The 245,719-nt window shown below is 41.6% G+C and overlaps 5 protein-coding genes and 1 long non-coding RNA gene across 14 annotated transcripts in view; 4 read left to right on the top strand and 2 right to left on the bottom strand.

Moving 5' to 3' along the window:
- The first annotated feature begins 2,557 nt into the window (after positions 1-2,557).
- On the top strand, positions 2,558-123,424 carry wdfy3 (WD repeat and FYVE domain containing 3). Of its 8 annotated transcripts, none has more exons than XM_086315479.1 (68): positions 2,558-2,802; positions 29,142-29,352; positions 31,698-31,821; positions 33,614-33,723; positions 40,356-40,592; positions 41,010-41,202; positions 41,814-42,000; positions 42,469-42,635; positions 45,149-45,628; positions 45,740-45,850; positions 48,185-48,378; positions 54,469-54,740; positions 54,942-55,139; positions 55,917-56,000; positions 60,000-60,189; positions 60,519-60,733; positions 64,702-64,814; positions 68,693-68,930; positions 74,005-74,105; positions 78,395-78,613; positions 79,102-79,286; positions 82,990-83,221; positions 83,437-83,597; positions 84,991-85,102; positions 85,188-85,378; positions 86,390-86,542; positions 86,852-86,925; positions 87,077-87,238; positions 87,327-87,421; positions 87,553-87,673; positions 88,465-88,682; positions 88,895-88,987; positions 90,832-91,028; positions 91,839-91,973; positions 92,553-92,732; positions 93,182-93,415; positions 93,514-93,613; positions 94,545-94,705; positions 96,135-96,364; positions 97,488-97,597; positions 98,246-98,428; positions 100,900-101,057; positions 101,159-101,236; positions 102,023-102,253; positions 106,671-106,839; positions 107,040-107,203; positions 109,227-109,375; positions 109,980-110,100; positions 110,560-110,645; positions 111,019-111,099; positions 111,266-111,320; positions 111,409-111,528; positions 111,661-111,778; positions 112,154-112,260; positions 112,708-112,861; positions 112,965-113,056; positions 113,145-113,357; positions 113,571-113,712; positions 113,884-114,038; positions 115,661-115,819; positions 116,245-116,424; positions 116,515-116,697; positions 117,015-117,108; positions 117,233-117,376; positions 118,593-118,820; positions 118,981-119,092; positions 119,294-119,491; positions 120,184-123,424. In XM_086315479.1, exons 2-68 carry the CDS (start codon positions 29,173-29,175, stop codon positions 120,302-120,304), a joined length of 10,752 nt encoding a protein of 3,583 aa, XP_086171605.1. In that variant the 5' UTR covers positions 2,558-2,802; positions 29,142-29,172; the 3' UTR covers positions 120,305-123,424. The 8 variants fall into 8 exon arrangements, with proteins under 8 accessions (XP_086171605.1, XP_086171603.1, XP_086171604.1 ...); XM_086315477.1 differs by lacking the exon at positions 2,558-2,802 and adding an exon at positions 10,898-11,183 and having other exon boundaries at positions 79,105-79,286; XM_086315478.1 differs by lacking the exon at positions 2,558-2,802 and adding an exon at positions 10,898-11,183 and having other exon boundaries at positions 90,832-91,022.
- LOC147318039 (uncharacterized) lies at positions 21,957-23,605 on the bottom strand. 2 transcript variants are annotated; one of them, XM_086313008.1, is made up of 3 exons: positions 23,397-23,605; positions 22,621-22,980; positions 21,957-22,507 (listed from the first exon to the last, which is right to left on the bottom strand). In XM_086313008.1, exons 1-3 carry the CDS (start codon positions 23,424-23,426, stop codon positions 21,986-21,988), a joined length of 912 nt encoding a protein of 303 aa, XP_086169134.1. In that variant the 5' UTR covers positions 23,427-23,605; the 3' UTR covers positions 21,957-21,985. The 2 variants fall into 2 exon arrangements, with proteins under 2 accessions (XP_086169134.1, XP_086169133.1); XM_086313007.1 differs by having other exon boundaries at positions 22,621-23,097; positions 23,397-23,603.
- Positions 123,425-126,921: 3,497 nt separating the features above from the next.
- Positions 126,922-154,368, top strand: cds1 (CDP-diacylglycerol synthase (phosphatidate cytidylyltransferase) 1). The gene is made up of 13 exons (XM_086315475.1): positions 126,922-127,239; positions 137,771-137,928; positions 142,864-142,960; positions 143,086-143,183; positions 144,740-144,879; positions 147,176-147,234; positions 148,025-148,107; positions 148,373-148,460; positions 149,951-150,019; positions 150,459-150,611; positions 150,904-151,023; positions 151,722-151,825; positions 153,263-154,368. The coding sequence occupies exons 1-13, from the start codon at positions 127,171-127,173 to the stop codon at positions 153,396-153,398; spliced, it is 1,374 nt and encodes a 457-aa protein (XP_086171601.1). The 5' UTR covers positions 126,922-127,170; the 3' UTR covers positions 153,399-154,368.
- A 2,861-nt stretch (positions 154,369-157,229) lies between these two features.
- Positions 157,230-167,873, bottom strand: tmem175 (transmembrane protein 175). The gene is made up of 10 exons (XM_086315474.1): positions 163,990-167,873; positions 163,522-163,560; positions 162,893-162,990; positions 162,742-162,793; positions 162,297-162,332; positions 162,122-162,205; positions 161,791-161,955; positions 161,530-161,608; positions 161,315-161,450; positions 157,230-160,226 (listed from the first exon to the last, which is right to left on the bottom strand). The coding sequence occupies exons 1-10, from the start codon at positions 164,191-164,193 to the stop codon at positions 159,554-159,556; spliced, it is 1,566 nt and encodes a 521-aa protein (XP_086171600.1). The 5' UTR covers positions 164,194-167,873; the 3' UTR covers positions 157,230-159,553.
- Positions 167,874-181,678: 13,805 nt separating this feature from the next.
- Positions 181,679-187,890, top strand: LOC147318035 (uncharacterized). The gene is made up of 3 exons (XR_015131685.1): positions 181,679-182,073; positions 182,158-182,189; positions 186,803-187,890. It is a non-coding gene; the product is annotated as an uncharacterized LOC147318035 (long non-coding RNA).
- A 16,338-nt stretch (positions 187,891-204,228) lies between these two features.
- Positions 204,229-245,719, top strand: part of rasgef1ba (RasGEF domain family, member 1Ba) — a 126,920-nt gene continuing 85,429 nt past the window's right edge. The window contains exons 1-3 of the mRNA XM_086315472.1: positions 204,229-204,537; positions 226,467-226,514; positions 237,422-237,475. Coding sequence (XP_086171598.1) covers positions 204,469-204,537; positions 226,467-226,514; positions 237,422-237,475 — 171 coding nt within the window. The 5' untranslated portion in view covers positions 204,229-204,468. The remainder of the gene's footprint in view (positions 204,538-226,466; positions 226,515-237,421; positions 237,476-245,719) is intronic.

The following is a 245,719-nucleotide window of genomic DNA, read 5'->3' as shown; positions in this document are numbered from 1 at the left end:
AAGATCAGTCAAATGGACCAATACGGGAAGGCCGTGATGATGCACTTAGTAAAGCCTTCTCTGAAGGCATTTTTCTTGGCCTTCAGAGAATAATTTTGATGGCTAAAGAGCCAAACGGGACAGGCGGGAAGAATTAAATAAATTCTCAACATAATTCCTGTTAAAACAAAATAAATTAGCTGCTTTTTAAATCAGCTAAACATCGTAGTGGTAATGGTAGCTTGTGGGTCCACAGGCTCTGTCCCCCTGTAGTCTTTACTTTTGTACAGGGAACAACTAACAACCTCTGAGTCTGTGAATGACAGCAAGCAGCAGTGTATTTTGTAAGAAGCTGATAGAGCCTGGCCATTTAGTCCTTTGTATGTTAATACAAGAATTTTAGAAAAAATCCTATAATGTACTGGAAGCCAATGCAAGGAGTATAAATGAAGACTATCAGGGTGTAGCTGTGTGGCAGGCATGTTGCAGACTCAGATGCAGGAGACACAAGCCTTTAATGCTAAATGCACAAAAAATAACAAAGTCCAAAAAGTAAAGTACAAACCACTGACTATACACCAAGCAATACAGAAACCACAGGAAACACACAGCTGACAGGGACACAACAAAGGACAAAGAAAGACTCACACAATATATGTAGAGGGATGATCAGGCCAGAGAGACACAGTTAAACTGCATCAGAATAACAAGATATGGGGGAAGTAAAACAACATACCAAACACAAAATAATTAATTATATGACTAATTATCAAAATAAAACCCGAAAAAAACTCAGCTGGAAAGAAAACACCTAGCACAGAGACAAGAAAGGACTAAGCACACAGTCAAACAAATTTTATATCATGAGAGAACTAAAATCAGAAAGACAATACTAACAGAACTGTCAATACAAGATTTCTTTACACAACTCAACCTGGACAAGTAAACACAACAAAACAATGTGATAACAAATGAAAAGCAAAAAGAATCAGTGGAGAATGTTAGGATTACCTTAGGAATGGTAAATGGCCTGTATTTGTATAGCGCTTTACTAGTCCCTAAGGACCCCAAAGCGCTTTACACAACCAGTCATCCACCCATTCACACACTGGTGATGGCAGCTACATTGTAGCCACCCTGGGGAGCACTGACAGAGGCGAGGCTGCCGGACAGAGGCGCCACCAGGCCCTCTGACCACCAGTAGGTAACAGGTGAAGTGTCTTGCTTAAGGACACAACAACCGAGACTATCGGAGCCGGGACTCAAACCGCCAACCTTCCGATTACAAAACGAACTGCCAGCTCTTGAGCCACGATCGCCCCATAATAGGAGCCACAAGTAAGCCTGCAATTATAGAGCAAAGTGCTCTATTGGCATGGTGTGGTCCTGTGAGATAAAATGGGACATTATTATTCAAGAACTTGTATGTGAGAAGAATTTTACAATTTACGATTAAAATTTACAAGCTTGATTTATTTATAGCAGAGAGGTTAGAATTCAGAGGATAAATGATTGAAAAAATGCAGCATACCATCTTGAATCACATTTGTTTGTCTCACAGCCTAATTTTATTTTAAAGCAATTTTAGCCATTGCATAATAACATATTTATTTTAAAACAAGGGTTTGCTTTTTTTTGGATGTAAAGGATTCCAGTTACATCCCGAGTCATAGCCAAGATAAAAAAAAAAGACTATTCTTATGCACCTATAAAATTCTGTAAGTATCAGTGATTATTGTAATGAGTGTTCTAGAAAGAAAACAAATAATAGATAGCCTGAGGTGTCTTATGAAAATCTAAGTACAATTTCAAGTAGGGAGAAAAGCAGGGTATATCCTGGACAGATAGCTAGTAAAGTTGGACAGCACATTATAAATTTTGTTTAGCAACCCAAGCAAAAAAAGTGGCTCCCACCAGGAGTGTAAGGAGAGAAGAAAGCAGGATAAATATACTGGGTTTAAGCAGGGTTGTCTACAACTTCCCTGAGCACAAGGCCCAAACGATGAAGCTCTAAAGAGCGAGTAGTTTGAGTAGTAGAGGTTTATATAAGGAATTCATCCATTGTTACACTCATATGTTGAACATATAAACTCATACTATGACATGTTTGCATGATATATATAGAAGTTGGTCCACTGGAAATGATTGTTGAATGAGATGTTTGTTATAAAGTGACCCATCCAGTCAGTGTTTGGGGACCTGTGGTTAATAGGCCTGTCTTCTTTGTTCCGTGCTTATAGTCATTCCAGTTGTCTTTGGGATTGTGATAGTTTAGTTGAAAAAGACCATGTAAGTTCGTAGCACAAGCTTAAATAAATATGTCTGTTTCCCCGACTGCTTACTGCAGTTGCTGTCCATGGTGCTGATCAAAGGGTGCAATAATTCTATTGAGGTAAAAAAAAAATCTAAGAAATGTAAAAACAAAAAGCTTTTCAGCCTCAACACATTCTGTGAGTTTAAATAAAAGAGAGGGAAATTAATTGAATGCGTGCCCGTTAAATCCCTGCCACCGAGTGTGTTTTTCCTTTTATCCAACAGATGTCAGGATTGTGTTTCAGTTGCGGCCTCGCTCGGGGCCGAGAGGAGGATGCTGTTAGGAGGAAAATCGGCGCTGGGACCTGGCTACATGCTCGGCTTATTTGGATGTTGAGGAAACATGGCGACCGGCGAAAGGAAGGAGAGGGAGCAGCAACCACTTTGGGATTAACGCATCGTTTGAGACATATGGATATACACGGAGTGCCCCGTACCGACTTAATTCACACATTGGAGGTTATCTTCAACGCTCACACCGACGCATTTTGCCGCAAACGCTGCTTACTGGTGAGTAGATGGCGGGTACACCAAAGACGCTCTCCTCTCTGGAAGTGGCTAGTTAGCAAACGTGTGCTAGCTGCTTTAGCATGCGAGTTAGCATGGGCTGGAATGTGCATCTCGGCTGAACTACAGTCCGCACCGTTATCGCTGGTGTTAGCATGACAGTGGCAACCTCGGGAAAAATACAACGAACCCGCGGTAACTGTGGAAACACCAGCTGCCATCTTTATTTGCAGTAAAGTTATTGAAGGCCGTACATTTGAAGGAACGTCACCCGTTTAGCTTGACAGTTGAGGTTCAGATAAGCCGACGCTAGTGATCAGCTGGTCGCTAGCTGCATGTTGTGGGCTAGCGTAGCTGCAAACTGAGGGGATTGCTGGTTGGTTGTGTTTTCACTCACTGACGGTGGAGCTGAGTCCTAAAGCAGGACTTTAACAGATCGCAGCCATTGGAAAACACACAGGACCGCTGGTAATTAAAACGTTCGGGGTACGTGTGCAGTATGTGGCTTTGGATAAACGCATTATTTTTTTTATTAGAGGTGGCTAAATCGGGTTGCAGTGAGTGTTTCGTAGTAGCTGGTCTTTAAGGGGCAAATTCGCAATGACTGGCAAAGCTATAGCGGTCACATCGTCCTCATTTTACTGTCTGCTCTGCGCCTGATGTGCAGCAGTCACCTGTGTGTGCGCATTGTCCCTGAGTGTATGGCTATCTGCCCGGATGCCTGCACACAAGCTAATCACCTCGCAGCAGGATGGGGCAGAAAACTTGTTTCATGCTGGAGCACTGTGAAAGGTGCGGTATGACATGTACACAAATACACACGATACAATTAAAAGCTACATAACATTTCTGCTTGTAAAGGTGGGAGGTGGGGGGCTGAACTGTCATCCAGCAGCCACTAGAAATAGCAGTGAATATGTAGAGGTCTGTTATTGCAGTGAACTGGTAAGTGAGCATCATTTGAGTCTAATCTAATCTTAAAAACCTGATTAGTTGAGGTGGCTGTTGATGGCTGTGCTAAACTCAATTTCTGAATTGAGTTTATATCTACATAGAGAGCTGTGTGTGAATAAATAACAGTCTCTGTGTTCTAGCATTGGAAGCAGGAAGCCCTGAGTATATGTCGGTGTTTGTCATGTACTGTATGGTGAATGTTTTTTCCTCATAAAAGTTAAGTTACCAAGCAAGCAAACTGGCTATAATTCAGAAATAATACTAGGATAATTAGTCTAATAAGTAGGCTTGGAGGGGTTTGGAAAAATTACTTCATTGGCTTTTGGATCTTGTGTTGACTATTTTTTGTGAGTATTTGCTGTGTGCCAGAATAGGCAGCAGGGTTTGTCCTGCATAAAAACATTTAGTGCCCCCAACCCCCAAGAGGTTTTGGTGTTCACCAACAGGAAACTCACCAGGGCTGCAGTGAAATAGTTTATAACCAATTTGTTTAAGTGTGATTTTCATTTAGTTAACAGTAAAATCACTTTTGTTTAACAAATGGCCCGAAATAACAGGAAAATGAATGGACCTCTGTTAAGTAAGATAACACTGACTGGTTATTTTAAACTATATGTGGACCTCTTGTGCATAGTCACCCCTAAAAGACCTTTTTTTGAGCCAAGAAAAACACTAAAAGCACTGCCATGCCTTTCAGTGGAGGGAGAAAAGGATACCCAAACATGGGGAGAACTCGCACTCTCCACACAGAAAGGTCCTACCTATGTTTGAATTTAGATCTTTCATGCTGTGAGGCAACCACTGAGCTACTGTGCTGACAGTTGATCAGTTAGTCCTTAAAAGTCCTTTACAGACACGTTCTTAAGCCTTACCCGGCAGCTTTTATCACTGCAGTGCAGCTTTCTTTATCGGACTGCTCTGCATAAACACTGCATCACATTGAATAATTTGAAAACTCGAGGCACAGAAACCCGATTGCTGCTAACTACCAGTAACCGAATTATTCCTTAACTTTGTTCTGTCGATGTGCAAACCCAAACAGTTAGCTAAAGCTCTCCCCCAAGTCACCTGAGAATTATTTCTTCTTTATTATTGTTTGGAAAACGTCTTGGACTTTAGTGCTGTCCATGTGAGGTGATTGTACTGCCTTTTCCACATATAATACCATTAGTGACACTCATATAGTTTATTTCATCTGTAAGGAGTAACCCTGTTACTTTTTTTTAGCTACAAAAAAGCAAATGGGTTACACTTCTGGGCAGCAATACTGTCACATGCAAATTTCTATGCTGTAAAATACAGCAGCGTTGGCAAGAAGGCTTAGTGGTGTTCTGCCTCCAGTTAGTTAGACCCGGTCTACCAAGCGTTTGTCAAGTTCCCCTTTTGTTGTGATTTACTGAGGTCACTCAAGACCTGCCAGCATTTGGTGGTGCAGTCTTGACTGTGTAGCCTCCGGGTCTTCCTTTCTTCTGTTTTTCTCTCACGGTGATTCAGGGCTAACAGGCACTGAAACTTTGAACCTTTTATCATTGGTTATCCAGAGTTTACTCCCCGGGGCTACAACAGGGCTTACTTTGACCTAAATACAATTAGGAAAAAATGAACCCTGTTGGAATTATAAGGATTTCTACATTGATTATTCATAAAATGTGTTCTGATTTTCATCTAAGCCATAATTATACAAACACGGAGACAGCTGTTCTTTTCATGCATTTATTAAACCCAACAGCATACATTTGTCCTCGCTCTGCAGCTGTAGATTGTTGTTGTTTTGCTATTTTGGGGGGTAAGGGAGATTAAGTGGTTAATCCTGTAAGTATTTGATTGTTTGGACAGTGCCTTATGTCTCCCGAATGTCAGCATAAATGCTGGCCTAAATGAATTTGTTTACTCATTTCCTCTCTGCTTTGCTTGCTTTTATAACGGTCAGCTATTAAGAATCATTCCCAAGGATCTGCAATAGATTAACAGTAGTTTTCCAGTGTGATGACAGTTTGCTTTGTTCTGGCCATCATCTACACTCTGATAACAAATGGAGATTTTGCTTCAGCTAGCTATTTGTGTAGGAATCCTACTTGGTTTTCCAAAGCTATTCTTGCATTATATATGCGCTATCAGCCCCAATACAGTTTTTACAACTTTTATGTCAGGGTTTTAGGTAAGTAACAGTTATATATTTGGTTGACACCAAGTTATAGTTAACTAAAATTAAAACAAAACAGAGTATGAAAGAAAGAGTCTAGTGAACTAACTGTATATGTTCTTGTGGTGACCTTTGAGAATAAGGGAGCAGCCAAAGTGGCTTCTGTGTTCAAATTTGTGAGTACAACCAGCACAAAGAAGTACTACTACAAAGTATTGTTGTCTTTTACAGTTCTGAACATCATAATTACTGCATTACAATCTACCATTATACAAACAAAAACTGACCCTTAAAAATAATAAAATCTTAACTAAAAGCAGGCATTTTGTTTCTCAGCATGGGCATTTGGGCAATGACTGTGCACATAAATACACGTGTCTGCATATATTTAAGACCTTTAAGAGTCATTTTTCCTGGTATTTCTGTCCGTGTGATGGGCAAAGTTTACTTTATTCTTGAGTAAATTGAAACCTCGGTAGAGAAGGTGGTGAAAAATCCTTTCTTTCTTTTGGAGGAATGTCAAAGGCTCTTTGGTGGATGCAGGACAAACCCTGTAAAACTAAACATAAAGTAAACTGAAACAAGCAAACCCACTCTGGAGGATAACTGAAACTATAGCATTTTTGAGTGTTACACCAAAGGTTCAGATTAAACCTAAGCAAAGATCCTAGACTAACAAATCGAATATCACCATTAGAGATTTTATTTTTACCTGCTAACTGCTTTTGTGTGGTGGGATGGGAGCTGTGGGGTGTATCCTGTACTTTGTGAGGCTCTTATTATTGATTAAGTGTAGCCGGGCAGCTGCATTAAAGTCTTGTGGATGATGCAGCTCAAGGCCAATGCTGATTTTCCTTTCAGTGCACCGACTGAGCTTTCTCAGGCCATTCAAATGCATCACACACAAAACAATATGGCCTGAGTTGCTGGTGTGTTAGGCTTGGTATAAGCCCACGTCAAACAACAGACTTAAGTCGCAGCTTACTAGTTGTCATCTTTCATGAGAAGACGCAGCACGCACTAATAAAGCACAAGAGGATCAATCTTAATTAGCACTCGAGGGAAGGGCCTGCACATCCTATTAGTGACACTACACATGTGCTGTGCCCATATAGTTTGTGTCTATGTTTTGTCTCGCACCATTGGATTACATCAAGTTGATGACATGATAAAACAGAACACTGCAGATTTTTAAAATGTTTAAGGGTTTATTCACCTGAAACTTTGAATTCAGGTGTTTTTCAGTCCCATTGTCATAGGTGTAATATTATAGGGAGTTTATTATTGTAGGGTCTTAACCTGAGAATATAAAGTGCCTCAAGCCAGTTGTTGTTGTTATTTGGTGTTAAATAAATAAAACTGAATTTCACTGCATTGAATTGAATTAAAATTTAGGTCCTTACCATGCACTCTGCTTTTATAAACATTTGTGAAAGAATGAGTCATTCTAAAGCGCTCACTGAATTTGAAAGGTGGCTCTGTAAAAAGATGCCACAACAAGACAGTTTGTGAAGGTTCTCATCTCGTTTTAATTCCACAGTCAACTGTAAGTGGTGGTATGTGGCCCAGTGCTTAAGTTCATAGAATCTATTTTCAGTCAGTCAGATAAACCACAATCACCTCACTTACTAGTCTACACAGCTGTTAATCCACAGCTGAAAATGTGCCCCTAATAAAAGAACTATTTACTTCTGTTTGAGTAGTGTTGAGGGAAAAAAAGGCCAGCTGTTTTCTAAATCGGTGAACCTTTTATTAAAGTAGAACTATAAAAGTGTACTTCCTCAAAAATGGGCTGAGGGCTACAGAAAATCAGAGTATATAAAGAGACGGTCTTACTTTTCATTGAACATTATGAACATTACCGTAGCTTATGAATTGATAAATAAGTGTTTCAACTCTTCCGTAAATAATAAAAAAAGGAACCACCTCTATTATTGGTAAATGCCATGTAACCATAGCTTGTATGGAAAATAGATGCACCCACTGTGACCTCACCCACTGGTTTTGGACTTCTGCCATAGTGACAGCAGCCAGTATTGTGTTTTTGTTTTGTGTTTTTTCAGCTGTAGGTGACCATATTTGGATATGAGGGTGCAGTACAAGTTATTGGCTAATCAGTGAACCAGTACTGATGCAGATATTCAGCCAGTATGTCAGGACATCCTAACTTCAATACTTGAAGGTGTTTTTGTAGTATTTTTAGTTTTATCCCTACACATATTATATGAAGTAAGTGGTTATTTTTTATGACCTGAAGCTGCTTATGTCAGCCACAGAGTTGGATATTGATGATATATGAGATTGGAGTAATGCCTTATATACAGTCTGCTGTTTTATTGGACAGACTGAAGGAGAGAGATTTCCACAGGTCTTTTTATCACCACAGTTTAATTGGCTGTAATTTTCATGGCCCACACTCTGTCTGTAACTGCATGGCAGTAACGATTTGGACTCAAGATGATATTAAATGTTGGTGCTGTTGTCTGTGATTCATGATTATTAGTGGTGCTCATTGAAGCTATAATAAAATGTTGGATTATATTCTCACTTTTGATTCATACGAAAACGAAAATCTCACCGCAACTGCAGAGTGATTGGAGTTGGTGCAGATCTCTTAAGGTTTTTAACACAACAGGTCGCACAGTTAAGCTACTGCTAGCATACATTTCTTTTTTCTTTCATTTAACCTTGGAAGTGTGATATTGTACAGCAGGTTTCGTTCAGTGGGGTGGATCTGTGATCCGTTTCCTCTGCTAGACTCGTTTCAGTATGATCCCGTCCTTCCCCGCTGGAAGTCACATTTCACCATCTTCTTAGTGAAGCATTAATGTCTCTAGCTGTCAGCATGCTCCATTACAGTCTCTTGTAGAGGTTTCTGAACTTTTCAAGGCCAATTTTCAGGTCAGGAAATTCCCATAATCACTGCACCTAAACAGCTGTGATGTGAATCTCAGTGTGACATACTAATTCTGCAGGACTGAAACTAATGGCAATTTTCACTGTCAATTAATTTGACATTTATCTCCTCATGTTGTCTATTAAGCCACAGGACTTTGTGAAAAATGTTTCAATTGATAATTTGGAGTTTTAAAAAAAGCTATTTTTTTCTTAACCCAAAGATATTCAATTTACAGTTTCAAAAAAGGAAGAAAATTCTCATGTTTAAGAAGCTTGAGTCATAAAAAATGTGGTATTTTATTTTGATAATAGATTTAAGGGAATTATTAACCACCAAGCATGTTCCTGGAGACTAATTTACTGGTCCTTTAAGTTGGAGGAAAAAAATCACATTACTCAACTAGTATAGTTCATTGCTCATATATTTAAAAGTCATTCTTCAGTAAATGTTGCTGAAATACTTGACAGCTTGCACCATACACAACATTGCATGCACACAATGTCAGCAAAGGATGTATTTTAATTTTTTTAAATAGATATCCTGCCCAGTGCAACAGTTCGTCAGCATAATCGATGAGGTCGACTATAAAAATTCGTTGCCGCATAATTAAACTACAGGACACTATGGGGCAGTCTCGGCTGTATTGTTTGCCAAGACTGCACTCAGTGCTAAGAAGAAGAACGCAGCATGAACGGCAAAACAGCGGGACGATAAAAAATGGAAATGGAGATTTGAAAAGATGTCTTTTTGATTTCATTTAAAGCTTTATTTGAATGGACAGAAGCGATTTTAGTTTCCTATTTGCACATTCATTTTAAACTCCTACCAGCACTTGTAACTTGTATTACCTGCAAACTTTATTTATTTCATTTTTATTCTGATTGTCCTATTGAGTAATACTAAAAATACATTTGATTATTATTATTAGATTCATATGTTTCTTGGGTCATTACTTTTATTTGCTGTGAGACGATGTAAACAGGGTGATATTCCCAGTTGGGCAGACTTGAGCAGGAGGTTTGCACATAGGAATCAGAGATAAGAGTTATTGAAATAATTGTTGACTAATCAAAGAAAAATTGTCTAATTAGTTGACTATAAGAATAATCTTTAGTTATAACTAATAGCTAATATTGAAGCACAAAGCTGGACTGAAAGACAGCACAGAGGCACGTATCATGGCAGCACAGGAACAAGCTCCAAACACAAGATCAATTGAGGCTGGGGTCTGCCACACCAGGCCAGGTGCGAAGATGCCCCTGAGACAGTCCAGCAGTGATAGATGTAGCTATACCAAGTGATAGCAACATCAGGAAGAAGGAACACAAGAAGCTTGAGAAATACCAAGCCCTGGGAGAGGAGCTATAGAAGATATGTAGAGTGGAGGCAGTGGTCTCAGTCGTAATCGGAGAACTAGGAATGCCAAAGATAGTGTGCAGGACCCTCAATAACAACAATGCTGTTGGCTAACATGTTTGATGTTTTATTGTTGGATGGCTCTTTGGGGTCAAAAATGGGATAACCAACATCTTTATCATTACATTATTCCTGCATAGATTTATGTTCAGGGAACTTAGACTGCCCAGTCTCCTTACAGTGTGTACGTGGGATTTTCAGTGCTGACTAGTGAGGAAAGCATTGTTTAAACATCTAGTCACACACATTCCTATTAACCACTAAATTATTAAAATAGCAGTCTGTTTTTAATAATTTTAGCCCTTTTCTGTTTTTAAGAACATTATCGGATATTAATATTTCAGTTGCCTTCTACAAAGCCTTTGGTGTGACACGTGTAGATTAATTGAGATGCTTTTTTCATTCCCTGTTCTTGTCCCCGAAAGCACACCACATAATAATGCAAAGTTAATGTGAGCTGTCGGAGCTTGGATGTACAGGATGGCGACTGAAATGGCCAGAAAATGAATTTTTAATGATGCTCACTGCTGTGAGTTCTGCCTCCCACTCCTCCTCCCCGTTTCTTGTGGTAATGGTATGTTCCTGTCGTCGTTGAGGCCAAAGCCCGCCCTCCTTTCCTCCCCTCCTCTTTCTCCAAAGCCCTGTACACCCCACCCGGTGTCAGGGGGGGATCAGCTGTGCCAGTCCCGGCAGACCACACACACACACACATACATACACACACACAGTGCTGACTGGCGAACAAAGCCACTGGTACTGCCAATAAAGGCGAGCCATGCCTCCGCGCTTCTCCTCTCCTCTCCTTACGCTGCTGTGAGGGGAAGGCATGACACCATTGCCATCGCCTCTCTGTTTCAGGAAGACACTGTTGTTGGGAGGAAGAGCGGCTGGTCTTTGGCTTATGGTGGAATATTCTTGTCTCTTCTTCTGTTGATGAGTTGAGATGCTGGCGGAGCGCAGAGAGAATAGCAGGTAGGGAAAATCAGAGCTGGGTGCTGAGCTCGTTTCCGCAGCGACCAGGGGTTTGTTTACTGTTCACTGGTAAAAGCCTGACCTTGGTGGATATAGTATGTTTATTGATGTTATTGATCTAAAATAACTGCCTCTCCGTGTCAGTGGCCGTTTCACGACGTTTGACGATTAAGCTTCGATTACAGAGATTGTCACCATCGAGCAGTTACAGCATCTCCTACTGTTGCATCTTTATTGTAAGAATATATCCCGATGTGGTTAAAGCAATCATCGGCCAAACCCAAACGAAGCAAATGTGTGACTTAGCAAAAGATATGTGTAACATGCCTGAGGATGTCATTAGATAGATGTTCTTCTCAAGAGTGTTAATAATTTTAAAGTTTAAAGAAAAATATCACAAATGCCCAACGCTATAAAAAGAGGGTAGCCTTCAATAATTGTTACACTTTAAATTAATAAAATGACATGGATGACACTTTACTGTAGGTTGTAGGTAGGTTAAGTTAAACCATTTTTCTCAGGAAATATCACAATAATTCTGGACACTATTGGGATCTTGCATAACACGATTATTTGTAGACTTGGGGGCAAATAGATTTATGCAATGTGGGAAAAAAAACAAACATGGACTTTAAATTGTAATTAAGCTGAAGGGAAGAACAAAAGAAATACAAACCAAGTTAAATATGCCACAGACTGTTGGAGAGTGTATTTGGATTATTGTATAGCAGCATAAGTAGTGTTGGTTGCTAATTGACAAAATCAAATATAGCTTGATAATTATCCTGGTTATCTTGTTTTAATAATAATCGGAAACCAAAACTGTTTATAAGCCAGGAAGAATGATATTAGACATCAAAGTTAGACATCAGGAAGCAGAAATGAAGGTTGGCCATTTTAAAAAATCTAATTCAATGTCAGACCAGCAAACAGTGATTTGTGTGTTTACCTGTTATACTCAGCAGTCATATGAAGGATACCTTATAACCTCTGATTAAACAAACACACAGGGATAACATATGTTATTAAATAATTAAGGTAGTGCAGCTACTTTATAGCTTGATAGCTCAAAATGTTGTTGGTTTTGAGCTAACAATCTCAAATGTGTAAATATGCAAGACTTAAAGCTAATTCCTTCTTTATACGTTTTATATTTGCACTGTTATTCTATTAGTACTCGGACTCTATGGCCCTACATGATGAGAATCTCTGCAGGTCTCTGTGTACAACTCTCAACTCAAGCTCAACACAACCAAAATGAAGGCGGCGCATAAAGTTGACATAAGAGTGCACAGATCCAACCATGATTTTTCTATTGCTCCTCGCTATGAGTTGATAGGATAATTATTTATGCGATAGAATTCTCAAGAATATAGACCACCAACAAAATGTAAAGCATATGAAAAAAATCCCCTGAGAGTTAATGAGTATATTCTTTCTTCACCCAGCACTAGTCTGCACACTGCATATTTTTGGCTTGTTTTTAAGATTATGTGTAGTTTGAATATATTTACATGAGATGTTTAAAGCTATTTAAAACTCACATTTTATAGTCTATTCTTTCTCTTACTAAACATAACTGAGTAGGAATGGCTTACGCGAAATCAAAGCTGAAAAATTATGATATGAAAAATGTACTTGTGCTGTTTGAAGATTAAGTCGCAAAGATGCCTTAAGGTTTACTCTGGGGCTATCGTTGATTGTCATTGTAATTTTAAATGGAGACTATAATGCCTTGCTGTTCATGGTGCAAGTATATGCAAATATATTGTATCACAATGTTACCATACATCTATATGTTTTACCATTGATATTTAAAATTTAATTGACTACAAAAGTCACCCTCCTGTACCTAATGTTGTGTAATTATATAATTGACAGGCAGCAATTTGTGTGAGGCCTGCTAGTTGTCATGGATACCATTCAGCGATCCAGCTAACACACTACTGAAATGTGGTGGCACTCTTCGAGCACATGAAAAGTGTGGCGCTCACATTTTTGAGAAATAAATCGGTATTTTTTTGTCAAGGATACACGACAGCCGCTGTGCTTTCAAATCGACCGGCAGACGAGGCACAAGTAGAACTGTAAGACTAATTATGTGATATTAGTCTGTGATGACAACTGTCCAGGCGTGGTTTAGTGCAGGACTAAATAGATGCCCATTTTAGATGCAGTTAACTGTGGTCTTGACCAGACATGTTCAGCATGAGATCATTTCCTGCTCCTCTGTCTCGTGTTACAAGTCAGGCAACATTGACTTGGTGACAAAAACATGTTGCACTAGTTAGAAACTGCTTTGTTTTATGGTCATGTTTTCACACACGACAGCGGCGTGTACGAGAACAGAGTCCGATCCGACATTACCCAGTCTTTAACCTTCCAGCATCCCAGTGTAAAGCCTGTGTGATGCTGGATAGCACTGACGTGTGAAGAGCTCGGCTGATAGTCCGATGCATTTACTGCTAGCAAGTGGGCGTCATCTGTGCTGCCCCCTGCCTTCTGCAGGCAGCTCCCTCATTTAAGCCACACAACATATTTCCAGTACTTAAGCATACCTGAAGTAAATTTGCTCTAGAAAATATCTCACCCTGATTTTCCCAGAATTGTCCAAGTTGATGTCTGAAAATGACTCGAGTTGCTTAAAATTGATTTGTAATAGTGCTGATTAAAATATGTGAAGGTGTCAGAAAATGTTTGCTCGCCTCTAGTGGATTTATTTCCCATAAATAGCTACGTTTCTGTGTGTCACCGTGGCTGGCAGAGGAGACAGTTAATCACCCTCAGTCCAAATTTACCAGCATTTGGCAGGGAGGTGGTGTGAACTCACTACCCTGCCTACATAGCCTTTTACTTTCTCCAAATTTGCATTTCCTTTTACAAGTTTGTGTTTTATCTAACTCCTGTCAAACCATTTTTTCTCCGTCAGCCAGGAGACATTTCTGAGATTACATCACCTTCTCCAGAGGAACAACCACACAAGCCTTTGAAGAGTTGGGCTTTTCCAGGGCATTGGCTGCCTTCATCTCCCAGGAGTTGTTGCTAACTCTGGGAGACGTTCATTGAAGCTGGCATCCGCTTAAAGAGAATGCTTTGAAAAATACTGGAGGGCCAAGCTCAGTTCCCCTCCACAGAAGAGTTGACATTCCATTGATGCCATTGACTCATTGTCTTTGCTTCAGCAGAGACGAGATGCGGTTTGATGCTTTTTTTCCCTAGTTTAAACAGTCCTATCTGTGTCTTTAGAATGAAATGATCAGAGATGCATCCATTTTTTCCCTTTCTAGTACTCCAAAAAAAGCACTTTTGAGCTGGTAATTCCTGATGGTCCTTTGGTTCTCTAATCCCCTTTAATAGTGCGACCTTTATCCTCCATTTTCTGTCACCTCTCCCCAAGGCTAATTAAGTATGCAGGGTTTGTGTGATTGCATAGGTCAGCTGCTGACTTTCAGTTGCATGCTAGGGCAGAGAGATGAGTAACAGGTTGCCATGATCTTAACATATCTTTATGTTGGAGTATGAAAAGGGAATCTGTGCAACAGTCAGAGCTGGTAAACGAACGTCAGTGTTGGAGAAAACAGCAGCATCATGTAGAAAACTGTGCAAGGAATCTAAATTGCCTGATCTAAGAGTTCAGTCACTCTGAACCAGCCACCTACAGGAGGCTGCAGGCAGTTCTTCCCTCATAACACACTGTGGATCAGCAGATAAGACCGATTCATTTTCGTACAAAGATAAGAGGTTTGAAAGGTGGTGGCTGTTTTAGAAGCCTAAATTACAAATGGATTTAGAGACAAAAAGGAAAAAAACACACTTCCTTAACAAAGTTGATTTCGAAGTCATCAAAAACTGAACCAAAGTAAGAGAAAACTATGGATTGTGTATAAAAAGTGCCACAGTGGCATTCAAGTATTGATGACATGGCTTTCCTCTTGATCTGACATTTTTGCAACTCTGTTATCCACACACTGGAGTAAATTAGAAGAGGGGCCGATTTAATACTCTCCTTTGGTTCATTGTAAACATGCTTGGCCATGTACGCATGATTCATTTTGTTACATGCTGAGAAGTTGTGCATAACCCCATATGCTGTTTGGAGCATTGGAACCTTTGTTTTCATAGAAGAGTCACCTTTCCTCAGAGCTTCTGGAGGTTGACCCAAACAAAAAGTTACCTTAAAGAGGTGTAACTAATTTGTAGTAAAACTACACAAAGACACCCATTTGTGCACCTAAATCTGTTTTCAGTGTGTTATAGGTTTAGTGCAGTGCAGAAAGGGAGGTTCTGACAGAGCTCTACGTGATGGTGGTTTCATGACGCTCACTGCTTACCAAGTAGGTGGAGTGAGATGTAATCCTACATTTGTCTGCTGATTACTGCCTTGCCTTTTGTTGATTTTCCAGCTCAGCCTTATGCTGAGTTATATGACATGTGTTTGCCCCAGTTTGTGGTCCCGGCCCTGCTGCTCTCCGACTCTACCATTCTCACAGCCCTCGTGTCTGCTTCAGTGACTCTCTGTTTCACTGGGCCCTGAACAGCAGTGCTAACAGTCAGCATTGTTCTGAAATAAATGCTGCCTTTGATCAAGGATACGTTACAGTACAAAAATAGATGAGCTATTTCATCCTGTATACGACTCAGATGATAACTTTCTTAACATTTTGAATTTAGTTTTGTGTCAGATGTTTATTTTAACATAGTTCTGACAAAAGTAATTATTTGAACAGTATCAAATATATTTTTATATCTTTTTAAGGAAAAGAAACCAGTCAAGTTATTTGAACAATGACATCCTCATGACACTAGCTCATAAGGAAGTATCTTGGATCATCTAAACTAGGGAAATCTTTTGGGAAGCGAACCAATTTTCATTTTCACTTTGCTTGTGATAACTTAGTACATCTGGATAGATAAATAAATGATCTATCAATGGGCTTAGGGCTGTGCGATATGACCAAAATCTCATATCCCGATATAAGACATCTATCGTCCCGATAACGATATAAATCACAAAAATTTTACATTTTCTGTAAATTCTGTGAATCTCGGGCAGCTCGACTTGCGTGAAGTGTTTCCAGCTGCGCGTCATGTAGCTGGAGTCGAGTGTTTTAACCGATGCATGAAACTATACCTTTTTAGACATAAGTTGTAACGGCCGCCGTTTTCTTTGTGAGTATTTATTACACGGCGTGCTGCGGGGAAAAGCCTGTTCTAACGTTTGAGTCTAAGGTTTATTTTTTAGCACCTGGCGGCTCTTTTTTACTTCTCATCCGTAAGTACTCTGCATACTCTTTTACGTGATTAAGTTTATTTTGAAAAGTCTCAACAGGATCTTGAGCTTTATTGTGAAAGGTTTATGTGGAAGATAAACAAGCGGACACGCGATGGTTTTACCGTCGTTGTTGCTAACGACAACGCATAAAAACAGGCGCTTGTCTGTCCGTAATGTGGTTATATTAAATATAAGAGAAAGAGAGAACTTTAAGAAATTAATATAGCCACTACAGTGACCATCAAAATGATGAACAAATATTGCCGTAAAGAGTTTATTTTGCGACACCACGAAACAGACGATAGCGTAAAATGAAACGTTAGACGTTTTTATATCGTTATCCGATATATACCGTTATATCGAACAGCCCTAAATGGGCTTTTTGCCCGTAAATATATTCTTTATTTATTTTTCACAGCAGAGCTTCGACAAAGAGGGCAGCAGATTTTAAGACCAATAAGTGAAAGAACCAACTGACATTCAGCACAAGCATCACGACATAATTACACGAGCAACTTCAAAAGCAGCCACATTGACTTCTATACAATACAATCTGCAAACGTTTTTTAAAACTAATAGATGAGTCAATTTTTAAAAACGGTTTCATCCACTGATCTAAACGGTGACCGGGACTCGGTGAGCGACTATGAAGTGCCTGAAAGAGACTTTCTCTGGTTTTTGAGTCGCTGCTGCTTAAATCTCTCAGCTTTAAACAACAACTGATGAAGCTGGCCTACTGGACTCGATATTTTTAAACTCAACGCAGACCAACCCACTTCTGCTTTTGGATTCTCGATTTCTAACATCCAGCAAGATTTTTTTTCTTGCCTGTCAGCTTTTCAACAGACTTGCCTGTGGCTCAGCCGGAGTTTCCATTTTAGCCAGCAGCTGAAGACGGGCTTTACTGCTGATGCTGCCGAAGCTACACGTTGATCACTTTATAACCCCACTGCTGGCGTGTTTCTCTTGGCCAAGTGTATTGTGTGGATATGTGACTTTTTTCTCAAAGCCTTCACTTTTATATGTGCTTGGCTGCTTTAGACTTCCAAAGGCCTGCCCATCCATTCAGTGGAGTTAGTTTTATTTATGATGAGGACTTGCTTGTGGGTTGTCTATGGAGTGGTGTAAATGAGAAGCAATGACCAGCATTATGTGTGTCATCACAGAAAGGGGAAGGATGTCAGCAGTAGAAAGGAAGGAACTGGATAGGCTGCAGTGCAGAGTTTATGCCACTTATCTGGGTTATGGCTTAAACTCATAATAAAAGTAATCAACTTTAACCTCAGTAAACATAATCTTTGGAAGATGAACCATGGCTGCTGTAATTTACTTTGGTTTCCTGCCAAAGATTTCAAAAGATATTCAGCTGTTAGTGTTAAATAGTGCATTGCAGTTTTCAGTAACCTGAACACAAAATAGTTTTGCTTTTCCATCCCAGACTACAACAGGAAATGGCTTAATTTTCCCTCTCGAAGAAACTTGACCTAGAAAGAAAATCTTCTAAGTCAACTTAAACCATATCTGATTATGACAGTTCACTCTGATAACAACTTTATGGTGTCATTCGTTAATCATGACTCAGTACTGGCACATATCAGAGCGACAAAACCCCCCCAAAAATAAAGAAATCAGATTATTCACTGACACAGAACCAGTTGAATCCCACTGCCCTGTGTGTCTGGTCTGTATTGGAGAATTTTTCTTTTTACCAGCCACTATACCACAGGAGGCATTGCTTTATCTGTGTGTGTGTTTGTGTTTCATCGAGGTTAAATGATGTCCTGGAGAAACTCACTGCAGCACGAACTACTGCAAAGGTGGATTCGAGTACTTTCGCAGGTGTTCATTTTGTCTGAGGACAGATTTAGTAAACATCAGAGCGCAGCTGTCATTACATTTAACAGGTGTCTAGGTGAGTACAAAATTGAGTCTGAAGATTTGGTTGGCCTGTGTCACGACTACTAAATGCTCACTGAATAATGTAGGGCTGCTCGACACAAAAGTCCACATCACTGTTAATTTGTCAATATTGTAATCCCAGCGAGGGATGTTCTTTAACCGTTATCTCATACAGGCAGAGCCAGTGGTTAGTGAGAGCTGAATTGTGGAGTATATTGCAGCCAACACAGGGTGTATTGCAAATGTCAAATCGTGAGCATTTCAGGTCTTGTCTTCTTTGATCTCCATCATGTGCAAACATTTTACCTGTGTGAGGTTATTTTCTCTGGACATTTTCAGAGGATAGAGGCCCAAAGCACTGATGTGAGAACTAATTGTGTGACTCAAAGCTGGACTGCAGGATTGGTTGTAATTTCTTTTGATTTCTTGCTGCTTCTTCTTTCTTTTTTTTCAGACCATTCAGGTTGAGTGACATTAAAGATGGTAACGTATATTTATTTTTTTTACCGCTGGTTCTTAATGTTTAATCAGATGACTCCTGATGTCGTGAATGGTTACGTTTCCTGTGTACACACTCTGCGCAGGGGCAGGGGTATTGCTCAAAATCTTTAGTGTGCAAATGTTTGTGTTTGAAGTGGAAGATAAAATATAGCTTAAAGAATTGCGTTAAGTCGTTCCCGTAGTGGGTGATGAGGTTATTTGTGCTCAGTCTGTGTGCCCAGATTGCCATCAGCAGTGAAACTGAGCTGTTCATGTTGGACAACAAACACAGGAAGCAGACGAGACGTCACATCTATGCAAATGGGGAAAAAAAGTATATGCTAAAATACTAGCTAGTGCATTATAACAAATCTGTGCTAATCCAGTCGATCTTAATCTTTATTTTGATCTACCAAAGAGCCAAAAAGGCTCTTTACTGTAGTTACTGCCAATCATTAGTAATGCAACTTGAATGAAATGAAATGAAAGTAAATATTGTCATGAGTGCATCAGCAAACTCTGAACAAACAAATGATATTTAGTGACATTTGTCTCAGTGTCAGCAAACCATCAACAGTGGCTTTACAGTGCTGCACCTGTGATGTCAGCCTCACCACCGCGCTGTTTTGAAACCAAATACGATGAGAAAACGATTGTGAAAAAGCACGCTCATCGCCAAACAATTTGTTGATTACAAGTTGTTAACCAATGAAAATACCCTGGATAATCCTTTTTTATGTGACTTACAGTGACCAAAATTTACAAAATGAACCTAATGTTTTATTCATGAAGACATCAGTGACCAGGAACGTTTTTACTGAGGGCTGTCTTCCCATAATTCCTTTTGCAACCGCAGATATTCGCCCTTAGCTGCCGTTAAAAAGAATGCAGACTTACGACACTTGGACGCTGGCTTCACTTTTCAGACTTGTCTATGGGCTATGGGCATCCTGTGTTAGTTACCAAATACTTTTGAGGTATATTTTTGATGTTGAGTTGTTGTGACATGCAGTTATATTTCTGGGAAGGTGCAAGACTAGCTCAGACAGGTGTCCTTACTAAGGGGAACCCGCATTTCACAACAGATTCCTTTGATTCAGAATATATCAGAATGTAACTCACGGTTGGTGAAATAGATGCTTGACGTCTGAAAGGTTAAAGGGTTCCCCTGGTTTTTGGATTTCAGGCCCTGAGGTTAAGGGGTTCAGTCCTTTTGAGACTTTGCGAGCTATAACTGTATGTACTTGCTCACGGACAGTGTCAGGCACTCGAGATAAAAGTGTACCAAATGGAGGATGTTAAATGGAATTGGTGTTTAAGTGTGAGTTCACGCAGAGGGCAGCCCTGCTGTGTGGGTAAAATGAGTTACTAAAGCCTTCAGTCTTGAGTAATTTGGTTAGTGCCGCAGATGCCATGTTTCTGTAAATCAGAATAACACTGGCAAGCTTCTTTGTAGCTCTCTGCTTCTGCCATTATGTTGCTCTTCATGTTCTTGCTGTCTTTTGTGACAGTCGTTAAAGCAGAGGGATTCTGGGAAAGGAGATGTGTTGTTTAGATGCAAGAAGAAAGCACTTAATAGAAGACAGACCTCTGGGGACACATAAGCTTACTTAGCCCTTATAGTCAACATTTTACTGTGGTATAGTGCATATAATTATAAGGTGGCTAGTAGGGCTGCACGATTTTGCATAAAATGAGAATCACGATTTTTTTGGCTTAGAATTGAGATTACGATTCTCTCACGATTTTCTTTTCCAGTATAAATATTTATTGCACTTATTAACTGCACATCAACTTCGTAACAGTTGAGACTGAACATAAAAACAATAAATAAACATAAAAACAACAAATGTCTCACGTTTTGTTGTTGCCACAAAATGTTGTACTGCTTGAAATTCCGTCTCCACCGTTGCTCGACACTGCGTGTACAGAGCAGGTAGTGCAACAATAGAAAAATAGTTGCGGGACGGCACTGTGTAGCGTTTGTCTAGGGTGTTGATCATTTTCCTAAATCCCTCGTTTTGCACAGTGTTGATGGGAGCCATATCTTTGGTCAGGTGATAAGTGATAGCCTCCGTAATTTCTTTGAGTTCGACGGGTATAGGGAAGCGCTGTATAAGGTTCCCGTTATTGATGTTTGGGTGGTTGACCGGGACGGATTTTCTCCTGTCACTTTCTCGTCATCCCTGACGTGCACTCCGTTGTTTTTTCCCTGCTAATTTTAGCATCACAGGGCACAGCTTCTGTATCACGTGGTATAAGGCTCCGCCCTTGTCATTTGTTGAGCAGGAAGAGTGAGCGCTTGTTTTCATGCAGAGTACGTCCCGGATCAAAATGCGGTACAATCGTCGTCGTCTTTTTTTTTTTTTTTTTTTTTTTAATCGTTGTCACATAAGTATGAATCGAGATCGCGATTTTCTAACAATTAATCGTGCAGCCCTACGTTGCATCCATGTTTGTGTGTTGGACCCAAAATGTGTTTGATACACTTATTAGCCAAGCAAGACAGCTTCAGCTGATAACTTAGCATCTTGGTCAAATACAGTCCAATACTAGCTACTAAAACACAGAAGGCAACTGTTCACGTGGGTTATGTCTATCTTTTATATACAGTCTTTTGTTGTTATTATTAAATAATTTGATAATTTTGTCTTGTTCTCACATGTAGATCATTAAAAGGAAAGAAGATCAAATATGGAATAAAAGTTGAAGCTTAATATGCCTTCATTTTTATACATTCTAGTAGGAGGCCTTTTCATTACTAGTTTTCACCAATTCAAAGGCCTTGATAGTGCCATATGTCAGGTTTAGATATTTAGCATCCGAAAGCCACATTAATAAAGAAAATACTTTTTTTTTTCTTGCTGGATCTCACCAGTTACACACTAGTTTGTTGCCAATATCCAGTTTAAGTGTGGTCATTAACTGCAACATGTTTCTTATCTTGGGGCTCTTTAAAATAAAGTCTGTCACTGTCAACTTAACCTTTATAAACTGTTAAACCTTTTTGACAGGAGGCTCTTGATCACTTAAATGAGACTTATACTTTTTTAATAAATCTCTTCTGGACAAAAGTGTAATATTGTGTTATAGGTAAAAAACAATGATCCAAACAAAGACTGTAAGTTTAATGAAATTTCACATGTTTATTTTAAAATGAACAAAAAAGCAGATCAAACATTTCATCAGAGTTTATGGGCTGCACAGGTTTGGAAAACAAGGGTAAATAGTAGGAGGGAGCACGAGAGACCGAGTAAGGTTGGGAGGAGGATTGGGGGAAGGTGTGGAGACTGAGGGTTTTGCGTAAAGAATAAGAGCTGGGTGAAGAGTAGGAAAGAGCACGAGAGGGTGGGTAAGGTAGGGAGGAGGTAGAGGGGTTGAGTTGGGGTAAAGGGCAAGAGTCGGAGGGAGTGAGAGGGATGGGAACCAGACAGAGGTTTGGGTTTAGATCTTCAGTTGCTGTTTTCTCCTCCATCTTCTCGTCACTTTTTCTCTCAAGGTTTTCTTCGATGTCCTCTTTTGTTTCCTGCTTTTCCTCCTTTTCCTCCTGCTTTTTCTTGTCCTTTCTTGGTTTGTCCGTTCCCTTCTCTTCTCCCTCGTGGTTTTCCAGCTTTTCCTCTTGGGAATTTGTTTCCAGGGTTTCTTCCTGGTGGTCAGCATCGGGTGCAAGCTCCTGTGTAGACAGAGTAAAATGTATTTTACTGAACTGTGACTCAGTCTGACAGAAGTTGTTAGGACCAAAACATGACATTATGGTAAAGTGAAATGATAGCGGAGACAGCTTACCTGAAGGACGTTCTTCCATTCGTCCAGATTTTCCTGTAAGTTCTCCATCAGAAGCTTGTTCTTAATTTGGAGCTCCTCCACTTTTTCCTTCTCCTCTTTCAGGCTCTTCTCGGTTGATTGCCACTTGCTGCTCCAGTGTTGTTCCCTGGTGTTTATCTCCATGTCTTTTATGGTCGATTCATGGAGGAGTTCTACCCAGGCTTTGGTTCGAGCTCTTCTTTTCTTCACACATCTTTGAAGCGCCTCATCCTTGAGTTTGAGCTCTTCTTGGAGGCTACTCACTTCCATTTTGTGAGCATCTTCAAGGACGGCAATCTTCTCCTTCAAAGATGCATTTTCCTCCTTTGCAGTCTTCAACTCCTGAGTGGCAAAATGGAGTGCATCTTTTAATTCTTGCACCGTTTCACTTTCAGCAATCTTGTTAGCTTCCTGCTGCTGTTTCATATCAGCAGCACTAGTCTGCACTGGCCAAGATGCCTGAATGATAAAAACATGCACGTAGTCCATAGTTAGAAAAATCTATCACACAGTGTGATGTGTGTCATTAGAAAAGTTTAAGGTGACACAAGAAAAAGCAAAAACTGAGTCCTACAGATGTTCTAAAAACACAAATGTTCACAGAGTTTTGTTAAAAGTGCTTACAAATGTTTAAGTATTAAAAATTTAAGTTAAACTCCAAAGTGTACTCTGCTTCCTGAAGATTATGAAAGTTTTAGACACATTTTGAGCAAAAAATTCAAAAAAAGCTTTTGCTTGCTCACACGAGAAAAGCTTACCAGATTTTCTGAGACAAATGTTGGGTCCATTTGGGCTCAGGAAACACTGAAGAGTCGCTGTTACACTTGTTTAGCTGTCGATATTTTTCCAAAGCGTTCGTCGAGTCACAGCAAATAGCGAGAGATGCTTGTAGGTTCAGGTTGGTGTTTAGAAATGAAATATCCAGGTAAACACTGCAAACACTGTGTTTGGAGAATCCTGTTCAAAAATCATCATGCGATGGTGACAGCACTACCCAGGTGTTACCATGGAGCCCATGTTGTTTTGGTTTCTGTGTTCTTGTTGTTACTGACTGAACTTGAAGCTATTTAGCTATTTACTGTGATTAAAAATTCTAACTAGTTTCAATCAGAAAGGGTCCTTTGGGTGTAGCAACCTTTTCACTTAATCCTCAGGGGACCCGTGAGGCTTTCTGTCCTATACCTTTCATTACTTTCACCTCCAGCCTCACCTGAACTGTTTTGAGCCGTAAAATGTGCTGTGCAAAGATCTCCAATCCATGTTTTAATGGTGAACGGTCATTAAAGAACAGGGTGTAGGGGCTAATTGGTTTAGAGAGAGCAAAACAAGAGCAGGCACATTCAAATTGAGACTGTGGTAAATTTTCAGTGTTTAAAAGCGGAGCGTCAAGTAAAATAGAGCTGTGTGAATATCTCATACTGGATAACCAAGAGAAATAGAGACAAACGTTTTACAAACAAATCTGGTTTTCAGATTCTGGGTTTCTCGGTTTGCTGCCAGAATTTATATGAATGAAGAAATTTCTTCTCCATGTTAGCCGTCTACTCCTGACTGTGATGGTACCTCTTGGTGCATTTTAATGCAGTTAATTAACATATACGGCTTACTGTGCAGCCAATTGTAGAAACAGAGCATCCAAGAAGTCTGTTATGCTCAGGTCTGGTTTTTTGCGTTAGATTAGGGATCAAGGTGTTATCAGTAAAAGGTCACTGATGTTGCATAGAAACTATTATCTATTAATCTGGAGATGAGCTGTGATTTTGGGGGTAGATATATGTCCAGAAGTCAGCGTTTTTCCTTTGTCACCAATAAATAGATGTATGGACTGACTGATAGTCACGTGGAACACCTGATGTAGAAATTATGACCCTCATCATACATGATTTGTATGTATGACGAGGAAACAAGAAGGGAACAGATTGTTTTCTGAAAGAAAGGAAATGAACAGAGCTGTGAGCGAGGAGGAACATCCTCCGTCACATTATTCCAAATCAGCTGTTTTGGCATGCAGTCAAGCCTACTGTCTGCTTTATAAATACCCTAATATCCCTGTAGTACCAGCATTTGTGATATCACAACAATGGAATCAAATTTATATACAGAGAAGCTTGCCAAAAGTGAATTAGCCAGCTCCTGGGGGCTTTTACCTTGAGTCTCGCTGGTTTGAATTCAGATTTCTTTAGAATTGAAAATAAGTGGTTGAGATGGCGAATAAAGCGATAAACTCAATAATATTCCTGACTTTAAAAGTTTAGTTTGGGAAGAAGGGGGACAGTCGTCAGTTGTCTTTACCTTGTCTCTCACTGTTTGAATCAAACAAAATTTGAATTGTAAACTGAGCGAGCAGAGTCACACAAATATTTGGTTATAACCAGAACTATTTTTATGCATACGTCTCAAAAATGGCAAGAAAAACACAACACGGTGAACCAATAATAATGATAACAATAATAAAACCGAATTTGAGGGTAGTGATGATACAAACTAAAGCATCTTTTCCACAAAGTTCCCCTCAAGTCAATTTCTCTGTCTTTCTCTGGCCTTGGACCAACAATTCAAATAAATTTGGCTCATTCATGCTGTGATCAGTGCCAAGATGTAATCCATCTAATGATGAGGCTTTGATGGTGCAAGACCTAAGAAACCCACACAGTGACGTCTGCAGCACCGGTAGGTGGGTTGTAACTGAAGGGCAGGGGATATTTCCTGAGTGTCTGAGAGTAATTCGGTGTGAGGAGTCTGCTGGGAAAAGGACGGACTACATGCTAAACTGCCATGTCTCTTCCTTGTTGATGGGTCTTTCTGCAAGAGCTGTGACTTAAGTGCCAGAGCTTTTTTTTTTTTGTCATTCATAGAGTGTGTGTGTTCAAATGTTTTTAAGCTACAACTGATGTGACACTCAACCCTAACATGACTCCAGTGGTCAGAACAGGTGTGCTGTTGTTGTCAATATAACAGATGTGTTATAGAATCAATTGAAAGTGAGCCTTGTGTATAATGACAGAAACAAAGGAGGGAAGTAAAAGGTCCAGATTTTATTTCTCCCATATCCTACTTGCATTTTCCTGTTATTTCTGCCCATTTGATGAAGGTAACTTTTCATTATGGTAGGCTAAGCTTGTTGAAAATATAACTTTATATCAATTTTTCTTTTGGAAGAGGAAAACAACCCCTTTTCTTTTATGCAGAAAAAAGAAAAAACTCTCTCTTCTTGCAGTCGTCTAAGCTGTTGATTCTGTTTTTATCGCCAGATATTTATCTGTCGTACGTAGGCTTTGCAGCCCTGTGATATCTCCTAGCAACCATTTCAAATAGTCTGGAGAGAAGCTGACATGTGGAACAAATTGCTAAATATATATCAACTACGTTCAAGGGAAGAGTGATGCGAAACGATGATCAGTCACAGATGCTAATCTGTTGTTTTAATTCTTAACTTGCAGTTCAAAGTGAATGACTGAATCAGTGACCTGAATTTGGGCCGTACAGCCTCTGCTTCAGTGCAGTAACAGCTTGTATACAGAGATCTGTCAAATCTGCCAATCAGAAGAGATCTTTCCTATATTAGCTGCGTGTATATAGATATATAAACATAGATATAGATGGATGGATGGCTAGACCGGCAAATAGTATGTCCAAGCAGAGAAGCCCAGATTTCTTCTCCCAGGCTACCTCTTCCTGCTCATTGCCATTCCCAAGCCAGCCATCTCTCCGGCAGATCCTTAATCTGCCCCGGGGCCTCCTACCAAGAGGACATGCCTGAAACACCTCGCCTAGGAAGTATCCAGGAGGCATCCTAGTCAGATGCCCGAACCACTTCAACTGGCTTTGATGTGGAGGAGCAGGAGCTTTACTCTCCCTCTCGAAAGACTGAGCTCCTCTTCCTATCTCTAAGGAAGTGCACAGCCACCCTTTGAAGGAAACTCATTTCCGCCACTTCTATCTGCAGCCTCATTCTTTCTGTTACTACTGAACTGCCATAGCTGCTACACCAATTTATTTCCTGTTTGTTTGACTCCCTAAATTCATCATCTTGGTGTTTTAAGTCAAATATCACGAGCTGCAATGTCATAAAGCTTACCCTTGTCTATTTACACAATATAGATTTATTTAATCTGTTAGATTTGACTGTATGTTTGTTAGCAGTCTAGCAATATCATTTTTACACTTTGTGTGACGTTTGATGCCAATAAATGAGCTGATTTAATTTTGGGGAAACTAAAGGTCAAGCTCCCACCAAAATCAGTGAAACTTTATATTACCCACAATTAGGGCTGGGCCATATTATACCGTTCACGGTAATACCGGTATAATGTTAGGCAACGATAGGAAAATGAAATATCGCGATAGAATATGAGTAAAACGCGCATGCGCAGTGCCTTTGTTTTCATACGCACATGGCCGATTGTTGAGTGAAACAGATGAACCAGAATTGGTTTGTAAAAATGGTGCAACTTCCGTGATGTGGAACTGGTTTGGTGTTTGTCCGTCAGATACACGACAAAGCACATTTTTTTGCAGAACATGCAAGCGGCCATCGTTATTGTCATATTTGTCGGACTAAGATGCTCTTAAATCTGGGAGTAATCTGGGTCCTAAACTCCGTAAACTTCAGGTCAAACGAACACTGCAGCATCACTAAGAGTTAAAAACTGTCTAAATTCTTTCATCTTTAATAAAACGATCAGCATTGCTGCTTTACCAGGTGTAACTATGAAGTTTAACTTCCAGGCATCCATGAAAACAAAATGTATTACATTTAACGGAGTTAGAAGTTAGCAGGAAGCTAGCGGAAGTTAGCTCGCTAGTTTCGCTAGTTACCTAAGCATGATATAGCATGTTCTGACTGAGAGATTTCTGAAAAAAATCAAACGTACAGCTCTGCTATCACTTCCAACATAAATGAAGACAGAAAACTAAACAGCAGTGACGTTTGTAGGGTTACTGAAGTTGGGCTAGCTGGTATATAATGATGTGCTACGTGATCGCTAGCGACACAGCTATGTTAGCATAACATAAACAGTGAAGCTGGAGGACGAACACTAACACTTTTCCACTTATAAAAGTTAACGTTAAGGTTCCTCATGGTTAGAGACAAATGCAATCGCATGGCAGGATGCTGTAAAAGGACCAATCTTCAGTCAGGAGAACAACTGAGATAATCCGTCCACAATATGAGGTTAGTCATTAGTATACTGCAACAACATGGGAATAGAGCCGCTGCCAGAGAATTCAACATTAATGAATCAATGGTACAGAATTGGAGGAAGCAAGAAGAATGAGTTTAATAAAGTTTGATTTATCTGACTGCTTTGTTTCGCTTAATGTGTCTTATAATCCCGTGCACCTTATGGTCCGAAAAATACGTACTGCACACTGCAGTTTAATGTTGCAAAGCACCTCTTTTTAACTTCAGTGGATATTATACATGGTTATGCTCAGGATATGTCAGCCCATTTCTACTGGAAATGCCTTTTGGTTAAACTTTCAGCAAGGAATTTGCATTTGCACTGTTACATTTTTATAAAGCTTTAATGTACATAAAAACCAGCTTCTTGTTTAAGTGAAAATAAATGGAAGGTTGTCTTTTTGCGCTAGTAATGTTGTGGAGTTGTATTTTGTCTCGCATCAATTATATAGTCAGTTATATCGTTATCGCAAATTTTCAAATATATATCGTGATAAATATTTTTGGCCATATCGCCCTGCTCTACCCACAATTCTTTCATGGATCGTCTTCAAACTTCACAACAATACACTAGATCGTGGGGTACATGGATACATAGGTTGGCTAAGCATTTGACATTGACCTTCATTGTTAATGTCCAAGGTCAAAGTTAACCTTGAAAATTTTTTTTCAAGAAACCGCATCGAGTAATTTATCATATGAAACCAATCCCACCAGATTTCTTTGTTTTTGCAGCCAGAGGAAACCCAGCTGGCTCTTAGAAGCTGGCTCTCTGTGGCTGTAACATTTCAAATCTGTGTGTTTTCTGCATCTCTCTGTGTTACTGTGAACCAGGATCCGAACACAAAAATGTAATTAAGTAGATCCTGAATGATCGTGGGTACAAACACACAGAGCATTATTGCACCTACTGCTTCTATACCTGCACGGTGCTCATGCTAAACCTTCTTTGTAGACAGAAAATGTCAATAAATCTGCCTAAAGATAACTTGTAACACTTGATAACTGTTACAATTCTAGTACTCTGTTACACTTATGAAGAAAGGTATTTGTACTTATATTCACATCGTCTACAATTGTCAGAATTATGAATTAATAAAGATACTTTGATTTAAAAAAGAAACAAAACAAGAAGCTAATCTGTGTGAAATGTGAAATATCATCTATATCTATATTTGGCTGTTTTTGATACTCGAGACCACTTACAGAGTTGAACTGATACCAAATAGCAGGGACTTTCAGTTACATAGACTAACAAGATCTTTATGTATTGAGTTACTGTGAGATGTTTATTAGATCTTCTCTCTCCCATCTGCAGGGCTGCCTTTGCCCTGACAAAGCCGCTCAAGATGAACATGGTGAAAAGGATCATGGGGCGGCCGAGGCAGGAGGAGTGCAGCCCCCAGGACAACGCGCTGGGCCTCATGCACCTGCGACGCCTCTTCTCCGAGCTGTGCCACCCTCCTCGCCACATGACCCAGAAGGAGCAGGAGGAGAAGCTCTACATGATGCTTCCTGTATTTAACAGGGTAAGTCACACCATGGGTGGAGGGAGAACTGGAGGTGCTCCAAACAGGCGGATTAACAGATATTTGTACATATGGCAGCTCTGATGTGGCAGGTTACAGTTTGCTTCATTTGGTTCCTGTGCTGTCTGTAGCTATCTTTCAAATCATGCGTTTCTCGTCTGTGCAGTATTAAAAAAAAAAAAGGAAAACAAGAAGAGAGCTCTGTTGTGCTGGGTTACAAACGCGCTAGAGCTGCTTCCCTGAGGTCATGGGTGCAATAGATACTATAGATGCATTGACATTTGAAAACGAGATCTCACCAGGGAACTTCTGCAGATTCAAATCCAGTGGTTAAAAGCATATTTTCATATTTTCATACGTACCTGTCTGGATAGCTCTCAGATTCTGTTCCACCAGACTGCAGATAAATGGAATGGAAATGAGCTTGTTTACTTCTGTGGGCTTGTTGACTTTAGGGCTAAAGGTTAGCTGAACAAAGCACAACGAAGTGGACTTTTCAGTCCAACCTTTGTGTCATATATTTTTTACTGTCTCCACAGTGTACACAGGCATGAGGTTTTCAAATTATGATTTTATTTATTAAAGCAAAAAGGTTAACCAAATCTACCTGGCCTTGTATGAAAAGGTTGTTGTGCAAACGTTTGGCAGTGAGAACTGCAGTTTTGTGTTTGCAGTAACTGGCAATGGGTCTTTCACACAGCTATTGATGAATTTAGACCCACTCATCTATGAAGAATTACTTTAATCAACCACATTAGAGGGTTTTCAAGTATGAATGGCCTGTTTAAGTTCATGCCGAAACATCGCAGGCAGATTTAAATCCAAAACGTTAATTTTATTTTTTAGTTTTTACCCATTCAGAGGTGGACTTGCTGGTGTGTTTCTGATTATTTTCCTGCTGCATAAGCTAAGTGCAGTTAGCCAGAATTCTCATTCTTGTAGAGAGTGGCATGCATGGATGCATCAATTACAGCAAGTTGTCCAGGTCCTGAGCAGCTCCAGACCATCATAGTAGCACCACCACCATGTTTGCCTGTAGTGTCAGTGTTTGGAATGCAGTTAGTGTTACACTAGATGTAGCAGGAGTAGGAGGAGCTGAACGTTTCAGGTGCAGATCAAAGCAAATAGTACCCAAAACACACCTGGTTGTCAGGTGTTAAGGAGCAAGTGCTGAAAAGTACTGAACTCACTGAACTACACATTGTCTCATCGTTAGGTTGGTGTTTATATCATTTGTGATTAAATTAAACAACCTTCAAAGCTTTTTTAAATTATATATCTGCTAACTAACTAATGTTAAGTTTTATTGATTTAAGCACTAATAGGAAAATCAGACCAGTTGAATGGTGGGGGTGTATTGGAACTATTTTGATGCAGGGGGAGAAAAGTCCAGTACAGACTTGTATTTTTTATCTTTTAATTTTTATCTGTAGACTAAATAGATTCAGGTTTATCCAACATTTTTAATTTCTGAAATCTCAGTTGTGCAGTTTCTGGGCCAGGTGGAACAGCTCACTGTTGTTATGGTCATTCAGCCTCTCCAGAGAGTCTCTCCCTCCCACTTTACAATGGCCTTAAGCTATGTTAACAAAATATGTTATGAATTAATAATTAATAATAAATTTTCATAAAGCATTTTTGCACCTCCTTTTGGAAAAACTCTAAAATTGAATCCAGATCTGTGGAAACCAGTCAAGTCGGTGGGTAATCATGGAAGTGAGCTACACATATTAACAAGTTAACAAAATGAAGTTGTTGAAATCCCTATAGCTGTTTTTTTTTATCCAAAAGAACAGAAGTAAAGCCTGCAGGCCAGTAATTCGCCTTTTTGTTTGGCAGCTGCAGCTGTAGGCTGCCTTTGTTAAGTGTGCTCATCAAGCTGGAGTGCACTGCCAAGGGTCTCTTGACTTGTCTGCTAATTACCCACCACTGGCTGGGATTCACACCTGTGGCCATACTCATGTCAGAATCTGGATGTAAAGTGGTCCCTGTGCGGCGGGACGGCAGCCTCCCGCCCTGCTCTCAAGTCAGATTTGCTGGATAAGTAAACAGATGACGAGTCTTTGCTGGATGAAGAGAAGTTTGTCTTTGTTGACCTGCTGCCCCAAAGGCTTAGCCTCCAATGTTCTCTGTCACCATAAAGTAGTGCATTCAAGCAAAAACTGTCACAGATATCAGCAGGAATGAGGATTCCTGTAACTGCACACACCTGACTATAAGCTAGGTTACATATAAGTATCGAGTGAACAGATGTCTAGTTTTTGAGTCTTTTTTTGGTTCCTCTCTTCTTGTTTTTTAAATTATTATTTTTCCATTAATCAAATGCTTTTTTTTGTCCACTTCAGGTGTTTGGGAACGCACCTCCCAGCAGCATGATGGAGAAATTCTCCGACCTGCTGCAGTTCACCACCCAGGTGTCCCGACTCATGGTGACTGAGATCAGACGAAGAGCCTCCAATAAATCCACAGGTGAGCTTGCAGATGCACACAGACTCATATTTGTAAGTGCAAAAATGCACTGTGGAGTAGGCCTACTTGTAGAGTTCTTTGGCACCAGCCAATAATTTCTCATAACCGGTTTGTGTCTTCTGTTTTCCTTTTGGCTGTGCAGATGAACACAGTGGTGTTGAAAGAGATTTTTGTTCTTTATTTAGATACAAAGACAGTTCTTATGCAGAGTTTCAACTATAGAACTAATTGTAAGGCACAGATGGAGCATCTGAGCTTTGTTAGGTACACATAGTAGATGACAAGATAGAAATAAAGACTCTAGGGAGTTTATTTTTTCACTTTCCCCCATAAAGACAACATATGACGGCCTCCCCAGTACTCTTAATGATGAGTTTGGACACCTAAGTATATATAAATATGTCGTCTGATGACTATTAGAATATTTTCTGGGTTTTTCCAAGCTGGGTAATCCAAACACAGGCATTTTTTTTTTTTTTTTTTTTTTACAAGCAGGCTGAAATATGACAGAAAGTGCTGCAAACGTTACTCCTGTTAGGCTTTCAAGAGTTAGTACCACATATGGCAAGGACCCTAATATACTGTAATCTGTATATTATTAGTGGACATAAGTACACGCCCATGCCTGATTATGATTGGTCACTGATTTTAGTCAATGATTTAAAAAAAATAAAATAATTGATGCTCAATATAACTGTCTACTCCATCCTGGAAACCCGATTTATTCTATGGATGTGCGTAAGAGCTTCGTCTTATTCTACCCTATCACAATAAGATTATTTTATTAATTGTTCCCCTAAAGATAAATACATATTTCATTGTTTTATTAAGAATGTTTAAAGCTGATTTCATGATTAATGGAGAAAAAATGTTAGTGTTACCCTAATCAGATAAGGCCTTTCCCAGAATTTTGCACTTTATTTTTTGACTTTTTGGCTCTCAGTAGATACGTTTTCCTCAAAGGATCAATGCAATCCTACTTCAATCTGAAAGGTTAGCCTTCACTGCGGGCGAGCCAGCAGCATCTCATCAAAGCGTTGACAGCCGTGGCAGCTTTGACTGTGGCTTCCTCAAAAAAGACGCACACAAACACACACACACACACCAGCTTTCTATTTCTTATTTCTTCCGCTTTATCTTGTCCTTCCATCTCTTCCTCATCCCTGTCTAATCATGTGACATGCTGTTATCAAACGGTGAACGGTTCTGATTTTGCAACACAACGGTCTAAGAAGCACTCCTACAGTTGGTCACCAGGCCTCTTTAGAATGAGTCAGTACATGATTCATGCTCTCAACTGACGTTGCAGTACTCATTATCAAAACAACAGATGAGGATTTGCTCTGAACAATGAGCAACTAGACTTTGGCTCAGCTGGTGGGTTGGATTAAGGAAACCTTTTCAAAAGCATTTTTATTTCTGCTCACAAAAGTGACTAAAAATGTGTGATTTGTTTTTTTATTATGGTTCGGTTCTAATGGATACTTGTTCCTAAACCTAACCTAGTGTGGCTATATTTTTAGGACAAAGAGTGCTGTGATAAAATTGGTAAAGACATGAGCTAACTGAAAAGCTAGCGCGTGGGACCGAAATACAATATTGATGTATTATTTTCAAGATCACAGATAACCAAAACCGAGAAGCCCAACCACACGTTCCCTTTTGTCACATCCACTGTAATGATTAATTTGTTACATATTTGATCATTATTCAAACAGCCCATCTGCCCCACAGTGAGCTGTCACTTTCCACCCAGTTAACCACACGTTTGTGTGTGTGATTGTTTTTCCAGAGGCAGCCAGTCGAGCCATAGTCCAGTTCCTGGAGGTGAATCAGAGTGAGGAGGCGAGCCGCGGCTGGATGCTTCTAACCACCATCAACCTGTTAGCTTCCTCCGGACAGGTTGGTAGAAAAGACACTGTACAATACTGTGTGAAAGTCTTGAACCACCTCTCATTTCTTCAGCCCTTGGAAGCAAAAAATAAACTTTTTTGTAATTTCTCAAAATGTTCTTGAGCAATACTCCTCCAGGCTCTCTGGAGGTGTTTTTAAAGTTTTCCTTTGGACATTGACTGCTTTTTCAGTCATTTTCACTCCAGTCCTTTTGCCTGACCATTTTCAGATCTATGACCCATTCAAGCATTAAAACACCTCCTAACTCACGGGATGAACCAGTGTTGTGTTTGCACATAATCTCAAAATTAGCACAGCACCAATGTTAAATCTGTCTTTAGGCAGTTTCACAAGCATGAAATTGTATTTTTGCACCAACAATATGATTCACAAAGTGCTTTTAGCTGACACTTTGGCATATTTTGGAATGCTCTGCAGTGTGTCCTGGAGGACAAAGGAAGATGTCAGGCCTAAAAATATATTATTTAAGAAATAAGAAAAAAAATCCAGCAAACGGCCCTTCTGTTGACACATCTACTGTTCACTGAAGCCTCATCAAAAATGGTCTCTGGTAAGCTGGCTGTCAAGAAGCCATTCATTAAAGGGAGAAAAGGCTGGTGTATGTCAAATTCTGCAAGAACTGGACTGAAAGTCAGCGACAGGTCTGACGAAGTGATGATTTGCAGCAGGTAGAGCAGGGCGATATGACCAAAAATATTTATCACGATATACATTTGAAAATTTGCGCTAACGATATAACTGACGATATAATTGACACTAGACAAAATACTTTACAACTCCACAACTTTATTAGTGCAAAAAAAAAAATCTATGTATTTTTACTTGAACAAGCAGCTTTTATCGCGGATCGCGGATACAAGCGGCAGAAATGAGCTTCCTCTGAAGGGTGGCTGGCCTCTCCCTTAGAGATAGGGTGAGAAGTTCGGCCATCCGGGAGGGGCTCACAGTAGAGCAGCTGCTGCTCCACATCGAAAGGAGCCAGCTGAGGTGGTTCAGGGCATCTGACAAGGATGCCCCCTGGGCGCCTCCTGGGTGAGGTGTTCCAGGCATGTCCCACCGGGAGGAGGCCCCGGGGCAGACCCAGGACACGCTGGAGAGATTATATCTCTCGGCTGGCCTGGGAACGCCTTGGTATTCCCCCGGACAAGCTGGAGGAGGTGGCTGGGGAGAGGGAGGTCTGGGCCTCTTTGCTTAGGCTGCTGCCCCCGCGACCCGACCCCGGACAAAGCGGATGACGATGGATGGATGGATGGAAGCAGCTTTTTTAAGTGCATTACAGTTATATAAAAAATTAACAGTGCAAATGCAAATTCCTCGCTGACAGTTTAACCAAAAGGCATTTCCAGTGGAAACTGGCCGACATATCCTCAGCATAACCATGTATAATATCCACAAAACTTAAAAAGAGGTTATACACACACAATACGGTAACATTATGTTGAAGCACAGTACGTATCACTCCGCGAGGCTCCTGCCTACGATAGCCGTAATGCTCCAACAATCCATCAAGCGGTGCGGCTTCGTAGCTTAGCAAAGTCGTACTAAAACATCTGACAGATTTTCGAGCGCCGTGCACATAAAATCGTTTCGAGGTCAGTAAACACAACCAGAGTTCATACATAAGGCACACGGGATTATAAGGGACTCTGTCGACTTTCGGAAAAATCAAAGGATTGATTTTAAGTGCGCCGTATTTTTCAAACAACACGGTAATAACGACGGCCCGCTAGCATGCGCTACCAAAAATAGTGCTTTGTTGTGTATCTGACAGACGAAAGCTAAACCAGTTCCACACCACTGAAGCTGCAGCATTTTTACAAACCAGTTCTGGTTCATCTGTTTCATTCAACGATCCGCTTTCGCTCTTCTCATTCTGCATCACCGCCATGTGCGTATGAAAACAAAGGCACTGCGCATGCGCATTTTACCCATATTCTATCGCCATATTTCATTTTCCTATTGTTCCTATTGTTGCCCAACATTACTGTGAACGGTATGATATAGCCCAGCCCTAGTGTGGGGTCATGTTGACAAAGAATGGATTAAAAGGAAATGAACATTCAAAGAAAAGCTTTGATCTGAAGCCTGAAGAACTGTTTCTGAAAACTATTTAAAGAAATGAAAAGAACGTTTACCTAAGAGAGTTCAGGCTGCGCTGAAGGTACCGTAAGAACCAGGAGACTTCAGTATAATTAACAATTCTCACCTGACCGAGTCTCATTTATTCTCCCCAAACACAACCTTTCTATCTGCAGTCTTCTGATGCTGCTGGATGTCACATGAAGAAAATTCATGCATTGTGATTTTTCTTTGTAGCATTTAGTCACAGTAATGAGTGCCTTACTCTGTTCCTACCACCTGCTTATAAAGGTTGGACGTTGAGCTCTTGTTTTCGTCTTTGTCTGTAGTCTTGAATTGTGGCCAGCAGACTTCTTTTGAACTTTTTGGCCTGCGTTCCTCTGGAGGTCTTGTGGGGAGTGTTGCTGTCAGCTGGTCGGCTGTCTGCTTTTCCTGCTCTGCTGCACATCAGAAATTCACTGTTGTTGTTGCTTTTGGGTGGAACGCTTCTTCCCATCTACAGACACGTGATCCACCCCCTCTTCTCTGTGCCCAGTCTTTAGCCGCTCTCAAGCATGCGCTGTTTAATAGTTAGGCAGGCAGCACCTTAATATGTCGACTTACTGAATATTTCCTTGAATGCAGCAACAACAATCTTGCCAAACCAGACATAGCAAAATGGCACTTGGCCAGGCTGTGAGACAGGCAGTGTTCTTCTGATGTAACATGTGAGCACTTGGACCGACTCCTGTTCTCAGTTATTTATGTAACTAAATGATGAGTAGGACATAACATGTTGACACAGAGTTCCTTTATTTTTTGTCATTTGTGAATGTCTGGTGGGCACGGATCTTTCCTTTGTGCTCCAGAAATACACTTGGACTGTAGGTTTGGATGATTGGATGAATTTATCGGAAAAACTTGATCATCAGCTGACATTTTTAGGGCAGTTTTTTGTGGTTTTCTGTAGCCAGTTTTGTGGTCTGCTTTCTGAAGAATTCCACTTGGCGTATACTTAACTTGTAGAGCACTTGTAAAATAGTTGTGTTGAGCAAAAGTAGAGAGTACTACACATGTGATGGAGATTCCCATCACTTCCTAGTTACTGAATGACAGAGCTTTGATATTCGTGCACAACAGCACAGCATCTTTGTGCAACTCTCAACTCTTGCTCAACACGAAAGAAAGGAAGGAGGCAAGACGGCTTGTAGTATTCAGCCGCTGCGTTTCAAAGGTTGGGTATTTCCATCTCCCTGTAGCCCAGCTTTTCTGAAATTTCCATTTACTGTCGCTGATTTACTCCATAGGTGATGCATGATTTATTAGTCTCTGTACAGCTTTTATTTAAATAGAACCAGTTCACAACAACATAAGCATAAAATCTGTTCGTAAAGCAAAGAGTTTCTGATTTTGCTCATTAGCCGTGTACTTTGATAAGGTTTTTTTGGGAAGATTTGCATTGCCCTCTCTCGGGAAGGACCTTAGTAAGCGCTGGCGTTGCTCTGTGCTGTGTGTTTCAGACTGAGATGAGCTGCAGCTCAAGACACCAAAATGCTGGAGAGAACGTCCAGCTGAGTTTTTCTTGTTCCTTCGGCTCAGACACAAGTGGCTTGTCTGTGATCTGATTGGTCACACGTGTAAACACATTGAGGATGTAAATGTAAACATTCATTTAAATGATAATTTTAGGTTTATTGGTCAGTACCACTGGACATGCACACTGCACAGTCAGCGGTCTCCTTTAAATGAATAAGGGCTGCTTCTTGTGACTGTTTGATATCAGCGAACACAGACTGGCAGTAAAAAATAACCCGTGTCGTTCGTGTGTGTGTGAGAGTGAGAGTAGGTTTAATGGATTTCTCCAGGCAACTGGCCTCCCATAAACCTGACGTCACCTCCCTCCCTTTAATGCTCTCCCCTCTCGCTCCCTTTCTCCCCCACCTCCTGCTCTTTCTTCCTCACAGCATAAAACGGCAATATTTTTGTCAGTAACTCAGTCTGGACTCCTCTCTTGTTTTGTGTTTTTAAAGGGTGCCCTTCATGCACTCCCACTGCGCTTGTTTCTCTCTCTCTCTTTTTAAAACAGACAGGAGATCAATTTATTGGTATTTTTCTTCTCCTTGTGTCTGTCTTCTTCTCCCTTCCTGTCTCTGTTTTTCTCACACACTGTTAAATGCCTTCGTCTCTCTGGTTTTGTCTCTCATTTGTTCACGGTAACCTTGACCTGACTGCAGTGGGACCAGTATTCTGTGACAGCCTGTAAACACACACACACACACACACACACACACACACACACACACACACACACACACACACACACACACACACACCTCGGTGTGGCTTGTTGTACCACAGGTGCTGGTCCAGTCTTCCATCGTTGTGACTCACCATCATCTATACACACCTCTGCCTACTTCAGCTGTCTATATCTTACTCCTTTTTTTTTCTTTTTTCCATCTGAGGGGCTGAAACTGTGTGTGCGCCTGCTGTGCTTTGTTATTCATCGCTGTGCATCCACCTCCTCTCCGTCGTGTAGACGGCGTTGGAGTAAATGGGATGGTCATTTCATCCAGCTGCAGCGTGTGTGTGTGTGCGTGTGCATGGGCATATGTGGTCTTTTGTGAGAGCTCGTGTGTAAGAGCAATGTAATTTGTCTGTGTGTGTGTGTGTGTGTGTGTGTGTGTGTGTGTGTGTGTGTGTGTGTGTGTGGGAGGCAGCGTTTGATTATCTGAATCATTCGCCTCAGTGAACACAAACCCCATCTCTTTCTCCAGCCCTTTATCTTTGTCAACATGACACACACACACACACACACACACACACACACACACACACACACACAGTATAACTGTGGAAAACACTCAGTGAACACACACCTCAGGCCCTTATAGCTGAATCTGAAACACTGAATCACAGCACAACAAAACACCCATTTACCAAAGTCACCCTTAAAGCAGCATTTTTATCTTTATTTGTCCTGCTGCTGTTGTGTAGCTCTTTATTTTAGGTTGATATAAAGTGATTCTATATGAATGTGGAAAAAATAAATCATGTTCCTTTTAGACTGAAAAGGGAATATGCAACATACAGTTGGATCCATGCGATATTAGACATTTACTTCATTTTTGTTGTTTTGCCTCTGCAGACACAGTCGAGGTGTGTTTGACGTTCACGCTTTCAGCTTCATTTAAAGTGGAAGCTGATTGCTCACATTTAAGGAACAGGAGATCAGAGTATTTCAAAAATGATTTTAGAAAAATAGTATTTGTTTTTTTTTATTTTTAAGTGATTTAAGCAGAAACATAATCGGGTGAAACAAAAGGGGGGGGGGGGGGGGATACGCAATTACAAATACAAACAACGAATAAATAAATACCTCAGGGTTCTTGTATGTAATGGTTGAATAAGTGAATGAAAACTCTTTAAGCTATTCAATATAGCAGCATGTAAGTGAACACAAGCCAGTTTCCATCATTCTGTTCTGATAGGCTGCTGTCATCGATGACACACTTCCTAATTTGAAGTGTGAATCTTAAGAAATAAAGTGCCAATATTGTGCAGCAGTAGTGACACAGCAGAAGTCTAGTGTAAGCACAAGTAGGCTGGGTTGTGTTTTCCCTGGAAGTTTTAAGTGGAAGTATAAAATAGCTGCTTCACACTTTAGGTTAGCAAAATCTAAAGCAACTTAACCTCGTAACTCTACTTAAAGCCCTGCTTTTCCACCCACAGCAGTTATTTCCAATGAATGTTTGCTGTCCCTGTCATAGAGAGTGCAGCGAGCGGACGCTCGGTTTACATTTGGGTCGCACATCACCGCCTGCTAGTATCTCCTCCTTCGTAGCCTGGTTTTACTTAGTCTCAAAGCGCTTTACACTACATCATCCACCCATTCACACACAAGCTACATTGTAGCCACAGCTGCCCTGGGGCGCACTGACAGAGGCGAGGCTGCCGGACACTGGCGCCATCGGGCCCTCTGACCACCACCAGTAGGCAAACATGGGGTTAGTATTTGGCAGCCTGGGATTGAACCACCGACCTTCTGATTAGTGGCTGACCTGCACCTGAGCTACAACCACCCTTACATTAGAAGATTTATATTTTCTGAATTTGCAAAATAAGAATTAAGCATCCAGAATGTGGCTGAGTAGAAGAAAATAGCAGAACTAAAAATGCATAGAAAAAGTAAAGAACAGGTCGTTGAATAGAACCACCACTGCTGTTCATGCTCTTATCCAGCAGTGTTGTATATTGTAAGATTAGCATTTCTCTAGCTAATGCTATCCCTCACTGCGCCTCTGTACAAGGTCTTGGTGATTGGGAAGCAAACACGTTAGACTCCACTAAAAAAAGTTAGTGGCCCTTCGGTTTGTGTTATTTTGTGACTTTGGTGTCTTAGTGGGTTACTTCAAATACAAACTAATGTGTTGAATCAGCTCAACTTTAATAAAGTGACAAATAAAGGCTGGAACATTATGAGTATAGCCTGAGTATAGCCCTGTATTCCTGAACCATGTTGGGAAATAAAATGTTATCCCCTTTTCTCTGCCCCTCAACAGAAAACTGTGGACTGCATGACGACCATGTCTGTGCCCTCCACGCTCGTCAAATGCCTCTACTTGTTCTTTGACCTGCCCCACATGGCCGAGGCACCCGTAGGCCCCACGTCACAACCGCCACAACCACTACCACCACCACCACCACCCAGCCAAGATAAGACGCCAGGGCAAGGGCACACCCAACCCGAGCTGCCCCTGGCTGACCGTAGGGCGCTCCTCCAGAAAGTCTTTGTCCAGGTAAAAAGACAACAGTGTCAGCTGTTACACTCCAGACTAAGAGCCTCTATCAGCTTGCTTTATGTTTAAAACCTTCACACAAAGAATAACTGAAACATTTAAACATCGTCAAAAACGTTTGTGTTTGAATTGTGGAGCGAAAAAAGTCTGCGTGGAGAGTCTGTAGCAGATCTGAGGATTATAACACGGTTATTGGCTTATTTTGATATTTTAAATCTATTTGTTCACTGATAAAAAGACTCGAGCTTCTGCCTCCCATAAAGACTTTAATCTTTTCATCAAACAGCCTGCGTCACAAACACAGTCGTATCTCCGTGACAAAAGACTCGGGCTTGTGTTGTTTTTTCAGCAGCTTATTTTGTTGTTTTTACCCAGAACTTAAAAAAAACAATAATAATTTCGTTTCCACTTGTGCAGATCCTGGTGAAGCTCTGCACATTTGTGTCTCCAGCGGAGGAGCTGGCCCAGAAGGATGACCTGCAGTTACTGTTTAGTGCCATCACCTCCTGGTGTCCTCCTCACAACCTGCCCTGGAGGAGGAGTGCTGGCGAGGTGCTCACCACCATCTCCCGACACGGCCTCAGCGTCAACGTGGTCAAATACATCCACGGTATGTACAAACGCACCGTCCGCAAAGGACATCTGTTTCTGGAAGTAACAGTCTTCCAAACCACATCTGGAGGTGCATTTTTGCTCTGAAATATTAGAAAATGTGAACCAGTCCACACACAAATTCTACAGCTTAATAACAAAAAACACATTGTGAGAATACTGCTGAACAAAACAGGGAAGCTTGTTTTCTACCACTTTTAAAACAGATAATTTACAGTTCACAGCCTGTAAAGCTCCAGAGGGTTGCCTAATTACAATTTGTTGTGAGATTTGTGCAATGATTTATGTGACACTAAGTAAAACCATTATTTTTAATGTGATTTATTATTAAAGCTTGGTTGTCCCTGTTATTATTGTGTATTGTTTATTTAAAGTTAAAGAAGAAAAACCCTGAAGCTTTTGTCTTTCAGCATTAAAAAAGCTGTTACAGCAGCACAGATCTGTCTGAAGCTGTTTCTTTGTCCATCTGATGCATTTTTGTTTCACTTCCTATAAATCTAAGATCAAGGGAAAGCTCTTTATGTCCTTAATAATTCCCGTACATTCTGTCACAGAAATTCCTTACAGATTGCATTTCTTTGTCTCTAACACCCCCTCTTCGGTTTACAGAGAAGGAATGCTTGGCTACATGTGTTCAAAACATGCAGCAGTCAGACGATCTCTCCTCTCTGGAGATCGTTGAGATGTTTGCCGGCCTCTCCTGCTTCCTCAAAGACTCCAGCGACGTGTCGCAGACCCTGCTGGACGATTTCCGAATGTGCCAGGGTTACACCTTCCTCTGCGACCTCATGCTCAGGTACAGCTTAGGTCTTCCTTCCTGCAGTTCATCACAGGGTTTTAAAGTCCAACTAGAGCGATTGGTGACCCCTGGTATGAATTACCCAGTGAGTGCAAAAGTGGCAGCTGGAGGTTGCTATTTGAAATCAGTTGCACAGAGGGTGCTGGACAGAAACCGTCCCTGTGACTTCTTTGTTTGCTAGCAAATTGCTACAGTTGTCCATAGTTTGCATGGAAGACACCAACAACTTGTCGTCCTACGCTCATGAATGTGCAGTCTGCTACCAAACACAGCATTCACAAGGCTTTTGCGGCCTGTTTCACCTAGCAACCCCCAGCAACCACTTGGCAACCATTCAGGGATTTACACCTTTTTCTCTGGTGACAGTAGCTACCAAGAATTCAACAGCCTCTGGATGTTTGTGACTGAGACCTTATTTACTTTATGTTGTGTGAAGATTGATGTAACTTCTTCTTGTGCATCCAGACTGGAACAGGCCAAGGAGGACGAATCAAAAGATGCTTTGAAGGACCTGGTCAACCTGGTCACCTGTCTGTGCACGTATGGGGTGACGGAGTTGAAGCCTGCTGGCTTGACAACCGGCGCCCCCTTCCTGTTGCCTGGATTTGTTCTCCCGCAACCTTCTGGGAAAGGTATGTTAGGTGCAACTTTGGCTCATCATTAAATCTGTCATAAGTTTTATAATGAGCAAGACTTCAGAGTAAAACATATAGATGTGCAAATGATGCACTTGGATTAGAGCCTCCATGATTCAAAGTTTTATTCAGTCTTACACTCATCTAGAGGTGATTCATAACGATCTTCCATTGGTGTCCTCTAAGGAAGAAATCAAGGACACATTTAAATAAAGTGTTGAAACAGCGACACTGTTCTAACAAACCAGTGATTTTCAGCTTAAGTCTACACAGTAGCACCAGCCTGATTTTCCCAGAAGCTCTAAAACAAAAAAAGGGATTACTTGTGAAAAAGTCTACATTTCTACCTCCATCCCCATCACTGAAATGACTGATGGGTGCTTCATCCCAGTAAGATTAACCTGTTGACAGACGCCATAATTCCTCTGTCGCCTTTGACGTTGCTGGAGATAAATGACTGAAGCCTCTTTCATGCAAACAGAACAGGCTCATCCTGATTGTGGAAAGATTTAAACGTATTTATTTTTTCATGCACCTGAGGAACGCCGTCGTACTTTTTCTGACCCACATGTACATGCTTGCCAAACAGTAGTTAAGCCGCTTACATATACATCATTACAACAAAGCCCAAAATAAAGAATTCAAGTAATTCAGACTAAAACTCTGAAGCTGTTGGATTCATTTTAAAACCTTGACATTTCTGTTTTGACCAATGCTGCGTGTAAAGACTGACCCGACACGTGTTGTATGCTTGCGAGCTGTTTGTTGAAGCACCACACACATGTGGCTGTGCGTTTCACCACGCAGTTCAACTTTTGCGTCAGTCGTCAGCACACACACTCTCCCCCAGGTCTCTGGCTTCACTATATATAAAGGGAGAAGCCTTAAGTAAATCACAGCCACCTGTCCCTCCAGCCTCTTGGCACCGCCCCCTTGAGCTCACTGCCCCACTCCTCCCCTGCAGCTGAGCCAGGCACCACACTTCTGCCACACGAGCTTACAAACACAGATTCTGCTAATTAATGCCAGGGCAGAGAATAATTACATAGTACAGTTTTACTAATTAAAGCCAATCTCCTTGCTTGGTTTGTGCTACACAGCCATAACGTGTGGTACAAACCATAAAACCATAATTTTAGTCAGATAATCCACTAAATGTGCTCCAAAGACCCCAACAACAGGTGGGGGAGGTGCAGCTCAGTTACAGACACTGATGGGCTACACCTCCCTGTGTTGGGAGGCCCTTGATGTAACTACTTTAACTCAAAATTGTATTTAGTCCATCTCCACTTATTAATTTCTTTGTTTTTGAAGCAAATGACTAAAATAACATTTCCCTCCATTTATCTGTCATTCTGACTTTGTGTGGGTTCGTTGTTTTCAGCTTTCAATGCTTTAGAATCAAACACAGTTTCTCTGGAGCTGTGGTGTTTGTAACTCAGCCTTTCACCTCCACCCATTCACACATGGTAACACACTCACTGTCAGCGTGTTGGGTTTCTAACCGCATACACCCTCCCACTAACAACACTGAAGTCAACTGAGTCACAAGCACATGCAGTTACACTTGTGTTTACCCACCTAGTGACAGTTCCAGCTGAGCACAGAGTCATTACCAGGAGCCATCATGGTATGAGGGTGCGCTTACACGCCTAATTAACCCGCCACATCCACTTAACTGCTGTGTGTGTTTGAGGCTATGTGCTGACACACACTTTCAGTGCTCCTTTTCTTTACTGTCGTCCTGTGAGTGTGAAAGTCATAGCCTATGATTTCTGAGCTAGCCTAAAATAAGCCTAAAATATTTTTGTTGACTCACTGAATGAAGATTATTCCCTATAAAGACTCCAGTATCAACTCAACGAAGCTAACTGGAAACGTGTATATTTAAAAAAACAAAGAGTGACAACAGGGAAGAAATTTGAAGTATCGTGTATCTGCCCTGTTAACTGTGCAGTGACAGACGGCAGTTTAGAGTAACAGAGGTCGGAGAAAGGAGACGTTTTTGCAGTTGCTGTAAAAAGTTCAGTGGAGTGATTCAGCAGAAACTGAAGGAAGAGCCTCCTGTTGCCTGTACGGAAATCCCCTGCTGAATTTGAAAGTTTGCTCACTTACAAAGAAATGAATACTGTCTCATTTTAATGGAAGACGACAGAATATTAACCACAAAATCCAGAAAAAACACATAAATTATTCATTTAATTGCGACTCATTGAGTGAAATAAGTATTTTATATTAAGGTCATGCAGTGGTCCAGCCAGCTAAGGCAGAGAAAGGCTGGCTTTGTTTAAATCGTTTGTATTAAACCCGTCTAGGACTCTGTTATGTAACAATCTTGGATATTTACACAAAATGCAAAACGGAGCAAATTTTCTATGACTGGGACCGTTGTGTCTAATTGTTGATCCATTCCAGAAGTGTGTGTGTGTGTGTGTATGTGTGTGTATATATATATATATATATATATATATATATATATATATTTTTTTTCTTTGTGTTTTAAATTTCAGGCCATACAGTGCGTAATATTCAGGCCTTTGCGGTGCTCCAAAACGCCTTTCTACGGGCCAAAACAAGCCGCCTGGCGTGCATGCTCCTGGACGCCATCGGAAACATCTACACAGCCGAACCGGCCAACTATTTCATCCTAGAGTCGCAGCACACGCTGTCTCAGTTTGCAGAGCGTGTGGCCAAGCTCCCCGAGGCTCAGACAAAGTACTTTGAGCTGCTGGAATTTGTAGTGTTCAGCCTCAACTATGTGCCGTGTAAGGAACTCTTCAGCGTTAGCGTGCTCCTCAAATCGAGCACTTCGCACGCCTGCAGCATCACCGCAGTACGGACGCTGCTGAAGCTGGCCAGGCACGACCCGGTGTTCAGCGACGTGCTGCGGGAGGTCGGACTGCTGGAGGTGCTGGTCAACCTGCTGCACAAGTACGCGGCATTGCTCAAAGAACCGCCCTCACAACAGCAACCACACAGTAACGACCAAGGTGAACTGCTTCTTTAGTTTTCTTTTACTTAACTATTTTACTGGATCACAGTTGTAATCCCGTCTAATATCGACCTCTGTCCTCTCGCTCTGTGTTTCCTTCCATGTTTAGCTGACTGCAAAAACAACACTGTGGCTGAGGAGCAGAAGCAGTTGGCCTGGCTGGTGATGGAGACGCTGACTGTGCTCCTGCAGGGCTCCAACACCACCAACACTAACGCAGGTAAACTCATGCACAGAACAGTTTCTTAAAAAGCATAAATGGTAAATGGCCTGCATTTGTATAGCGCTTTACTAGTCCCTATGGACCCTAAAGCGCTTTACACATCCAGTCACACACACATTCACACACTGGTGATGGCAGCTACATTGTAGCCACAGCCACCCTGGGGCGCACTGACAGAGGCGAGGCTGCCGGACACTGGCGCCACCGGGCCCTCTGACCACCACCAGTAGGCAACAGGTGAAGTGTCTTGCCCAAGGACACAACGACCGAGACCGTCCAAGCCGGGGCTCGAACCGGCAACCTTCCGGTTACAAGGCGAACTCCCAACTCTTGAGCCACGATCGCAGCACTTTAAATGAAATCCACACAGAAATGTTTTTAGTTATGTGGAGGGAATAATTATAGATTAATATGGACTTTGGAGGCACAACTAGATTTAATGTCCCTCAGTAATTCATTTCTTAAGTACCTGATTCTTATCATATAGCCAAGCTTAAAGCGTCAGTGCTATCAATCAATAGAAACAATAATAAAAAAAGTTTTAAAGAAAAATGACACGACTTTGTGTCTCTATAAGGTCCTGCTGGGTCAAATGCTTGTGAGTCTCATCTCTTATGCTGCTTTTCACTAAATCAGATCTTTTCAGTGCAAATAATGTCTCCTGAAAAAACGCCAAATTACTAAAATGCAGACTGTAGCTTTAAAATTAACTAATACACACTCCATTCCCCATCCTTACCGACGTGTCCTTGAGCAAGACATTGATTCTGCATCTCCAGGATGACGTGCCTTGAACTCTGACCTCCCTGTTGAAGTGGAAAGGAAAGAGTTTTCCACTAGGGATGAATAAATGATGTTATTGCATTTATTTTACACGCTCATCGTTCGTCGGTCAGCTGTAGAAATGCAGTGAATCACAAGCATAAGCAGCAGTGAGAACACTGACAGCTCACAGCGCCGTTTGACCTTGATGATGACGACCGGGTGGTTCGGCGAGGACGACGATGATGTGTGTAATATTTGGAGCGCTTCACTCTGACACATTGATTACATTTACATTTTACGCTTGATCCTCCTCAGCTGGCCTGGAGAGACTTGAGCAAGATTAGAAAGAAATGATAGTAATGGGACTGCTCAAGGTTTTTATATTTGCAGATAAACTTAAATAAATATCAAGAAGGTTACAAAAAATATTTTTCAGTAAAGCATTTATCAAATGGGTTTTTAAGAAGAAGTTTGAACATGCCAAAACGTTCCTTATAAATGTTTAAAAGAAGGATCTAAGGTTATTTGTGCATAACTTCATAATTTTCATTTTACAAATCAAATGGGAAATTGAAAGAGACGAGTATTCTGGTGATTCTGGGGCCCAGTTGGTCCCTCGGAGCAACAACCAAATCTTCAAGGCTTGCAGTGAATGAAAGTATTTAAAGGTGCACTCTCTAGTTTTTTTTTAAAGGTAATTTAATAGAAGAAAAAGGAAACTGTACATAGAATAGTGTGATTGCATCTTCCAATGATGCATTCTCATAAACTCAGAATTAATTCATTACAAATACATTGGAGCTGGTTTGTGGATTGTGGAAGCCACCATGTTACCCACACCGTATTTGAATCCTGTGGCCAGAAGGAAATCTCCTGTTTCACTAATTGTGTTTTACATGTGGTTAAAGTTTGGCCATACACGCAGTACATCAAAGGCAGAAAAGAGGTGTCCGAATGCCATGTAAGAGACATTTAAATTTGTGTCTGCACCTTCAGACTAAAGATATAAAGCATCATACCCATGTTTTATCATCAGAGAAGGAGTCCTCTTCACCAAATGAACAAAAATGTGATGAAAGCGTAGTCTCAAATCTGTCAGCAGATTAGATTTGCCATCCTCACGTCTCCAGACAGCTGATAAGAGCCGGCTAAACAACAAGTTATGAGCTAGCATCATGGCAGCTAAAAATCACACTTACCTCTGATTAACAGTTGAGCTACATTTTCACATCATATAAGACTTTATTAACTAAGCTTCCAAGTCCAGCAGAGGAACATCCACGTCACAGATGGTTGAACTCTGGCTGACAGTAGCTAACAATGGCTAACAGCGACTAACATTAGCTAACAGCGGCAAAAAAACACACAACAGTTCAGCGCGTCCTCAGCGTGTACATTAATTGTGACTCAACTTTAGAGCCGACCGCAGTAAAACTTGGATGTAGTCTTTATTATGTTGCAACCACAGGTTCTTAGTACTCTGAAATCTACCCATCAGCAACAAACTGGTTTATTCATTAATTGACCTGATTTCATTATGTTTTGTGTTTTCTTCTTTTCTTGCAGCTCTGTTCAGAGAGTTCGGTGGCGCGCGTTGCGTTCACAACATCGTGAAGTACCGCCAGTGTCGCGAACACGCTTTGCTCATCATCCAGCAGCTTGTCCTGTCGCCCAGCGGCGACGACGACATGGGAACGTTGCTGGGCCTCATGCACTCTGCACCGCCCAGTGAGCTGCAGCTGAAGACAGACATACTGAGGGTAACGGCTCACGCCACTCATTCGTCTTCTTTTTGTTTTAATCAATATTGTCGAAGCGCTTTCTGCTGGGATTCACCACTTATATTTTTTTAATTTGTGCAGTTTGTGTCTTTTTACATTTACTTCTGCTGAATTTGTTTTAGTAGACATTTAAAAAAAACCCGTCTGTGAATTTGAGTGAGATGGCTCAGGAAAGGAAAGTCTGTAATTTAAAAAATCAATATTCATTTGAAGCCCTGCATACAGTAATTGCTTCAAACAAGGTGCACTGAGAGCTAGGTGCACATAAAAGCATACACTACACTCACATTCATTCACACACAGACAGGATGTGAGCGAGGCTCATCTGCTGAAGCGTAATTGCATTTTCAGATTCCACTCCTTCAAACGAGGTTATTCACATGCCGAGGCTTTACTTGGATTAACCCGTCAGCATTTTACTCCAATTCCGTTAATCAGGGATTTTAATTATCGCCCTAAAAAGGATTCCAAAGAACTCATATCAAATCTGGTTTGACTTTAATAATTTTCCTCCCTCTTCTTCAGAGTTTAAGTATCACTTACACTAACGCACTGCAGACCCTCTAAGAGATACCACCCTTGTGAAGGTGTCCACGTATATATCTCGAGAGAGAACAGCCTGTCCCTAAAGCCTCCCCATGGCTGGTAAACTTAACACCCCAAAAGCCAAGTTTTATGTGCGTATAGATGTACCCTGGTGGCAATTTCCCAGGAAGAGGATGTCTTTAACATCCTGTGATTGGTTTTAAAAGCATTGTGCTGAGTCTGTAAGTCTTCTAAAGTAGCAGGAAACAGCTGGATCAGTGGTGCAACGTGTAACAGTTTTTACTTCTCCTTTATTCACTGTCCCTCCAGTGGGACATGTTTATAGGTCCCAGCTATACTCATTACTTTTCTAGCTGTAATTTTGAGAAATGGGAAATGTGAAAATCCAGTGCAGTGATTTCTCAGTACTGGGATGCAATTCTCTGAGATTTCACTGGTGGCGTGTTCCTTAGCAACAAAACATGGGATGTTCTTAGTTTTTCTTATTGCATCTAGGTGAAAAGCTAAGAACATCCCATGATTCAGTGTCTTGTAGAAGCCTTTCCCCTTTACAGCTTCAGTTCATTTCACGTTTGCAGACAGAAGTTTTTGCACAGCTCTCTTAACGTCCCACCAGTGTTTCAAAAGAAAAGACTTCATTGAGTTTTTTCTTTTGCTGCAGAGTTTGGGATCTGTCTTCTGTTGCATGGCCCAGTTTTAATGGTGGCCTCACGTTTGACTGTAGGACACTTTGGTACTGGTGACTTCAAGGTGCCAGGTCGTGTGGCTGCAAAGCAAACATAAGTCATCGCCCCTCCACCACCGTGCTGACATACTGCACAGTAGTATGACGTGTTTGTGTTAATATGGTGTCAGGCGTGGCGCTGTGCATTATGCCCCACGTAGTTCCAGAAGTCCTGTGGTTGGTTCAGAAACAAACCTAAGCTGTGCCGCTGTGTTTCCATGTTTGTTTTCGAGAGAAGAGGATCCATCTAAGCAACCCTTCCAAACAAGCTGTACTTTTTCTAATGTTGCTGTCATGATCTTGAACATTTAACATGGTAATGAGCAGGTAAACTGTCAAACAGGAGCCTGCCAAATCTTCTGCGTTTTACCCCTCAGCCATAAAAGGCTGATTGGATATTGCCATCACCTTGCTGGGCGGGTGGGCGGCATAACACTCAAATTTGTGATCGCGATAACTAAAGACCGAGGTGATGTAAAAAAAAAAATCCAATTGATATCATGGGTGTATCTAATAAAAATCTCAGACAAATGTCGGTGACCTGGACCTCAAGGTCAGAGGTTAGTAGTGGTGCAACGGATCACGGTTGATCCGAAATCCGAACCGATCCCACTCCACGGTTCGGCACGCACGTGACCTGAAGATTCAAAAAAGAAGGAAAAAAAAGTATGTGTATGGTGCGCGTGGTCAGTCTGTCAAGCGATAGCTATGGTCAGTGCTAGCGGTCCAAGTGGAGGAGCAGAGGAGTTTGCAGTATTTAAGCAGCCCTTTGCTGCCCAGTCTGACCGGGCTAAAGCTATTACAGAAGCTACTGGGGTGTTTAGCTGCAGACGGGACGCCGTATTCTGTTGTGCAAAACAAGGGGTTTAAACTACGATGAACATGCTTGAGCCACGCTATGATATCCCGTTGCGCGTCCACTTCAGTGACAAGATTGTACCCAGGCATGTATGCGCAGGAAAAGTTTAAAGTTATGGCTGAACTGTCCCAGGCATCTTCTGTTGCTTTAACTGCTACAAATGGGTGGAGCTCCAGGGCAACGGAAAGCTACGTGACTGTGACCGCTCATTATATCACAGCGGAGTGCGATGTAATGAGCTGTATGTATTATTGTAGGGTCTACCTTACAATATAAAGCGCCTTGAGGCGACTGTTGTTGTGATTTGGTGCTTTATAAATAAAATTGAATTGAGTGGTAGATACAAAGACTCTACTGCCCCTTTAATAATTGCATGGAATGAGTCTTGAGTTGAATGTTTTTAACAGGCAAAAAATACTTCAAAAAGTAAATGTAAAATTTTTGTCTTTTTGTCTTTTTTTGCTTTTAGAGGTTAGGGGTCGATTTTTAGGAACACCATTGGTATGAGTGTCAAAGTCCGAGTTGACTTTGCTCTTGAGCCTTTTACAGCTGAGGGGTACAAATTAGTTTAAATTGTATCTTTAGGCGTTTTACTATCAGTCTCTCACAAACACGCATGATTGGTTCCCATTTCTTTAGCTGAATCGATGCAAAATGCCAAAGATCAGAGTCTGAAAGGCATAAAATTGTATTTTTGCACCAAAAAAAATAAAATTTTATACTTTAATAGCTCTTTAAAAACCACCTTGGTTTTTAAAGGGCTATTAAAGTATGCTTTTCCAATGCAGGGAAATCGTATCTGGACAGAAAAGTACACAATAGAACCGTGTCTGACAAAAAAGTTTTGGTGTTCTTAAACAAGCCTGGAGAATTATTCCTGAAGACTACTTAAAGATATTACAAGAAGGCTCACCTAAGAGAATTCAGGCTGTATTGAAGAATAAAGGTGGTCATAATAAATATTGACACTCAAGCTTGTTAAAACCATACAAACTCTGTTTCTGGCTGTATTTCAGTGTGTGCTGGCACATGTTTCATTAATTGACTGCACTATTTTTCACCTTTTTCCTAACAGGATATAGAGAAATGAGCGACTGAGACTTTTGCACAGTGCTGTGTATATGTGCTACATAAATATAACCTATACATGTGCTACAGTCATTATAGTATGACGCTCTGCTGCCTGATGAGTGAATGGTACAGAGGGTGGTTAGGGTAGTCCGTCATGGATAACGGTTTGTTCAGTGAACTCTATTTGACCACAGCTTCAAAAGTAAATACATATACACATACTCTCACCAGCCACTTCAGTAGTTACACTGCAAAAACAAAACCTCAGTACTGCATTACTCATTACTCAAACTGCACTGTTGGTCACTGTAATGATTCTGAAGTGACAGAACAAGAAAGTGCATCTGATGATCCTGTCCTACTGGAAACAGAGGAACCTTTTCCACCAGCTGAACAGAGGCAAAGATCTAGGCCATGCGTGTCAAAACAGAATGAGCTGTGGGCCACTGCTGGCTCTGTTGTCTCATTGGAGGGTCACTTAGTGTTCAAGTAGTACAAAACAAACAAGAAAACACCCACAAATGTTTCTGAAAATGTAGCGTTTTCTTTTTGTTTTTTTAAATTTCAAATATTGTTTAACAAGACAAATCTGCAAATGTGAGCGTAATAATTTTTCTCTCTCTTAACCGAAGCCGTTCATTGAACTGCCAAATAAACAAACTCGTCCTCTCTTTCCGGCCAGAAACGTGGCAGCACTTCTGCTATAATTTTGTTCGTATTTAACAAAATAAAAATGCAGACATAAGTGTGCACATTAGTTTTTGACTCTCAGTGAACTAACGCAGCCAATCCCTCGACATGTTTGTGCTCTCTGCTCATGTTGCCTTCATATTAAATCATTTTTGGCTTTTTAAAGAACTTCTTTGAACATTGCAGTCAACAACAAACACATCCTTCCTAACAAAAAAAGTACCTTCAAGGGTCAAATTGCATTAGATTTCTTCACGTCAGCTGCAAGTAGGGGTGGCGTGGGCCGCAAGTGGCCACCGGGCCGCGAGTTTGAGACCCCTGTCCTAGGCGGTCTGAGACAACTCTTTGTGCCTTCCACAAACCACAGTCTCCAGAAGACAAGACCGTGGAGTTGATCTACCCCTTTGAGTTTCAGGGTTTTTTCAGCATTTGGTCAGCATTTCCTGATCCTGCTCATGGTGCCAAATAAGCCTGTCCCACCGACTGGACAGAAGCAAAGCATCCTGTGCAACTACAGAATATTCACAACTAAATCAAAGCCCTGAAATTGAAGCGGTCGACCAAGGACTCGACCCTCCTCCTGTTTTTCATCCCATTTCTTTCTTTTTTGTCCTCTGTTCACTTCTCCCTCTCTACCACCGTCCCCCATTCCACTCGATGTCCTTCCCTCGCTTCCTGCCGATTAGCCTTCCCATCATGTTCCCTTCCTGACTCTTTTCCTCCCTCCTTGCCTCCTCTTTCTCTTCCTTTCTTCATTCCTATCGCCCTCCTTGGTATCTCGCTCTTATTCCCTGTTTTGCTCCCTCCCCACCACCTATTCCTCCCAGCCTTCCTCCCTCTCTTTCTCCCAATCTGCCTTCCTATCTTCCTTCCCCCCTCATCTTCTTTACTCCCCCCCAGTCTTCCTTCACTCCCTTTCATCTTTCCTCATCCCTGCATTCCACTCTCTGTCTTCTCCTCTATTTTCCTCCCTACATTTCTCTACCTTCATGCTCTTCTCCCCCACTTAATGCCCCCCTCTGAGACGGTCTGTGATTATTATTGGGATTGATTATTTAATCATTATCTTAAATAATCAATCCCAGGTGTTGTGGGAATACCAAAACATTAAAACATTAAATTTTAAAATAACTAAATATAAAAAAGTTTGTTTAATAAATGAGTTCAGGGTACTGAGAGTGTCAGAGAATGAGAGTTATTTGTGCAAATCAGAAATAAAGTGATGATTCCAGTACAGCAAAATCAGGAAAAATAAATAGTTTTCATAAATAAATCATTTTCATCAACTATGGAATAGTTTTAAGATTGAATTTGGTTAATGCAGTCCGTCTTCTGCTCTCCACACTGACGTCCTGGTGTTTAAAGAGTTATTTTTCCTCACGTTACCATTACAAGTGTATAAAAATAATGTATTGATTGTTTTCAGATATCCACGACTGTCAAGTTAGCCTGAGTAACATTAGTACCAGTACTTCTTTAGTTTGTTATATTCTTGACCGAAATACTGCACATGTACTTATTGCAGTATGCAGAGAAGCATGCATCATTTAGTTGTGCATCGCATGCTTCCATCATTTTTACTTCAGAGGTGATGATATTAAAAAGCTCCCGGTGGTGCTGTTTATTTTTTATTGACACCGCACGTCACCGGTGTCATTCAAAAGCTTCACCTGCTGTCGGTTGCAGACATTTTTCTCCCTGTTTGCCAATTAAAACCTTTGCCTGTCATAGTCGCTCTGTGTTCTCAGGCATTTTTATTTTATTTTTTTTACCTCCCCAGACGCATATCTAGGTTACAGTTTGATGTTTCAGTTTGGTCGCTTGCAAATGCAAACCATAAAAACCGAGTCGGTGCAGCGAGGCGAAGAAACCCAGAGGGGCTCATAAATATGTCCCTGAAAAAGAACAATGAGAGGAAAAATGAGTTGATGAATAGAAATGTGATTGAAGGGGTTGACAAAAAATAAATGAGATGAAAAATCAAGACAGGAGAAAATAACTGAGCAAGTTATAAAGTAAATAAGTGGGAGTTCAGGTCTGTCAGGGAAGGAGAAACATGGCGTGTGACATCGTCAGAAGACATTACGCATCAAGCTACGTTAGCTAAAGCAAAAACAGTAGCGTTTGTAGACGTGTCCGTCTGTAAAAATCCCAATGAAATAATCCTTCCTCTCTTCAGGCTTTGTTATCCGTGCTGCGAGAGAGTCACCGCACTCGGACGGTGTTCCGCAAGGTGGGCGGCTTCGTCTACGTCACCTCGCTTCTGGTGGCCATGGAGCGCTCGCTGTGTCAGCCGCTGCGACACGGCTGGGAGCGCGTGAACCAGAACCAGGTTTTTGAGCTCCTGCACACAGTCTTCTGCACGCTCACCGCCGCCATGCGCTACGAGCCAGCCAACTCGCACTTCTTCCGTACGGAGATCCAGTACGAGAAGCTGGCCGACGCGGTCAGGTAAGGACCGCCTGTTCAGGAAAGAAGACGTTTTGTTTTGTGGACACAACACACTGAGCAGTCGAGTAGACCACAGTTTGTCAGAAAAACATCCAGATAGTTGAAGTTGAGTGAAATTAAGACTTTTGAACGTGTTATGATTGTTTGTATGAGTATGGTTGTCCTCTTGCCTTCTCCTAACAACTGCTCGCCGTCCTCCAGGCTGCTGGGCTGTTTCTCAGACACTAAGAAGCTGGGCCCCACAAGTGTGTTCCCCTCTAACGCTCAGCCTTTCCAGAGGCTCCTGGAGGACGAGGCCGTCCCTGGAGGCTGTGCAGGAGACAGTGTCTGCCCTACGCTCAAGCACTGCAGCAAGCTCTTCATCTATCTGTACAAGATGGCCACAGATTCTTTTGACAGGTCAGCAAAGCAAAGACCCAACAGTACAGCTTTGTTAGGAACATTTATTCAAGATTAATAATAAATATAGCTCTAAATGCACAATCTGTATGTTATAATTTCACCATCCTCTCTTCACACAATAACCAGCAGATATAATATCCAGCTGTCAGCAGTGTGCATATTGCACCACTGTGAAACCCCTGAAAGTGTGGCTGCCCGCTCACACACGTGCAGTATAACATAGAAGCTGCACAGCCTGGTGGTGCTGTCATGTTTTCCAGAATTCGTGACATTTCAGCTGTCAAATATTCCAAACTTCAGTGCGCCTACGATTCCTCTGCAAACAAAAGAAACTCTCAAGACAGTCACTTTGTTGTTTGCTCTTTGTGACAGATTGTAGTTGCTTAGTTTGAGCTCGAATTGAGTTGAAGATATGTTAATTTTCTGGATAATTACAGTCCATCTGCATGTGTGCACCACAAAGGTCTAAAACAAACTTTAAACTTTGTGATTTCTTATCCATATTTAGTAATGCAGTTATTAAAGTAATCTCCTCACGCTACATGCCAGGATCATGTGTAGGTGGCGTTGTGCATGTGCCCCAGCCGGAGCTCTGATCCTGTTTTCTCTGTCACTTTTCCACTAACAACCTCTTCCCCTTCTTTTCTCTCTTTCTGTTTCTCTTCCTTTAACCTCTGGCGCTGTCTGGCTGTTCATCCTCGGTCTGGCCCATCTGCACGGCCGTGTGTGTGTGCATGCCTGTGTCTGAATGTGTGCGCGCGTGACGCGATGCAGTCGTGCGGAGCAGGTGCCTCCCTGCCTGACTCACGAGACCTCACTGCCCTCCCCGTGGGGCACGCCAGCACTCGCCAGGAAGAGGTAGCTACAGCGCTCTGTCACTTTCCTCACCCTCATCCCTCCTTCTCTGTCATGCTTACCTTCAGTAGATACTAAAAGAGACCTGCTGTGTGCCGTTAACTGTCACATAGAGCTACTTTTAGCTGTTTTACAGGAATTAAACTTGTTTCCTCATTTTTAAAACAGACACATATGAACATTAAAGAGGACCTAATGCTTTTTCTGCTCATAGTAATCATGCCCAAAGTGCTGGTAATCCATGTGAGACACTCAGGCTTCAGGGTGCTCTGAACACACAGTGTCAGACAGTTTTTTTTACTCTTTGATTTTTATGATGCCGTAGAGCACAGACGCACTCACTCACCGACTGTTCCCCTTTGTGAGGGGCAGCCAATTAGAAGAAGGGCGACTTAAAGGGAGAGCAAGGAGCTAAAGCAGCTTAATTTAGATGAAGTGAGTGCATAGACCAACGGCCAGTATACGATTTATTAAACCACCACAAAGTGTGCGGTTTGTGCCATAGATGCACTAAACACTGCTGTAATTAGTAATTACTCCCTATAATTCTCTAATAGTTTATGTGGAACGTCAATGCTAAAATATAATTATTGTTGTTGTTCATTAATTTTTTACATTTTTTACAAAAAAAATCACAAGAAAGCGAAACTATTTTTTGTTATTAAGATGCCAAATTATAGTTATTTACACTTAATTTCTCTTTTTTCAGAGGACAGTGTGAAACATGTTTTTGACAGATTCCTAAAATACTTGTTTTCTTCTGTTTATGACAGCTGGTCTAATAAATTTGTTGAGCTCAGTAAATAAGGATAATTTTAACCGTGACTCATTAGAGGTTTACTCTGGTAGACGAGAAGAAGAACAGCATATTATATGGCCTTTAAAATGAAGCACTATTCATGAGTAGTTTTAAAGACACAACTATATTACCTGTGGTGTCCAGAGGCTTAGAGATCATCCACAACATCATACTCAAACTGTTTTATCAGATTCAAACTTTATGATTTTCGCTGCCAAAAGAGTGCAGCAGATATTTCAGCATCTACAGAAAATGACAAGTCAGTGAGTCACAGTCATCTGTTTAGCAGTAAGTGATGTCGTGCAAGAAAAATGTATTTTTTGGTAAATGCAGTTTTCTCTGTGTGTTTTGACTCTTCGTTCACACGTAAATGCTGATTTGAAAGCCTGAAAATGAAGCACGGACAAAAGAAGATCCTGATTAGATGTTACTGGCTTCATTTCTTTGAAACAGGGTGTTGGCCTTGACCTTTTTAAAAAACAAATTAATACTGGAGGTGATTGAAAGTAGTAGAATGACTAAAACAGTAGTTCAAGCTCTTAGCTGCATACACGAACTGCTTTAAATGAATTCATGTTTTGTTGCGACCCCCGCTGAGACGTTTCTCCACACTGTCAGACAGATTCAGTCTAAATTACTGTGCGTTTTTCTTCTCATCACATTCCTCCTGTGCTCCTCTGTCCTCTCTTCTATCTGCTGAAATTGCCCCTCTCTCTCTAAAAACCCAATCTCTGCTCCTATTTGAATTTCATTTACAAAGGGAAAACTGGTCGGGACATTTTAAATGTGCTCTGCTGTCTGCTGTCAAGGTGAGGCCGAGGGTCTCTCCCCTGCAGACTTCTCCCCCTCCGCCTGTCTGGATCGGCTCCAACACTGCATATTCATGAGGAGGACTAATTTGACAATTAGAGATGATGGGGCACTCGTCCTTGCTAATGCACTTCATTATAAGATCTTCTTTGTGGATTTAATAGCGTCGCAGTTGCTTCCTGTGTTTTTACTTCAGTTTCAACAAGTCTGTTTATGATCGGAAGCCTTAGTTTACTCAGGTTTATTTGGCAGCCTGAATAATATGAAGAAAGTTGCTAAATACTTAATTTTTTTCATTGTTCCATAAAAACAAAAGCTTGTCTGGTGTCATTTTGCTGCTCAGCTCAAACAGCGAGTTTTGCCTTGAAGAACATGGCGGTGATTGTGATGTGCAAATTGCAGCAATCAGCGCCGTGATCATCATGTTTATGACAGTGACATGAAAAAGCTGTTCTTGTTTTTTTTTTTTAATGTTCTTTAGTCTGAAAAAGGAACTCTTTCAGTTGCACGCTAGGATACCTCATGTTTTTAGACCGTGTCCACGCTGAGCCAGCTAAATCTGAAACAGCAGCGTGAAAATAAAGCAAGATTTTACACTTTAAGCTTTAAGTCTCCATTTACACAAAACACCTGACAGGAAACACGGGGGGTGCCTGGGCCACAGTAATCAGGCATTGTGAGAATAAATCAGATTCATAATGTTTGCACCGATTCAGTTTTTCTGTTCATTTGTTTAAATATAGCACCAATACACCTCACCAGTAACATCGAGGTGCTTTATTCTCCAAGTTTAAGACCTTACCTTATTAGTTAAAAGCTCCAATAATCCCCTATATCATCTGCTGAAGGGAAAGAGAAAAGAGAAAGGAAAAAAGAGTGAGGAGTAGACGAGGTTAATGCTACATAAAGGCCTCGTCTCCAGCCGGTGGATGGCCGCCCCCCCCCTGAGCCTGCTTCTGCCGGAGGCTTCTTCCTGTAAAACAAGAGTTTTTCCGTCCCGCTGTTGTCAAGTGTCGCTCAAAGGGGGTCGTTTCTGTATTAGTCTACGGTCTTTAACTTACAATATGAGGGGTCTTAAGCGAACTGTTGTTGCGATCATATAAATGAAATGGAAGAAAATTAAAATTGATTTAAAATGAAAAGTGGGTGATTCCTAAGCCTAATCTTAAAGTAGAGAGGGTGCCCGTCTGGGTGGTTACGGAGGACGGGGTGATAACTGAAAGCTCTGCCTCACGTCCCACTTTTAGAAACCACAAATAATTGTGCAGAGTGAGAATGAAGTACTCTGTTGGGATAATATTATATTAACAGGTCTTTAAGGTATGACCTGCACTCATAAAGGTTTGTAATCCCTGAAAACCTGACCGGCTTAGTCTTGGTTTCCTCCTCTGTAGCTTGTGTGAGCTCTAACCACCTTCAGCACAGCTGGCGTTTACCAAAGCATGTTGCTTCCATTACACTGCATTTATCACTGAATCAGGCGAACTCTGCTTTTAATGATTTTCTAATGTATAGTTGAGAACTTCACAGATTAAACAAAAAGAAATCAGAACAAATAATGAAATAAATCAGCAACTCAAAGCCGAGTTAGAAACTACTAGGAGGCAAACATAAGGAGATTTTTATGTTTTATCCGGCAGCGGATAATCAATTAAACGAGTGATTCGATTCTGAAGAATCCAAAAACAGTTTAAAGAATCCACCAGCTGCTGTGAACATCAACAGTCTGGTTCATTTTCTTGCCCCCCAGCATTTTATGCTGACTGTAACCTTTCCAGCTCTGCATTTCTCCTGGGGAGGGATTTGCATCGCAGTAACACACCTATTTTGCCTAATTGCCCGAGTGCAGGCCCCTGCACATCTCCTACTCTCTGCTGCCTGCACAGTGGGGGGTGGAGGGTAGGGGGCTTGTTGCTTTGGATGGGACTGTAGCCATCTGACACCTCGATCTCTGAAGTGTGCAAACAACTCGACTGGTGTTGACTAAAGTTACAGTCGGTGTTAAATACAATGCTTACACTGATCAGTGTTGGGAGGAGAGCAAGGTTTCCCCCTGAGCCCTGGAAGATCCTGCGACTTTGATTATGAATAAGATTTTGTGTTTTTGTGAGCTACTTACATATTTTACAGCAGAGCAGGAGTTGTAAACAGTTGCGACTCGAGTGGTTTAGAGAGTAAACAAACTTCCATTAACGGGGACAATCAGGCTTCTCCGTGGCCAAAAACTCAACATTCTGATCCTTTATGAAAAGAAAAGTTTATATTTACAGGAGCAAAGTTTTCACAGTATTTTTACCTTTTGTTTCTGTGTGAAATGTTATGTGAATATTTTCATGCAGCTTGCTTTGAAAAAGCCAATTTTGACTTCCCTCTCTCTTCCTTTGTGCTCCCAGACACGGTTACTACGGCACGTCGGGGCCCCCTGCACCAGCGAAAGCCCTGACTGACCTGAAGCTCCACTTAACGAACTCCTCCCACCCCATTTCCTCATCGTCCTCAACAGACATGGTGGTCATTCACCCAGGGGCCGTGCTGGCCATGGTGGACCTGCTGCCCTCCGTCTCCTCTGACAGCCAGCCAGAGGTGAGGAAATGAAAGGCAATGTGCTTCCTGTCAAAGTGGGTGAAGGGATTTGATTGCAGGCAGGAAGTGCCTTTTTTCAGTTGGGTTTTTCACGTCAGACGGCAGCCAGACAGTGTGAGTCAGCTACATATGTGTGTTTTAGGGGAAAGTCAGTCGTATTGAATGATTACATGCAGGTAATTAACTTACTAATCAGTGAATTGCCCAAAGCACCCTCTCACAATTTCCTGATTTTGCTTATTTTTGCCTCTTTACAGGGCGATTTAAACTAAGCTTAAGTCTTAGTCTTGGTTTTAACGTCTAGCTCTCCAACTTTCTGCTCCTCCTAGCATGCCCTCGACCTGCAGCTGGCAGTCGCCAACATCCTGCAGCTCCTGGTGAACAGCGAGAGGAACCAGCAGGTGTTGTGTGAAGCCTGCCACCATCAGCGACTGTTGCAGCGCTGCAGCCAGGCCCTCAGCGATGAAGACCACCCTCTGCACCCGCCGCTGCAGAGGATGTTCGAGAGGCTGGCCTCGCAGGCCCTGCAGCCGATAGCACTCAGGTACTGAAGCTGGCCATGTTGATAACATGATGTAGGCACCAACAAACCTAAACTGAGAAGCTTCAACACTGAAATGCTGCCCCAACAATGACTGTTTCAGATGATAATAAAGAGATTAAAATAAAAGCATAAAAGCAAGACAACTCAAACAAATATTTTAACTATTATTCTTTTTTTTTTTTTGAAAATCTAAATGAAGTTTCAGATGAAATCCTTGACTAACATCACAGAAACACACAAGGTCAGATTAGGTGAGTCTGGCTAACATCAGCGGTGCTATCGCCAGCTGACACCTGCACAGTCCGTTTACTCTGACACAGCCTTTCTTTTTCCAGATCAAAGAATGCAGTCCCAGCTGGAGCCAATCAACATCTTCTATATTAATAAAATATGAATTATTAGTCTAACTAATTACTATTTATACTACAACCTTAAACCCAACCTCAGACCCCCTTAACCAACATTACATCAAACCCAAATCTTTATGAGGCTTTCTCTCAGACTCTTAATTCTAAGCACAATAAACCTCTGATGCACACCGTTTCATGAGGTACTTTACTGCTGATGGAACAGAATCAGCAACCAGGTTTAAATAGTGAACAAATGCATCACATGAAAACAGATTTATCTGTGGTGAAGTAAGATATATAAAGTATTAGAGACAAAAAAGAAAAGGCAGTGCGTTACTTTGCTTTATGGAGGTCCATCACTGTCCATAACTGTTAGACGGAGGAGGGATCTAAATCTCATTCATAACCAAATATCGGTCCAGGTTATTATTTCCACATGAAAACAAAAGAAAGCCTTAATTAATAATTATTTAATTATTCATTCATTCATTAACATCCCAGCGTGTGCAGTTTAAAGTCTCAGAGAGAAGGTCGGCTGTTCAGGGAAAGTTGACGTTCAGCTGTTTCTTGGTTGTAGCTGGTTTTTTAAATTGGTTTTAGTCATGTTTGTGACACGTGTCTAACATTATTTTTAAGTTCGATTTTTTTTTTTTTTTTTACTCCATTTAACCAGTAAATAAGAAACCAAAGGACAGACCCACAAAAACCTGAGAACAATGAAGAGATGTAATACCTCACATTCAGGGTTTTTTAAACATTAAAGTGTTTGTCTGGACTTTTCTGCACAGACCTGAGCTTGGAGCAAATAATATTTTATGAACAAAATCATTTTGTTCTTGGAAAGCAGTTTTGTTTTTTTATCATGCTAATGTGCATTTGCATTGTCGGGTTTCACTGAATGAAGACTGATTTTATATGCAGGCAAAACGGAGTGATTCTCATTTCCCGCTTGACTTGTTACGTGAGATGGGAGATTGGGGTTGAGGGACAAGACTGAAAGTTATTTGACATGCACATGGTTGGTTGTTTTCATATGTTAATGCAGCCTGCCTGGCTCACATTCTCTCCCTCCAGCTGGATTTATGCTGGGGGTACACGTATCGCTGTCTGTCAGCCTGTTCCCCATCCTTCCCTTCATTCCCCCCCCCCCCTCCCTGTCAGGCCTACCCTTCATATTTCCACTCCTCTTATTTTTTTCTTCTTCCCATTAGAGCAGGGCGATATGGCCAAAAATATTTATCACGATATATATTTGAAAATTTGCGATAACGATATAACTGACGATATAATTGATGCGAGACAAAATACAACTCCACAACATTACTAGCGCAAAAAGACAACCTTCCATTTATTTTCACTTAAACAAGAAGCTGGTTTTTATGTACATTAAAGCTTTATAAAAATGTAACAGTGCAAATGCAAATTCCTTGCTGAAAGTTTAACCAAAAGGCATTTCCAGTAGAAATGGGCTGACATATCCTGAGCATAACCATGTATAATATCCACTGAAGTTAAAAAGAGGTGCTTTGCAACATTAAACTGCAGTGTGCAGTACGTATTTTTCGGACCATCAGGTGCACGGGATTATAAGGCACATTAAGCGAAACAAAGCAGTCAGATAAATCAAACTTTATTAAACTCATTCTTCTTGCTTCCTCCAATTCTGTACCATTGATTCATTAATGTTGAATTCTCTGGCAGCGGCTCTATTCCCATGTTGTTGCAGTATATTAATGACTAACCTCGTATTGTGGACGGATTATCTCAGTTGTTCTCCTGACTGAAGATTGGTCCTTTTACAGCATCCTGCCATGCGATTGCATTTGTCTCTAACCATGAGGAACCTTAACGTTAACTTTTATAAGTGGAAAAGTGTTAGTGTTTGTCCTCCAGCTTCACTGTGTTTATGCTATGCTAACATAGCTGTGTCGCTAGCGATCACGTAGCACATCATTATATACCAGCTAGCCCAACTTCAGTAACCCTACAAACGTCACTGCTGTTTAGTTTTCTGTCTTCATTTATGTTGGAAGTGATAGCAGAGCTGTACGTTTGATTTTTTTCAGAAATCTCTCAGTCAGAACATGCTATATCATGCTTAGGTAACTAGCGAAACTAGCGAGCTAACTTCCGCTAGCTTCCTGCTAACTTCTAACTCCGTTAAATGTAATACATTTTGTTTTCATGGATGCCTGGAAGTTAAACTTCATAGTTACACCTGGTAAAGCAGCAATGCTGATCGTTTTATTAAAGATGAAAGAATTTAGACAGTTTTTAACTCTTAGTGATGCTGCAGTGTTCGTTTGACCTGAAGTATACGGAGTTTAGGACCCAGATTACTCCCAGATTTAAGGGCATCTTAGTCGGACAAATACGACAATAACGATGGCCGCTTGCATGTTCTGCAAAAAAATGTGCTTTGTCGTGTATCTGACGGACAAACACCAAACCAGTTCCACATCACGGAAGTTGCACCATTTTTACAAACCAATTCTGGTTCATCTGTTTCACTCAACAATCGGCCATGTGCGTATGAAAACAAAGGCACTGCGCATGCGCGTTTTACTCATATTCTATCGCGATATTTCATTTTCCTATCGTTGCCTAACATTATACCGGTATTACCGTGAACGGTATAATATGGCCCAGCCCTACTTCCCATTTTTATTTTGTTTCTGCTCTGTCAACATCAGCCAGCAGCAAAGCTCCAGAGTCTTTTGCCTCCTCGGTGCCGCTCTGATATCGTCTGCTTCCAGCCGCTGGTGTCACACATCGAGCGCTCTGACAGCAGACGCAAACAATCACAGCAACACTTTGCATTCGTGTCACTTACATGCCGGTCAACCATGTCACTGACTTTGAAACAGACAGAAAATGCTGTAAACCTCAGCTTTTTGAGGAGCGGAAGTAACTGCTGACTTAACAAACTGCATCCAATTAGGATGTGCTTCACTGCTTAATGAGAACATAAAGGACATAGTATGGCAGGGGGACCCTGTGGGAGTGCAACGACTAAACCCAGCAGTTGTTTTTAATTGGTTATGTAATAGTGTCACTGAAAAACAGGAATGCGCCTAAAAGAGTACAATAGGCCTCGAGGCTCATGCTTTACACGAGCACGGCCCAGGTACTATATTTAAAAGATTTCTGCATCCTTAATGGCAAAAGTTTGGACACCAGTTTGTACCTTTCATTTCTGGGAAGGTTTCACTTATGGCTGAGGACCATCTATGTGCATATTAGGGAGCGTATCTGCAAAATGTGCATTTGGGTATAGAAGTAATCACTTTTGAAAAACACCTCCGTGTTGATGCCGAGCCAAATGCATGCTCACTTCCTCCTTCCACATGTTGTTAATAGGATGATTGAAGTGTGAAGGCAAGCTTTAGTTTAGTTCCTTGCCTAAACAAAGGCGCTCTTCTCAAAGCCACTGAAAGGACTTTTGGATTTTCAGTAACAGTGGGGGGGAAACAAAGGCTGAGGTTATTTTAAAACAGGAGCGCTACTTAAATAAGGTTAATTAAACTGAAATAAAGGAAGTTCAGCAGTGATACTGGCCTAATTGTTTTTTCTTTGTTCTTTCTTTATTCCTGACTTCCTGCTTATCTTCCCCTTCAGGGAGTTCTTACGGCTCGGGAACCCGCTGAACTGTGGCGCCTGGGACAAGAAGCTGTTGAAGAACTACCGGGTCCACAAACCGAGCTCTCTCAGCTACGACGCCGAGATGAGAAGTAAGATTGTAACATTCGATCATTGTACTCACTGTTCCACAGATCTCCGGTGAAATATTCCTACAAGTGTTTTTTGTCAGAGATATTAAATAAAACACAAGTCGGGTTTTGGTGTTCTTATCAGCTGTCAGTCGGTTACACTTACCAAGTGCATAGACTGGATCATACCAACTACACACACTGCATCCACACAGATAGAATCTATCCCAGGATAAAGTATTAAACTGCCTGCATAAGTATTTGTTATAGTTGGGTTACAGGCCTCAAACGTATTATTAAAGTGCCGACTAAAAGGTAACCACCTTAGAAACCTCTGTGTTTCTGTTTTATCACCTATCACACAACGTTCTTTGGTATTAGTCGAACAAATATAGTTTCTTATACCGACACAGGTAAAATTCTCACTTTGTAATAGCTGAGAATTGAAGAGCTCTTTTCACAGCAGCCTTCCAAGTGCAGCTATGAAGGATGTGCCACCTGGGAGCGATTCCCATCTGCCGTTGTGATGCAGGCTTCTCCTGGGAGAAAGTGTCATTTTTATTTTTTTATTTTTTAACAAAAGCTTTTAAAAAAAAAAGGAGAATCATCTTTTCTTTGCTCTATGATGAATTCCCCAAAGAATAACATCTGATGTTAGAGTATGAGCTTTGCTTAGTTCCTTAACGCCAGATTAAAATGCTCAGATGGTCCGTGTGCTTTCAGAGTGGTCGGAGGAACAATCGGAATTAATTACGTATGAACTTTACAATTTATCCAGAGCTCCTCATTTCCGTGCCGGATCAAAGATAGAAGGCAAACCTAATCAGGTGTCCTTCCTTGCATCCGTGTTGTTAGCCGCTTATCCAGTTTGGGATCTCGTGAGCGCTGGAGTTGATCCCAGCTGTCACAGGCTGAGAAGCGGCGTGAAGCCTGAGTATCAAATGGCTAACATGGCGACACAGATGAGCACGCTCATAGCCACCTTTTTGGAAGGTGGATATGAGGCCACCTTTTATCCACTGCTTTTTGGAAGCAGGAAGTTGTTAGAGCGGTCTTCTTGTCCACTGATTAAAGCGACGTGTAAACTCCATGTTTAAACAAAGATCGGCTCGCCTCTGTGAATGTAATGCAAATGGCTTGTTTTCCATCAACAGCTGCTAATGTTTGTAATTTTCTGGGCTTCTCAGCATGTCTTAATTGCTTATTGTGTCTCCTCCCAGCTGAGAATGGATATCAAGGCCCCAGTAATTACTGCTCTTTACAGACAGCCACTGGGAGAGCACATATTGCCATCTTTCTCTGTGAGAAGAGTCTGGTTTATTAGCTGCCATTGATGGCTGTTGTAATTCTTGCTTTCATCCAATTCGTCTTTGTCACATCTGCTGACTCTTTAGAAATGAGACGACCCATGTTCTCAATAGAAGGTGAAATATGTTACCTTAGCGCGGGACGTTATTATCGCCCTTCTGGGGCGATGAAAATCCAGCTTTGATTTAATGTGGCCTACTCGCAGTCGGTGTTTTCAGTGCTGTGGGAGTTTTCATGGGCGGACCAAGCTGTGAGGGGTTTTTACCACTCTCTCTGAATCTAATCTAATTGGAAAATAAATGTTATTTTGAATAAACAAATGCAAAATTTGAAGTGCTGGAATTCTGTCAAGACATTTTTAGGACAGTAGAGAAACCACTGTTAGATGGGGAGATGAAACAAGCTGCTTTAAACTAAGAGTAAAAAGTTCATTTGTATTTCTTTTGGGTTTCCGACTACACATTTGCCTCTATAGTGAGGAAAAAACATATATTTTTCTGCTCCGGGGTTTTAAAATCAGGCTATTTTTAAGGTTTAAGGATTTTTTTTAAAGTTTGATTTTGAAACTTGTAATAGCCAAATTTAAACTTAACTATCTTGAAGTGTTGTATTATCTTTCCATTAAGACCTTCTTATATGTAGGGAAGGTCATGTTAATTCTTGGCCTCATTCTTTACAGTTTAACAGGTCAATAAGGTTTCTGACTTTAGAACAAAACGTTATGACTGTAGTCTGGTTCCCTGAAGAAGAGGAACAACATGCAGTACGTACAGTGTGGAATATGACGTCCCTGCGTGTGCCAGCTGAAGACACCTTTGAACCACAGCTTTAAGCCACATGACCTGTAATGACATATTTGAGGCCCCTCCTGCACATATACGTCCCTCAGTTTGATAAACACTCCTGACTGAGCCCAGCTTCTCAGTGGGGAGACTGTCTTGTACCTCGTTCCTCTGCTTCAGGGAACAGAAGCTGTTCGCTTTCAGTTGATTCACTTGGTAGCACACATACAGTATGGAAGGGATGTATAAATGCCCCCAGAGTTGTCACTGAACCAGAACAAAAGTGTGTGGTGATGGCCAACTAGCTGCAGCACAGATATCACTCACAGGGACCCCTTTAAATGGGGCACATGAGGTTTCCAATCCCCTGATGCGCCCTGAGGCAAAGAGAGACCTTTGGTTCTGTGAGATGCTGGGAAGATAGCCTCCATAATCCAGTTGGAGAGCCTCTGCTTAGGCAGAGTTTTATCTCTGGCTGGATTATTACAGCAGTTAAACAGCTTGGCCACATAAACACACATTCTGAGTGTGGTCAGTGTAGATTCACATCACACACAGATGAAGGTTCATCTCTTCCTCAGATGGAAAAGGATGAGGGCAAAAAGTGAGAAGCTGAAAAGCGTGTGCCAGAAGCATGCACGGACGAAGCATGAAGGTCACCCTCTCTTTACTGAAGGCAGCAAAGAGGCCGTTCGAAACAACCCAGTATTATGAAAAAGAAACTTCATAGCTATAGAGTCAAAAAATGGACTGAAAGACAATTTGAACCTGGCGTCCAGCTCCAGACAGGGTCCATAGGTGGGCACAGTGATGTGGTAGCGGTTTGCTCCGTGAAGCCATTAGCTTGGAGACAAAATCTGGGAACATGGGCAGGTGGATTTTGATTGTTGTGGCTCTGAGCTTATGAAAACCCCCCACGAACTGTGACGGTTTCTGAGCTGGCAGAGGGGAGGGCTGCTCCACCTGCAACCTTTTTGTTGCATAGTGAAAGAGGGAAAAGGGAGACATGTGGTCTTTGCCAGCCCGCACAGCAGCAGCGGTGACAGGCTGGTTCACACGCTATCTACCAACTATCCATGAATGTCCGGTCCTGCATGTCATCGTCGTCCTGGTGAGCATGCAGCTCGTGCCTCACATGGTTATGGCTCACGCTTGGCTTAACCCATCAACATACTCCATGTGTTTACTCAGCTGTTTGCTGGGTCATCGACTGAATACTTCTTGCCTTTGGACTCGCATGAATCTGCATCCTTAGACTCTAAGAGGAAAGAGAAATGCCAAGCAACAGCAGCCTTTCACAGCTCTACCTACAAAGCTTTGGGTTAAGTCAACCCTCTCATACCGTGGACAGTCTCCAGGTAGACGGGGCATTCCTCATGCTGGTCTCACAGAGAAACTTCACCCATGTGGACAGACTTGCTTCGGTTTGTGACTCATACCAAAATGACAGGAGTGTCTATTCACAGGCAGGGTCCACATATGTCATCACAGGTCATCTGCTTTAAATAGAGGTGTCTTCAGCAAGACAAACAGCTGCGTGATACTGTATGTGTTGTACAAAGTGAAGGAACTGAAACAGAACTAGAAAATTTTGCACGTTTCACAATTACATCTTTCTGCTTTTGAATGTCATGAATTAAAAAGTAAAGTAAGACTAATAAGCGTCCTGAGGCGACGGTTCTTGTCATTTGATGCCATATAAATAAAATGTTATTGATTTGAATAGCTAACCAAACAGGAGCCACCTTTCAGTCCTGAATCGTGGATCTTGCATGTCTTGACTCTAACCACGCCTTCTTAATCTCACAGACAGCATGACCACTTCCATGGAGGGCTTCGGCCCCGACAGCGTCTTCACCACGCCGGCGGAGGACAATGGCCAGTATCGCATCAGCCGCAGCCTCGTGCGCTCCGCTGAGGGCAGCACCGTACCCCTCACCCGAGTCAAGTGCCTGGTGTCGATGACAACCCCCCATGACATTCGCCTGCACGGATCAGCTGTTACACCTGCATTCGTGGAGTTTGACAGCTCGCTGGAGGGCTTTGGGTAAGTTATGGTTAACAGACCTTAAGTGCATTTGGTTTTCCAGTCGTATGCAGTAATGGTTATATTTTTGATTATGATATTTGCAACAATGTAACATTATTCAGATGAGACCTTTGTTACCCGGTTCTTTGTGACCTTTCATTTCTGAGGCCCAGTTCAAAAAAGCTAACATGTGTCTTTAACACACTGGATTTCTGACGTTGCCACACAGGATGTCTCATGATTAAGTTCTGGGGGATTCTAACCTGACCTTCAGCCTGACCAAACTTGGCTTGCAAAGTATATATCAACTTGACATTAATGCAGCTATGAAACCAAAACATGCTCCTGTAAACATGTGCCCTGCAACACAGAGGCAACAGCTATTCTGTTCATTACATTTCTACATTTCAGTCCTTATTAAATTAAAAATTATATTAATGTGACAATCTCTTTCAGACTTAAGGAGCGGGACAAACTTTGGTGTACATTTTGGAAAATACTGATGCCTTTATGGAAACAAATCTGTATATAAAGAAGTATAACTTGTAAATGTTTTATATCCATATAAGAGTGGCAGACTTGATTCTTACAGTTATTTTTCATCAGAAAAATCTAACGTGCACTCCCGTGATTGGATACTCTTATAAGATATACGATGTATATAAAGCATAAACACTTCCTGTAACTTTTCCTGTCCTTATGGGTGGAGTAACAGATGGTGCCCATTCTTTTGTAAACCATTTTCGCCCTAAATCTCTTTGCGGATCAATTTTCCTCGCCAGTGAAACACGCCTGAGGATGTAACGTTATTTTCCCCCGCCCTAAACAGGTTGTGTGTGAGTGTCTCTTAGCAGTACCTGCTACTGTCTCAGCAGGAGCCTGTTATTCGCCTCCAGTTGTGGAGCTGTGCATACAAATAGGCTTATTTTCCGCCTTTTATGTCACACGGAGCCCTCGGCAGCTCGTTGTGCTGCGGCTGATGTCGCCCGCTGCACCCCCCGGTTTGTGTTGTGTGTTAGCACCACAGTCAGCGCGGGGGTCAGAAGACGGTGTGTGGGCTGTGACCTCAACACTTCGCCCCCATGCTTTTGCGGACATGTTGAGCTGAGACGCAGTTGTGATGAGTTACATTCTTCATGAATATTCATAAGTGCATCTTGCAGAAGATCATAGTAGAGGTTTTCTGTCAGGTTGGTTACTGTGAGCCAACTGCACCGAATTATTAGATGGCCGAGGCTGGGGAAACGTGTATATTCATTCAGTTTGCATTTCTGCACCCAGGGTCCTTCAGTGTTTTGTAAGACTAGACTTGATTTAAAAAAACTGCAGTGAGATTCTCTTTACCCTGATGAAAAAAATGCAAGCTTAGCAGACCAAATATCTAAATTTGCACAAAACATCCCGTGTCGGTGACTCGGCCTGTAACAAACAGCAAGTGGAAGCAACAAACTGACATCCAGCACTTTTTCAGGTTGCCATGCGATTTAACCACCTGTTTTTACACCAGCATGTACACTGAGGACCGCAGTGATGTCAGTACTACACACAATAAGACAGCACTAATCTTCCAAATCAAACATTTGTGTGTGTCAAACAGGATCTGAAAATTCATCTTTCCACTCTAGTTGTCTGTAGCAGTGCCAGCATCACCACACCAGAAGTATGAATAAGTTATTAATTGTATAAAACATTATACTGTTAATATATTTTCTACAATTTTGCAAAACCATTCAGCGGCCTGTTTCTGGCCCCCTGACTATATGTTTTTAACCACCTTTATTTAAGACAAATTCCTATCTCAGAACATGTGAAAGTATTCAGTTGTGGCACAGATGAGCTTTTATTTCACAGGCTTTTCTTGGCTCAGATTGGTCCTTTTTGAAGGGTGACTGCACGTAACCACAGTCAGTCTGCATTAAAACGAGAAGTCTGTGCTGCCTTACTTAACTGAAGTCTGTCCCAGATGATATAGGATGAAATGTGAGTTATACTATGGACAGACAACCGACACTCTCACATCCACACTTACAGCAAATTTAAAATGATTAGTTTAACTAATGAACCCGTCTTTACACGACAGGAGGAATCCAGTCTAGTCTTTGTTTAGCTCTCAGAAATGCTCTAAAAACTCTTTAGTTTTAAAAACATGTTTTAAGCTCTTTAAAAAGTGTGCACCAACTCCAAGAAGCCTCTTGTAGTGTCAAAACTTCCTGAGATTGTCAGGAATCGAGCGTGTGATTCAGTTGCTTTTTATCTACTGCTTTTGAAAAATCCCTCCCCCTCCGAGCGATCGCACTTTCTTAGCTTTGCTGTTTCCTTTACTCAGAAGAACCTGTGCGACTCATCACAGCAGCCAGCTCAGAATAAAACATGGAGTTTCTCCTGAAAACGCAGCAAAGCAGCAGCAGCACAGGCAACGAGGCAGTGGCCCACTTTCTGCTAACCAGAGGAGGAGACACACGACGCACACTCATACATCCAGAGAGAGATGGCCCCTCCTTTCTCTCCCATCTGTCAACATGAAATATTGATGCCTCTGCTGCTATTAGGACTCTCATACACAGACGCACTCTCTATAACACACAACAGTTTTACACAGAGCCGGACACATGGATGCACACTCACCCACATGAGGCCAGGAAGATTCAGTCTTGACGGTTAAGGGTGGAGGAAACATTTTTTATTTCATTTTTTTAAAAGAATTAAAGAGAAAACATTCGCTGGAAGAAGATAAATTAGCATAACGTGCCGGTGAAATCCCTGCAGTGCTTTTTTTCCTTCTTTGTCTTTTTAATAACCTAACCTGGGGTGATGAAAGAGACAGCTACATGTAGTTACTCTGAGGCAGCAGGGCGGTGTACTTGTTAGTTTGACAGGCTGTCTGTTAAACTGGGGCCCAGCGCAGTGACTTGTCCTTGAGAAGTGTCCTTGATAAAAATTTATTGAATCCCTGCCAGCCTCTGGGAGGGTGTTCTTTAGCTACCCCTGACCTCTGACCTTCCTGTCCAGGTGGAAAAAGAAGATGAGGTGGGAAAAAACCAGGTCATTGTGGGCTCCGTGACTGTGGCTATTAAAATGCAGAATTTGTGGCGAACAAATAAAAATGAAGGTTTTATGTGTGACTGTTACAGTTATGTCAAGATAAAAGGAGATGCTCACATTGCTTGTGTAGTCCAGTTTTACCCATTATCATTAATAAAATCTCATGAAAAATGAGACAACTGTTTTGGGTTTCCAGAAACTCATACGTCCGTATCCAATTTGAGCCAGTCTGTACTTTATCCCATTACACGTTACTGCTGCCACTGAAAAACAATGAACTTATATTAAAGAAGAAGAATACGTAAATACCTGGTGACACTGGCCTCACCGTTTGAGTGCATGGATTGATTTGTGCTTATCAGCATAAAAACAGCTGTTAAAATCGATGTTCATTTCCTCTGAGTTGCGGTAAGTCATCTTTCTTTTAAAGACAGAAGTACAGAAATAAATCAGTCAAGCTTTGCTCTCGGTTTTAATTTTAAAACTTTGGAATTGCAGTGAGGTGGTTTGAACTGCTTTTATATTAGAAAAACACATACACGTCCCAAAGATGGATGTATCCTACATCTAAAAAGTTTACACAATGCAGAAGTGCCCTAAAGTTGGATTTAATTAAATGGGCAGCAGAGAGCAATTCCTCTTGCTGCAGAAAAAGAAGTTGAGCAAACAGCCCTCATTTCCTTGGTGAACACTTTCCTGATAAGTTTATGGTGTTGATCATTAGTTTAAAGTCTTATTGAATACAACATTTAGTTTTTTGTGTGTGAATAGTTCCCATTAAAACAAAAAATGACAAGAAATCAGGGTTTAGTTTGGTGTTTGTAGCTGACAGTAGTGCTCTCCGTTCCTCAGTTTCTCCCTCACTGAGCTTAATAATGTGACCTTATTAAGGTCGCATTAATAAGCTCAGATGGGGGATGTAACAATGGCATCTTTGGTTTACGATCTATGCTTCATAAAGATGAGACTGATCATGTATTTGCATCTATACAGTTCTATATTTCTGCTGCAGTTTTGTAGTTTCCACTAAAAAAAAAGTAAATTTGCAATAAAATATGTTTTTACTTTACAGTCAAATAACTGTAAAACTGGAATACCTGTACATCTGTAAGAGAAATTGAGTTTTATAAATACAGTTATTCTGTTGTTCATTATTGTACAGAAGATTTACAGTTATTTTACTTTACAGTGAAAGAACTGTAAATCTGTAGTAAAATAGTAAAAGTGTAGTAAATAACTACAAATTTGCAGTTTTAATTTAGCTTTCCAGCTATTTTAACTGGGTTTCCACAGATTTACATTTATTTTACTTTACAGTGAAATACTGCAGATTTACAGTTATTTTAATTGGGCTTTTTGCAGTGTCCTCCAGTGCAGCTCAGTTCAAATCTGTCAGGTTTCTGGATGAATTGGCCTTGACACACTCTAAAGACTTCTTTGTCTCCCCTGAAGAGGGGAAAACCCCAAATCCTCCTGTTCATTTCCCAGAGCACCAGTGTCTTCAGTACTGGTTCAGGATGATTAGAGAGGAGAAAATGGCACCTTCACCGACATCAGACTCGAGCTTACTGAGGAGTTGTGTATGTGGTCTCACTGTGCAGGCATCACCCTGTTTTTTGACAATTAATTGGAATATTATCATCATTATCATCACTATCAGCACCAACCTTAGCGAGTGCAGGGGGGCTGCAGCTGACTTTGAGCAGATTTCCTTTGAAAAATGATTCTGAATGTGCGCTTTCATCCCACCTCTATCTCCTTCTCATACATAATTAATCCGTGAGTATTAGGCAGCTCAAAATTTCCATATTATAACATGAAGCTTGTGTTTTGAAGCGTGTGAATTACCATACTGTTTTCTGGAAGTTGGGAGGAATTTTTCTAACAGTTTACCTAAGCGATGGAGCCAGACTGGAGCGGACATTCAGCAAACGCGCAGTAAATCTCTCGCGCAACAAATGCGCGTGCAAGCTGTTGACGTGTCTTGTGTCTGTCACGGCCGTTTCCCCAGATAGCAGCCGTTAATCTGTCCTCTTCTTGTCCCGTGCAGGTGCCTGTTCCTGCCCAGCCTGGCGCCTCACAACGCCCCCACCAACAACACCAATGCTTCAGGTGTCAGCGACGGAGCAGTGCTGAGCGGGATGGGCACAGGTAAAAATAGATCATTGTGCTGGGTCAGATTCCATTTACTGTAGCACAAAGGTCACCGACTGGTTGGGCCTCGGGGTATCTGCTAGCATGAACGTGGAGGCTGATTTTATAGGTTAACCAGGCACAGCGGCCCACCGAGCTACACTTTGAAGCTGAAACATAAAGGTCAGTGACATAACTAATTCTAGCCCTTACAATAACCAAAGGACAGAGTAGTAATGGATTTGCTTTTCTAAAAATGGTGAAAAGCAGAAAAGTCACATGCTTAATGTGCTGACTGTTTGTCTTTGCTGCACGTAAGCAGAAAATGATCATTGCCACAAACAAAGCAAAGGTCACCTGACTGACAGGATTAGGAAACAGCCTTTCAGAAGTGTTAAAACTTGGAGGTTTGACGGTATCCAAGTTACGGTTGCTATGAAGGGAGAAACTATCCATCGAGACCCCAAATGTTTCTGTGGCAGGCTGTAAACATGCTTTCATGCTGTTAAACTGGCTTTTTAACATGGAAGTCTGTGGGACGGATTCACCACACACCAAGGGGAACTGCAGTTTTTGTCTGTTCTGCATTAAACTTTGGCACCATTAACTCCACCGGTGCTTTCCTGCAGTGACAAGTAAAAATAATAAAGACTTTTTAAAACTGACATGCAATAAACTGCTTTTAAACAGTGAATGGTTCTTTGATGCTGAAATGTTTTTATCACATCAGAAGGTAACAAAGCTTTATTATACGCAGGTCTTCTGTCATAATTCTTCAATTAAATGAGGGCAAAGCCTCCTTTTGATCGCCTCCGTTAAGGTTGCTGCTTTGTGTTGTTAATACAAACTCAACACTTTGTGCAGTGGTTTCACATTTACAGCTTTGCATTGGACACAATAAACGGAGACTGGATCAATGAGACAGAAGAACTGCTTTATTATAATGTCGAGTCTATTTTATAAAACTGGCTGACACATTGGGGCGACCGTGGCTCAGGGGGTTGGGAAGCGTATCTGTAACCGGAAGGTCGCCGGTTCGATCCCCGGGCTCTCTGTCCTGGTCGTTGTGTCCTTGGGCAAGACACTTTACCCTACCGTCTACTGGTGTTGGCCAGAGGGGCCGATGGCGCGATGTGGCAGCCTGGCTTCTGTCAGTCTGCCCCAGGGCAGCTGTGGCTACAACCGTAGCTGCCTCCACCAGTGTGTGAATGTGAGAGTGAATGAGTAATGGAATTGTAAAGCGCTTTGGGTGCCTTGAAAAGCGCTATATAAATGCAATCCATTATTGGATTGCATTTATATAGCATTTATATTTAACTATATTATATTTAACTAAATTAAACTTGATGCACCTTTGTGGATTTTTTTGGTCACTCTGTAGAGCTCCTTTCAGCTGCTCCCTTATTCACCCGGGGTCACCACAGCGGGCAACTCTGCATGTTTAATTTGACAGAGGTGTCCTGATGCAACCCCTAAGGGATTTGCGTCTTCTCGGGGGATAGAGTCGGGGATCTTTCGCTTGTTAGGTTAATGTGTAAACAGTTAAACTATGGATGGCCTTTGTTTGTGGCATGAAGGCCTTTGTTGCTTTCCCGGCTTTTAATTAACTGCCAGTTTTTATTAGAGAAAATACGGTGCATCCAATGTGGGGAGGAAGTGAGAATTTAGCAGAAGAGTCAGCGGTCTTTAGCTGTAATCATATCCACAAACCTTCATCTGTGTCTTTGTGAGAACATGTCACATCAAAGTAGATCAGTCATGTTGTGTCAGTGCGTCAGCTCCACTCTTCGTTCAGTCCTCTCTCATGAAACAGGAACAGGAAACTGTGTAAAGCAAAGCATTCGAGTGCTGCTCGTTGGATTTCACTTCTTGCAAATGACTCTAAGTTCCTTTATGATACGTTTTTGTCCTTTATCCTGTTGGCTTGCTCATTTCTGTTGTTTCAGAAATAGTAAATTGACTGGTTCTTTGGCATGCACACTGGGATTGAACCACCAGCCTCCCGATTAGTAGATTAGTAAATGACCTGCTACACCTCCTGAGCCACAGCCGCCCCTTAAAACAAGCGTTTTCAATTGATGAGTAAGAATAGATTCCTGTGTTTCATCCCACCTAATTTCATTTTTAGCCCACAGGTACACAAAAACTCTTTGTGCATTTCCCTTTTTTGCTTGGTGTTTAATTTTTAACGACACACATCCCACTCGGATCACCGCGTCTGCCGCTTCGTCTCGTTTTTTCTGTTTATGTTCCATCGGCCTCGTTGTTGTTTTCTCCATCACCATCATCTTTATTCTCACTCTCCTTCCTTTTCTTTAAAGCAGCTGTGTGTCTTTGCAAAACCTCTTTGGATTTCTTTTGCTTTTGATCTTTTTCTTCTGTTTTCATCATTTTTCGTCTTTTATGCAAAAAGAAAAACACATGTCTGCATATCTCGAGCTTCAGACCTCACCTGTCCTTGAGCCGTTAGTTTTAGTGTGTTAAAAATAAAATGTGTTTGTTATGAAAAACCTCATAAACAATATTGATATTTTACAGAATAGATTTTATCATATAAACTGTCTGCGATGTTATGCTTGAATTTTTAGTGTGTAGCCTCATTTAGTATTTATGAAGCACAGCTAGACTCTCCTTTCTCCTCTTCCTCCCAGTCCACCCTCCTCTCCATCCACTCATACATGACTATCGTTCCTCCATCTGTTTACCTATTCATGCCGCTCCTTCTGTGCTCATCCACCCCACACTGCTCTGCTCTCGTCTTCTCCTGCTAGTCACCCAACTCTATTTATAGACCTCACTCGTTCCTCCCTCATTTCTTCCTGTCATTCACATTTTCCTTTTCTGTCCCTTTCACTGCTTATCTCAGTCTCCTTCATTCTTCCTCCTTTCCCCTGCCCTGATTCTATCCATTCTTTGTCACTTTCCCCTTCCATCTCCTCATTTATCTCTATCCCGTCTCCTCCCTTCCTCTCTGTTTCCTTCCTTCTCTTTCCTCATCCACTTCGGTCTGACCCGTATCTGTGAATGACACCATCCAGAGGCTCATTTATCAAAATATCTTCATTCTGCTCACAACAACAATGTTGCACCAAGTGTAAATTGATATGCATAAGAATTCGATGTAATCCCTCAAACCAGTTTTCTACAGTTTGTGATGGAGTCCACAGACAGCCCCATTATTTGGTCAAGTCTGATAACCATTTGAGTGACAACCTCATCCCGAGCCACAGACTCTGCTCTGAGATCTTTTCTAACCAATCTGGACGACAGAGTACTGCCTTCATGTTTTGGCAGCTTACGTCAAAGTTTTAGCTCATTTTAATGGTAATGCGAGCTACTGTACACCTCGATCTACACCCGGAGGCTGAATTGAAATCTTTCCTACACCCTCGGTGTGCTGTTCTGCAGCTCTGGCTGATCATACATAAACATGGCATAATTTAATGTGGTGTATTTGGCACAGATAAAGCACCGACGCAAAACAAACGTTTGCAGAATGCAAATCTGAACCAGGAAAATATGGAGAATGACTCAGAAGAAAAATAAGAGCATTTTTTCATAGGTGTGATAAGATGAGTCAAATAGGTTAGCTGTTTGCAGTATGTCACATTAATAAATGCAAGAAAACACAACATTTAAGATCAGAAATAATAAAAAAAAATCAAGCCTACAATAACTCAGTTTCTAGTTTTCTGGACTGGCGAGACGAGAACAAACAATCTGTCCAAAAAATATGTAAAGTGACGAAAATGTCTTTGATCACAAACTGATGAAAGCTCAGTTTTGGTCCCTGAAGCTTTACGTCTTTCTTAAAACAGTCCATTGAGCCACTAGCGATGTTTACATAGATGTAGGTATCATGGCCCCGAGTAAATGTGTTATGATGCATGAGAAAAAGAGAAGAGCTGAAAGCAACACAGTCAATTCACTGTGTTGCTTTCACACTCTGGTCAATCTACATTGACAAGTGGGCTCATAGCAGGACGAGTGGAGATATTTCAGTCAGCTCACCTGTTGAGCAGGTCACGTGGCGAGGAAGCCCAGGGGAAGACTCAGGATACACTTCAGAGGCTACGTGTCTCCAGTGGCTGGGAACACCTCTGTGGCCTTCCTGAAGAACTGGAGGTGTTGACTGGGGAGAGGCCTGTCTGTTTGCCCCACAATGTGGACCCATCTATTATGGATGGATGGATTTAATATGTAAAGCATTGAGATAAAAATAATTGTGAATTTTTAATATATATATATATATATGAATAAAAACAAATAAACCTCTATCTTTTCTCACTCCCCCCTTCCTTACCCAGGCGAGCGCCTGTTTCCTCCCCCATCAGGCCTGAGTTACTCCACTTGGTTCTGCGTGGAGAGGTTCAGCACATCCCCTCAGGCCCACCCGGTGCGGCTGCTGACCATCGTCCGTCGGGCCAACTCCTCGGAGCAGCATTATGTGTGCCTGGCTGTGGTGCTGTCAGCCAAAGACCGCTCGCTCACCGTCTCCACCAAGGAGGAGCTGCTGCAGACATACTGTAAGTGGCAGCACTAGACTTAAACTCCGGTTTGCAGCATAACCACAAGAATTAATAATCCGCCGCTGCACAACCATCCTCTAGACCTCTATACTTTGTCTATGCTTCAAGATTCTTTTTGGTGAACCATCAGGAGAAAATTATTATCTCAAATCTGTGAAATCTCAAGCTTGTATGCCAAAAGCCATTACTTTTTTGTTTTTGGGATGATGCACTTTCATACAGGATATATTCCCAGAAAAGAAATTAAAACTTTCTGTTAGATATTTGAGTTTAAAATGCTGATACAGTTTTGTTTAGAGATTATATTTGATAAATATGACCTTTCCAGTGTTACAGAGAGCAAGTGGGAGAAATGTGCACTTTCTGTTACGACCAAACAGGCTTCCTCTCTGGGGCTTTAACCCTGAGCTAATGTACTCACTTCTGCTGGAGCTCTCTGGCTCATTGATGTTGCCCCCTGCTTCTCTCTGCCTTCCCCCATCAAGCAGCGGATGATTCTAGCGAAGAAGCCTCCTTCTACGAGATCCTTCCCTGCTGCGCTCGATTCCGCTGTGGCGAGCTGATCGCCGAGGGCCAGTGGCACCACCTGGTGCTGGTCATGAGCAAAGGCATGCTGAAGAATAGCATGGCCACGCTGTACATCGACGGCCAGCTCATCAGCACTGTCAAGGTAAAATTAGTACGCGGCGTGTCAGCAATAACCAACATCCACATTGCAGATCTCGCATTGTTGTTCCTGTCGAGATCCAGCTGTTAGGAAAACTGTACTAAACTGTCCAGTTTCTGTTGACCAACCGCGGGTGAACAGGCTTTGTTGCATGCAGGGTGTTTGTTGGAAGTTTTGGGTTGTTTTTTTTTTTTTGCATGAACAGAACAAGAGCAGTGCAGCACCACAGGACAAACTCCAGCTGTAAACCTGTACCCTGGTAAAGGTGCAGTAACAGGAGGGTTAACCTAGCTTGCCAGTATATCTTTAATAGGATACGTCAATTAAGTCTTGTAATAAATGTAGATGGATTTATGGGTATAAAATCAGACTATATGTCATATACATAAAAACTATCTCCATCATCTCATATTCACGGTTACCTGTTTTTAAAGACAGCTGCTGTATAAAGAAACGGTGAGCTAGTGCCCGATTTAAAACTATGAGTGTGCTGATAGTTTCTTATGCATCAGTAGGTAAGTACGCCGCAACAACGGCTTTGTGTTTGGAAGTCGACCATAATTAGCTCGTCTTATTTGGACTTCTGATCACGGTTGGCGTTGAGAAGCAGCAGTGGCGTACGTTTCTAACTCCGACCTTTAAACAGCAGCTTTTGAGTGCTGCAGTCAGCAGACTGTGATGTGGTTTGTGGTTCAGTGACTTTAGATTCCCCTGAGATTAGACAGCAGAATAGGGAATAGGCTGAGACCGCAAGTCACAGCTTCTCCTTAACGGCACTGATAACAGCGGCTTCATTTCCTGCTGAGGGCCGTGTACAGGAAAAAACAGGCTGGTCGTGTGTCTCATATGGGTCTAAGTGTTCGTGTGGTTGCATTTAGCTTGTAAAAGAGTGACAGTAAAGCAAAAGGTGTGCAGGCACCTCCCAGGTGGTCTAAATAGCAAAAGTAGCCAGTAACAACAGCAGGAGTGGCTTGATGTGTGAATAATGAATAGATGATACGTTTTATTTCTGACATGAAGTCTGCTCAGAAAACTGCTGAAATGCTGTTTTGTGCTGAGCAGTATTTCTCCTTTCATATCCCTTTTTATCCTTCCCACAGTCAGTGTCTCTGCGTCACTCACTGTTGTGTAACATCAGGCGTTTTGATTGGTCATAAATGAATCTTGTGATTTTAAGAATGAACTATTAAGGCCCTGGTTGTTTAAAAAAAAGGCTCCACGTGTTTGTTTATTTAAATAAAAAAACAAACAACAGAATTATTTCAGAAAAAAACAAAAGTTATCTGTGTCAGTATTATTAGCCCCTGACTTTTTATTGAGCTTTGCACAAACCACTGCTGTACAATGATGTGCTTTAAGTTTTTAAAACGGTCTAAAGTCAAGTTAAAACTGAGTTTATCTTTCAATTAACACAAAGTATAAAAACTTCAGCAAGGGTTTAAACTGTCACTTGAGAAAGCATCACGCTAAAAAACAAAGAAATCAGTTCAGACTTAAAATAATTGTTGATGCTCACAAAGCAGGAAATGGATATACAGAGTTATCACAGCGTTTCCATATATCCAGAACTGGAGTGAGAAGGATTCTAGGAGAGCCACACAGTGCGGAACAAGCCTGTCTGAGGTAGAAGCAAAGATTTCAAAGACACTGTTGAGTGTTGATGTGTCCAAAGACCCCAGAACAACTGCCAAGTCATTGTAGTCTCAAAGAAGACGATCACTGGAACCCCACACAGGAAAAAACCCAACTTCTGCAGATAAAGGTACGCTAAGAACACCCTGGAGAAAGATTATGTACACAGGAAGTGCGTCTTTAGGTCAGATGAAACAAACTAGAGCTCTGTGGCCAAAGAGATGCTGCTTATGTTTGGAGAACAAAGGAGGAGGTGAACAACCCAGAGAACACCGTCCTCACGGTGAAACGTGGTGGTGAGAGGATTACTCTGCGGGGATGCTTCAGTGCGAACTGGAACTCAGCAGCGATTGCACTTTGAAATAGATTTTTTTGAGACCTTGAAACAAAAGCATGGCTCCTGATCTCATTGTGGATCTTCCTGCAGTGCAGATGACTTTTTGAATGTCCCTCTATGGCCGCCGAGTATGTTGTGTCTGTAAGAACCTGATATTGGATTTTTAAGATCGATAACAATATTTGGTGATTTAAAAATCTGATATTCCAAAGTATCGGCCGATTTATTTTTTCTTTCAGACACGTGAGACGAACAGATTTCCCGAACATTCGTCATGTGTAGTTATTTACTCAACTCTGCCGTATGTTCTTTACTGGAATCAGTCGCACTTTAGCCTTGAGTGCTGGGCGGCCGGAGGCAGAGACAGATTCTCCATCTGCTCTGGTGACATAAGTTAAAATTCTGAGTAGGTCTGATAGGTCGAAGTCTGAAAACCAAGTTAAGATGCACCGTTTTTCCATCCATCCTGCTGTTTATCCACGGCCAGGTCACAGGGCGGCAGCCTATCGGAGAAGCCCAGACCTTCCACAGTGTAGCAAGCCCCAGGCTGTCCTGTGTATGCCCCAGGTCCTCCTCCATGTAGGACATGCCCAGTAATCAATACCTCGCCCAGGAGGTGCCTGGGAGTCTTTCTAACCAGATGCCTGAACTGCCCCAACTGGCTTCTTTTGATGTTGATGAGTATCAGGTCTACTCTGGGTCCCTCACAAATCACTGAACTTCCCACCCTGTCTTTAAGGCTGAGTCCAGCCGCCCTTCAGAGACTTCTGATTTCCGCCACTTGTATCCGCTGTCTAATTCTTCCAGTCGTTACCCAGAGCTCATGACCACAGATGAGATTAGGGATGTAAATCGACAGCTTCACTTTTACGCTCAACTGTCTCTTCACCACAGCGAACCGGTGCAGCATCCGCATCACTGCAGACGCTGCAGCAATCAATCTGCCAGTCTCCCGTTCAACTGTCCCCTCCCCTCGTGAACGAGACCCCCAGATACCTCCTCCTCTGCTTAGTTTAGAACTGTTAGCAGTAAGCTAAATAATAACTATTTCTGCTTGTTTTCACTGTGCCTGTGACGTGTTTAGAACATAAACGCACATCTGAGCTGTTAAAATCCAGGAGCTGATAGGTCAACTCGATTATTTATCAGCTCCATCCAGCCATTTAATTCATCACTGACGTAAATAGGTAACGCATGCATATTTAATTAGCCTGCTTCCCCAAAGAAAAGGACACAAAAGGAGTTATCAGAGCAAACTATCAACTCATCAGTCTCTGACTCACACTGACAAAAGACAAACGCAGGAGTAAATCATGTGTGTCTGTGCACTGACCCAGCAGAGAATATTAACTGATAAAATCATCAGAGCCCTTGATCTATGATGTTTTTAAGTTCTGTTCCCTGAAATATAGACTTGATGATTATTTAATCCTGTCAGAGGGGACAGCATACGGGACCGGTTCCCAATTAAGTGGGTTCAAACTTCAACTGTGCATATAATTGAAATGAGTTTGTGTATCTCACATGCTCTGAAGCTCTGTTGTGATCTGAGCCAATAAACAAGTCAAATGTAAGTCATTTCTCTTTGTAGTCTCTGAAGTTTGTGGCGGGCTACGTCTGCATTTCATAGCACAAAAAACTGTCTGAGAACATGAATGTGTCAGCTCAGTCGTATTTCTGCATATCTTATAGAAATCCCTCTTTTGAGTCATTACCTTCACCTTTCCTCTTCTCCAGCTTCACTACATCCACAGCGCTCCAGGCGGCTCCAGCTCCACCAACCCTCCTGTCGTCAGTACTGTTTATGGGTACATAGGGACACCCCCTGCCCAGCGCCAGCTCTCCAGCCTGGTGTGGCGTCTTGGGCCTACCCACTTCCTGGAGGAGTTCCTACCTGCCGCCAGCGTCGCTGCCATTTATGAGCTTGGACCCAACTACGTGGGCAGCTTTCAGGCCGTCTACCTCCCCTGTGAGTGGACCACCAGACCTCGACGTACAGTCTGCAGACCTGCTTTTAACCAGGCTCCAAATCCTTGCTCTACTTTAATGCTTTTCTTTAGTTTTGTTCTGTCATTTAACCACCTTGCATCACTTCTTTTCTCCCAGCGTTCATCCATACATGGCTCCTCTTTTTTTTTTTATTTTTACTCACTTTTTACCTTCTCCATTTTTCCCTTCCTGCAGGTAAGGACTCCAAGGCGGAGGTAGCGCCGGCCTCTCCGGTGGTGCTGGTGCCAGAGGAGAAGGTGTCTTTCAGTCTGTATGCGCTCTCTGTGTTGACTCTCACTGTGGCCAAAATCAGGAAAAGCTACAACAAACTGGACAGCAAAGCCATCGCCAAACAGGTCAGACGCACGACTTCGCAAGGAATTAAAAGTCACTGCTTTAATGTTGTTGTCACCGCAGGTTTGTCTGCTAAATGGAAATCTTACTGTCAGATATTCTGTCAAAGTTTCATTGAAGAATCTATTATTTCCGTTACAGTAACCTTTAAACTGTAACTCTAAATTCAGTTTTCTATTGAAGTGTGCAGCACACTGGCTGAGATGACATCATCCTGGCTGACGTAACCGACTGAAAAAAGAAACCTGTCTTCTCCCTCTGCTACTGTGCCATGTGGTGATGTGTTTACCCTTAGCACAAGTGTAACGTTTGCAGAGAGGAAAGACTTAGAAGTTAATAAATAATTAAATACAAGCAGAAAAACTCCAAATTGAGGTCCAAAGTGTAAACACACATATAAGCTGTTTTCACACATGGATTTGAGACTATTTCAGGATTGTTAGATTGGGGCATTTTCCACAGACGTCCTTTTCGCAGCAGGGAATCACCTGCTTTGCATGACTTCGTGTTACATGAAGTACTCCATTACATCGGACACATGCACCCTGTCTAGGAAACTTCTAGGAAAGTATAGGGCTGCTGTGCATATCTGGAAATGGCTATGGATGTGCATTCACACACTTAATGGTTTGCAAAGGTCAATTTCATTTTTCAACAGAAAACTCAAGTCCATTGCATTTAAATGATGCATTTAAAGGAAGTAGCACACACAGTCCCACCACGAGTGTGTGTTGGAGCTCCAGATGAGCTCTGTGTTATCTCTTTCTCTACACTTGTCACTTTCCCAGCCTGCCCGTCTCTCCTGCTCCGTCTCCCGCAGCAACTCACAGGAAGTGAAGTGCAGAGAATTACAGAGGCAGCAATTCTGCAGCAGAGACCTGTCACAGAGTAGGAAGACACTCACTCACTGTGCAGAGGGGAACGAAAATAAGTTGTTGTCCTCTCATGCAGCATTATCACTTCCCTCTTAGCAAACTAAGCCTAGTGTTTGGGTCTTTCACACCCTCTCACTTGGCTAAACATGGGTGTCATGTTGAGAGAAATAAAACTCCATAAATACACAATTATTCTAAATGCCAATGTTGCATAATGCTGTTTTTACCTTCCCCGAATTAACTGAAAGAATCCAATATTTCATTTCAGCTCAGTAAAGCTTTTGATCAGATCTTGGTGCAAGACTGCAGCGTCTAACAGTAAAACATTCTTACTCATAGACAAACATCCACAGCAACAAACGTTTGACTAACAAATGAGGAAATGGTGCAAAGTTGTGTGAAAGCGGCTCTGACGAAGTAGAGAGTTTAAAAGTAACCGTCGAGTTGCCGTCTGGAGACATACTTGAGGTGTGTGTGTGTGTGTTTTTAATTTCTGTCATTTCTTTTCCATCTTCTTCAGCTCGCCGTGTCCTCTCATGAAAATGCCACTCCAGTAAAACTGATTCACAATGCCGCCGGTCACCTTAATGGTCCCGCACGCACCATCGGAGCTGCTGTGATTGGATATTTAGGTAAACCAAATCTGCGCGACTCAGAATACCACACGCTGTTCTCTAGTGGATGAAAACTCACTTGTTCTCTTTCTCCCTCCGTCAGGTGTTCGTGCATTCGTGCCCAAACCTGTGGCCACCAACCTGCAGTATGTGGGAGGGGCAGCGGCCATTTTGGGTCTGGTTGCCATGGCGTCAGATGTGGAGGGACTGTATGCGGCTGTCAAGGCTTTAGTGTGTGTTGTAAAAAGCAACCCGCTGGCCAGTAAGGAGATGGAGCGCATCAAAGGTTACCAGGTAAGTTATTAAAACTTAAATTAAAAGTTTTAGTTACATTTCCAGGATAATTACTGAGTTTTTCTAAAAAATTGCCATCCAAACATTCGTAAATTGGGACGCAAGGCATTCGCTTCTCTCACATTTAAACACTGTAGTGTTTAAATGAATAGTGCGATTTGCACAGCATTTATTCACACACGTGGTGTGTGAATAAATGCTCTCCGTTGTACTTTAATGGTGTTGCTTCTACTTTTCTAAATTTGTTTACAAAATGCTCATTTGTCCGAGTGATGGGAGAAGGAAGCGGGAGATCGACAGACGATTGCTGCGGCAGCTGCAGTGATGCGGACGCTGTACCGATCCGTCGTGGCGAAGAGGGAGCTGTGTAACAGCGAAGCTCTCTATTTAACAGTTGATCCATGTCCCTACCCTCACCTATGGTTACGAGATGTGGGTAGTGACCGAAAGAACAAGATCGGGGAAATGAGCTTCCTCTGAAGGGTGGCTGGCCTCTCGCTTAGAGATAGGGTGAGGAGCTCAGCCATCCGGGAGGGGCTCAGAGTAGAGCCGCTGCTCCTCCACATCGAAAGGAGCCAGTTAAGGTGGTTCGCTGGGTGAGGTGTTTTAGGCATGTCCCACTGGCAGGAGCCCCAGGGCAGACCCAGGACACACTGGAGAGATTATATCTCTTGACTGGCCTGGGAACGCCTTGGTGCTCCCCCGGATAAGCTGGAGGAGGTGGCTGGGGAGAGGGAGGTCTGGGCTTTTCTGCTTAGGCTGCTGCCCCCACAACCCGGCCCCAGATAAGCGGAAGATGGATGGATGCTCATTTGTCTCCAGTTACATATTTTTTGAATGTGTTTCTGTGTCAGACTAAGCACAGACTACTGTTAGTGACAGTGTGATTAATGTGAATATGACCCAGCAATGAGTTCACAGACTGAAAGCCAAGTTTAAGTCTGTACACAAAGCTTGTGTCCCGTTACTTCAACATTTGTAAATGTGTATTTGTTTTGTCTTCCTCCTTAGTTGCTGGCTATGCTCCTAAAGAAGAAGCGCTCGCTGCTAAACAGCCACATCCTCCACCTCACCTTCTCTCTGGTGGGAACAGTTGACAGCGGCCACGAAACCTCCATCATCCCCAACTCCACGGCCTTCCAGGACCTACTGTGTGACTTTGAGGTGAGTGTTTACAGGGCCCGTTGACCCATAATGCTTGTGAGCCAACTGAAATAAGGACATTAGTGTGCAGCTGTCAAAGAAAGCTTGCCTATTTAGCATTGATAAAAGTCTTGTTCCACTTAAACCCGTCTCGGCTAATAAAACGGAGAGTTTGCAGGTATATTTTTGCATTTGTTAGAACAGGAAAGGGAAAAAAAGTGTTTTTTTGATGTTGAAGTGTTAAGGAACTGAGCTACTCTGTGCCAGAAGTTTGTGCTGCCAGAAATGAGTTGTGCGGCAGGGTCTGAGTCTGCTCCGTCTGCTCCTCAGGTTTGGCTGCACGCTCCCTACGAGCTCCATCTGTCTCTGTTCGAGCACTTCATTGAACTGCTGACAGAATCCAGGCAAGTGTCAGAAGGAAGTTTCCCTGAACAAGAAACAGATCACATGAAGAATAAAATGACTTTTATTTTTTTGTAACTGCTGATTGGCACAATTATTTTCATTTTAACGTGAAAGCGTCTCACTGTGTGTTTTGCTGACTGTGTCGAATAGTGAGGCGGCTAAAAATGCTAAACTCCTGAGAGAGTTTCAGCTCATCCCACGACTGCTGCTCACCCTGAGAGACACCACGCTGTCCCAGCCCACTGTCGCCGCCATCAGCAACGTGCTCAGTCTGCTGCTGCAAGGCTTCCCCAACCCGTACGACCTGCTGCGGTAAGAACGCGCTCGTGTAGCCGCTACGTGAACGTCGGTGATGATGATCCATGCCAGTGCAGCATAAGACCGTTTGCTGTCTCCACAGGTTCGGCCAGTTCATCTCCTCCACTCTTCCCACATTTGCCGTGTGTGAGAAGTTTGTTGTCATGGAAATCAATAATGAGGAGAAGATAGACGGAGGTATGAGTGATATTAGTGTTGATCTGACTTCTTGCACCTCTATCCTAAATAACGTGTGGCCAAAAGTATATGGTCAGTGCTTGACTGTTTTTCTATCCTTAATAAATATGAAACATTTGGTGCATCTGCAGGAAATGATGATGACTTTGGTGGCCTCCTATCAGCAAACCTCATTCTGCTGAGAAATCGACTGCTGGACAGCCTTCTTAAACTGCTTTTCACCACGAAAGAGAAGTGCACAGTTAATGCCCAGTAAGACACCGCTCTCCTCCAGACGTTGTATAGATTAAAAAAATAGCAGTTAGAGCCATGCCACGTTGAACTAGAGAAGTAAAGTTATGCTTGTAGCTTAATGACCATCCACAGACTGCAGGGGTACAGACACACATATCTGCTAATAATAATTCCTAACTAACATACTCTGATTTCACTCTGGAGCACAGAGCTCTGGGATCGTGCTTACTTATTTGTGTAAAGTTGGGTACATAAATGGTCAAAAAAAGATCTGCTGCTCATTCATCACTTCCTGCCTCAAAGCGCAGAGACTGCAACAGTGAAAACACTTTTATATGGTCTGAGCTTGGAGGCACCCCAAGTGGGCAGTTGAGGAACTGCAGTTTTGCAAACTAAGCCAACTAGCATTTTTAATTTTTCTAGCCTTGGGTGTTGTTATTTGCTCCTTCTGTCATATCTGCTCATCCTGAAAGCTTCAAGTTAAAATGCAAACTCTCAGGCTGTCTATTTATTTTGAAAACTATGAATAATCAATCATAAAAGCGCCACACAACATTATTCTTGTTCTTTGATCTTTTAAAGACTTTTATCATTAAAAAGCTATTTAGCTCCAGTTATTACTGGAATATGGCTCAACTTGACTCAAATAATGGCAATATGCCCAGCGGCTGACAGAGATGGAGATTATAATGACACTGGTTGATATAATGAGCAAGCAGAAGCAGAAATATTGACAAAGTATTTAAAATGTTGTGAAAAGAACTGATATTAAAGTAACAGTAAACCTGCAAAACTTTTTCTCCCTGCAGGGCGTGTGAGGAGCTGGTGCGAACGCTGGGCTTTGATTGGCTCCTGATGTTCATGGAAGAACATCTCCACTCCACCACAGTGACGGCAGCTCTGTGGATCCTGGTGGTGCTGCTGTCCAATCAGTCGATCCTCAACCGCTTCAAAGAGGGCCTGTGCGGAGGAGGCTGGCTGGACCACACCGACTCCGTCCTGACCAATAAGATCGGCACAGTGCTGGGTGAGTGCAGCAGCGTGGGTTCGCTGTCATCGCAGCACAAAATTGGAGCTGAGAGGCTGGATTTGGTTAACATTAGGCACTCGCCTTTGAGGGATGTGTGCGTGTATTAGCTCCAGACGTTCAAACCTGTAAGCACCCGCTCTTAGAACAGTCACAAGTAAGAAATCGTGATTTCCAAGGTAAATACTGTATGTTGTAACATGGCTCAGCAGACGCCTCTCCTCATTCTGGCAACGCTTTCCGTCGGAGTTGGCCTTCGTTCAGCAAACAGAGAGCTGCACAGTTTGTGCGCCGAACAGCCAAGGGTTGGTTCTCTCATTTTCACCCTCCCGCTCTCCCCTGCTGCTGCATCATGCCATAGTTCCTTTTGAACTTAGTGGTTTTCAACCTTCTCATTGCTCAGGCGTAAAAACCATTCTGATTCTTCAAAACTGGATTTACCAGCCTGGAATAATTTCAGATGTTGATGTTTGCTTTAATATTTCCATAAAACTTCTGTCTAGAGCAGGGAGATATGGCCAAAAATATTTATCACGATATAGATTTGAAAATTTGCGATAACGATATAACTGACGATATAATTGATGCGAGACAAAATGCAACTCCACAACTTTGCTAGCGCAAAAAAACCCCATCCATGTATTTTCACTTAAACAAGCAGCTGTTTTATGTGCATTAAACCTATATAAACATATCCTGAACATAACCATGTATAATATCCACTGAAGTTAAAAAGAGGTGCTTTGCAACATTAAACTGCAGTGTGCCAAATAAAAAAGTCAAATATGTATTTTCAGACCATAAGGTGCACGGGATTATAAGACACATTAAGTGAAACAAAGCAGTCAGATAAATCAAACTTTACTCAACTCATTCTTCTTGCTTCCTCCACTTCTGTACCATTGATTCATTAATGCTGTATTCTATCACAGCTGCTCTATTCCCATGTTGTTGCAGTATATTAATCACTAACCTCGTATTGTGGATGGATTGTCTCAGTTGTTCTTCTGACTGAAGTTTGGTCCGTTTACAGCATCCTGCCATGCGACTGTATTTGTCTCTAACCATGAGGAACCTTCACCTTAACTTTTATCGAGTGGAAAAGTGTTAGCGTTCGTCCTCCAGCTTCACTGTTTATGTTATGCTAACATAGCTGAGTCGCTAGCGATCACGTAGCACATCATTATATACCAGCTAGCCCAACTTCAGTAACCCTACAAACGTCACTGCTGTTTAGTTTCCTGTCTTCATTTATGTTGTAAGTGATAGCAGAGCTGTACGTTTGAATTTTTTCAGAAATCTCTCAGTCAGAACATGCAATATCATGCTGAGGTAACTAGCGAGCTAACTTCCGCTAACCTCCTGCTAACTTCTAACTCCGTTAAATGTAATAAATTCTGTTTTCATGGATGCCTGGATGCTAAACTTCATAGTTACACCTGGTAAAGCAGCAATGCTGATCGTTTTATTAAAGATGAAAGAATTTAGACAGTTTTTAACTCTCAGTGACGCTGCAGTGTTCGTTTGACTTTGGGACCTGAACGATCTGACGGACAAACACCAAACCAGTTCCACATCACTGAAGTGGCACCATTTTCACAAACCTATTCTGGTTCATCCGTTTCACTCAACGATCCGCCTTCTCCATTCTCATTCTCCGTTGCCGCCATGCTTTTTCGGCCATGTGCGTATGAAAACAAAGGCACTGCGCATGCATGTTTTACCCATATTCTATCGCGATATGGGAACGGTATAATATGGCCCAGCCCTACTTCGGTCTTTTATTTGTATTTATTACACCATAACACTCCTGCAAACATCCAGGTTGAGAACCATTGCTTTAGCGCTGGAAACTCCCCATTAGAGACTTGCTCTAACAGAATGAGCGCTATCAGGTAGAAGTCCTTAGTTTTATTCAGATTTGGAGTTTTTCTTTTAGTGTAACAAATCTGTTTGGCTTTGATTGATTGTGTTAGTTTAGTCCTGGATTTTTACTGCAGCCATCTCCTTCATAGCTTTGCTTCATTAAACCCAAAAGTGGGCACTACACCTGCATGTAGAGCTGCCTACAGGTGCAGTAGTCATAGGGTGCCACCCTTTTACCTTTGTGCTTTATTTTTAACATTCACTCTCTCAACTTTCTTTTTAGGATTCAACGTGGGTCGCAGTGCCGGCGGGCGCTCCACATTGCGGGAGATCAACCGGGACGCTTGCCATTTCCCAGGATTCCCTGTTCTGCAGACACTGCTGCCCAAACACACCAACGTACCCGAACTCTACTTCCTGCTCATGGCTCTCTTCCTGCAGCAGCCTGTCATCGAGCTCCCAGACAGCCTGCAGGTACATGTTAGTATACCCAACCTTCTTTAATAATAATAACTAAACACGTTTGTTAGCCTCAGGGCTTAAAGTGGACCTATGCTGCTCATTTCCAGCTCCAGATTTGTATTCTTGGACTTTTTAGAGTCCCTGCACCTTCAAGTCAGAGTACAGTGTCAGTGAATTGAGGATTCTTGGAGTCGCTGCTCAGGACTTCATTGAATTCATTGAAGAAGCACTTCAAAGTCTGAGGCCGTGTTTCTCAGACAGAAAAAGGTGGTGGAGGGTTAGATTGAGATTATGTCTCTGGGCCTTTGGAAGGCCTCGTTGTCCCCCAGAAGAGCTTGAGGTGGGCAGGGAGAGGGAAGTCTGAGCATCTCTGCTTAGACGGTTGCCCCTTTAACCCGAACTCGGATAACCATCACAGGCTGGATAGACCGACTCTTTAGGGAACTTTGCACGATTCACAGTTCAGAATTATCCTTATTTATCTCATACTTGGCCATGGAGTACCCCCTCAGGTCATCCACTCTGCAGTTATGCATTTTATATCTTACCAGTGGGACCCAGCCAACAGTGAGAGGACCAGTGCTTTGAATCAGCCGGCCCTCTGTTGCCCCACCGACCTCCTGTTCAAACAGAAGGTTTACAGAGCTAAGACAGCAGAAGCAACACAGGGATTACCACGCTGAATGAGGAAGAGCATAATGGGTTCACTTTTAAACCTGAATTTGACCTGTCAAACCAGCTAATGAATAAATACAAAAGTGGACTCGTTTAATTAGATTTACATGTATCTGTGTGACCCAAACCCAGTGTCTGTGTTTGTTCTCTCAGTTTGATCTGGACTCTATCTGGACCTTCATCTTTGGTGTGCCGGCATCCAGTGGGACGGTGGTGGCCTCCATCCATAGCGTTTGTACTGAGGCTGCTTTCCTGCTGCTGGCCATGCTGCGCAGCATGCTTAACCTGGTGAGAACCTCTAAACCTTCAGACGCGTTGGTTTCTTGATTTTTTTATTTTTTTGGTCATTTCCTGCTTCCTCTACAGTAGCACATGCTCTAAATAAGTGTTTTACCAATGTAGTTTCCTAAACACGAACATTAATCTGCAGCCAGTTTCACAAAGCTTGTTTTTTGTGTAAAGACAGTGGAAGATTGCACAGCGATTTCTACTTGACTACAAAAAGCTTTTGGGATAATTGTTGAACCTTTTTAAGCCATTATTTGCTCATTAAATTCAAGGCCCTTTTCATAGAAGTGCATGTTTTAACAGTTCCTAACAGCAAGCTTGAAAAGCACTCACATGTGATTATGATCAGTCTGGATTCTGTGAAGGTTTTTCTTCTAATCTCCCGTCACCTTTAGCGCGCTCATCCCCTGCATGAGAAGCTTCACTAGACCGCCCGTGGGCTTAGTGTCAATAACTGCTCTGAAAAGACTTTTTATTTATTTTTTGCATCAGTCTGAGATTTGAACTGTTAAACTGCTGAGACTTTAATGGAAATTCTTCTCCAGGTTTCATTGCGTTGCATCTTTTGTCTCTTTCCAGCCTTGGCAGTCAGAGGAGGAAGGTTCCTGGCTCAGGGAGTACCCAGTAACACTCATGCAGTTCTTTAGATACCTTTACCACAACGTGTCCGACCTTGCACCAATGTGGCACAGCCCAGAGTTCCTCTGTGCCCTGGCAGCCGCTGTCTTTCCCTTCAACATCAGACCGTACTCTGAGATGGTAAGTCTGTCCTTTATTTTTTCACTTAAGCAACTCGAAATAGAAATTAAATTCTGCACAAGGGAAGAACTTGCAGTGAAAATAATCTTGACCTAAAATTGCTCCAATATCTAACTAGTAGCGTTTCATCTCCACAAAAATGTAGAGTTTAATTTGCTGTGATCACACGTTCTGATTTTTAGTCCCATCAACACACAACAGGTACGCTGTAAATATCCCTTCTGGCTCAGTAAAACTGTAACTTATTGCCCTTCTGAGCCATGGGCCCTCTTATCTTGCTCTCCAGTTTGTTTCCTCACAATAAAAGGTGTTTGGGGACAGCTGCAGTGTGCTAGCCTTTGAATTAAGATGTATGGCTAAGATTTCCACAAGTCAGAGCAGCAAGAACTTGGAGGAAACAATGATCTGTTCATGAAAGATGATCTTGATAAAGGTCACATTCTTTGTAGGTCAGTGATTTGGACGATGAAGCGAGTTCTCCCACCGAAGAGTTCAAGGCCTTCACTGGGGACTCTGGCATGAACCGCAGCCAGTCTGAATACTGCAACGTGGGCTCCAAGACGTCCCTGACCAACCACCCGGCCAAAAAATATGTCTTTGACTTCATGAGGGTTCTGATCATGGACAACCTCTGCATGACCCCAGCCAGCAAGCAGACACCCATCATTGATATGCTGCTGGAGGTAAGAACACAGACATGAACCCACATTCCAGATGCATGGATAGGAAACACTCTAACATGGCTGTTGCTTACTTTTCCCTTTTATGTTGGTTTTTTCAGGCTTCCCCGGAGCGCTCCACCAGGACTCAGCAGAAGGAGTTTCAGTCCAACATCCTGGACAGCGTCATGGAGCATCTACTGGCTGCTGATGTCCTTCTAGGTCAGCAGACTAAAGTTTTGGTTCCTTCTCTCACCTCCAAACTAGAGGCAGGGGTGTAATGTATCATCACTATCACTGATGGCATTTTCTCACCTATTTCCCTGGAGTCTACAGTTAGTTCGGACACCCTGCTCATTAGGTCCATTCTTATTGCTTAAATCCTGCTCTTGTACATAAGCATGCTGCAGGACAGCTTAACTCTTTCTTTGGCTTTGAACAAAACTGTGATGGAGGCATCATGAGTCAGCAAATCACAATGTGAAGGCCGGAGATCTGCAAGCACCTTCAGGAGTTTCTGTTGTGCTTAGAGTATCGTCCTGCATCTATCTGAGGAAGAAAAGAAAATCTGTGCGCTTCAAAAAATGTGAGACAGCAAAAATCATCTCACTTACCTTTCTTTGTTTCCTTAGTAGAACACAAAATAATCAATAAAACCCATATTCCCGTCACACTGTTCTGCTAAATCTCAAAGGTAATATCTGTTTGCAGAGGCGTGAGATGCTTAGTTTTGTTCAATCATGTAATGCATTTTTAAAAAGCTGCTGTTTTTACACTCGAACAGTTTCTACTGTAATGAGGGGGAAACGCTTGCAGCGTGAGGCCTCCTTACTCCTGGAAATACAGACCAGCGCGACGCCCGCTCATGTCCTGTGTATTCACCAGGCATGCACTTCCTCTATTCTCGTATGGGACCAATCAGAAGTCACACAGACTTTGAGCTGCGTAGCTGGCAGGTGTAACCAGGTTTTCACTTGCACCTCCATCAGGCAGTGTCAGTGAGCTCATAGTTAATAAAAACTAAGGGTGAAAAAATGTTAACTGAAATAATAAAAACCAGAGAGCCTTCTTAAACTCTTTTTCCTATTTTGGTGGTATTCACCATCATAATCTGGAAACCCTCTAACAGATGTGTGACTGACTCTCTCTCCAGGCGAAGATGCCTCGTTGCCCCTCAGCAGCGGGGGCAGTTATCAGATTTTGGTCAACAACGTCTTCTACTTCACCCAGCGGGTGGTGGACAAGCTGTGGCAGGGCATGTTCAACAAGGACTCCAAGCTGGTGGTGGACTTCATCGTGCAGCTCATTGGACAGGTACAAGCAAAATGACCTCAGGCTGTTTTTGGTCAGCTGATGGTCCAAAATGTAGATTCACCCAAATAAATCCAGTGTTTTCAGATGTTATACAAACGGAAAGTCTCTGTCTGTCTAAGGCAGCGTACGTCCTCCCTTTATGTACTCACATTGTGTAGCTGGAGGCACTAGTATTTTGTCTGGTTTGTACACACATTTAATAGTCATTAGATTCACAAACACAGCATAATGTAAATCCTGTATTGTTGGGAGCAGCCTGCATTGTCAGACTGACATTTTCCTGAAGAGGCCGGAGGCAGAGAGACGGCGTCTGTGACGCCTGAACTGGAATAAGAAGGAAAACAGTCCTTTAGTCGTCTTGCAGTTAATGCAACCAGTGCAAAGTGATGCTGGAGCAAATCAGATAGACGGGGTCCTGCAGGCCTCATTTTTGTATGAGATGGGCACAGAATGAGATTTGGCTGCTGAGGTGTGTTTCTTATATTTGCTGCTTATTAGATTCAGTTTCTTTGTTTTGTTATTCTAAATAAGGGTTGCAGTGGTACCCCATGCGTATGCTTACATGGAAATGCTTTTAGCAACGTATTAAAATGAGTCGTGCATGGACTTTGTCTTCCCTTTTTTGCGGTGGTTTGTGTACACATTGCTGTGCAGCTGAGAAGATAAGCAGATTATTTTCAGTAATTCATTTTTCGAGCCATAATGCAGTCCCTGAATCCTGGAAATATCCCTCAGTGGATTCGATGGCCATCCATTTCATCCTGAGGCGCACAGTTTGGAACTGGAATATATTTGTTATTGATTTCGTCAGTCATTTTGAAATGTACCCACTTTCTACTCAGTTTTCTCTGGAGTAACTCCAGCTGGAGTTGCTCCTTAACAAAGTGGTCGATTAAAAGGAAAAGATGTGTGATGGGTGGCACGGTGTGGTACTTCCTGCAGGTGTGTGAGTGAACACCAGGTGCTCCAGTTTATTCCAACAGTCCCAAATGTATTTGTCTGTAAGACTAGAAAAGAGGTTTTCTATGTAAATAATATTCATTTTCAATTTTTAAGACTTCTTCTGTTTCGGGCTTAAAACTGGTTTTCTCACAGTTTTGCTTTAACACAAAACAGGAAGCTCCAAAATCTGGAGCGTACTGTTAGAGCACACTTGAGTATGAACATGCAGAGTATTGATTTAAAGTCTAAACACATGTTTATAAATAGCAGACTTTTCAAATAAGGCCCTTTGAGGCCCTTAAGCAGCATTCCAATACTAAAGCTACGTTCACAATCCTCTGCATTCCTAACTCAGTGTAGCCCCGTTACAAACACAAATCTCCTCCTGCAGAAATATTTCGTCAGCAGCTTTATTCACATGCACTTCATAGCATTAAACAGCCATAACTGCTTCTCGCTTGTTTTCCTCCCGCTCCAAATTCTCCAGTCTAAGAGGCGTTCGCAGGGACTTTCTCTCGACACTATCTACCACTGTCTGAACCGGACGGTGCTCTACCAGCTCTGCCGACCCCACAAGACGGTAGCACAGCAGGTGGCCCTGCTGGATGCCCTGCGGGTCCTGACCGTCAACCGCAACCTGGTGCTCGGGCCAGGCAACCACGACCAGGACTTTGTGGCCTGCCTAGCTCACTGCTTCATCTGCCTGCACAGCGGGAGGTACGTTCTTTACATGGAGGCTGCTGTAGGCTTTTTACTTTGATTAATAGCAACAGACTATAGAAGTGCATCTATCACACCAGCAGGTGCTGTGTATGTAGACACTCTGATATTGATTATTCATACGTTGAACTAAATTTTCTTTCCTGTATCATTCTTTCAATATGTATTAGGCTGAGTAATAATATACTTCAGTGGTAAATCCTGTAAAGAAAAAGGTCAAAAGTAATAATATTCTTGGGTTGTAAACACACATATAGATGAGATGCATTAAGACATGTTAATGAAGGGCTTTAGTGAAATGTTGCTTTGCCAGTTTGTTGCGCTGATTGCTTTATCTGTGCTGCCGTAGCTCTTAAAGCTGTGCTGGTTGTGGCCACTGTGCACAGATGGTACTTTATTTGGATGCTTTGATTTAAAAGCTGGTTTTTGTTTTAAATAAACTGTAAATAGGAGTGTTTAGCATGTTTTCAGAATCACACTTAAAGGTGTTCAACAGATTTCATAGTGCAGAAGAGCTCTGGATTGTCCACATGTCCTGATAAAACAGAAGAGCTAGGCATGGAATAAATAATCAACAAACACGTTTTCTATGGTTATGTCACAACTTCTGTTTGCAAAGGACAATGATGTAAAGGGTTAGAAAACAGAAAAAACACAAATCATTGTCCTTTTTTTTCTGCACAGAAGACAGAAGAAAAGTTTGCATCGTGTGTTTATTTTGTTTACTGTTTTGCCGTTCTTGTAGTTAAACTCGGTGAGATTATCTGAGTCTCCCTCGCAGGAATGTTTGTATAACTAATTACCGCCAGGTCACACCTCCTTATGTTTATTTTCTGAAACCTGGACTTTGTCAGGTTTGCTCACATGCTGGTGGATTGTGATAGCAGGGGATGTATCTGGTTCTGGGGAAAAAAACAACATTTCTTTCCTCACACAGCAGCAGGTGTGGACAGACTGGATGTCCAGCCATGTGGTGAACACAACCTTCTCTAACACAGCGCTGTGTTTGACTGCAGAGATCAGACCTGTTTGCCGTGGAGAAGCCAAATAATCAAACCCTCCTCTCAGTTCTATGCAGGGCAGCATGGTACTCAGCTCCTGTGTGTGTGTTTGTGTGCAGTAGTGTGGACGGCTTCGGTTTGGAGGCGGAGGCCAGGATGACGACCTGGCACGTCATGATGCCCGCGGAGAACGAGTCTGACACCACGCACAGCCACGACGTCAGCGAGGGTGAGACAGATTCGTGTGTTTAAGTGTGTTTGACTGCGTGCAGAGCCACTCTGACCTCGATGACCTCTGCCCAGATACTGTTGTCACTTTCTTGTGTGGCACATCCTCTATATAACAGAATAACTTCAGTTTATTTACACTTTATAAATCATTTAGGCCCAGCTATGATTAACAGTGATTTGGAGTATTTAAATGACAAGCAAAACAGATGATCATGAACAGTTAAAGATACACAATAGAAATTAGAGGATACGAGAAAATGCGAGGAGTGCAAAAATAACCCGAGTGGTTTAGAGATCTGTCTGAAAGAGCGACGTCTCCTGCAGTTGTTTTACCATCAATCAGTCCCCTCACTCGTAATTTTAAAGTCCAATGAGTTTGTTCTTGCCTTAGAAACACTCGTCTTCATATATCAGCTGTGAAAATAACCCAGAAAGTCGCTGAGGTGTAACGCTTGTATTTTTGTATGTTGTGGTGCGGCATGTGCTTAGATGTTCTGTTCTGTGCTTGTGGGGGAGGTGAATGTGGGTGAATTACAGACAGAGATGGAGGGAGAGCTTAATGAATATTTTATGTGTTGCAAAGGAATTTTACAACTGCTCTGCACAAAAACAGACAGGAAAACTCATTATCGTGGTTCCTCTGCAGGGCGGCAGCTCCTGCTGAAGGCGGTGAACCGTGTGTGGACGGAGCTGATGCACAGCAAGCGCCAGATGCTGGAGGACATCTTCAAAGTGTCTCTGCCCTGCAATGACAGAGGACACGTGGACATCGCCACAGCCCGTCCCGCTTTGGAAGAGCCGGCCCTGAAGAGCTGGCAGAACCACCTGGGTCAGTAACACTGTGAAAAACACATGCAGAGGAATAAGCACGCAGTCTTTCTGCTCCCTACTTTAGCTCACTTTTTGTTTTTCTCTGCTTTGAGTAGCTGAGTGTTGCTCATGCAACCTTGAGATAACTAGGTCAGCCTCTTTTTGTTTGACAAAATAAAGTAACCCCCTGCAGACAGAGCTTGTTATTTTCTGATCTGCTGTCTTTTTAGCTAAGCTATTGCTTATGTAAGCAGATTGGTAAATGACTGTCATCCACCAGCCAAGTTTTGACTCGTCTGCTGATTAGTGATGGGTCGTTCGCGAACGAAATGGCTCTTAGAGCCGGCTCTTTGACGTGAACGAGCCGGCTCCTTATCGCGAGCCGTCACGTGGGTTTTTTTTTTCTTTCTCTCAGCCTCTCTCTCGCACTTTTTTCCCGCTTCACTCTGCAGGCGAGCCTTGTGCTTTATGCTGGGCAGAGGGGGGAGGGGCGGTAGTTACACTCAGTAGCACAGGAACAGAGCCAGAGAGAGAGAAAGAGAGGCAGGGACAACAACATTAGAAAGGTATAGTAATCATCCACAACTATTTTCGGTTGCAGATGATAAAGGATTGAGAAAGTTTATTCATGCAGGTCCATATGACAGAGAATATGCATGTTCTTTTAGTTTTCATATTATAATTTATATTGTGTTGTGGTTTGCAGTGTTTTGTGTTCTTTTCACTTTAAATTTGTGAAAGGAAAAAGCTGAAAATTTAAATAGTTAAAAGTTGAAATGTGAATAGTTGATTTTTGTATTATATGATTTATTTATTACATTTTATGTGGAGTGAATAAATAAAAGTATATTTACGGTGGCCCCTAGAGACAAAGCACATACAAACTTCAAATCACGTACGAACTCTGAAGCATGTACAAACTCCAAAACACGTAAAAACACGTACAAACTCCAAAACACGTAAAAACACGTACAAACTCCGAAGCACGTAAAAACTCAGAAGCATATAAAAACTCAAAACACGTACAAAAGAACAACAGAAGTGCTCCAGGATGCTGGGCGCAGTGTTGAGCCTTTGTTATCTTGTGGCTACACAAGCCAGCAAGTACCAACGACCGGATTTGGTGTGTGGTAATAACAGGTAAATGAACTTTTTTTTAAATTATTTGAATATATATATGAGTGCCTGTGTATAAATACACAAACAATACACACATGCTTTCAATGTTCAGTTCATGCTAGAAATGTGTTTTGGAGTTTGTACGTGTTTTGTCTCTAGGGGCCACCGCATATATTTATATATAAACATATATAAATAAAACCACTTGTTTTTACGTTAGTAATTCCTTTTGTGCATAATTTTATATTATTGTTAATAATAAATTAATTAAAGCAACAAAACAACCTGAAGAGCCGGTTCGGAGCCGAAAGAGCCGGCTCTTTTTAGTGAGCCGAACCGAAAGAGCCGGCTCTCTAAAAAGAGCCGGAAATCCCATCACTACTGCTGATCCAGGCTCTTTGGCAGGCAACCAGATGTTGTTAGAAGTTCTCTTTGAATTTGTAGAAAAGGCCCTAAGATGTTTTTCCTTTGCTAAGCACTTATGAAATATCTGTGGTAGAAGGAGCATTATTTTTGAGAGAAGATATGATTAAATTAAAATTTGTAAATACTTGTTCTGTCTCACAAAATCCCCTTTACCTTCTGTGTTAGTTAAATCTTGGAGACATCCCGAGTAAGTTGTGCTCTTGCTGGGAAAGCTGAACTTCTGCATCACAGAGCTGTGGTTGTGAAACATGCCCAAAACTGTGAACCCACAGCAGATCAAAGTAGTTCAGACTTTTCAGATTTTCTACAGTTATTGTCGAACATCTGTTTTGTGTAGAAGAAGAGAAACCTCTGCTTTTCACTGGCTTCAGTGCAGGTCAGGCCTCAGCCCCACAGACTGAGAGAGAGAGAGGAAAATGTGTATTCAGGAACCAGCTGGTAGTGGTTGTTGGAGGTTGTCGGCAGTCAGTGGGTGAAAGAAGTGGCTAAGAAGTCTACAGTGCTGCACCAGAAACCTCGTGCAATGACTTTGTTTGCCACAGTTGCCTGTATTTTGCATGGAAGACACAGACTTATCCGCAAACACTTGCAGGCTGCTCGCTGTAGTGTGGCAGTGAAGCTGTGGAAAGTGTGGTGCAACTTTTACTTTGAAGGCAAACGTTCTCCGTTACCAATTTGAGTCTGATTTTTTTTTTTTTGTGGGCAGCTGCAGTCATCAAACTGAGGAAGGAGATTTTTGTTGCATCATTCCTATCAGGGAATGTGCATTTTTCCTTTGGAGCACAGAGACTAAGCACGAATTTTACAGATTAACTTAAGTAATAAAATTGCATTAACACCCTCTGTCATCGACTTACATGTTTTCTTTTACTGTAAACAGCAGACTGTTAAGATAACCACAAGGTTAAAAAAACTGAATGTACTTTTCTCTTTTCTGCCAATCAGTTCATGAGAAAAAGTACATCAGTCGTGGGGAAGCAGTGGCACCAGCGACTCAGTCCAAACTGTCCAGAGTCAGCAGCGGCTTCGGCCTCTCCAAGCTGACCGGCGTCCGGCGCAACAAGAAGGAGAACAGCCTGAATAAGAACAGCCTGTCTGCACAGGTACACGGAAAACAACAAGCACACATACACACGATTTCTTACTTACGTGTACTCTCTGAGTCTGAGCGCTTCAAATACAGGCTTGTATTTCTGGTCCACAGGAGACTTTCCAGTGGATGTTCACACACATCGCTGTTGTCCGGGACTTGGTGGCCATGCAGTACAAGGAATATCAAGAGGTAGTGCATCTCATCTCCCATTAAGGTTGCATACAAAATGTAAGGTGCAGTAACTCCTAGGCTACTGAATAAATAAATGACAGTGTTTCATATGGAAACGAGTTCAGATGTAAGTTTTGTTTTGGATTTCTCTTCAGCTAGTTTTCACAGGTGATTTTCTTCTTGTAGTTTTTGTTTTTACTTTATTGTTTTCACAGTTTGTGTCTGTCTTTTCAGTTATTGCACAATGAGCAACTTACAAAGTTCAGAACAGCTGTAAAAAGTTGTGACTCACAGCCACGCTGCCCTCCTGTTCTCAGTAAACATTCAGCAGATGTGCTTGTTGTAAAGGCAAATGTGATGAAAAACTAAAACTGAAGGCTTTAAGTTATTTTATTAGTTTCTGTAAATGCACAAACACATCGAATTTAGCTATAACAGCCTTGCACTCATGCTTGCTAGTGTTTGTACTCATCCTGGATGGTTTTAAGCTGTGATCACACAGATCCTGCATCCATACATGTGGTTACCAGGTGGGAACTTTCTGTTGGTCCTGTGCAAAAGTTAAGAACAACTTTGCACAAAGTTTATTTTTGTAAAGTTTCCTTAAGTTATTTCTGTGATCAGCGTCAGCACAAACCAGTGTGCTCTAACAGTGCAGTCTGATGTGACTGCAGGACCACACAGAAACTCTGGACGGCTACATTTCACAGCCCAGTGTTGCAGTCGTGACATTTATAATTCATAGCAGTATTTTTTCAAGTGACTCACCGCACTCTTGCTTCGTCCATCCTCTCCGTCTCGCAGCGGCAGCAGAATGCCCTCAAATACGTGACGGAGGAGTGGGCATCCATCGAATACGAGCTGCTGCGTGAACGAGGCCTCTGGGGCCCGCCAATCGGCTCCCACTTGGACAAGTTTATGCTGGAAATGACGGAGGGGCCCTGCCGAATGAGGAAGAAGATGGTCCGCAATGACATGTTTTACATCCACTACCCGTACGTCCCAGAGACGGAGACCAACACCAACTCAGCACAGGTACTCTGCTTTAAATCGGCATTCACACGTTCCCACAAACCCCTCCAGGACTTTAGCAGATATGAAAGGACTCGTGGTAAATATTCATTTGAGGAATGACATTAGCAAGACGAATTAAAATCTAAACTGCACCTTTTTTACACCCAGGAGAAAACCTCTGGCTCCATAATATCTCAGTTTTCTCCAGTTTAATTACGAGACAGAGATGCAAATTAAATATGACAATACCGTAAAGAGAGGCATCCAGCCAGCGTAATGTCGCCCATGGTTTGTGTTTCTATTTTTAAGCCTGAGGTTAAGCGTTTAGACTGTCGCTGTCAACAAACTACTGACTGTAATACTATCGAGAAAGTGTTGGGGTCATAAATCAAATGTGCAGTAAAGTCATTTTTTAAATAGACTTAAATACTTGGTTTAAAGCACGTCAGCATTTTCTTCCCTTTTTAAATCCAAAGGTTACATTTACATACACAAAAAGACCTGGGGCACCTACACACTACACGTGCCTCTGCCATGGAAACCCATACCATGAAGCTCCCTGAGCAGGTTTGGAGTTACTGGGATCCTCTCCACACAGACACCATTGATGTAGATCAGGGGTGGGGAACTCCAGGCCTCGAGGGCCGGTGTCCTGCAGGTCTTAGATGTGTCCTTGATCCAACACAGCTGATCTAAATGGCTAAATGACCTCCTCAACATGTCCTGAAGTTCTCCAGAGGCCTGGAAATGAACTAATCATGTGACTCAGATGTGTTGACCCAGGGTGAGATCTAAAACCTGCAGGACACCGGCACTCGAGGCCTTGAGTTCCCACCCCTGATGTAGATAATATCCCACTGAGATGCAGTGAACTCTGTAGGATCACAGCTGGGTGCTTAATATCCAGAGATTAAGAGGTGTGGCCCCAAACTTTGTCCATAGAGTGTATCTTCATTTACAGTCAAATACTCAGATGTTTATAATTGTATGTCAGTAACATGTGTCCAATGACATGAGCACAATATTGTATTTATAATATTTCAAATGTCTCACGGGGTGTTTTCACATCTGTGGTGTTTAGTCGGTTTAAATGAAAAACTGGTTCATTTTTCTCCTTGGTGCAGTTCGTCTGTAAACACAGAAATCACATTCAGGTGTGGAAAACCAACCACACCAAGATGTGATGTGAACATAATCCGACTTCCATCTGAACCAACTACCAGTTGTACTTTGCAAGTTTGAGCTAAAAAGCTTCCTGTAGTCACGTTTGCACATCATCCTCTACAAAGCAAAGGTCCGTGCAGGTTAGCAAGTAGCCATGAAATGAATGCAAGTTCTCCAATAATCCCAAACACAGCACCTTTTCCTGTTTCTACTTTTGTTGCTCCCGCCCCAAACACATCTGGCGAATGAGACAGACTGAACATTCTCACTTGGTTTCTTGGTTTGTAGTGAAGTGTTTTGGTTCGTGTGTAGTTTGAATTTTTCTCTGTGTGGAAACAAACAAAATAACAGGGAAAAGCCAAAAGTTTACAAACTGATCAACTGATTCAGATCAGAATAAACTATAGGTGTGAAAACACCCATACTTCCAGACGTTCACCGACAGTAGTGCAAGTCCATGTCCACAAATTCAACAAGTGTGTCAACTAAGCAGCCGAAAGCATAACAAAGGACACCAAAGTCACAGTGAGCTACACTGTGACAGCATGAAATGCAGCCAAAGTGAAACAATATCAAAGAGAAGAGGCTGAAACTGAATCTCACAGTTGGACTGGCACGAGCATTTGTTTGAACACATGGCAAAGAAAGTATTTTAAGCATTTTCAATAAAACATGGCAAAGAAATCCAGTTTGTTTCTTTTTGAATTGAATTGAAAATGTCCTTCTTGGTGTCTGTAACTTCAGCCAATCCCCTGCAGAGCAGCAAACACTCCTTAAATAGAGCTGTAGGATGAGCTCATCGCTGCCCTGTGAGGCAGTGACACAGCCGGTGGCTCACTCTCCCTATCACTGAGACACATTTAGCTTTGTTTGCTCTACAAATAATCCCTCCTCTCTGTTTGCTCGCGGGTGCCTCTCTCCACTCCACAATAATTTATTTGGTCATGAAGATTCAGAGAACGCTTCAGGGATTCCCAGTTTTTTGTTTTTTTTTTAACTTTTTTCTGTTTCAACATTCAAGCTTTGAGTTGACTGGCTTGGTGTGACCCTCAAAAGATGAAATCATCCAGCAGTGCTCAAATGGAAACTACGCGCATAAAAAAACAAACCTCCCTGTTCCTGAAGATGCCCTTTAGGAGTTCAGATTAAGAGTTCATGAACACTTTATGAAGAGTCTCCTTTGATGCCTTCTGGAAAGAATTTAATTAAGTCCAAATTCCCCGCGGCTTGGTTGCTAATGTATAATTTAATCATGCTCGAGGAGCAGTTGCAGCTTGATAAAGCCCCGTTCTTGTGCCATGGACTTGAATACCATTGCTTGCCGTTTTCACTTTAAGCGTTGGAGCTCATTTGTTTTGGCTTGCCTGCCTTGTTTGGCCATTATTGGAGGACACGCCCCCCACACTGAAGATTTTTCCATTTGATTCCACTTAAATGTTCTTGTTAGGAACAACCAAAAACACATAAAGCTAATTTAATGACCCCGTGGTTTAATTTAGTTCACTTCTCATTAGACAGTTCCAGTTCACAACAACAGTCATCTCAAGTTGTTTTATATAGCGAGGCGCAGCCTCTACAGTACAGAGAGAACCCTAACAGTTAGACCATCACTATGAGCAGCGTGTGGTGGCAGTGGAAAAGAAGAACTCCCTTTTAACAGGAAAAACCTCCAACAGATCGTCACAGTTGAGTGTGAGAGGACAAAGAAGAGAAAGGACATCAGGGAGGAAAAAGCTAAACTTTAACTAGAAAAACACATTTTTCAGTGCTCTGCAGTAAAATTCCAGCATTCCTGTCCTTTCCTGTCCTCTTTAGTAACATATAATAAAAAATAATCAGTGAAAAAAAATAAATAGAAAATTAAGTCAAAATTTCAGTCTTTTATATTCACTACTAGTGAAAACTTTGGACACACCTTCTCATTTAATGGTTTTTCTTTATTTTTACTACTTTCTTCACTGTAGATACAAACTTAAGACATCAAATATATGAAGCAAGATATATGCAATTATGTAGCAAAGAAAACAATTGATAAATAACTTTAAATGTGTTTTATATTTAAGATTCCCCAAAGTAGCCACGCTTTCCTTTGCTTCTACAAACCCTCGACTTTCTCTCAATGAGCTTCATGATGTCGTCACCTGAAATGGTTTCACGTCACAGCTGTGCCTGTCAGGCTTCATTTGTGGAGTTTCTCGCCTTCTTAATGAAGTTGGTACCATCAGTCGTGTTGTGCAGACGTCTAGAAGTCCCTATTTGACAAATGTTAGAATTTATATTATGGCAGGAACCAGTCAGCTAAGTAAAGAGAAACAACAGTTCATCATTACTTTAAGAAGTTCAAGGTCAGTCAGTCCAGAAAATTGCTAAAACTTTGAATGTGAATGTAAATAATCATGAAAATAAAGAAAAACCATTAAATGTGAAGCTGGTCGTGTATCTCACATGAATGGTGCTGAATTAGCCCCTCTGTAGTTGTACGTATGGTTGGAATAGAAGAAGCCACTAACTTTGAATGGATGATAAAACTCGACCAAACACACACTTTTCAATTATTTCTTCCACTATTTTCTTCTTTTTTACATATTGATGTGACATAAAAAAATTAGAAGAGAAACAGCAAAAAAACTATAAATCTGCCATATCAATGCTTTGACAAAAGGAAACATAAACTTCCTTTGCAAAAGTTCTGGTGTTGAAATTTGGCTCAAATTTGGACTCAAACCTTGTAAATATTTCTCCCAATTAAAATCTAAAAATGTTCTTTTTTTACATTTAATTAGCCTCTCCAGACTTTGTGGTCATGCCAAAATGTGGTCCAGGGGATGCGCAGTACCAGGAACTACCACAAAGGTGACTCGGGCAGATATTCAAATGCCCACCTGTGTGTCTGTGGACAGGGTGTGACAACATGAATAACATGGTACCAGTGCATTTGGCTTTAACTCTGGGAGTGGAAGAATGAAGCAGGCTGCCTGTGGGTGTGAAATCTGAAATACAGCACAGGCTGAACCACGTCACCACTTCACTGCGCTATTGCAGCAAGTTTCTGCCCTGTGTGATGCTCCTCTCACTGAAATTCTTGCAGCGTCACGCAGGAGCCGTGCAAGGCATCGTCAATATATCGACCTTTTATTTTGATCCATAGAATATAAAGATGAAGAATAACTAACTGAATCATGTGTTTTGACGCTGACAAAGCCAAATTTTTTAAGTCTAATCAAAGTGGAGTCATGCAGTGCTACATGGTCTCACCTCCTCCTCTCCTCCCCAGAAACCTCTGCGTTACCGCCGCGCCATCAGCTACGACAGTAAGGAGTATTTCATGCGTTTGCTGTCCGGAAACCCCGGCATGTACCAGCACTCTGTAGAGCACAGCACCGAGGGAGAGACCACGCACCAAGAGCTGGAGCACGGAGAGGACACCATCGCTAAAGTCAAAGGTAAAGAGACGGCACTGTGGCACTGATGCTGTTAGACGTAGAGTAAGATTCAGAGAAATCCTCATTTGGCCTTCCTTTCTAGTGTTTCATCTTCTGAATGGATTCAGGAGTTCTGTCCTTCTCTGTGGGCTGATTCGTTTCTATCTTAAGTAAGGAGGTGTTGCCTGTATGTAACACTGTGTTTGCACTGTGCTCCTCAGGCCTGGTGAAGGCTCCACTGAAGAGGTCTCGGTCCACAGCGGACGGTGCAGATGAGGACAGTCAGGACCAGCTTCAGGAGCAGCTATTAGAGTCAGGAGGCCCCGAAGAGGAGCAGAAGACTGACAACACGTCCCTGCTGAGACTCCTGGAGGAGGGAGAGAAGGTCAGTCCGAGGGAAGCACATAGATATGACTGGATAATTAACATAGTAGTAGAATCATAGTGTTTTACACCTGAGCGATTCCTGTGCTGCAGGTGGCGCATTTCAGCCAAATACACTGTTCAGTATTGACTGGGAACTTTGTGACGATTCATCAAATGATTGCACATAGTTGTTGCAGAATTGTGACACGGTGTCTTTAGCGAGTTTGGACTGGACATGTTTTCCCATTTCTCCAGTTTGTGCAGGAACATCTAATCTTGCTGCAGCAGTCAGATTTTTTCGCTTTGGCTAGTTGGCAGCGTGTGACAGAGAACTCTGGTTGTCTTTCCAATTCCTTTGCTTTACAGTCACACACGAGCAAACTGCATCTTAGATTTCTAAAGTTTTAGATTTCAAGTTTCACGTCCTCTGTTATTGACTTTATTTATGTGATGAGGTATTGCACTGCGTGTCCAGTCCCAGGATCTCATCTGATAAAAAGACCTTTTAAACAACACACACACACACACACACACACACACACACACACACACACACACACACACACACACACACACACACGCACACACAGTATAAAAGATATAACCTCCAGGTCTGAAAAGTGCCTTGAACCTGCATTCTTCCTGATGGACAGCAGGGGGCAGCCTCCCTGGTCCAAAAACAAGTGTGAATGTATAGCTCTATAGACTCGTGTTTGCTAATACCTCAGCAGCACCTTAATATTGAGTTTACTTCATGAACTATGGTTCCTTTTAGAGTGAAGTAGATGATAAAGCAGGTTAGGATTTAGGGCATGCCCACCTGGTGAATGACTGCCCTCTCACTGCCACGTTTCTCAGGCAGATCTCACTCATCGTTATCCAGTTTGAAAACACCAAGATGATGTGACGGTGGCTACCGCCGTCTTTTATATACAGTCTGTGAGCACACTACAAAATTATTCCTGGGACTTGTAGTTTTTAAGATATATTTAAGTATATATAAGCATACATAGTTGGATGAATCAGCTTTACTTTCAGGCACATGACATTTTCATCTATTTTCATCGCAAATTATTGTTTTGTTTTGTTTTTTGTTAACCTTAAAGTAAGAAGGCATCTGTTAAAGCTTTAAACTCCCTGCTTGATGTTACTGAAATATTGTGAGACCAAGGATCATTCCCACAGGAGTGACACTTGTGCAGGATTGTTTTATGTAGTATTTCTTGTCAAGGAGAACAAGCGTAAATGCATGTGCTACCTCGACGTATTGTTTCCTAGCGTTGAAGTTTATTTATAGCCGGGCATATCGGTAATTCTGTGACCTGCATTTTAAAATTCCAGGAACAGAGATGGTAAACACATTGACGAGCTAAGTCGAGGAGGTCACAGAGTCCGTGTCTTGGAGTGCTGGACGAAGACTGTGTATAAAAGATGGGCTTAGCCGCTGACGCATCGGTCATCTTGGCATTTTGAGACTTCTTACTGACGATTTGTTATCCAATCAGGAAAAGTGCTCGCTGAGGTCACAGAGTAGGGCAGCCTGTTCAGAGACTCCAATACAAACTGGTCTCTTTGCAGCCGGAGAAGTCGTCTTTGCTGCCCAATCAAAAAGCGAGTTTCTCTCTATACTGTCTGTCAAATAATAAGACCTGCATTAAACAAGCAAAATAAAAATGTAACCAGATATTTGTGACATTTCAAAAGGAAAAATTAGTGAATCAAAGCTTTTTAAGAAGAGGTTGGTCTGATCATGACGTACCTGTATCACCTTTACACGTCCCTGAGTTGCGCTTTCGAGATGTTTTGTCAGTTTTTACAAGAAAGATTAATTATTAGCTTTCTGGGCTCACGTGCCTCTAAATGACTGTAGTGTTTCTGCTCAGGTGGAGCATTTGATCAGAGGTTTTACTCAAAGCTACTTCTCCAGTGGAGAAAGTACACTCATTTACTTGTTCCATGTTCAGAGGAAATTCAGCTGGGGGGCTTTCCTTTGTGTAATTGACCTCTCTAAACTTTAGCTAATTAGCTGTTGTGCGTTCCAGATTCAGCACATGTACCGCTGTGCCAGAGTGCAGGGTCTCGACACCAGCGAGGGTCTGCTGCTGTTTGGGAAGGAGCACTTCTACGTCATCGACGGCTACACCATGACCGTGTCCAGGGAGATCAGGGACATCGACACGCTGCCACCCAAGTAGGTTCACGCCTCTGTATCCGTCCCTCACCTGACGGGGGACGCGGGATCGGCACTTTCTTTCTCTGAATAAAGGATGACATCATTCCCGTGGACGCTGCAGTGGAAATTTCTGCTGCTGGGATGATGTAATGCTGCCGATGGAGCATGCGCTGTGAAAGTCCGCAAAGCTCTTCTCATATTTATTGTTTTGTGGAACTTGCTCAGCCCGTTCCTTTGAGATGCTGCTGGAAAATAACCAAAAAAGGGAAAAAGGAGCAGATGTCTCCCAGACTTTGTGGTGTGTCCCTCGGGTTGTTTTGGTGTTTTTACCCCCCCCTAAGCTTCCCCACTGTCCTGTACCAGCACAGAGCTGAAATCATACGCCAATTAGCTGATGATTTATTCAAGACACGCTCTTTTGTTAGCTGAATGCTTTTTTGATTTCAACTCAACTTTGAAGTTTTTGGAGTGATTTAAAGATGCACTACCAGCTAGTTTGATCCATTACGGATGTATGTGTTTATTCATTCTCAGCCATGTCACGGGAATGTACCCACCGCAAACAGGGGATTAAAATTTTGAGTGGATCTTCTCTTGAGTGGGTTGTGTGTTTTTTCTCCAGTATGCACGAGGCCATCATCCCCAGAGGAGCGAGACAAGGACAGAGCCAGTTAAAGAGAACCTGCAGCATCTTTGCCTACGAAGACATTAAGGAGGTTCACAAGAGGCGCTACCTGCTGCAGGTCAGCATGCACGTGTCTCGCACACACACTGCATGCACCATTACATGCTTTCTTTTAATATAGGAACTGACAGGATAATTAAGTTGAGTAGTTTATAGGGAACTTACTTTGTTTTTCCTTTTTTCTGTCTTTTATACTATAACAGAGCTGGATGCTTCTATTAAACATGGCTTTTCAAGGTTTTTTTCTACTCTTGGCTCTGTATGATGTCATTTAATAAGTGCAGGCAAACAGAAGGAATCTGGCTTAAAGGGAAAGTAGAAGGAGCTAAAGTGAGTTTATGGGCTGGTGTTAGATAAATTAGGATCATTTTGAACAGTGAATCATGCAGAACTACTCTCTGAGTCCAAAAGTAAAAATATGGAGCTGGAAATGATGATGATAGATCATCTGTAAACGTTTTGGGCTATTTATTCACATTTTTTCCTGACTCTCATGTATGCCATCGTCTTCTTTCAGCCCATGGCAGTGGAAGTCTTTTCAGCGGATGGGAGAAACTACTTGCTAGCCTTCCAGAAAGGAGTTCGCAACAAGGTTTACCAAAGGTACTGAATACATATGTAAAGCAGCAGCTTCTTGACTCACATTTCAATCACAGAGTTTAATTAAACTTGTCATTTTGTGCTCTTTTCAACACTCACACGCTGCAAGTGATCATTTCTTACTGTTTTAGGAGTTGTTGTCAGGGTGGAGTTATTTTCAGTGATAATCTGGTTCTACTGGAGAGCAGTGATCAGCTGTGATTCAGTCTGTTGTCGTGATCTCTGTTGAGGAGAAGGATTTTGCCGAGATTGATGTTGCTGCTCATATAAAGCTTTTTTTCTCTCCCTGTAATGCCGGTATATCACCGTTGTTGTCAGGTTGCATGAGTCTCTGTGCGCTGTAAAGACATTAATAGGTGGTGTTTGATTCTTCTAGGTTCTTGGCGGTGGTGCCCTCGCTGGCTGACAGCTCTGAGTCCGTTTCAGGCCAGAGACCCAACACCAGCGTGGAACAAGGGTACATCCACCTTCACATCATATCATTTTTATAAATAATAGATTCTGACCTCTGTAGTTAAGTCTCAACACAATGACTCTACAAACGTAAAATCACGAGTGCATGATTAATAAAAGTCCACTGAGCTGTTTAAACGACTCATCCTCTCTGTCCTGGTTTGTGTCAGATCTGGACTTCTCAGCACGCTGGTTGGTGAGAAGTCAGTGACTCAGAGATGGGAGGTAAGAACCTGAATTTGTTAGTCTGACTTCAGATTTGAAGTAAAGCACACGGCTCAACAACATGTGTTTGTGTGCATTTGTTCTGTAGCGAGGAGAGATCAGTAACTTCCAGTACCTGATGCATCTGAACACCCTGGCCGGACGCTCCTACAACGACCTGATGCAGTATCCGGTGTTCCCCTGGATCCTGGCCGATTACGACTCAGAGGTGCCTGAAGATTTTATCTGCTGCTGTTTTAATGTTTCCGTGTCCACAACAGAAAATACCCCAGTTTTGATATGAATGCCACCGGGGGCAGTGCGGTGATTTCATGATGTTTGGGTTGCTTTTGGTCACCAGGAGCTGGACCTCACCAACCCAAAGACATTTCGTAACCTCGCCAAGCCGATGGGCGCCCAGACTGACACCCGGCTAACGCAGTACAAGAAGCGGTACAAGGACTGGGAAGACCCCAACGGTAAGGAAAGGAGACCATCAGATAACGTTTCTCTGTGAGCAGATATGTGTGTTAATATCATCTACAGACTTTTAGTACCACAAACTCGCTATGTGGGTCCTCCTGCCTACAGGAGAGGCCCAGAAAAAACATGCAGAGTGAACTGAACCTGAGCTGTCGTCACCCACCCAGCAGACGGGTGGGTGACGACTGTCTCAGACCCAGTGGGATTAGACTGTAACCTGCCAGCTCCTGAATGTGTGATGCTTCCTGCACCAGCATATTTTTTGTTGGAGTCATGTATAACATTTATTTAGATTTATTTCTGTACTAAATATGAAATTAAAAAAATACACGGTACTGGTCTATATCATTAAGCTCTTTTTGCCTTGCCAGGTGAAACCCCGGCGTACCACTACGGCACTCACTACTCGTCAGCCATGATTGTGGCCTCCTACCTGGTCCGGATGGAGCCCTTCACACAGATTTTCCTCAGACTTCAGGTTTGACGAGTTTCGACTCTACTGACAGTTCAGCTTGAAAACTAAAACATGTAATACAACTCCAACCCTCTATTCCAGGAGGGGTTTTTAAAAGTTATATATAGTTACATTTGATTTACTTATATTTTTTTTACATATTTTGCAGAATCAAGTCTTTCATTATAAGTTCTATTTTATTTGTTTAATTCAACTTTATTTCCAACTTTATATAGAAAAAGCTAAATGTCTTAGTTCCCCTCTTTTTGTTTATCTTGTTATGCCCCATAAAAGAGCAAGTCAGAAAACTCCAGAGGACAGTGAAACCACATTAATAACACAGTACTGGTATTGTTATTTTTTTGTTTGCTGGGCTCTCTTTGCATTTCCTGGGAGTTGTGCCTTCTCTACTTTTAATTCATAGAAATAATTCTTTTTGGGGGCTAAAGTGTGTCTTTGTGTGAATAACAGGGAGGACACTTCGACCTGGCTGACAGGATGTTCCACAGCGTTCGTGAAGCCTGGCTCTCTGCTTCCAAACACAACATGGCCGACGTCAAGGAGCTCATCCCGGAGTTCTTCTATCTGCCCGAGTTCCTGCTAAACTCCAATAACTTTGACCTGGGTCAGTATCAGAGTCACAGCTGATCGAAGCACTGTTTAAAAACTGACTGGGATCGTTCACTGCTTTGTTATTAATGCTTTTTCTTTTGCTTTTCATGCACCAGGTGCCAAGCAGAATGGGACCAAACTGGGTGACGTCATTCTCCCAACCTGGGCTAAGGGCGACCCCCGGGAGTTCATCAGAGTCCACAGAGAGGTAGGAGATCAGCTCTTCTTGGCTGGTTTTACTCTGAGTGATTTTGAATCCGCCCTCACGGTCGACGCGTCCTCTGTCCCGGCTGCAGGCGTTGGAGTGCGACTACGTATCGGCCCACCTCCACGAATGGATCGACCTGATTTTCGGCTACAAGCAGCAGGGCCCTCCGGCTGTGGAGGCGGTCAACGTCTTCCACCACCTCTTCTACGAGGGTCAGGTGGACATCTACAACATCAACGACCCGCTCAAAGAGACGGCCACCATCGGCTTCATCAACAACTTCGGACAAATCCCCAAACAGGTCAGACAGAAGCGTGTTCATTTTAACCCTTTTCTAAGGAGGGTGGATCCTCTTATTTTACCTGATCTGGTTCCTGTTACATTACAAACATTGATGCATTACAGACTCATTTAACGTGCTGTATACTACGGTTGGTTTCTTGCCTTTAACTGGGTTTCAGTAGATGTTGAAATATCGCTGTCGAATCATTGGTCGTTGATGTTTGTGTTTCAGCTGTTCAAGAAGCCCCACCCTCCTAAACGGGTACGCAGTAAAGCCAACGGCGACGTTGCCGGCGTTCCTCCGAGCTCCAACAGCGACAAGATCTTCTTCCATCACTTGGACAATCTCAGACCTTCTCTTGCACCAGTTAAAGGTACGCACGCACATCATGCGGTCAATTAATTGCTCACAGTGTTGCTCCGTAAACAGGATGCATGCGCTACTGATTGCTGTGTAAACAAAGCTTCGTGGGGTCTGTTTGCGAATACAAGGTGTGTAACTCCTTTAAATTCACACTTCTTCGTGCGTGCGCGTTGTTTTCCAGAGCTGAAAGACCCTGTGGGACAGATTGTGCCCACTGACAAGGGCATCCTCGCTGTAGAGCAAAACAAAGTTCTGGTTCCTCCCACCTGGAGCAAGACCTTTGCCTGGGGTTACGCCGATCTCAGCTGCCGCCTGGCTAACTATGACTCCGACAAGGTCAGTAGTGAGAAGTTATCCTGACAGCCAGTTCCTCATAGGTTTAAACTACTCAAACACCTTTTTATCTCCAGGATGTAGTCTCTATGTGTGAGTGACCCCCATCCTTTTTTTTTTTATAATTCAAGTATTTATTAGATTTTGCATTTTATAACAGCAAATACAGAGATGCAACAACCAAACGCAAGAAGCAAACAAACAAAAACAAACAAACAAAATAAATAACTAAAAAAATAATAATAATAAATAAATAAAAATAAAAAACAAACAAACAACAACAAAAAAACACAACGAAACAAAACAAAACAAGTGAGGTTTTAACATATGTTGTATTAAACTCAAATGTCCAAGTCAGGTAGACATGTAGGTGCAAAAATTGTCCCACTGTTCCAGCGCAGCTTCTGTCACATGATGTATTTTTCCCAGCATCTTTTCGCATGCAACATTCCCAATCATTCTGTCTTTCCACATTTTAAGCGTTGGAATATGAGAGTCCTTCCAGTGTTCCAAAATGACACGGGCACATGTTACCAATGCAGTACTTAACACTCTAAACTGGTGTTTACTTAATTGCGGCACCTCTCCTTTGTCTCCTAGTAAACATAATTTAGGTGATCTGGGTAGGTTACAAAGTGTCCCCCCCTGCAAATAATTCAGTACAGTGTTCCAAACTGGAAAAACCAGTGGGCATTCCCGGAGGGCATGTATCAGAGTACCTTTGGCTTGTTGGCATTTCCAACACAAGTCATCTCTACCAATCCCCATTCTATACAGCCTTGAAGGAGTATAATAGTATCTGTTAAGAATTTTGTATTGAATAAATTTTCCCCTGGCTTCCCTAATGTATAATCCATTGTTCGACAATATAGAATCCCATGTATCTTCATCCATTGTACGCCCTAGATCCCTTTCCCATACTTTTAGTGACCCCCATCCTTTTACAGATGTTGTGTTTGCCGACTTCTTTTCTCAGTAATTGTGGATTAAGTTCACCTAATTTAAAAATGAGCCACTGTACGTGTTTGCTACTCGTTTCACCTTGAGGATTCCTAGTAAACGTGGAAAAAAGTAAAGGCACCGTTTCCCCCTGCTGGTGTTTCACTAAAAATGCATTTTACATGAGATCTGCAGCCATTAAAGAAGCTTTTAAATCACTAAAGCTACATCTGATTTGTACTGTATATATTCTGTTTTCCTGCTGGCAGCTAGAAAGAAGACGTTCTTCAAGCTGAAACAGATTTAGATTTTAATTTGGTGACACTTTCTCATGCTCAGAAGCACCTTTTCATGTCTGACCCCAGCTGGGGTTTGCAGCTGGTTTTCTCCTGCCTGTTTTCTCAGTTTGTTGCCTCGTTGCTGCGTGTCTGCAAGAGTATTTGTCTAGACCCCAGACGGTGTCGTGATAGATAATTGGGAGGTGTCCTTCCTCTCTTACAGCCGCCTACATCATTACAAATACTCAGCTTCACCTGACTCAATTGATGCCTCTTGTTTAAATGCATCAGAATGAATAACCAATGAATGGAAAGCTTGAAGATAACAGTCCCGAGAACAGAAGCTGTTACTGTCGTGGATCTTTTCAGTTTTCCACAAACGGATTTGAATGCTCCATCTTGTTTCAGGCGCTGGTGGTGTACGAGTGTCTGTCAGAGTGGGGCCAGATCTTCTGTGCCATATGTCCAAACCCAAAGCTGGTTATCACCGGCGGCACCAGCACCGCCATCTGTGTGTGGGAGACGGGAACCTCAAAGGAGAGGGCAAAGTCACTTACGCTCAAACAGGTAAATGAACACAAAGAGACGCAGTGCAGGTTCGTGCAGCAGCTGCACTTCAGTCATCAAACTTTAAATTATCCTAAAGCAGAAAACATTTATAGAAACCTGGCAGCACTCTCAACTGTGCGAGGTCCAACCAATCAGAAGGCTAGGTCAAAGCTGAACACGGTGTGCTTCAGAGGAAGGATAGTGGACTGTTTCTCCTGTGACTGCCAAAGTTCATCAATGACAGCTTAATCCTTGTAGGGTTTAATTAGTTTGACCCATGAAATTAGTTTGATGGGTTCGTGTTTCTGCTGAGTTCATTCAGCACAAACGTTAATCTGCAGACTTTAATCTCCCCGCACACTAATGAAACGAGGAAATCCTGCATGTTAAGGTGTTTAAGTTTCTTGATGCCATTGCGTCTCCCGTGTCGTGTGATATCTTAGGCGCTGCTTGGCCACACGGACGCCGTGACGTGTCTGACGGCGTCTTCGGCGTACCACATTGTCGTCAGCGGCTCACGGGATCGAACTTGCATCATCTGGGACCTCAACAAGCTCTCCTTCGTCACGCAGCTCAGGGGGCACCGAGCGCCCGTCTCGGCTCTGTGCATCAATGAGCTGACGGTAAGTTTGTCCTCCGTCACACGTGGAACAGAGAAACTGTGGGTGTAGTTTGGATCGTTTACGACACGACGTGTGTTTGTGTTTGCACAGGGGGACATCGTGTCCTGCGCGGGCACCTACATTCACGTGTGGAGCATCAACGGCAGCCCCATCGCCAGCGCCAACACCTTCACTGGCCGCAGCCAGCAGATCCTCTGCTGCTGCGTGTCGGAGATGAACGAGTGGGACACGCAGAACGTCATTGTCACCGGGCACTCAGACGGCGTTGTGAGGGTGAGCTCGCGTGGATACACATCCCTCTTTAAGTTTATTAGTCGCTTGTTACAACTCAAACACGTGTTTTCTGTGCTGTTATAAAATGAGTAACAGTCGAGCATTATAACGACAGAACGCTTGTCATTTTTTTCACTTTTTAACTCTAAAAATATTAAATATTGTCTGTGTTATTGTGTAAACACTTACACTATTGTGTACTTCACACACATGAAGAGATGCCAAACTGCCTTTCATTGTTTTTGCAACAATGACAATAAAGAGCTATTCTATTTTATTCTATTCTATAAAAGTATTCCTTGTGCTAAATCTCACAGTTTTGGAGAATGGAGTTCCTCCAGGTACCAGAAACACCTGCTCCTGAGCCTGTAGAGCCAGATGTGCCTGACTGCTGCGCTGACGAGAAGATTGGTGAGTCCTAATAGAAATAAATGAGCTCATTGGAGCTGCTAGATTGAATCATCAGAACACAAATCACACAATGCATGTCACTATAAAAAATGTAGAAAGGTACAAACTTATCTTGGTCTCACAGAGGGCGGTGAGAGTCACAATGGTGATGATGACAGCAGTGAGTCGGATGCAGACGAGCCCAGTCTGAGCCAAGAGCCCAGAGCGCCACGCAACCCCTCGACAGGTGGAGGCAGCCAGCCGGGTAGCACCGTCCACAGACCCAGAGGTACTTAGATATAAGTTCGTGTTCATGGGGCGATTGTGACGATCGCTCAAGAGTTGGGAGTTCGCCTTGTAATCGGAAGGTTGCCGGTTCGAGCCCCGACAGTCTCGGTCGTTGTGTCCTTGAGCGAGACACTTCACCCGTTGCCTACTGGTGGTGGTCAGAGGGCCTGGTGGCGCCAGTGTCCGGCAGCCTCGCCTCTGTCAGTGCACCAGGGCTGTGGCTACAATGTAGCTGCCATCACCAGTGTGTCAATGTGTGTGTGAATGGGTGGATGACAGGTTGTGTAGAGCAATTTTTTTACACACCACTTCAGCCAAAGAACCAATGAGCTTTTGCGATGCTGAGCTGTCTGTCATCCATTTGTCCGTCCGCAAAAATTGCTACTCTTCCTGCAGTATTTTACAGAAGGTCATTCAACAAACACACACTGATCACCTAATGGGTCGTTGTGCTCAAAGTCAAGGTCACAATTGTCATTTTACCGACAATAACCTGTGAATTTTGATGGGCGTCAGCTGGATGAGCTACTGTGCTAATAACATTCTGGTTTTTAGATGGAAGGACCAGCTGTGCATGGCCCCAAAACATGAGAAAGGTCTTCACATCTCTGTAGATGAGGAAGAAAGCTGGATTAGTACAGCTCCCAGCTGGTGAACAAACCTCCCTGAGCACAGACCAGCTGTGTTAAAATCTGAATGAGCACACATTCAGATCCAGAACTAACACTAAAATTATCTTACGTGTAAGCAAAGCACAACACATGTTCACTTGTTTGCTACTGGAGTGAACAGCTCGCACTATTGTTAAAGGCGTAGCAGCGTTTTGCCCTCCATTGTCTATGTCAGTCAGACTGAAATCAGTCAATGAGGACATTCAGATTGAAAGATATCTCAGTTTCTGTTGTCAGGCAAGAGCAAAAAACTAAAACTTAAATCTTATCATCGGTGTCAGCTGAACTGTGGTGAGCAGCATGTGCTGCGTTGCTCTCATTAGCTGCTGCGCTCTGATGCTCACTTCCTGAAGAGCGTGAGATCAGCAGCGGCTCCGCTGTGAGGCTGAAACATCGAATCCAGAATCTCTGGTCATAGAAATAGAGCAATAATACGACCCCTGTAGATTACCAACACTGATGTTTGTTTTTACTTGTTAATATAAGAACCTTAGTTTGATAAAAGTTATTGTTCCTGCTAATTTTCCATTGATTAATACCCTTAAGGTCCGTCGGCCCGAGCAGGAGCATCTTGGTCGATGGACAGCGGCTCTGACGATTCTCACCGCTGGTCAGACACCCTCAGCATCGACGAGAAGGACGGATTCGTGTTTGTAAATTACTCTGAGGGCCAAACTAAAGGTGCTCACCCAGCTCACTCAGGCCAGGGCTCAGTGCCTCAGCCGCTGCATCCCTCCACCATGGAGGCACGGACATATAACCAGCTCAGGGCAGGTGGGTGTCCAGCAGCTGCAAAAACCACGCTGTGTTTTCATGTTCTAAGTGATTATTCTGCCATTGAAGGGGAGACGACAAATAGATAGGATTAGTCTGCTGATCTAATGACTCACGTTAAAATGTTGCTAGTTAAGTGTTTGTTTTTGTGCGTTCACAGGCTACAGATGGGAGCGCCAGCTGGTCTTCCGGAGTAAGCTCACCATGCACACGGCTTTTGATCGCAAGGACAACGCTCACCCAGCCGAGATCACTTCCCTCGCCATCTCCAAGTAAGAGAGCCGGGTCGAACCAAACCGACAAACAGGAAATGAGTTTCTTTTTGTAAACGCTCGTATTCCTTTGGCACATCTGAAGAATGTCTTGTTTTGAAAATATATTATTCAGTCCAAGCAAATATTTTTGAAAATAAGATATGAAATTGTTTTGTTTTTCTCTTTCTTCCCTCCCGCTTTGGGCTTTCCTCTCTCCAGGGACCACAGTAAAATCCTGGTAGGTGACGGCCGTGGCAGAGTGTTTAGCTGGTCGGTCAGCGACCAGCCCGGCCGTTCGGCAGCAGACCACTGGGTGAAGGACGAGGTGGTGGACAGCTGCTCCGGCTGCACGGTTCGCTTCTCGCTTACTGAGCGACGCCACCATTGTAGGAACTGCGGACAGCTCTTCTGCCAGAAGTAAGATCATTATTCTGCAGTTTTTCCACCTAAGCATGCTTTTATATGTCATTGTCATATCAGAAAGTGTCAGAACAAAATACCATTATAGGTATAAATAAGTATATCCAGACTCAATGTAAGTTTCAGAGATGCAAAATTAACCATTACCATTTCTTCTGGTACCAGTATCAGCACACTACCAGTACATAAATTCTAATTAAAGTTCTTGAAGTTTTAATGGAAGTAACAGTGCTTACATGCTTTAACCCACACAGGTTTTTTTTTTTTATTGCACTTCGTTTTTTTTTACCTCAGCCTTGTCAGATTTTGGCTCTGGTGTTCCTCAAGGCTCGATCTGGGGTCCTTTGTGTGTTTTTGCTGTGCACGCTACCATTGCACAGCAACAGGCTGTGCATTTTGCAGCTCACTTTTTCCAAGTTTCACTATCTCCAGCAATCACCCGCTGGAGGTTGCCAAGGGGTTGCTGTCAAGTCTCTGGGCCTCTCTGAGGTTTCTGAGATCTTATGCAAATAAAATATTTCATTCTCTGATTTTGTGTGAGTTTAAAAAAGATTATTGGGGTTGTTTGTTTGTTTCTAACGGTTTAAATCATGGCTCACGTCAGTGAATGTGTTAAAATACTCAGCATCATCTTCATTTCTCTTCTGCACTGTGAAAGAAATTCCCCCTTATCTCCCCCCGTGTCACAGGTGCAGTCGCTTCCAATCAGAGATCAAACGGCTGAAGATCTCGTCACCTGTGCGTGTTTGTCAGAACTGTTATTACAACCTCCAGCATGAGCGAAGCGTCGAGGACGGCTGCAGAAACTGAGCTCCACGTCCACCCGCCGCCAGCCCCAAAACAAGCCCCTCCTGAGGACCCGGGAAGCATTTCATTCCTCTATCCGACTTCCCTCTGCATCTCCCGAAACTCCTTCCCCTTTAAACCCTCAGTAACCACGTGCACTGTACCGCACTGACAGGGTGTCGCAGGAGGGAGCGACTCAAGTACGGCGGCGGAGCTCAGCAAAGGAGAAAGGATGTGAACGAGGACAACAGGTCACAAAGAACATGGAAAGAAACTCAGTCCCCACTTTTACCACCGGCACTCACCTGGAGCGGAGGGAAAAAACGCAGCACGCACGAATCAGTCATCCACCATCTTTGCTTAGAGATCGAGAAACAGGCAAAACTCCTTCAGCTTTCACAGCAGGATGATAAAAGACAAAAACTTGTTGATAGTGTAAATAGGTATCACGGCCTTTTTAACTCTAAAAGGAGCAAACACAGAACAAAAGATAAGGTCAATGAAGTAAAAAGAAATGCCTGTAACATAGCGTTGTGACTAACCACTCCTGGCTTTAAAAAAACAGAAAAACGATTGTGTGTAGTCTGCGTCACGAGTCACAGCGAGAGTAACACGGAGGGAGGGAGATGAATGTCCATAATTAATGTCTCTGGGTTGACCGTACTAGTGGGTCTAGTTATGCAAAATGACTTCTTTATAATTTCCCGATCGTTTTGTTGTTTACAGACCTGTGATTTATTCTGAGTGTCAAACCGTCGCCACGCGGACAGAGAGGTTGACTCTCTGATTGTCGTTTCCTCTTTTTTATTGCCAAACTGTTTTCTCATGTCAGTTATGATGTTTAATTTTTAACATGTCATCTGTTCAGTCCTTTTTTCCCATTTGGAGATTATTTTTTTTAATTTTAGTTACTGCTGCTTTCTGAAGACTACAAACTTTATCGTGTTCAGTTTGACTTTGATCTTTCTTGTTAGAACCATATCACTCCTTTCATTTTGTGGTTCCTTCTGCATTATTATAATTTGTTATTAAGAGAGAGAAAAAAATCGGGTTCATCTTGTGTAAAAAGGTTAAAAGTAACGCACATGCGTCCCGTAACTGCACATTTAGCGTCCATCGTGTCCTTTCTTTTTTGACCGTACAGCTTTAAAGCAGCTTCTTGAATGCACACTATAAAGGGACTTCCTCATGAACTGTGTTTTGTTTTTTTATTTATAGTGTTGGTTTCTATTGAGGATTTGCTGGATTTTTACTCCCCTGTGGCATTATCACAGCAGCTCTCAACACTCGTTATCCTCACTCGCTGGAGCTGCAGCCAAGCACCTTTTTAAAGAGATGTTTCAGAGTATATGTGGACGTTGGAGGAGGTGTAAATAGTCACGTAGGCCGTTGGACTTTTAATAAATCTTGGCGTGTTTTGTCTTTAAAGGTAAAGACTAGGCCAGACAGACTTGCAGAGTATTCTTGCTTCGCTTTTCTTTAGCATATTTTACAGTTGGGTAAAGCTGCAGGAGAGCGAGTCTGTAGGTTTCTTTTCCTACCATTATATCAGTGCTATGACTTCATATTCCATCCTTGTTGCTCCTGCAGTGGATTTTGATGTGACACTTTAGACTGAGAGCATAAAATGAACCTCGTGCCCTTCAGTTCTTGACGTTAATAAACCTTTTGACTTGATCTAACTTGATTGTAGAGTTGATTAATTTAATGTTTTTCAGACGTCTAAATTCATTTGCAGCTTAACTGTTTAAATGTAAAAGGACTTGGATTGTTGCACTAACATAACACGGGACAAACTCAAACCTATGGGGTGTCATTTGTGCCATCAGATTAGTGACTGTCACTTTAACAGTGACCAAAGAACCCCAACAATCAGATGTGACTCCCTGTGAGCAAGAACTTGGCGAAAGTGGAAAGGAAAAACTCCCTTTTACCGGAAGAAACCTTCAGCAGAACCAGGCTCAGGGAGCAGCGATGGTTATCTTATTACTTGAGACCAGAAATTAAAATGACTTGATTCTTCATTTCATCTGAAAAGGCAGAATGTGAAGTACTCAAAGGAGTTCAAACACTATAAAAACATGTTTCTCTGCCCCGCTGAGACAGCGATATCAGAGGTTTTATCTGCTTTCATATTGTTGAATGTAACTTGATCTTTTGACAACACAAATCCATGTTTGGCTCTTTCTGCGTTAAAGACCGCACATCTCCTCTCCCCTCACTCGGTTTGTGGTTCTGTGGGCAAACTGTGCATTCAAGAGCTGCTTTCTTTCTTTCTTTGTACGTCCCACAAGTCTTCAGGCATTTAATGTTCACCCTCACCGCTCCTTGTAATAATAATAATATGCACTCATGTTATTGTCCTCCTTTATATCATTCTGCCTTTCTGTACTGTAACTTAGCGTGCAATCATGCCATCCAGCTGAAACGGCCGAGTCGGCTTCTATCAATCGAGGATTCCTTTTGCACCTTCACGTGTACAAAAAGAGGAAAAAAACAGTCAAGTTTTTATCGAATGCAGATTTTCGTTTTAACTGAAAGGTGCATTTCACAGCGGATAAATGAACTGTACAAAGTATTTATGCAATTATAACTGGGTTTAGATTTTCTTTTATATATAATTATTGTGATTTCAGCAAGTTTTGTTACTTGTTGCATGTCTATTAACACAGCTGACTTTCTGTGTCAGTGCATTGTACATGTTTGGCATTAGATTATCTCTCTTTTTTGCTGGATTTATTCTTTTTTTGTTTTTCTTTGAGGCATTGTTTGACCGGTCATACCGAGCGACAGGTTTGTGTACAAAGCCGCAGATCATGACCCCGACTCTGGGTGGACTTTTGTACTCTTTATGGGGGAAAAAATAATTAAGGATTAATCGAAAGCAAAAAAAGAAAGGGAAAAAAAAAAAGGAGAAATCTGGATTATTTTGGTGGTCTTGTATTAGACTGCGTTACTACAGTATCTGGTGTGCAATCTGTAATAGCTGAATGTTCCTTGTATATTTGTGTTCACTACATCCTACGAGAGAAAAAACCCACAGTAGAGTAACCTCCCCGTCCCAAAATGTTACAATAATGCAATAGATCTGGTACTTATTCTTTTTCATTTCATTTCAATAAAAAATTGCTGTTTCCCACCAAAGGCATTTGCTTCGTTTCTAAGTTACAGCAACGTCTGAGCTTCTTAACATTTAAAAGATTTAATGACCCTACGCATCCATGACACGCTACTTTCACAGAGGTTAGACAGATCAGTCAGGTTTTTCTTTTTCTACTTTTGGTTCTGTGTGATGTCAGAGGGAGAGGATATGCCTAATATGGTCATGTATTAGGCTACGTTCACACTGCAGGTCTTAAAGCTCAATTCCGATTTTTTGATCAAATCCAATTTTTTTTTGTCTGCTCGTTCACACTACAAATAAAAAGTGACAGCAAACGCGCTCTAGTGTGAACGCTCAAAGCGGCCGCATGCGCAAAAGAAGACGTCACACACAACGCACTCTGTTTAGACCCAGACCAAACCGTATTGTTTGACTGATGGCCTTAATATAAAGACTTGTTTCAGACTTTATGTTTCCCAATTTTGCTTTAAGTTATAAAGTTATTTTGTTTTTTACATTTGACCTAATAATGACCCTTATTGCTGTTTTAGAGGAGCGGTGCTTCAAAGGATAGTTGCAGATTTCTGTCAGAATCTGCAGATTATACAGTACAAATAAAATGTTCACGTTTCTCCAACGTTGTCTTCCCAACACTTTCACTAACATCTACGCTGGATGGCCAGGAAGCGTTCACGATGTCTTCTCCGGCGCGGATAATTGGCGTCTGTCTTGTGTCAGTGATGTAAAAGACGGATTTAATGCGACAGGACCGTTCAAACAGCAGTCGCTTTCTAAAACATCAGATATGTATCGGATTCAGCACCACATACCAAAGTGACCCAGATCGGATTTGAAAATACCGGATTTGTGCCGTTCACACTGTCACACCATGACCGGATATGGGTCGCATAGGGTCAAAAAAGTCGGATCTGATGCGCTTTCGCCTGCAGTGTGAACGTAGCCTTAGAGAGCCAGTGTGAGCCAAATCCTGGACAGGAGAAACTGAAAAAAATTCCCATGATACACTGAGTGCATGTCTTTACTCCCAGCCTTTCACTCGTGCTGTGTTTATGTGCTGCCGTGTTTTTTCCAGTTCTGTTTACTCTCCTTTAATTTGTGTTTTGTCCGGTCTGATGTCAAAGGTCGCCCCATGCTTCTCTTTTCTCTTCTCAGTCCCCAGGAACAGCAAACAGCAGTGCCTGCCTGAGCTATGTTCATTTCCTCTTGGTGAGGTCTTTTCCTGTTCTGGAAAAGAGGAGTTCTTCCTTCCCGCTGTTGCCAAGTGCTGCTCATAAACTAAGAACTAAAACTAAGTTGGTAGAAAAAATACATATGAACTAGACTTGCGACTAGATGACTTTTAGTCTTTGCAATTTGGTCACATTTGTCAGCAGAGGCGGCACTCAGAAGCTTTGATGCAGAGCTTTATTAAGTCTACATGACTGTCAGTTGAGTCTTGTATTGCTATACTGCACTCTCCTAAACTTGATAAATAGCACCTAGAATAAAGGAAAGAATAAATAAGGTCAAAGTAACAGTGAAATAATAAAAAATAAATGATTCAATGTGATCAGATTATTTGACTTTGCTAATGGTTATTGTTATTCCTGTTAAGAATCTGAAGTAATTAAACAGCCATATGGTTTTAAATGTACTCACTATTGCCTTTTTTCCCTCTTCTGGCCCATTTTGAATCATGATCTTGGCCCATATCTTGTAAATAATTTAAAAGAAATTCATTTTCAAAATTAAGCTGCTGATGAAGCTTCAAGTTCAACAAATAAAACATCAGTAGAGCAAAAATAAATTAATGGCATCTCTTATTAATTACGTAATTTTCTGCTTGTGATGATAAGAATTGTGATTAAAGGATTGAGAAGAGCATTAGAGTTTTAATACATGTTAAAATATAGAAAGTAAACGTGCTGTTGTGATCTGGTGCTAAAACGGTGACCTGAGTGGGACTGAGGGAGTGAAACTAACTTGATTTGTTCGGGATAACAACGAGACTAAACAGGACTGACTGCGGTGCTGAGCTTTATTTTACTGAAATCGGTGATTGGCGGAAAAAAATGTTTCTTTTAGCGAACCAACAGCACTTTAAAATTACTTTTAAAAAAAAGGGATTTGTGTTTAAATATTTGTTTTAAGTTGTGCCGAGTGCATTTAGTGAACTGAGCAGAGGAAATAACACCAGCGGGGGTCTCCACAAAAATAGTGCAGGCAGGGGTGTGTCTAAGTGAGGACCCCGGTGCTCACTGGTCGTAGATTACCGCAGCATGTGGCAGAGCTGGTCAGCCCGTTATGGACTGACTGAGAGAGAGAGAGAGAGAAAGAGAGCGTGCGGCACCGCAGCAGACCTGTGTAAAGGCAGACAAACGCACAACGGAAGTCTCGGTGCTTTTACTTCAAAATAAAGGCTCGACTTTAAATGAGCGTCACCTACAGGCTTTGTGTGAGGGTTTTTATACTTCTCCGAGGTTTGACTTCAGCTAATATTTGTACTACTAGGATTTCTCCAGGGGTAAACATGAAATGCAGGGTGTAGGCTTGGTTTACTTTGGAGTCTGCTTATCTTTTTCTTGAACACCCATAAAGTTTCCATAGGTTTCTGCAGGTAATTCTATATAATCCATGGAGTGCTTTGAGTGCTCAAGTTGACTGTAAATATGATATTTAATTTCATTAAAGAAAAAAAAAGAGTTTTGGACAATCTTTTTGATCTGTGCTTCTAAAGTGAGCTCTGAAGTTAAAAAATGAGGATCTTTGACTAGAAATAGATCCAGTATAAAAACAACAGTTTGGGCAGATCTGTGTTGGGTGAACTCATGTTGACATAACAGAAGACCGAAAGTCCAAAGAAAAATACAAAAATATCTGGAAGAAGAGGCACAAGAAAGGAAGAGAAGGACCAGGGGCTTAAGGAGCAGATGTGGAAGATAAAGTCTAAAGTGGTCCCGGTGTTTACAGCAGCATTAGGAGCTGCAGTGGCTCCAGCAGATTCCAGAACTTCTCTGCACAGAAGAGTGGGAACTGTGCAGAATCATCAAACCCCTGCTAGTAGAGGAACCGAGCTTGAGGATCACAAACATAAACTCCAAGGAGGGAAAGAGAGCTTGTAGGGTAATGTGACTTTAAACTGACTGTAGGTGTAAATGTGAGTGTAAATGATTTCTCTCTGTGTTAGCCCTGTGACAGACCGGTAACCTTTCTACCTGTGACAGTCAGCAGCTCCAGCCCAACTCTTAATTGAATGAATGGAAGAAAATGGATATATAGGATTAAAAAAACGAAAATCTACAACATTAGGATGTTTGGATATGTTTTTATATGCTTTAACCTTTATTGAGCAAAACTTGAGCGTCTTTTAGGAAGTCTGCACACGCCGACCAACAGGACTCTGCGTCAAACCATTAAAGGGCTTAAATTTCCAAAGCAAACATCTTAACAGGCGTAAATCAAGAAAATTACATTTTAAGTAGACCTTTTATTTTGAAAGTCCCTACAGAAAGTTGTCTGTCCTTGTTCCGTGAGCTTGTCGGCGGTAGGAGGAGAATAGGGATTGCGGTCATAAACAAACACACGCAGTGGAGTCGGTAGTGTCTGTGGGGCTGTGCAGCAGCACTGGCTGACTTTCAGGGAAGCTGACCTTCTCGACCGGCATCGAGAAATCAGACCGGCTGAAAAAACCCGAACACGAAGAGCGGATTGTCTCCCACTCTCCCTCCCTCCCCTCGGAGTCGGCTTATGTGACACATTCACGTCCCGGCGGAGAAACGAGAGAAATATGACGGAGCTGAGGAAGCGAGGCGGAGGCGGAGCAGACCCTGACAGCGCCGATAATATCAGCGACAAGGTAAGGTGCACCTGAGAACGTGAAAAGACACCATTATCCGTGCGAGACCTCGCCCTGGAAACGAGTCCGGCAGGTTGTCGGAGGCTGAGCCGGGCCGGCCGGGTTGTCAGGTTAGCAGGGGAGCTACATAAGCTAGTTAGTTAGCCGCTTGGCTGCTGTCCGGTAATCCCGAAACAACCGAGACACGGTCACGGAAACGGCTCCGTGCTTTGAAACCACCGTTTGCCTTTTCGGTGTGAGCTCCTCGTCCTTTTCAGTGGCTGTCAGCGGGACAATTTCACAGTGTCACCGTGACACAGACTCATCAATGTCACTCCTGCAGGCTGAAAATTGGATTTGGATAATTACATTACAGTAAACAAACACGCAGAGATCGGAGGGCCTTTAAGCTTCAGTTTACTTTGCTACTCAACACGAGTGATTTTAAAGATTGTTTTGCAGTGATTTGACGTTCAGCTTGTTTATATTCATCATGTGATGTGATGGCTCCACTGATAAAAAAAAAAATCCTGTTATATAAACTATACTGTAGAGTAATAGAAAAATAGATTTCTCCATTATTGATCATCCTACCTGAGGTGTCCTCACTCACTTGGTTTGTGGCTTTACTACCAAGTAGTTTGCTTCTGCCCCAAATCCCTTAAAGTAGAATGAATTAGAATTTGAGGACAATGTGAAATTAATCTTTAAAAATAATTCTGATCTGCTCAAAATTAAGGCAGCACTTACACTGTAACACACAGCCGTTCAAACTTCAGAGATATCAGTGCAGTTAGGAAGACCAAGCGGTTGTGAATCAATTTCAGGTGCAGTGGTTTTGCAGATCATTGCTCTCTCTTCTCAGTCCTCCTGACTTTTTTTAGTGTCCTTGTCCTTGCTTGTATCTTGAGACCGTAGCTGCAGCCCTTTCATGTTGCACAGGTAGTCCAGGATGTGAACGGAGCTGCAGAAGAGTTTCATCCCAGCTGAAACAGAGGAGCAGTGCAGAATGAGGTGTCTGCTTTACAACAACTCGCCTCTTTCAGAAAGCGTGCCGTCACAGCTTGCAGGATATCCAATATCAGAAAAAGAGAGTCAGTCAAGGACTGTGTTTATGCTTCATCAGTGCCAGTGTGTGCACATTTTAGTCAAGGATCAACTCTTTTAAATATTTATCTTTGTTTATTATGAATGGAGAATTTCTTGGTGTTTCCTGAGGTTCTTTTTACCTTAGCATGCCTGAAATGTGAAGTTATTTGTTATATTTGATTTTTTGCCTTTCGTAACACATGTACTCCTGTGAAAAGAGAAAATGACCAGATAACTGACCAAAACAGTTTAAGTTTTTTTTTCTTAACCCCCCCTTTCTTTTTTTCCTCTATATGTTTAATAAATGATGAGAAATTCTGTTTTAGCACAAAAACTTGAGCTGTTTTCTCTTCATTTTGAGACTCTGGTCAGACTGAGGTTAAAATAAACATTATTGATTATTGAGCTCTGCGGCTGTTTGAATACTGCTCTGTGCTGCTGCTCAACACCCAACGTGTTCTTTATTTTGGGTCAATAAGAATCAGTTCCTCCTTTTCTTTTTCTTTTTGTCAGCTGGTTTTCCTTCTGTTGTATGTCACTTGTGATTTGTCAAAAATATCTGAGCCCTTTGTGAGACTGGTGCGATTGTTTCAGTGTAGTTTGTTGCTCACAGGTGTGATTCCCAAACCTAAGAATTACTCATTAGTAATTAGTCACTCATATGTTATATACATCTGTATGTGTTTGGTCCTGGTTACTGTTGCTTAGCTCAGCGTGTTTACTCGTTCTACCTCGCCTCACTCAAAGTGCATTCTTAGGGAGCAGCTGCAATCGGCCGTCTCGTGGAAGTCGACACAAGAGACGTACGAGAAGCAGGCGTAGGCAAAGCGTCACAGAAGACCCAATGAAAACATGATTTACCTGAGCAGAAAGGCACGCGTGTGCTGCAGTGTCTGGTTAGTTACTGGTTGGCATACATTCATAGTGATACACAGATAAGGTTAGCTGGAAATATTGGTCTTAAGGATAGTGATGTGAAGGTTACTTTGAAATCTAATAGTTTTATAGATCACTAGTTACACTGTTCAAATGTAATAACCAATGTAATCAAAGTCATGTGACCTATTTGAATACGTGTAACTACACGTCTCTTTAGTGTTTTAAACTGCACTGAAAGTGCTCGCGTCCACCTGCCTTGGTGGTGGTTAGTTGGTAGCAGGCTTAAAGCAGTGCACGCTGATCTGATTTTACTGTCAGTTGAGAAGAAGCGCAAATTCAAACAAGATCAGCCAAAACAAGATGGCCAGAGTTTGAGTATCAAATGAATGAAGCCTGTCTACACAGAGAGACATCCTCTCCGTGACCGTGTCACCACAGCTTTGTTCACCTACATTATCCTGAAATCTTCTAAGATAAGGCGTTCCTGCACAGCAGAAAGCTGCACAGGAACTGTTATGTTTCGCATAACAAACTGAGTTTTAATTTCATTTTAAGATTTGTTTCCTTACTGAGTAAAATTGTTTATTCCTTACTTTAATTCCTGTCAGTCATGCATGTTGCTAGTTACTCTCACACAGTGCTTCCAGATCAGGCTAATAAGTACTAATATTGTCACCGTTTCGTAGTTTGAGTGCCACAATTTTAGTGTAACAAATCAAGACATCTGTCTGTTCAGGCTTTAGATTATAACATTATGATTCTTTCACACGCGCACACACTTTGTCTGCTCCTGCAGGTATTACAGCTGTCTGAAGATTAGGTTTAGCATTTATTTTAAAAACTTTTACATCTTAACTATGTGAATAATGCCATCTGCAGCTCGTGACTTCCCCTGCTTTGAATTTGAAATTTCAGCAGTTGCTAACCAGCTAGCCCTGGTGCTGACTTACTGTGTTGCCGCTGTGGTCGTAAATCATTCAGCAGCTTCTCAAAAAAGGTTCTTGTCCCCCTGCTTGGACGTGGACATTACTTCTACTCCAGTGTCTCATCCTGCAGCTTTTGCAGGGCAGTCCTTCTTTAGCTCTGGAGATCCAGACTTCTGAAACTCACGCGGGCGGGAAACTGGTGCATTCACGTAAAACGATAACTACCATCACCGTGTGGTGGAGTTGGAGTTCCTCAACAAAGACTCACGAAATAGTGGGGGGAAAATGTCACATGCACTTGCCCTCCTCCGCCACGAACTGAATCTCCATCTCAGTTAAACAGTTTGTAGTTGTTACGTATGTATGTCAGCTTAACCTTTACAAACTCAGTGCTCATATTAATCTGCAGACAAGTCAGCATTTTAATAAACTGTGCGATGTTTCCGAGATGATGCAGCATCTGCAGTGGTGTGTCTGCTACGCAAATAGCCGCTCAGCCACGACGTAAGTGCAGCTCATGTTTGATTAGGAAGTCCAATTCCGGTGGCTTAAAATCTTCCAGTTTGAGTGTAAAGGAAGATGGATCGTGGGATCGGGATGTCTGATGATTCACAGGCAGCGCTTCCTGTTTTTGGAAACGAGCGCTCGAAGTAACTTTTGTTTACAATCCCTAATTTCACTGTAATTAAATGGTTTGACCAATAGTTTACCAAATTTAAGGATACTGATTTTTTTATTTATTTATTTTTGTTAAAATTTAGACCTGAAAATTTACAAACTGTTTTTTGTAAACGAGAGGTGAGATGAATATCGGCTCCTCTCCACACCAAACACCCGTTCCTGGCTGTTTTCTCCTTTTTCTTGGCACGTATCTGCAGATGGTGACAAATAAAGCCCTCATCAGTCAAATTACACCATGTAAACGCCTCTGTAAGGTAACTGTGAGGCGTTCCTAATAAGAAACAGACGTGCAGATCCACTGGGTTTTAAAAGGCATGAGTCAGGCCTGTGTGTGTCTGTCTTGTTTTGGAGGTTAAAGGATCACTTTGCTGTCACACACCCTGCAGAAACACCCAAACAAAATGTCTTCACATGATCGGTGCTTTATGGAGTCAGCGAAAAGGTGTTTGTTTGGGGAAGCCAAGCCACAAATCCCACACGCACCCATATAGAGTATGTTTATGTATCCACAGCCTCTCTTTGTTCTCTCCAAAGCAAATATTTATTTTCAGTGGTTAGTAAGCAACACATACATCCTCAGTTGTGCTCAGTTCCGGTGTGGTCTGCGTTGTTTGCCGTGCAGGACAGTTAGCAGCTGCTCAGGACTCCACATGATGGGTGACCTTGGCCGGCTGTCTGCTGGCCGTCCCCGAAGCCTCCAGCAGCGGTGGCGGTAGCACCGGGACATTTAACGCTCTGCTGATTACAGCTTCATTTTTCTCAGCACTTGTTAGAAATGCTTTTGGACAGCAGGGCACTTTTTGCTCCAGCTGTCAGATAAGTTTGTTTATTTAGTGTTTATTTATTTGTTACTTATTATTATTATTTATTTATTATGACAATAATGTCGTAATAACTCCATGGCATGATCGCAGACTTTGAATCTAGCAGCGGTTAGATGATCAGAATCATAAAATCGTACCTCAGACCACACATACGGTCTGGTGTAGCATGTGCTCACTGTGTTTGTGCCACGCTTACAGTTGAAGAGATCTTAAATCACTCACATGATGTCAGAAAGTTTATTTATTTGCTAACATTTTAGCCTCTGAAGTATAGCTGATTTTGAAAGTCTCAAAAACCCCACAAACTAACAGAAGCTAAGTACAGGGATCGTCCAGGATGTTGGGGTTGGTTCTGGTACAGTTAAATCATCAGAGGACTAACAAGTCAAGCTAGTAGCCTAAAAGCACAACGTATCTAGGACTAGGATACTCACTATGGTGACTAATTTACTTGTCATTTCTATGAGAGACAAAAATTAGGCTAGTCGACATAGAGAGAGGGAAAGTTGGGCGAAGCCACCTGGCACAACTGTATCTTTGATGTCTTGAGGCTTTGTGACATTTCTGCACTTGTAGCTGCCTTAAAATCATGCAAATAAAATAATACGTTCACCTGACTGGTATTTCTGGTCCAACTTAATTATACGTCTCTTCCTGTTCGAAGGACATTTTTCCTCCCCGCTGTCTCCACCTGCTTGCTCGTGGGGGATTAATTAGGGTTTCCTCTAATGTTACAGGATCTTTGCCTTGCAATAAAAGATGAAATGAAAAGGTGACAGTGTAACAGGCAGCCTCTTTTTTTCACCCATCCAGCTGTATTGATTTCTCTATTGAGCATTTCAGTTGCTCGCAGGCACCTCTGATTTCATGTGGCTCGCACTGCGTCGTGCTGCAGCGCTGCTGACAGAGGTGCAGCTGGGGGAAAACGCTACTTCAGATCAATAATTGTGGTGATTAGCAGAACTCTTTGCAGCACTAATGGAGGGACGTGCTGAACTGTGCGAGCCCACAGTGGCAGAAGCCTCCTACCTTTGACCAAAGCCTCGTGCTGCTGCTGTCTGCTGGTCAGGGTCTTAACATTGTGTATATACAGTGTGTTTGTTATGTGATTAAAGTTAGCCTTTACTGTCAATCCTATCTTGACATTCTCAGATACTTCTACATATCTCAAATCATCAATGCATCAAGCAAACACAGACCAGGAAGCTCCTTTTTATCTGCAGGATGCATGTTATTGAGCAGTATACATGCTTTTAGATATTGAGCATTTAATTTACTTAACTTAAAAAAAACATTTTGGTCTTTGTAATAGGATTGCTCTTGAGATTTTTACCATCTCATAAAGTACCACAGTATGAAAGCGGGAAACAAAGTGTGCAGCAAGTTGATGAGCCTGAGATTTCGTTAGATTCTTTTCCAGTGTTTTCTTTTTATTTTCTATTTCTATAAATAAGCAGAAACACACGGTGTCGTAGCCGTCATTTATTTTTTACCACAGTATCTGCAAATCTAGTCCATAAATACTTTCAAGCCCATCCTCATTTACCAAAGCTGAAACAGTGATTTCCTTCTCATTTCTGCTTGTGTTTGGCAGTTAATTTTCTCACAGCTAATTGGTTGGAGAAGAAGGTTGGAATGAGATCTTGTGGTTTTATTTTGTACTTGTTCAGCCGTTTATTAAGGCTGGCAAAATAGTGCAAAAATAAAAGGCAAAGATGAAACTAAACAATAACCTAAACTGCATGACCTAAGATTAAAGCATGAAAAAACCTGGAAACATGACATGAACATAGCATCTTGTCCGGTCTTTTCCAGGATGGTAATGCTTCTTTCCTGAAGGTCATGAGGGGTCACTGAATATTTTGATCAGGATTCTTAAGTAGACGGTGATTCTTCATCTAACATCATCTTTTGAAGCTGTGGCTTTTCAAATAAACTTTACGTTGTTTTTTTACATTAAATTTGTCACCAGTTTAGCTCCAGATGTAAAATTCTTCCCACCTCCTTTAGTGGCTGCGCTAAAAACAGCAACAGCCAACGCAGCTGTTTCAAGTAGCTTTGAGATGAAAAAGTATGAGATGTGGCGCGAGCTGCTCGTCACTCGTCCCTCTTTTAGATCGCCTCCTCCCTCCTCACACTTGTGCAGCAGAGGCATTAATATCCAGGAGGAGGACAAAGATGACAGTGGAGGAGAGCTGAGCTGCAAGGACGGCCAATGAGCTGCTGCTGCTTGTGGCTCTAGAAAAACATGGGCATCCTGAATCAATGACGTTTTGCATACACCACCTGCTGTGGTTGTTTTCCTGTTTCATCTTTCTCTGTTATCAGGATTAGGCTGACCCTTAGCGCAACTTGGACTGATATCACAGATATTTGCAGCATTGAAGGGTTTGACTGTGCAGTGATTACACAGCAGTTGGCTCGTGTTGCTGTATAAACAAAGGATTAACCGTGTTTGACAGTTTCATTAAGAAGCTCGAATACGTTCATCTAGATTAGGGCTCAATGTTGCAGCTCTGCATGTGGTCGTGAACAATGCTGAGGCCTGCTGCTCCATGGAAACGGTTTCTCAACTGTCGACAGGCTGACTCAGCTGCAGAACATGCCACCAGTCTATGGTCACTGGGCAAACATTGGTAAATCATAATGATGAAAGATTTTTTTCTAATGAAAAACAGCAGCAACAGTGTTTGCTGCTTATTTATATGGTTATATGGGTGACCACATTAACAGCCCCATGTTTTTATTCTTCAGCCTTGGCTACATATGAAGTGATTGACTTGCTGTGCATTGCTTTGCAGTAGTGAACAGCTTAATGTATTTACTACTCGCTTGTGTCATCGACAGTATACTTCACTCCCACTGCACAATTGTTTTTCAATTGCTCACCTTCAAGTTGAGAAACATTACCTGGCTACCTGTCTCGTGTTGCCTGTTATATTGCTACAAGTCCCCTTTAGACTCTGCTAGAGTGGCTTTGCATGATTCACAGTTTGTAATAATCCTTGTGTGTCCTGTACCAGGACTTGGTGCAGCTCCTAAATTCACCTTCTCTCTGAAACAAACTATTTAACACATTCCCATTTTAATAGGATCTTTGTTTCAATTGAACTTTCTTCTGATTGGCCGCCTCTCATAAACGGAAGGTTTAAACGGCAGGTGGGAGGGGCTTCTGTGCTCACAGCCAGAGCTCTCTGCCTGAGATGGCCATATCTGCAACATCATACACAGCCAAGGGTAGGAAAAGCTGTCTGAAACAAAGCATTACTAAACTACAGTGAAGAGACGCGTGACAGGTTCTCTATAACTAAACTGGAAATTTATCAGGTCGATAACAGTAGTATGATTAGAACCCTAATATTATGAGGTAGATAACAAGTTATATTGTAATTTGATTTCAGATTATTCTCTATTCTCTTTGGTCTTCTGAGTACTGAAAACATGATTTATTTATTTATTTTTTGACAATCACAATCAAAAACATGTTTCTGCATTTAAAAATGAACAAATAGTTTGATATCAGACCTGTTACTGTTACTGTTTCCATCTTCACTCTGACGTTTCTTTGATTCCAACAGATTTCCACGGGGGAGGGAAATCGAATCTTTTACACTGTGCACTAGTCTATGGTGTGTCTGCCCAAATCTAATTTTATTGTAAAGTCATCTGAGGCTTCAGGAGTGCAGTGGAGTGAAAGGAAAAGCAGCTCAGTGTTTTCTTCTGTTAGTGATTCTGCTGCGGGGATGCCAAACGAGGAATGGGGATTAAAATACTCCTGTTGTAGCACAATTCAAGGGAAAAAGCTTGACAACAGCATTAATCTCATTGTGGTAGTGATTAGGTAATTATTAGTCGTCTAACTAACAGTATTTGGGTTGTGTAGATTTACTACGCCTGTGGTGGCGTCTAATCAAACATGATAACTGCTCTTATTGCTTTGTGATGGTTACTTCTATGTGACAGGAAATTGTTAAATTCGACAGTCTGATGTGCGTCAGCTTCAGTAGTTTGAGCCTGCTGATAACTCCTTGGTTGAAAACTGAATGAGTCTTATTGTCACTTCATCGCTAAGCCAATGTTCCAGAGATCCGGTTTTAAACAGTGATGTTTTTATTTCCCTTTTTAGTCAAGATTTGCAAGCTGCCCTGCCAGGTAGGCAGTGTTTCAGTCTCCTCATTAAAACCTGAGTGGATTTCTACAATTACACCTCTCCTGCCACGAACGGCAACTTAAAGTGAACCCAGAGCCTGCTCCCACTTTCAGTGCTTTCTCAGTTAATTACATCTGGCCACGATCAGGGACCTCATTTCCAAACGAATACCTCCGGTTTAACCCTCATGGCCCTGCTAACCATATTTAGCAGCGTTTGAATAAAAACAACCATGAAAGGCAAAAAATGGCTAAGAACATCACCGAGCTGCTCGGGTGGATAGGACATCCTAATCCCCAGATAGATGTGTGAGCTGACTTTAAAAATAGCTTCTTTTTGTTATAAGACAGACCATGACTGATGTTGACGAGAGCAAAACGGCTTCTAGGATGTCACTTAGAGGAGTTTTCCACATTAAGCCTGCTAAATCTGGAAATGCATAATGTTCTCTCAGTTTGTTCTTACTGACTCAGTAAATTGTAAATGAGGGCTAACTCTCAAAGATGTCTCAAGTTCCCAAAACAAAGCTTCCCAGGAAGTCTGTTATATTTTTTGTCCCTGCAGTGTTGAGGCATCAGCTGTGTGACTGTGGGTGCTGCTCACTGAGTTTAAATCCAGATTAAAGATTCATTATCAGCTGTAAAGATGTTTGCTTCAGGGCAGAAGCCTGTTAACCTCGCAGCACCAGGTGTAGACTTTCAGCTCTCTGCTGCCGAGCCAGTAAGGCTCCTGAGATTGTAAACAAACCTTTAAGGGAAATTTCACCCATTATCTTGGTTTAGAACATCTGTCATATTCAGGACAGGAAAACAAATTACTTCATAGAAATGTAGAATTTGTGGAGTTAAATCTACTTTTGTAAAATTTCTGTATGTTATAGTAAATGGAAACTGTTTACAGTAGTGTCCAACATTCTTGAGTCACCATTAGGCTTCAGTGAGCAGTAGAGGAATCACCTGAAAGGCGAGATGCATCTGTCGGGTCTTTGCTAGATTTTTCCTGTTTTGTTTTAGATGGTGTTCATCTGATGTAGCAGGTTTTTCTAGACCTGCTGCTTCTTCTTTTTCCCCTCATTTGTCCAACTTCATCAAATTGTTTTTAAAGGGCCCGCTGCACACCGTGCTGAGTTTAAGACTAATAATGTATTTTTGCAGCAGGCCTAAAGATACAGTTTAAAATTGTCTATTGACTTAAGTTTTCTCTTATTTGTAGACAGCACTGGTTCATCCTTGAGTCAGATGTCTTTCTTATGCTCGAATGCTTCAATCAGCTTAAAAAAACAAAAAAATGTCTTTGAAAATTCTCATCTGCAGGGACTGGACTGGAAATGAGTGAAAAAGCAGCCACAAATTTAAAAGCTCTCTGAAAAGCCTGCAAAACTGTTGCACAAGAGCAGTGGGAAAAAATACAAGTCTGACTCCTTTGAAAGAAAATGTAAAGAAGTGGGTGGTGGCTGAAGAATTTTGCACAGTATAATAATCTTAATCTCTGTGACATTTTCACAATCCTAATCTGGACCAATCACGTAATCACAGCCAAAGTCACGAGACGGGGGGAAAATCTGATGCCGTCGTAAACGTAAAAACCAGCCTAACATTGAGTGACATGCTGTGAAGTGTCACAACTGTAGCTCAAACTTGGGAGAGAAATGCGTTAGTAAAAGCTTAGTTACCTATGGTAACAAATAAATTGTTAGTGAGATGTGTGTCCTTTATTAATGTATAATCCTGTTTGACCGATCCAGCCTCAGAGGACACAAACACCAAGTCTGCTCTGTCTCTGTCCTCCCCTGTAGGGGCTAAACTGACCTAATTAAAGTGCCGTCTGCTCAGCCTCATGTTGATGTTCTTAGTTTAGACCTGCCTCCTGCAGCGTTTACCTGTTTACCCATTTCAGGAGCTCTCAGTGTAACTCTTTCATGATGAGATGTCAGAGACCTGTTTGTCAGGTGCAGACTTGCTCTGTCTGAAGTCAGTATTTGAATATCTCTGTGTTCTCGGCAGGAGGCTGATGGCGATGACAGGTTGGGGCTGGCAGGTGACGCAGAGGGAGAATGTGATGGCGACTCCAAAGCAGACACTCCAGATTATCCTCTCTCCACAGCAGACACAGACAACACTCCAGAATGCCTCAACAAAGCTCTGGAGGGGCTGCCGCCCAGGTAAACAGTCCTCAAACGCAGAAACCCACATGCCAGAAAACATTTGTGCTCAAAGCGTGTCTTTTTGATATCCGTGCTTATAAATTACTCACAATCCCACAGCTGAGCTGGAATGCAGAACCACAGGGGTATGATAATATTAACACGTAGCCAAACTAGTTTGAATCTCCGCATGAGAGTCTATCATAGCTCAACAAGCTTTGTCCAAGATGGTAGCAATTCATTAAAAATGAATGAATAGTGTTCTATTGTTTAACTGTAGGAGTCTGTTTATGGTCTGTCAGAAGTAGTTATAACAGTGCAGATGCTCTCTGGGAAGATATTTGGAGAGCTGCAGGTGATTGTTGGCATAAAAAGCGGCAGAAATAGTTACAAAGTTACAAAGAAGTTCAAAGCAAGTGAGGGTTTTTATTAATAGTAGGGATAAATGTTACTAGTTCACTAGACAGTTATTATGCTTATGTTCAGCTTTATATTCTTATGTTTGGACTGTTCAAAACAATCCTTTTCTTTCTTTGTTGTTTTTGTAAAATAAGAAGCCCCTCACTTGTCCTCTGTCTCAGGTTGTTTAACCTCCCTTCAGCTTTCCTTTAAGCTCACCTTCTGAGAGCAGCTCGTAGGGTTGGAACCAGAGATGACCATATTAGGGATTTCCACTCTGTGATAACATATAGAGGCAAGAGCAATAAAAACTAGGCTAGCTCAGCTGAAGTCTGAGGTTTTGGCTCTCAGGGACTACTTATACATGAATGTATTTTGCCTTTTTTAATATTCACCATTGGATACTAGAGGTGGGAATCACCATACATCCCACAATACGATATTATCACAATACTTAACGCACGATACGATATTATTGCAATTTTTTAAAATATTTTGCCATATTCAGATTCTGTACATAAAGGTAAACTTTATCAATATTCATTTTATCTAATAACAAAGTCTCGCACTCAGTCTTTCTCTCATTTCAGTTTTATTGTTGACAAACTGAACGGTTTGTATTACAGTCTAGTCCAACTTAACTGAATGCAACCATCTGGTACAATTATAGCTATTCTGAACTATGCAATATGAAAACTATGCAGCCCCTTCAGCAACTGAAGAATTTGAAAGTAAATTAAAACAAAATATAATTTTACATTAAATTAAAAAGTTTTAAACTTAATTAAAATAAAACATGTCTTAAATTAAAATAAGTAAACTGTCATGTTTATTGCTGCCAAAAAAAACGTTAAACACATTTGGACAGTGTCAGGATTCTTGTTCAGAAAAAGGAGCTGATCAACATGCTCTGAAGTCAGAGCATGTTCCAGTCCACAAAAACTTTTTTTTGTAACAAAATATCGATTTCTGCTGTCCCTGTATCGATACATTATTAGCAAACAAAATATCACCATACTACACAGTATCGATTTTTTCCCCCACCCCTATTGGATACAGTGCATATCTGGCAGAAAAATGAAAAAAATGAATAATTGTACTTTTAATACTTGTACCCCTGCCTTTTAAAAAAGCCATTCATATTTTATAAATGTACAACACCAGATAATTTGACATATAAAACAAGAATAGTTATTATTTTGAATATTTTCAGGTGGCTCTTAAATACACACATATACTAACAGTGTTCATCTTCCTCCATTAGATTATGTTCAGTTTTGACTTAAAAAAAAGACTTGAAATAATCATTAAGTCATTTGATTATTAAGTATAAAGTATAGATATCCCTGTGTATACAGTGTAAATATAACAGATCAGATCAACAGATCAATATAAAGATCAAATTCATTCTAAGTGCAGTGAATCGTTTGCATGTTGGCTGTTCTGCTGTTCGTTGACACAGTTTAAAGATTTCTAAGTGCGGCTCAGGTGACCTGACGAAACCTGACGTGCATTTTAAATGTTCTTCTGCTGTAATGTTCAGCTGTAAGAGGCAGTTTTCCCTCTGAGTTATGAGAGCACCTCAGTGAGGTGATTGTTTACCTTTCTGGTATAAATGTAGGTTAATTTGAGCAGAAATAGATTCTTACTGTTTGAACATGCTCTTATTAATGCAGTGAAAGTGAATTTGCAGCTATTTCAAAGAACTCAGCTCCAAGAGTTCAATAAATTACTTTGTGACTGCTGATAATTTTAATTTGACATGTAATCCCGACTGATAAATTATATTTATGAGTTGGGACTCTTTTATTCAAAGCGAGTGGCAGAAGCGATGGCACAGAAGGTTTGCATACGCCTACAGTGATTATGTTATAATATATGCAAATAAACAAACACAGCACTGAGATGGCTTTTAGATCTAAAAGCTAACCTAGTGGTGAGGTTTGCCTGGAAAAAAATCCACATGACCTTTTTTGTTGGTACTCATGTCAGTAGCATGCACTCTGGTACAATGAAGCAGGTGGAGCACTGCTTTCTGTTTGGTAAAGAAGAAAATGTGATTTTATTTTTATATACAGGTCGTGTATACAGTATAAACCTCTGTAAATAAGCAGGAGAAATACCTTAATATATAATAATATTTTGTGATAATACTCTTTATTTATGGGCTAATGTGGTGTATTTCGAGGTAAGACACTAAATCCTGGTGAAGTCTGGGAAACACATTGAAATCTGGACTTTACCCCTGTAATCAGTAAAGGAGCCACTGATATATAGTTCTTGCACTATGAAAATTCCTTGAACAAGGAGGTCACTTACACTTTGAACAGGTTTGAGTCCTCAGCTCCTGAAACAGGTCAGCTTTATGGTCATTTGGTCACATTTCAGTAGAATTGACAGTGTTTGTGTTACACTTACAACACAGTGCAGGTCTAAACTTAAAGCTTAACGTTCAGACTGTGTTTGGTGCATCTTTGGGAGTTGCTTCATCCATGTTAGTGGCCCTAAACAGCAGAGAGATGCATAATATTTGATTTCACAAGCTCCCTTGGCTCAGCGGCAGCACCACACACCCTACTGTTACGCTTCGTGTGCCTGGGAGCAGGTGATGCAAATTGTGTAATCGGAGAGCACATTATACTTTCCCACTGAATTATATTTAGTGACTCATCATTTTGTGAGTTTGTGAGAAGAATGAAATCTGCATTTGATTTTCTAATGGAATATTCTTCTCGCTCTTATTTTGAAAGTTCAGTAGCTGCTTGCCGTTCATTGGCCAGGTTGCTGTTGTGGTGGTCTTCAGTATAATTCAGTAGTCCATGTTTTCTCTGGAAATGCACAGCAAGCAGAAGAACCTGCAGCAGGAGGAGAGCTCACACATGAACATAGCATCCGGGCAGAACATGGACTGCTGTAGTCCAAGATGGTGGAGTTCATCCCTGGAGAGCAGCTGTCTGTATTCGTTTCATTCTGGTGGACCTGGCACATACAACATGTGCAAATAAGTGATTTTTTAAAAACTACACAGGTGTTTTCCAAGCAGACTCTTCCAAACATTACTATGACAGTTAAAAGCAGTCGTTCATGGAGTCTGCAGAGTGAATGATTGTTTGAATGAGTTTAATAGAGCTGGTGCAAACACTGCTTGTTGCTGTGTTTGTGAGTGAAACAAGTATTTTGTAGGTTTAATTATCGTGTGCGCTGCGGCAGTCACTGCCACTGTCTTGGGTTTGTCTGGATCAAGTTGTCACTGAATGTTTGAATGACAAAACTCATTGCTTTAAAACATTAATGAAGCTGGCAAAGCTACATATCCCATGTCTGACATGCTCTTTATATACAGATGAGGAGTGGAGGATGTGAGCAATGAAGGCCAGGTCACAGGGCTTAAAGGCTCACGAGGGGAGAAGCGACTAATCCCTGCAGACTGACCGTTGGAGCCACTGTGCTCCAGAGAGAGAAGGAAAGGACAGGAGGAATGAAGGGAGACGAGATATTCAGAGAAGAAGACTCAGATGGAGGGAGGGGGAACGAGCAGTAGAGTGAATCAGAATCAGAATAGAGAGCAGACGTATGGGCTGAGCAGAATGACCCGGCAGAGAAGGATGGACTCGAAGGTGAAAAGAGAGGGAAGGGATGTAAATGCAGCCAGCGCGATGGTGGATGGAGTGTGAGCACAGCGCAGACTGGAAACAGCAGCAGCTTTTTTTCATGATGCAGCTGTTTTTCAGCTCCATTCACACGGCGAGCAGCGGGCTCTCTGCCCTGCGTGGCTGCTGTGCAGCTCCCTGATAACTGCTTTAAAAAAGGACCCGGCTTCTTTCCATAATTGCAATCATGCTGTGCTTGCAGTGCAGGTAGTGCTGCTAAAACATAAAGCTGAACATAAGCATATGTCGTTAGGCCTTAAAGACCAATTACCACTAAGCCTTAGCCTAAGCTACTACTCGCAAACAACATATGCTAAACATCTTTATGCGCTATTAAAAGCAGGCCTTATTTGGGCCAACTCATTCACCACATGAGTGCAGATGTTACAGCAAAAGTCATAATCCCTGGAGCTGTATGCAGTAGCCCAGTAAACCGCACGTAATGAACTTAAAATGTCAATAAATGCATGTAGATGACAGTGAGGTGTCAGGGTGAGCTTCAGGCTGTTTTTGACCATAAAGCTTGGTCCCTGCACGCCAGCAGTCAGATGGGGTAAAGAGAGCAGCAGGCGGCAGTGAACTTGGACGCCATGATGTTAGACATAACTGCGGCCAACTGCAGCCCGGGAGGGTAACCCTGAGTGATAAATGGTTCACCTGTAGCGACCTTATGAATTTTACTGATATACAAACAAGTCATCATGAAAATTCCTGCACAGCACCTCGATATTCTTAAGAAGCAAACTGTGGACTGTCATCTTTTTCCTCCTTTGACTTTCAAACCAGTGGCATTTCATTCATTTTGAATGAGAACTCAAAACGTCTTTAGTGACTTATTATATATATTATTATTAATTCTGTATAATATATTATTAATTTTAGTTCTAATTTCTAATCTCCACAGATGGAAGAACTACTGGATACGAGGCGTTCTGTCTTTAGCCATGATCTCTGGCTTCTTCCTCATTATATATATGGGACCTATTGCTCTTATACTTGTGGTAAGTGTCGTCTTTGTTCTGTACCGTTTTTGTAAAAACACAGAATGAAGCTCATAGTTTGAATCTGTTGCTCGTGGCTGAACTTTGTTCTTATGTTTCCGCTTTGCTCCCATCATCTGACCCAGGTCATGTCTGTCCAAATCAAGTGTTTCCAAGAAATTATCACCATTGGCTACAGAGTTTACCATTCCTATGACCTGCCATGGTTCAGGACACTAAGCTGGTAAGGAAAATGGGTTTCACAGAAAAAGAGCTGATACTTTGATGTATTTTGAACAGAGGGTTCCTCTTAAATGGATAGCTTGTTTTCTTTGAAGAGGGGATGCATGAAGTCTTTATCCAGTAGTCAGTGCATTGCCCAGACTCTGTTTGTGGACACGTCACTAAACCTTAAAAGGCCCATTGATTGGTAAACTGTATGTAGTTATTTGTGAAAATTAGTTTAGATCTGAGCTAACCTGCTTATCATAAACTAATTAATGCAGCAGCTAATGAGACCAGCAAACTATATGTTCGGTAAGATTCTCTTTTTTTATCTGGTAGCTTTGGATGGATATAACAGCTCAAGTTCAGTACAGTCTGACAGCTAAACCCCTGAAAATGTAACATGCACACAGCCACAGCGACATCGTCCACGTAAAGCTGTGAGTGAAATGTTTACACTGTCGCCATGTTTGTGTTTGAGAGTTAGATTGGGACAGTGCACATTCATTCACTAGTGTACTGTTGAGCTGAAGGGTTCCTATAGACTTCTATTGCAGCTTGAGGAGTCGCCCCCTGCAGGCCATCAGGGGAAATACATGTCAAAGACATTGTTTATTTACAGTCTGTTAACCATCTAATAACAGTTTTTATTGATCTAGAGATAACATACATGCTTGTTTTATAGCCTCGAAGGGGACAGCACATGTGCTTTGACTTGTTTTGGGAATAAGCAAAAGAACAATAACAGCAGGATTTTGAAATTCACCGATTGTCACGTAAGAAGTATTTTTAATCTTTTGTTCTTGATCTGATGGCTTCCAGTTCACGTCATGCTTTCACCACTTTTATGCAGTTTTACATAAACAAAATACTCCCAGATGTTTCTCCTTTAATAAAAACCAGTAAGTGCTATGTAGAAAAACAGGTTTTTGTGTCCCCAAGTAGTGTATTGAGGATTAAGGACTATTAGTACACTCAACATTATCAAAAGAAAAATAAATAAATTCCAAAACTCAAATACCGAAGCCCCCAGGCCATCTGAATGTTAGCTCTATATTCATACTGAGCTGTCTTTCTGGTATGTAAGGAGATTTAATAAAGTCCCATTTTAAGCCAGCAATGTTTGTGGCATCCACACATCATTAAACTCTGCTGTGCTGTCAGAAAAACGCTGAGTCAAGCCAGCTTCTTCTGCAGTTACTTTCTCTGTCTGTGCAACGCCTCCTTTCCCCCATGACGACTACTTTGCTCCTATTTTTGTTGCAGTGTTTTTGTTGTTACTTTGCATACACAGCACACACCCCCACGGGATGCGACATTGCAGCCGAGAGCAAAGATCACTGCCATGCTGGAAGTAAATGAAAGCTAATTGAAACTTGCCCCTTTCATCAAAGCCATCCCTCATAACACCATGCACGACCAAACAGTGCAGGTCAATGTACAGTGGGCAAGAAACACTGGTAGACACACAAACCCTCTGACCCACACGGGCAACAATCCCTGAAACATACTGAGGAAACGGATATCAAAGCATGAATGTAGAGGAAAACTAATTCCCTTTGTTTTCTGCCTCAGGTACTTTCTGATTTGTGTCAACTACTTCTTCTATGGAGAAACTGTTGCAGATTACTTTGGGGCTCTGGTACAGAGGGAGGAACCTCTGCAGTTCCTGGCTCGATATCACCGCTTCATCTCCTTCGCGTTGTACCTCGCAGGTGAGTCTCACCTGTTGTATCTCCATAAACACACATGCTCTTTGGCCCTTAGTCTCTCACTCACGTTTTCCTTACGGGGGTGGATTAGGTTTCACAAGACGCAGCTTTTACTCAGTAGAGTTCAGTTACAAATAACATTACTGGGGAAATAAATTGAACAAAAGCAGAAACAAAGCTCTCGGGGAGCTTCTTGGTATAAACAGACTAAACTGATTTACAGTGATACAGCTTTTTCTTTGGTGCCTACATTTACATTTATTGCTGCCGGATGTGCCGTAAAAGCACAAATATTGAGGTGTGGCTTTTATCAGCATGCTGTCCCCATAGATTATGGGTAAAGAGAAACAGCAACTAACCAAAAAAGCCAAGTGTATAATTGTAGTTTTCTTTTGGAAACCACTTGTGATCTTAGTTTCAAATCATCTTAATAAATTGCTAAACATAAATTAATTTATCAATATATGTTACGGTTTTTTCCCCTGTTTGTACTGGGCTGCCATGAGCTGGGGAACTTTAAAAATTTGCATCAGTTGTGGAGATCAGCTGTGAACTGAATCCCATGCAAATGTGTCACATTTATAATTTGTAAAATAAAAAGTTGCCACAAATGTGACCCCTGTTTGCTAAACAGAAGGTGAGGCTTCAGCCTCTGTGTGATCTGAAGTCAACAGGTCTTTTTTTTGCCTCCCTGTTTCCTGTGTTGGCAATTACAAATGAAAGTCTAGTGGTAAATTTAGGAGAGCTCACGTTGCCACGTGGCATAAAGACCCATTCAGATGAGAGGCAGGGGAAATCTCAGTGAGACGGGAGGAATGCACGGCGTCTTGTAGCTTGGCCGAGAACGGCTGAGTTTGACCGGAGATATCAGTAAAATCGAGTAAAAGAGACTTTGTTTATCCTGTGACTGCACAGCTCAAATCATGAGCCTGGAGGAGTATTTCAGAGTCATGCAAAAGCCCTCTTTGCACAGGATTAGTATTACCAGGAGATGTTAATTAACATTCATATGCCGAGGGCTGAGCCCACTGAGGGATGGCAGATGTTCTCACTGAGTGCTGCCATGCATGTTTAACCTTTTTCATCTTTTGGTATTTCACTCTGATGGATTCCACCTTACTCACTGGGGCCCGATTTTCACTTGATTACTTTTATTAGTGGAGCTCTGATTGGGGAAATATTGCAGGTATTTTGTGTTGGAATGGATATGTTAGATTCACACTGGGTTAAGGCTACAGATGATCTCCTTAACAGTGAAATAGAGTTCTTGGAGTTTCCTGCTAAGTAGCCACTAATTTCAATTTCTATCTGTGCTGAATAAAAGTGACATTTTTCTAACAAACTATTTTGTAGAAAAAACTGTCCCATTTAGGATAAAGGCAAGTGAATCCCCACTGTCACCCCCCAAAATAAGCTGAGGTAGGAACCTAACCCAACGAAACAAACTGTGGATTTGGATCTTTACACTCCTACTGTTCTTGTGTAACTTTTAACGTTTAAAAACACTGACCCAAAAATGGACCAAATGCAAAAGCTGCCTGCAACCCCCAGTAAAGACCCGAGGCACTCGGCATGCTTGTGATGATTCTGTATTAACTGGTACACGCCTCGCCAGCTTTCCAGCTGTCTCCATCTGTCGGTACCGGAGTCACTGAAATAGCCCGAGTATCATTACCAGATAGTTTTCAGCCTTCCTGGCACTGCCCCTCGAGCCCACTGCACCACCCCTCATCTGCAGACCACACCTCCACCACACAGCCGCTGTGTTTAAATAAAAACAAACATCTTCGTGCATTCATATTGTTTTCAGTGTTAAGGCCAGTGGAAAAACTAAAGTTTTTTATTTTATTTTAATCTGTCTCTTAGTAGCAAGCGCAGAAGTGCAGAAATAGCTAGGTTTAGAAATTAAGATTAACTTCTTCTTTACAGAACAAAGTGCAGTTTAATGTAAGACGAGCACCATTTGGCATCTGAGACATTTTGAACTACACATGGTCTTCTTAACCTGCCACAGTACCAACTCTGCAGAGGGTCTGTCCTAGACTAAATAGCTCACACACAAGCTCTCAGCTGCACCAAGTCTTGGCTCAAATCAGTGTAACATCAGAGTTACCGAAGGTTAAATGCCCAGAGACTTTCTGTGAAGGAAAACTGAGAAGTGTCCAATCACAAGCGTGTCTCCCACATCCCCCTGAAACACTACATCATGTGTTATGAGTCTTGATATTTTTGATTATAGCGTACACTTGTTGTTCATCTTGGAGTAAAAACTGACAGCATGTCGTCTGCTCTTTCACAGGTTTCTGCATGTTTGTGCTGAGTTTAGTGAAGAAACATTACCGCCTGCAGTTTTATATGGTGTGTATCAGCCAAGTAACCATCTACTCCTCTGCTGCACCACTAACCTTCTCATCCATCCCCTCTCATGGCTTCCTGCTTCTTCTGTCTCACTCAGAGGAATTTAGAAACTCATCTCATGCCTGCGGAAGGCTTTTTAGGTCGTGTTTGTCATTAAATGTTATCCTGCATTAGCTCTCTGTCCACACCGACACAGCGTTTGATCCCAGATGAGTGCAGGACTTCTGCAGTGGCTCCAGCTGTATTTCATTTATGTGCACCTGCTTTGCTTATTTCTGTCTGTAGCCACCTTTATGCTCCACATTTTATCAACTAAACAAATTTTAATGACTAACTTAATTTCAATTTTAATGTTATCTCACATACAAATTTATGCAAATTGCTACAAATAGCACGAATGCAAACATTTCTCAGGAAAGGCGGCCACAAAGGGAAGAGCCACCCTTTCTTTCATCCAACATGATTATTTTCAGGCTAAACTGCTCATTGTATACTAATATTTTAGAATGGTTTAATTGTGCTGCTGTCTTTGTTTCTAGTATTGTAATAATTTAGTTGCATGCGTCTCCACAGGAATCAGTTCTCTCACTGCTGCCTGCTTTTCTTTTGATGTTTTTCACATTTCTGCACCATCTGATCTGCTGTGTGGCTCTGTCAGTGCCGTCCAGCATGTCCGCCTGTCCTTCTGTTTGTTTCCACTATTTCTGACATGATCCGACTTTCTGAGCAGGCACGGCTACATTCCAGTGCAGTGACACTGTGGTGTTTGTGTTTGTGTTTGCCATTCCAGTTTGCTTGGACCCATGTGACCCTGTTGATTGTGGTAACTCAGTCCCACCTTGTCATTCAGAACCTGTTTGAAGGAATGATCTGGTAAGCAGGACAAAGAAAGACTAGAGGAAACTGCCCTGTGTCTGACTATCACTGTTTTATATGTTTCATCGCAACTGTGTGCCCACTGTCGGAGTTCGCTTTGTGCAGGCTTCTTAAAAAGGCAACAGTGCATTTAAAAATTAAGTCACACCAATAAAGTTTTAAGTAAGAGGAAAAAATAAGTCATTAGAGGGCAGAAGCATTTTTGAGCCAAGTCAGATACTGATTCTTACCTCTCATCATTGCTGAAATTCCTGTTTTTCAGGTTCATCGTCCCCATCTCCATAGTGATCTGCAATGACATCATGGCCTACCTGTTTGGGTTCTTCTTTGGGAGGACTCCACTCATTAAGGTAAATTAGAAATGGCTTTGAATTTCTATTTCATGCTGATGAAATTTAAGGTATGAGAAATTGGAAAACTGAACCTCTTTTCAGTGGATGATCTCATGGCGACTATGTCCCTCATTTATATACAGTCTATAGATGAGACCTGCAGAAGCTGTTGTGGAAAACATACGTAAAGAGAGTCTCCCTTCAGTTTGTTAAAGAGTTGCTTTCATTGTGAAACACAGCGTGAGCTCAAAACTAATAAATGTTCAGCGTCAGTGGTGATGAATGTTTTATCAGACTCATGTGCCGACTGCTTCACAGTCTGCCTCAGTATCAAAACAGGTGGTTGAAATTTGCCTCACAGGGCATCTGCATGGAGATCCAAGTAGTTATAATAAGGTCAGGTTGGATTCTCCAAGTACTGAGGAGAGATGCTCCAGTGTTTCAGAGGAAATGTAATTCATAGCAACAGTAACTAGCCAGTGGGAGAAATAAGCATTTGATTGTCTGTTAAAGTCATCATTTTAACCACTTACCAAGAAATGAGCCAACTATGATTCAGTGGTAAGTTTGCTTTAATAGTTTAAGATAGAAAATGAAGAAAAACGCATTCTCCAACAAATTACTTTGTTTTAGGGATTTGAGCCTCTCAGAGGACATGGTGTAGTACTTGGTGGAGTAGCTGTTGTGGGCAAGCACGGCTGTTAAGAAGTTCTCGTAGTCAGTCCCCAGGTTCGTGCACATCACAGCAGAGATTTTTAGCCACTGCTCTCTGCAGAGCCTCTCAGAGTCTTTAAGGTTTCTAGTTTCTCACTGGGAGACACAAAGCTTCTGGGCTCTCTGTGGGTCCAGAGGCTGACCGGGCGACTCCATGGCCTCCACATGCTGCTTCTTGGGCCACTCCAGAGTGAAGGAGGTTCTTGTTAAAGATTTTTCCATCTTTTTCCTCAATGTGATGCAGCGGTCTTGTGCTGTGGGTAGGGGGGGAAAAAAAGCATGGAAACATGCCGTAGTCGGCATTGTTTTCCCTTGAACTGTGCGGAGAGGACTAATGCAGATGATTCAGTTTGGTCTCATCTGAGTCATTCAGGTGTTCGCTAACAAACCTGAGTCAGGCCTGAACATGGGCCTTCTTGAGCAGGGGTACTTTGCAAGCACTTTTCAAGCCGTAACAGCTTGGTAGGGAGTCGATGGGGGTCAAGTATTTATTTATTTCCCTCACTGTAACTGCAGCTCTTCCAGGCAGCATTGCTATCAGACTCATTAAAAACATGCACTGTTAAAGCACTGAAATAGTCAGATACAGGTCTTGAACTGTAAATCTAATGGATGTTGAACCCTTCATCATCTGATGACAGCCGCTGCTGCTGTACAGACTCAGCAGATCGGAGCTGAGGGCAGAAAAAAAGATTTATTTGAAATCACGAGTAGTTTGTGGTGAGACTGAGTAAAAACCACACGTCATGTTGATGTGAAAGAAGCCTTGTGTTTGTGTTTCTCACGCCCCGCAGCTCTCACCCAAGAAGACCTGGGAGGGTTTCATCGGAGGGTTTTTCGCCACTGTCGTCTTTGGCTTCATTGTGAGTACGCTTCTTGTTTTTTACATTTTTGCTTTGACTCACATGGTCAGCATTTCCTGCTATGCAGAGCTGTTTATGGAAGCAGACAAATCAAAGGAAACATAGATGTTGCCTTTCTTCTGCGTTGCTACTGTAGATAAGGAGCAGCTGTCGCCAATCTGTATTTCACTGTTAGGGTTGTGATTGTTGGCAGTTTCCTATCACTCTTACAACTGCCAGGACATTTTTATAAAAGTCACGTGACTCTTAGTCACAGGAAAAAAATGTGAAATATGCTTGGATGTTGTTGGAATTTCGATTTTTTTGCAATTTAATGGCAGTCGGGACCAAAATAGCCATTTTTCAGCCTCATTTTTTTCGATCACGATTGTGCTTCACATTCGTTTGCATCTCACAGGTGGTTGTTTCAGAAGCTAATGTTTCCTTTGCGTTCCCTCAGCTGGCCTACCTCCTCTCTCAGTTCCAGTGCTTTGTGTGTCCCGTGGGCTTCAACAGTGAGTCAAACAGCTTCACAGTCGAATGTGAGCCGTCTGACATTTTTGTGATGCAGGAGTACACACTTCCCACTGTGCTACAAAACACACTGACATGGGTAAGACTCTGTTCTTGTCTTTCTTTAGGAGTCATAATCATGACGACATTAAGAGATTTTAGAATGAAAGACCTATGCAGTACTCCGCCTGAAATCATCAGAAATGTTTTGCAGATGCTACATTATTTAGTTTATTTCTTCAATGCAGACAACTAACACGATGTCATTAAAAGTGATGCTCATGGTCATTTCCAGCTCCAGATTTTTAGTCTTGCTCTGCAGATCAGATTAAAATGGCTTTGATTAAATAACTTTTCAATATTTGTTTTGTCTCTTCTTGCCTCTCTTGCAGAAAACTGTCAACCTGTATCCCTTCGCGATCCACAGCATCTTCCTCTCGTCTTTTGGATCTCTCATCGGACCGTTTGGCGGCTTCTTTGCCAGCGGCTTCAAGCGAGCTTTTAAAATCAAAGTAAAGAGCATCTCCGTTTCTTCTCCGTGCGTTCACTCCTGTTTATCTGTTTGTCAGCGGGATTGGATAAGAGGCCTAATTTTATTGAGTTTGATGTAAATGTGGATCATGGACAGAGGAGGAACACATCTCTAAATATTCTGATAGGAGGGCTGAGCGGATGTGCTCTCTGAGGGCCTGTGTAGTTCATCTGCTTTCATCCAGGATACTCCAGGGCTTTTGTTTCACACTTTCTGTTTGATGCAGTTTTTTGTTCAATCTGTTTTCCAGGTGAGATTTAAGTGTTGTTAGTTTCTGCGACCCGAGTGAGTGGTAGTAGTTAGCTGGAGCTCCAGCTCATACACTCACTGTCACAGATTAGTATTAGAGAGAGCGACGGTTGAAATGTTGCAGAAACTGGTTGGACCACTTCAGCTGTGTTTACTCGCTGAGATTGTATTTAAAGTGGCAGGCAGCTCAGCATTGTTTGCTTAGTCACTAATGCATTCATTACTTCAGACTGTCAGATTAAGCTGTAGCCACCAGTGGTTTGTGCTTTTTTGTGTGCATTCCTGGTGGCCTGTGTAGCATATCTTCACCTAGTGACACCTATTTGACAAGCGATCTTTAAAAATAGCATCTTTTCCACACACTATAGTTTTATTATGGATAAAAGCACAGCTTTGATGCTATAGCATGCTATGTGTCTTCTCCTTCAGGACTTTGCCAATACCATCCCTGGCCATGGAGGCATCATGGACCGCTTCGACTGCCAGTACCTGATGGCCACCTTCACACACGTCTATATTGCCAGCTTTGTCAGGTAGGAAGCGGTGGCAATGTTAATGAGTTCTCATAGAGGAACTTTGTGCTGCTGTGGTAGTTCCGTCTTTTGAACATTTAGAGGTGTTTCAATCGTGTGTAATTTTAATTGATTTTACTGGCAAGGCAGTTCACAAACCCCTCAGCCACAGTATATGAGCCACGACCGCCGACTAGGGCTGCTCGATTATGGCAAAAATGATAATCACGATTATTTTCACTGAAATTGAGATCTTGATTATTTGACGATATTTATTTAACAATAACAATGTGTTGAATAATGACTTTAAAAAATAATATAAAATAGTGCAAATACTGATAACAGTGCAAATGTTTGCAATATAAGAAATAAATGAAAAATGTAAACATCTATGTTTAGTGAACTTTGCAGTGTTGCTCTGTGGTGCAGCTACGACACTGTAGCAAAGTTTACACACTGTGTCTACTTGATCCACGTCTGACTCCGCGTCTGACTTCCACACAACTGAAGGGTTTTTACCTCTTTTCAACCAACAGCAGTCACTCTCCTCTCCAAATAACTTCTGCTTAGCTTTCCGAGCTTCCCTCGGGTCCTCTCAATTGTTGTGACACGTGTTCGAAACGCAGAGAGGTGCGCTCGATTTGCCACACGGAGCAGCGCGAGAGTAAAGCACGAGGGAGGGGCTAATAATCGGCTCAGTCATTTTTAATGATCGTTGAAAGCCCAGATCGTAATCGAGATTAAAATTCGATTAATTGAGCAGCCCTACCGCCGGCTACATGCTGTCAGGGTCAGAGGGTCATGTGACTAAAGGTGACACTGGAATCAAATTTTACCAGATTGTGTAAAATTACTGACACAATATAGCTGGTCTGGTTTAAATAATCCAAAACGTTCCAGATGTCAAAGGAAAGCTATTTGAAAAACCTCACATCAGTCTCACTCGCCATCAGGATAAACAGGTGGATGTTGTTTCAAAATGACGTTAACGTGGGCATCGAGCAAAAATACTTTGACTTCTGTAACTGTTCTTCAAAAATGTCAATCCAACTCGGCTAACTTCAGTTCAGTTTTATTTATAAGGTGCAAAATCACAATAGCAGTCACCTCAACGTGCTTTATATCGAAAGGTAAGGACTCTACAATAATACAGAGAAACCCCAACAATCAGATGACCACCAACGGTGTCCAAGAGCTTCTAGTTTGAAAAGATGACGACGGCCGAAATGCTCAGCTCAAGCCGATCCATCCATCTTTACGTACAGTCTATGTATTTCACTCTTTGTGAAATTTCAGTCAGTAGTTCAAAACGTCACTTGCAGCTTGTTGGTTCCTTTTTTCTGTAGTGGTTACTGGAGGTTCTCGCCTTCCCCCTGATGAAAGGAAAGTTTGAGTGCTCTCGTGCTTTATTTTGCTTTAATTGCCAAACTTGAAGCTTGAATTTCTTTCCTCTTGCAGAGGTCCGAACCCCAGCAAAGTGCTGCAGCAACTGCTGCTGCTCCAGCCTGAGCAGCAGCTTGGCATCTTCCATACTCTGCAGTCCCACCTGAGAGACAAGGGCATCCTCCCACCTGCTGCTGTCCAGGCCGAGTGACGCGGCACCACCTCCACAGGGCGATGACCTGGGAGCGTGCGAGACGGTTTTCAAAGTTGGCGTAAGCATGTACACGCAGGCACGCATGCAGAACAGCCGTATGGTATGTGTGTGATTTCTGGCATATATTGGAGCATCCATCGTCATCCTGTCGGCTCTTCGTTCAACTTCCAATCAGCTCAAGATCACAACTTTGAACCTGAGGTGACTACAAGGAACAATCTAGTAGGAAAGAAACTAAAAACAAAAAGGAAAAGAAAGGTGGCTGCGTTGCTTTTCACTTGGACCGGCATCAGCTGCAGCACGCTTCACGAGTGAACGGGCCGCCGTCATCCTTAAAACACACACTGAAGAAAAAGATGTACTCGCCCAACAACAGTGACTGTAAAGCACGCAGCTTTCTCAGTGGAGGGTCGACGTGCAGATTCGCTGTGGACGGCAAATATTGCACTACATTTAGATTTTAAAAATGATTTAAGAAGCTTTTACCAGCATAAACTGGGCCCAAAGTGTTGAGCACGTGGACCTGAGTTACAGCAAACAGACCTGGGTGTGGGTGAAGTAGTGATGCAGCAGGGTTGTCAAACATACTGCTAAATGAAGCCATGCTTAGTCTCCACTTCCACAACATTCAGCTTTTAGGTTTCTGACTAAATCTAAAATAACTCGCACAATAATAGTCAAACGACTGTAGGCATGTTAACAGCATCAGCTGCACACTCAGCACTCGAATAATGTTGTACATAAATCTACTGAAACTATTTAGCAATCAATGCATATAATATATTACTACTTTATGTGACCTGCTGCAGAAAAAGACTTTTAAGCTATGAGAAGTGATATGCAAAAAAAAAAAAGAGATGTAACTCATTTGTAGCTATGAGCATGAAGAAATTAGATTTTTAACAGGTAGCAATGTAGAGGTGTTTGGGTGACCCTTTGCTTGACTGTAAAAAAAAAAAAAAGATAATTTAAAGGAATAGGTTGAATAGTGGTTTGTGGGAAATGTAGTCAGTGGTTTTCTGTCTTTGAGCTGATAAAAAGATCAGTAGCACTGTCCTCTCTGTCTATAAGCACAGCAATACAGTAGAAAATATAGAAAATATTATAAAGATCAATGGAAAAGTTTTTAAAAAGTCACAAATGTGGAGCAGCAGAACATAGTTTTATAGTGTCATTACTATACCTATTATATAGCACCAAATCACAACAGCAGTCGCCTCAAGGCGCTTTATATTGTAAGGTAAAGACTCTACAATAATACAGAGAAACCCCAAAAATCCCACATAAACGTCACATGAGTGGGCAGGAACAGTTTCAAACAGACTCGTATGCAAGTGTAAAAGTTATTGTACTAATTTCTCTCCTTTACGACTCATTTCCCTTGTTCCGGGTTTTTCCTGGTTTGTTATGGGCCGTTTGGAGATGAGAATACCTGCAAGGCAACGCTAAATGCATAGCTTACTTTTTCCCAAAAGAAAGAGGAAGCACGTTTATATTGAAGTCACTGCCTATTTGGAATCTAGAGTCAGTCTAGCAACTGGTTTATTCGTCGTTTGTCTATTTCGACGTTTCACTTGAGCAGTTTTGGATTTGACTTTAAAAATGTAACCAGAGGCGCAGCGCCTGACTCAGTCCAGATTTGAATCCACGATGTAACTGAAATAATGTTTTATCGTTCTAGAGATTGGACAAAATTGCAAATTTTATATCCCGAACAACACAAATGCATAATAATTAATATAAGAAACAGAAAAAATTGTGATGTTCAAGAAAATTCCAGAAATTAGTCCTAATCCCCACCCTGATATCTGGATCCACAGACATATTCGTCCATGGCAGTGAGGTCATTTCCATCCTCACAAAAATCCTAAAACGCGCACTGTACAGATTAGATTACACAGGGAACAACTTTAAGTTGGTGGAAAACTGCAACAGCCTGCAAAGCTGCCCTCTGGTCTCTGTATCCTTACTCCTTACTCTGCAGGGTTGCTAATTAGCAAGTCAGTGACAGAGAGTTTGAAGGACGCGTGTTGATCTGTGAGCTTTAGAGGAATGACTCGCTGCTCACACAGGACTGAATCTTCACATCAGACTCTTGGAAAGAAAACAAATGAGCACATTTCCCGAGATGTGAAACGGTTTCCTTCAACCAGTGATTTTAGTTGATCTGTGGGGGTGGTGGTGGTGTTTGAGGGGGAGGTTTCCATCAGATCATTTTTGGATGCTTTAGGGTGTTTTTGCACATCAAATCAATGTTTTCTAAGTTTGAATGTAGATTGCAATACAAAATGTTATCAATGATAACATGAGATTAAATGTAGAGCCTATATACTGTACGATGGAGTGTATGTACAGTATATAAAACACTTCTTTAGGTGTACAAAGAACTCTGGGAGGTGGTTTTATTAGCTATAAATGCAAGTTGTAGTTTGATTCTTTAGAGTATGGATCGGATAATTTTAATGTCAGAGGAAATGTGATGATTCGTATTTATGTTTTTCACGTGTTACGACGCTACGTTTGCAAAGAGATTCTCTGTTTGTATCCAGATCCTTTCACAGAGACGTTTACCAAAGCACTGTTTGATCAACACTGATTTTCTTCTGTTAGTGAAAAAGCTCTGGGAGTCAGATGGGAGTCAGATCTCTCCTGTCCCGACTTTCCCTGCTCATCCCAAAACACTCAAACCTGGAAGGTGAGAGTTTGGAATTGGGTTGGAGTGCTGACATCTGGATCTGTGTTGTGTTCACACGCTTCAGTCGTTGGTCAACGAGGATATTTTAATTTATTCGTCCGGTTTGTTCTGTTCGTTTTTTCACCGTAGATTCCAAGATGTGAACGAGCGGTTCAGGTTGAATTTTTGGGACCAGCTGTATCGTACTGTGTAAATGTTTTAACTACCGCTTTACGCGCTTTTCTTTACGCACCCCTCAGCATTCACAGAAGCAGCGAAGGACGCAGACGTCTGGACCGACGTGTCAACACTAAAGAGATCCGACCAAAAGTGGAGCAGGAATTGACTCAGAATTATGTTAGAATGGATTTATATGGAGCCTGGAGTGTGCCAGTGGAATAATGTGACTCGTAAATTAATTCAAAATGTGTATATAAACTAGCTGCTGTCCCAGGTAATGACTGTGTATTGTCTGGAAGGATAATGAGCGAACTTTAGAAGTGCCTTTTATTTAAAAATAGATATACTTTGTTAAATGCTATATTACTGATTCCTCCAGTCTCTTAAATTCAGCTCCCATAATGATCATAATCAACACCATCGGTCAGTCTGACGGTGTGGATTCATTTCCCAGTGGGTGTTGGAGTGTTTGCTGTTCTTCTACCGATCTAATATTTCTTTTTAGTCCTACCCACGCCTGTTTATTGCACACTACCAGTTTAACCTTTTTTCTCTTTAAGCAGCACAGTTCAGGTTGTAATCTGGAAAGTATGGAGCGAATGAGCAGCAGGTGAGCTATAGCTGTGGCTATCTAATCAATCTTTAATTGATATACTTAAGATGTATATTATTTCACTGGGACACTTGAGACTCCATATTTACAGCTGTAGTTCCACGACACACGTGCATACTAATTTATACTTTCCTACCACGTTGCACACAAAGGTAGAAAAGAGAACAGGTAGCTGTCAGGTGACGATGCAGACTTTCAGTTGTTGTTTTTAATTTATCATTTTGTGTACATTTGGTTTGATTTGAGCAGAAATGTTTTCTAATGAGATGGATAAGGAAAATGTGTATCTACTGAGGAATAATGCTGTTTAATATTAGGGGCAATACAAAGTACGGTAAATAAACACACTGATATCTTAATAGAGAGATTGTGAAGGTGTTTAATGTACGGAGGTAAATAAAGACTTTTCTTTAAAATGTTTTTATTCCGATTCGTGTTTTTGATAATGAAAAGACAAATCACTTTTACATTAAAGGATCAACTTCAGATTTATTCACAAAACAAAGCCTGACAGTTAGGAAAAGAGAGATTTTGCACAGAGTGAAAGAACAATTGTGGAGTTTGCACTGGTAGAGCCGTTACTAACACACATGTAAGCATAAAGAGCTGCTCAGACGTTTCCTATCGACTCTGAGCTTTAAACACACCACCGAGCAGATAAAGACAATAAAAATGTAACTTCTAAAGGAAGCAAAGAAGTGACTGGGTTGTAATACATAAAGATGTTAATGCCATTTTGTGTTCATTATTTTCACCATGAGAAGTATCAGGATAAATGGGAAAGTTATACAGTGACAAAACTTAACAACTTTGCTGCTCCTACCAATAACAGCCACCAACACCAACAGCAGGATTTTGGCTTATCCAGGTAACTTGAGACTAAACCTGGGTTTTAGTATTACAAAGGTGGTTCAGCAGCCGCGGTGCTTTCAGTCTGTTTTGTGTTTAACCACCTCAGATTTTTCTAGTAGTGCACTACATAAAAATCAGTCACTGCTGCCCACGTGATCATGCTATTAGCTATGTTATCAGCTTGATAACAACCTTCGTGTGACTGCTTGGCCTGATTGGGGCTGTCGGGGTTCGTGAAGCCAGACAACGGAAAGATATCCTGCATTTAACTTGTACAAGTACAAGGCCTGAATGATCAGTTACGAATACCCGCAAACTAAAACGATGCACTGTAGTGCAGCCGGGATATGGAAGCAGAACGACTCAGACAAACAAAGCAAACACAGACAAACTTTTCTGCATCCTCTGGAAGGTTTCTATTAAAGTGCATCATAGTTTTCTTTGAGTCAGACGAAAAAACAAACAAATATCAGCATCATGGAGCAACACATCTGGACTAAAGTGGCTTCAGTACATCAATAACAACAGCGCCCCCTACTGGAGAAAGGTTTACCACCCTCCCCATTTAAAAAATGACTTGTTTAGGTCAGTTAATGTTATCTGCCAAATCTTCAGTTTTTCATAAAACTTGGTGTTAATGCAAAAACAAAACAAGCCTCAAACATGCATAATCTGACATGTTCTACATTTACATGTTTATTTAATGTTTGATTTCTCCAACTTATTTTTTGAAATGTAGAAATCTAAAATATTGGAGTAATGGCTAAAATATTTATCGCCTTATTAATTATTGTGCAAATTTAGCTTTTTTTACACTTCAAGAAATGACAGACTGCATTTACAAGACACCTGAACTTGCTATATATGTGAAGGGAAAACTTATTTAGTTTTTGGGGGCTTTTTAGAGACAGGACAGCCGGGTGGGTTGGGTGGTGGCGGGCGGACATACAGTCGATGGCCTCAGGGCAAAATCGGGCCTCTGCAAATACCCTCGTTACACCCCAGGAAGCTACAGCGACGCCTTAAAACTTGGATTTTCACATATTTTCTGTAAATCGGGACGTAATAATCATGTAGTCAAGGTAACGTATACAGAGTGCATGATGTGGACGATGCAATAGCGACATAAATTTAAAAAAGTCACACATTACTGCGGTTATTAGACACTAACATACACGTGATGGAAATATAGTGCAATTTGAAAAATTATGGCCTCTCCTGATTAGAAGTATTTTTAAAGTGCCAACACTCAAGACTTAAAGCCTCGTCCGATTGCTAACGTGTCACAAAGGAGACCAGTTTGACAGAAAGACTTCTCCTGCCACACCGTCAGCTCATGGATGTCCTGCAGGGGGCGTCTGAGCATGCTCAGAAAATCCTCGGTGGGTGATTAGAGGCTATTCTGTAAGGCTCAGTTAACTAATAGCGGCTGGACGGACCGTGCTCTGCACATGAAGTAATAAAACTAAAACACAATGATTGAATCACATTGATTAACTGCTGATTAAACCTGCACTGGTACTCTTCATGTTACTGTAAAGAAAATAATGAACGAATAGGCTCTGGCCGTCAGTATCAGCTCTGTTCTTCACCGCTCTGCTCCACTAAGTATTTCCCTAATAAATCTCCTTCAGTGCACATGGTTTATATCTAATCCCATTTACACCGATGCTCTCAACATTTAAACCGGTCTAAATGCTTTCTATCTTGTTGCCGGTGTGAAGCCCAGCAGGCTCCTCATGAGGTCAAATATAAGCACATTCACAGACCAAGCCCTTCAGCAACGTTGCCTCTCAGATCTGTCAGTTAGCATCAGTTCCCTGTCCACGTCCCCTATGTAACTAGAGCATTAAATGGCACTCTTGTTTCGTCAGCTTCCTCCTCTATGACGATCCTCCGATCGGACCTGTCAGGACAGAAAAGTAGCCGCAGCAGCGCTAACCCGAGACGCACCAAAATCCTCAACACTAGAAAAGCAAAAGGCACCGTGATCTCCATCAGGTGGAAAATCGGGGCACTAAATTTACTCAAAATGCACGTGAGGAAAAACGTCCCCAAAGCTATGCAGGGGTACAGAGCCAGCTTAGCTAGCATAAGCACGTGCTCACGTCCACCGTATCGCACGTAGGGGTGCAGAGTTTCCTGTTCGTTGTACAGAGCGACCACCCAAATGGCGAGCTGAAAAATACCGGCGAAGAAAATGATCACACAGCTAATCTGAATGGCTTCCAGCTCATTGTGAGAGTTGGGCGGGAACTCGTGCGTTAGCTGGTAGGCTAACGGTAAACCTCCGACGAACGCCAGCGAGAAGGTGTTCAGCAGGCCCATGAAGCGCGTTGCCTTGGTGACATGGAGGAAAAGCGAGTGATGGACAAACCAGAGAAGGCCGACGGTGGCGAAGGAACCAAAGTAGGCGAGGTACTCGGGGCCGTAAAGCCGCAGAGCCGCTGTCAGGCTGCCGCCAAACTGCTTCTGCACAACTGTGGGATCTGGGACGTTGTCCTCGCTAGAAGGAAAGAACCGGAGAAGTTAAACATTAGAAGGTTTTTCCAATTATAACCTTTGTATTACATTTAACCCACACTAGAAAATGTAACAGAATCACTGCTACTCAGAGAAGTTTATACAAAACTGATTTTTGAAGTATTTTTAGTGAGTGTATTAAAGATACAGATGCCAACTCTGAGATTTGTGACCTCGATTGGAAAGTTCCTGATTTTGAGTCTTAACATCCAACAAAAAATTGTAGTTATGAATAAAAATACTGTAAACTGGTGCAAATTTAGACAGTTTAAGAGATGCCACAAATGCAGAGGTGCCTAATCGTGCATTCTATCTGACGACCACCAGATGGTGACAGCTGTGGCTGCAGGATGATTCGGCTTCCTATAGAAGTTTATGGCCTCAACATTCATAAACATTTTCTTCCCCTCGTTGTCACACTTGGTTTTTCTGCAATCAACATTGGAAGCTCTCATTTCAAGGCTTCAAAGCGGGACTTAAAAAACCAATCGGTGACATCGCGGTAAATACGCCCATCTTTTACACTGGTTAGAAAAATCTAGGTATTGCTCATATTTACTAAAACGTGTCTATGTTGTAAACTTTGGTCAGTCTAACTTTCAAAGAGGGGCTTCATCAAAGGTGTGTGCAGCTTCGCAGCCACAACACGCTCGATAAACTGCAGACGTCACACCGTCTACATCAACTGTTTCGACTGTCCACCCTCCTTTTTCCCCTTATGTAGGGGCCATGACGTCTTCTGAACATTTCTTTGACAGGATTTAGTCCGAACATTCGGGGGAATTTATTAAAGGACATCATCATGCTAAGAAGTTCATCATTATGAGCAACTCTTGGTACGTCACCAGGCTCTGATCTTTACACTGAAGTCAAAAATACTTTTCTTCGACCATTTCCTTCATTTTTTTTTTATGCCAAATTAGTTTTTTTAACCTTAGATTTTCATAGTGGACTATTTAAATGTTCAGATCATCCAAATGACCAAAAAACTGACTCAATTCCTCTGACAGTAAAACAGGCCCCTCCCAAAGGATATTTGAAAGTTGCACAGCCGATAAAGCTGAAACGAACCATATGTCCAAGATGAGAAGCGTTGCTACGATGGCATAAACTCCGTCGCTGAAAGCCTCCACTCGTTCTTTGCTGAGGGGTTCGTTAGGCAGGTAGGTGTAGAACAACATGGAGTCTGGAGTTTCCTCCACCTGACCTGAAATGGACGAGGGTTGATTGGTACAAAGGCCAGAGGTCAGCACTTATTTACAGTTCCCGTACGGTCCGGCTCTTACCGATGGCTTTGCTGCGACACCACTTCAAACACTGGGAGATGTAAGGCAGGAAGATGACGATGGCCAAGAGAACGTAAGACTGAGGAAGAAATGAAAACGTGATACTGGGAGAGTGTTTCTGACCAGCTTTGGATTTGTTACTTTATTCACTGGCAAACAACAAAGAAATGTGAGAGCGGAGATCACCTATAATCATAAAATAAGACATTTATATATTGTCCATTTTTAAAATATGAAGGAAATAAATGTAGCAGCACCAACCAGCTGGAAGAAGATGAAGGAGAAGATGCTGGCGAAGAAGCACATGATGGGAACCTTCATGATGACTTTGAGGATGTGGTGTTTGTAGAAGGTCTGGTTCTCTGAGATCTGGATCTGCTCATTCAGGAGGAAGGGGCGGCTGAAGGCGTACAACACAATCACCGACTACAGAAACAAGACACACGGGATTACAACGTACGCAAACCGCCCTGCAACCACAGGCTTCAGCCGCCCAACACCTTAAGGCAGATAAATGGTTCAATGAAGTTAGGAAACTGAACAGAGCAGCAGACTTACCGAAGGATGACAATCTAACGTTTAAGTTTCTCACCTGAATGACGCCGATCACCATCACACAACCACAGAAGAGTAAAATCCCGAGGATGTTCTCAGGAAAGGTCGCCATTAAAGAAAACTGCAAAGTGTAGATGACACCACTGAATGAGAGCGTCGTTCGTTCAGCAGTGACTGATTCTGGGTCAACAGTTTCACACACTCAGACTCACTGTGTAGGGGAGGAAGGTTATCAGCATCATGCAGGCCTGAAATAGAAGCAAAAGCAGAAGTTCAGACTAAAAATGACCAAAATACTCTAAATGATGTGACTGCTGACAGAAAACACCATGAAATTTGAAGCCAATTTATACAGGCCTATAGTCTCTGCTCAGCCTAACTGTAAGCATAAGGTGAATTTAAGTAAGAGTATATGCACATGTAAGTCTCAAGTAACATCTTGTCCCTGCTTCGTGGGACAAACAACATGCAGACATGGATAAAAAACAAATAAGGATGCATGTCACCTGATCAAAAAAACAGACATCAGTATGCATTCATTATCATCCTTTCATGAGATAAACAAAACCTGAGATTATCTTGTAGGCAGGCTTAAATTACAAATTTAAAAAATGACATTATCGTTTTGAAAACACTTTAAGTAATTTTTATACTTACGAGGTTCAGAAGTGCGAGACAGTCATCGATACGAACAACAACTTGAAACAACCTGAAGATAAACGAGGAGAGAAAGAATGAAAACGGGCGTCTTAGAAATAACTAGTACTATGATACTATTAGTACTAATACTATTACCACTACTACTAACCTGATATGAGCAGCCCAGGCAACAGTCACAATGAGGAATGTCATCAAGTAAACGCCGATCTTTGTGGTGAGTAGACCCTGAAGACTCTCCCTCAATTCCTGCAATACAAGATTTTACAGCATTTTCCTGTTATAGGTCCTTAATGTGAATTAAGATAGTTTAAAACTTCCAAAAGTAACTAAAGTTATCATCAGAGAATGTTGGAGAAGCAACCTGGAAGATGATCCAGTTCAGGTTGCAATTTGGTGTAATACCATTTTGTACCAAAAGATGGTGCGATGAGTCAGTGTAGCCTTTATTCAACCAGCAACAAATCATTAGAAACACATTTACAATGGCGTCCCGTCAAAGCCTCCTGAAGAAAATAAGGGTGGGGCTAAAATTCACCGTCAAAAACAAAAACAGGCGTCACACATCTGAAAGCATTTCAGTGTAACCACAGGAGAAACACTGCCCCCTGCTGGTGACGATTTTATTTACAGTTTGCAGAGCGTAAATACAAACAATACGTTAACTTGTTATTACATTTACTGCAAAATCAGAAGCTGCATCAGAAAGCTCAGCTGAATAACAAGGATATCACGGCTTTGCTAAAACTTGAAATACGTTTTTAAAAAGTCCGACGTTACCTCATTATTTTCCACTTTGGTGTGAGCAACAGGTAAAATCTGTGGATAAATGAAACTGTATCAGGAGACAGATCAACTCAAACATACAGTGCTGCACATACACAGATATGTTAGACTCTTAGATCAGCGTGTTTGGGGCCAGGAGACCCAATTAGCAGTAATGAATTAGGCAGAAATCTTTCTATAAGTGTTATTTATTTATTTTGAAATTAATTGGAGTTTTCACTGTTACAGATTTTGCAGATAAGATTTTTTTCTCTTCCTGTCTCAGTGTGATGGGTCTGACTATGACAGTAAAACAACAGTTGAGAGAAGAAGCTCCATGAATTGGAATATTTGCGTATCTGCGCTTCACTGTGAATTTTCTATTCCGTGGGACTTTTTGCTGTTTGGTTTTGCTTCTTCTGTTGCAAATACTGTATCACCTAAATGTTGTGACTGTGTTGCAAAGCTCGGCGTGTTTCCTACCATGACAGTGGCGATAATGGAGATGAGAGCATCGCTGTAGGCCAGCAGTCTGTGGGAGGACTGGGTGCTGCTGTGGCCCTCTCTCTCGGACGGACTGACGCTCTCCAGGAAGGAGGAGGAAGCTGCGTAGCTCCTCGCACCTTTCTTCTCCATCTCCTCCTCGACGTGATGCTCTATGATGTCGCTGTCGTCGTTTTCCCCCATCCTGGAGGAGCTGCTGGGGAGTGCTGCTCATCCACACACAGCGGACAGACAGCTGACTGAAGGCGGGGAAACAGGAAGCAGCAGCCCGGCTGGTTTCCTGTTCTCACCGGAGATCGTCTGTTAAAGCGAGAGGAGCCACTCGGGGTGAGAACTTTGTAATTTTTGTGTTTCTGATCTGGCGTGGTCCACAGTGGTTTTATTTGAGTGTGTTAGAAGCTGCCTTCTGATGTGGGTCTTAAAACCACTTAAAGTCACCTGACCGGGCCTGTTTGTGGTTTTGGTGCCTTTTAATCAAATTAACTGAATAACAATTTGACACCTTGTGTCTGACTGGACCAACAAACCGTTACTGTTGCCATTAATTAGCAGGTATTTGCACCTGTGACCTGCCATTCTAGCCAAGCAGGCCACGGTGAACTTTAACCTCTTTGTCAGAACCTGCAGCTTCACATAAAAGGCCAAAAGCAAAGTGGACTCTTCAAACAGCAGCCACCAAATCAAACTGTGGCTGTGTTCATTTTGCTTTAAATGCAGGTTATGATATTGCATAAGATCCTGTTCACAGAGCTGCTGATGTTCAGAAAAGGTTGTTTTACTGTAGAGTCAAACATATGGCTATTCAAACATTTTACATTTATTCATTCGTGCTGACTGATTTCTTTTATTTACTACAGCAGCATTTCTTTATCGTGTAGAGAAGCTGAGACCTAGTGCTGAAGCTGCACTTCTTTTTTCTTATTTTAAGATATCCCAGGGATTTTAATTGTGTAGTTAATTATCCTTACACTCACACAAAGGGGAGTTTTACTGTTTTGGCCCACTTAAGATCAAAGTGAGCTGCATGTGGCCCACAACAGTCTGACATCCCTGATGAGTAGTCAAACTCCACATCAACAATGGCCACTGGAAAGGACTTTTAATTAGCAGTTATTGTTACCACGAGCTTTCAGGGGAGCAGAGTAGCTCAACCAGCTCAACTTTAAGATCCATATTTCCCACACAGTAACTCGACTAGATCACCTCTGCATGACTCAGTTCATATTAATGCTATATAATTATTTCTGTTCTGGACCCTGGTGCAGCTACCATAATCCGTCTGAAACGAGCAGTTTTAGCCCCTCCCCCTTTAAGCCAACATTTTGATAATTGGCTGCCCCCACAAACACCTGTGTGGTCCTGTGCTGCTGTGACATGACCCTATTAGGGTTTTTTGATGCCACAGAATAGAAAAAAAGCGTCTATGAGAGAAAAATAAGGAAAAAACAAAACAGATATGTTAACTGACTTTAAATATATTGAGCCGTTTAATTTTAGATGCTGGTCTCCCTTAAAGAGGCATGACGAATCTAAGATATTCTAACCTCTCCTTAATATTTAAATGTCTTAATTTCTTACTTTTGATGTGTGTTGCTTTGGGATGCACCCGATAAATTAATCTTTAATTTAAGGTCAACTAAACATTCTGTATTCCAGACATTATTATTTAAAAGCTGATTCCTTAATCTAAAGGTTTTTGAAGTGGGGGGTTCAGTGGAAGTTTCTGATATGGATGAGTTTGCAGAAAACCGGCTGAAGGCTGTTTACAATCTTACACATGTGAGGCTCTTTTGCCTCTAGAGGGCGACATTACACCATAACTGCTGAAGAAGGTCGCAGGTCCGTTTTTTTTCATGAGGAATCCACCTGTTGTGCTGCAACTCTACCCGGCTTACAGTGATGTCATGTCACTGTAGCTCATGTCTGCATCCATATGCGATGATATAGGTCCGATCATTTATTGCTCTCTATTTATAGCAGGACTTTGCTTCTGGTTTACATGTATTATTTATTTATATTTATAGCATTTACAGTAATAATTTAAATACATTTCCTGGCTTATTGGAAACAGAGCTATTTCCCACTTATTCATATTCAAGCACATTTTGATTGAATATGAATATTTCTTTTAATTACTGTCCCCCTGCTGTTTTGCATTCTTGCTTTTCCTTCTTCGTGTCTTTTGGCATCGTCTCAGCCTCAGGGGCTTCACAGCAGCGCTACAACCTGGGGTCAGGAACAGCATGCCAAAGCCTGAGGAGAGTCTAGAGTCTTGAGTCTGGCTCCGGTCCCATGTTTTTCCACTGGTCTTAAAGAACCCCAGGTTCGGCGACTGCAGCCAGTGCCTCTGGCAGTGCCTGGGGCTGTCGCTCCTAATGACATCTCAGCATCCAAGGCTCTCCATCCTCAACACTGTTCATGCAAATGTGTACTAGATCTCCCCACTGACACAACACGATCCATGGATTAAACCAGCAGCCAGCCATTTGAGAGGGTGGTAAGTAAGATTTCATCTGCTGAAAAATGGCTTCACATTAGCTGCAGGGGGACTGATCACTAGTACCTGAGTTTTAGTGATGTGCTGCCCTGCATTTAAAACACAAAACTCCACACGTGTTCACATAAAGACAATTTTCTATCTACAGCCAAACAAGGCACTGCATAAATTAGTCCGTCTGCTTTTCACACATAACATATAATATTAACAGTTTGGCTCATTGAGGTTGGGACAGACAGACATACATGTGCACCTGCAGTAAATATGACCTTATAAAAGAGGAGAAAGTAGAGCAACAGTTTTAACGGCATTCCCCTCCTGCTGTACCTGAACACACCTTCCTCATTCAGTCAATATCAACGTTCATTAGCTTTAGTTTACATCACTGCAACCAATGAAATCCCATTAAGATATTAGTTTCTTGTTATATTTAGCACAAGTCTTTTTATAATCAATCTGTCAACACAGCAAACACAAACAGCGATCAGAGGATGATCGCTCAAAGTAAAATCTGAATTCTGCGTCTTTCTTGCTGTGTGAGGCTGCTGTCAAGTTGTCATCCAGTTCCTCTGGACTGAAACATCCAACATATGTTACTATAATCAGTTTCACGTTGAAATATCTTCACATGATGACACATAGTCACGAAGTGATCTTGCACAACATTTTGAAAGATGGAACCCTGACTGTCGACATCATTTCCTCTTAATCACAGAAATCTGTTGGATGCACATTTGTATCTTCAGTTGCAATCGCCTGCATTTCCCTGTCACGTTACTGCTGAATAATTAAATTACATATCAAATGCAATCTGTTAAGATTAAAAGGATGACTGAGTGGGCGATGCTAAATCAAACATAAATAAATAAACATCATGTTTCATGTGGACAAACATTCATGTTCTTCGGTCCACTGGAGCAAAACGGTGTCAGAATTTGCTGAACCTGCTTCCTGGTTCAAGGATGAAAGGAAAATCTCTTCATGAACAGAAAAAAGTCCAGATTCTAAAATAATTTTCTTAAAAGTGAGTCTTAAAAGTTAGAACAGCATAAATCAGTATAACAATCAGCAGTTTCAATTTTATAGACATGAAGGGGTCGAGCTGAATAATTTTTAGGTCACCTCACATGCACTGAGTGTATCAGAGCTTTTGTTGTCACTGCTGTTAGATGATAGGTTATGGAGCCAGGCAGAAAACCAAAAATTGATCTGTGAGATGCAAGAATAGTCTGACTATTTAAGAGAAACTGCAGGTTCAGATGGGTTTAACTCTACAAGACACCCTTTTACCCTGAAATTATGTCGCTCCATTGGTAATATAAAAATAATTACTAGTATGCTTCATAAGCAGAGTGAAGCTGACCCCCCACCCACTTGAAACGTAAAGGCAAATAGGCGGAGCGGTTAGTGCTACGTTTGTGCTGATTTGTGCAGGTACAATAAGCGTTTGTGCTGCTGCGGTTTTTGAGATATTAAACTTTATTTTATAGGTCATTCAAAGGTCACCATCCCCCCCAGGCTGCTCCAAAACAGACCAAAATGATCGACTTTTTTAGTGCTACATTTGTGCTGGTTTGTGCAGGTACAATTTTTTTGTACCTTTTTATGCTCTTGCTCTTGACGAAGGCGGTCGCACTTTACTCCTCCTCTCCCTTAGCTTCCCTGCTTAGCCTCTTATGTCCCCTATGTAACTAGTTTCATAGAAACATTGTTTCTCAAAAAATGTTCATGGGAGTGTAAAATGTTCAAATGTAGTTTTCAAAAAAGTTATTTTAATACACTCAAAAAAAATAAATACTCAAGCATTTGCATCGTAGTTTTATGAACGAAAAGTGATTGAAGTAAAGAAATTGAAGTAAAAAAAAACAAAAACAAAACTACACTCATTACAAATTTAGCTGATTAAATACAATAAGAGTTTGGGTTTTTTTAACAGAACTTTATTGAACAAGTGAACACAAAGCGAAAGGTCATTTGAAAAAGACATTTTTCAGCAGTAACACCATAACAGCATATCTCATATCATAGCAGCACAAATGCTAATTTTACCTGTACAAACCAGCACAAATGTAGCACTAAAAAAAGTCGACCATGTTGGTCTGTTTCGGAGCAGCCTGGGGGGATGGTGACCTTTGAATGACCTATAAAATAAAGTTTAATATCTCAAAAACCGTAGCAGCACAAACGCTAATTGTACCTGCACAAATATGCTCAAACATTTGCCTTTACGTTTCAAGTGGGTGGGGGGTCAGCTTCACTCTGCTGTATTATGAAGGAAATGGCTTGTAGAAATAAACTGTTGACTAAATTTCTAGCAAAATAACTTAAATTTTCATCCCATACAATGTATAACACTCCCATTCTGGCATGTAGAGTCAGTATTATAGAGATTTTTATCTGACTAGATCATCTGTCCTTGCAGGCCTTTCATTGCAGCTTTTATCTTGTCCCTGGTTAGTCACGTTACAATCAAGCAAACCAATCGAGACAGCACAAAGGAAGTGAAGGTTGAAGCGAGTGGCTGACATAAAAGCCCTTTTTACTCTTTCCAAGAGACACATTTAATGAAAGAGGGGATAGTCGCTGCATTCAAATGTAGCTTAGCAACTAAGAGCTGCCAGCGACCACATAGTGATGTGTTTGTGAACAAATCAGAAGACGGGCAAGTCAAATCACCACTTACTCAAGAAACCAACCATTATGGTGCCATTTTCGACATCGTCAAAGAAAAATGAGTGAAATGCAATGCTTAGAAATGTTTGACTCTAAAATAAAAACACCTGCAATTATCATGTCGAAATGGCTCAAGAAGTGTCCTGATTACACCCCAGATTTCTGACAAACTTTCATAATCTATGAAGCTATAGTTAAAAATTACTGATCAGTGTTTAGTTTAAATTGTTTTACTATAGTAACAAAATATCAAGTGCTCAAAAAGCTGCTTTAAAATCATGTTTTAAATTTACTTGAGTCAAAGTTAATCAACAACACACCAAACTAACAAACAGACTAAATCAACCAACCACAATAAAAGAGTCCACCAAACAAACAAACTGTCAGAGGTTGTGTGTGGAGGCGAGGAAGAGATGACCCGAACGCAGGACTCACGGTGCAGGATGATGAGGTTTTATTGGAGCGAGTGAATGAACAGAGCAGGAACTAAAGGACTGACTGAAAGGCTGAACAACTGAACACAGGCGGGAACGACAACATAACATCTAATGACGCGACAACAATCTGGTGGACACTGAGGACTTAAATACACGCTGGATGATGAGTGATTAGAAACCGGTGAGTACACAGCTGAACTTAGTCTGACTAATGATAGATGGAAACAAGTGGAACACAATACACAGGCGACACGCTGGCACAGAAAACAGGAAGCGAAAACCATGAGTGTGAAGAATAAACTGAACATGACAAAACTGAAAGCAACGACCCAGGAACCCTGACACAAACCCAACCAACCAACCAACCAACCAACCAAGTGACCAAAACAGACTAACAACCAAGCAACCAACCAAAACAGAGACCAACAAACAAACAAACCCAACCAACCAACCAAGCAACCAACCAAGTGACCAAAACAGACTAACAACCAAGCAACCAACCAAAACAGAGACCAACAAACAAACAAACAAACCCAACCAACCAACCAACCAACCAAGTGACCAAAACAGACTAACAACCAAGCAACCAACCAAAACAGAGACCAACAAACAAACAAACCCAACCAACCAACCAACCAACCAACCAAGTGACCAAAACAGACTAACAACCAAGCAACCAACCAAAACAGAGACCAACAAACAAACAAACAAACAAACCCAACCAACCAACCAACCAACCAAGCAACCAACCAAAACAGAGACCAACAAACAAACAAACAAACAAACCCAACCAACCAACCAACCAACCAAGTGACCAAAACAGACTAACAACCAACCACACAACCAAAAAAAAAAAAGAGTCCACCAAACAAACAAACCCAACCAACCAACAGCTGAACACACTAATGAGCAAACTTGAACAATCATCCAACCAAACCAGACTAACAACCAAGCAACACTCAGGACCCACGCTTACATAAATGTGGGTGCTGATCTTTTAAATGTAAATTATATTTCTTCCAATAACTTTTAAACATGTATTGTTTCAGGAAACAGATCCTAAGCACAGCGGGATGGTGGCGCGGTGGTTATCACCACTGATGACTTCCTCTACCATCTGGCTGGGGCCTCCCTGTGTGGAGTCGTTGGTTGTCTCTCTGTTTGTGGGGTTTTTGCTCACAGACCAGAGACATGCGGTTGTTGGGGTTAGGATAACTGGTGATTTTAAAATTAACTACAGGTGTGAATGGTTGTCTTTTCCTCTGTGTTAGCCCTGCATCATACTGGCGTACAGTGGTCCCTCGCTATATCGCGGTTCACCTGTCGTGGTCTTGCTGTTTCGCTGATTTCTTTTGTGTACAATTTTGCATGCTTTCTTTCTTTTTTGTTTGTTTGTTTTTTTACAGCGCATTGTGTCCTCGTCCTGATTGGCTGTAGACCACTGTCAATCAGTCTCGTGCCGTATGTCCTGTACAGTACGGAATGCGTTCAGCTTGTCAAATTTACCTAAATCTTCAATCGCTAGCAGTGTGACTCTGAAGCGCTGTGCTGTATGTTTGTACGTTTTCTCCCCAACAAACACAACAATGTCGATGACACGTCGTCACCTGCGTGTGCCTTTGGTTTCATTCTCTAGTACTGGACTCATTTTTCTACAAAGGTTTGAACATTGAGAGTTTAAACAAGAGAGAAAAGTGTGAAAATGTTCACGCCTGTCTGAGAAAAGTGTATAAATGTGTGTAGTGAGGAGTTTTACAGCCTTAAAACAGCTACAATAATTGTAAAAAATAAAGCTGGCTACTTCGCAGATTTCACTTATCGTGGGTTATTTTTGGGACGTAACTCCCGCGATAAACGAAGGACCGCTGTATAACACACCTGTCACCCTGAGGCATAGGGGGATAGGCTCCACCTATCCCTACCTACCCCCCAACCCCCCCATGACCCTGATAAGATAAGATAAGATAAGATAAGATAAGATAAGATAGAACTTTATTAATCCCTCGGGTGGGTTCCTCTGGGAAATTCGACTTCCAAAAAACACAGCAACGACCGAAGTTACAGTTACAAGGATACGTGGGAGAGGATGGAAGAATGGATATTCTATTAAATAGTAAAAAATGAGTTCCTGTAAATACAATAAAGGTCAGCGTGACCAGGATGCTGCTGCCGTGTATTGTAGCCCATGTGATATATTTTAGTGTCATTGTTAATTTTCTAATCCCTTTAATCACTGCAGGATGGTTTTTGGATCCCTGACCCACAGGATGGAAATGTCTGTCCTGCAATGCTTGCATATCAAAAATGTTGATACATAAAGTATATAAGTCACAGAGCAGCCAAGAAGCAGACAGTTATGTAACAGTGGATTTACAGTGGATGGCTTAACTCAGTACTCCAGAGACCAGACTTTAGATTAAGTCAACTTATTTTGCCAGCATGCGGTGGAACATTTGAGTTGCTGCACATCTTTATACACTATGGAACAAAAAATGTGCAGTGTGACTCTTTCTTGATGTGTCCTTTCGGGTAATCAAACAGAAGTGCATTTTTAACTTTGCTGCTGACCACTTACAAAGCTCTTGTCCATCACTACAACAGATTATTTTGCTTCATGCCAGCTGCCACGTAAAACTGGAGGTAAACACGCTGCACAGGCTCTTAACCCCGCTAAGCTCCTTTTGCCATGACGGGGTATTTTTAGGACATGCTGCCTCTCAGAAAGAAGCAATTTTGTGAAATCGGTGAATCACTGATGAACACATAGGATAGTGAGAATTCATCATGTAGTCTGATTGATGAAATATTACTGATTCTGCTTGTTGTTTTTACCCTTTAGCTACCTACAGTATTGACTTTTAGGATGTTTCACACATTGATCATGTTATGTAGCAGCCTGAAGTAGAAGATGAAAGGATAAGCACACAACTACTGTGCAGTCTATTTCTTTGCTGGTCTAAATTCTACCAACACACATTTAGAGAGTACAAACGCTTCTGAATGTTGTGCTCATGAGCAGCGGCACATGCTGGCAGGGCTAGAGAGTATCTGGCCTGTTCACATTTGCTCTTTTCATGCTACCATCAATGGTAGAGACCATTTATCTATACACACAAAGCACCAGCAAAATACCACAGACCCCAAAACAAGAGATAAAAAAAACAACAAATAATTAAAGGTAAATAAAAGAAAGAAAGTGCTAAAATAAAGCTGACAAATAATCATAGACAACCAAATTGCTGTTTCCAGCGAATATAATGAGCAAACTTTGAATGACTATCTCAGACCACAAGACCAGCTTGTACAATCAAAGAATAACACAACGGATCTGGAAGTCGCCAGACAACAAAATAAAGAAATAAAAGGAATCATCAAACCCCAGGGATCTCCAGCCTTGCTACCCTTTCCTCAGTTTCTGACATTCATCCAAAGCCATTTCCCATGAGAGGAACCCAGGTGGGGGCCCATCTGCTCAGCAGCCACCTCTGTGATAGCCCATCACTCTCCCCTTCTCATTTCCCGCTCTTCATCCCATCCTCCTGACCCCTTTCCCTCCTTTCCTCTCCCCGTCTTGCCATCCCCATCTGAGCGTTCACATGCCATTACTGAGATATTACCGAGTCTGGGATATTGTTGTCGTCGGACTATTCGCTGTCTCGTCCCCTACAAGCCAACCAGACACGAGACTTGATAGCTTAATCAGTTTTGACAGGACTAGTGGCTGCCATCACAACCCCTGCTGTCTGGCTTTGCAGCTCATCACCTCAACTTAATAAACCCTGTCAGGTGTAAGAGGCCTGCTGACGTTCACCTTCCTTCAAAGACCCCGTTATGACCACACTCCATTCATTACCCTGGAAAAAAAAATATGACTTAGGCCATGTCAACACTGATGAGGATAAGTTTGAAATTCTGTGTAAAAGTTTATTTGATCCAGAGTAATATTTACTAAGAGGCTGTCATATACAATGTCAAAAAAATGTATCAAATCTATGTGCAATTATCAAATAATAAAAGCAAAAATAAGGTAAGGGGGACCAGATTCGGGCCATAAGACCTGTGTGTACTGAACAGAATTGCTATGTGAAACTAGCATGAGATGAATAAAGAACAAAATGCAGCACAGCCGTGGGGAATAACTGACCCATCTGCCCATATGCTCAAAGAATAAACTGAACAGATCAACTTACTGGAGAACAGAGTGCCCTGGTTGTTTTCTAGTATTAGAAAGTACTTTACAAAAGTCTTAACAAACCTCTCATTTTTTTGCATTTTGCTTCAGAAGAGCCAGAATTTCTTAGAACCTTTGAAATGGTCTTTATCAACAGTTCTCCAGGCTTTCTGAAGTCTGATCAAAGCTTCTTTTAGACACACGTTTTCACTTATTTTCAGTCAGGTCTGTGTACCTGACTATTTTGAGACATATTTTCATCATTTCTGACAATTTGGCAAAGAAATGCCTGCAGATTGAATGTATTTTAGGTACTTTTTACCTGTAGACTGTCACAAAAACAAGTATAGAATAGAATAGAATAGAATAGAATAAACCTTTATTATGCTACAGATGAGAAATTTCTGTGTTACAGAGCTCTTACAGCAAGGGGAAATAAAATATAAAAGGAAGTGGTCCTATAAACATAAGCAGTGTTTATAGGACATTCTGAAGGAAGAGAAACAGGGAGAAAAAGCTGACATTAGACAAGAGCTGGATTGTAATTTTAGTAAACTTTCATTCCAAGTATTGACTTTTTTCAGGCTTGTTAGAATTATACAAACTCTTTTAGTGTATTTAAATAATTTTCCATTAGCAGCAACATATAAAGAAATGAGGGATGACTCAAGACTTTTTTTATTATTCTCATGTTTGTCTGGCCGGAGTCATAGGTAGACTCAGAAATGAAAGGTCAGTGAGTTTATTTACAGCGTTGGTGCAGACAGTGTTATATACAAAGTGTTTCTGAGGTGCTCAGTTCAGAAGTCCCATATGTACAAAATCCAATAGAAGAAAGGTTCATGGAATCCAAATCCCCGATATGCTGAGTCTCTCGAACAGAATCTCTTAACACCGCCAAGCAACAAACACTCTTGAAACTCGCTGGTCCATCCTTAACACAGGAAGAGGAATATTAGAAATCTTCAGTGAGTAAAGCAGCGAGGTAAAGACTACCATGGCAAAGACTGGAGGTCTGGCCCAGGTTAAATAGCAAGCAGCTGATTGCCAGATGATCCGCATGTGATTGATTGAAAAGAAAGGGGAGAGAGAGAAACACTGGAGACACACAGGAGGACCATGATAATTATTGTACTTGTGCCTCATATCCAGTAAGCTGTCTGGTGACTCATGCAAATTCAGAGGAAGTACCTGTTATATGAAACATTTATTCACATCCAGATGTTAAAACAGGTTCCAACAAGGACACTAAACAACTCACTGTAGGAGTCTTTTGCAGTGGGTAATGATCCTGTTATGAATTCAGTATCCTGTAGACACTGCGCTGAGACACGGCTGCACATTTATCACAAAACAAGAAGATTTTAAGCCTCTACATCATCTCTATGGGTCGATAGAGATAAAGATTGTTGTCTGTTACAACTCATCATTTTAAATTGTATTAATGATTAAAGTTAGTAAAGGTTGTGGACACCTTGTGATTGTAGTGTTCATACCAAAATAATGAATAATGGAATTATTTATTTAGAATAAAGGACGTTTCACTTTGTAGCATTGCAATTACAACCTCCTCTTCTTACATTCTAATTAGAGTTTTAATGATTACTGTGTAATGAAGTTGTGATCATGTTTAATACAGCCTGTACATGGGATGACCACATGTTCCGCTTTAAGTGGGAACACCTGGTCAAGTGTTTTCATCACTTGTCCTACATATTGAGAATATATCCCATATACTGATTGGCTGTAGGTCAACACAGATGAGTCTCACAGGAAATATGTGTCTCAAAAAAGGGATGTGGAAACTCAAAGATGATTTCCAGACAGAAAAGCACGCTCTCACATCATAGGAAAAAAATTCATAGGATCCTTGTTGCCAAACCTTTTACCTGGAGATGCTGTGAGTGTTTATTGATTTATACTTGGGGAAGAACCCTAATGTGACTCACAAAGAGCCTCTTTATTCAGTTCAATTCAATTCAGTTTTATTTATACAGCACCAAATCACATCAAGGCGATCGCCTCAAGGTGCTTTATATTATAAGGTAGACCCTACAATCATATGACCCCCTATGAGCAAGCATTTGGGCGACAGTGGGAAAGAAAAACTCCCTTTTAACAGGAAGAAACCTCCAGCAGAACCAGGCTCAGGGAGGGGCGGGGCCATCTGCTGCGACTGATTGGGGTGAGAGAAGGAAGACAGGATAAAGACATGCTGTGGAAGAGAGACAGAGATTAATAACAAGTATGATTCAATGCAAAGAGGTCTGTTAATACATAGTGAGTGAGAAAGGTGACTGGAAAGGAAAAATGCAATGCAATGCATCATGGGAATCCTCCAGCAGCCTAGACCTATTGCAGCATAACTACGGGAGGATTCAGGGTCACCTGGTCCAGCCCTAACTATATGCTTTAGCAAAAAGGAAAGTTTTAAGCCTAATCTTAAAGCAGAGATAGTGTCTGTCTCCTGAATCCAAAGATTCATTAAGATAAGATGGGGCCTGATTATTTAAGACCTTGTATGTGAGGAGCAGGATTTTGAATTCAATTCTGGATTGACGTCCCACGTTTAGCTGTTGGGGTGCAGTCACCCTTACTATGCTTTTAATACCCCAAAGATTTTCATTAGATAAAAAATACTCTCTTTTGAAATATCCTGACAATACTCTCTATTAAAAATACTAAAATTCTTATTTTTCTTTCTTTGAGAATATTTAAAAATATTCTTACTTAGCAAGATATAACTGGTGTTAGCCCTCATAAAGTCTGTAGATGTACCTTGCTGTCCATAACGCTCGTGTTAGCTAATAACTCAACATTTTTGTCACTTCAAAAAACAAAACACCAACATGGCCATGTCCACAGTGTTTGACAAATCAGTGGGTGTGTTCCTTTAAGACTTGTTGTAATCACAAAAAGTGGTCAGCTGAGGGCTTCAAGTGATGTTCAGCAGTTTTACAGCAGGTGACAAGATGAGAGGTGACAGATAGTGCTGCAGACATGCAGTATTCCTCAGGGTACTTTCACCATCAGCACCATTAGTGTCTGAAGTGATGATGAACTGAGGTGTTTCTCGAGAAATTAAAGCAACATTTCACTTTGGTACATTTTCATTGCTTGACAAACATTTTTACAGCAGTTATGAGGAAGTTGGCCTCTGACAAGGCCTCAAGGCCTCTTTTAATCACAAGCTCTCAGGCCTTTGTCTCTTCCAACAGCCAGCGTTGGTAATTATAGTTAGGAACAAGGATCCTTCATATCCTACAGAACAAATGCCATTAATTTAGGTTTTACAATGCTCATACCTATGAAAAATGTTGTGAAAATAACTTTATCTAAATGGACTAAACCTCAAAATATGAGCACTATCAGGATTGGAATGTACCAGTACTTTTATTTAATTTAAAAGCTTTAGGTTATGAGTTAGATATTTACAGTTTTACTGTATAATTGTCATAATACCAAATATATTTGGACTCACAGTCAAACCCAAAGACCAGAGACCTGTTTACAGGACTTAAGGAGATAGCTTAACAAAAAGCAGGTTCTCTACAGGAAAGGATTGGGAAGTGGGGAAGATAAATTGCTGCATTTGTGAAGGACATAACATCAGATTACAAATTAAGAAAAGCTAGAGAACACAAGAAATTGTGATCAGGAATACACTGATCTGATTCTTGGATCAGATACCGGCACAATCTTGACTGAGAAGCTTGGATCGGATATTAATGACAATGGGCCAATCTGTGAGCCCGATCTATTCATTTCAGTTCTGTGTTGCTCTGTGATCCTTACAGCACGAGTCATCAGTAGTGCATACAATAGTGCATACAATAGTGCATACACAGGTTGTATCTAATACTGTGCAGGAGAGCTAACAGCAAAAGGGATTTGGAGTTATTTCACATGTGCGGCTGCAACAGTGTCCAGTTGGGCAGAGTGTAGACGAGTTATCCACGACTCTTTGTAACAGTGAAAATATTATTTTAGCTCTAAGATAATGCAACTACACATAACCACTGTAAATCTGGGAAATGTTTTTGTGTTTCACATGTCTGAAAGAAAGAAATATCAGCCAATATGTCAGATTTTAAATGACCAAATGTATGAGTGTCAGTTTTAAAAATCCTGTATCAGAAGTTTTTATATCGCACTTAACGTAACTCCAGAACATTCTCCACTCCAGGGACAAATATACCATTGCTGTGGAGCCTAAAGTCCAGCTCATCACTCACAGCTTTGCAGCTGATGGCTGGTCACTCAGTATGTTGTCTCTAATGTATTCTGAGCTTTAGAAAAGTCAGAGTGAGTGCGAAACAAACACAAAAGACCATTTTATGCTTATTATGTCTCATTAAGTAGGCAAGAGAACTGAAAAGGTTTATTGTATTATGCAGACCTGAATAATATAATTGCATCATTTCTTCTTTGACTCACTTCGGTCTAAATTGCAGCTCTGTATTTCTGTCCAGTCGTTAATCTCCTCATTTATGTTCTGGTCATGTGTCGGTGCAGAGCGGCGGCGCCAGCGTGGGATTCTTTCATTCCTCATCGTGTCACTTTCTAATATGAAGTGTCAGAGCTGTCAAGGTGTGATTATGAATCCCTGCCGTTAATCGGAGACTGAAAGTGAGAAATGGAATAAAAGACTTGGTCCCAGAATCAGTAAAGACTGCTGATCAGTTAATAAATGAGTTTTCTTTCAAAGGCACACAGTGGAGAGCGGTATTGATCTTCTCACATAAATGTTTATTTCAAACTATAAAAGCATCCCTTTAGGAAACAATGAACAGTCCTTAGCATTCAGGTTTATCACTGCTACCAAATGAAGGAGAACAAAAAAACTAATGTTAAAACAGATCAAAGTCTTATCTCTGATCCAGATACTGAAAAAGCAAAAACGCACTTTCTACCAGTGAAGAAGTCATGTTGAAAGAGAGCTGGTGCTGCAGGCATCCGGCCTTTATTTACAGCCTGCTGAGTTTACAGTTCGTGCAGCACCGGCTCGGTGCAGAGGACATTATTGATGTGTCTATCCGTGAAATGGCAGCGGATTGGTGGTGGAGGTCAATTCCATTACACCTGGCTTGTGTAGTGTCAACATGGCTCAGTCTGAGGCAGATGCTGTGGGAGATTATTTGGCGTTGAGATGAGAAAGGCATGCTCCTTTGATCAGAGCTGGGCGAGCGGCAGAGAAATTGAACTCATCACTCTGACCTGCATCCAGCTTCATGGAAGAACGGGCATGACTCGGTTATTACGTTGGACTTCAGGTGGCACTTGAGCTTGTCAAGCAGGCTTTTGTCATTGCGATGCTTACATTAATCGTTGCAGTCATGGTCTTTTTGGCTGTAGATGAATCTGACAGCAGCGTGGAGGTGATGGTGGTGACACTGGGCACTGGCCTGTTTACTGATGAAGTGCCAGTCTTATTACAGCCACCAAAGAGGTTATGTGATTGGGTCAGTTTGCCTTTTTAAAGCAGGACTGCAGAAGATTCGAGAAGCGATGGATTTAAATCAGTCTTACTAGAGGTAGGGCTCGGACCGATTTATAGATGTGGATCAAGGAATTTTTGGGAAGATTCTTTATTATTATGATTAGGGCTGCCACAAACGATTATTTTGATAGTCGACTAGTCACCGATTATTTTTGCGATTAGTCGACTAATCAGATCATGCATCCATTGGACGTAAAACGTACAGCTTATTGCACCAGCAGCATCTGCTCTTATATAACTATCATTAGCTTACAGCTTGAAGTGTTTAAGGTATGTGCTAACTAAAAATAAAGACAAGATGATAGTTTATTAAATTTTAATGACATCTGCAGATTGTTTTGGTGAAGTTTAATAAACTCAGCCGTCTGCTCCTTGCTATCTAAAATATAACAGGACACTGGAGTATATTCTCGAGCATCTCACACTTCTGATAATCAGCTTTATTCAGCTGTGTGAAAACTATAACTTTAATCTCAGCCAAACAGATTTACTCAGGAACAAATAAAATACTAAAGAAAGCCAAACAATAACATTGTTAAGTTATCTAAGTGACTTATATATATTTAACCTGAGTAGTGAAAGATGGCGGTGGGTTTGAAAACGATTTGCCGGGAGTCCGGTGTTCTCACGGCTCTAGCTAGTGAGCCTAGCTCCCGGCTAGCTATCGAGCTAGTGGGTAACTGACGTCTCCGAAAACGTCGGAGCGCTTTTGAAAATATGTGGTGTCCTGATAAACTGAGCAGATATTTGAGGTTTACACAGCTACATTCTCGCCTGAAAATATGTTAAACGTTTATTTTGTGACCCAGAAAGAATAATAAGAGTAATATTAAAACTAGCTAGCTGCCGCCATTGTTGACAACTGCGCTGGGCTGCGCTATGAATTATGGGACACAGCTTCTTCTTCTTCGGGGTTTAACGGCAGCTGGCATCCTTGTCCATGCAGTGCTGCCATCTTCTGTTTCAGTCCATTATGACACTCTTAAATCCTGCTACTTATTCCTGTGTCTTTTGGGATGTTACAAAGCTTCAAACGACGCGTCAACTATTAAATCAGTCGTGGACGATTTTAATAGTCGACGTAATCGTGGCAGCCCTAGTTATGATAGGACAAAGCTGAATATTTTTAATATTTTGCAGCACACCTTGGAGATATTGGGCCTGTTCTCGTCCACGATGTTTATACTCTTTGAATGGGTTTAAACTCCCTAATGTAAGTATGTAAACGATAATATTTTAATTCCATTGCTACAGACTTCCAAGACAACATCTTTTTCTTTTCCACCCATGCTATTAAGTTTATTGGGCGACAAGGTCTCTCCATCGATCGCGATTTCCAGCGAGCTCTTTGGCTTCATGCCAACAGATGCCTTTGAGGTCGTCAAGGAAGGTCTGGCGCCAGAATACTTTTTTGGGTTGTGGCTGTTGTTCATGTGGATGATGTGTCCAGCAAGTTTAAGGTGGTAGTGTGCGATAGTCACGCTGAGGCGAGGAAGGTTGCTTTGTCGCAGCACCATTTCATTGGTGACGTGATCAAAGTACCAGATCTTCATTATCCTTTGAAGGCAGCGTTGATGGAAGACGTCCACCTTCCTGGTAATACTGGCTGACACTTTCCACGTTTCAGAAGCGTACATTGCCATTGGGATGATGATTGAGGCATGCAGACGAAGCTTGATGTTGATCGAGATTGACCAGCTATTTCACATTTAAGATAAGAGATAAGATAAGACTTTATTGATCCCACAACGGGGAAATTTTTGCGTCACCTCAGCTCAGGTACAGATATATGAAGGAAATACAAAAATACAAATAAGTACAATCAATGAAAAAAGTAAGATTTGTTGGAATACCACTGAGGCTTTGCCAGTGCGGCTCTTCACATCGGCGTCTGCATCTCTGCCCCAAACGATGACGCTGCTGAGGTAATGCGAACCTCTCAACCACCTCGAGGTCTTGCCCACCGGTCTTGATCTTAGGCATACCGGCCTGGTCGCCGACGTGCATGGTTTTTGATTTCTCAGCACTGATGGGAAGTCTGACTTTTCCCGTTTCTCTGGCCGTTCTCGCCCAGCAGGGATATCCGCAAAATCAAGGTCGGTGAGTCGACTGTTCCTGTCCAATTTGATGCCTGCATCTGACTTGACCGGGGCTTTCTTCATGATGAAGTTGAGTGCCATTAGATCACAGGTGTCGAACTCCAGGCCTCGAGGGCCTTTAGATGTGATCCAACACAGCTGATTTAAATGGCTAAATTACCTCCTCAACATGTCTTGAAGTTCTCCAGAAGCCTGGAAATGAACTAATCATTTGATTCAGGTGTGTTGAAACAGGGTGATATCTAAAACCTGCAGGACAGGCGTAGAGTTCGACACCCCTGTATTAGATACATGAAGGGTGAGACTTGCCTGACACCAGTCTCGATGGCGAAGAGTTCGGTGTGGCCGTCTTGATGCAGCAGTTGGGGTGGCAGTGCAGTGACTTGAAGACTGAGATGAATTTTCGTGGGACACGGTACAGGTGGAGGATGCTCCAAAGCGAAGACAACATCAACCCATAAAAGTGCATTTCATAATTATCGGATAGAGAGGAGTCAGAAGCAGAACGCACAAGACCAAAACCAAGCTCTCAGAATCGTTATTGTTTTCTTTTGATCTTTTTTTACAAGGCAGAGGAGAAGTGTTTTTGAATTGATTCTGGTCCTTTTTTCATAACTCTTTATGGATGTACAGGTGGAGGGGGTGGACAAAGATTCCCAAAGATGAAGGAGGTGAAGAGTAGACAGGTAAGTTTAAGGTTAATTTGTACGTTTCCAGGAAACCAGCAGAGTTTTCTCGAATCACAGTTCGTTTTTTTATGCTTTTTTCAGCTGGACAAGAACAAGGTCAGGAAGGCTTAAAGGTAAGATAATCACTGGAGTTGAGTCTGAGTACCACATTACCACAAGGGCAAAAACAATCTAGCAAGGAGTGAAAGTATCAGCTAGCCTTTTATTTTCAAAAGGTGATGAGTTAATGGAAAACAGGTGCGCACACTGGCTCAGCGACAGGAACACCCCACTCAGGGGCGAGGTCAGGCACCAAGGCCTACCCAACTCCACCTGAGAGCACAGAGAGAGAGGAAGCTGGAGAGCCAGCCTTGTAGAAACATGGCAGCCTGTAAATGTTAAGACACTGAGAGAAAAGGTTCAGGCTGAAGCTGAATGTTATAATTGGCTGTTAACATTTTCTAAAAGCAAACTTTTCTGTACCAAAGGCAAAACGGAGGACACAAAAAGCACGTTGTAAACATCTCATACAACAGCAATTATTTCTAAGTTTTCATTTAAAAAAAACGTCAGTTTGCTTTATTCACTTATACAACAATTTGTTTATGTTTTCTGCAAAATTAAAACGTATAACTTGGACTGGAGACCTGCAGGGAGTTCCACACTAAGGAAACAGGGGAGGCAATGAGCCTTAACTTCAAACCCTATTACACAGGAGTCTTTGCTAACGCACACTACAGCCACTGGCTGTTGCAGAGCTCGCCCAAATGGAAAATGAGACTTGAGAAATTTGCCCTATTTTCCTTCTTCCTCCCTCGATACGCTGGAAGTAATTAATATGGAAAGAAAATAAACGTAATGAGATAAAATTTCAAAATCCCACAGAGACCATTTCATGATCTGTGTAAAGGAGATTTAATGATTTTTGCTCTGTGATGTGAAAGAAAGGAACGGAAGAAAGCGTCTAGAAATAGACGTTTTCAATAAATGTTTTGTGTCAGATAGTGTAGACAGAGCCCATGAGGCTCCTGTTGGATCACTGTGGACATCCACATCTGTTGCAGTTCCTTCAGCATCTGTTACATTTCTATCTTCTCACTTGGCTCTTTGCTGTTGTTGCTGCCAGCTCTGGTTTTTGCATTGCCTTCTTACCTGCACTGATTGATTTCTAACCCATGATCGCCCTGTACACTACTGTCGCCACATGGTTGCGCCTGCTCGCTGTCCCACCTTGCATTTGGACTTTCCCAAGAGCACATTGACACAGCTTGATTCCTGTCTGCTGTGGTACACTCCCCCCTTCATGAATCTGTTCTTGTGCTGCCATGATGAAAGCCCCTGATCTATCCTTCTGGCCAGTTTTCTCTAGCTACTGGTAATCTTTTTTAATCTCAGCCACTTTCTCGAGCTGTCATTAGTGTCTCTTCTTCCTCATCATCTCTTCTTCTGTCTGAGGCACCCTTGAAGCTGTTCGTCCTGGGATACCATCTTCCTGATGTATTCAGGGAAGCTCCTTGTTTCATCCATGGACAGTGACTCTGACACTCACTAATAAAGCTCTCATTTTGTTATGCATAGAGTGCCAAGCTGCTGGAATTTGGATGTGAGCCTTATATTCCATATATTCCATAACATCACTGGCTCTCATGGGTATCTCATGACTAGTAGGGCGTGCATGTAGATGACTGGGGTCCTATAGCAGATTTGAATATGGATTGATCTGTGCATGAAGCGCTTTTCTTTTTCCCCAGTGCAACTTTTAAAAGTTCTTCCTGTCCCTCAGACTATTTTTAATTCTGCTAGATTTCTTTCTGCTAAACTTTGATCATTTCTGTCACTGTGACTAACATTCCTGCTTCCTGATCATGGCTCACCTGGACTGATACTCCTCAACTGAACATCCTTCTGTAACATATGATCCATATGACTTTCCTTCTGTGTACAGCAGCCACTTATCTGTCATGACAGTGTGAATTGGATTCCACCCAAAAGAAACAATTCAACAGTACAAATAAAACAGTATGACTTCCACTGTGGGATACAACTCAAACATTATTGATGGAGTACTCATCCATGTCATCTCACACCTGCAACACATCAGCTTTTAAATGGCTAAGCTTTCCTGTTTGCCTGTTGTTTCTTTACAAATCTAGATAATAGAAAACCTAGCATCGGGACTACAAGCAGACAACAAATGGACATTTGTAGGCTTCTAGTACCAAACGTCTTGTTCCTCGTCCTGCATATTAATATGGAGATATCTAATTGTTGAAATGAAAGGCATGCTGATGTGTACAAATGAAAAAAAACAAGGTCATACCACTTGTTCAGTAATCCACAGAAACCAAAAACCCATTAGCAGTGCTCCTTCCTGTCTCTAGCAAACAAAGGGGTGAAAATATTGTGCCTGTAGGCTGGCAAAGCTTTCATAATATTGCATGTGCTCGTGTGTGTTCCACATGTACTGTGTTCAGCTCTTTTCCATCAGTCATAATTCAGTAACTGCATACAGTGATGATGTATAGAAATTAAACCTAGTTCGTGACACTGTGTGACATAAAGCAAGCACAATGTCTCGTAACAATTTTCTTGTCTCCACAATATTTTGTACGGTACAAATTCAGCAAATATATGTACGTGTACAAAAACAGGGCTGAGGCAGATCATGCTGCAACAGCTCATTTATTATAAGCACACAAACGGTTTTAGCAACAAACCAACACTAAGCCTAGAAAGTGTGTGTGGATGGATTTCATGCACTTGCACAACAAATGACTGACCGAGAGCAAGCATAATTAAGCAAGTGTATTTGAGGTTTAATTAGCTTTCTCATGGGTGTAGTGCTTTGTATCTCATTGACAAGTTCCACAGGAAACAAAGCAAACATATCCAGTCATAAAGAAAGTCTGCACTGCAGAAGCTCCATCTTTTTTCTCCGCGTTATGTTACAGGATTTTGATGTCTTGTGTACTTGCACATGCATCCTTACAGTTTTTGTGCGTTATGGAGCCAGTGGACTTTATCTTAGAGCATCTGACTGTGATATTCTGATCAGTGCATACAATGAATAAAAGAAAAAGTAAACTGGGAACATTGTAGTAAAATCAGGGTCTGTAATCAAGAATCTTGTGAAAAATGTGAAACCACTCACAAAGATGTAAAAAATATTTGCAATAAGGCATCAGTTCACCTGGGGCGGCAAAACCTGATACAAAGATGCTTCTGCATGAAGTGAGATCCTTGTGAAAACTTCATGCATATACCTAACAAACAGACATAGACAAGATAGAAGATGAGAAGCTAAACTGAGGACAGGCAGGCAGGCAGCACAGTGCATGCTTCCATGTGTACAGTAAAAAGAAAGAAACTAATGTCATCTTTCCACAAAGCTCTTTATTCTCTGTTATACTCATCGTATTATCATGTAATTATTGTACAGTGTATTTCACACATGCATGTTTATCATGTCAAGACAAAATTCATTATTTTTAAAAAATACTGTTCATTTCCTTTTCCTGCTCCTCCTCTCTTCCCTTCTCCCCCCGTCTTCTCTCCCTCTTCTCCCTCTTTCTGCAAAGTAGGTCACCATCACATTGACTCCACTTCCAATCTATCATTTGTGGAGTAGCATGTAATTGCTCTTTAATCTTGACACCACTCATGCAGCAAGTTGAGTCGTAGCTGTGTGCGAGTTTCACAGTGTGTGTGTGTGTGTGTCTTGTATGCAAAGACATCTGACGTAGGGTCTACTAATGAAAGGTTAATCCCTCTCAAATATCCAAGCCTTGCACGCTCCTCTGATGGGTAAGATCAGATCATCTGGGTGGCGAGGGCCAGCCGGTGAACAGGCTGTGAAAAGGGCAGCGAGCGCAGGGTAAGACAGGATCAGGAGAGAGGACGTTATCATTAAAGAGCATCAGTGAAGGGTTTTAGCGGCACACAGAGTGACTTTCTATGCCACACTACGCCAAGACAGTGAAGCTAAGAGGATAGACTTACATCATATGTCTGGGTTCAGATACGATTACTGCTGTGAATGTTCAGTGAACTTTGCTGAAAAGCTCTTGCCTGAAATAAAACCTATTTTTTAATACGCTGGAGAACCTGCAAAAGATTACTGAGAGATCTCAGTGGACTTTATCTTTCAGTGTGAGGACAATTATATCAGTGTGCCCTCATAAGAATGACATCATCTGACAAAACAGGCATTTGGATTATGAAGGTTTACTCAGATTTGTGCACACGCACTGTTTGGGATGATGCCCAGTGTGTCCTTTGGCGTGAGGGTTTTGACCCAGCAGCTGCCCCAGTACTGGACACAGGACAGCTAATGGCCACTTCACATAATAAAATACACAACTCTATAGGGTTAAACGAATGTGTGCAGCTTGTACAAGAACAGGTTTGACTTCTGTGGATGGTTTCCCACTTCATAACAACTGTATTCATTGTATATGTTGTCCATAATGGATGTTAGATTGGCTAATATCCTTCTCCTCCTCTATGTGATCTAGAGCACCAGCCAGGACAGAACCAGGCTTCGCCAGTCTATAAAGTCATTTGCGGTCTCTGCTCTTGCTGCCACCTCCCTGGCAGACAACTGTATAAAAGACTGTGGAAGCTATCACTGTGTCATAAAATATCCTTAGCAATGTCGTGCACACCCCAGAAGACCTCAACCCGTCCAGCAGATGACTGGGCTGACTTTGACCCTTCTTGTAACTGTTGTGACTGTTTTTTGTTCCAGTTTATTATTAAGAAGATGGCTCAGGATTCTGTATCTGTCCACCACCTCGATGTCCGGACCGTGTTCACCTGTGCAATCAGTGTTGGCTTTCTCGTCAAGCCAACCAACATCAACTGATGCAGGTGGTTGAGTTCACACCAGATGACAAAGTCAGTGATGATCTTGTCATCCCAGCTCTGATGCCTGACAAGCTCTCCTAGGTGAATGTGCTTGCTTCCATCTGCAGGTGGATCACTGACTTCCTGTCTGACAGGAAGTAGCATGTGAGACTGGCTATGCATGTCACAGACTTTCAGTGCATCAGCATCAGTTGCCTTCAGGGCTCTGTACTTTATCCCCTGCTCTTCTCCCTTTACACCAACTGCTGCATCTCTAGACACCAGTCTGTCAAACTCCAGAACTTTGCAGATGACGCCACACTCACCAGGCTCATCTCAGGTGGAGATGAATTTGGCTATGGGAGGGACGTTGACAACGTGGTGACCAGGTGCAGTGACAACAGCACTGTGACAAAACAGTGTTAGTGGACTTCAGGTTAATACCTGCCCCACCAGTTCCCATCTTCCTGCATGCCTGCCTAGTGGAGCCATCATCTTCCAGGACCTAATGTGGTAGCTAAACATCTGCTCCCTTATTGAGAAGGCACATCCGAGGATCTACTTCCTGTGTCTGTTGCCAAAGAATTCATGTTGATGTTTAAATATTAATGTTGAATGCTAAAAGTGTGACGCTTAAGGATAAAGATCATACGTGAGAAGTTGGGAAGAAGATCATGTCTATATAGCCACAACTTCCAGGCCAAAGGACACCTTGGGTGTTTCTCTGAGACATAATCAGCTTTTATAAACAGAATCTTTTGAGCCTGTTTTGTTTTCCCCAAATTCCTGAATGCACAGTAGGAAGAAAAATCCAATGTTAGTCAAACATCTTTTAAATAAGATCTTAAATTGTCTTGAAACACAGCAGATTCAGAAATGTGATCAAATCACTGTCAGGTGTCAGGTCTGAAGTGCCTCAGGGAATTACTATCAAAACATTATTCTTTATCACATTCACACAGGACCATTTTAATAAACGCTGCTCTTATCCATCCTTGGTTTTGTCTGCTTCTTCATAGTAAGCACCTCTCCCACAGAGGCCTCTAAAACGGCCTCTGCAGCTTTTAGGTATATTGTAAGCAGCATTGAATAAATGGCTGTTGTGTCTTAAACTCATCTCACTGTGTGACACTGACAAGAAGCTTGTTTCGAAGCCAAATACTCCTAAAGGAAATAAACTTCCACAGAGTTCACAAGTGAAGCTGCTACTGATTTATCCTCAACAGGAATGCTGCGATAAGAGTGGAAGCGAGGTCTTTTGTTTAATAACTGTGCCAGATCTAATTGGCTGGCTGTGTTCAAAGTGGATGTCAGAGATAAAAGTGATGAGAAATGGACAGTACCGGTCAGCCACGAGAGACTGAGCAAACACAAACACACTCCCCAATGAATTAATGTGAAAGGTGATGCAGAGTGCAGAAGACTTGGCTTTCGGAGAACATCACATGGGTTTACGAATTAAGCCTCTATATTCAAATTAGAAGCAAATGAGACCACATCGACACAATTAGGATCCCCATCACAGAGTGAAACTCCACAAGTGTGACCTGCATTTTATTTTTGGAAATGTTTTTCTTTGATCCACAAGAGGTGAAAGAGGTGCTAGCAATAAATGTGACAGAAACTCTCCGAAAGTTAGTTTGAATTCATTTCCCACAGTTTTTTTTTTTAAATTTGAATTATTTAGATATAAGAACAGAGATAGCAGCAGATACTTGTCAGGAATAAAAGCTTTCCATTAAGGTTACAAGGAAACAGAAAATGTTGCAGGTTGCTGCTGTGTTGCTCACATAATATGCAACGAGGCAGAAACAAGGCTAAAAGAAAAGCAAAATATTTGCTCAAATCATTAAAAGGTACTTGGAATAAAAAGCTACTCAGCTAAATGACTTACAGTCCTACACACTCTCACTGGTTACCAATTAGCAGCAAGTTGAAGCTAAATAAATAAATGAGTAATTTTAGCTGCACTTAATTAAAATAGTGTTAAATTATTTTCATGGACTGACATTAGAGATTAATGTGTGTTAGTTTTTTGAAGCACCAAATGAATTAGCATGATTATAACCTGGATCTTGATCACTAGATGCATCGGAAAAGATGAAAAACACGGAAAATTAAAGGAGTAATTAAAGGACGCTACTAGCAGCTCATTAGCTTAGTTTGACATGCAAACAAATTAAAAAAGAAATAAAGAAACAAAAACTCGAAACAACAACACATACAAGACACACAGTTAATAACTTTGTGCAATTTTTAGGCGGGACATCTCACCACGGTGTTATCACCAAACATATTAATACATATCTGTAAATCCTCTCACCACTAGGGATGGGTATAGTTTAGGTTTCATCCGATACCGGTGCCAAACCGGTACTTTTGAAACGGTGCCGGTGCTTAAACAGTGCTTGAACCGATGCTTAAAGAATGGAGAACACAAACTTTGTCCAAAAACCTCTTATGTTTTTATTTTTAGCAGTCTCTTTTTTTGTGCAAAATGATAACCAAGTTAGCCTTTTCTGTTGATACAACATACCTCCTTTGGTTGGAACCGGTGCTTAAAGAATGGAAAACACAAACTTTATCCAAAAACCTCTCATGTTTAGCTATTTTTTGGTAAAAAGATAACAATGTTAGTCTTTTCTGTATCTATAGGGCATATATGGTATCACTCTTGGCTGGAAGCAGTGCTTAAACAATGGAAAAACACAAACCTCTCATGTTTAGCTGTTTCCCACTTTTTCTTTGGTCATTTTAGCCTTTTTGGCCAGGGTGAAGGGAGCATCTGCCATCAAACAAGAAGACAGCCGCATGTAACTACGACAGTGTTTGCTAGTTCACCTTACGTGCATTAATGTAATAACGTGGTTAGCCTACTCAACGTAAATTACACACGAACAACATTAAGCTACTCACGCAGAGAAGAACGGCTGCTGCTGCCATTATCATCCTCATCATTTCTCTCGATGTGAGGTCTCGCAGCAAGCTATCAAATACGGTGCATTTCTGGGCTTTTAAAAAAACGCTATGCATCGCCAGGTGTTTCATCAGATTCGAGGTGTTACCTCCTCTGCACAGTATCACCTGAAAGCACTTGTTGCTGCTGAGTTTGCATCTTTTGCTGTGAAGTACAGCCAGACTTTTGACCGCTTCGCCTTGGGCATTTTTAATCTGTAGCTCTGCTCTGAAAGAACGTACGTACCTGGACCCGCCTACTATCCTTGGAAAGGTAAAAAGATTGGCTAGAATCCAAAGTGTGTGACATCTCAGGAATAAAAAACAACAAAATAAAGCACCAAAATGTGCGCTGCTTTTCGGTCTGGTTACTACCGTCTATGTCTGAACCGGTGCCCATCCCTACTCACCACACAAGGAGGTAGTATGCAAGAACCTCTGTATAGAAAAGCATAAAGTCAAGCAAGACTCTTTTCCAGCACCCGCTGAGTTTTGATGGGCCTTTGAGGAAAAAAAAAAACATTTCCCAAGAAACAACTTCCTGTTGTTGTAGTTAATGGCATACGGTTCATGCTAGTTGATGCTGACAACATGATGACATATATTTCAAAATAACAGTAAAGGGTCTGTGTCCGAATTATAGCATTTTTGCTGTTTGGTGTGCTTTTTTATGTGATTTCTACAAACCATTAGTGGAAGGAAACAGCAGTCTGGGCCATGCTGAATGCTAATGGTATGTTTGTCTGGTAATATGGTCTGCTGTATGGTACTGCCTCTCCAGTTCTCCTGACTAAGAGCCAGGTGTGTGTGTCTGTGTTGCAGATTGCATCTATCCAGTTACCAGATGTAGTTGGTTAACTACTGGATCAAAAACATCCAGGAACTAGTGGGTTACGCTGTGGTGGTTACTGCCATCTTTTATATACAGTTTATGGTGAAAGTAGAACATCACTGGAGAATATTGTGGCGACGCTGTGGAGCAGTGTGAAGTTTCTGTTCTAGAGGCACAGCTTACATATTCATGTCATTTTCCACAATAATGTTATGTTTATATTTCTGTTCGGGAAATGTTTCATGACTCTGCCACTTTTGCCATTTTCCACGACAAAGCCAGGCACTTCAAAAAAGCCACATTTGTTCTTTTGTTTTTTTCAGTCTGCCCATTAGGTAGATAATTAGTTCTAATTTAGAAACATTACAGCAGTACAGGCAAATGGAATTCAATAATTGTAATGCCTTTCTTTCTAAATATTTTCTTTCCAGGGGCTTTTCACCTTAATTAGGGAGACACTGTAGAGAAGACACACAGCAAAGGGCCTCAGGTCAGAGCTGAACCCGGCTGCTGCATTCAGCCGAGGCATGTAGTCACCTGTGCAACCTGCATGCTAAATCCACACGCACTGCTTTACTATATTATTTTATAAGGTATTAAACCAAAAATCGAGCTGCATCTATCATGTTAAAATCTCACCTCAAGATATAGACTTGAATCTTATAACTTCAATTTGTACAGTTGTACAAATAACTCACAACCTGAGGTGACAGTTGCCAACGCAGACTAACGTCCACAGTGTTTTATCTGTTGTGTGAAAAATCAGATGTGTCACGCCTCATTACGCCGCCTAGTCAAATGCAATTGACCTGCATGGTGTTTAAAAAGAGAGAGAAAAAGAAGTCTCCTCAGAGAAGTGGGAGGAAGAAACAAGATGAAGCCATGATGGGAAGTGATTATGCTGAAGACAGCTCACTGCAGCATTGTTGACCCTCTTCAGTTAGATTATGTCTCTTGCTTCATTCAGCTCTGGGTTTATATGTGTGAAACTGATTGATTGTAGGTTCGAGGATGGAGGTAATAATGCCTGGAGATGGATGAAGTGTTAAAAAAGCAAAAACCTTTATTTTTCTCTTCTTACAAATAATATATCATGAATGTTTTTGGGGTGGATAAGATGCTTTTTGTGCCATTTTTCTTCATTTCATTTCATTTTTTTGAAAACATCTGGACATTTATTCTAAATAACACACAAAAATCTTACAGATCCAATGAATATCATTTGCCACTGATAAGATTATTTGAATTCTACAAGTCTCCTTTTAATTTGGTTTATTTTTGGATTTTGCAGTTACATTTAAATTACCTTTTTGTTATATTATATTTAAACTGAAAATGATTAGTTTCCCCAAAAATCTGCTCTCATTTGAGGCAGACGCTGTCATTGGCAGGGAAAACAATATAGTGACGCGATGGCTACTGTGAGACCAAATGTAGGTATCACCGGTCCCTGTGGTTTTCATTAGTTTCTGCCAGCGTATTTTCTCCTCCCTCATTCTGTTTCCCGTCTCTGGCGTCATGTTTAGTGTCGGTCCTGGTGTTTGTTATTTGTCCTTTGCTCGTGAGTTTCACCGGAGATTAGTTTTCTCCTGTGTCGTGGTTTATTTCCTTCTTTTGTGACTGTTTGCGCTCATTCTTCTGACCTGTGGTTAATTGCTCCCATCTGTATCTTTCTACAAGTGGTCCTTTGTGTTTTTACTGTATAGTTTTTGTCCCTTATGCTTCATTTCCTATATACCTGTCTTGATTATCTATTTTTTTGGACTACGATAAAGGCTCACATTTTGTTTTTCTTTAACCTTCTTCTGTGTCCTGACTTGGATGTGGTTGGAGGTCTTATGTTGAGTTTTTCTGTTAATAGATTTCTTTTTATTCATTAATCTCAGCTGGTTTTGTTTCATATCTATTGTCAGGATCATGCAGTAGTGTGAATGATGGAGTGACTGAAGAACATTTGATGTTTGTGTTACGGTCGAACGCTGGTGGCCACGAAGACTTGAGCGAAAATCCATAAAACCAAACAGAAGTGAGAATTCAGTGTTTACGCCAGTATCTGACATTTCCATTTCCCTTTCCTTTCTGACACGAGATAGCTGAAAGCATAAATCTCACATCAGATGTGTTGGGAGATGAAATGTATGTGTCTGCATCTGTGTGTGTATGTAAGCTCTAATAACAGTCTTCTTGCGTCCAGCCAGTCCTGATAACATTCGGTTTGACGTGTTTCGTGATTTGTGTATGTGCCTGTGTTCATGCTTGTCATTCAGCAGGCCAGCGGGGAATAGGATGTAGAGGAGGGATCCATCTGGTTTCACTCGATGCATGGAATGAATCAAAATTCATTCCACTACCCGAAAAATTGCCTGTATCTCACGCACAGGGAGACACCAGCCCAGGATGGGAATTTTTAATCAAGACCCAAGATCCCTTCGATGCAAATTTCATGAAAAGGGAAAGTGTGTGTGCGTGATACAGTGTTTCCTTGATTTCATCTCTAAAATACAACATCTGAGGTCCTGATCAGCCTTTCTTCTTCTCACAGATATCAGAAAATGTCAAATGGTACATAATAAACAATAGAAATAAATCAAATAAAACATCCATTCAGCATTTTGAATTTGATTTAAGCATCTTTCATGTCTCTAACATCCTGATGATCAGTTAGGTTGTTGTGCATGCCGGATAGTTTTACTTGTTGTCTTCCTTCACACCTTCCTCACTGGTTGAGCAGTTCTCATGTCATGGTTCCACGTCTTTGACTCGTGATTCTTATTTCTGGATTTAAGAGATGACTTAAGTTCAAGCTCTTTATTGTTTAGTCTTGATTTTAGTATTTTCTAGTGCTTTTAAGTTTTCTTATCTATATTTCTTGTTCATGGTTTCTTGTTCAGAAGACCCTTATGAAGAGAACATCGAGGGAACAGTTTACCCTGCCCGGGATAGGGTTACCGGGGCCCCGCCCTGGAGCCAGGCCCGGGGAGGGTGCCCGAGGGCGAGTGTCTGGTGGCCGGGCCTTAGTCCATGGGGCCCATGGGGCCGAAGAGGAGACATGGGCCCATCCTCCCGCAGGCCCACCACCCGCAGGAGGCGCCATAGGGGTTGGGTGCATTGTGTGCCGGGTGGCGGCCAGGAGCGGAGGCCCTGGCGGACTGATACCCGGCTGCCAAGACTGGCAATAGGGACATGGAATGTCACCTCTCTGGTGGGGAAGGAGCCTGAGTTAGTGCGTGAGGTTGAGAGGTACCGGCTAGATATAGTCGGGCTCACCTCTACGCATGGCTTGAGCTCTGGAACCAGTCTCCTGGAGAGGGGCTGGACTCTGTCTCAGTCTGGAGTTCAAACCTTGTTTGAATATGTTAGTCCCGTCCATGTGTTTGTCCTCAGCATCTCTAGTGGAACTCAGTTCTGTCTCCCCAGTCATGTCCCTGCTTAGTTCTGTCAATTTCATGTCTCAGTCCTGGTCTCTGTGCTTGCTACTTCCTGTTTTATTGTGATAGTTCCTAGTCCTGTGTGCGTTGCCTCTCTTGTCTCATTAGTCAGATTTGTGTCCCTTGGTGTTTCCCATCTCTCCTGTGTGTGGATATTATTTGAGTCCTCCCTTGTATCATGTTTTCCCTGTTGATTTGAACGTGTGGTTTTATTTTCTTTGGCTCACTTTATTTTGTAGTTTGTTCTTTGATACCTTTTAGTTTATCCCTCATGTTTCTGATTCCTCCTTTTGGTCCAGCTCTGCTATCCGCAGGTCGCCTTGACAGTGACCTTTTGGTTTTTCTCTGTCACTCTTGTTTTATTCAACTGCTTTTTACAAACATTTGGATCCTTCTCTGCACTTTTAGCTTTTATAAAAGCCCTCATGTTTTCTTCACTGTCCTTCTTAATGCATATTAAACACACTATTGATATTGATGTTTTTTTTGTGAATGATGTGACTGGACATTTAAAAATGGTTGTGTTACAGCGCCTTGAGCTTTTCTCTGTGCATCCTGTGGGAGAATATTTTGGCTTTAACCATAAAAATATGCAGTTTCAGGCATTGCAGTTTTGAAGAGCCCAAACTGCCCAGTCTGGACTTCTAGAAATTCTAAGGTGTGATCAAAATGGTCCAAAAAATCCTCTCGTAAAGAAAGAACTATAACCCATACCTGATTTAAATTTGGCTGCCATTCTGCCCGTGTGCAGTGCTGCCCTGCTTCCATCAACCTTTGCAATTTTCACTTGCAGATGTTTATGTGCAAATGAGTGAACAGATGCTCTACGCTGGACAGAAAGAACCAATAATCCTTCCTTTTTAAATGGCCACATATATCTTTGATACTGTACTGTAGGACATAATTACTGTACAGGTATGATCGTTGGGCTTTCTTTCGTGCTGCTGAAAGAAACCATGATTAGTAGCAGTACTCTACCCCAGCCTCCTCCCAGCTCCCACAAACTTTCACATATTACTGTCAGTTGACACAGGAGGCCAGGATTTTGCCATTTAAATATAAACATATCTCTTCAGGGATCTGCAGTCATCAACTTGGCTTCAGAGAGAGCAGCGCTGGCACTTGGCTTTGGGGTGCGAGTCAAAAACTAAGAGAGAGGAAGCACATTCTCTGCAGTCTGGGTGAATTAGGGCTCATTTGCTAATGGTGACGCTCAGTTCCCCCCTGGCCAGCTGATGGATAAATCACACCCTGTGTTGTACTGCAGTGCAGAGAGTGCAGCCGGTCACGGTGGCTGGTCTCCTCTCCTCTGTCTCTGTCTATATTTCTTCTCTATTATTTTCTGCTGTCTCTTTCGTCTTGGTACACTCAGGAGTTGTGAAGTAGTTTACAGGGTTAATGATGGAGCGGCAGCTTGGCACGTTGCATTAATGCTGAAGAAAAAAAAACTCCATTAGAGGCTCCTCTGTGAACGGCTGGGTCTTTGATGCAACATTAAGCTGCTGCTGCAGTGAACAGAAGGAGGGCTGTGTGAGAGAGCAAAGGCAGTGTCAGTGTGTCAGGGTGTGTGCATGTGTGAGCACACTTGTCATACTGATCATTGTCTTCATTAGGCCTCTATTTCATATTTATTACAATTTTATTTTTGTTTTACAAACTAGCTCCTATTTTCACCGCTGCAGCACTGATTTCTGTTATTTCTATATCAATGTTTTACAAATCAGCTGCTCTGTGGAAGGAAAGGGTGGAGAGCCAGGATATTCATGTCTGCAAGCCATTTATTCTCTTTGTGAGACAAGACAAGCAGTTCTGCTTAATTATCCAAACTAGCTACAAATAATGTAAACTGTTATTACATTTTTAAAAATATCAACAAATTTTAGCTCTTTGAAATAACACCTACTAGTGTAAAAATAATCACGGTTCCATAGCAAAGACTCCACCATAGTTATGAGGCAGACCACCAGCATGGATGTTGTTTCCACCACCAAATTGGTTCAGTCAGATCTTGTTTTTGTGAACCTAAAAATATTGATCCCAGCATTGTGCTCCGGTACCATAGCGGCTCAGTGTTTCCTGTCTGTGTGGAGCCTTCTCTGGGAGTTCTGCTTTCTCTATTTGCCAAAAAAATAACACACGAGAGTAATGTTGTACTCTGGTGTTTAACTCCCTGCTAAAATGAAAGTTAATGCATTGAAATTAAAAGAGCAAATGGGATCTATTCCATGGAGAAAGACCAACATAGTAAGAAGATCATCCTTCTGCCCTTAGATTATAACCAATATATGTATGGTATGTGTATTACTCTGTGCAGAGGGTGCTAAGCTCAGAACAATAAAGTCAGAGACAAAAGGTATTCAGTCCAAGTCAGTTCAAATGGGATTTATGTAGCAGCAAATCACAAAAACAGTCATCTCAAGGTGCTTTATGCTGTAAGGTAAAGATCCTACAATAATACAGAGAAAAGCCCAAATACCATATGATCCCCTATGAGCAAGTGCTTTGGTGAAAGTGGGAAGGAAAAACTCCCCTTTAACAGGAAAAAACCCTCAGACTCAGGGAGGGCAGCCTTCTGTCACTACTGGTTGGGGGTGAGGGCACAGCACAAAAGCCATGCAACGTAGTGTATAAACATAGAGAGTGAAGAGACCAGAGTTAAAAGAAACACTCAGTGCATCATGGGCCTATTGCCGCGTAACTAAGGGAGGGTTCAGGGTCACCTGATCTCTAAGCTTAGTACCATCCAGTTCTTGAAACTGAAGCCTTTTACCCACATTCTTTCTAATGGACAGCAGGTGGCGACGCCTCTAGTTGCACAAAATAAGTGTCTAACTGCAAATTAGTTAGAAAATGAAATTATTGGTCATTGATTTTATGACATCCACAAACACTTCCCAGATGAGTTTATGGTCACAGCTACATTTTACTAGTACTAAACTAAATACTAAACTAATAGAGTCTCTCCCTTATGTCCATAAGGCAAAGGGAAAAATGTTCAGGATGAGAATATAAAACAGGGCTTCCCTAACCAATGAGATGTCGGCTTGTATAAAGCTGCAAAAGATGTGGTGAAGCTGCAGCTATAACATCATTACTGTGTGTCTTATTTCCAAGTGCAAAACTTACATTTAACTACTGATTTTATCTACTGTTCTGATTTTATCTGTTTTGATTTTATATACTGTTGTTTGTTTGTTTGTTTGTTTGTTTTTTAATTAGTTAGTTAGTTTATTTGCTTGTTTTAATCAATTTTAAATCATGCTTTTTATTTGTTCTTGTTTCTAATGTCTCTGTAAAGCACTTTGAATCACCTTGTTGTTGAATTGTGCTATACAAATAAACTTGCCTTGCATCCACTTCCTTTGTCACACCAGCTCTTGGCATTTTAATCCTAGCTTGTAAAAGAATAATATATAAAAACCCTAAACTGTTCAGAAAACACAGAGAGGGTAATTTTTCTTCAAACAAGACTCGTCCAAACTTAAAGATATTTATTTATTTATTTTATAAACACAATTCATCACGTCAGTTTAAGTGGGCAGACTCAGTTTGCCTTAAGAGACACAGAAACCCGAATTTACGCACTTTCTTTTATTTAAATACACGTACCTTTTGTTAAAAGAAAAGAGCATTAGAGCCTGTGAGAATTAACACCATCCATTCACATTAGATACACGCTCACATTAAAGTTAATTTATTTTGAAGCTCTGTGTCAAATAAGCAATGTGCACTGACATTAATACACAGCCAAATGCAAGGCACATTAACATGAATAATGGAACAAGTAGATAACTAAATAAAAAAAGGAAATTGGTTTGGGGGTTGGGAGGGCAACTGAATGTACATTACAGGAGAGGATAGAGCTTCAGGCCCCCGTTTGTGTTTATGTGTAGACTCAGCTTGTGTCTTTGTTCTTATTTGCTCAGTGCCGGCACTGCAAGGCTGTAAAACCACAAGTCCTGCAGCATCAACACATTTCACTGACTATAATTAACATTAAACTCATTTCACACATATATAGCTAGATGTTTAACTCAGCCGGCTACTCACAGGGGACACATAAAACTCCTCAGTCCTAATGACAAATCTTACCTCATGAGCTGCGTTACCATCATGGATGATAAATTTAACAAGCTGCACTATGGGGGTGTCAGAAAAGGCGATCTTATCATTTAAAATCATTTAAAATTTACAAAAGCTGCGCAGTCACACAGACCAAGGAGCGACATTCGCTGATCAAGGGACAAATGTGACATTACTGATTGGTGGGTAAGAAGGTTTCTCGCAGTCACTGGTGTGAATTAAGTTGGTCGCAAAGACCTACAAGGTGCTCCAAAGAAAACCTCCCTGTAATTACTTTGGTCGCTAGCAAGTTGCTTTGGTTGCTGTTTGCATGGAAAATGCAGACTTGCCTGCGAGCACTTAAACTATTGCACAAAACTGTGAAGTTCAAGAAAAAACAACAGGAATGGAGCAGTTCAATTTCAGAAAAAGTTGATTTCTGAAGTAAGACAGCTTTTAATTTAAACGCAAACATTCTACGTTTCTGATTTAACCTGCAGTTTTTCCAGTTTCATTCCAGCTCAGAGAGTAAATGGTGAGTGTTTGGGCAGATGCAGCAATCTGCTGGCTTTTAGTGGCAATACTCTTCATGAACACTTTAGTTTGGACTCCACATCTGGATCTGAGTATGAGTGCACCAAAACCGCATGCAAGAAATGAAAAAGATGCATCACCCCTTGAAACTTTGAGCAAGCATATCACTGATGGTTGAGAAGGATTTTCTCAGAAGAGAACTTCTGACATGCTTGAAGCACGTCCGCTGCATTTTCCCTTCACCACAGAAGAAAACACAAACAAAGCAGGAGACGCGTCAAAGGCAGTACTCCAGAGAGTATTGCCTGCCAACACATGCACAGAAACACACACACACATATGAACATGTATTTGTTTATCCCAGCAGGGGCCATGCTCTGAAGCTGTGCAGCTCATGTAGTTTCTCTGCACCCCACAGCCGTAACAACATATGGAGCTACGTTTGCCAGCCAACGCGGAGCATGTCATTAAACAGCATTATTAACATCACGTACAGCAGTGGGGTGTCAATGAGCGCCACGGTTCACGCAGGCTGATTGCGCCATTTGTTTCATGCTGTCGCTTCGGTGCTTTTGTGTTGGAGGTTAGCTGATGAATCCGCCTTACTCATCTCAAAAATGGACTAATTGGTTTTTGGTGTGTGGGAGGTTTGTATGTGTGTGTGTTTGTGTACTGTAGTGTTGTTCAGCCAAGGCAGCAGGTGGAACAGCAGGTAGTCACATCAAAGTCATTTGAATCACACGAATGCAAACCTGCCATTTTATTGGCTGATTTTGACTTTGTTGATAACAACAATGCCAGTTTGAACTGCTGTAATTACATTGTAATGAGTCCAATTTTTAAATTACTATCTCTAGAATGTGTAGCAAAACATTTGGCCATATCTGCACATCAGTCCTGCTCCAAACAATAGCTGCTGATACCTCAATGTCATTATAATTCATCCAGTTTGTTTTTAGAAGTTCACAGCGCAATGTATTATTTTTGTTATCCCCCATTTGTCTCCAGATCTTTGGCATGGTCTTCCAGAATAATCTTACAGGTTCATAATGTCTTTTCATTAATCAGTGAGTAATGTCACTCTTTTATAATTCCAAAGAAATTTGCTGGAAAACGTGAAAGTTCTTTTTAAGCTGTTTGGATTCGTTTCTCGATTTTGGAAATGAATGATTTAAAACAAACTAAAACCTCCAGGTGAGCAGAGTCCCGTTGTGTCCTGTATGTGCTTTTTCACTAAAATTATCATCTGCTCTCTTCTCCTACACCGAGACGTTCTGACAAGTTACCACTTAAGTGGTGCTTAAATGACGAGTTTAAATGAGAACAGAGTGAACCCTGTCCCCAGCATGTGCAGTATGTATGTTTAGACTGGATTGTAATCTATGTGGAAATGTCCGAGTCATTTGGCTCAGTGCTAACGGTCCCTTAATGGGTGGCTGAGATTGCCTCTAGACAGATCTGATAGATGAAGGCTATTACAGGGCCACCAATTACTTCAGTGTTATGGAGACAGAAACAGTAACACAATGCAGAGAGTGTGAAGAAAGACAAAAATCTTAATCACAGTCAGTGTAATTGGAAAAAATGACGGCACTAATTGGAGCGTAATTTTCCTTAGTGACGCTGCTACAAGGTGAGCAGGACCTCGTTACAGGAAATACAAATGGACAAGAAAGCAAGCGGTAGGGTACACATGGAGCACTCTGCAGCTGTGCAGGCAGACGACTGAACTAGACCACACCTGCTTTTAAATAGAAAACAGTCTGTGCAAATCAAACTTTGTGTATAGAAGGAGTTCAAATATCTAAACAAAACACTTTTCTTCTTTTCTTGTTTTTAAATTAGGAGGAAATTAATAAGAACAAATTAAGACTTTAAAAGGAGGGTGTCGTGTTTTGTGATTTATGATCCAAATAGATACTCTGGAGGTAGACTGTATTTAACAAAGTGTTTACAAAATCCATGATACAAAAAGCCCAGAAAGCAAGGCAAACACAAATCCACAAAAACACATGAGCAGGAGCACAGAGGGAGGATTACACACACTCTGACAAAAAAAGGGGGAAGACATCACTATGAATGTACACAGAGCTAGTTGAAAGTGGACACAGCTGGAAAAAACACAGGTGCATAGAATCAAGGAGATGATTCAAGGGGAAATTAAACTAAATCCAAGACACAGACGACAGCTATTAAACAGTCAAATCAATAGGCAAACAGAGAAACAGACACAATAAGGTTTAACATCTACTGACACAGTAGATGGAAACTGAAACCACTCTGGGAACAAAATCACTACAAACACGAACTGGAGTATACATCAGAACGAAAATGTAAACAATAAACAAGCTAAAAACTACAGACGTTCCTGTCCACTAATTTCCTAGTCGACTAACCGACTAAAACTAAGAAACACTGGGATATTAAGTTACATTTGAGAACTGTTTAATGAAAAAAACTAATAACAAAGGCATTTCAAACCGTTATGTTCTTCAATAATAAATCGTGCCGCTTGAACGTGCGGCACATCGCATTATTCACTCGTTACACTCAAGAAAGACAACGAAGAAGAAAAAACAAACCGATGTTAAACATGATATGAAAACATGTTACTGCAAAAGATGCTCACATATTACTAAAATATGACAAATCAACTGAAAAACGGATAAAGTGCGACTGAAAAGTGTGGCCCGTTGTGCCGTGCATTATGAACGATACACGCTGAAAACCACAATAAAAGTTAAAATCTAAAGTAACAAATAAAAGGCATTTTCTTCTGCTTAGCTGACGTTGGGTCGTGGGGGCAGCAGCAGGGAGGCTCAGACCTCCGTCTCGCCACCTCCTCCAGTTTATCCGGGGAAACATCAAGCTTTTCCCAGGCCAGCCGATAGATGTAATCTCTCCAGCGTGTCCCGGATCTAAAAACCAAAAACCACTAAGAATACCAAATAATCAGTCATTTAGAATCCAAATCTAGATCCGAAGGAACAACGTGAACACCCTGGATCCAAGGAAGTTGACCCTTGGATCCTTGGACCCAGGAGGATGAGGGTGAGCTTCAGGACTGAAGAGCTACAACAGTGTTATTGGATTTATTATGAGACCAGAAATGTCACTTGATCACTTGAGTGAGCAGTGAGGACACATTACAGAAGGCATCACCATTGAGTTCTTAGGTTTTGATCTCAGACAGCATTTCAAAAGTCCCCTCAAATAAACTCTGATGATAACTCAGGGCATTTCGTCTGGTTGCCCTTGTGAAACACTGTAGAGCCACAACACTCAGCTCCATAATTAGACAGAGGACATTGTACTTCCACAGGCTCCACAGAGACTTTGTTCATGCATCCCATCATAACGAGACATCCATTACACTGAGGGCTTGCACTAAGGGTCACTATAAGACAAAAAATGAACATTCTGAACTGTTAAGCTACTTGCCTGGAAATAATCCCTGCTCTGTGGAACTTTACCTGTCTATCCTTGTCGGCTTAACATGATAAACTCTCAACTTTGACCTCTCAACTGCAAACCAAACACATAAAAACCTCAGACTACAGAGGACAAACCTTGAGAGATGTGAAATGGGGGTGGAGGAGCAAAGGAAAAATGTTTGACAGAATAAGAGCATACCTGCAGTGCGCGAGCGTGCTAAGAACAGACGCCTGCTGCATTTAAGAGAAGCCCCGCTTTCTCAAGGTGATTTAAGCGAGAGACTGACATTTATTCTAAGAAAAAGATGAATTTCAAGTGACGTTCTCTCACTTGGTAAAGAATATTTGCTACGTGACCTTTGCCTTTCTTGCCGTGGTTTACAGAATAAGATGTCCTCTTTGTGGCACATGATCCTGGCTCTGTGTCCTCCTGTTTTCTCTCCTCATTCACTCCTGTGAGGATCAAGTGTAAAACGACCATAAATATAAGCCCAAGTATTTATTGTCATATTAATGCTGAAACTTTAATGACCCTGGACTTGAATCATCTCTTTAGATGCACCTGAAACTGTGAAAAAATAAATAAAAAATTGAAAATAATAATAATTCTGAGTTTTTGATGAATATTACAAAACTCATTTTAGCAGTAGGAGACAAACATATGCATGAAACTGAGGGGAAATAATCTGGGAATGCTAAACTCTCTCCTCCTGCTCACAGCATCTTCAGTTGGTCCTGTGGTTTTTACAATCTAGTTCCCACGAGCCTGTTAATAGTCACTAAACAGTCTGCAACACGCTGACCTACAACCACTGGTGATGGTTTAATTTGATAATTTTGCATGTTTGATAGACTGCTAGCATTACAAATGATTTGTTAACCCCTAATGGAAAAATGCAGTGAGGTAAGGCTGTGATGTTTTATAGAAATACTCCAGTGATTGATGAAAGACAAAAACATTGACATTTTAAACCATTTCCACTCTACGGTTATACTTTCCATCCATCCATCCATCTTCTGCTTATCCAGTTCAGGGTTGTGTTGTGAGCCAGGGTACACCCAGACATGTGGTATTTTATGTCTAATACCTTATATTAGTAAATAGACTGTAGTGAACATGATTATACACAAAATAAAGAAATGTCCTTTTTTGAATGAACTTTTAATTGTATCCACATTATAACCAAATCCTGTTCTTTTTGGTCACTTAAACTATGTTTATAGAACTTCAATGTTATACTTCGTACAATTTTATCTCTCCTCTTGTCTGTCACTGAAACTGATTGGAGCTTCTACTTTGTGATGGGAATGTTCTTTCTGACTCAGAGTGACTCCATACCATTCATGAGAGATATGTTTGATCTATTTTTGACTGATTAACAAGTCATTTAGAGTAGTTTAAATTCTCACAATCATTTTTGGCAAATACTTTTTGGACTCGTCAACACGGACTTGGTCGTGCACTCACATCTCCAACCTGGCTGCACAAACTAAGGACCAGCCAGAATGACTCCAAATGCCAACAGCTGTGACCTGACTTTGGGCGTGCCACGCATGCCTCGGTGTTTTTTAAGTCAATTTTCTACACTGCATTTGTTTCTGAACACATTCTGACTTGCTGTACCACTTGAAAAAACAACAACAAAAAAACCGGGAAACGCCTTTGGACACAGTGCAGAAAATAATTACTTGGAAAGTTGACCAGATGTTTCTGGAGTACTTCGGGAGATTTGGATTCTTCCTTTGAAACAGATTTTTTTTAATGTTTTAGCTGTGATGTAGATTCCAAGCTCAAACTTGGGCAGTGGCAGCCTTTGAAATATCGACTATAACCATCATGGATCAGTCTTTAACAGTTATTGATTTGAAACACGTTAAACCAAACCGAAGTGAGACAAACTGCTGATCTAACCTTCATTTCATCTCTCAGCTCGAGTTTTCCTGAACTGGGGAAAACCCCGGTCCATGAAAACCACCTGACGGCTCGTTGGCCCGCCCACACCCCCTCAGTCCTGCCCCACCTGCAGCTTTCCACACAGCTGCTTGCTGATGGTGAGTCCACTCACCGACACTGAAAGAGGATCTTGGAGACGAAAGCTAAAAGGCTCTAAGCTCCACATCCAGCGGCTGCCCTGCGCTGTAAGCTGTCAAGCGGAATTTAGCCCCTCTCATCCAGCGGTACGTCTCGGACTGCTGTAGGTGAAGAAGCGAGGGATGCTCGCAGGGTCCTTGAACGCCACAAATAAGTTCACAAAGCGGGCAGAAAGAGGACTCGCCTGTTGATTCGTTTCGGGAATATTTGAGTGGCACACTTTTCATCTCTATGGCAAAGTTCTTGGCTGAATTACTGGGATGCACACTTCCCGACAAGGGCACCCCTCCTTTGTTCGAGGTAAGGAGGCTTTAATGACTTAAACCTCTATGATCATTGTGTTTTCTTGAACGATTAAATGTAATGCTTAAATGTAATTGGAAGAGTGACAATGAGTTTGCATTCGTGGATACAAATGTAGGGCACAGACTCAGTGGCACTCCGTGGATTCTCTATGGCAACAAGAGGCCGAGGCTTTGTTCATCAGAATGATTGACAGTTGCTATGCCGTAAAATACTTCATTAACAGTCGTCCCTGCGGGTTTTACGCCGCTCTGCATTCCACACACACCTCTTTCTTTCAGTGACAGTGCGAATTGCCCAGTGTGGATTAATACGCATCATTTGCGCCTTTACGCTCATGGATGGATACTGTAGTAGTCCCAGAATATCAGCTCATGAGTGTCATACAAATAATTTTTTCTGCGATTTTACTTATGAAAATAATTTTACAAGAGTATGATTATTGACACCGTGGCGAATGTGGTGCCATGAAGGGGTGTCTTGTACGAAATGGCTTAGACTCGATTGCATTTGGGTCAGTGTGCCACACGCTGTGTGCACGCTGACACACACACACACACACACACACACACACACACACACACGTGCTGTACTTGCTTGGCTGAGTTTTGCTCCTTTTCACTGCTGTTGTCATTATTTTGTAGAAAGAAGAGTTGTTGGTTATTAGTCACTAGTTGCCATGTGCAGAGCAAGGATGCACCGATCCACCGTGTTCCAGTTGCAGTTTGATAGCTTGGATTTTAACATCTGTCGGATCTGAATACCAATCCGATACCAGTGTTCATTTATTAACAAGTCTCTCCTCAACTGTTGGGAAGAGACTGGGATTCATTATTTTTATGTTAACAATGCAAAATATAATGTGACACATTTCCTGAATTCATTGTAAGATAGTAAATGAGATGGTCTTAAATACAATTAAAACAATGCACAAATGTATTTATGTTATTTACAAAGTTTATTTGCAGTGATGTCATTTCAGTTCAGTGTGAGAGATTATTATTTACAGTCAGGCTGTAAACAGGAGACACACAGGAGCACCTGTGAGCTGCTCACACACACCTTTCATTACCGTTCAAGTTGACTTGATCACACTGAAGTCAGAAACTACTGCCATGTTGTCATCTTCCTCTGAACTATGCAAACTCTCTAACTCATGACCTGCTGTCACTTTAGTGATCATTATAATTTCATCTTAGTTTTTATCGTTGCAAAATATTTTGTTTTGCTTGAGTCTTTATTAGTTTCACTGTTAGCTTTAGCCTTTTTAAATATTATTACACTGCTCATAAAAATTAAACGAACATTTTAAAATCACAGATCTGAAAGAAAACGGCTACTGAAGCTGGGCTGATGGTTTCCATGTGGGGAAAACCACATCAGGGACATTGACGTAGAGTATGGCACATGGGTCCCATAAAGATTAATCACAAACAAATGATCAGTGCAGACACAGCAGTACATTTGTTGAACCCTAAATAAAAGATACCCCAAAGCATGACGCTTCTGTTTAACATACCAGTCTCTGGATACTTGACAAAGGATGTGTTAGCCCACTGAAACAGAATTTCCAGCTCTGTAACGATTATGTCATTTTGTTTTCTATGTTACAGATTGTTGTGTGCATGAATGGTAACACCAGTTCAGATTGCATGATGTTATTTAATAATGTAATACTTGTGTCTGATTCCACTGATGAAAATGTTTTCAAAGGAAATACAATTCATCTCAGTAGATGTCTTTGGGACCTGACGGTTACTGCATCATACAAGCTCTAAATTAATAACAATTTCTGATTCTCGTCCCGCACGCACACACGTCAACTGTAATCCACAACCGCCATGGGATTGCTAATCCATCGGGCATCATCTCAATCTGTCTAACATGAACTGTGTAAGAAAAAATATTAAAGTAATCCCAGAAATGTGTCAGGGGATCGTCATCGTGACTTCTGGGAAAATGAAATGATGACCTCTGTACGGCTTTACAGGGGACAAAGATTAGATCCATGGACGGTTATATAAAGCCTTATTTCTAATTTCACCTTTATACCATGAATTTGTTGAATACATGCACTGTAGACTGTTCCTATCAGGCAGCATGCACTTACTGCTTTACAATCTGAAGAGCTCTAGTTGGACAGCATGAAGCGGTGGAGAAGCACGGTGTAGGGAATGTGAGGTATGAATATGAAGTGCATTCATACAGTTTTAGGAATGAGCCTGGGGTCTCTGTGCCTTCATGCTTAAGCATCCTTGGGCAAGATCCTGAACACCAAGTTTCTCTCTGATGGGTCAAATGTGTGAATGTTTGATAAAAAGCACTTAAGCACAGCAAAAAGTGTGACCAGGTGAATGAGGCATGTTGTAAAGCACTTTATAAGAACCAGTCCATATGTCATCTATAAAAATCAAAAGCCTTACCTGCCAAACCAAAACCCACTATGACTGTTTGAGCTCAGTTTATGGTCACCACATTGGCTGTTATGCTGGTGCTTTAGGTGTGGCTGAAGTGCTGCAGTATGCTTCTGGACAATAGCTACTGATACCCAGAACAAACCTCCACATCAGGGCTGGTGTATGAGTAGAAGAATCAAAAAAGGAAGGTTTTCCTCAGACGGCCTCGCTCTTCATGCGGCTACAGCATCTCCCTGTCAGTGTCTGGTTATGTCTGTGTTCCTGCACTGAAAAGCGAAATTGTAAAAGAGTGACCTGCTTGTGCGCTTGTGTTACCAACACAGCTACGTCTCTCCTGCCAAGTTACACTGGCGAGCATAAACGGGACACTACACTGTGTGCTCGGCAATCCGCTCACAGATCTCAGACATCGGCTGTTTGAAGCTGACCTGTATGTTGTGTTAAGGTTCATTTCTACTGAACAGTTTTTGAGTTGAAGACTCCACTGCTTCTAAACCCAAAGGCAGTGTGTCAGTTATCTGTTTTTTTTTTTTCTTCCAAAATTCACAGGGTTGTACAAAGTGAATTTAACACCCCGGGGTGAGACTGTTAGTGCAGACCTGCCCTGTGACGTCCTGAGGTGTCTGAAGAAGAAATTTCTGTAGAAATGACCTGAAGTGTGACACGCCGACACACTCTTTGCTCACACACCTGCTCACCTCAGTGAATAACTTCCACACTTCCTGTCCATTTCCTAGAAATAAAGCTGAAAAACCCACGTTGTGACCCTGCAGCACAACAGAGCTTCCACTCAGAGATCGGAGCAGAAAGAGGTCGCAGCCGCATTAGACGATCAAATCAAGGCTTTTAATACTTTTTTTTTTTTTTTTTTTTTTTTTTTTACCCCACTGACATAAAAATACAGTGAAATTTTTAGTTTGTGTAATTAAAGCAAAGAAAAGAGGGCTAAAAATCTCACACAAGCTACAAATTTCAGGGCTCGCAAAATCGCTAGCCCCACGTCCCGGGGCTAGCGATTTTTCCAGTCGGGCTACCAAAATCTATCTCTGCTCTGCCTGTCGGCCTATCGTAGGAAGGAAAAATATATGTCAATGCTTTTGGCATCGGTGAGCCACTGTCAATATGTGACATATTGAAATCGCGTTTGAATTTGCGCTTGTTTTTTGCTTTCACTTTGCAATTGTGCGAACTGTGTATAGAGAGCGACAGCACTGATTGGTGAGTGATGATAATTTGTGCACCAACTCCTCTGACATCGTCTTATCAATCGTTAGCTTACTATGCAAACATGACAATTGAAATCTCCCGCAGCTTAAACATGTGAGAGGTTGATCGCGCAGAGAATCGCTGAGCTTATGTGAGTGCGCGTGTAAAAGCAGCAGGATATATATTTCAGTTCTGCTGAGCCAAATAAGACAGGTCAGGGTGAAGAAGTGACAGCCAAAGAAAAGCTTACCACAAAACGGAGAAGTTATGACAAATCAGACTATAAGGCAAAAAGAAAGTGCAGCTTTATGGTTTCATGGACAAAAGAATTTCTGTGGCTGCAATATGACGAGCTAAATAACCAGGGCTGCACATAAGTGGTCCGCAGGTGCGCATTCGCTGTCAAAATAAAAAACGCGCACAAGATAAGAAGTTAATATTATATAATTATACAATATTATACTTTAATGTATAATATTGTAAAGGAAACAAAACATCAATCAAAAAATTGCTCTCTTTTTTATTCGGGCTACTTAAATTTATTTTGGGCTACCAAAAACTGAAGAGTCCCTGCCCGAAGGGCTACCAGGGAATTTGAAATTTTGCGAGCCCTGAATTTGATTCCATAAGTGCACGTGGCACCAGGACGCTCTAGGCCGTAGGTCGATGAGCAATTTTGTAATCGTATCAGCAGACCTGCGACCATATGTTCTGGACACTCGGGTAAAGAGAGGGGCTGAGCTGTCAACTGATCACCACCTGGTGGTGAGTTGGATCAGGTGGCGGGGGAAGACGCTGGACAGACCTGGTGCACCTAAACGCGTAGTGAGGGTGTGCTGGGAACGTCTAGCAGAGGCCCCAGTCCGCGAGATCTTCAACGCACACCTCCGGCAGAGCTTCAACAGCATTCTGAGGGAGACTGGGGACATTGAGTCCGAATGGACCATGTTCAGCGTCTCCATTGCCGAAGCTGCTGCATTGAGCTGCGGCCGCAAGGTGGTTGGTGCCTGCCGTGGTGGTAATCCCCGAACCAAATGGTGGACACCAGAGGTGAAGGGAGCCACCAGGCTGAAGAAGGAGTCCTATCGGGCTTGGTTGGCCTGTGGGACTCCGGAGGCAGCCGACAGGTATCGACAGGCCAAGCGGAATGCGGCTCGGGCAGCGGCTGAAGCAAAAACTTGGGTGTGGGAGGAGTTCGGAGAGGCCATGGAAAAAGACTTTCGGGCTGCCTCGAAGAGATTCTGGCAAACCGTCAGACGTCTCAGGAGGGGAAAGCGGTGCTCTACCTGCACTGTGTATAGTGCTGGCGGAGCGCTGCTGACGTCGACTGAGAAAATTGTCAGGCGGTGGAAGGAATACTTCGAGGACCTCCTTAATCCCACTGACACGTCTTCCGAGGAGGAAGCAGAGTCTGGGGATGAGGGGAATGACCCGCCAATTTCCGGGGGTGAGGTCACTGAGGCAGTTAAACAACTCCTTGGTGGCAGAGCCCCTGGTGTTGATGAGGTCCGCCCCGAGTTCCTGAAGGCTCTGGACATTGTAGGGCTGTCCTGGTTGACACGCCTCTGCAATGTTGCGTGGAGATCAGGGGCAGTACCTGTGGACTGGCAGACCGGGGTGGTGGTCCCCATCTTCAAGAAAGGGGACCGGAGGGTGTGTTCCAACTACAGGGGGATCACACTCCTCAGCCTCCCTGGGAAAGTCTATGCCAGGGTGCTGGAAAGGAGAGTTCGTCCGTTAGTCGAACCTCGGATACAGGAGGAACAATGCGGTTTTCGTCCTGGTCGCGGAACACTGGACCAGCTCTTTATCCTCTCCAGGATACTTGAGGGTGCATGGGAGTTTGCCCAACCAGTCTACATGTGTTTTGTGGATTTGGAGAAGGCATTCGACCGTGTCCCTCGGGGTGTCCTGTGGGAGGTGTTGCGGGAATATGGGGTGTCTGGCCCATTGCTACGGGCCATTCGATCCCTATACAACCGTTGCAAGAGCTTGGTTCGCATTGCCGGCAATAAGTCGGACTTGTTCCCGGTGGGTGATGGGCTCCGCCAGGGCTGCCCTTTGTCTCCGGTTCTGTTCATAATTTTTATGGACAGGATTTCTAGGCGCAGCCAAGTGGCGGAGGGCTTTCGCTTTGGTGGCCTCAGAATCTCATCTCTGATTTTTGCAGATGATGTGGTTCTGTTGGCTTCATCGGGTGAGGGCCTCCAGCTCGCACTGGAGCGGTTCGCAGCCGAGTGTGAAGCAGCGGGAATGAGGATCAGCACCTCCAAATCTGAGGCCATGGTTCTCAGCCGGAAAAGGGTGGAGTGCCCACTCCGGGTCGGGGATGAGTTCCTGCCCCAAGTGGAGGAGTTCAAGTATCTCGGGGTCTTGTTCGCGAGTGATGGGAGAAGGGAGCCGGAGATCGACAGACGGATTGGGGCTGCAGCTGCAGTAATGCGGACGCTGCACCGGTCCGTCGTGGTGAAGAGGGAGCTGAGTGTAAAAGCGAAGCTCTCAATTTACCGGTCGATCTACGTCCCTACCCTCACCTATGGCCACGAGCTGTGGGTAGTGACCGAAAGAACGAGATCGCGGATACAAGCGGCAGAAATGAGCTTCCTCCGAAGGGTGGCTGGCCTCTCCCTTAGAGATAGGGTGAGAAGTTCGGCCATCCGGGAGGGGCTCAGAGTAGAGCAGCTGCTGCTCCACATCGAAAGGAGCCAGCTGAGGTGGTTCGGGCATCTGACAAGGATGCCCCCTGGGCGCCTCCTGGGCGAGGTGTTCCAGGCATGTCCCACCGGGAGGAGGCCCCGGGGCAGACCCAGGACACGCTGGAGAGATTATATCTCTCGGCTTGCCTGGGAACGCCTTGGTATTCCCCCGGATAAGCTGGAGGAGGTGGCTGGGGAGAGGGAGGTCTGGGCCTCTTTGCTTAGGCTGCTGCCCCCGCGACCCGGCCCCGGACAAAGCGGATGAAAATGGATGGATGGATGGATGAATTTGATTCTTGGAAAATAGTCGAGCAAGATATTTTTTATAGAAGAACGTAAGCACATTGTGAGTATAAATACTTTATTCATGGCTTCCAGAGCAATATCAACTGATAGGCTGAAAGTAAATGATGAAGACGTAAAGTTCTCCTCTTTTTTTTCTGTACTTGTTTTAAGAAATGACATCACATATTTTATTATGTAACACTTTGTGCTTGTGGAGTTATGTTTAGTTATTCACAGATTAGTAACGAAATCAGGCTGCAGCTGTTTAAAGTCTGACAGATGCTCTTTATTGTGGTTAATTAGCTGCTAAAGGCTAACTGAACATTAGTGAATATGTGACTCAGCGAATATGTTTCTATACTCAGAATAGACGCTATCTTTATTGGCTGATGTTAAGTTTCACATTTTCACAGAAAGTTTAGAAAAAATAAGTATTTTTTTTAACCCTAAAAATAAAGTATTTGGTCTTTTTTCCCTTTAAATTCCCTTTTTTTTTCAGGCCCCTCTTCTGTGGAACCAGCTTCCAGTTTGGATTCAGGAGACAGACACTATCTCTACTTTCAAGATTAGGCTTAAAACTTTCCTTTTTGCTAAAGCATATAGTTAGGGCTGGACCAGGTGACCCTGAATCCTCCCTTAGTTATGCTGCAATAGACATAGGCTGCCGGGGGATTCCCATGATGCATTGAGTTTTTCCTTTCCAGTCACCTTTCTCGCTCACTATGTATTAACAGACCTCTCTGCATTGAATCATATCTGTTATTAACCTCTGTCTCTCTTCCACAGCATGTCTTTTATCCTGTCTTCCTTCTCTCACCCCAACCGGTCGCAGCAGATGGCCCCGCCCCTCCCTGAGCCTGGTTCTGCCGGAGGTTTCTTCCTGTTAAAAGGGAGTTTTTCCTTCCCACTGTTGCCAAAGTGCTTGCTCATAGGGGGTCATATGATTGTTGGGTTTTTCTCTGTATCTATGAAGCGCCTTGGGGCAACTTTTGTTGTGATTTGGCGCTATATAAATAAAATTGAATTGAATTAAATTGCTTTATTTCTGCAAACTTTGCCTTCATTATTATTTTACCTTGTACTTCTTCAGTGCATTTGTGAGATTTCGTACTTTATTCTTTGTCTCACAGTTACCACGTCGTCATTCACTCACGTAAGAGATGTTTCTGCTGCCAGGCTTCCTCTCTCTTTTCTCTCTCTCTGGCTTTCTTTATTCTCTGCAGCCTTTCAGCATAAAGCTTTATTCTTGCTAGGCAGCTTGTTTTTAAAGCAGAATTCATCTTTCAAAGGGTAAAGAAAAAGATTAACATCACTGTACTCTCAGGGCCTCGCTGTGGGTTTGAAAAGATGTCAAGACGTATAAATCCAGAGAAATACGAAGAAGTGGTTTTAAGAAGAGGAAAGTTTGTGGAAAAATACACAGTGTGAGGGGCAAGATTGCATCAGTGAACACATGAAGGGTTCAAAGTACATCTACTATATGGTCAGTGTTTTTAAAGAAAGGGTGGGGGGTGTCTCACTCACAAGTGTAGTAAGTTAGCAAAAAATGGGAAGAGTGCATGCAGATTAGATTCACCTAATTATCAACTATGGTTATAAAATTCACAAAGGTTTAGCTACTGAATTAGCGAGATACAGCATGGCATAACTGGCTGATTTTGAGACAAGCGGTCGTGGTGGATGACTGGATGAATGTGAGATTTTTCTTTCATTCACAAAGGGAGCTCATCCATCTGAGACAGAACTTATACAAGCCGTGTTCAGCTGATAGACTGGTCCAGTTAAGGTTAGCTTGTTGCAGTGGGGAGATGGCAGTAGACGGGTAAAAATCCTAACAGAAGATGAGAAATGCTTCTCCAGGTATTCACATGCTGTGTGTCGCTAGGTGGTTCACTAACTTTGGCCAAGCAAGTTCAACATACCAGTGATGTAAATTCATCATCAGACGGTGAGTACCAGGGTCGTTCCTGTACCTGCACAGGGTAAAGGAGTGACGACTCAGCCTTGGTGTGCAGCTGTCTGCGTCCACAATACATTATAATCAAGGCTTTATTCTAACATCAGTGCTCAGGTTGTGTGTGTGATTAAAAATGCTGCCAAGTAGTAATATAAGGCATTAAAATGTTGAAGAGTGCCATATAGCTAATCATTTTGAAGGACATCTGTTTTTTAGTTTGTGAAAGGTTGTCTTTAAAAACAGTCCTATTACCATCATTGCACCAAAGTCTAAGAGATCTTACAAGAAAGGTGGCACTGTTTTCTGGACCATTTCTGGTCGGGAGATGAAGTTTTGTCAAGCTCTTACTGGTGAGACCACATTTGAAAAAAACAAACCAAAGGTTACTTTGCTATCCTCCTGAATCTGCTGTGATACACAGGCCTCAGACACACGATTGACCACTTAGCTGAGGTCATGGACCCCTGGAGAGCAGCGTGCAGTCACTGAGGCTAAGATAGAAGATGCTCAATGTCCACTAAATGCAGAGCTGCCTCTCATCAGTGTGTAGTTCTCAGTCTGCATGTGGATCAATACAGGATGAAAGAGATGCAGATGAGACGAGTAAACTCTTTAGGATTGCAATGGTTAATTAGATGATTAGTATTAATTATTATTTAGGAAAAACCTGCTGATGTCAGCTGTCCATTAACAGCTGGAGGAAACTCCCATGTCACTGGTTTCCATATGCAGCACCTTACCTATAACTGTCTGAGGAGAGATTCAGGCTAAAATAGTAGTAATAATAGTGCCAACTTCATTGTGTGGCAGCATAAGAGGCCTGTCAGTTGCAGCAATTACATCTTATAATACACTTTTTAAAGGGTATAATAGCCCCTTAACTGAACAGTAATATTCTAAATGGCTGCCAATATGTCAAATTAGCATTTGAGGGCCGAGATTTTGAGGAGAATTTGTAGGATGATTTTTCTTTTCCCCTCTTAATTGATTTCGGTACAGTTTTCTTGGAGCTGGCAACAATCAGCTTTTAGTGGGAGTATATCTTCCAGATGGGCTTCATCATGGCAGGCAGTGCTTGATCAAAAATAGCTGTGGATAATAGGAAAGCTGGTCGCTCTTATGTTTGGCACATTGGGAGGAAACGCAGCTGAAGGCTCTCTGATAACAGTCTTCATCAAACACAGTCGTTCCTCTGGCACGCAGGAAAAGACCTCGCTGATTAGCAGCTGGGTTTGACTGACGTGGCGCTATAAAGCTATCTTCAGCTGAATTACTGTCTTCTGCAGTGAGTTGACCTTATTGACCAGACTCGCATATAAGGAAACAAAGATGTGCATATACACTTTAACTGTTATTTAACCAGGAAGTGAAGTGTTGAGATGAAGAATCTCTGCTGCAAGTGCGTGGGCCTAAAACCCACCACAGTTTTTGGATGGCAGGAGAAACTTGGATTGTTGGAGTCTTGGAGAGAATCTGCACGGGCACGAGGACAACGTGACAAATAATGAGTAAAGTAATCAGATTACTATTGCAAAAAGTAATTTGATTACTGTTACTTTCCCATAAGCACACTGCGTTACTGCGTTACTAAACCGTGATTTTGCTTGTGAGAGTGTCTCATGACAATGACTTACGAGCTTGCGACGTCCGTGGCAGCAACAGACGTGTGAGTGCGGGAGAGAGTACGACCATGCTGCGTTTAAAGCGTGGAAGTACTCACATTACTTTGAGTTTGATTCCGTAAAAAGGGACAAAGACATTAGCGTCCGCTGTTCACTCTGCGTGTCTTTCTACAGCGAGAAATTAAACTTCAAATCTGCACGCTGCCACGGGAATGTGACATTCACAGAGAAATCCCCGGATCCCCCCCACTGACATGACCGCTGCAGCACCGGGCAAACCTCCACCTGCCCCACTCCTGCTAAACAGGTGACAATAGATTTAAGAGCGACAGGACGTAGTGCTGCTGAATCTTTGATTTTATTTGTTTTTTGCATCTATTGAGTGTAAACACAAAAGATAATTTTTATTTTATTTGCTGGAATATGCAGAAAATAGGTTTAAATGTTAAAATTCTTTAAGTCAAAGACAGTTTCATATAATTAAAGTTTTTTGCTTGATGCAATGTGCATAAAGTTAAAAGATTAAAACGAATGAAACAATTTTTAAAAATAAACTTTTTCATTTGATTTAGTTTGATATGATGGATTATGCAGAAAAAATAAGTTCAGGTTGTGTATCATGTTTTTAAAAAGTAACTAAGTAATAAAGTAACTAATTACTTTTGAAAACAAGTAATCATTAAAGTAACAGAATTACTTTGTTGGAGAAGTAATCAGTAATTAGTAACTAGTTACTTTTTCAAGTAACTTGACCAACGCCGTTTACCGAGAAGTGTGCATTGTGTTGTCGTCCTTTCTGACATTTTATTCATGGCTTAAAGGTCCGGAGTTTGAATCCCTGGCCACCTTTGCACCTTTCTGCTGGAGTTTTCATGTTCTCCCCGTGACTGTGTGCTCTCCATCGGTGCTTTGTCTTCCTCCCGCTGTGATGCTTGTTAGTGTAACTGATGATACTAAATTGTGTGTAGGTGTGAACGTGAGCACACGTGAATGGTGTCTGTATCTCCTCGTTAGCCCTGCCATTGGTGACCTATACTCCATCTTACAACCAGTGACAGGTGAAATAGGCTCCAGCACAGCTGCAACTCTGAGCTGGATAAGAGGAAGAAAATGTCTGAATGAGCCCATAAACTTACCCAGAGAGTGTGTACAGAGGTCAGGATCAAGGTCTGGATGTTTTCCCATAGACGTGAAAAAAATTGTCCCCATTGGCTTCACTTTTCAGACCTGGAAGCTATATTCATCTTTCATATTATGTCCTATGACCGGGTCACAGGTGTGGGGCCAGTGGCTGGTACTCTTTTTCACAATCCAGGTGAAGACTGTTGATAGAACAGGTTGTAAACGAGTTCATGTGCTATTGGTAAAAATCATCAGCAACGACTGCTCGGAGTCTTCACGGTTGTGTGAGCAGCTTTTAGTATTTTAAGTGATGTTTGTGATTTATTGCTGTTGATTGTGGAGTTTCTCCTGCTTTGTTGAAAACACTTGCCATTGTGACTTTGTTTTGGGACGCAGCATCAGTTCTGCGCTTCCCCCACATGATGCATGTCTGTCTTTGTGCATAAGGAACTTTCACTGTGATGCACTTTAGTAATGACACTGCAGTGAAACACGATATCTGCCTCACGTCTCACTAAGTGAGTCTGTGCTGATGACTTATCCTTTATGTCTCCATTTTCACTTTTTGTTATGGTTGTGTTAAAACCGTGATTTCCTTTAAGCGATGGTGTCACGTGCACAGTCAGTCCAAACACATTATATACTCCTTGCAAATGCGTTTCAAATGACTTTGCGCACGGGAATGTTTTAGGCCTCTTATCGAAGCAAAGCGAGCTGAGAAAACATGATCTGATCCAAACCATAAAACCTGACAGCCACTTAAAAGTTTTCTGTCCTCTCCCGGCATCTGCATTTCATAAACAGTGACATTCAGAAGGAGGCAAAGTTCAGACTGAACCCAAATGAGCGTGGCTTTTCCACAAATGTGATATTGTAACACATTAAGAAGGTTTTAGTCAACCAGAGCTGGGAACTGGTGGCAGACTGATTTTAGGCTTTTAGTTTTTAAGCATCATTCAGGCTAAAAACTAGAAGTAAAGATAAATCCACCAACAGTAAAAGCTTTTTTTAACTAAAGGGTTAAAATGTGGAATGGTTAAAAAGAAAATACTGATGGCAGAACATCAACTCAGTTCCATTTGCTTTTAGTAAATGAAAGCTGAGTAAAGGCTGCCCAGTATCTTTAGACCGATGTTAATGGTTGTCATAGTGATGGAGGCTTTTTAAAGTTTTTATATTTAGGATTACCTTGGATCTCTTGAATTTTGAGGCTTGGGAGCCTATCAAAGACAAAAGCTGAATCACCTCCCAACAAAGTATTAATATTATTATTCCTCAAAGGAGTGAGTAACAGTGCATACTGCTCGACGACACAGTCAGCATCAGTGTAGCACAACTAACCGTACCCATCTGAAGCTGTCTCACAAAATTGAACCCATTAATTTCTGTTCATGAACATTAATTTTTCTTCTTTTTTCTGCTCTGTTCATTTTGCCCCATTATTTTTTCATTGACCTGAACATGATTTTCACACCTTTCTTATATTTATTTATCTGTGTCCATGTAGATAAAGTGAAGATTTCTAATGTCTGCAGGTGGGCAAAGCAGGACACATGATTTACGCGTCACTTTTAAAGCACATGTGAGTCTGGCTCTAAGTTCTACTGGAACTTCAACATTATGCACTCCACACTGTATATAAATGCCACTTGTTTTGCACATATTCAACTCTGTATATTTTATATATTTTATTATTATTATTATTATTATTATTTATTTATTTTTTTTACTATTTAATTTGTAAAAATGTGTATACACACACACACACACACACACACACACACACACACACACACACACACACACACACACGTAGGAAAATATTTAGTATACACATCCAGAAATGCATACACTATTATATATTGTACATATATTTATTAGTTTCAGGTTGGCCATTCTTGTATTTTGCTCGTTTGTGTTGTTGTGTTTGCACATCTCTGTTGCTTGTGGGGCTCGCACACAAGAATTTCACTCGCATGTGCTGTGCCAGTGTGCCTGCACATGTGATGTGACAATAAAAGTGATTTGATTTGATTTTGATTTGAAGTTAATGAGCAGAAATGTTGAACCCTAGTAGGAAGACGTTTGCATGCTTGGACCAACAGGTAGGAAGCTTGTGGCTGTTCCAAAGTCGAGGCTTAAAGCTAATGATGTGGAACAGCATTTCCTGATGAGCTCAGGCTCTCTTGATTTCATGTGAGGTTGTTTTCGTCTAATCTCTTTAGTCTGTTTCATTCTGTCTTTTATTTGGTTGTAATAAGGCAGAGTATCAAAGTGCTGGTTTCATAGTCTGACCATCAGAGCAGCACGTGTAGCAGAGGAGCATCATAGCTGAGCAGATGATGGGGTGGTGTTTTCAAGATGAGCTCCTAGGGCAGTGGTTCTCAAACGTTTCACAATGAGCACCACCTCATAAAATATGTCTCTTAGAGTACCACCCTTATAACTGACATTAAAGTACAGTAGTATAGGCCTATTTAACACCACATACAGTTTACACGAGACAATTTTATTTCTTATATGAATGTTATTTATTTTCACTGTCATAAACAGGATGTGGCGAGTGATAATAACAACTGTACTGCATTAAAACATTCACAGCAGGTGGGATATCCAATCTTTAAGTGATGACGTATGAACCCTGTTTCTGGGTCCAAACTACTCTGCGTTTATTAAGGCTGTTGTGTTTTTAACATGTTTTAATGCTTTATATCTTCTATTTAATCTGAACAAGCCCCTAAAAACAGTCAGTGATCACTGTCGGCCTCTCTTGGTTTATATTAGCATTCATCCTCCAGCTACACTGTGCTTATATTATGCTAACCATAGCTGTGTAGCTAGCAACCATGTAGCACATTATTATATACCAGCTAGTCCAACTTCAGTAACCCTACAAACGTCACTGCGGTTTAGTTTCCTGTCTTCATTTATGTTGGAAGTGATAGCAGAGCTGGATGTTTTAATTTTTCAGAAATCCCTAAATCAGAACACGCTATATTATTTAATCTTAATTTTTTTTGGAGACTTCCTGCATACCATTAGAGGGAGCCCACGTACCACCAGTGGTGCGCGTACCACAGTTTGAGAACCACTGTTCTAGGGTAATAAACAGCAACTACCAAAATTGTTGTCGACCCCAAAAGATCCCACATAAGACACACTCGAGTTTAAATCACAGTGATTTCAATCTGTAGTGGGCACTATTAACCAGCCAGTTGTCACTTGAACATTCAGATTAATATAAAAATCGGAGACATTCCTGGTTTGTTTTAAAACATAAGTAAATGAGCTGTATCTTTTATAGCAATGTGAGAGTTCCTAAAACGTTCACAGAGTGGGTTGTTCCCCCCACTTTCCATTATGTCCACCGTATGCTGTTATTCTAGCATCACTTTCCAGTTTCCAGTAACCACATGATTCATATCCAACATCATGCTTTTAAAGACTTGTCAGAAATAATTACTGTCATGGAATTAAACATTAAACAAATCCATGCAACTGAATCTCAGCAGAGGAAGCTTTAGACTTCACTGACAGGGAACGCAATCTTTTGAACACATTAACACACACAGCTGTGCAGCTCACTCCCACTATAATTATATACTGGACAGTAATAGCAGATAAATCTGCATACTGCAAGAGATGTGGATGTTTTTGCAAGGCAACTATGCGTTTCCCAACTGATGGTGTGACCACAAGGGGGCGATGTGTAACATATAACCAAGTGCTGCTTGCTGCTTAATTAATGCCAGCGTGTGGTCCAGAAAGAGTGAAGGCAGGACTGTGGTAGTGACTCGCAGACAAAACAAGCATTAAATCCACGACTGCATTACCTGTTTATTGATCCGGGAAAGAAAAGGAACACATTCCTATGAGAACAGAGTGGATTATTGTACTCATTAAATAATGAGTGGGGTGCAGCATCAGCAGAAGGCAAATTACAACTGAAAACATGGTCTGTGTTTAAACTCGGATGGTACAGAATACATATTTTACGGTAGAGAAAGGAATTAATGAGCCTGCTGATGGTTGGGAGAAGATGAAATGATGCAGATTCACACTATCACATGGACAACTGGCCATTTATTCACTTTGTTTGGTAATATTGTAGAATAAACTAAGGATGTGAAGCTACACAGCTGTAACAGCTACACAATATAAAAGAGAGAGTGTTCATTGGTTGGGATTATGTTATCTGGCTCAGGGCAAATCTCTTTTTGATCAGTCGGTCAGAAATCTAGGCCTTTGTCAGATCGGGTGGGGGAACCTGCACAAAAACAGGCTGCTTATATCAGCGTGGACACGAGAGGAGAGACAATAAGGAGACGAGGAAAGGAAGGGAAGGGCAGAGGGGAGGAAATACTGAGTCAGGGAATGGAGAGACGAGGAGTTTCACACGGCAGTTTTGGGCGTCACCAGCTGCCACTCATTCTATAAGCAGTCTGTCACTGCTGCTGGTCGCTGGGCTGATGGGGGCAAAGTGCCTTGCTCAGTGGTCCTGCAGTCTGTGATTTCAGTTCACCTGGAAGGGGTTTGATCTTGAGATCCTCATTGTGTGATATTCTCTTGTCTTTCCAGACCTCTGCAATGCTGCCCTTTCAAGCTTGGTTTTAGTAAATACAAATGAAGTATGATACCTTCACACTTCCCGCTATGTAAAAATATTCATTTAACTTCAGTAGATTCAGTAGACCTTTCTTTAGGGTTACGGTTCATTTGATTGGACCTGGGCATTAACAGCTAATAGGTTAACTGTAGAAAAGGTTGTATTTATTGTTTATGTCCTAGAAATGAGAAAGCCTGGGGTAGGGAAACCACAGCTGAGGTGTAATGTTAACAAGACTCCCTCATCCCTGTTTCTCTGACAACAAAGATTAGTGGCAATCAGCAATTTTACAACAGAATACCTGCATGAATATTCTGTCAGTGGTTTGATGCAACATTTTATACACAGCTAAACACACGCTACATGTCTGCGAAGCTTCTCAAAGGCACATTTTCAGATTGATATTCATGTAATCAGATTCATTTCAGTTTCATGTTTCCTACTCTGCTGAGAATTAATTGAAACGATACTGGGCTGAACCTTGATGTGGACTGGCAAGCTGTCCAGAGATTACCCTGTCTCCCACCCTGCATGAGCCAAGATGGGTTCCAACACCACCAAAATTGCTGTAAAAGCTGAGTTCAGTTGTACATTTGCAGCACGTCCCATGAATCAAACTGCAGTAGCAGAAACTTGATGGGCTCGGTGAAGGTTTGAGTTAGCTTTGATGTTCTTAATCAGTTCAGTAGCTGAACTTTCAAAGAGAAAAGTTGGTGGATGACAAATGAAATCCCATATGCAGAAATTATTCCCTAAAAACTGCGACGAGCGCTACACTTTTCTTTCTTTAACAGCTGCATTGTAAACATGAGGCAACTTGATGAGGTGAAGCAAAATTCATTTTGGAGGAAACTCTTTGGTAGATTCCTCTGCCAGTGTAGCATGCATCTTAACTCTGTGCAAATATGCTTTTGGCTGCTGTTTGATTCCAGGAGAATCATTCACATGAATAGCAATGAGATACTCTGGATGCACTCTGCATTCAGGAAGAGGATACCCCCTGCCATTCATATGCACACAACAGCGTCTCATACAAGGCCTCATCGGCAGTCTCGCACACAGAACCATTTACCAAAACAGCTACTGCATACATATGCACTTATACATCTCTAGATGGGCACAATAGCAATATGTGCATGTTAATATAACCTCAAGCCTCCGTGCACGCAGTGAGAAAATTTAAATGCTGTGCAAAGTGAGATTCAAGGCTGAGAGGAGTGTTGTGGGGAAAAAATATTTTTTTGTGACTAGTCAAAATCTGGGCAGCACGGTGGCACGGTGGTTAGCACTGTTGCCGCACAGCAAGAAGGTCCTGAGTTCAATTCCACCATCAGGCCGGGGTCTTTCTGTGTGGAGTTTGCATGTTCTCCCCGTGTTTGCGTGGGTTCCCTCCGGGTACTCCGGCTTCCTCCCACCGTCCAAAGACATGCAGCTTGAGGGGATAGGTTAATTGGAAAATCCAAATTGCCATTGTGTGAATGTGCGAGTGAATGTGAGTGCGAATGGTTGTCTGTCCCTGTGTGTTGGCCCTGCGACAGACTGGCGACCTGTCCAGGGTGTACCCCGCCTCTCGCCCTATGACAGCTGGGATAGGCTCCAGCGCCCCCCGCGACCCTGAAAAGGATAAGCGGAAGCGAATGGATGGATAGTCAAAATCTGCAAACAGATATGACACTAAAACCATGAACATGCAAGAGTGTGTGAGTGTTTGAGGTTTATTTGCTCTAATGAGCACAAGCCCAATAGTACAAGCTTCGATAAACTGTCTTTCTACTCAGCAGTTAAGCTTTTTTGGCTCTGGATAACTCCGAGGTGTGTATGTAAGATACTGTTACACAAGCGGCAAGAAAATGCCTTGAAAATTGGTGCAAGGAACTCATGAAAGAAGCAGAATGTAGCAAAGAGGCCTGTACTATGAAGCAGAATTTCAGATTAGAGATCAACAGGTATGAAATCACCTTCTAGTGACCAATCAGCTCTCCAGAAAATAGTGTCACTATTCCTGGAAGATTGCTCAGACATCTGTGCACAGCTGGACTTTATATCAAACTTAAATTAAGCATACTGTTGAATTCTGATTTTGAATTTATTCTATACTCTCAGACTGTTCAACACCACTGAGTCTGCAGCTGGGAACATAAAAACTAAAATGGTCTGTAAACATTAATTTAATTAAATACTTGTTTATAACCCATTAGTGTCTTAATGATGGAGTTGTGATATCCATGAATCTGTTCACTTACACAGTCGGCTTTCCTTCCTCCCCTCTCTCAGATAGGCTGTACTTCATTAGTACAGTGGTTCTTTTTCAGTCTTACTGATCAGAGCACTTAAACTGCACATTAAATTTACAGTGCTTTTCCTCTCACATGCACTCATACGGCTGCGTCATCTGCTGCTGCTGGGTTGCTTTCAGTCTGCATTATGTGTTTAACCTCCTCATATTTTTCCCATAGTTTCATCTTCCTTCAAAAAATCAGCCACATTCTTACCACTGCATTTAGCAATAACTGTGATTGGGTGGCTGCTGCCACCTCTTTCATGTAAACGTGCAGGGGAAGCTGTGGGTTAACGCAGCGAGTTGATAGGCTGGAATGCAATCATAGTAAAGAGCCCAGGTGTTTTATGTGGGCTGGGGAACATAAGAAAAAACAGCATAATTTACAAGATGGTTACTGTATTTGGTTTGACTTGAAACGATCGATTTGAGCCCATAAAGCCATCAGTGTTTACTGAGGTCACAAAACAAGGAAGCCGAGGGGCGTATAGATTAATATGCAAAATATGGTGTAATGTGACCAAAGCATTGCAGCTCTAGAGCGCAGACCGCTGTTACCTTGACATCAGACTTAGCTAATTTGACAGTGAAGCGTTTTTTTTGTTTGTTTTGTTTTTGTTTTTTTTTATCTTTCTTTCTCAAGCAGTAGTGTTGTTGGTTTCAGCTGACAGATGCCCTCCTCACCCTGACTATGCCTTCATGCCAAGCACGTGGACACAGCTCTCACTGTGGTTATACAAGGTGATGGTCTAGCAGCAGGCCTGGAGCCCCATGCTCCCATAATACACCCCGCAGCTGGAAGCTGGTTGTGAGTCTTCTCCAAGTCTACAAGACACACGTGATAGACGGACTACCCATAAAGCCCACAAAACTGCAACCCCCCCACACTCGCCACCTGATCTCACTCCAGCTGATAGTTGACAGTTGGCAATCCAGCAAAAACCTCAGAAGATGGATAAGACATCTCAAGCTAAAATGTCAGAACCAGAACGTCGCACTGTGCTTGTGATCAGACGGAGAGAACGCAAGGCGATTTTCCCCGTCTTGTCCTTCTGTTTTCATTTTCCTCTCCGTCCCGCCTCTTCACCTCGTCCCTCTGCTTTCATCAAAAAGACATTCAATCATAGGTGCCGCGTCTCTCTCTTCTATGCAGCGTAATATTTCTCTAAAGGTCACGGCAATCATCTGCAGGAGTAAAACAAAAAGGGAAAAGTGTCAGGTATTGGAAACCAAGAATAAACCCCGTTTCATTTGTTTCAGCCTCGGAATAATCGGATTTTCTTTGTCTGACTGTCTCATATTTGTATAATGACTAAATGTAGAGCTCAGTTTTTTTCTGTTCATTAGACTAAGTCTGCCTCAAGAAGCAGAATCAGAATACAGTTGATTTTTCACATGGGATTATTATTTTTAGACTCGTTTGTTGTATTTTCAGTTTAACTACTTGGTTAGATTTAGGAAGAAAACATAGTTTATGTATGTCTCAGTTTAACTTTTTTTGTGATTTGTGTGTCCACAACAGAGGACATAAATGAGTAGGCTGGGTCTCAGGGGGATATCTGCAGGGGTATCGTTTAGCCACCTTTACCCTTCTCACTCACCAATCGCCTCTCTAACCACGCTCTCACACCTCTCTCAAATGTCCCCACAATCTCCAGACGGTGTAGCTTGTAAAACAAAAGCCAGCTCCTTCTCTGGAAGGTTTACTGCTGCTTCCTGGTTTCAGTCTTTCTGGATCAAACGATGTCTTTGTTGGTTAGAAGGTGCGTGTGTGCCTGTGTGAGCGTGGGCTTTTTGTGGCTCTGGGTATGAAACAATAAGTTCTTACATCAAATCATCTGAGGTTTGATTGTGAGAGGTTGGTTTTGTGTATTTAAGGAAAAGTGAGACTCTATATCAAACAATATCTTTGCTGCAGCAGAGAAAAGGCTTTCTGTGTGCATGTGGGTAGTGGTGTTTATGGAAGTCTGACTGTGTGTGTTTCACATAAAAAAATCTCAATCTCTAGATCAAATAATGTCTGTCAGTGTTCACAGTGCGTGTATGTGTGCGCTTGTGTGTGTTTGAGGGGCGTGCGTGTGTGTGTGTGTTTCTCTGCATGTGGGAATTCATTATCGTGCTCCTGAGTTTTTTCCTTTGTAAATAACTCCTTTGGGAGCTTCATGTCGAGCCTTTTAAACACTCATTAGGATTCCTTGTTCTGTCGTCCCCTCTGTGAGAAACTCTATGTTCACTTTTAAATACCACTAATGGCTACATTTGTCTTAATGCCTGCAGTTTAAATGCACTCATTTACATTTTGCACTTGCAGCATTTAGCCGACAGCCGGGAGGGAATAAACCCAGTTGCCTTCTCGAGTCTTTTTTTTAAAGCTTTGTTCGCTTTTTAAGCTTTCTTGTCGGGATCACGAGTCTAACTGTAATATTACTGGCACTCTGCTAGTGGTCACTAGAATGAGTGAAAGCTGATGCCAGCGCCTGAAGGGCAACAGTATGAATACCATACATGCAGAAACAGTGTTTCAAAGTGTATCGAATATCAGTGGGAGAAGTTTGTTTTTATTAAATGAATGCACATCACTGATAAGTAAGAATTGTGATATGCAACAAAAATCTGAAATTGAAACATTGATGCCAAATGTGAAGTTGGCTGATTTTGCAAACTTCTTTTACACCTTTCAAGGTGTAAACCATCCAGATTACTTGCTTTAAATACAAAGTCAGCCATTACTGGATAAAAGCTTAAATTCTTGTAAATATGCAGGATGTTTTTGCTTTTTTTTTTTTTTACATCCCTTATTATCTCACTGTTTCTAATATTGGTGTTCGGTGTGTTAAATGATGCACAATATTTATGGAACCTGTGTTGTGTTTAACTCTGGATGCCAAGACGAGATAAAAACTTGTTTTTATGCACGTGTGGGCAGGGCCTCAGTCTCATAGCAAACCAGTTCTTTTCATGTGGTTTTGGAAATTTACTCCTACAACTTCAATGTTGGCATTATGGATGGGCCTTCTTAGCTTAGTTGGGCTGATGTACATTAAAGTCATAGCAATGAAAAACTTTAATTTCCACATTGCGTCATTCCAAGTTATTACTGCTGCCCAGCTTGCTGTTTGGTTAATAGTAGCTTAGTGCATCTGCAGCAATCACAGAAGCATGACTGAAGAGGACACTGGTTTGTGTTTGGGCCAGCGCAAGTCCGACTTTGGGAATCACCTTCATGTATTTTTGAAACTGAAAGGAGATCATTCATCAGCATTCATGGCTGTGTATTGTGTGGGTGCATAAAACCCAATGGGTTCTCATGGTGCTGAAACATGAAGTGAACAGAGAAATTACATGTATTAATTCTGTTTGCGGTATAAATAATACTTTATTTATTAATATAAGTGCAAAGGGCCATAAAAAATATGACCTAGGGCCATGATTGGCCCCTGGGCCAGACTTTGGACATGCCTGGTGTCATGAATGTGGATCTGTTTTGTGTTGTCCTTTGCTTCTGTGTAAAATATTGAAAAGGCTTTCAGGTATTTTAAATCAAAAAAGGCAAATACTGTACGCAGAAACACAATTTACTTTTTAATTTTATTGTTAAACCATTTTAGCTTTGTTAAAGTCTGCATATAGCAAACTAAATAGAAGAACATGCTGTGGTTTAGTGATATAAAACAATATTTTGTTTGATCCTTTCTTGAGATTCATCATCATATTTTTGTCTCATCCCCTCCCTGCAGTGTCGAAGCCAGCCCCATCTTGGAATGAGGCCTTCCTCCAAACAGCGGGTAGGTAAACACATGAAACGCTTAAATCACTTATTGTTTGTGGTTTGTTTCTCCATGTTCCTCATGCTGTGGGAATAGGGAGTGCACACACACACAGAGCTGACTGTACAAAACATGCCACCGAGTTGGCTCAGCCAACACAAAACAACACGTGCTGATAACTTTGCTGTAAACATCACATGATAAAAACCATCCGAGCACGTACAGATTTACATGGAGCAGTGTTGTATTTTACTACAATCATATCTGTTCTATCAAAAGCATTATGAAAATTTCCCAAAAAATGTTAACATCACAAAGTGTAATTTATTTGGACTGCAGCTCTGTGGGGAAGTGCTCCAGATGAAACCCAAAGTTTGCTCTTGATATTTAAAAGTTCTTTGATGACTTCTGTGGTTAATGGAGACTCTGTTAACTGCCAGATATCTTTGAAGATGGTGTAACACACACTTACACACATGCATAGTGTGTCTTTGCAGGAGTGAACACCGATGGCCTCTGCTTTGATCTTTCTTCTCTGTTTGACTGCAGCCCACCCCTCCTTTTTCCATCTTATTATTCTCCATATCATCCTCTCTTTATCTCTTCTATCAACGTTAAATTCAGAAACCTTTAATTAGCACAAATGAGTCTTTTTCATTTCTGTTACATCTGTACAAATCAGCGTGTACTGTTTAACCAGACAAATTAGTCATGTGATTCGTACAGCATGTAAATAACAATCTAGCCACTTGAGCACATTAATGGCCTAATTCTCTCCTTCATTCTTCTTCGTGTGCTTCCCAGTTAATCACAAGCTGTCTGAGAATGCCGCCAAACACATCTTTCATCTCGCACTCTCTCCTAATTCCCTTTGTCAGTCTAGTGAGTATGAAACAAACCTGAATGAGTCTGTAATCTGGTGGTTTGTGTTTCACCGTGTGCCCCCGTGAGGTGACTGGGCATTCAGGGCTTTGTTGGTTTCACTTGCAGTTACCTCATCCAGGATCAAAGCAGAAGAAAGACATTGTGCATCGATCATTTGAGAAGTATGAAGTCAGCACTCTGATTTATTTTTATTCGGCCAGAAACTGAAAAGTCTCTGGAGTGGCTGTGACATATTATTCTTTTATGGTGGCTTTTTTACGTCCAAGAATGATTGTGAGTACACGCGCAGATGACAGCCCAGTGACAACCTACATCCACTGCTTAAGATTGTCACGCCATTTGCAGAAAAAGTGGTTAATCATACTTTAATAACAATTTTGACAGAAGTCATACTTGCATGAGCAGAACATCCACATGGAATAATTAAATCCCTGTTAAGAAAGTTGCCGTTCATAATGCACATTGGTTTGGGTTTTTAAGTTTTCTCAGATTTTTAGTAAAAATTACCTCTTTTTTTTCTTCTCCAAAATAAGTAAAAATAGAAGACTACTGCACTGTCATGTCTGTATGCCAAAAAGCTCAAGCTTAGCAAATAAAAAAGGGTATAATGCACCACTACATATACATGTGTGCAGAGCTTGCACATTTATCATGTTCCAGCATGAGTTTCCACCAGAGTACTGTGAAATATTCAAGCACATGCATGGTAGGCTTGTTGGTATTTCTAAATTGACAGAGAGTGTAAACTAGATAAAACGCTTAAAGTCCACCTAAAGCAGAGGTCCCTAACCGGTACCGGTCAGTGAGTCGTTTGGTACCGGGCTGCGAGAGTTGAGGCTCGGGTGTGAAACTTATGGTTTTCAGGGTTTTTATAGTTAACTCTGTTTCCCTGGGTGTTTTCCCGTGTTGTGGTCATGTGTCTTATTTTGAAAGAAATATTTACGCGTTACCATAGCGACCAGAGAGCATTAAGGGACAGAGAGGAGGATGTTACTCTCAGTGTTGTTGGCGCATTTCAGGAGGACGCTGCTAATTAAGTTACACAGTGAATTCACATTAATTATGATATTTACAAAATACCACCCTTTTTGTCTTGGTCGTATCATTTTCTTTGGTTGTATTTATCCGCGACACCTTTTGCAGACTCTCCCATTGGTTGATCTTTATCTATAAATCTCTGCTTGGGCTGGTTCCATCTTATTTATGTGTTTATATGTGTAAAAACCACAACCAATACAGCCTTTGTTCTCACAATATCATACAATTGATTGTCCCAAAAATCAGAACAGAATTGGGGAAAAAGGCTTTTAAATACGCTGCCCCTGCTTCCTGGAATAATCTGCAGAAGGAACTGAAATGATCAGAATTGGTTACCTTGGGAGAGTTTAAGTCTGTCTTAAAGGAACGAGAGAACAACTCTTTTACTCAGTGTGATTGTTTTTAATGTACTCTTAATTTGATCTGTTATTGTATATTTTACACATGTTGGTATGGGATGTTGTATTTGTTTTAAATGTTATATACTTATGTGGTATGTGGCTTTTGTTGCCATGATGCCAGGTCTCTCTTGGAAATGAGATTTTTACCTGGATAAATAAAGGACTAATAAAGGCCGGTCTGTGAAAATATGTCTGACATTAAACCGGTCCGCGGCACAAAAGTGCAGTGCAGTGTTTCACAGAAATGTGAAGGAACATGTTGTGAAATTGTGGAAAGTTTCTTGTACATGAACACGAATATATTTCTAGATCTTGCAAGAAATAGTTTTAAGCTAGGCTTTCATACCACCTGTCAAATAAAAAAGGAAGTGCAGATCAAAGAAGGCAAAGTTTTGACGTTATACTGTATGCGTGAAATTGAAGTGAATTGGCATATGAATATATATGTAAGGAATGTTTTACTGCAGGCCTTAGGTTTAAGGTTTAAGCAGTGATTTTATGGACTTGGACGCAGGCATCAGAAGCCACAAGTAGTTATTCAAGTTGTAGTTCTTTGAAATCCACCTGAAGGGAACACGTGTAGGTGGTGCATTGTGAAGTATCTGTGGATGAGTCTGCTCTGGCACATTCATCTGCTCAGTGTTATACTCACAGTTTGATAATCAAATTCACATTACTTGGATCCAAGTGGATCCAACACTGGTAAAGTAATATGCACAACAAATGAAAGTGAAAACGAAACCCCCCCATAAAAGTAATTAAAGGTGTTGTTAGTAGCCCACAGGAAATCGTTTCATTTAGGAGTTTATGAACTTAAACATGACTTGCAGATATTAACAAGCTCAGACCTGCTGTGACACTTTGGTATGCTTTGGAGGGGAAATGGGGAGGAGGTGTGACATTTCAGCTCTTACACAACGTTTAGAACCAGTTTTCAGTACAGATCGGGTTAAAGACTTGGGGCAGTGGGTACAGAACTGCTACTGTTACACTCTGCAGACCAATGACTTCACATGCTTCACAACAAATTTCCCACGTGTGGGACTAATAAAGGTTATCTTATCTTATGCTTAGTAGTAAACACAAACAAATGGAAAAAGGACAAACTTTTATGAACCCACAGAATTTAAGGCAGCAGGGAGAGAGAAAGTATTTCATGGGAAATGACCATTTCACACCAGTTTACTGGGTTCACATCACAAGACAAGTCCCAGTACAGCCTGCAGTGTTTATCAGTCAGAATCACGTGTAAAGAGTATCAGCTACATTTGCAGTGTTTGAAGCACAAGAGTGCAAACTTTATACAAACTTTATACTTTTTTCAAAAATCATCACGTTTGAGTAGTGTTGTGGAAAATATGCAGAAATATTTTAAGCATCTGTATAGTGGTGTATTTTTGCACTAAGGGCAAAAATACACCACTAGGCAAGCTGGCAGAAGCAATGTGATGCAATGTTGTGCTGGGAAACCTTGTATGTTACTTTGACATGATCATGTACACTTTTTCATGGTACTCTGTGATGGCTGTGGCATCTTTCAGAAGGATAATGCAGATTAAGGAAGAGTTTGAGAAGCACAATGACTTTGAGTTGTTGACTTGGTCTCCAAATCCCCCAGATTTCAATCTAATTAAGCATCTGTGGGATGTGCTGGACAAACAAGTCTGATCCGTGGAGGCCGCGCTTTGCAGCTTACAGAACTTTAAGTATCTGTTGCTAACATGTTGGTGCAGATACCACAGCACACCTACAGGGGTCTAGTGCCTCGATGGGTCAGGGCTGCTTTGCAGGAATAGGGGGGCCAACACAATTCCCTGGTCATTTAAATCTGTCATTTAATGACTTTACAGTTAAAAAAACATAAAAAGATTAGCAATCTTTTTGCATGCATTTTATAGTCTCTGCGCTGTGAAGTGCTTTTTTTTTTTAACCATGTGACTGAGTGCTCGAAATAGGCCTATAGCTCTTTAAGCTAAAGAATTCATCCTGCCATTTCTAACGGTATCAATAAACGCGAGGGACCCAGTTCCATTTGGACCGTGTAATGCTGCTTTTGCTATGTTGCTTTATATCATGAGCCTTGCTGTTCCTTCACTATACGTTCATCTTTGGAAAACACACCCAAGATTACTTTGGTGTCATCAGCATAAAGAAACTCATTCTAGAGCTGCTCGGGGCTTTAAAAAGGTGATACTCTGGCCTTATCCCATCTTTAGCTTCCAGCTACTGCAGATTGGAAGGGAAGCTAGCATAGAGTTGGGTATGAAAAAACATAAATTGGATATGGTTTTAATCTCCCCCAAACCAAACAAAGGTCCCTTCATGTAAGTCGACTTTCCTTTTTGGCTGATGATTGAAAAATTATCTTAGATATATGTAGCAGCAAGCTGGCTAACCTAATTTTGCTAATTAGCAAAGTACTGTCTATACTGAGTAGAATGTGTTCTACTCCGAGATGCATTGTCTTTCACATTGCAGGTTATTTAAATTATTAAACCATTATTTGGCTACTTTTATGTTAGGTTTACTTTTTCAGTGTTTTTTGTTTCCTGGAAGTCTGAATTGGGGAGTAACTCCAAAGGACTGACCCGCTTTCCTTCGTAGCTGAAAAAATCTACTTCCTATAGAGGTCTTATTTTACTTTAGCTTCCTCTCATGCCCACAGCGTGCATGCCATCACTGCAATAAAGCTTACAAGATTACTCTCAACTTTAAACACTGTCTATTCATCTTTGGTTTCATTTTATATCATAGACTAAATATTTTTTGTTCCAATTAGGTTTCAGCTGAAAGAACTGATCCTCGGTCTGATTTAAGTTGTTAAAGGCTGAACAACATAACATGAATCAATTCAATTGGTACCAGGGACAGTTTAATTTATTAAGATGTGATTTAAACAACAAAAGATTCAGTGGTGAGTTTTACTTGAGTACTGATGTTGTTGAATCCTTTTCTGGTCTTTCCAACATTGGTTTTTCTTTTTAGTTCAATGTTAATGATTTTTATTTTTTTCATGTAGTTCAGCAAAAACAAATCTGATTGAAGTGCAGTGTTTTCACCTGAACGTCATCTGTTGTGTGACTTTAAGTGGATTATGTTTTATTCATCTGTAGAGATTTTGTGATGAATGTTAATGAAAATGTGTGCCTTTTATTTAGATTTAAATTTGCTCTAGTGCACTTGTGTGTGTATATATAGGATTTATAATATATATAATATATAATATTTTTTATTAAAGCCTACATGGCAGTTGAAGCAGTTGATCACAGACCTGTATCAAAATAACACAACAGGCTATATTTATGCAATCGCTCAGCGTCTGTGGCCTGATTCGCTCATGACCTGATTCATGGTGAGTGACAGACTGAGTCACAAGCCCTAAGAAGTCTTTTTAAACTAGGGCAGGGGCAGCTGTCCAGAAGTTACATAAACTTTGACCAACTTTTGTAACAAATCACTCACACGGCAGAAATTAGTTAATGTATCAAGCAACCGAGAACTGAAAATGTGACGACATAAAAAAGATCAGCTGAGATGAGTTCAGCAGCTGCTTTATTGTAGAGCTTTTTTTTGCAGATTTGTTTTTTTAGCGTGTTCACTTGAGCTAATCTGTGCTGGCAGAAGTTGCCTGATCCTTTTTGTGATTGTTGGTGTTACATAAGGTGAAGTTTCTTTGCAGTGAAATGTCCTCCTGTCCAAACACTGAACTACATCTGCTTGGCTTCCAAGCTTATACAACACCTGTCAGAACGCAGCAGCTTCCTTTTATGGACATTTACTTTTTGCAACAGCTGTTAACATTTGACTAATATCACCAGACCTGTTGTCACTGTAGTCTGATCTATTTTCTACAACAACCAGTCGAATATGATAATAAATCAAATGTAAAAAGTATTAGATTTGATTTGTGTACTTGTCAGAGTGATAGACCTAACATAAAACAAAAAAACAACATTGGCATAGAAAACAATGCAAAAAAAGAAAAGAAAAAAGAAATCAGTAAAATAAGCAAAATCATAAAAATAGTTTGCCAAGATGGTAAAAGACATTGACCCATTGGTATACCGCAACATTAGCAAGTGTCTTTGTCTTTAGTCAGAAGTGACTATTCTTAGATTGGAGAATGGTAAACGAACACGTTGTAGCAGGTTGTAAACATCTATATTTCATAAATGAAGTTGGGAATTTTAGCGTCTGAGTTAAATGGAAAGTTGGTATTAGAAGAACCGCAGTTTCTGTGGAGGTCTGACAGATGTATTATTTTTAAAATTTCTATCTATCTTTCATGAGTTAGTTTAACAACATTTGACAGGAGAGCAGCAGGAGAATGCAAGTGTACTTTGTGGGACTAATCATTTAGGATGGGCAGTAGAGGTCAGCTGGGTCAAAAGCTCCAGGTCTCTGGTTGATAATAAACATACAAGTCCACATTTAGCAGGTCACTTCTAGTTCAGGCAACCCTGTAATCAAGATAAAAGCTCAGCTTTCCTTTTTCCTTTGGTCTCATCTTCACCTGCTTTGTAGAAGAAGTCACAGGTCAAAGGTAGAAGCACCACTTTGAGGTTTGAGTCTCATAAGCAATTATCTAATGAGTGAGGTGGCAGAACAGGGTTTGATTTTTGTTGGTCTTTGTTGTTTCTTTCTTCCTTTTGTGGTTTGTTTCTCCCATCTTGCTTGCTATCTTCCATCATTCCTCAGCAGAAGCATTAAAACAATCCTGAATGATACTCAGATTTTCACACAGGCTTCTGTTTTGCTTAAATTAAACTTACAGTTGATGTCCTTCTAGAAGACCCCCTCCACACGTGACCACAATCTCTCATTTTACTGTGCAGTCAATTCAGAATTCAATAGTCTGATGTTGTATCCAATTTGTAGGTGTTTTAAATTTGTTTGTACAGGTTAATAAGGAAACGATTGCTTGCATATTAGCATTGCTTCCTCCGCTAACTAACAGGTTAAACTGGCCTTTTATTGATACTTGTTCTGAAAACTTGCCTTTGTTGTAATCCTGTAGATTAACATCTCACTCCAGCGCTCTTCTGCACATCATTACAGATGCTCCGAAACACACATCTGACCACACCCATCGGCAACACCAGATGTGGTCAAAGCTTTTAGCTCTGAAGCGTCCAAGTAAAGATGAGCTAAGTTAGCAGGAATTCAGGGCGTCCTGCTAAAACTTTTATTACGACCATCTGAATGAGAGTGAAACAGTGACGTGATCAAATCACAACTACAACTCACAAGATGAGGAGATATCCACCCTCACCCTGTGACAAAGTAATCTACTAGTATTATGAGTCTGCATTTAAACAGTTAAACAATGCTGGATGATGTTGAAACAGTTAATTTTTTACCCCGTTTTGCTTTGCATTTTTATCCACAGCTGAACTTCGTCTTAATGTTTATGCAGTTTTAATATGATTTTGTAAAGCCATACATTGTTGTTTCCACAGAAACGAGCTTTAATAGACTTGACTTTAATCGGATTTCTCAACATTGAGGCTGTTTAAAAGAAATCTGTGACTATTTTTTAATTGATTCTTTTGAAGAGCGTTCTGTCACGGTCCTGGATCGTTTGACCCAGTGTTTCATTTTATTTTGATATTCGTATTTCATGTTTTGGTTCATTTTGTTGTCTTTAGCTCCTAGGTTGCCTAGTTATAGTCCTTTGTTCATTTAGACTCCTTTGTGTCATCTTCTCCTGTGTTAAAGTTCCCCTTGTTGTTGAGTGTGTCTTATCCATCATGTTTTATGTCTGCGTGGTTCATGTCGTCAAGTTCGGGTCACGTCTGCGTCCCGTCATGTTTCCTGTTTATTTTGAAAGTCTTACACTCCCCCTGTGGTGTCATTATGATTTGTTTGTGTCAGCTGATCACCTCATGTGTGCATTTTGTCTCTTACTGCTCGTTGTCAGGTCGTCTGCCTATGTAACCCCCATGTTAATCATAGTCAAGGTCACAGTCACAGTTAAAATAATTACGTTTAGTTCATAGTCTAGTCTTGGTTATTGTTGTTGTTTGATTTATTCATGTATCAGCCAAATAAAGGCTCGCCTTGTTTTGAAACTTGGTCTCCCACCGTGTCTGCTCCTGGGTCCACCTCATCATCACACCGGCGCACCCCGCCGTCACACGTTCACTGCTTTCCCCTACATAATTCCTAAAAAGCACACTGGGCTAATGACTGTTTCCACAATCTGTTCTTTCATTTCAATTAGTCTCTGCACCAACCCATAAATGATTCATAGAACCCACCCTTAGCCTGTCTTCATAACTAATAAGGATAAGTGATATGGAGGAACAGCTACAGTGTTACGTTGGCACAACAAAAGATCAGAAAGGTCTGAGATTACAATCGTCACGTTGAGACAAATGTCCTCAGTAGGGCTGGGCCATATCGTACCGTTAAAAAAAAATGCCTTTTTGCATTTGCACTGTAAAAATTTTAAATAACTTTAATACAAATACATTGATGTTTTTTGTTTTTTTTGCACTAATAAAGTTGTGGAGTTGTAAAGTATTTTGTCTAGTGTCAATTATATTGTCAGTTATATCGTTATCGCAATTTTCAAATGTATATCATGATAAATATTTTTGGACATATCGCCCTGCTCTAGTCCTCAGCCAAAGCAGGACGCCACCCTCACTGAACTGCTGTCTGAGATTGGGAAATTCTCATGCTAACAAACTCTTCTGTACGCTACCTCATATGGTAAAAGGAGCTATCTTCAGAATTAGTGAAACATGTCTCTCGATCCTCTGGCCTGATAATGCAAACGCTCCCAACCTCCAGGATTTGATCAGTTAAATCCCTTTTTCGCTAATATGGCTTAAGAGGATTTTCTCTGTACATTATTATAGCATCAAACAAGTCATTTCCAGCAACTAGATCCTTTCCTGTTTTCTAACTCTACATGATATGGTTGAAACTAGCATTTAGTGCTTAAGGTTTCTTGCAAGAGCACATGCAATCAAACATCAAAGTGACCTTTCCCATTGATTTCCTGTTTCTGTGTCACAGGGAAACAGGTTGGCTAATAGGGCTGTGTTATGCAACAGCATGCAGCTGTAGGCTTTTACCCAGAAATCCTGCCAGTGTTCAACTTGAGGAGATTAAGGTTGAGTGAATGCCCACCCTGATAGTAAATGGGCACTGCAGGGCCATTTTTAGTTATTTTTCACTTTGATTGAAAAACAAAAAAGGAAGGTTTCAAACTTTGAGTGTTCGTTTCTACCCAGGGCTCTGTGGCATTCTACTTCAGTGTGTTTAAGGCGTACAGGAATACCTATTACAAATGAAATGGTGGCATAATGTGTTTTTTTTCTAGCACGGGGTTTTCTTTATTTGTAAAATTCACATTTTTGGATGCAAATTACAAGAGAGCTCAATCAGCAGACTGTAAAATCACTCGTGTTTGCTCTCCATAATTCCTCAATGTAAACAGAAAGGAAATATTTATCTATTGTCTCATCTCGTTGCGTGTGAATGCCAGGACAAACACGGTTAATTATATCCTTGGCTAGGAGAGCTCGCCTGTTCCTTGTAATCCACATGTTTGTGTGTGTGTGTGTGTGTGTGTGTGTGTGTGTGGATTATAACTGCTTGAAGGAACACCCTGAGTTGTGGCTCTCCTTGTTCAGCATCGGGTCATCATCTGACTTGCAAAGGAAAGCACTTTATTCTGCTCTGTTGGCTCTTTCTGTATTTAAAGCTGCGGGTTTAATTAGCCCGTACGTGCCGCCCACATTCAGATCCACATTAAACGCAGATGACTACCATTACTCTCAGCAAAGGCACCTGTCCCACTATAATAAATTTGGATTTTTTATTAGCATCATTATTTTCCCCCGTGTCCTCAGTTTGCTCCGGCTACGATACCTGCAGCTCAGCAGGTTTGAGCTCACGCTGCTTTGTGCCAAGGATTTATTTGTTTTACCTTGTTCCCTCAGTTGTGTCGGGCAGATGTGTTTGAGACTGCAAAGACCGTTATTTAGAAGGCTAATATGACTTATAGTGTTGAAGAAGACCAGTCACTACAAAGTGTTCCTGTTACAGGAAAAATGATTCTATGTTTCTTTACCTTCTTTTAAATGTGCAAGCATGCCCTTTTGTCTATGGTTAGATTAGTTTAGAATTATCTTTTTAGACTTTCTCAGCAAAGACATACTGTTTTGGGACATATTGTTTTAGATTGTTTTATCTCTCACAGCTTTCTCCCAGCTCTCTGCTGACGAGACTAGCGCCACATATGGAGTTGTTTATTTTATCTGTTTTGTATTTTCTTATCCTGTTCTCACTGTCTTTCCTATAAAAAGTGCCAAGCCTCTGTACACGTTGTGAGCTGTTCTGAACAGCTTACCCGTGTGCACGTTAAAGCATAAAAAGTGATCTTGTCTCATTGTGTCTTTATTTCTCCTGGGTCTTTTACAGAGTTTTCCCCCAACAGTTCCCATTGTGGATTAAAGACTTAATAATAATAATAATATTTCATTAATAAACTGAGCTACAAGACCAGGAGTAGCATAAACACAAAGTTTATTCAAAAAGTTCCCATGAAAGTGAAAAAACAAACATAATTCTCTTTCTTTTTTCCAGCCAAGCTTTTTTGGGACATTATCTAAGGAGAGAGCAGTGCTGGACAACAGACTGGTAAGTCACCTTTATATCATCTTCAAGCAGCTAAATGATGATGCCTGCAAAGGAGGGTGTGTGTGTGTGTGTGTGGGTGTGGGTGTGTGTGTGTGTGTGTGTGGGTGTTTTCTTTAAACTGAAAATTCCTGATTTAAAAAATTCCCAAAAAGCAGCAGCAGATGTCTGAGTGTGTGTGTGCATACGTGTGCCTGTGTGTGCCTTGTTTAAAACATTGTTTCAGAGCTGCCTTGCCCTCTAAATATGATGGAATATGTTTTTTTCCCCCAAATTATTACATTTTAAAAAATCAAGTTATTCAAGCAGTCCCGTGTCTGGCAGATGGCAAGAATCTTGTCTCTTTGTTGATGATACCGTGTTTTTTGGAAATACAAAGACTTCCTTGATCTCAGTCTTGTCGTGTAATGCAAATTGCAATTGCAAATACCTCAGAAAACCAATTAAGCTGCAACAAAAGAAATGATTACGGCGCGCAGTTGTTTGCCTGGCTATATCTATCAGGGAGGGGAGTCTGTGGTGTCCTGTGCCAACTGGCACATGAGTTATTTAATTACTTAGCTCAGTGGCACCAAATGAAGCCGACAGATTTATGGATTCATCCATTACCCATCTATCAGAAAACAATAAAAGCTTCCCTTTCTGCCCTGTGTACAAAGCGCCCATGTGCAGTGTGACCATCAAGCAGCATCCCCCTGCTCTGTCTGGAGGCCTTTCTCAGCCTTTAAGTAATGGGCTGCAGCAGGTGGGTGGGCGGTCTACTGTTGATTCACAGGTATTGGAGGGCCTGATCATGAAAAACTGTTTAAATCCTTTGATACTGTGAAGAGTCAAAGCTGGTCCAATGCCAGACTGGATTATTGATGTTTGGTGGCACTTGGTTTGGGGGAATGTGGCCAAGTCTTTCAGCTGCTCCGAGGAACAAAGAACTCTTCAGTCTTCATTCAGATCCTGGTTCAAGTTTTTTCTTTTTTCTTTCCCAGGTTGAACAAATATGTTAATGTCCCTGTAACATAACTGCTGTGGTTAAATGAGCTTTTGGGGAGGACAAAAGTACGAGACTAACTTATTTTTTTGGTGCTCTGTAGATCAGTGATGACACTGAGCTTTGTTGCATTGTGTCACATTTGTGATCTATCTTAGCCTTGGTCAGTAAAGTCCTCAAAGTCTGTTAGATGCTACTGTGTTGATTCTAGAGTCTGTGTTGCGATTGTTGTACATTTTATATTCTTTTAGGATGAACTGTTTATTTCTTTTTGCTCCAGGGTGCATGAGTGAATTAAGTTTGCTGCTGTAAAATTAAAAGTTACAAGCTCGGTGCTGCCACGATTGTTTTTGTTTCCCCCCCGAGTCCAAGGCCTCACAATACTCACACCATAAATATACCTCCCCTCTAAGGTCTGTTGATGCCATGGCAACAGCTGGTAACTCATTATCAAAATACATACTGTTGGGACAAACTAATTTAATACTTTAGATAACCTTTCATATGCTATAATTAGATAATTATAAGATAAGTGGATGCACAGATGTGCATGCAGCATTCAACCTGATATGTAGCGAAGAGAGGAAAGAACGTCAAAATCTGTCACAGGTTTTGAAACGTGCCTTTAGTTGCAGCAGAGACAGGATGCAAACAAAAGCAGAAGGTGATAAAAACTAAACTGACAAAACCTAAACTGGGGGGAAACTAGAAACAAGCATAAAGAAACCAAAGACCTGGACATGAGAAATGCAATCAGAGAAACACAGACGATTCAGCAACAAACAGAGGGATAATGAGGGAATGAGACACAGGAAGAGAGCACAGCTGGGAGAAATCACACACAATGAGACAGTAACACAGCACACGAGACCGTCAAAGTAAAACAGGAAACATGAGGCAGGCACAGAGACACAGACTTGACACGGAAACAATGACAAGCACCGACATGAAAACACAACTTTATTAGACGTCACACAAGGAACAGAGGCAGAAACCAAGAGACTAGAAACTATAAATAACAATGAAATCCAAGACTATAAATAATTCATAACACAAAGCACCCAGTTACAGAGCCAGGACCGTGACAAAATAATTTAATCCTGGCATCAAGGAATTTCTCAGTCTCAGTTTGAACCACAGATAATGTCTCTTGGAGTTTCCCCTGGAAGAGCTGGAGATTATTAGAGCTTGTGAACCTCAAAATTATTTTGAGGTTCACAAGCTAAAATTGTTGAGATCTGCAATTCCAGGCTTCGTTGTAGCAGGATAATCCACTCAGGTTTCATTTCCCCTGTTTCCTTTAAGTACTGGTATAGGAAAGGTTTCCGTTTCTGTCCCACTGAAATCTCCTTTGGATTTCAGAGTGACCTCACTTGTGGGATGGCACAGGTGGAGCGGGGGCTGGCTGGGGATTATGCAAATCTTTTGCATGCTGAACAATGGCACTCTCAGTGGGACAGTCAGCCAGAGAAGACAGACGCTATGATACCACCACAGCTTTGTGGGATTAATCTAATAATAAAGCCAGAATTGTGCCTAAATCCTAATTGATTTTATTTTACCCTTCATGCACATTGTACTCATTATTGTATACTGAATAAATCCAACTCACAGCTGTGACTGAGTCTGATCACGGGCCTCTATAGGTGAACTGAGGATGCCAACTAGTGCAAAGATGGTCATTTTGTGTGGTAAAGTAGGAAGAGACTTGAGTTTATATCTCGGTGAAGCAGTGCCACATATTTGAATGGAATGTGCTTGATAAATAAATCTCAGCTGAGTTCATTTCTCTGCCTTTCTGGCAAAATTTTCTCTGGCTTTCAGCATCTTGATGTTTAGTCTCAAGGTGCATGTAAAATCAAAGCAAATCACCCACTAATATGGAGCCTAGCACAAATAAGTCTTTGATGTTACTGCCATCAACGTGATGACTGCTGTAATTTAATGACAGATAATTTACTGCAGTCAGTCATGTAGCTCTTTATTTTTAATTAAAAGTGAATAACGAGATGAATAAAACGGCATCAAATGGCTTGTAATGGATTGGGAGCCTTTGACCGTTAATAGGAATGGGTATCCCATGACAACGAAAGCAGGATGCTCACTCAAAAAGAAGTACTGTGAATTTTAATGAAGGGGGATTTTAGTGGTGAGCGGAGTAGTAGTGAGTGAATAATTTCTCTGAGAGACTTCTCACGGGTGCTTTGGGTCTTTCGTGTAATATGAAGGGCTGATCACACAGTCACACAACCCTAATATCTTTTTTTGTTTCGAGACAAGACAAGATCTGGGCTTGTAGAGAAAGATTGGAAACAAGGTTGATTTGCTGGTTGATTATATGCCTTTACCTCTGGCTATGGGCTCTGTGTAGTGTCAAAAAGAATAAGACTGCAGGTACAAGTGGCTGAAATGAGCAAACTACATCCAGGTGACAGAGTGAGGTGCTCAGTTACTCAGGAGGGGATCAGAGTAGAGCTGATCCTCTGAATTGAAATCAGCTGGTTTAGATGGTTCGGGCATGTCCGACCAGCATCAGACCCCTGGGGTGGATCCAGGACACGCTGAAGAGATTATGTCTCTTGACTGGCTCGGGGTATCCCCTGGAAGAACTGGAACTGGTGGCAGTGGAGAGGGTATCTCAGCTTAGGCTACTTCCCCTGTGAGCTGGAACTGGATAAGCTACAGGAAATGGATGGATGAATCTGTTTTTTAAAATATTTTCTTTTAAATTATTCCTTTGTTTGGCTATTGTAGCTGACAAAAAAGGAGACACCTGCCTCGCATAGGAGTGTGGTAAAGTGTTCACCTGATGCTCATTGAGAGATGAGACACTGACAGACAAGGACTGAAACCTGCTGATTCGTCATCCCTACACAATAATTATAATATACCAAGGCGTGGAAGTGATACATTTTAGTCAGGATTGCTTAAAAAGATTATTTCCATCTGCAGTAATTTATATTTGGCAGTCTGACTCCCTTCTGGGATATCCCAGACATTCCACATGCATGTGGAAATCACAAGGCAGGAAGAGCAAGGCAAGGCAAGGCAAGTTTATTTGTATAGCACAATTCAACAACAAGGTGATTCAAAGTGCTTTACAGAGACATTAGAAACAAGAACAAATAAAAAGCATGATTTAAAATTGAATAAAACAAGCAAATAAACTAACTAACTAATTAACAAACAAACAAACAAACAAACAACAGTATATAAAATCAAAACAGATAAAATCAGAACAGTAGATAAAATCAGTAGTTAAATGTAAGTTTTGAAATTTAAGCTTAAAGTGTGGATTTGGTGCTTTATTCAAATGCAGCTGAGAACAGGTGAGTCTTCAACCTGGATTTAAATAAACTGAGTGTTTCAGCTGATCTGAGGCTTTCTGGGAGTTTGTTCCAGATATAAGGAGCATAAAAGCTGAATGCAGCTTCTCCGTGTCTGGTTCTGACTCTGGGAACTGATAAAAGACCGGATCCAGATGACCTGAGGGATCTGGATGGTTCATATTGGGTCAGGAGGTCATTGATGTATTTTGGTCCTAAACCATTCAGAGCTTTATAGGCCAGCATCAGAACTTTAAAGTCTATCCTCTGACGGACAGGCAGCCAGTGTAAAGACCTCAGAGCTGGACTGATGTGGTCCACTTTTTTGGTCTTAGTGAGGACTCGAGCAGCAGAGTTCTGAATGAGCTGTAGTTGTCTGACTGATTTTTTTAGGTAGACCTGTAAAGATGCTGTTACAGTAATCAAGCCTAGCAGCAGGAAAACTCAAGTCAGGCATTGATAAAATCACACAGAGCATGTAAGGCGGAGCTGACCTGCAAGGTGCAGGGCTGCTGTATACAGACTGAAGCAGCTTAAATAGTGTACAATATGTTAGAGTTACCTATTTGATGCATAGAAAGGTTTGAGCTGAGCCGTCAGCTTATGTGGGAAGCACTGAGACCAGCAGAGCTTGACTTTGAGGCCTTGATTAAAGAAGCAAAACAAAAGCTGACATGTCGAGATTAATCACGTTAAACGCATTAGTAAGTCATCCAGGAAGATCATGCACACAATGTAAATGATGACATTGGAATTTAATTTCATTTAATGCTTTTCTTATGTTATTTATTGCCACATTAGCAATGCTAATGCTTCATATTGCAAGTAATGTTGCTTCTGGGGGTGCTCCGTTCTGGTGGAGCTGCACCACAATCGGTTTCCACATAATGTAAACACTCATCGTTTCACTAATGTGAAATTCAGCCATTTAACTGATCCTTGTGTGAGCATTTTTTTTTCTTTTGTCAACAGTCAACAACAAATGCTTCCCAGCAGACACTGAACTCATCTCGGATTACCTACAGGGATTATTTGACAGTGGCATAATCTTTATGGACTTTTGCTTGTCGCAAACCCACATGATCCATTACTGCAAACCATGGAGGCCAAACAGTTTTAGCTCATGGACCACTGGACCAGCCCAATGCGATCGCAAGCATAATGTATTTTTAAAAATATCGTTGTGTTAGTGATGAGTACGGGTACATTTTCAGTACATTCGCATCAACAGCAACAAAATAAATGATGAACAGCCAGATGACAACGTAACTTTAGTGAAAAGTCTCAGGTTTTCCACATTTTATCAGTCTGACAACATTACATATACATTGCAAAATCACAGTGGCAGTATCTGACTTCCTGATGGAAAATGAGTGCATTTTAAAAATTGTTACTGTCTTCTCTTCTCTTCTCTTTTGGTATTTTGCAAAGCCATCCAGTGGGGCACACTGGACCCTCTGACTGTGGCTCTAAACCTTACTGAGAAAACTATGATAAGAACATGCCACATGAGTGATGTGTGTATGCTAAAATACAGACGGGTTATATAAGGGCACCAGTTACATAAATATTTTCCTCAAATAAATCAAAAGCCAAAGCATGTTCCTTCAGAGTTCTGATCTTCCTCCAACATCAGCAACCCACTGCTGGGAAAGTGTATCTGAGCCAAAAGCAGAGTGCTGTATCTTTTCTATTTAACCGTTTGTGTCTGTGTAAGAGCAGCAGGAATAACAACAACAAGGAATCCTCTTTGAGTTTATTAAAGCTCAGTACCTGGGGCTCTAAGTCATATTGAGACAAACGGTTGTTTGTTGCTGTCATCTCAAAGAACTCATTTAAGGGTTCCTGAAACAGCATACAATACAGAGATGCTTTCAGGAAGAGTAACAACATAAACGGTAGGAAAGAGAAGGAGATTTGGTGGTTCACAAACACAGCTTGTATTTTCTGAGTAACTGCTGGAACTCTCCAAAGTTTCAAACAATGAGGTCAGTGGATGTACAAGTAATCCCTGCGAGTCCAGAAGCTCAGCAGGCTTCAGAACGCTCTAAACGCTCAGTTTCAAAATGTTATTTTACTTTATTTCAACACAAGAAAAGCAACAAAAAAAAGTGAAATAATAAGTGAAATTACTTTTGTGTTATTCATAATCCTTTTTAGACAGAAAAGTCTAATTTCCCTGTTGTTAAGGTGGATTAGAACAAACAACTTAATTGTTTCAAAGTTGCTGCTGCTCTTACATTTCCAGGAATTTAGTATTTAGAGCTGCGTGGAAATATTTGTTTGTAGATTGTGTTTTTAAAAACACGTGAACGCGGATTCGACACCATATTTACAAAGTGGTTAACTGTGATCCAAACAGGCCAAACTAAAACCTCTCCCTGGTTCAGCAACACGCAGAAACAGATTTGTCTAAAAATACTTGTGAGAATAAATTTTTTTGACACGTCACTTAAATTGCAGTCAAATGGAACATGTAATCCGGTTACAGCCCATATGTGATAAGTACCAGTTGGAGAGTGGATTATTCCAAAAACACCAGACAGTACCACGAGCAGTGACATTTAACACGGGTGGTCCCAGTGGGAATTAAACTGCTGACCCAGGCTGTATTAGCGATCGGCCTCCACATGGCACCGAAGTGCCCTTTGGTGAATTAATTATGCTGATGGCAGATGTTCATAAAGATTTTAAAGAAGTGCTTCCCCCTTTTAAAATAAGGGATGCATGAACTATTTTTTTATTTTATTATTAGAACCCTCCAGTAGTTCTATAACTACCCCCACTGCCCTGTCATGCATTTATTTAAAAACACTGTGATGAGTAGGCAGCTAAATCCCCCAAAAATAAAGAAAGAAGTAATCGCACTACTCTCCAGGTGCAAGACAAAGCTGTATGCAGCCCCAAATCTCTTCAATCTCTTCATACAGCTTAAACAACACAAATAACTTTGTATAAAATATGCTAAGAGATGCTGAACAAACACAGTTACTTTGCCTGAGCAGATAACTCATCTCTCTGTTGAAATCATGCTGTAACAACGTTGTTCTTTTTCTCCCACTTCCTGCTCTTGTCTTCGATGTAACGCCTGTGTGCACACATCCGAATGTTATCTTAAAAAGCATTTTCCTTCATTGAATTCTTGCTCGGGCTTTATGAAAGCTTTGACTTTACGTCTTGCTTCGGTTTTCTGACAGGGTGCCATGAATCAAGCCAAGATCGCAGACGTGTTGCACAACCAAGTCGTCTGCTAACCTTCTGCTGGAATTAGGCTGGGCAGTGTCACACACACATGCCTGCAGATGTTACGTAACCTTGTCATAGCAGGCATCACGTCTCTTCTCGCAGATATCCACACATAGATAAACACTGAGTCATAGGGATGAAATTAACTGGTTCAGAGGGGGAACGTGTTTGGATGTGTTTGTGCTGAACGGTTAGCTCCTTGCAAACAAGTCTCATGGCCTGCTGGTCTTGTGATTATTAGTCACGGCCTGGACGTTGGCCTTAAGCCAGGCTCGTACTTCTTTTACATGTGCGTGCACTCTTACAGATATCTTTGTGAGATCCAGTCTAAGATTTAGAAATCCGAGTGAGTAGTTTTTTTTTTTTAGGAAAGTGAGTATTTTGTTCTGTTCTAACTTTTTCACGTTCCTCCAAAGGAACCTCAAACGGTTAAAGAGAAGGCTAACATTGGCTAACATTTGGGGCTTCTAACTTAGTTGTAATGGCTAAGGTGAGGATGAGGGTCTAGGGAATATTGCATTCATTGCATGTGAATGAACACCCACTCAAACACATACATGAATAGCAGAGATAACCTCTACATACTCTGAACTAAGGGAAGGAAGTGTATGTTCTGGATGTTATCACCCAGATTAACACTACAAGTGCTGCTTCAAGTGGTGACTGCTCTCCCCTTAAAGAGAAGGATGA

The sequence above is a fragment of the Aulonocara sp. 'chitande type north' Nkhata Bay genome, linkage group LG12 (assembly GCF_057382095.1).
Source record: "Aulonocara sp. 'chitande type north' Nkhata Bay isolate Kocher_YH1m ecotype deep benthic linkage group LG12, A_spYH_male_GT1.1, whole genome shotgun sequence".
Taxonomy (NCBI): Eukaryota; Metazoa; Chordata; class Actinopteri; order Cichliformes; family Cichlidae; genus Aulonocara; species Aulonocara sp. 'chitande type north' Nkhata Bay.
The sequence above is the reverse complement of the archived record's forward strand: the minus strand, read 5'-3'. Positions and strand labels throughout refer to the sequence as shown.

Excerpts from the sequence above, each read along its gene's own strand:
- wdfy3 (XM_086315476.1), top strand. The coding sequence starts at position 11,155 with ATGCTGGCGGAGCGCAGAGAGAATAGCAG. Across the intron at positions 54,741-54,941 it reads AAGCTGGCCGACGCGGTCAG|GCTGCTGGGCTGTTTCTCAG; the intron begins GTAAGGACCGCC and ends GCCGTCCTCCAG. Across the intron at positions 79,287-82,989 it reads AGCTCATCAGCACTGTCAAG|CTTCACTACATCCACAGCGC; the intron begins GTAAAATTAGTA and ends CCTCTTCTCCAG.
- LOC147318039 (XM_086313007.1), bottom strand. The coding sequence starts at position 23,426 with ATGGACCCAACATTTGTCTCAGAAAATCTG. Across the intron at positions 23,098-23,396 it reads CATTTGTCTCAGAAAATCTG|GCATCTTGGCCAGTGCAGAC; the intron begins GTAAGCTTTTCT and ends TTTATCATTCAG. Across the intron at positions 22,508-22,620 it reads AATGGAAGAACGTCCTTCAG|GAGCTTGCACCCGATGCTGA; the intron begins GTAAGCTGTCTC and ends CTGTCTACACAG.
- cds1 (XM_086315475.1), top strand. The coding sequence starts at position 127,171 with ATGACGGAGCTGAGGAAGCGAGGCGGAGGCGGAGCAGACCCTGACAGC. Across the intron at positions 148,108-148,372 it reads CTGTTTGAAGGAATGATCTG|GTTCATCGTCCCCATCTCCA; the intron begins GTAAGCAGGACA and ends CCTGTTTTTCAG. Across the intron at positions 150,020-150,458 it reads CTGTCGTCTTTGGCTTCATT|CTGGCCTACCTCCTCTCTCA; the intron begins GTGAGTACGCTT and ends GCGTTCCCTCAG.
- tmem175 (XM_086315474.1), bottom strand. The coding sequence starts at position 164,193 with ATGGGGGAAAACGACGACAGCGACATCATAGAGCATCACGTCGAGGAG. Across the intron at positions 163,561-163,989 it reads CCATTATCGCCACTGTCATG|ATTTTACCTGTTGCTCACAC; the intron begins GTAGGAAACACG and ends ATTTATCCACAG. Across the intron at positions 161,451-161,529 it reads GTGTCGCAGCAAAGCCATCG|GTCAGGTGGAGGAAACTCCA; the intron begins GTAAGAGCCGGA and ends CGTCCATTTCAG.